Below are 288358 nucleotides of genomic sequence, written 5' to 3'. Positions count from 1 at the left end.
ATCCAATTGCGTCTCCGGTTTCGGTCACTCACGGTACGATATAAGATCTAAACCTGTAATTGGAAGAATAAAATTGTTATTCCTATATTGAGTGAACTCACTGTTACATTGACTAAACAAATTTAAAACAAAAATTTGTTATTTATTTTTTGTTTTAGCAAAATAGTTCATCGTCATCATTTGAACCCTAAGACGTCCATTGCTAAACTCTAGTACAGATTTCTAATATGACCAAAAGTCCGTGTCCACCTTGATAGTCCATGTTCTTGAGTCCAAAACGTTAAACCCCTCACGTTATGGCTGCCCAATGCCATTTCAATTTGCTAATTCGAAAAATGTTGATCACTTTAGTTTGTCTACGAATCAGCCCATTTCCCATGTGATATTTTAGAGATATTTATTTGAAACCAAAATAGTTATTTATGTGTATGATATAATTTTCATGATTATTTTTATTTTAAAATAAATGTACTGTATTTTATGACTTCATTATTAGGGCTAATTTTGACTGTCATTTAGTTTTTTTTTAAATTATAAATTTTTAGGCTTACATAAAAAATAGGCGTGTCTGTAATAAATATAAATGCTAGTTAATGGATTGTATTGACATGATTTACATACGTTGTAAATACAGTAAGAAATTTAAAAAAGTTGTTTCTAAATAGCATATTTTAATTAGCCTACGTATCCGCAAACATGGCTTAAATGTTTAATGTTTTTTATTTGTATCCTTATGGGTACAATTAATTTTACTGAGGATGACTAGGTATTCACGATTATTACGGTGGCTAAACTTATCTAAATATATCCCTCTGACACAGTTTAATGTCCAACACAAAAAAGCTACGTCTTTAATCATAAACAAGACGTTTTTACACTTCTCTTCGTCTACATCGTTGAGTAAATTTGAACACAGTTCTAATGAATACATCTAAACAGTGATTGAGAACCGTCGAAACGTATTTTCACACTTAAATGAATTCGAAAAGCTCATTCCTTTAAGGTTAAAAAGAGGCGACGGATTAATAAAAAATCTACATTTAGAAAAAGAAATAAACTGGATCAGCCAAGATTCAGCACTTCAAATACAAACTTTTCAGTGATTAACGAAACGTTTCAAGATAATTTATCCTACATTCAGTAAAAGAGGATAAGATGTCTATAGTATCTGGCTTATAATTTGGCACATCGAAAATATTAATCTTATATAAACACAATCGGTTTTAAATACTTTAAAAGTCATATTTACAGATGGTCAATAGTTAATTTAGCAGGTAATATAATATTTATTATATACATTGCAAGATATTTCCGATGTGCCAAATCTAATGCCGAGTGCTAAACTATTTGTATTCCCAACCCTGGGCATAAGTACCAAACAAGTATCAATAAAGAAAAGAATCACTGGTAGTAATATTAACAAAAGCTTTTAAAAAGTTTTTTATTATAATAATTAAATTTTAATAATATTAATTGCTTCAAAATGTGTTTGTATTTCACGCTAAATAGCCGTAAAGTTTGCACTTATGTATCTACTAACTTAATATACACAAAACTGGAAAAAGGCAAAAAAATAATACGTGTAAAAGGAAGCCTTACAAAATATTTTAAGTTCTATCTACTCGTAGTACTTTGAATATGTCATAATTCGTTGTTCACACTTTTAAGCTTACATTCGCGGTATAATTTTGTAAGCATAACAAAATTCTCGCTGTTTCTTTAACTTTGAACACTTTAAAAATGGTAATGTTTTTTTTACAATAGTTTCCTCAAATTGCATCATGATGCATGCGTATGGTATTCAAATTACACTTCTAGACGTTGGATTTAAGCATTGCAAAGCGAAGGACGTCAACTCACATGGTGGACAGACAACCTTCTTAAGGTCGTTGGAAAAGCTAGATGATATAGGCTGTTTTCAACAGGTCCTATTGGAAATTCATGGGGTGGCATATATCTAGCTGTGGACGCCGGAGCACTATTCTAGATTACAAGCTAAAGTAACCTGCTAAAGTTAAATAATAACCTAAATTGTAATTAGTAAAGCCCTTTAAAACATTTTACTTGCCATGTGTTTGAATATCCAAGTTAAAAATTTTCAACACAACGCAGGAGTTTGTTTATGGCCGTTTACTTTATTAGACCATAAATTTTACGTTGCGAACCGATGGCGTAAAAGTTAAAATTAACGTTGTGTTGAAATTTCTGTTTTTCGTCTTGTTTATAGCCCGGGGCACAATAAAAGTAATGAAAAAAAATATATTTTAAAACGCTCTCAAAAAAATTACATAGTTTTTTTACTGTAAAGTACCTAGTAAAGCTTAATATTTTAATAATAAATATAGAAATAACCCCTAGTTATGTATTCAAGGCCTAATAATGAAAGAAAACTTATTACGAATGTTCAAACAGTGTCTAATGAAAAAAAACGTAATACGAAATAAAATAAGAGCTTTAAAAATATCTTTATTAATATCGACAATTGATAATTAAAAATGTAATATATTAGCGACATCTATCGATTAGTTTCTAAGAAATATCGAATTTTTTTCTTAATTTTCTCAATTTTCTTTATTTGCATATATATTAAAGTTAATCGGCATTTATTTTTGATAGACCATCTCATATAGATGAAATTACAAAAGTTTTTAATTAATTAACTATTGCAAACATGAAAAAGATCAAATGTAGTCCATTCCTCGAAGATATGCATGTTTACATAACATTCTAATCTTCACGATTAAGTGGCCGATATTGCACTTATATTTGTTTCGCACTTATTAATTTTTACATGAAAAAAGTAACATAAAGAAATACTAAACTAATTATTAAAAAGGTATGTAGTGTGTTTATAGTGTTTTAAAATATTCCAAAAACGACACAGACGTATGAATAATTAAAGAATACGGCAGGCTATTTTTAGATTGCCATCTATAAATAAATAGTACTTCTGTTTTTAATTTTGAAGTATCATATCAGATTATTCTGTTAATCACCCAACGAAACAATTTCTTACGTTTTATCCTAATGGATGTTCATTACCCCATTATTAATCGAAGAATAATCTGTGTTTAAATTTAAAGGGAGCTCGCTATCGACTTCAGTTGATGCGTTTGAGTCGCGCTCTGAAAGAAAAGCGGCCACAATACGACCAGAGACACGACAAAGTGATTTTATTACATGATAATGCTCGGCCACATGTGGCAAAACCAGTCAAAACTTACCTGGAAACACTTCAATGGGAAGTTCTACCCCACCCGCCGTATTCACCGGACATAGCCCCCTCCGATTACCACTTGTTTCGGTCGATGGCGCACGGTTTAAGCGAGCAGCACTTCCATTTTTTGAAGAGGCCGAAAAATGGCTTGATTCATGGATTGCCTCGAAAGATGAGTCATTTTTCCGACGGGGGATTCAATTGCTACCAGAAAGATGGAAGAAAGTGGTCTCTAATGATGGACAATACTTTGAGTAATGTCATTGTAAGCATTGTATTTTAAATACATTTTTTTTGAAAAAAAAAACAGCGAGAACTTATTCAAGGTCCTAATAGTACTTCTGTTGTTAATTTTAAAATATCATATCAGATTATTCTGTTAATCACCCAACGAAACAATTTCTTACGTTTTATCCTTATGGATGTTCATTACCCCATAATTAATCGAAGAATAATCTGTGTTTAAATTTAATACTATTTAATTGAAGTAAGTTTAACTCTTAAAAAATTGTATTCTTTTATTTACTATTGTTTGGTATTTAAAACAAGCACATGGGAACATCGGTCCCGTAATGACATTAACCAAGCAACAAACTGCTGCGTAATAGCTTAAATGCAATTTGTCTCCGGATAATGCAAGATACAAAAGATAAATATTATTAAATGAATCCATTATTTATTATTTATTTTGTATACAAATAGCCGCCAAGATTTGTGACTGAATTTTTCAATGTTAAATAATATCTGTGAGGTCAGGTCGCGGACGTGTATGTTTTTCTTTTGGAAGTTTTTTTTTAACAGCTGTCGGTAGCATTTTTAACAATGAATACTAAATATGACCGATCGAATCATATATAAAAGCAAAAAGGGTAGACAAGACGATTTCTCTTTAGTTATTTTCTTATATATTAATACACATCTACGTCTACGCCTACGTCTTCGTTAACGTTTTTATTATTTTTTTATTACTTTTTTCGAGTCCTTGGCTATAAACAAGTCGAAAAACAGTAATTTCATCAAAACGATAATTTTAACTTAACAATGTGCCTGACAAATACTCTCGTGCTTAAGGAGTCTTATTTCGAGATACGCCAGTTTCTTTACAATGATTTTATTCATCTATAGTATATTATCTATGATGGTATATTTTAAACCACAGGCTGTATCTAATGCTATAAGGTCTAACAACAATGTTTATAAATCTAAATTAATCGCCGCACAAATTAGAGTTTGCGAGAATAACAACGAAATGTATTGCGGACGTCGAGAAACAGCGTAGAGTCGTTTAATAATATTAAGGAAAATTTAGATAAATATCTATTAGAACCTTGCGTAATTATTAATATTTTACCTAAACAAAATTATTAGATGTATAGAATTTAGGTAGTTTTCTCATTATTTATTTCTTTTACAAGAGGCCGTTTAGTTTTGTCTACGAGGGCCAAACTGAAAGTTTTTAGAACTGGCAACTTAAAAGCATTATATTAAAAAAATAAGTTTAAATTTTGAAAATAGAACTCTTTACCAATAATATTGAGTATACATTTCATTCATTTGTCATTTGTTTTACGATTTGGCGGCAAATTGAAAATTGTCTGTGCACGTCAGAATGAATTTAAGCCGAGAAAATTTTCGTGCAATGATTTTTTTATGACTTTCGATGTCATATAAGTCAACAAGAAAGTTATGATAGACTTCGATTGGCTTTTCACGATGAAGCCCCATCTCGTGCCACAGTTTACAACTGGTTTAATGAATTCAAACGTGGTCGAACTAATCTCACCAATGATTTGCGTGAGGGACGGCCTTCTACAGCGACGACTGAAGACAATATCAGTGTTGTGCGGCGTATGATAGAGACTGACAAAAGAATGACCTATCAGTAGATTCGGACAAGTCTAGGCATAGGTATGAGTCAAGTGCACAAAATCCTCCATGAACATTTAGCGGTCAGGAAGCTTTGTGCCCGCTGGATACCGCATAATTTGACCGAGGCTCAAAAACTCCGCCGTGTTGATTGGTGCCGAGAAATAATCCAAAAATTTAACGGAGGTGACTCAAATGCTGTGTTCGACATACTAACGGGTGACGAAAGCTGGATTTACTGTTATGATCCGGAAACCAAAAGACAGTCTGCTCAGTGGGTGTTTCCTTCCGAAGAGTTGCCAACTAAAGTGAAGAGAGGTCGAAGTGTTGGAAAAAAGATGGTGGCCTCGTTCTTCGGAAAGACAGGTCATTACGCGACAGTTGTCTTAGAGGATCAGAAAACGGTTAATGCAGAGTGGTACACTAACAACTGTTTGCCACTTGTCTTGGAAAAAGTTCGAGAGAAACGACCTCGCAGCAGGATCCTCCTTCATCACGACAATGCCTCGTCGCACACCGCCAGGCAAACGATCGACTATTTGGCGACCTCAGACGTGGAATTACTGGGTCACCCGCCGTATAGCCCCGACCTCGCACCCTGCGATTTTTATTTATTCCCGAAAATAAAAGAAAAACTTCGAGGAAAACATTTTATGGACGCCGAAGAAGCAGTGGCTGCGTTTCAAAACGCCGTCGAAGAGACCCCTAAGGCCGAGTGGGCAAGGTGCTTTTCTCAATGGTTCCAACGAATGCAGCGATGTATTGATGTAAATGGACGCAATTTTGAAAAGTTATAATAAAACTAATAACTTGCTAGAATGCTTAGTTTTTGATTTTCTAAGAACTTTCAGTTTGACCCTCGTATCGTTGATGAGAAAGTTAAGAGTTCGATTTTTGGAACATTATTAAGATTTTATCGACATTTCAAAAGCAATATTTATATTACTTGCTTGTATAAACGGTGTGATTTGTTGTGTTTTAAAGGGGTCAAAGTATACCTCAATTGCTGTATGGTACACCCTATCCATAAATGAACGTAATTGTAAGAAAAAACGTTTTCTTTATTCAAATTGCTACATTTAAATATTATTTATTGTTTACTATATATTTGTATATACTATGTACTACCAAAATTTATTCGCCTGTCGTATTCCGCATATGAATAGAACATATTTCAGAGTGATTATTACATACAGTTTGAACGATAAAAGGTGAAGATTTAAAAAACTTTTCCGACAAATGAGCTATACATTCATTCCTTTAAAACTTTACTCCAATAACCTATCACTCTGGATAAACAAGTATGATATTATTCATTTTAAATAATTATTGACGTTGAAGTTTTATTACCTAAGTAGCAGTTTCATAATTTTTTTACAGTTGTATGAATTGATTAATACTAAGTAATCCTAAGTCAAAGATAATAATCTCGTAAAACAACAAATTCACATTAAACACGAAACGAAGCTATTTATAACAAAGTATAGTCATTTGTCTAGCGGAGGCAAATTAGTGAATGTATAATCCGATTTATGGCAACGACACATTAATTAGAATAAATACTCCCTAATTTTGTGCTTAATTACAAATGACTAACACGTTTTTATAACATTGAAGTTATATGATTTTTTTTATCCAATATTAACTGTTACACAGTATCCAAAATCGAGGGTGTGAGATAAAATATATATATAAATATAATGCCATAATAATAAGATTTCTTTAATAGGTCGGAAGGTTTAAAATATCTTGTGGAACTCTATTAAACATGTACGCCACACTCAAACCCAATTAGGATTTGTTAACTTTATGGACACGAAATTTAGGCGTTATGAGATCAAGAAAATAGGACATCATTAGAAATCAAGACAATTCTTAAACATGGGTCGTATGTTAAACTATATATAGCTCTAACACAATTTAATATCAAACACAAAAACCAATAATTTAATTATCACTTCGTCTACAGCATTCAGTAAATTTGAACATAAAATGAAAAATATCAACCTATTTACCTCAAATACAGACAGTTCATACGATATCTCTACAACATATATTCTACATCACTAAATAAAGAAAATATTTCACTGGGGATAACAATTACACAGAGCAATGTTAGAATGATATTATTTTTTCAAAGAATTTAGTCTAATTAATCGTCTGATACATATCACAAAAAACCCAAAAGGACTCAATTGTAACAAACAGCTGTTCTTTTCATGTTATTTAAATTAAAGTCTTTAAATAGAAAATAATAACAGTGTAACAAGAGAAAATGATTACAAAAGAAGCTTTTGTTTATCGAGAACTTTGTATACACTCGAAAGGAGTTTGAGAGAAGAAAATGAAAATGGATGCGAGACATGTACCGTCTTTGATGTTGTACTTCAGATAAATTACAATTTCGTTGCAGTGCTCTCTTAATATTTGCAACAAAAAAAACCATTGTACGTAGTTTTCAATATTTTTTAATGTAAGTAAGTTTAATCATTAAAGTATAATTTACCTGGTGATTACTAAAAATCTGAAGCATTTAGCCACCTATTACAAATTGCAGGTGGATTTAATCCGAATTATAACTTCTATTGTCTATGATATTGAATTTTCATAAATAACGTTGATTCTCTTTTTTATTTCAAGTTGAATCTACTACCGATTCAAAAGAAAAATGGCTGACTTGAGAAGACCAAGCGAAAGAAACTCAGGGGAATTATAAATATATATTCTTATTTATTATTCATTACTTCATCAGACCAGATCAGCTAGTATGTATAATATATCTACTAGCTGATCCCGCAAACGTTTTTTGCGGTTTTTTGCGTTGATATATATAAAAAATCGAAAGCGTTAGAAAGAATAAAAGTATGTTTTACCTAGGTTAATAAATACATTATAAATACATCTTTATTAAAGTAACGAATATATTTTAAATTACAATCTTTGATAGCTATCTGAACATCAAAAATAATTACTCATATTTTTACTATCAATTATAGCAGTTGAAACAAAATTAATCTCTCAGTGCAATAGAATGTACAATATTCTTGGTTAGTCCGTCTTTAGCCAACACAAACAAACCCGATAGTTTTCCCACGCGAGAACGTGCCACATATAGGTGTCCGTGGGAAAAGCACGGTGTTTCCAAATCTAAGCCACATACAGACAATGTTTGTCCTTGTGATTTATTGATCGTCATAGCGAATGCCAATCTAATTGGGAATTGAAGGCGTTTGAATTTAATTGGCACATCTGTAGGAATCATAGGGATTCGTGGCAGCAACACATTTTCGCCTTGAAGCTTGCCATTCAAGATGATGGCCTCAACAATGTTTTTCATTAATTTTTTAATGACTAATCGTGTGCCATTACATAGCCGTGGTGGGTTTAAGTTACGAAGTAATTGGAGATCCAACCTTCAATTGTAAATGATGTGGTGGCATGTTTGACAAATCCAATGAATTTAAGAACTGGATAATTCACAGTCTCGTTGGTATCGCAAACTGCATCGATAGATTTATATGACACCAAGTCCCCGAGCAACAGCTGTTGTATAGTTGTATATAAATTTAACCCATTAACGCCCACATTTTTAGCTGCTAAGATCGCTTAATCTGCCAGCCACTTAAGATCTGCATATTGTGTGTGTACGTCGGGAAATATGTGATCGATAAGAGTATTTTGCGAGTCAGTGATTGTGCAGAAGTCCATCTTTAATTTTATGCATCCAGTATTTTTATGTGCAGTAACTTTTCCATCACCAATATCTAACAGTTGTTTAGAGAAAGTTTCGGCGTATGGATCCTGAAGCATTTGAATGCGCATATTCACCGTCAGTTGCACTTTTTCAACATTACACCATAGTCGCGATGATTTTAAGCAAGCGTTGATTTCATCAGCGTACGTTGAACGTGGAATAACGGGAAGTATGTGTCTAAAATCACCTGAATTAGTAACAAAGTGCCGCCAAATAGTTTATCGTTGTTTTTTATATCCTTTAATGTCCTATTCAATGCCGTTGTGCGCCATTGTGCTTTCATCCCGGATAATAATTTTACTTTGTTTCAGCGCTGTGGTCATAGATGATTGTTTTTTTTATGTTGCACACTGCATCTAGATTACTTTGAATGTTCAACAGCAGCTTAAATTCTGAATGAGCTGTTCTGCCTGCATCTAATAAAGTTTCTGCAATGCCAGAAGATGCAACGGCCAATGCGATGCTACTTTTATATCGTATCTCGGGAAGAAGTAGCGAAATAAGAAATGTTTTGTCAGTTCTACCTGGTGCATCTAAAAAAAAAAGAATCCTCCTTGTCCTGCCGAAACTGCCAGCATGATGCGGTCGTAGATAATATTCTTGTTGATGATTAAGTAGTAGAACATTTTGACGAACAATGCTTGCCATTTCTATAGTATCGTACTGTAGGTCACGATTCATATCTGTGTTGAGTAAATCTGATGAGCACTTCGATTCGGTGAGCTCATACCGAAATAAATGATTGGTAAATTTGCAATAGCAATGCAAAGATCCTCGATAGCAATCAATACTTCATTGTACATTGCATCACTGAATGATGTTCTGTAGTCCATCTACCTTCCGTATATCTTGAAATAACAATGGTCCGGTGACATTAACCAACAATAGTCGCCGATAAAAGCACTAAGACTGCCCTGGATTGACTGTATAAACACGACCAAAACTATTTGATTTGTATAAACCGGGGCACGCATCAACTGGTGTCCCTTGCTTGTGGGGCATTTATTTTTTCGATTGAGACCATGTAAAATACCGTGGAACTTCAGAATAGAGCAGTTTTTGTGAAAAGGCACCAATAGCATCCGCACGATTGCACAGTTCAAAAAATTCGGTGAGCGTAGTTTTTTATCGATTTATAGAACGATCAAGCGCTATATCGTTCGTAAAATATACGTGCTAGCCGTTTTCAAGATGGACAGCTAAATGGATAACTGCTGGATCCCGTTAATGAATTGGGAAACCGAAAATACGCTAGACAGCTTCATTTTCACTGATATACCGGTCAATTTGGTAATTAGTAATTTCATCATTTTAATTCAACGGAGGAGAATGAACATTAGTATTTTCAATCAGAAATACAGCCATATCACTTCTGCACTTCTGAACTGCATGACTCAACATTAATATAAAGCGTTATAGTTACTTTGTAATTTAATGTAATTTTAACTATGGTTTCCTCATTTTTTTAATATTTAAATTTTTGACGCCGCACATACTTATGGATTTTTAGATCCCACTTCTGGAATATCAGAAAAACTCCAATTCACAGTACAATAAATACTTTTATTCCACTTTTAATACTCTTACAAACCAACTAGCATAGTTTCCACTAGACAACTTATCACTTCGATGGTTATCGAAAGAGTGCCCGAGCTCCCGACCTAATAATCAAAACGCTATTTCAACCCCACCACTCTCAATCCTTTTACTGGAATTTGTCACAAAAGAGTGACGCGGTCGAGTAGTGTTGCCATTTAAGAAAAATAAAACTACCTTTTATAAAATTATTACACTTAGTTATGAGTTAATAATTTACAACTTTCGAATTGATGGACAGGTACCAAGGTAGATTTAAACTAGTAATAAAATATACAGATCTAAGAAATGTTAAAAGAAGATTATATTTTTAAAAAAGAGTTTCATATATACGTTACTCAATTTCTTTTCAATCTAACGGCATCTTGAGATTCATATTTATTTTGAATCTTATAGACGTACTATTTTATTCGTTCCACACCACTTATTGCTATACAACTAAGAAATAAAAATAATCAATATCATATATTTGCAACAATGTTCATGATTTTCTGTACATCTTAAAAATAAGAAAAACAAAAATCGTAAATATTTATATGTAAAAACGGATTCAAACGACACATTACTTTTTAGTATGCCATGGATCCATCGTGTAGGCTCGATCGCGTTATATGGAGAGGATCCAAGTACAATGCTAGGGGCTTACGACCTGCGCAATAGGTTTTAGAACAACCTCCTAGCAATGCATTGACGATTTCCCTGACCAAACCTCCTCTCCCAACTTAACCAAATTATATACAATATCATCTTCATCATCATGTAAGCCAACTCGCACTGTAAGACATAGGCCTCGGTTAAAAATCGCGATGATATACATAAATAAACAATGTTTATTTATGTATATCATCGCGATTTTTATTTATGTATATCAACCTGGTTTGAAAAATTATTTATATATACTTTTCAGTAATATTTTTCATAATTAAAATATTTTTTTATATGATCAAACATCAACAAGCAACAAGGTACGGCAAAATTCAATATAAAATTGTAATTTTAATTTTACGTAGTGAAAAACTCACATACATATTATCACATACACATCACATACATTAATACCAGATGTCCATATTTTTCTCTAATTTTTTTTATTATTTCTGTTGTTATTTCAGCGAAGTATTAAAAAAGAATATTTTTTTTTCTATTTTAACTTATGAGATTAAAGTATTAGTTTTAGTCTCGCAGCTCAAGCTTAGACACCAAGGCAACCCTTCGAGTTAATAAAGAAGATAAAAGAAAAAAATGTTTGAAGGAAAAATGTAAAAAAATTCCGAAGCATTGAATATTTGATTACGTTTTCAAAATAAAATTTCAATAACCTTCATATAGTCCCTATGAAAGGACAATATACTTTCGCGAATTTATCGGCTTATCAAACAACTTAGTAAATATCTAACTCGGAGGGTTGACCGATTGTCGCCGGTAAACTTATTCTTACGTAAAGTTAGTAGAATTTCCCCAAATATTTGACAGGTCATTATTGTCGCTCATTTTTTTGTCAACGTAAATAATATTGGTTACTGACTTTTGGCCACCAAAAATATAACCATTTTCACATTTTTGTTATAGTGTCATTTGAAACTGTTTTAATAAGGCTTTTTTACTGTAACTAATTAGCTAACTTTTCAAATATATTGTAATGAATTAAAGTAAGTCAAGGTTATAAACAGTTTCTCTTATAGAGATACAGAAGACTATTAGCGTAATCGCCGGATCAGCAGATTGTTATCCGCAAACCTCTCTCGACTTGGATAACGATTTTGTGTTTAAATTTAAAATGCTTAGCTACCGGCACATTGGCCACCTTTATAAAAACATACATATGCGCATTTGCACTAGACCAAATGATTAACAACTATAGCTGTCTGTGAATTCTTTGAACTAAAAACCGTGTCTATAAGTAATTTATTTCATTGATTGATGCTCATCGATGACATGTTTAAGTGGAGAAGAATTTTAAACAAGAGATTTATGAAATATTTGCTTATTTAAATACTTTCATTTTTAAGTAAGAAAAAGACCAATATTTAGCCACTTCTGCACATGCAGTGGTAGCCGTGCAACAAAGTACACCGCCCGCCAGCCCGCTGATAAATGCGTATACGGCAAGCAATGCGAATTACACAACTGCCACCCACACAGACTCTTTGTTTGGCACTAGTCGGTGTGGCACAACTCCTGAAGATGCCCCGTGGAGGAGTGAAACGCGTGTTGAGTGGTTTGATGGTGGCAACCATTGCATGTGCGCAAGCGGCTAAATATTGGTCTTTTTCTTACTTAGGATGGACTTCCGCAAGGTAACGCCTGATTCCATTAAATACTTTCATTTTTATCGAATTCGGTATGAGAAGAACAGAGACGAACGAAGGTAACCGACATAACTCAGCGGAATGACAAGAAAAAGGGCAATGGGCAGGCCACACGGGCGCAGAACAGACGGCCGCTGAAACCTTGAGGCTCTGTAGTTGCTAACATGAACCGACCAACGCCGCGTAGAACGTCCGCCCACGAGCTGGACCATTAGTAGACGCTAGGCGCAGGCTTTTTTTTTAACGGGTTTATAGGAACTCTACAAAAGAGGCCTATGTCCATCCGTGGACAACCTACGGCTGATATGAAGATGATAATTAAATTTAATTAAAATAATTTCAATGCACGTATTAATTATTAAATATGTCCATTAAACTGGATAAATAAGATATCTATACATATATTAGTAATAACATAAGGTACCTATATTATCAGAATATGTGTCAAGAATACACATTAGTTTATTGTCCGGAATCAGAAGAGTAACATGAAAGATGTAAATATTTACATATCATATGTTAAACTGCTCAAATAAAAACACGAAATTATTTAAAATATTTGAACGATAAGAATACAAAAAGTCTTGAAAATAATCTAAAAGCCAATCACAGTTTTACGTCGCTTGGATTGTTTTAAATTCTTTCCAAGTTCTTTAATAAAAGTTTCAAAAGACAACCAAACTCTTTAAAAGACGTTTGGCCTTTATACCATTCTTTCCCTTATGCATACCTTTCGTAAATCATATGTGTGTTTATAAAAAAGACATTTCTTCTTTTCTCTTTTTTCTAAAGAATTTGAATACACATAAGTGTATTGAAATCGTTTCTCAAAGCGTATTCAAATGCCCTCTGCATATTGAGCATAAGCTCAGAAGCCACCAACACATATTTGTTCTTCTTCATTGGCGAGGAAAATGGAAGCTAAGTATGATTAAGGTGATATAATTAAATATTTACAAATTGTAACTTTGATCTAAACACAATAACAACGGCTATATACATATGTCCGAATTCAATTTGGCATTCGAATTTGAATTATTAATAATTAAACTCTAAAAAGTATTGTGGCCGAAGTGGCTAGTAATATGGAGCATTTGCTCGTGATTAGCTGCACACTCTTATATATTTACGTTGGGGGACCCTGTAGCTAAACAAATAACAGCTCCAATGAGATGTAACACTTTTGTTTGTCAATGCGGTAAACAACAATAACGGATTTGTATTGCTAAACTCTGTGAAGCGCATGAGCAAGTAGAAGTTTCTTTTATTTAATTCTTTTATTAAATAAACTAACTGTTTACTTCATCGCCCACTTGTGAAAAGTTTATTAAATATATTATAAATACTAGATCAGGAAGGCGCTATTCCGTGAAAGTGATCGTCTATGCATAGCAAAGTTGCCTCCTTCAACCTGCCACACTGTAGTCAACTCTGACCATACCGCTAGCAGTGAATCCATGAAATTACAACTCATATTAAAATACATAAAAGTTTATATACATTGAATATTATATCCTTAAAATGAAATTTACAACCTATTTAATCATCAAATACAAAATAACATATTTTTTTTAACAAATGACAGATTTCTACATTAAAGCGGATAGTCATAATGCCTGTGGCAAAGCTCTAACAGAAATCGTATCCGCATACACGAGGATAGACCGTTGATTAAAAAATTCTTGGAGTATTTTCACACAATGCTCTTGGTTGCTTAGATATGGACTTCTATCTTTTTTATTTCATTACTTTAGTCACTTGCACCAATAACTATGCAGTTTCACAATCGTTTTCTGGTGAAGTAAAAAACCCTATTTTAAATGAAAAGGCGAGACCTATCTCTAGCATGGTACATCTTACGGCTGAAATTTTGATTATGATAAAAAAAAATGTTAAAAGTAATAGGTTAGGTTATAATTTAAATTGATTCGTGTCTGTATAAAATAAATCTCTTGAAATTTCGCAGAGCCTAAAGCGATGTGTAAAACTGATTTAAAAACACGGCCCACGATTTATAACTGGATTTGATTTGCGTATATCACATTACGTAGAATATACCAATGGCGCACAGATAGGGCAGGGAATAACCACATTTAAAAATATATTTGTTTTCGACGCCGATCGCCTTGCGGGCTTTTACAGCTTCATCGAAATGAGTTTGCAGAAACAGTGTTCCGCGAACTATAAACATTTGCATTTCGAAGGCAAAAAAATCAATAATTATGTAGACATCGAAATAATTTTCAGACCTTATACGTATATTTCTAATTCTTCATCCTTAACATTTCAGCCGTAGGACATCCACTGCTAGACCTTAGCAGGGTCGCCTGACCACTTGTAGTTGGATGTAGATATAAATAGATGTAAACATATATTCCATAAACATCTTTTGACTTAGCACTTTCGATACATAAATCTAAATGATCGTTGCTATTGTAACACAAAAGTAATTATGTACATATGTTATTTCAATTATTAAGCTAAAGTATGGTTAGAACTTTCTCTGTACCTTATAAACCAAATACTAATCATTTATTAATTTCATAACTTATCTGTCTAAATGCACAGCTGGGAATTAGACTCCGTTACTCTGTACGTCCTAATTGTTATAAAAGGCGATAAACTTCTCATGCGGGTATTCGTTTAGTCATTCTCTTCAATTAATATCAAATAACACCTCAGTTCGCTCCAGTTACGTTCGTCTATGAATTTTTTCACGCTAATTTATAAATAATACGCTAAATTATATTTTTCTCCATATATTTACTTAACCATATATGCAACCACCACTGCAAGTCATTGACCTCCCTCAAAAATCGCCACTTTGGCCGATCTTGCACTGCCAGCATCCAGCGACTTCCTGCGACTTAAACTAAGTTGTCGGTTTATCTATTGGGGGACCTATCCACGTCCGATTAATGATTCATAAACCTACAGGGCCCAGTTAATCAACCACAATTACAATCACTGTATTTACACCGTGCGATATTAAAAGAAAAACATTATTAATAGTTTATATTAAAGAAAAAAGTAATCTCTTTACCTAAATGTCAAGAGCGAGTTCTTCTAAATACTATACATTGGTGTTATCAACAGAGCTAAAAACTGGATTTCCGGCCTAAGTAAACTTTCACGGGATGGCCCGATGTATGTATACGCGTTGTTTACATATGATACAAAAAATAGGTGGAGACGGGTCCTGCCCTACAGAAGAAAGCAGCAGGTAAAGGGGAACAACTGCTTCTAAGCTTACAAATTCCACTTCTTTCAATAGCGTAATTTGATATAAACACGTATAGATTTTACATATATATATAACTTGTAGAGAATAAATACAATTCCTAAAACCATATCATGTAAAAGACTATGATTTTTATAAAAACTGTAAAAAGGCCGCGAAATAGTGTCGACATTGACAAAAACAAGGTTCCTCTGGGAAAAGAATTTCAAGCATTATATGTTATTTAAAAAAATGATTGTCTCTAAAAATCATGAAAAATTACATAGTTTTACCATCTTTTTCATTAATTTGTACACTTATTACTTTTGGTATTTTTTTAAATTACTAAGAATAAAGACACTGTCTGCAAATAAATATTTTACTGAAATAAATACAAGATATTGTTATTACATTTAACAAACGATTACATATTACAAACGGCTGAACACGTTGCTTGGTTCAGTTAATTCGTTCACAGTTGAATATCTAAGATTTATTCAGACTAACAAAGTTTCTACATTTCATTAGACAAACTCACAGGAGTTTGAACTCACTTCCGTTTAATAGGTTTTGGTGCGATATTCGCTTTAACTTGACTAAGTTATTAGCACTTACTAAATTTTAAAGTTTAGGTTTCCTTATGCAACAAGAAATTACAAACATAATATTTATTTTAGATACAGACTCTGATCTCGTGAATGTTTTAAAGTTAATAAACAAAAATTGCTACTGAATAAAATAATTTTGTAAACAAAAAATAACATATTCAGATATGCCATGACTATACTGTCTGCGTATTCGGATATACAGCTTCACGGAATATAAAATGGCATAGCTCCATAGACTGACCGATTTCAAGGAGTAATTAGGCATAAATGGCCGTTGAAAGAGAACTTCAGCTTGGGCAGTTCTTCGTATCGCATATAACATTCCTTATCAAAGATCTCCAAAAAAGCACTTTGGCTCGCTCCTCTTCCATTATCGGGAGAACATCACGAGCTTACGTTACTATCAATTTGGAAAGAGTTAGCTTGTGTAGATGTTGGATAGGAGATCTTTTTTTCATAAGGAGATCAGATATTATAAGATAACCTCAAAATTTACAGATTGACGTTCTAGTACAAAATTTACTTATGCGATTCATCATAAGTCTACATTGGTTATCTCATAAAAAAAAAAAATTTAACTATGGAGATATTGAAATTACTCATAATTATTAATCATTATACAATTACATAATCTAATAGTTAACACGTTTACTGCGGCTTGAGGTCGATTCAGCCTCGTGGTAGACTTTGCACTGGTGCGGCGCGTAAAACTCGTGTTTTCTCTCTAGTGCGGCGGCTGTTTACACTCAACCGTATGAGGTATGACAAAGACAAATATAGCTTTCTTTTTGTCTGCGAAGCATTGACTCAATATTGTAAAAAAATGATTGAAACATGAGGCAGAAAAGGCCTCAACCGCACTACTAGGAAGTTCAGCTTGAGGCTGATTCGACCTCAGCCGCACCAGCTAAAAGTTCTTCAAAATTGGGCCCGCAGTGAACGTGTTAAAAAAGTCTTAAAGGCAGTCATCTCAAAAACTATTACTTCGTATTTACATATAACAATTTAAAATTACCTTTTTAATTATTCAATATAAATGGAGTTGCGTATGTCCATCCACATTTACAACAACGTAGTTGTAAAAACTGCATTGTTATAAAAATAAACAACACAGTACAAAACAGTAGTTATTTTTTTTAAATTATTCGTTACATTTAAATTAATATTTTTATATATGTTAAAAACTTCTGTACTACCTTATGCTATAGAAGTCATGAAAAGGATTCGTTTTAATATTTTAGTACCTTTTTATTGTACTTATTTCGGACGCAACTTTACCATGATAAAGCTTATTTCCAATTATAACAGTTGGTATAGGCCCTTTTTTATCTGATTTGCAATGCTTTCCAAGTGGTATTTGCATCTGCAAATACCCCATTGTACCCGAGGAATCTTCCTCGGGTACAATGGGGCAGTGCGCTGAGGTCACTTAACTTCAAACCTCTTTTAAGTTAGTAAAGCTCGAGGGCTCCCAGAAAAGCCTCGGCAGCGACTACAATTTCAACGCTTTGGGTCATTTGCCTTTGATATTTTCTATGACCGGACCACGTCATTAAGTAAATAAACTTACTATATAAAGTTCCTTTCTTTATTTACAATGGTAATCCAGAGGTAGAGGACTGACACTAGCACGAGAATAGACAGCAGGATCATATTGAAATCCTGACAACTATAAATATTGAATAAAAAGTTAAAAAGCCTTAAGAATTTCTTATGTAGCTTATCGATATCTAGCTAAAAATGAAATAATCTTCCGTTGCTAAAAATATCTGTTAAATAAAATTCATTTTGTAATTTGAAATCACACGTTAATAAATTATAGCAATAATTACCCTTTCGATAAAAAAAGATTACAAAAAAGAATGAAATGTAATTGTCGAAAAGAACTATTTGCCACATGACAGTTTTTATTAATGTGTTTTGTAGTCATTTGATTACCCCATTTCGTGTGTAAGCTATGATTGCTTCTCTTTATTCTCACGTAATAAAAGAAACACGCGACATTTCAATTCAATACTAAACACCATTGTTGTCGCCTTAAATTATATATACGGTATAGTTACGGGTGTGCTTAAGTGTAAGTTATGTTATCAGTTGTGATGCCTTCTGTAAGACTTGTTAAAATTCTGAAAACAGAACTATAGTGCTACCAAAACCGATTTACCGCGCCATAGGAAAATGCGGCGAGGTAGGCGCCGAGAAAAATCTGCATGACCACTATCGCCGTGAGCGTTGACAGCGAACTGATGAAAGAGAGCAGCTGATATTCTCCCATCTCGCTCCATCCATACCTAAAGTACTGTACAACGATTTCGGCAGCACTATAATCAATAGCAATTTTTTTTTCGCGCCATTTGCTTTTTACATTGCGTCGCCTTATTATGATTTAAACATATATGCCACCAAGCGAACGCTGCTCCCTATATACTTTAAAAAATGTTCTTTGTCCTTCACCGCGCGTGCTACACACAAAACTGTGAAAATATAAGCCCCGACACAACTGATGGATGACCGCTATTAACCCTTACAAACATGATACCTTTGTGTACATATTTCTCTAAGCTCCATAAAATTAGTAACTCTTTTCTAGACAATTGTATACATTGTTACGAGAAACTAATGAAATTCCTCAGAATTATTTTGAAATAAATATAATAAAGTTTATGAAGAAATTATAAGTAAAACATTCTATTACAGTGTAGAGTGTAGTATATTTTAGTGATATTGAAGCAAGGAGATGAATTAAGGAAACATGTAAAATTGATCACCAAAAAAAACATTACCTAATTGATAGTAAACTATTTCGAGATTGGAGCGCCTTTGTAACCCTCTTAGATATGTATTATCAGTTAAAGTAAGCCATTATATATGAACTGATTCTTGTTTCTCTTTAATCGAGTTATTCAGGCATTCTTCACTCGACGTACATAAATATTTATTTGTTTCAAGGAAGACTGGTCATAACAAACATTATCTAATATTTTAGTTTTTATATATAAAAACGTAATAAATTAGTGATTACATCAAATTTACTTAATTGAACTAATGTTTGTTACCCAAGAATGTTGAAATGTATTATACAAACGTGTCTATGCAGATTTTCATTACAAAGTTTATTTAAAGCAATTGCGGGTAAAATTATACTTAGGGTCCAAAAAATTTTATTCGTCGTAACTCTGCGAGTTCCATACAAGTATAAATGCAAATTTTCGAACAACTTATACACCTATTATGTTACGTATATAAAGAAATAACAGTTAATCATTATTTTGGTACTTTTATTACCATCATCATTTCAGCTGTAGAACTTTCACTGCTATACATAAAACACCCTCCATAAATTTTCTTTAACACTAATGGCTTGCATCGTTCATCGGTCATCGGAGACCTCTACGTCAAATAATATTTTAACTTTTTCCACTAGATCGGTTTTCGAGGTATTTACCTAATAATTATTACGTAGTAAATTTCCAAATAAGCAATGGGATTATTGATACAGGATAACACTTTCTGAGAAACCCACAAATCCATTTATTATTTTTAGTTATTTCCTGTATGAAAGCAGTAAATCCAATTAATGCCAATGTTTACATTTCTCATTCAAGCTAAGCTAAGCAAAGCTCCGAGAATAGCACTCTTCATTGTTCTCTGAGTGACTTTGAGCATTCTTATTAAGGTCATCATCAGCGACCACGTCTAGTTTCCATATGTCATCACCGGTAACACTCGCTGTCAAAGATCTTCGTCTTCAGGCATTGCAGTATTTTCAAGATGTTACGGAGCTTTCCAAATTTTGTTGCCCTTCCGACTTGATTCTACAACTTGTTTATCTAAAATTAATTTTATATAAAATATATACATATATATATATATATATATATATATATATATATATATATATATATATATATATACATATATATATATATATGTGTTATGTTTAGCAGTTCACATGCTACGGCTAAAATTATAAGAATGAGGTAGACATTAAAATAAATAATTGTGTATATTTGATAAATGCTGTTTGCCCGTTGGAATTAATAACCGCGTTTGTTGAAGATCATTGAACTCAGTCTCTAGCTTAGACTGCGGCAATAAACACGACGGCTCCTTCGGAAATCTTGGCCCGAAGAGCTGCATTAGATTATCCATATGTTTCATGGACTTTTTAGACGAGCATAGCAACCTCATTTGTGGGTGCATAAGGGAGCCAGATCATGACTAGGTCGGTTTAGATCTAGGATAGGATCTAGATCTTAGAAAAAATCATACCGCTTCGGAATGCGACCTATGATTTTGCTATACATATTTAAAATGTATATAACTAAAGCTTTCTTCTTATTCAGTCGCCTGTTAGGCTAGCGAAGGTTGAATGTCAGTATTACATTTCATGTTATCTCTAGTAAGAATATGTACATGTTTACATGACCTGATGTTTCGTAGCCAATACATTTCCCCACAACCACGTCTATTTGCTTTTTCAACCATTATATTCTGTTCCTTTATACCATTGTATTAAAGCTATATGATCCCCAAAATTAATATCACATTGATTACAAAATTAATAAAATCACATATTATTTCCATTTCTAATTATAAAAACAATAAAACTATTAATTGTATTATCTTGTAAATGCGAAGGAAACATAAGCGGTCGGTTGTAGTGCGTAATGGAGTGGATTACCGTAATCATATATACATATATAATAATAATATGAATAAGGTACGCGTAAGAAAAGGACCAAAATTTTGCCTTCTCCATTCCATTTAGAGTCTCTGACTCTGAAGAATCTATGTTTGGCACTAATCGGTGTAACATAACTCCTGAAGATGCCCGGTGGAGGGGTGAAACACATGTTGAGTAATTTGGCGGTGGCGGTTGTGTGATTCGCATTGTTTGCCGCATACGCATTTATGAGCGGGCTGGCGGGCGGTGCACTTTGTTGCACGAAAACCACTGCATGTGCGGAAGTGGTTAAATATTCCTTTTCTTACTTAGGATGGACTTCCGCGAGGTAACGCCTGATTTCATTAAATAAATAAGGTACGCGAATATGCATTGAATATTTTACTGAAACTAAACATTTTTGTTTCCAAGCCATTACGCAGTTTATTTAATTTTTATATTCTCAATGTTTCAAGCCATTTGCAGCACCTGCGGGGACAGATAGCAACCAAAAAAATGGTGCAAGCATGTCAATCAGAGATTTGACCTGAATACAGCTTTAAGTATTATTATTTTTTAAAACTATATACTTTGTAGATTAACGAAAATTAACAGCACTTTGGTTTTTGCTAAACTATTTCTAACAGTCTTTCTCAAATAACATAACCCTTATAGTATTTTATGGCCAAATGCGTTAATTATTACTTATAATTAATTTATACTTTTAGCTAACTGGCTAACAAAACCTTGTTTTATATATTACTATTGTTTGATAACATTATACGACCTAGTTAAAATAACTAGGAAGAAAATTTAATTTAATTTGTGGAGAGAAAAGCGAAAATCATTGCAGCAAAATTTCTCTACAATTTGCTGAAGGCTTCAGACTTCTCAGAAGCAAACATAAGCTCATTTCTAGAACGAACTTCAAAGAAACATTGGAACAATCATTTAAAATTTGGTTAAGTGAGAGAAGTTTGTTGGGTGTAGGTGAATACCGATGCATTGCGAGGATCCTACTTAAACTTGATTCGTGAATCATCGGCCCTCGTGGTGCCGTGGACCCGACACCAGCATAATGAATCCATGGTAAAAAATTATGTCTCTGGGAAGTATTTTAAATAATATTTAATAACACAATTACACATGTTTACAGAGCAGTGATATCCCAGCGGGAGGGGATCGAGACTTGCGATCGTAGGTCGCGGGTTTGATTCTCAGGATACAATCTTACGTAATTCGCACGTAGTGCACTGTTCAAAAACTAGTTTCCTAAAGATGGGCAGCAGTACTCTGCGTACCAAACAGTGTGGGCAACTGCAATCCCTCCATAGAAATGTCTTCGGAAGGTCTATGCATTGCAGTGGGTGACTGTAGGCTGAAACGTCGACGACGACATTTTTTCAGAAATGGATAAATATTACGTATAATATACTTATGAACTTCCTTAAGCGAAAAAAAGGTGATAACTTGACAAACAAAAGAACACAAAGCGCTTTCTTATGAAGATTCAAAAGAATTAGCTTCTCGGTGCGTTCGATAAAAGACTAAATTCGTGGTATTACATTTAATAAATGAACTCTGTAGGCATTTAAAGGTCGTTAGCAGGTCTAAGCTTTAAATAAATTACGTACATTTAACTGTCCGCTACACGCGCGGTACGATTTATGTCTCAGCTACGTTTTTGGTTTAGTGTTTACTAAATGTCTCGTTTATAAATTATATCTAGATGGATTCACAAATCAGCAAACAGATAATGTGTATGAAGATATCATTATTATAGTGTGGTTAGGAGAAGAGTAAAACGTAGTCAAAATTCAATCGATCTATTCTCAAATATCTCGTGTGCATTTTGCTAATATCACCCTGCTTCATCACCCCTCTCACATACCCAAGACGATGAATAATACTTCAGCTTACACTATTATAACAACCCCACCAAACACGTAGATAGTACATCGATGACATTATATGCTTGAAGATAGTAGATCTGTACAATTTTAGGTAGCCTATCCCTAGGTATGCCTTGTTCACGCTACCTCTGAAACCATTGTGATCCGGAAAGTTTGACACATATCAATCCTTAGCCAATCTTGGAATCGCTAAACCTAGTGCCAGTTTAGAGCTTCAAAACTAAACACCAGCATCTTCAAATGCCCCACTCCTGGTAGGTACACACTATTATCCGAAAGTAGCAAACACAAACCTGGTAAAGGCAATATGACTATTTGCTTTGTAAGAGGCTATTTCACTTATGGTTCAGTAACAAAATATAACTTCAGCGATGTAACTATCGACCATATATCTTAGTTTATAAGGAGATTGATTTTATAGTTACAAAAGCTTTGAAGCCTTTGTGTTTAAGTACTTCTCTGAAAAATGATACATAATTATTTTTTTTATATTGAAATCCGAAAGGCTTATAACTTCTGACAAAACAATAATTAAATTTAATCTGTAGTTATGCGAATATTAAAATTATTTTTTCTTACTGCATTATTAACCGGTAATTTATTACTTCTGATACCATTGACTTTTAGATAGGGTGTACCATACATTGATTGAGAGCAAATGAACTGTACATTCTCAACAGAGTCAGAGAATAACCCAGTTTGGATAATAAAAAAGAGTAATTCTGCATAACTTCTACAAAACTGTCAATTTATCAACTGCGCCTTAAATCTCTGCTATCGGCGCAAGTATAAAACGATAATTACAACGTCATCATGATTAAAGTTTAATCGAAAGAGTTAAATCCTTTAATCCTTTTGTTATTAACAGATTTCACAATTGTTGTCACAACATAATGAAAAAATAAGAAATATATTGAAAAGCTGTCATTACCAGTCGAATAATATTGTAATTGTTTTAAAATATTTATGAAAAACATGGTATAATAAAGCAAATCTCTTGTTGTTAAAAAGAAACAAAACATTTGTGTTTCATTCAGTAAACAGCTGATACAACAATCACCAACATTTTAGCCGTAAGATGTCCACAGGTAGACCTGGGCCTCGTAAGTAGATTTTCTTCGAGCGACCTGCATCCAGCGTTTTTGGCCGACCTTAACAAGGTCGTCTGTCTACCTTATGAGCGTCCTATACTGCACCCTAAGACTCTACTTCCATTTCAACTTTCTAATTCTCTCGCTGCGTCGATCTGCGTGTTCAGCCTCTCAAAAATTTCTATCATGCTATATGGATGTTTCAATAACAGGTCGTTATTATTACCTCATGCTAAAACTCGCATAAAAGATAATTTATAGCAGAGAGTATCATTATGTTTGAACGGCAGGAAATAATGATTTTTAATGACTGCATTTGATAGTTGTTTATTATTTACTACTGGACTTCCACTCCAAAGCATCATTCTGCTATCAAGTGTATTTTTTTATTGGTAACGTCCCATTGAACCATATCGCTAACGATTAACTTTTTTTCTCTTCAGATTTTCCAAATATGTTATTAACAAACTGATGTATTGAACAGAATCGAATAATTTAATATGTCATATAATTATGTAAAAGTATTTTTAAAAAGAATGTTAAATATTTTAAAACTTTTAACAAATTGGAATGCCGTGAATAAATTTCATCGAACAAAAATAACTTTTACATATTTAAATTTGTATTTTAGTTTTACTGAGAGAAATTCTGATATATTACTAATGTGACAAAAATGATGTCTCTGAATATTGGCAAATTGTTATCAACATCTATAAGTAAAAACACAAAGTGGTTCCAGTCCCGGCTTTATGAATCACTATACAAGACAAAATCCGTCTATATAAGTTAAAAGTTAACTTTAAATTTAATAAGAAGTTTTCAAGTCGTGTCTCTCTAGTGACACAGTTATTGACAATTGACAAAAGTTTGGCAAAGAAAAAATTATGACGGTTTAAAGTTGATATATGTAGTTCAATGCTATGTGCATAAGCATATTAATAAATATGACATAAATAAGGATGCACATAAAGGTAACATCATAAACAAAGAAAGGCTTGTTACAAGTTTTCTCTAGACTTCTTAAAATGTGAAACTCTTTTTGGGCAATTGTTTAAAGTATTACTATACACTTCCATATCATACAACAAATTTAAGAAGTTCATTAAACAAAAAGTTGTAAAAAACCCTATAACAGTATGAAGAATTTTTAAGGAATAACAAAGATTTGGGATGAATTGCACTACGATTCTACTAAGGTAAGTGGTCACAAAAACACATGTCGGAAACTGTCGCGAGCTCTTTTCTGATCAGGACGTGTTCGGAACCCTCGTAACTTTAAGATGAAAGATATCAATACGGGAGTTCAAAACTAATTCTAATTTGTCTCGAATTGGACGCTTCTTAAATTTTTTTCATGATGTTCAGAAGTGATCACTGTAATTGATCATGTGTGAAAAATAATATGTATAAATTAATAAACAGCACAGCAAAAAAAAACACCTAGACAGCGAGGAGAATGAATAAATATATCTTAAGAACTTTTCATGACCTGGGTTACACTGCTGTTCAAGTGTCATTTGCTTATTTTGCGATTTTTTTGAAGGTGGGGACAGAGAACAGAGGGTGCTTTGCCTAAAACCTAAGGTAACAAAGCTTGAGGGCATCGTGGTAAGCCTCGGCTCGGTTTGCTATGTACTATAACTTAAGTAAGAAAAGGACCAATATTTAGCCACTTCCGCACATGCAGTGGTAGTCATGCAACAAAGTGCACCGCCCGCCAGCCCACTATTACACAACTACCACCATTAAATCACTCAACACGTGTTTCACTCCTCCACAGGGCATCTTCCGGAGTTATGTTACACTGATTAGTGCTAAACACAGAGTGACTCTGTACTGGTCGTTATCTTACTTAGGATGGACTTCCGCAAAATAGCGGCTGATTCCATGAAATACACCATAACTTCACCATATTGGTAGGCCACCAAGCTCATAGATCGCTTAGGCGGACGCTCCGTGAGATCTAGGCTCCAGGGTACCCCCGAGGGGATCTTATTTTGAATTGTCACTTGTCGATAATACACGTTTAGATCTTTAAAACCCTTTCCGATAAAGTTGAAGTATATATTTATTTTAGCATCGTGTATTACCAAAAGCATCAAATTAATATTATAACTGTCCATTACGATTTTCCTCACTAAAATATGAAGCCATGTCAGTTTTCTATACCAGCACTCCTATGCAAATTTTTCCAATAAACCCGAAGGCAATATTCCCGAGCATTTCCATCATATAAAGTTCGTTTTACTTAATTTACATTTATGAAATTGTTATAAACGGTTTTTACTTACAACTTACTTTACTTTTTTTAAATTAATAAAGTAAGAAGCAATACGGCACCTCTTAATAAATGTATTGACATCAATGTACTCAAGTTTTAATTTACCATCTTAATCTGGATCATAAATTGTTAATAAATACAAAATATACGCAAAATTTCCAGTACATTGTAGGCTTCACAGTACATAAGTCAATTTTACATAAGTTCGGAGAATTAATACGTTATTTTAAACACAGTAGATCCCTACGAGAGTGACCGAAATAGCCCAACGAACTGTCAGGTTGAAATAATGATGGAAAGACTACATAGCGCGCAGAACAGATGACCGCAGGAGCCTTAAGATTCTGGAATGGAGACCGCGGCTCGACAAGCGCAGCGTGGCGTACGTTCTACAACCACTTCCATCTACCCACAACACTTACAAAACTCGAATAAACTATCTTACTAAGATTGTCGGAAGACGCTCGATGATCGGTCTGATCGGTCTTTTCAGAAATCTTTAGTGTCTTATTATTATTAATACATTTTTAAACTTTAATTTATTTCCTTGACGTTAATACCGAAAACATTTTATAATTTGCATTGTAATTACAACACGTATAATTAATTGACTTTCTACTTTATTTTTTCAAAGAAATTGCGAAGTCACAGTTTTATGGATATGGTAAAAAAGATTTTTGACGCGAATGAAGCTACAACGGCCTTGAACGCCCCAAGTTCGACCTTTGAAAGCCTTTGTTGGCACTGATAAATGATACATTGGATCCAATTTACATAGTCCGCTAAAAATAACCCCGAACAATAACCTCTACGGACTCCTATCATTATTCACTGCAAATAAAGCATTCGCTTGTTTTCCTTAACATAAAATATTAGCTGTACAAAATACTAAAGTTTAATCATCATCATCATAATTATTTCAGCTATAAAAAGTTGGACATATGCCTCCTCCATAGATTTCAAGTAGGTTCGGTTCGATGCGGCCTACATCTGGCATTTTCCAACTACTTTAACAAAGTCATCTTTCCACCTATCGGTCGTACTACTATTGCGGGTCTGCGATATCCACTCCAGAACCTAAAGGTCACAACGGCATGTCTGAAGAGAAATCCTATGTTTAACACAATATATAAAAAGTAATAACAATTAATTCTATACATCTTCCGCAAACTTTTCCTTGATCATTATAAAAAATAATATCTGATTTTTTCATTATAAATTGAAATGTATTTAGATCAAAGCGCGACGCCACCAAACGAGATAACAATAGAATAAAGGCGTCATTTTAACAAGCGTTTAAGAGTCTTTAAAAGCTAAATAAAACCAAGCTTTGTTCGATATAAAACTTGCTCAGAACAAAGATAAGATATGTCTCTAAGATATTTTATTTAAGCTGGGGTATAATCTGCAGGTCATTTTAATATAGTCACAATGGTTATTGGTCCAATTTTTGCAATGCCAGTAAATTTGTTGTGCTATTTTCAAAACAAACTTCAAGCTCTCTGTTTTGAAAGATCACGTGTGTGTTTGTATGTTATATGTAAAAGTAGTACAGGAGCGTTGCTCTACTATATATAGTATATGTATAGCGGGATCGTATTACATACACGCACTTGTTATTAATAAACGTATGTTAAGGATAAGGAATATACACACTAATATACTCAACAATGATCTAGCCGGTAATGAAAGCTGAGTATATACAGATTGTCCTAAAAACTTATGTCAACGGTCATGTCAAAGGATAGGGCTTGTTAAAGTGACTGGCCTCAGAAAATTGAATAAAAAATTATCTATATATGGCCGCTGTACATTCACTGATCCTGTATAAAATCTGCCGAGATTAACGTCAAAATATAAGGTTTTTTTATTGGACGAAGAAAGATGTCTAGGCAACGGTTTATCTGATAGCAAGATAGTCGTAAGTAAAGGATGAATCATACTAAGATTGATCATCAATCCGCCCTTACCCGCGTAATACAAACATTATATATTGAAATTAGCAAGTACACATTCTTCGTTCTAATTTGTGAGTATTGTTAAAAAAGTACATTACGAATACCGAATACTGACGTCCAGTTGATTTATTTATTGGAATCAACCAACCAACACGTCGTGAAGCATAAAGAAGTACAATTTAATACACTAATAAACATATAACAAACTAGATTGAAACGCATTCTGATAATCCACGCATTGGAATTTAAATTGAAAATAAATCTATATTTAAATGAAACAATTTATTTACCAAATTGACTTTATAGAGCTGTATATGTTTAATTGAGATAACGATATAACACACAACTGATACCACAGAGCGCAAGGCAAATTAAATTGATGTTTTATGTTTAAAATAATAACCTTAAAAAAATTATTAAAGAACATATACATATAAAATTTCTTAGCTATTACATTTATTTTAAATAGCAATTAAAAAGACGTTACATATCTATGTTTCGTTTTATTTCTATCAATCAAAAAAGAGTCATAATTGTGTGGCACATTTTATTAAATTAAAAATAGAATGAAAAATACTTTTTAGCACGTAATATAATAGCCTTTGAACAAGCTGTGGCCAAAGACACCAAAGTAGAATTTTAAATTGCGTACACTGTCACGGGTGCTTTCAGTCGTCTACGGACCTTTTAAGTATAAGCTAGTGTAATACTCGTAGTTTTTGTCTATTATCTAAAACATGCGGAGGTTTCTCACGACACTTTTTCACCTTAATCCAATAAACAAAGTTTAATTAAAAAGAAAAGTTAAATTCACTCTCAACGGCTTTATTTATAATTAAGAAAGGGATCAGAGTTACGTCTCACTTAAATATTTAGGTCAGACCCGTTAAAAGCTTACGGGCAGCCACAAAAAGAATTCCTTCGAACAATTGTACTCAGAATGAATGATAATTTTGTTTGATGGGCTTATGGATACGTTTCATTTTTTAACAAAAAGAATCTGCGTTATATATAAAAGGTTAGGATTTATTGTGATCTTAATTTGTTTAAACTCTATTTCAAGCTAGGAGCAGCCTTTTAAATTGTATGTTCGTCGAACCCAGGATGCGAGTTATGAGATATTGATTTTTATATTATTACGAGAACAAACATTGAAATTCAATTATCCGCTGATAACGTAAAATAATAACGTGCCACCAGCAATGCGATCGCGCGATAAGCTATCTACGGCAGCGGAACAAAACGTTATTGTCAATTTCATAATAACTCATCACATAATAAAAACGTTAATATTTCTAGACGAAATTATTTACAAATATGTATATTAATTTTTGGTCAAAATATGTTTGGAAAATCAATGACACATCTAACAATCTTTTAGTATTATTTGTATTGTCTGTACGAGGAAAGTATTACATAAAAAAACAAAATATATTATTGCGAATATAGCTCAAAGCGATACCACATTTAAAATAATAGAAATTACGAAAACGTTTCTAATATAACCTTTAAAAAAACTTCTCTAATCCAGAATATTAACATATTCCAAAATACAATGTTTAAAATATCTTCAAAAGTTGATAAAGATGTCAAAAATTAAAAAAATAAGTAATGCCATCGAAACCAGAGAAAATAATATTACATGGCTTCTTTATGACATTCTTTCAAATATTTTATTCTAAGAATCTGCTTAGTACTCAAAATAAAAATATTCGCATACACAAAATTAAATGGTTTACGCATTAGTCGATTCAATTTACTATAGACAACTTATCCTTGTCAAATAATTAGGCTATATCTTCCATAGGTAGCCTCCATATGCCATGATGTGTTGTGACGTCCCTCACCTTATAAATAACAATTGTACAAAATCCATAATTAAATTGTATATATCTTTAATATAATTTAATGGGGTTTGGAGGGACTTTTGTAATAAAGTGCGCCATAGCTAAGATTTAGAAGGCAGTTGGAAAATTACTAAATCACTTTTACGATGGGAATACCTGATATAAAAACACCATCCAAATTTCCGTTTTTGTGAATCAAAATTGTTTGAGACTTTCTTAGATCATTGAAATAAATTAAATATGTAAGATATTAGAGCTGGAGTATCTTCGACCTTACTTCTCCCAGTGCTAACGATTTCAGATGAGATGGTAGAGTTGCTTAGCAACGGATCAAGACGAAGTTCGATTCTCTTTGAGGTTCTTGAGTCGAAATGCTTAACGGGTTTCGAATTACAGCGCGTAAAATTAGTTTATAGCAGATAGAACGGAGGCTTTTGAGGGTGCCACTTCGACTTTGTTACCAAAAATGAAATTTAAGCTAATCGCCAACTGCAGCCTACCCCTCCTGATTCTGTAAATGCCCATTCGGTAACAGTAATAACTAGTCACAAAAATAGAACGCTTTGTTGTAAGATATGTTGCCTAATATATAACGCAGAAAAAACTTTTTTTGGCAAAATTTACTTGATAGCAATCTATTAAAATTAAGGAACACATTAGCCTTATAATGTATGGTTTTTTGAATGAAACAATAAATAAACTAATAATAATATATTTTGAAAAAGCGTTTTCAATATTCGCTCTGCAGATTTTGAACTTCCAGAACTTACTGGCCTGTCGCATTCTAATAGAAAAAATAGCTTATGTTATATATTTCATAGTGATTGATTTATACAGGGGGATTAGAAATAGGTGTTAATGCTTTAAAGCTTTGTGGTAGCAAATAGGCTGCTAACTAATCATCCTAAATAAATGGTGATACGTCATCATCATGTTAAACGATAGATACAAGGCATAGGCCTCTCTCAAAGATCGTCACAATAATCGCTCTTAACTTGACTATGTCTTCGGTCCACCTAGTATTCAACTCACACCGCATCTACCTGCTCGTGATCGCGAATTTAAAAACCATCATCTACAGTCATGAATCATTAGGTTCCTAACAGTGGTTTCCTAATCTTATATTGTGAATAATGTAACGGTCCTAGGTTTCCGAGGGAGCCATCCCGTATTATTCTGTAAAGAGGTCTAGCTTAAATACCGTTAGCGCTCTGTGACCTCAGAACTGGTAAAAGTGTAAATACCAACACACTAACAACTATTATTCATAAAAAAAAAAGATTTAATAAGTTTGTGGCTATAGTTTAATAGTTATTTAATAGTGACTTGACTTTGTAGCGATCTTGTAATATGTTCTTCTGAGTTCTGAGAGATAAATCGGTTGTAAAGGGGTTTCCCCAACTATAGATAGCAACGGATCGTTGTCCTTGCGCGAAGTGCGTTCGACCTCTCGAAATCTCTGATGGCATTGATGGATGATACTTTACAAAATTTACATAGACAGGCCGCAAGAAAATTCAATAAAAAGTATTTTGGTATGTATTTGTTGATACTGTTTGCATCAATGTTTTTTATGTTAATATTAACTGTTTTACAAACCAGGCTTTCGAAATACATATATAATTATCATCAATTCAAAATAAGATTAAACTGTATTTGATGAAGACCGAAAAAAAATATTTTTTGTTGTAATATCAAGCTTATTTAAAAAAATATGGCAGACTATGCTATTTAAAAGAAACAACACCTTTTGTATCGCTAATATAAAGCTAGTGCAGTGTAGGAGGTCCACTCACAAGGTGGATAGACAAACTTCAACTGATCTTATTGGAAATCTATGGGGAAGGCCTTTGTAGAGTTTTAAACGTCCTTTGGCTGAAATGATGACAACATAAACCTAATTAATTTTTTTTTACTGCATTCGCTAAATAGAAGTATTTCCAGAAAATGCATAACTCATACAATAGATTAGTGATAATGGGAAAAAGCTGCGTTTACATGGCCATTAAATGTCTGTATCTGTACGGGGTGAACCCGTTATTGGCCCTTGAGTTAAAATTTTAGTTAACCTACTTATTCCTACTGTTTGGTGAAACTCATTTCTATTTAATCTTTGACTTAGCGGGTTTTGGCATTGATTCCTTAATTTAATTAATTAATTTTGAGTCTCAGTTTGTTTTTCGGACAACGCTTGTAAAGTATATCGGAAAACGCAGTAATAAGAGATCATAAATTTTTACATGCACACCTTTTTAAAAACAAACTCATAAAAACTGATCTTTATATTCTTATACATTTTTGTTATTTTTTATTTTTTCCTGTACCTTTCACATACTTATTAAATTGCTGTTTTATGTTCAGCAAATTATAACTCACTTCGAACTCTCTATTAGACTACTGTTGCACTAAACTTCGATATTTATTATTATTTATATACATCGCGTTTTATAAAATACAAATTAAACCACAACTTTAACATACAATTAAAATTCATTATTAAAAATTACTACGTTTATATGTTTTTTCTTTATATCAAAACTGTATACTGCCAGTATAAACATTCATAAAAATAATGCGAGTTTCATAAGGCAAAGTTATATTAGTTTTCCGTTTACTCTAAAACACATGAGAAAATATTTGTAATATGAACTCACTTTCATGTCACGTATTTTTGTAAATTTGCAAGCGGTAAGTTCATAATATAAGCTTTCACGTCCATTATCCCAAGGCGGTTCTGGTTACTAAGTATTGTCAAATCACCTGTGCCTTTCGGGTCAGTCCTTCTTATGGGTCAGTTAATTTAATCCTAAATGTGGTCTAAATTGTTACCTGCAAAAGTATATTTTGTTTTCAAAATAACGTTGTATGAGTAAACATGATGTACAATAAATCAATGTTAGAGAAATATCGGGAGAAAAGAAAGATGATGGCTAACCTTAAAAAAAATATTTGCAATATCCATATATAACTTTTTATTTAAAATAAAAATGAGTTTATGCACCCGAAGGATTTTTATCTTGCTGTAATTACAATAAAAATCTGTACTATATTTTTTAATTTTCATTTTAACAACAAAAATCATATTTAATTTAAAATATTTTTTTTATTAATAATAAACCGCTTTTCTTCAAACCATGTACTGAATATTCGGCTCCACAGCCGACTACTGTGGAGTACAGACCACTCATCACCAGCTCGGATACACAACACACCAATAGACGTGACGCAATAAAAAGAAATAAAACTGATAAATGTCGGGCAAGCAACCAAATAAACAGGAGGTAAAGAACATAAAATAAAACTAGGATTAAAATAACTAGAAAGAAGTAATATAAACCCAAAATAATGTTTAGTAAATAAAATAAAAACTGTGACAAGCTGTGTTAAATTGTAATTAATTAGCATATTAAATAAAAATGTAAAATAGCACAAAACAAATATAAATTAAGGTAAAGAAATGTGCTATAACCCGGATCTGTGAAATGTGAAGAACCAGGCGAAGGAAGTGAGGCGATGAACGGAAATAAGTATGAAAGAGCATGATAGAAAATTGTAGAATGAAAGTAGAGGAATGTTGGATCATACGAAAAATGATATGAGAGTACAGAAATAAAAGAAAAAGGAATTGAAAAAAATAATAAAAGAATATCAAACCCTGTCCTACAACAAGATAGAGAGTACGAGAGGTCCTCAATAAAGAGACCATTAAAAACAACCAATAGACGTAATCAAGTGACATTTTACGAAAACCTTCGTATACTACCGTCTAAGTTGCCTCAATAAAGAATCTACTGTAAAATGTTTTAATGAGCTAGCTCGGTACATTGTTTGAAACCATAAGGCGCTTAACGGACTGTAGCGCGTCGGCAGCGACTTCAAGTATACATAAGAAATGTATTATACAATTTAGCCTGCACCCAGTAAACGAAAGAAAAATAATACAATGTTAGCAAACAACTGTAGCGGTACAAATTAAAATTAATAAAAAACGTTGCACCTATTTTTATAAACATTGATTTAATATAACAACTTAATCATGTAGATTATTTCTTTTTTGATATCATACGATACCAAAAAGGTTGAGTGCTTTGTTTATACAAACAGAAATTGACGAAAAACCTGCGTTTCCGAATTAAAGCAATACTTGGTCATAATAACATAAAAGCATTGTGAACGCACGCATACATCAACGAAGGGTATTCGGGCTATAACATTCGGTGAACACGACGCACGTAGCCATTAAAAGCAGTAGCGGAGCACCGAAATTAGAAGAGTGGGACGAATAACTCTGTTAGGGACAAAAATATTTCAGTATTGTACAGTGAAATTGTTGGCTTAAAAGTTTTCGACATATACTGCGATATATAGGTGTTAAGGACTGATTTCGATATTCTAATTTAAATTTAAAAAGTTCTTGAAGTCAATTTGAGTCTACCATCTGTTTGGATGCAAATGCCTCTGAATCTGAGAATAACACGCTAAGGAAACCAACATTTTATTTTTTTTAAATAATATAAAATTTTATTTAATAATATAAACTTACATGTATTAATAAACATTGAAATATCCTAGAGGCCGACCCATCATTCATCAAGCGCTATATCCCATGAAATCATTTACAGTGTAGTCACCATAGTCAAGGAACGTTTATGTTTTTTAACTAACAATAGAAACTGATCTGGGATCCTGTTGTAAAAGGATAAAATACATGGCTCATAGAAAGATTTGATAAATTAATGAAGTCGAATAACATAGGTTGCAGATTGGTTTAGTTAAAGATTTATATATCTTATTTAATGTAACACACTTTCTGTAAGATGGTCGACCTCCCGTCGACCTCAGTGTTATGATATGACGCTTGATCTCTGCTGCAACAATGCTATATTAATGCAATGCTATAGTTACTAATAATCCTAATCTTATTGTAGAGAATATAACTTTGACAGCGTGTTTTAAATTGGACCTATTCTAAATATAATATTTTACTTTTTTCAATCAATTGCTTAATTTATCACTTTTGTCTTTGCTCCATTTGCACGGGATGGCCACATTTACATTTCTTTTGAGGGTTAAATTAAACGTGTTACGTTAAAATACTATTTATATTTTATTGGTTTGGACAATAACTGTTATCATCAATAAAAATTAAAGACCAGTTTTTTACTTTGCATGTTTTTAAAATTATTTTAGTGCGTCGCCATAACGGCCGGCCCCGCGTTTTAACTCTGTCCACGTCTTCACTATCTGCTCCGTTTCCGCAATTGTCGTCCACCAGGACTACTTAAGACAATCACGTTTTATCTTTCTTTGGATATTCCATTCTAGGGCTTAGCTCGGTATATGTAGGAGGTCCTTTCATAGCATGTAACCTTTCTAGACCCATTTCCGTAAACATACCATAAAAATGATTAATGATAACATTGTTTTAAGTTTAATTTAAATATATAAATTGATAATATATTTACAGCATTGAATAGTTTATTATTATAATAATTCCAGATAAAATATTATAACAAAGCATGCATGGCGGGTTCTGCAAATAAAATATAAAATATGGATGATTATTTTAATAAATGAAATAATTATGTGAAATTGATGTATGAAATCCTACTTCCGACCGATTATTCGAATTGATTATTACGTAAATATGTTACGTGATTTTGCGCCAACAATGGGAGAAGCAGATCGTTTATCCAATACTTTATGAGACTCTGTCCATTTTTTTTGAGCTACCTGTAATTCTCTGCCTCCAAATGGCAGAGATCTTTTATATGAGTTATATTTATTATCATTATTATTTTTTCCATTTGCTTTTGATTTCAGATTTTCATCCGATTGCTACTTCACTGCAATCAGTGACGCTTTTTTTAGGTTTCATACAAAAATCTACACCTTCAAAATCAGCCGCAAACGAATTTTGTCTATTTATTTCTGCGCTTAAAAGTAGCGGGAAGGTTTATTCTCTACGTAGATAGCAAAACCAGTTCAGATCACAAGATATTTGATAATTACTAGTGGTTGATAATTATGTAACCAATCATTTTTTTTCCTTTTATTTCCTCATTTTCATTATTTAATTTTATTACTTTGGTCGTTACCTTGGATGTGTTTTCTAAAATTATAATGAGGATTTTTTTTTATTTTTATCATAATTATGTAATGTACACATGTTAATGACCCTATCATAGTTGTTGTTATTTCAGCCGTATGACGTCTACTATTGGACTTGGGCCTTCTTCAGAGATTTCCAATAGAACCGGTTAAAAGCAGCTTGCTTTCAGCATCACAACTTTAACTTTAACAAGGGCATCTCTCCAACTCATAATTATATAATAATATATTTTTAAATATGAGAACTCAAATCCAATTACATTGTCCATGAAAAAAAAACAAAGTAAATATTAATTTTTATAACAAATTTATTTTAAATTATGCACAAGTATTTTTTGTAGACGGTTTTACATTACATTCATATCTCTGAACTATCGTGTAATAAAACCCTATTACAACGCAAACGATTTTTAAGTATTTTTATTTATATCTCGTTCGTTTTTTGAGACAGAGATACATATACCTTCCTATTTTCACGCTCTCTCTCTCTCTCATCCTCCACAATTCTCTTTCTTCCCTCTTTCATCCTTCATATATTCTATCATTCTCGCCTCCTGTACCTCACCACATTTCTTAAAATTTCAATCATTTACATTTCCAATCGACTATTTCCATTTTTCTTTCCTTAAATTTTAGGGTAAATTAAACTTCGGGAATTAATTTCTCTACTACTTTATGAAGGATATTATGAAAAAGACTACAAAAAAATCGCGTCCGAGTTAATTACAAGCTCTTCTTTGTTCATCTTTAAGACTAAGGATGCCATTACAGCGGAACTCTATATCTAAGTGGCATATGTTAGTTGTTTTAAACATGTTAATAATTCAAATAATACGTAAGCTGTTTAGTAATTATTAGGTGTAAAAAATATTTGAACAAAGAGGCAACTTTGATACCCCAAACATAAACAGATGAAAAAAAAAACGATTTTGTAAAATCCTTCCCGAAGATATACCTAATAATTCACCAAATTATCACGGCAATTGGATGGTTTTAAATCGATCAAGTACAATCATCATACAGACCGACATATTAATTTTTATACAAATAAATTGGAGGACGTTATGATACCACTGTTACAGTCTCACACAATTTATTGGCTATAGTTTGTATTTTATTTTGGCTTGAATAACCTGCAAAATATGAAACTACTAAAGGATCAGTACTAAATTTAATAGTCATTTTTATGCTCATTTTTCTAATTTGTCGTAGCCTTTTAAAATAACTTATTGAATATTTGTTATTGATGCTTATCACAATGATCTCTTTATTACTTTATCTTCCCCTTTCTTCGAAATAGCGATCTAAATATTTGTTTCGCAATTTATGGCAACTTGAGAATATTACCATGTATCAGGACGAAGGAATTGATTAAAAAGACTCACACGAGATATTTAAGAAGCAACTGCTTCATATTTTTAGTACTTGCTCGCACACCATACCATATTTTATTTCATTTAAAGCAGATTTAGAAACGCCTATTCCATTACAACTATATATAAAAAATATTTATTCACTTTACCATGAGAGTGTACATCTTCATCATCATTATCATTAAGTACTACAAATATAACTCAGCCGATGTAAAATTCATCATTACCACCGTTTCAGCCGATACAGGCCCACTGCAAGACAGGCCTTCGAGTCCAGACATCGTCAGGATGAACGCTCTTGCGCTGCCCACATTCAGCGCCTTCCCGCCTTTCGGTTCGTGGTCGCCACTCTAGCACCATTCGGTACGTCTTATACGCTTAGTAAGCGTAATTACCAAAAGAATATTAACATCTGTTAAAAATTAATCTTTTATCAAGATAATCATTCAATACGAGACACTGGAGCTTCTTTTGAAATTACTTCTAATTACGTAGCAGTTACCAATTACAAACTTTTCCAAACTCAGTTTACGCACCGTGATTACATTGTCACTTGAGATTTGCTAATGAATGCGAAGCGATCGCGTTTGTAGCCGTGACAAATCCCAAGTGCCTCATTACACACTTGGCCTACCGCAGACAAAGACGTTTACAAACTTCGTAACGGGAATACATTAAAATCTACAATTCGAACATAATTGTTTTAATTCCCGAAATTAAATGGCTTCAAATACTATCCTCTGTTAGAATTATCTCATTGACAGATTGTCCAGGCCAATATATATAGATATATAAGCCTAGTGCTAGAGATCTTTGCAGACTGTAAAAATTGTTATAAATATAAAACTTTATTGCGTGCATGAGTTTTCTTAAGTTAGCCCTAATTTATTATGGCTATCAATGAATGCTAATTAAATTTAAGAATAATTTTCGTACTATAGAAAGTTTTAGAAATTGAATATAAAACATTACGTGCCAAAATGTTAAGAGTTCCAAAGAGTGATTATATTGTAGTATTGTTAAACAAACTTTATTGATACAATTTATTTTCGCAAATTAGTAGTTTGAATAAATCTAAATGTAAGTTAACAATGTGTTTAAGGGAAATTAGCCTCGCATTGACAAACAAACGGTAAAATAGACGCTCGATAACAAGCGGTTGTTCAAATGGACAGCCCAATTAGAGGGTATTATGTCTACGTATTACGTCTCACACTCGTGAAAGTTCAGGAAGATCTAAGTTAAATTTCGACGCAAACCTATTAGTGTCTATTTAGTTGACAACGAATAAAATTAAAGAAATAATACGCTATATAAGTAATAAGTATATGTCACAATAGTTTTATGTTATATTTCACGGCGGGTAGGCGTAGAAAACTATTCCACTCGGATGAGATGGACCCGATTCGGTAAAAAATCTAAATAGCATCACAAAGCCGAAGACCCCGAACGAGTTCTTAAACTTCGTTACTAAAAAACAAGGCACAGCCCAGCGCATTCACCGCCCTGGCCTCTAGTCCACGAATTCTATAAATACATGAAAAAAAATTGAGCTGGCAATACACAAAGAAGTAATAAAAATAAAAATTGCCATCGTGGCTATATATATCGGACATTAGCAAAATTTTCTTTTCTTTTCAAACAATTCTTTAACACAGTAGCATCAATTATATCATATAATTGTGATAATTTACAGCGATTTTTTACTACAGAGTTTTTGCATGTTCGCATGTTTTTTAAAATTTTTACATATGCATTGTTCGCAAAATTTTGTGAACAATGCATGTTGTACTGCCTATTTTTTTAAAAAGACATTAAGGAGAACGCTTAATTCAGGCAGCTTTGAACAAATCTTATTGAAGAAGTTGGAGGAGTATCAAGCAGTTGACTAATTACAATTGAAATGAGAACAAGTTTTATTCTATTGTGTTTATAGTCGAAATAGTAAGTGCATACTCTAACTTGTAAATCCAAAAAATAAAAAAGAGAAGAATAACAACCAAGATAAATAAAGCTGAAAATAAACCCATTAATATAAATAGGAAGATAGCTTCTTAGAAGTATGCGGCGGTCCCCGCTCGGCATTTGTTAGTGACAACGGCGTCTATTCCTCTTTGCTGACCCGTGGCTAATGATTTCACCGGCGGTCGTTAGAGTAACGGGGTCGAAACATCAAGAACATTCGCCACTCGATGAATAATATCCCTCATTTATTAACACAAATGGATTGCGAATTTTTTGACATGACAAAAACGTTACTCTCACTCGGAACGTTAATATAAATCAAAGCACAAACGTATTGGTTATATTTTAAACTCTATCAATATGCGAATCTGTAATTTAATTTATTTTCAGTTATGTTAAAATGTTGCGTAAATGTTAAATTTTAATTTTAACATGGAATATCAACGCAAATATAAAACAAATTCATGTTATGCCAAAAGTGGATAAGGATCCATCAGACTCGCTTTTTGTCATTGATATTTAAATTTCACCAAAGTTGTGATGGCATCAGTACAGTATTCATTAATTTGAAAGTCATGTGTTCAGCAATATTTATTATTTCGTTACACTGGTTAGCCTGGTAAGCATGGCTTGAGGTTGCCCGTTGCTCCATGAAATGAATAGGCACAGAGGCTCTCAAGGTGGACCTAAACTTGGGCTTTCGATTGCTTACAATATGACAAGCCCCAAGGTAGGTCGGATTAATCAGACAAAGCATCAGGCAGGAAAAAGAATCAGAGAACAGCCAGTCCGATGAAGTGATATTTCTCTTTTACCATTGTCACCATCGTTTCGGCCATAAGGTACTTCTGAATATAGGCCGAACATAGACTTGCAATAAGACCATCTGTACGCGCCTAATGACTTCCGACAACCTTAACAAGGTCTGTTTAACTTGTGGGTGGACGTCATGCCAAGCGCAAAGGTGGTCCGAGGTCCCTACCCATCTCCAATTCCCGCATTCATTATTGCAAATTTTTAATTATTCAATTTAATAGTTAAATGAAAAGTTGACCGACGTCGAAGTGTTTCATCAAAGTGCGAACCAAATTGAATAATTATATTAAGATTCCTCGGGACATGAATGTTAATTCAATTACTTTTAGAATCAAGTGCCGTGTTAATGCAATAACAATTAGTTGCTCTCATTTTCAGACTGACCTTAATTTATAACACTCGCAAAGCATACATAAATATTTCAGTGAAATCGTTTTAAAGATAAATCAATCACTACAATATTGCATATTGCAATTTTAGTAGCTATCCGCAATTATGTTAGTTCAATTAAATTCGACCGCACCTCGAAACACGATTAGTTTTGAAGGATTTTATTAAAATGAAATGATTTTGATTGAATCCAAACATATTAAAATTTCAAACAATTCAATCGATATAATATTTTTATTTATAATCTGTACTCTTAATTATTTTTTAAGATTCTTTTTACTAAGGTTCGAAAATATGAAACACCCAAAAGTTGATCAACTTTAAATGTTATTATTATTTCGTTATTCTTTAGCTGAGCTAAGAACATTCTTCTTCTTCTTCTTTTTAGTTGATGGACGTCCACAGGAATACATACGCCTCATACGCCAGAGAGCCTGCCAACGCCACGTCCACCGGCTGGTGGATGCCACTCGAGAATCTTTCAGACACAACGGCCACGGATTGCACGAGTCATGTGTTCCATCCACTGCCACTTTAGACGAGCAATTGTTCGAGTTTCGTCGGTGACCTTAGTTTTTCCGCGAATGTCCTAATTTTAGATTCGATCTCTCAACGAAACTACAAGCATACCCCTCTCCACTACTCTCTGGCCTTGAGCCTTCTTATGAGTCCCAATGTAAATGAACACGTCTTGGTTCCATATCACGTCACTAACAACAAATTTGATCATAAAAAAGGGGTAACGTTGCTGTCGGTATAATTGTTTTTTTGGGCCATATAAGGGAAAAAATTTTCTTATTAATTCGATATGAATAGCCGGGAAGAATGTTGTTTTTTAGTTTATTTATTTCATCATCATCATGATTACAGTTTAAATATGTCCACTGTTTGCAAATTCTTTTAGCCTGAACATTGCAGTGTGCGTTTATCGGATGCTATCCTGATGATGATGACGATGTTAACATTGTACAAGGTAGACTCCGAAATATTAATTACGTAATGTACCCAAAAATAAACTAATAAATGTATAGAGATACGTAACAAGTTTATACATGATAATAAAAGATAAATATGTGGCGGCATTGTTTATTTCTTTAACGGATGCATTTACTGCCGAAATTGGCGTAATATGGTGTATAAAATCGTGTTTGTCATTATGTATGTCAGTAAGTAATTAGTATCAAACCCTTTATCACAATCTAAAGATTTGTATTTATTTATATTGTTCAACACTACATCACTACATAAATAAATTAATTAACTTTTCAGAAAATTAAATGATTTCAGTACATTTTTAAAATCGCCTTGTTTCAGATTTACTAAGCCAGATTTACAGCAGGGATGAAGTTAACAGAATTTATATTCCGACAGGAAAGTATAATTAAGAAAGAAATTAAGTGGCCGAAACATAATTATGAATCATTAGCGTTTGCTTAAAATTTAGATAAGAATACTTTTCAAGGTTTTTTTTGCATCACAAGTTATTCGAAGTTAATAACATTGATTTAGAACAAAACAATTAATAAAAAAAGTACATTTCTTTCACATCAACACTCCTCCTTTTCCGTCGAGTCGTGGGTTCGCGATATAATGTCACTTGTTTTAAACGCGGTATACAGTGGCGTCAAATTTGGTGAGGATCTTATCGGACCGCCGTAATGAAACAACGTCCAAATTAAACGTCCAAAAGAGCACTTTCTTTTCCCCTCCTCTTTGCCAGACATCACTAAACTGTTAGTCGTCGTCCAGGCAATGTGTCTAATACGAAAGCACATGTTTGAAGCAGTTGGAAGAGTATTTGTATAACTTGACTATAGAGGCATTATTTCATCACACTATCTAGCTAATTCACAATATTTTCCTCCAGCACCATCAAACGCATCAATCCGATACCTGTTTACCATCTTAAGGGCCACTTGTTAGCATTTCAGAAAAGATGACATAATGAGTGTACCAGTGAACCTTTAAACCTTTAAAGGAAGTGGTAAAGTCAGGGCTATATAACGGATGCGATAGAGGTGATAATCTTTCAGTAAAACTAATTTATTTAAACATGCCAATTGCGAAAACAATCTCAGTCTTATTTTATTCTTAAATATTTTTAAGAGAAGTAAAAGGAATCTATGCTAGAGACCTATGTCCTGCGGTCCAAATGATGAAGATGATTAGGAACTCCTGGGAAATATATCATTTTGTATTTTAATACATATGTCATACTATTAACAGGTCCAATACTTACATGTTTATTGCTCAAAACATACAATTCTCATATATAATTTCGACGACATAGTTAGGTCGCTGGATACAGGCAACGCACACCGATCATGTTGGCAATCTTTGCTGGAGGCCTATGCCTTACAGTGGGTTTATCAACTGAAAAGAATAAAAATAACCTTTAATGCTTGATATTCCAAGTTAATTTTAAGAAATAATTCAATAATTTAAATATATATAATACTTAAAATAACTTCAAGAGACGGTGCTACTAAATAAACATATTAATCAACAAACATTAAGGCAACACAACGCCGCAAGGACTCCCGTTATTCAAATGGATTACATTTAAATAACGAAAAGACATAATTGCGTTATTAACCCGCCGGACTAAGTTTTGAACATTATTATCAGAAATTGAGTTTCTAGCTTCCTCTTAACATAAACTTTGATCATTATTAAGGTTGTTAGTGTTACTAATTACTTTTAAACAATCACTATTGAATCATTTTTGTACGTTTGTACGTTTTTTGAGTGTTTCACTTCTTAATTATCCGATATAACATTAGCATATTAGATAATATCTAAGCAAGGTTTTGTAATAGAAAAATAATAAATAAAACCTATTTCAAATTATTTTCTCATTTACTATAAATAATACTACAAGACTTTATTAATAATCTGATTATGATTTCTTTGTATTGTATTGTATTTTTACACAATCGTTTTTTGTTAGATTACATCCTAACAAACCCTGGCATAATTATGTAATTTACTTATATTTTACTTCTATTCACCTGTATGCAAACATATGTAAACACGAATAAGATTTTTACGTTGTTATTTGCTAAAATATCACCTAAAAGAGAGACAACGGTATACTCGTACATAACCTTTTTCTACTGTTAAATAGATTAAAAATCTATTTAATCGCATAAACAGATAGTACAATAAGTAGTTACAATTTTAATAATTTTTAATTATAAATATATAGAGAAGTGATAACCTAAGGATTGAGGAATGAGCTTTACTTACAAATTGTAAAAATGATAAACATCGTGAGTAAACCACGACACATTAAAAATCCAAAGAAAAAGGTAGAAATATTACAATATTAATATAATATATAAAAATATATAATAACTACTAATGTTGCATTATGTAAAATAAAACATTTTCGACATTTAAATGTGCTTAATCTTCCTTAGAGTGTAAAAATGTATTTTCAACCAGCATTAACCACGATATACATAAAAAGCATTAATCATTCATACTACCCGAGATTTACGAGTATTCCGACATGTTTGGAAACGACGTGACTTCTAATCTCTGCAAGAAACGACCAGTGCGCGCGGTTTGCGGTTGTCGTTTCCAACTACGTTTCGACTACTGTATTATGTCAAATTTAAGATAAGCACAACGTATTTCGGGGCTGACAAACTAAACTTCTACAGCACATTTGTAAAGTGTGTGCTAATGGGAAGAATCCACAGATTAGACGAATACTGGATGATCTCGAACAATATTCTACGTTTTATATTTTTATCACTTAAATATACCTAAATAAGCTGGCTGAAAAGAAATTCAAAATCTTTATAAAATTATATTTTTAATTTATTACAATTGTAATTATTATAAAAAAAAGTATTCTTCCGAATTTAATTCGTAATAGTTCTAGCAACGCGCCATAAATCCTTAATCCTGAACGGGATAACGTCACTCACCCGTGAACGTTCTCTGTAGTGTTATACTTGTGAAGCATAAGTTTTTCTGCCCCTTTCCGTCTCGCATTTTCGTAATTCTGATTATTTAATAAATTTAAATATTTTTAAGCTCCTGTGCCTAGTTTCTCAAACATCATGCAAATGAATTTTTCGTTCCTGGAATTTAATTTGCCTCAATATTTTTATAGAAAATTTACAAAGCTCATAATTCAAGTTTGTTTAGATATTTACAAAAATATGTAAAGTTGAGTTAAGTTTGTAATTATAAAAGACAAAATTATAAATACAATTTGTCTCTGAGTTTTATTTGTAATTATATAATACAATGAACACTTGTACTCACCGCTTGGATCCAATCAGGCAATGTTTTAATTCAAGCGACGACGCGCATTTCATTCGAACGAATAAACGAATCATTTCGTAAAAAATACAGCTCCTGTCATTCAGTCAACTACCACATCGCTTCGTTGAATGCTTCATTGAATGAAAATGTGATAAACATTGAAAAGAATATTAAAACATATATGGTTAAAATTACTTCAAATAACTTTAGTTATTATTTCGAAAATTTACAGCAAGATAAATAAAGTTTTCTTAAATTTCCTTTACCAATTTAGAGGCATTTATTTTGACGCTATATAGTAGGAGAAAGAAAGTTGTCTGACATTGACAACGCATCATATGGAGCTAGAAAAGAAAGACAGGCGCTGTTGAGGAGATAACAAAAACTTCTCTCCTGGTAATACTAATTTACGACATGTACTAGATGCCAGAAGTGTTACATTCTTCTCCTATTCTTATTCTTACAACGTTAATCTCCTCTTCTAAAGTTCCACAAAAATTAGAAGTGTTTGCACAAATTACAATGCTACTTGACAAAAACTAGCGATGATCTTTATTCTTCTAAAGTTATTTTAAATGTGGTCTTAGTGTAGCTACTATGTAGACAATTTAATGTTAGTCTGGAGAATTTGTTACACTGATTTATTGCTTCTCTTACCAACACGCCGGAACACTAATAAATAATTTTACTTTAATGATTTAGTGCGACACGTGTTTGTTAGTTGATGTCACTTAAATTATATTTATCACGGATATGATAAAATAAGTAGATAATAGTACTATATTCTCTTTATATAAATTTTCGTCATTTTTTCCCGCTATTTTACTGTAGGCATACTACTTTTATTAGCCATAGAAAGTTATATAACGCCAAAGCACGCAGCACCGTATCCTATTAGGTCCTATCGCTGGCGAAGAAGGGATTGAGAGATCCGTATACGAACGTAACCGACACAGCCTAGCGAATTGGCAAATTGAGGTAGCAGTAGGCAGGCCACATAACGCGCAATACGGATTTAAAGAAGACAACTTCCAGGTAGCCTTTGTTTGCCTCCAGACCATTTCAATTCTTATTAAATATGTAATTTTATATTATTTTAAAAGTGTATGTATTACTGTTGAGATTCATTCGCCTATTCTGCTCAAATTTTAAAGAAACAAAAAAAATATTGAATAAGAGTTTGAAGACCTATTCTTACTCAGTGCATTCTTTCTGTTGCGAACATTCGTCAACGCCACGAACAAAATTATGTAATATTTTATCTTTTTATTAGTTTATACTTTTTTTATATACCATAGACAATAACTAAAAAAAAAGATACAATTTATATATATAGAGGTCTTATCACTCGAGGCGATCTCTACCAGACAACCTTTTGATGGAGATGAAGGACATGAAGAAGAGAGCAGTTTAAGGTGTACACACATACAAATACATACAATACACATGCATATGTAAAAAAAAATTATGTACTCATGTACATAAATATATTTATGTGGAAAAGGTATTACGTAAATACGAATAAATAACAAATACTACACAATATCCAAGGACGTGCATTTCATCATTTCTTTAAATTCTGATTCTGTAACCACACAATTGTTTGTCTAACAAAAAAAGAAAATAAACGCAACACAATCAAACTTTACAGCCTCTTGTGTGCTGTGGAAACGTCAATAATGACACGGGTCTATATAAAAAGGGACGACAAAAATTTAAGAGGGTCATATTTTTGACACGGCCGCAATTCTCGCCACACTGGTTATCCCATTATTTACTGATACTACAAAGACATCAATCGTTCAGTTTTACTATCATAATAACTGAATATTGGTACTGTCCTATCTCTTGTTTTTTCGTAGCCCCCTTTTTTGGCGATTCACGTTTCCCTATCTTAATTTATGACAGGGACTCGGCTTACGAAGTAATTTATGCAGTTTGTTGTTTCTTTTTTTTTTCTTCGCTCTATAACTCTCACATTTCTTACAATATCACATTTTTATTATTTTTTCTTTTTAATTAGCTACATTATTACGAAAAAAAATCTCTTGTTACATCATTGTAATGGTTAAAAGACTTGCATTATTTAAGATTTATTAGCATTTTTATATTTTATTATAAAGGCCTTCTTCGTCTACACTAAATACATCGACTCCAGATTAAGCACATCATCAAAAATATTATCATGAAGAGGATATATATAAATGAAGTTTGTCTACCTTTGTACTGACTTAAGACAATATTTCTGGAACCACAAAACTAAGAGACTTGAAATTTAGTAGGAGTAATCTTCTCGCCAAGTAGAGGTCAGTTAAGAATTTACGAAACAAACTCTACGAAACTCCACCTACAAGGGGGGTTGAAGGGCCTTTCTTTAATAAAAACGCATGTATTCAAACTATAACTGTTATAGGTATAAAACTTGGCCAGATTTTTTGGTAAGTTAAAAATTATTTTATGAAACTACATCCACACTTCCCGCTTTACGTGGCCAGGCGGTACGGACGGAAGAAGGCAGCAAGTAATAAATATTTGTTAAGCAAAGGAAACCAAGGAATATACGTTACATTTAAATAGAAACCGTGGTTTTAAAGCTATATTTTAATCATTGTCATATTTTATTAAACTTAATTAACATCAAAGTATATATGGATTCCATTGTTTTAAATAGCGACGAAATAATAATTTAAAAACAAAGGAGAATTCGTAGCGATGTTTGATAAGGATTTTGCTAATGTCCTTATGTTCCATTAGAACGTAACATCAATCGATCTCTGTAATAGAAACGTTCCATTTCTCATTATATGCTTCGTTGTACTGTCAGTCAATCTGTCCATCCCACGTCGATTGATACTTACCTATTACCAGATAACGGACTGATAACTAAATGAAAATTACAGTCAGATAGCATTCGTCGAAATTAAACATTATTTTGTCTGTTGTTGTATAGAAAGCAATAAAAAATTATGAACTCTAGAAACTACGTAAAGAAGATAATTTTTACTGTTTGAAATTATAAGCGAAGTATGTGACATTTCGTAGTATTATAAAATTCAAATAAATAGCGACACTTTTTCCTCGTAAAATTAAAATGTATAAATTTTTATTTACGTTAATAAACTCTCGAGTTTTATAGTTAACAAAGGGAAAATCTGTCTTTTTAATTTTTTGGTAAACAAAACTTTTATCGAAGAACTTGTAATGAAGAATTTAACTTAGTCAAAACAACGCACAACTGTGATTGAGTTTTAGATTCTTTGTAGAGTTTGTTCCTAACTCTACACCAAATATCTCATTGAATTTATAATTTTAATTTAATTTTGATAAGGAAATCGACAACAACTTACATTTAACTTTTTTCATCAAAAGATCGTTAAACAGAATTCCGAGATTATGTTTTTTTCTCGTACTTTTTATATTATTTAAGATCAAAAAATGAATAAAGCGTACACTTGTTGACAAATTTGGTCCCTTACACATAGCAGCGTGATGCTGTTAAGGCTTTGACAAAAAAGAGCCTAATAATCCGATTAATCTTACATTCTTAGTTTCAGACGTTGTATAGTTATTACAATAAATTGTATTTATATTGCATATGATGTTTTTGGATTTTAGTTTACTTAATATTTTCCTTTCTTTGTTATGAAATTAATGATAATTTATATAATATAATAGTTCCAATTGTTATGAAACATATAAAAACTCCAAGTTTTAAGGATTCTTTAAGATTGTGCACAAATTTCCTAAAATTTTCCAATTGAAATTAACAATTTTAGACTAATACGTTGTTACTCAATTCATCAGAATAAATATCATACCAGACGCGATTGATAGCGAAACAATTAATAGTTACATCTAAGCAGCAAACATTTTATATATTTTCTATGGTTAATTCATTTCAAAATAAAATTTGTAATATATATTTAAATACATTGTTTTCAAATAAATAATCCGTGACTGCTTATTACTAGATTGTAACTTTCAGATACTTTGTTAACAGTTACCAATTTGTAAGCATCTTATATTTTTACGAAAAAAATTTGCCCGATCCACATATTCAAAAGATAACAGATAACAATCTGCTGATATGTTAAGTTTGTTCGTACGCGGGCGTCTCTAAGACTTACGAACTTTCAACCTTGACTTACTTGTACCAAAAAAAATAATGGAATTAAAAGTATAGTTAATCATTATTAATATACAAACAAAAACAGCAATAGTAAAATAGGTATATTATCCACAGAACTTCACAATGACTTATTCTAAATTATTAAAGAGGTCGAAAATATATCCATTGCTGAACATAAGCCTCCTTTATTGATATCAAATAAGACCTTAATTAAAACGGCCTGCGTGTGCCTTAACAAGGTCGTATGCCAATCTAGTAGATAGACATCCTAGGCGGCGCTTGCCGGTCCATAGACTCAACTAGAGAATCTTATTGCCCCAGCTTAATTCGACCTTCGTTAATAGATAAACTCGGAGTAAAATAATCTGCGGTCTCTTTTATTGACATCTCTTACTGTAATCATTTATAATATGTGTATAAAAGGATTATGAATAACAAATTAAAAATAACAGTAAATATATAGTTAAAAAGTAGGAAAGTAAATAAGTTGTACGTCATATTCTAACAAATAAACACGATTTATCTATATCGGAGAAATAGCTTCGGTAGTCTTTTTAAAAACCCATGATATATTATCAGCAATTCTTACATCACTTACATTATTGCCACATTACAACACACTTCTAATACAACGGGATTTCAGCGAATCATCTTTTTTCGACTAAAACATTAACAAAGTCTTCAGGAATTCAAAAAAGAGCAGTTGGGGCGTTCAAGCGTCAACTGACTCATTTTTTGCGTCAGTTCGTCGTTATTTACATACACTATCAACACTTAGATATGTCGTTCGTGTCGTCAATTTTAAATAATAATTTAAAATTGAAGACACGAACGATATAAATTTGTTTATCGAAAGCTACCATTAATTTTCTATAATGACACTATTTTAAAATGCGCTCTTGGCTACATTTATATATTCTTGACACATATTTTTTGAACAAAACCATTTATTAGCAACGAAACTTAAAAAAATAATATGAGATATATCTTGTATTTAAATATTATACTGAGTTCAGGTAGAAACTTGTAGAGCTCAACTTGTGAAACTCCTTAGGGAAGCAAGTTTCTTAGTAGCGATTGTCCATTCAGAAAAGTATCAAACTTAAAATCATTTGAGCCACCGAAGTAATAGTTTCCTGAAATAAATGAACTCATTTTATTAAACACCTAACATGACAAATTCCCTTAAAGTAAGCTAATATACAGGGATTATTTCTATTAAAAATCTATGGGAGAAATTTATATCCAATGGTACACATTATATATGTCTGAAATGATAATCATTACCAACTTTGTTGAATAGAAAAAATAATCCCTAAACATTTCTCTGCATTTCCCTAGGATGCAAAAACAGTGTTACTTTGATTAATTGTGAAGACTCGTAGAATAATCTCAACATTACCTGCCTTAGACTGGCAGTCCAAAACCAACGGACTGTTCTCAATCAACTTCATATAAAGACTAGGTTTTCCACTATCAGCTAGCTCTGATGCAATCAGAGAGATTCGATACGCTTGTTGTCGCAGGAAAAGTACAGGGAAAGAGATTAAAAATGCAATACCAAGCCCATGGGCGGACTCGATACAGGTGGTGACCAGACTCATAATGACGGAAGCACTCAGGTCATAGAGACTTGTGAAGCCAACTCGTCAAATCCTCGACCAAGGCTTTCGAAGAAGAACGCGACCTTCTGCAACGAAGATAAACGACCAAGAAGTTGAAGTAGAAAAAGTTAATAACATAGTTTGTCTAATAATGAGCACTTATTGTTCTTAAAATTCTTCTTGTCATATTCCATATTCAAATCTATATGCGTCTTGAAAATATAAAAGTACCATATATATAACCAAACATACGAGTATGTATGACTAATGGTCTCTCAAAATTGTGATTTATAAGCAATATTTTTTCTGACCGATTTAATATATTTTTATGTACAAATAACATTTTCTCATATCCCTGAGTCAACTGAAAGCAATAAATACTTTTGAAACTCACATTCATCTTTTATGATTGGCCTTTTTGACAATATGGTGCGCGTGAAACTTTATTTATTTCAACATCAAAACCTAATAAATTTTATATTGAAATAAATTTTTGTTGTTATGACAAATAGATACCAAAAACAAATACACAAGGATGATTTAATCTTAAGTAAACAAAAAAGTATTTCCAAAATTGGTTTTACATAATAATCCAATACTAAAACATCTTTATCAGGATAGTGCGGACCATTGCATGTTATCATTTAGTTAACCTGTAGCTTTTTTTCTAGTGACGGAGAGCAGTTTATTTCGAAAAGAGAGCTTTATATGGGAAACTCCTATACTCTTTTATATTCTATATCAGCTGACAGATTTCCACTGTCCGCAACCGGCGACTTAGTTTTTTATTATGAACCTTAACTACATGCCTGATTTTTAAATTAATTTAATTATATTTAATTTAAATTATTATGATTTAAGTAAGCATTTTTATATTTTCAATCATAATTATTTTCATTAAACTTTAAACGCGGTTATCCTTTGAGAATAAAATAAAAAGTTCAAATGGCCAATACTACTTAACTTTTTACAATCAATTAGAAGATACAATGGTAGTTTCGTATCGAATCTAAACCAATCGGAGTCAAAAATATTTAAATAACTGGTTATTTATTTTTACTGGATGTTTATTCTCGGAATAATATTTTAAATTTCAGATATATTCAGGTATTCATTAAATCGTTTGACATGTTGTCTATTTTGATGAAAGCTATAAAAAAATACACAGGGTGATTGGTGGTAGATGTAAAAAGTTTATGTAAAGCTCATTTGCTGTTAAATAATGTATGATAATCCTGTCCAAAAGTGTCAATAGTTTCATAAACAATAAACAATGTAATAATAAAAGAGTAAGAAAAACCACTTTCAAAATGCATGCAATACGTATAAAAACTTATTATTTTTTAAATTCAAGTTCAATTCAATATTAATATTTTCTATAACTGATTGATCACTTTATTCAGAGCGATAACGACACACATTTAAACTATACACACACTATAACTAATAACCTTTTATAAATTGCAATAAATTAGTAAAAATTATTGTACATTAATCCATTTTATATAAAAGGTTGTCAAATATCTCCCTTCCGCCTTTTTGTCTTTTGAATTTCGCGGCTATGTACAAAGCGCTACAGAGCTCGTATCTGGCAATACTATACATAATTCGAAAGGTCTTGACATAACCTACAAAACGACGCTATGCATGATTAGTTTGGATATTGCGTTCAACAGTTATAGACGTGTAAACATGGAGTTCACTAACGCCGAAATTCGCGCTATTTTAAAGTTTTCCTTCGTTAAAGGCAAATCCGCTAGAAAAACGTTCCGTGAGATTAATGGTGTTTTGGGGGATGGTACTCTATCACTTCGAACCATGATGACCGATTCAGAGCCGGCGAAAACGACACCATGGATAAGCCAGCCGGCGGAAGACCTGTGACGACAAATACCGATCAAATCATGGACTACATCGAGTTAGACCGGCATGTGGCATCTCATGACATCGCCCAGGAGATGGGAGTTAGTCACCAAACCATTTTAAACCATCTGCAGAAGGCTGGATACAAAAAAAAGCTTGATGTTTGGGTGCCGCATGATTTGACGCAAAAAAACCTTCTGGACCGAATCAACGCCTGCGATATGCTGCTGAAACGGAACGAACTCGACCCATTCTTGAAGCGGATGGTGACTGGCGACGAAAAATGGATCACATACGACAATATCAAGCGAAAACGGTCGTGGTCGAAGGCCGGTGAATCGTCCCAAACAGTGGCCAAGCCGGGATTGACGGCCAGGAAGGTTTTTCTGTGTGTTTGGTGGGATTGGAAGGGAATCATCCACTATGAGCTGCTTCCATATGGCCAGACGCTTAATTCTACCATCTACTGCGAACAACTGGACCGCTTGAAGCAGGCGATCGACCAGAAGCGTCCATAATTGGCCAACAGGAAAGGTGTAGTGTTCCACCAGGACAACGCCGGACCACACTTCGTTGATGACTCGTCAGAAGCTACGGGAGCTCGGATGGGAGGTTTTATCACATCCACCATATAGCCCGGACATAGCGCCAAGTGATTACCACCTGTTCCTGTCCATGGCGAACGCCCTTGATGGTGTAAAGTTGAACTCAAAAGAGGTTTGTGAAAAGTGGCTGTCCGAGTTCTTCGCAAATAAGGAGGGGGGCTTCTACGAGGGAGGTATTATGAAGTTGCCGTCTAGATGAAAACAGATTATCGAACAAAACGGCGCATATTTGAACTAAATCCGATCACTGTAACACTTTTTATAAAGCATTGAATAAAGAGCAAAAAAGCGGAAGGGAGATATTTGACAACAACCTGTTATATATTTATTTTCTTTAAATATTATTATACATTTTATATCAATGTTACCTAATGGCTTATGAAAATTAGTCATGTGAGTGTAATTAATCAATGCCTGAAAAAGCTTTTACAGGTCGAACGAACTCCTCAGAGAACAATAAATATCTCTATCAATAACAAATGGTGCCGCTTTACAATGTTCCCTGTAATACGTTCTAATTTTCCTTAACAATTTTCCACAAATTTACACGGTTAATAAAGATAAGTAACTAAAAAGTTAAATTTCAATATCTTTCCTTAAATTTCATTTAAGAAAACTGTGAAGTGGTGACTATGATGGAACAGCTTTCTTCACCTTCATCATCAATCAACGCAAATTAATGTTTCATATGAAGCATTTATCTTTAAATACTACCTCGGCGGTCTTTACACCTATTGCGTATTTTTATAGGAACTTCTCATTTTGCTTATTGTTTGATATTACATCAACCGTATCAAGAATCCTATGTTTCCAAAAAAAAAGACATCCGCATTGCCGTCGCCATCGTTATTGTCTTGATCTATGTTTGTTAGTACGTAGTGTCACGTTTCCCGTGAGGTGACTAACACATGCGCCCCATATGTACTTGACACATGTCATCATAATGAATATTTTAGTCTCGAAATGATAGCCGTAATAGGTACTGTTGATCATTTCATACATATATGAAGACACCTGGTTGCAACCAATTATAGTAGGGCAATAGGCATCCACAGTGAACTTCATAGTTGATGTGTCTTGGGTTTCGCGCTTCACATTCCTCTAGGACTAGCCGGTCATTTCACTTCTGCCAGTACAGTACGGTGCCAGGTTCTCACTGCCATTTTTGTGCCTGTTAAATGTAAAAAACATGGTGTTCACTTGGCCAGTGCAAGATCGTAGTAGGCAAAATATTGAAGGTTATCTGTGCGGGAAAGGCTACTAACAAACTAATATTTAAGTATTGATACATGTTGCAATGTACTTAAATAGCGCTTGAAACACTATAACTCCGGCTGATGCCGATAGATGGCGTTTGCAGACGTTTACCTCGCGATATAGTTTGACAAGGTTGGTCGAACAAACAGGCTTGATTAAGTCTGTAATTAATAAATAAAAATCTTATCTGACACTAATAATACATTTTATTCTTCGGCACAACAAGAAATTGCCTTATTCCCGAAACACATGGATCTGTAACTTTCATTATTATATAACGTCTAAAGGTGCCTTTATTACTTTACCTTAATGTTGCTGAGAAATTTTGTTGTTTAAGTTTAACTTAATATCGTACCATTAATCAAGTAACCGCCCAAAAGTTATTTGACGTTAACAGTTTAAAACTATATCCTAAAGATTAATTCATATTATTGATAACAATTACTATTCAACAATTACTTTTAAAATGACTAGAATTTCAATTCTATTCATTGTGCTCAATGTACAGATTATAGTTAATACAAAAAACATTTACAATTATTTTAAACTTATAATACAGTTGTATGATTTTGTTCATTACAATAAAGATTTGAATGAAATGTCGGTACATTTTATTTTAAATAAAGTACAGTAGTAATTCACAGGTGGTCTCACCAAAAGCCGAATTTTTTAATTCTAACCTCGCATTACAGATGTTTGACACTACCAGCATAAAAGTAGAAATACAGGATGATTGGAAATGTATGCTTTAAAAGGATGAATATATAGTTCATTAGTTGACAATTAATGGATAGCACACTCAATCCAACAAACAATAGTTTCATAAATAATATATTCGTATATTCGTAACGTTAATATAGGAAGGCGTTTTAAAATTTCGGGCATATATATAAAATAAATTATTGTGTACTATCAGATGCTGCAGACTTTCTACTGTTTCGTTTAGTTGTTAGCACGACGCATTCCAATAGGAAAAATAAATTAAAGTAGCGAATTTCAATGTGATCACTTTATACGGGTGCTTGGAAATAAGTGTAAAAGCTTCCAAAAAAAGGTGCTGACGAATTAGCTATGCATTTACAGGTATAAAGCTTTTACATCTTTTTCCTTACACCATTTATATTTGTGAACACAGTAATGAAGGCAAATTTTTTGTGACGACAAATTTTGTGTACATAAATTTAATTGTGCAATTTCAGAATACTTCACTCCTATTAATTTTTCGCAAAAAATATCTTAAATCACATCGGATGAGACAAAACAAACAATCTATTAATGTTGTATCGAGTATATTTATTTCAAAGGTTTTGGTGTGATTTGCATTTTGAAGTTATTGTTCTTCGGTTTCACCCTTGTTAGGCAAAACGTCAATTTCAAACAGACCCCCAGGAGTTTGTATTAAAATCAATCGCAATCGCTTGTTTCAACTTTAAAATTCGCCCAATTAAATATTTCAAATATGTCATTGTCTTTATGGTTTTCATTATTTCACTACCAAATATAAATATTATAGAAAAAAATTATAAAGAACACTTTGAAGGATATATTGCGCCTCTATTTCAATATTTAACCAATATTTTGTTTTCATTTATTAAATTGCAAAACTAAAATAAACATACATCAAAGTATGTACGTACTGGCTTACGCTATGTATATGCAAGCAGTGGTGGCCTAGCGGGTCGATTCTTGGAATACAATCTTATAATTCACACTTTGTGCATTAATTATGTGGGATTGGCACTGTTCACAAACAAGTTTCCTGTGGATAGGCAGCATCGTCACCTACGTACAACAATACTTCACTGCGATCGACAACCTGCCTGTCAAGCATGGCGATTATAGTATATACCCCATAAGTATCTTTGGGAGATGCCTATGCCTTGCAGTGAGGATCTATAGGCTGAAACGATAACGATGAATAAGATTGATATACGCTGACGCTGTTCAAAGATAACAATAGCTATTTAAGATGTTATTCATTTACATATATGTACAAGTATATTTTACACATATAATATTTACAGTATATAATTTGCAACGGTTAAATCCAATAATAAAGTAGTATTTAACGGCCAGAGCCGAAGGTTCTTAGGGAGATACTTTGCTGCGTAAAACGAAGTTTAGGCTAAGCGCTCAGGTGGCACCCGTGTTATTAAAAGCACATTATATTATTTTTATTTATTTATTTATCACAAAAAAAATTGCATCACAGTTTCGTTAGTTAATATCCCCACTAGGTGAAGCCACGCCATAATTAAGGTCGATCATTATAACGATTTTTGGGCGTATGACTAACATGGTGCATATTGTTACAATAGAATAAATATAACGTAACGTTTGTAACCTCGTAAAGATACAAAGCTGTATAATATACATATACATTTTCTATATGTGAATAATGTTTACGGTATATATAATACTATCATTGATGTAGGCTGAGACGGAGCTCCTTATCCTTTATTACCAAAAACAAGGTATTGACTAAGCGTCATCTGCACTCTGCTTCCTTTAGCCTGCGGGATCTGTAAAGGACAATACAATGATCCTTAATCATAAAGAAGCTTTCAATTGTGTATAAATTATTCCCCACTAATCCGAATCGAAGATGACAAGCGTAATAGCAATTTGTGTAAATCTTTTTAGCTGTGAGCTATTTATTATTAAATGAAAGTAATTAATTTATAACAGATACTACGGCAATAAATAATCAACGGATCCATTAATCACCTAGATCGGTAGCGATAGACCGCTAATTCTGCTGCTAGCCGATATCGTTGCTAATGCTACGTAATAAATCAATGTCAAAGTAACAAATTATTAACAAAATTTTGTGAATTTCATTTTTTGCACTGTATTTCATTGTACGAAAATTATTATTACTATTGTTGTTGTAACTTTTATATGCATTTTACAAATAACATGTTCAAATTTGAAATAAATATGACGAAATTATACAAGAGAAAAGCGCATATTTGTCTCAATGTTAGTAAAATAATATTAATTAGATATGTCGAAGACATAACCTTAGTAGTGGTTTTGTAGAGAGCGTGAGATATGGAATTTTCCATCATAACAAATATAATTTCGGTAATGATAACACACTTCCTATACAACACAGTTTCGACGAATCTCGGGTGAGTAAACAAAAATAATATTAGTAATATCGCTGATATAACGTTTATTAAAAACGTGCCAAGAGCCTCCGCTTCGACAATAGCAAACTATTGAGCCTTTACTTAAACCTCTTAAGCTCCCACAAATAAAAATGCGTATTGTCAGTCCAAGGTCAAATTTCTTTCTCGAGGGGGACCTAAAACCTAATTATCACATAGTCTCAATCTGAAAGCTCAAGAACCTTACAATGCAATAAATCAACTTTGCAAGTACCCGAGCCGAGTTTACAGAGATAGCCAAAGAATGTTCACTGCTTGATATAGCTCCACTATTCCATAGATTTTTAGTAATTTTAAGCAGTTTATTCCGTAACAATTAATTGAATAGCGTTTTATTAAGTTTTGACATGTACTCCATTAAAGTTTTGTAGATTACAATTTTACGCATATAAGCATCAATACGTTTTACTGAAATAAAAAGTTTTATCATTATTCGGGAGACACTTATGTCATTAAAATTATTAACGATGTTAGTATATTAAAAACAAAATTACGATAATCGTGATGGAATAAATACTTTGACATATAAAGAACTCTGTACGGCAGTAAAACGGAATATATTACAATTTTATGTTAATTTTAACTTTAAACCCGTCGTTTCGTTGTAAAAAACTGCACTGTAATTTCAGTTTATGGCTTAATATAGTATACGGTCATGGCCGAATGCTTCCGTCTAGTATGTTTCTAAGGAATAAATGAAGCAAATTGTTTTACTTTAAAACCGTAATAGAATAGGTTTTAATTTATTTTTCATCCTTGCAATGACAACATTGCTGCTTTCTCTCGTCAGCCTGTGATACCATCATTGTTCGTTGTTCAAACAACAGTATGACGTACAACACTCCACGCCTTTCTTACCGAACCTATCAATTATGACACCAGCGTAGACCCTGTAAACTAATTCAATCTCATCAGACATATTTTAAGGTAGAATGTCTAATTTAAACACGAACAAAATAATTAAAATGCAAATGAAAGTAATATTACGAATTTAGCAACGCGGTTTAAAAACGGTCAATAGATTGGTATGTAGAAGAGGTATTGGCCAGCCCACGAATCGCGCTGAACTGATGTTCGCTGGACCCTTAAGATCCTAAAGTGGAAACTGCGAACCGGTAAGCAGAATATAAGACGTCATGTTACCACGACATTAAGTTCCTATGAAGTCGCGGGATGCTGGCAGCGCAAGCAATACACTGAGTATTGCCATTAATAATCCTTAGGTTGAGAGCCGCTTCCAGCATATATTTTTAAAAATCTATGATGGAGGCTTCGTTAAACCCTCTATGACTGTAATGATGATAAGACCTATAAAATTATATTTGAATCAGTAGAGACTGTCTAAAACTTTAAATCGATAGTTTCCTATTCAAACTAAAGTTACCAAATTTACAAAGTTATGTAAACTTCTTAAACTTAATTCAACACGATTCGAGTAGTAAGTGTTTATTTTAATTTACTTAAATTGTAAATGGATACTATTAATAATATATTCGTCTATAAATAAAGTTTTTAAAAAATTTTGTTATAGACAACTTTCATTAAACCGGTTTAAAAAAACTAGTTAGTTATAAATAAATGAAAATGAAATAAATTTCCAATGCTAGAAGACACTTCTTTCAATATATTTAAATTCAGAACCGGCTGAAGATAATTTCTCATATTCATTCAAATATATGTAATTTATATATCCATCTCTATTTCTACTGAATACGTTGTATATATGTTACAATTTTTTTTCTATCTTTAATGCACCTTCTACTATACCAACTTTTTACTCCTGCAACGGGAATAGATGAATAGGATGTGTATTTTTACGTATAGATCCTCAGCGGTACGCCCGTAGTATGAACACCACAGGCTGAGTGCATCAACTGAAAACTGCAGCTCACCACCCTTTATCTTAAAGACGTGAGCAGAACTAGCTATATTAGAGCATGCACCACTGCTAGACCAATATATAGATGCGGGGTATCACCTCTCGTAGCGGGGTTTGATGAAGGGCGTAGTGTAACCACCGTTCCAAGTTTCCTAACTACGGATAAGGAGCTCTGATGTTCTTCCACTCACCCTCTCCACGGTCTCTTTCTGCAACAAAAATAATAACTACCAATTCTATCTCTAAAGCTATAAAGCCCCAACAATGTCAGCATTATAGAGCTAATAACAAGCAACAAAACAAAGTGGAACGAACCTAATACGAAGTCCTATGTAAACTGTTTTGTTCTAAATAGTTCTAACAATAAAGTTAACCAATATAGGCCTTTTGATAACTTTACCGAGCGATTTACCCGCCTATTCGAATTTAAACAATGCAAATACTTGACTGCCGATTAAATAACGCTATGTTTATTTACGTACACCAGCAGGACATATAATTTAAAAATACAAAAAATATTGACTTACAACTTTTGGAAATCGAAGATTTCTTAAGGTTAAAACGTCTTTCTCAGATTACAATCTGTTGTACAGTTAAAAGCACGTGAAACTTTTTAGTTTGGATGTTTGACTTGTTTAAACATAGGTTTTTAGAGATAAAATAACGGAGCGTGTTTCGAATAATGTAAATATTAAATAACAATAAATTTTAAGGTGCAATAATCGTTGTTTCTGTTTATTTATTTATTTCAATTAAAAATCTTGAGGATTACATTAATTTCTTGATGAAAGCTTTGTTTATTAAATATAGTCATAATTTTTTTAATTAATTTTCGAGCAAACTGCAATTGGTTGCCACAAAAAGTAAATATTTCGTGATCGTTAACGAAACCGTTGCCTGGTCTTTTATTTAATTAAGCATGATTTATGTAAGCTGGATATTAATCTTTCAATATGACGTAGTATAATTTGCAACTTCTTTCTTGCTGTCAGACGATCCTTATTTATATCACATTTCTGTTAAAGTGATACACAATCCGTTGTTGAATTTACAAGTTAATGCACATCATAAATACAAGAAACATTTACGAATAACATTACACAATAAAGTAGTGCACAACGTTTATTGTTTAAATTAGTTACCAGCTTTCTCCTTTTTTAATTTATAAGCTAACTAACAAACAACAAAATTAAAATAAAAAAAATATATTTATACGTATATAAATCTTTTTTTGGCATATCTTTTTATTGCTCCTTTAATCGTACGAAAGTTTTGGGCGGTTCTTCTTTCGTCATTTTGGCGAACGCTCCATGGATAGACCAAACAAAGGAATCCTTGAGAGTGAACCTCATCTTACTCTGTCACACGCTTCGCATTCTGTCTGAACGATGTCAAAGAAAAACCTTGGCTCGTTATTATTGTCGAACTATAATTGCTACTCGAAGTAATAACTTCTAAATTAAAAAAAAAAACTTTCAAATCAAAGTCTTTTGTTATCGTACTCATCGTTTTAGACATCGGAAGTCCTCTGCTAGGTTTAGCGTTACCCGACGATTTCAAATAAGACCTGTTGGAAGCGGCCAGCATTCAGCGTCTTTCAACGACCTTAACGGGGTTGTCTCAGCATATGGATGGACGTTCTACGCTACGCTTCGCGATTCCTCAGTTGCATCCCCTTTAAAGCCCCTGTGACTATCCCTTATGCTCTCTATGTGGTCTCTCCTTTCGTTCGAGAACGGATCATCCCTTTCCTGATTCGATCCAGGCATAGAAATCCCGAGCATTACCTTGTCCATAGCACATTGAACGATTGTAAGCTTACCAATCAGGCCCAAAGTGAGAAACAACTTTTCAGTGCCGTATGTGATCACTGGTAACTCAAAGCTTTAAAGGGCTAAATATATAGCTCATTTGTCAACAAAAAGCTTCAAGGGTTTTACAACTATTCCCAATCACTATGTATAAGGTACCTACTCTAAAATATGTTACATTAATTAATTTTATATTGAAAATAACAGGCCAATGACTTCTGGCAATACAAAGTCTGTAGTAATTGATAATAAATAATAATTGATTTACTTATTTAAAAATTCGAAATTTTAAAATTCTTTTTCTTACTATTAATATCTACTTTATTATTATTACGTTATTTATTATTTCAGAAACCTTTGGTTTATGAATAAACTGTTCCATATACTAATTAACAACAATTGAGCCTTACAAATAGCCCTTTAGAGCTTTTACACCTACTAATCAGCTGTATATTATTAGTATTAGCAATAGAATTGTTTATATATTATTTTAATGTAATGTAACCGACGCCGTATACATACTCACGCACAATTAGGGACAGTACACAATCAAAGTCCATTAGCGGGCTACTACCGTGGTGTAAAGAGCGGTTCGACCGCAATCGTCTCGTGAAGGCTATTATCGCCACACAATACGTTACGTGAAACCCTCTGTAAACATTCATACTGAGTAATCGTAATTAGTATATACCTTACATTGCTTAAGCTCAGGTGACACGTTTCTTTTGTGAAATGCTACGAAATAATAAAAATATTCTCATGGTACAGTCATGGTGTGGTAGCTGGTATTATTATTTACTAGTCTAGATTCTAGTTTAAATTTTCCCACACATGCAGTATCGCATGATTTCACCACTTTTAATTATTAAGTAACATGTGCCAAGTGCAGCGAAAACCTTCCACTCACAGCGTGATAGGACATTCCCAACCAGTCTTTTTGGAAACCTTTAGGGAACTACTATTTGCAGCAATGTATATGCTACGGCTGAAATGACGATGGTTTCTCAAAAACGCTGTGTAACAAATTTTGAGTAACACAAATAGTTGTTATCTTAGATGCGAGTATCCCTAAATTTTATCAAAAAGATTTCTGGTATCGAAATTATTATGTTAACCATATTTATAGCCATTAATTAAAATATATAAGCAAAATAAACAGTCGGAACAAAAGTATTGGGAAAATGCCACTTTTGCTTTTAGCCACAACTTAACAAACAAACACTATTTTATTACATAATACCAAAGAACTTATTTTAATTTAATTTTGCAGCATAACCTAAAACTTCTTGTATTTTGCTCGCTCTAAAATCCCTGACATGAAAAAGACAATAAAACAAAATTCTTTTGAATAATTACACAGTTCATTTTTGTGGTGTGTCTGTTTAATTTTATAAGAGACATTCTATGTAATGTTATCTATTCGTATAAATGACCATTTATTAATTAAAAGTAACTTGCGTAAGTTTCACGAAAACTAAATAGAAAAACAGGCTCTCAGTATACAGTACATTATAGCCTTTATATGCAGTATAGCCTTTATTAGAAATGAACACATTTTAATTTTTAGATAAAGGTTATAAAATAATATTTCCTTTATCTTTTTTGCAATGAAATTATTTATGAATTAATATAATGATCATCAGTTATCTTCTTAAAAAACTAACAACTCCCCAATCGTTTAGTTTTAATTGGGAATTTGGTTTAATCAAATTATTTTTAAACTTTTGTCGTAAGTATTTGAAACCTTACTTCAACTTCAAATTTTATTTTATTGCCTTCGTTAAAACAATTATTTCATTATTATTTACCTACACGGTATACGATATAGCCCAGCGTATTGGAGAGTTGAAGTGGTAGATCAAATAGAGCTTTGAATAGATGGCCGCTGTGGCCACAGAGTTTTGGAGTTGAGACTACGTACGAACCGACTAATACAGCGGAGGAGATCCACCCCCAAGGTGAACAAACAACCTTGTTAAGGTCATTGGAAGGCGCCGGATGTAGGAGCAGCTTCGTGCTGTTCGAGGAGTGAACGTCCTACAGATGAAATATTGAAAATTTAAAGTAAATAGGTGTTGCCAATAAATATGATTTCCTGATTTTTGTAGACACCATACGTTGAGTAAAACCTGTGGAACTAACTCAACTTTTTAAATAAATATAAATGCATAAAAATGTAATATAAATTCAATACCGACCAAGAGGAAATGTTAGGTCAATAATAAAAGCGTAGAAGAGGCTGCCGTATAAATATTAATGAGGGAATTTCTGACCGGGACTTGATTCATAATCTATTACGACCGTACAAGGGCGCGTTAATTATTTTTTTTTATATAAATGGATTAACGACGTCATCACAAATATAATTTTTAAAAAAATCTTTTTGTACTATATTGTTACTTTATTTTTTTTAAATAGAGTTACAGACCGTGGTTTTCTTATTATTAAATATAATGTGAAAAAACTAGTTCAGAGGTGGGCAAATCGTAATTCGTTAACCACGTATGAATCATTTACTAATGTTAAAAATATTTTTTAAAAGCGAAATGTAAACGCTTTAGCAACTACACCTATTTTGACATTGTTCATACAGAAGAATTTAAATTTTACAAGTGCCTTTAAGGGTTTTTAAAATAAAAATTAGAAATATACGTGGATCAAAGGTAACATATTTGTATCATTTTATTTATTTATTACATATAAATTATTTGTCACTTTTTTTTTGACGTTTAACATAGTAGAAATATTTAAATATGAAGTGAAAAAAAATTTACGCTGTTAAGAATGAAATAAAGACTTGTGTTCGGGACCGCCGCCTTTATTGTTTGACAACCCCACATATATTTGTTCACGCAACTTTTTTATTTTTATTATGCAAGAGATCAAACATTTATGTTTTATTTCTTTTTTCACCTTTTCCTTGCTATTTAGAAAAACAGATCAAGTGACTCCTGTTATCACCAATTATATCCTTAAAAATATTTGTACGAAAGCAAAAGATGGTTTTATATTCCATTTATTTATGACCCATACATGAAGGCCTGAAGATAAGATAATATATCTAAATGGCGTAGGCTTAGATAGGCCCTCTGCCACGACCAATTTACTGCGTAGTGTTGTAGTGTTGTAGTTATAATTTATTAAATTTGAGATATTTATTTTTCAAAATTTTGAATAAAAATCGTGTGTAATAACAATAAAGTTTCAGGGTGGTACTATTTAAAGGTTATTACATTGTTTTTACAATATACTTTTTTTTTTCAGAAGAAAAACTGTCTGTGTTCGTAACCTTTTAAGTTAAAGGATGTCATTATAGAAAAGCTTAATATATAAATATGGAATAGAATAAATTTTAATTTGGGTGCAACACTTCTTTCTTTGACTAAAACAAAAAAAAACAATTCTTTCCGATGACTAAATTGCCTACTTGTGTATTAGTCGGTTTCACTGACATAAACTCTCGTCTTAGTTGTTTCGGCTCATACCTGATCACTGCAATGCGTAGGCGTTCGCCAAAGGTTTCTGAGGGGGACACACCATTATCGCCACGCTTAGCAGGCGGGTTGGCGATCGCAGTATGTTATTATAGCACGCAGTCGACGCTACTCCCTAGCCTCTTAAAACTTTGTTTGTGTGCTGTTGCAATCTTATATAATTAATGCACAAAGTATAAATTATATAAAATTGTATCACGAGAATCAAAACCGCGATCTACTACGGGATATCTCAGTTCTTAATGCTGAGTTGCTCAAAGTAGCAACGACTTAACAATAAAAGATCGCAATCAAACGCTAGACCATGAACGTTTAAAATGTGCTCCATTAAACATTTTACAAAAACGTAGTTATTTAGCTTTTTAATGTTATCATTATCATATATTATTCATCATCACATCATATATTATTAGGCTGAAAACAAACCTTTCTGTAAAGAAAGGGGTTACTTATAAATAATATTAATTCTACAATAGCAACTGAATTTAAGCTCACTAAAAAGACTCAGAAAATAGCAAATAACTTAATGTTACATGCAAGTTATCGATTATAATAAGGAAAGTAAAAGCTCCCGGAATAGCCGAGTATATGATGATCTATTTTTACTCCATTAATTTTTACTGTCTTATTATTAACATCGTGTAGGTGCATACGAGTACGAGAAATGTTTTTATAAGAAGCTATTCTAAACTATTATGATCTATAAACTAATTCGTTATAAAAGATTCCTTATCTCTTGTATCTATTTTAATAAACAATACACTAAATATGATACAACTAAAAAAAATTGCTAATATATACGCAACAAGATAGACTAATAATCTTAAACATCGTTACTAACATCACAGCTACAAACTAGAAAGGGAACTTAGAAACATTAACAGTGTGATTGATTATAAGTGTAAAAGCTAAAATGGTGAATATATGCCTCATTGGCTGTCAATTAATATAAACTACCTTACCCAAAAAACAATGGTTTCAAAAATAATAAATAACATATAAAGTATAACATAGAACGTTTTCAAAATTCGGATTGCTACATATCGAAATTAATTGTTTACTATTTGTCCCAGCAGGCATTGTTCCAACAGATGTATCGTATTCAAATAGAGATACAATTTAAAGTTAATTTTTTTTATTATTTTATTTGGATCACAACTCTGAATATACACCAATCTTACTTAATGTCTAAATATCATAAGAAACATGTGTAATTCCTAAAGTTTAGTGAAGAAAAATTGCATTATTAAAATTGAGCAACCAATATTTTTAAAACTCTTACTCATTTAAAATTTTACTAATCAGTTTATACATTGTTATTGTAAATAGGTTAATGTCATGGAATATATTTTATATGCTTTCTTCTTCTTGCTTCTATATAAGTAAATTTTGTAGTATAATTTATTCCACACTAGTAACTTTAAACGTTGGAAGGCTAAAGGTCGTAACTAGTGTTATTTAGTAAAAAAAATTGAATTAAAAAGTATTGAGATGATTTTTATTTTCTGAAAATATCTCTTAAATTTCTCATATTCCTTAAAGCATTAATATATTAGGGGGACCTAAAAGTAATGTTTTTTCTATCTGTGATTTTTACCGCTCCAGCGTTGAAAATTTTTATACTATATGGCATTATAGGGCATTATAGGTAGTAACTAGTATACGACTAGTACTACCTAACTACTATACCTATAATAGGTAGTATTATAAATATAGTAGTTGAGTAGTAAGGCAATAACGAACGTGTGAATTTAACTTAAAAAAGCGTCATTACTTTCCGGTCCCCCTAATATTTTAAAAATATAGCTATATTTGTGTATTAATAACAAAAACGATAAACTAGTTGACTATTATGATAAATCACAGCAAGCTTTTGTTAAGAACGTATCTCGAAGTCTCTCGAAGAATAAAGAAACATCGGAAATAGATAAACTAATTCGGATAGCTTCTAATAAGATTACATGTTGTTTTTTAACATTAAACAAACAGTAAGAACAAGTAGAAAGTAAATTAAAAGAATTTCCAATACTCCATTAGGGCAAATCGCAGAGTTCTTTATTAGTACAACTTCTTTAAGTGCTTTTGGGAAACTTGTGCACTTTGTGCCCCGTTTATTTTAGCTTAAGAGAAAAGACAAGTTATGCGACGAAGACTAATATTAATGGAAATTCTTTCATGTTCTAATTCTGTATTATTCTCATTTTATTTAAACAAACAGCCAACGACTTTTGTCCTTATATTTTAACACTATTAACTGGGTTGTAAATAAATTATATTAATGTTTTGTCTATAATATAAAGTAGTATGTAATGTAAAGAGTAAAATGTACTTGACGTCACCTGTTTAGATTAGAGTACACCTTGCTTACAACAATACAGAAATATATATTAAAATAAATAAATCATTATCAACAACAACTTCTGTTGCCTGCATTGCGGTATTATTCTGGCTCCTGAATTGCATATATTATTCTCTATTATGCTTTCTTGTCATATAAGTCTTATTAGCTAAACAATTTCACAAGGTACGCGCCCCATAAAACATGAACAGAAATATTCGCTTCGGTTTTATTCATCGACCTATTTTCAGAATCTTAACTTGACCTTTGTTTAATTGAAATTTGGAAATAGTATTTGAGAGAGTAATTAAGTTGGTAATGTAAGAAACCTCATCATCTTCATCGTGTCGGTCGATAGACGCCAACTGCATGGCCTATCCTCCACCAAAGATCGTCACGTCTTGCGTTTCCCTCATCCAGCGATTTCCCGCAACTTCGACTAACTGGCTATGGCTATGGGCCCACCCAAGTCGCTGAAAAAAAAAAAAAAAAATAAGGACTGATAAGAAAATCTTAATGCTACGTAGTTTTGTTATAACCTCCTAGTTAGAATACATAACCCAGATTGATCTCCATAGGGTCCATAGGGTCTCCACTTTCCAACTGATACCGACATGTAATGAAGGTCTTCAAATTTATTGTCTTGCAATTAATAAAACATTTTTTTCCTCAATGTTAAAAATTGCTTTGTATTTATTGACAGCTAATGTGCTAGACATTCATACCTTGTATAGAAGTAATGTGATTTTTAAATGTTATTCTTATTTGATTTATTCTGATTTTTAATGATACGATTATATAGTCTTGAAAAGATATTTATGCACGTAATGTTTCAAGTTTCAAAATCGGTAGGTGATTTTGTACTGGAATTCCCAAGTCGTAGAAAAAGTTATTCCATGTAGCCAATCATACGTAATGCGTTATGAATAATTTTATAACATCTTTGAGAGAATATTTCTTATTCCGTGTTTGTTACTACGCGTTGGCGCGCTTGGCGAAACACGTAAAATGAAAACGGATACCAGACGTAAGGCTTCTTCAAAATTGAGTTTCAAGCAAATACATATTGTATTGCATTCAAATGAAGTTTATTTTTGGAAAACATTTGTAAATTGAAAACTAACAATAAATATTATTATTGTTTGTGTCGCGCCACGTATAAATCGAACACATTTCGTAAACACTTTATACAATAACGGAGTACAAAGGAAAAGAATATTTTATAAGGCGTCTCGATTTTACATAATTCTTTAAGTTTATTATGTGGACATATAGAATGGTTCCTAAAATTATTTCACATCTGTAGCAAAATTGTTGTTTAAGAGACTATAAAACTTTTTAGAGTAAAATTCGATAATATTTGCTGTTGAGCTTTCCGACAGCTCTTACTACAACTAATAAATAAGCTAATTTACCTTTTCTGTTTTCTTCTTAGTCAATTCAAAACCCGATCTTTCCATGTAATTTATATTTCTTATAAGATAAAATATACAGGGTGATTGGTTATGCCTGTAAATCTTTAAAGAGACGGATGCATGGCTCATTTACTGTTATGTATGGTACACCCTATCTACAAATCAATGGTTTCAGAAATAATATAAAACGTAATGATTACATTGTAAGAAACGGTTTTCACTTATTCGGATTATTACAAATTGAAATAATAAATAATTTTTATAATAGAAAATAGGTGCAAAACCTTTTATTTACAAACGAGCTACAGATTTTCCCATTTAAAGAATTTACATCTTTAAGCAATTACCCTACGCAAAAAATAATTGAGCGTCGGTGTTTTTAAATTATTTTTTATTTATATTAATTTTCAATCCGTACAAACTTAAAATTATAAAATAAAATTATAGTATTAGATGAAACAGGGCGCTAGTGGTAATTTTAAAAAGTAACTAATACACAAATGCAAAGTTTTGACCGTTTCAGTTTACAGTTTAGTGTACTTACTACTTACTTTGACTTTTACAGTCATCTCTAAGAAATAAGAAGACGTATGGGTAAGGTCAGAAATGCAATTTTGTTGCTGGATAAAACATGGAAAGATCGTAACATTATAAGAAACACCAAAACAAAATTGATCAATTTCTTGGTCTTCTCCATATTCAGCTACGGGTCAGACCTTAAAGATACCCGATGGAGATCCCATGGATGCTTCTGAGATGTAGTGCTCGAGAAACATGCTCTGTGGACTGCATTCCGCACCAATAAATCCATTCTGCGCGAACTCAGTAGCACAAACAAGCTTTGAACCTGAATAAACTAAAAAGCCTACGCAGTACTTTTCGCTCGCAAATTTTTGCTGAAAGGACCATTCCCGGTTATTGAACATGATATTTTTAAGGGACATACTAGTGTCGATGTTTGGATACTTTTTTCAAAAAAATATATCTGTCACTCCTTCTTAGCTAACACCCCCCCAAACCATCACTGAAGTCTGATACTACCCATGTTTTACTCTGTTGGCTAAAAATATTTCTCAATCATAAACATTTTCTCAACCGTCAACAAAAATTTTTGTGACCTCCCTTTGCGTGCCGCTTAAGTAGTTGTTTTAATTTTACATCTTATTCTTTTTAAAATTATCAGTTACGAAATAACCAGTAGGTATAGCCTGCATGTCCTAAGTCATTTTTTAAAAAACGGTATATGTTTCTAGGTGCTATGTTCATCTCCCAAGATAAAATCTTTTGTTTTCGCATAGGATTTCATCCAATTCTTTCTCTTACTTCTTTGATCGCCTTTTATATACGAACACTACGTTAACGACTTGATATTTTTCTGGCACAAACACGGGGAATCCATAGCCTGGGACACAAACATTTGACTAATACCAAGTGTATGAAGGATTTTACAAATTGTATTTGGCACCATACCTACTTTATGCAATGCAGTCATATCGATTCAGTTCTCTTTATTACCCCACTCCATTTTAATCTTACAAAATATTTTACAATATATTGGCGCCAAAGTAAACAGATTGTTCAATCATATAAAAATAACAGATTCCAAATTCAAAAGTAATACTTTGTTTATTTTTAATTAAACAGTTACAGTTTTTATAGCCAGAAGTATAGTGCAATGGGTCTTCCATACCTAAAATATTAATGATTAATGAAATCTATAAAATTCTTACATTAATTAAAAATTTTAAAATCAAAAAATTTAAAATTATTTTGATAAATTAAAATAGTATTTAAAATAAGTATCTTATATAGTGTATTTAACTTAGTAATTTGTTTATTTATGAGTACAAGATGGTATAATAAGAGTAGATGGTATATATAGTATAAGACTCTGGCAAGAAATAGATATTACATTCAACATTAATTAGGTTATAATTACTAACCACAAATAATATGTATTGTTTGTCCAGATAACTAGTACTTATTCATACTAACCTTGAAGTATCTAATTTGGCTGTAATGTATCTAGAATAAAATTTTAGATAAATATTCCAATAGAATAGAACATTTACGAAAATTACAGATATTATTTTTATGGAAAATAAAATCATATTAGTATTAAGTGATAAATTAAAAAAATATGCATAGGGATCATACAATTTGAAGCCATCATTGACATTCACATTTCAAATATAGGATGTCCAATGCTGGACCTAAGCCTTCCCCATAAATTTCCAATAGACCCCGTAGGGAATCAGCCTGCATCCTATGACTTACATTAAAGTTTAGGTTACCCAAATGTCAAAAGTGACTAGCACCAACATACACTCCTCTTTATGATTGACAAAAAAGCCTCATGTTTTACATTTTTTTTCATTGGTTATATATACTTTGAATAACCTTGCATGCAAATTTGTTTAGTAAATATAGTACAATGCTTCACTAATCATTATCCATTGATCTTTATATTTGGTTGTACTTTACTGCCCAATCTTAAAGAAAAAAGCCATTATATTCTCATTTCACTTTAATAGTTATACAATAAGATAGAAAATACAATGAATTACAAGACTAATTTATCTTGTCACATAAAAAAAGTTGTATTAAATTGTAGGTTAAAAAAAAAGTTGTAGTACATAGATGTAATACCAGAGATAAAAGTATAAATTCATTATAATTTCTTATTTATCATCATCCTCTTGCACAAGCATAACTCTATTCTTATCAACCCTTACATTTGGTGCACTTTTCAATTTTTTTATAAACTTTTCAGCAATCCTGTCATCAACATCATTACCAGTTATTTCTGAATACTCAGCGAGCACTTTCTTTTGCAGTCTTTTAAAAGGTACCTCATTATCTTTCTTTTGTAAAACTGATACTATTACTGAATGCCAATCAAATTTCTCTTTCACTGCTGTAGCTTCTTCATTGCTAGCTATATTCTGCTCATGTAAAGAAGCACTTATTTCTTCAACTTGCACTTTTTGTTTCTTTTGCTGGACCTTTACATTATTACTTGTGTTTTCAGTTTCAACTTCATTTACAATTACTTCAGGGACAGTATTAACAGTATCTTGTCGTTTCCTCTTTTTATTTTTATTCTTTCCTTCCAATTGTTGTCCATCTTCAGTTTCCTCTGTGCCATTAACTTTATTTTTATTTTTCTTACCTTTCTTTTTCAATTGTATTTCACCAACTTCTTCTTCTGCAGGTTGTTTTTCAGCACTATGCAGTTCTGCTTCATACTTTCTCCTTTTTTTTTCTTCTTTACGTTGTTTCTTTGACAATGTTTTTGTTGACAAATCATCATGGCCATTTGTTGCAATTGAAATATTATTCTCTGCTTCATTTTCATTGTTTTCTTTAATTACATTTTCTTTTTCATTAATATCACCATTCTGGTATTTATTACTGGATTTTCCATTATTTTCAGATGTATCATTCTTCTGTTCTTGATTTTTATTTTGAGCATTCAAATTTGATAATGCTGAAAGCTTAACTGAAATTAAATCCCAAGCTTGATCAATGTCTTTAGGATTTGTTTTTTGTCCACATACATTTTTTACAAAATTAATAAACTTTGGTTTCTTTCTGGGAGTATTGTTGTGCTTACTAATTGTTTCAATAATTCTAAGAACATTTGGAGATGTGGTTTTGGACTCATCCAACACAGACTGTAGCATCTCAACCCAAGCATTTTGCTTTTTCTCACCTTTCTTTTCTTTAGCTGTGAATCCTTTTCCAGAATAACGCTCTTCCTCAGTTATACATTTGATATGGGCTTCATAATCATTACCTCTGAAAAATAAGAAAACACAAATGAGTCAAAACATATAACAATGATTAATGATGAGTTGACCATACAACATGATAACATTAATATGTATTTAAATATTGTGTAAAAAATTGTAATGCATTGATCTATTAACACTATTTAAAAATGTTGTATTAGATAACAAAAAAAAAAAAAATAATTTTTTTAAAGATTGATATGTCTAAAACCATTTAAGAATAACTGAATGCACTTTGAAATCACTATTGTAGAATTTTGCAATATTTTATAATAATACCAAATAAATACTAAATTTTCAAGTGTAAGCAAAAATTTTCAAATAAAAAAATAAAAAGCATAAGCTGTAAACCTATCTTTGACATATTTTTTAAAAAAACCTATTGGATTTTTTACTTCGGCATATAATTCGTTTAGGACTATAGATAAGTAAATAAACTAAAATTTATATGAAAAATAGTTTTAATAACAGCACCATAAAACAAGGAGAAAAGACTTTAAACTCTAAATGATATATGTCTAGTGAATATGGTAAAATACAGAATAAATTATAAATTTACTAATTTTGACCAACTATTATTACCTTCAACACAATCTAGATTAAAATAAAATACTTTTCATTGAAAAAATAATTTACACATCCTGTTTTTTTAGGGATATTTCTTGTAATGTAATTATTATCAGGTTTATTTTAATAAAATAATCTTTATCAAACCTGCTCCCTCTAACTTTATCTAGCTTCAAATTTCTTAAATTTATATTATGTAAAATTTATGTACTTTGTTTGAATTAATCCTCACACTTTATTCATTAAATCTAAACACCGTATCTGCTAACTCCATTACTCCATTACTCCAAACTTCATTACTGATTAATAACTTTACACTATCATTATATCAAGTTCCCAAATAAATTTGATTTTACTTTGAAATTTTAATATTTTTATAAGATTTGTGATACTATTTTACGTCTGTTGTGCTTAGTAGATAAAAGAGTTTTGATTCAAATAAATAGAAAATATTAATAAAAATACTTACAAAAAGTCTTTAAAACAATCCATACATGATAGGTTGGGGTTGCGATTTCTACATTTTGTGAGATAATGCTTTTCTACTTTTGGTTTTTGTACGGACTCCCCACAATGTCCGCAAGTGAAAACTACCATGTTTTTACAGTTTTACTTTTGTGAAAACCTAGTATTTCAAATTAATACAACAACAGAAATACAAAATTTCGGTAAAAACACTAACTGATGATGGAATTCAACGAATTAAATAATATACACGTGCTATACCTATAATTATAATATGTCAAGTTGTCAAGCGATCGACCTTAATAGCAACAACAAATTGTCTATTTTTATTTCATGAATTTTTTTTTGACGTGGATATTTCAATTCCATATAATGAAAAACAATTTATGCTGAATATTATAAATAGTACAGCAAGTAAAATCAATTAAAAATCACAATTACACTTTAATAATTTACAATTTTAAATATTTCTCTTCTTAATGAATTCTGTCCAAAGAAATCGGAAATTAAACCGTACATTGTGCAGAATTAATATGCAGAACTTATTCCATTTGTAATTAAGAAAACAGATGCGTTTACAGATGGGCAAAATAATAGCCGAAATCTATCGAGGAAAAATAAAATGGATGTTATAAAACATAGTCTTTATATCACAAACAGTAATGAACAAGGAACAAGTATAAAATTAGTCCATTTAACAGAAGTAGACTCTCACTAAAACCCTTAAAACTATTATGACCTTTTTTAAAGAGGCACTGCAACTAATATTTATATCTTTCCATAAATCCGATGGATTTATTACTTAAATGAGGTGTTCAAAATTTACAATAGAAGTGCATGTTGTAAAAATTAATTATTAGCGCACGCGACCTAACAATTAAAAATAACTCAATTTTTTGACATATTTTTTACTAATAACTATATTGTTTCTAAAATAACGTAACCTAATGCCTATGTTAAATTTCTTTGCAATTGTTGCAATTTACTTTTGATCGTTTGTTACCTGTGGCTTCAAACTTATTTCTTTAATTTAAAAACTTCAAACAGTTTGTTTGGGGTGTGTCATTTTTACTAAGTTTGCTTTTTAAAACTTTAATTTAGAATTTTATACATATGGGTTTAAGAGTGTAAAAACAGTGAATATTCTTGTTAATATGAAAGCGATAAACTGTTTTTTGCTACTTTTATTACTGTTTGGTAAGTCAGACACGCATTGTTTTTATTTAGACACTCAAACTAATTATTTTTAAATAAAGGTACTGCTTAAATTTACTCCCATTATTAATTAACGATTCCGAAATCATAATTTTCATTTTAATCCCAGTCTAATAAAAAGTTTTTAACAATTTTAACTTTTTGACAGAGATCTTGTTCTTTACATACTTCATATAAAGACGTCATGTATTGAGCTTACTTCATAAATTAATTCCTAAAAAATTTGATTTAAAGTCATTACTAACATATATAACGTATAATATATCAAATAAAATGTTTAATTTTCAGGAATAACAGAAGCTAGTTACAGTTATAATGACAATTTATCACAAGTAATACTGCAAAAAGAAAGAGATAAAAATCGAGAAGTTGTTACATGGTGCACTACATCAATTCTGGAACAAAAGAAATGTGAAAAACTGTCAAAAGCTGCTATGCAAGATAAAGGGTTATTTGAAGATGACTATATTGAAATTGCTTGTAAAAGGGTAATTCCAAATTTCATATAAATTTAACAAGTTTTAGATTATTTTTTAAATATCCTGCTTTGTGCACATTTTGGAAATTTTTCTAAGCATTAACTAGCAAACCCATAGTCACTTAAAGTATGTTTTTTGTGTATTTTTTTTCTTTTATATCTTTGTACTTGTGTATACACAGATATTAATGTCATTGTGATGGTTTCCTTTTCTTAGTATTCCTTAATAAGTATGGCTAGAGATTAAATTGTTGGATGCATATTTGCCATATGGAGTTTTAGAAATGCCTCTAATAATTTACTAATAGATAAATTAACAGAAGAATATTTTCTGAGTCTACTTGTGGTATACAAGTAGGTGTAGATTTTGTCTAACTTGCATAACATTGAAATGAAAGAAATTATTGTTTCAGTCATAAGACTTCCACTATTGGACATAGGCCTACCCCATAGATTTCCAACAGGACTGTTATGAAGCAGTATGCATCCAGTATTCTGATGACCTTAATAAGGTTACCTGTCCACCTTGTGGGTGGACCTTCTATGCTGCACTTACTAATCCTCGGTCCTTCTTGTTTATGCACTATGCTACTTATTTGGTTATATAAATATACATAATTTTTTTACAGGCTTTTGATACAGAAGACTGTATGATCTGGGTGGATCAGGGAGAAGCATCGCTTTTGGCTTTAGATGCTGGTGAAGTTTATATTGCTGGCAGATATCACTCACTTGTACCAATAGCACAAGAGGTAGTAAGATTTTTATAAAACAAGTACTTTATATTTTTAACTTTTAAAAATATACTTTATTTTAAAAGTTCAAAACATTTAAATAACAATAATTATTCACCATTTTTAGTTATATGGAAATGGGGAACCTTACCAATACTCTGTAGCTGTAATAAAGAAAGGTAGTCTACCATCAGTACAACCAGGTAATGGACTCTATGGATTGCGAGGTGTTAAGGCATGTTTTCCAGGAGTTGGAGCTCTTGCTGGCTGGGTTATGCCAGTTCATATTGTAAGTTTCAATACATACCTCTCTGACATCTGATTATTTTTACAACCTCTTCCCCCTCCTACAAAACATTTATAATTCAAATTCAAAATGTCTTTATTTGAATAGACATTTACACACAATTTAGAATTGTTAATAAATTTAAATATAAGTAATAAAATACCATTGTCTCAAAATGTTAATCTCGGAGAAGAGCCAACTAGAAACTCAACATTTACTCTTTTTAAATGCTATTTAACATATTTAATGTAAACATTATAATGTCCACCCTGTCCCAAAACCATGTTCCTACTATTTCAATCAACAAAAGTCTTTTTTTTAGATTTAAAACTTAAAAATATGTTTTAGATACCCTGTTGAACTTAATTACTTAAAAAAACACTCTAAACAATTTTTATATATTTTATATTGTTAAGCCTTAGGAGATAGCAATACCCATAGCATATTGCAATCTTGCAGAAAACCTTTTGACTTCATGTTGTACTTATCACTCAACTCAGTTACTACCACATATTGATATGTATTTTGAGAACAATATAATCTAATAATAGACATATTGAGGCATAAAAAAATTATGAACTGTTTATTACTTTCTAGCTTATGCGAGAAGGAGGCTTAAAAATAACTGATTGTAACAATCATATTAAATCAGCAGTAGAATTTTTCGGAGATTCATGTGCACCAAACTCATTAAAAGATATATACAATCCTATTGGCGACAACCCTGATAAGTAAGACTTTCATTTTCACTTTAGTTTTTATAGTTATGTTTATATATATAAATATAATTACTTATACTTTCTTTTCTTCTTTTACATAATTCTTTTCTCCTTTTACATAATTACCATAATTTATTTATAAGCAAGCAAATAATTTGATTATTATATCTCTGTTTATAGTACTTTCTTTAACAATAAGGTATTGAATATAAAGTTAATTAAGCTGGCTTTTTAACAAGAAATTTATGTCAAAGGTCATATTTAAATGATTTGCTTTAATTGCAGATTATGTAGACTGTGTTCAGGCGGGGCTGGTATAAGATGTACATTAGCCGACCCTTATGCGGGCTATGAAGGTGCACTCAAGTGCCTTGTTGCTAATGGCACTGGAGAAATTGCCTTTGTGAGGGATACAACAATACAACATGCTTTATTGTCACATAAAATATTAGGTAAGCAAGTTATGTATTTTTTATTTGAATAACTGACGAGGCTCTCATCTAATAACAAGATATCATTAAGTCCTTTAAAAATAAAATTGTCTTTTATTTTACAAAGTTTATGTTACATAATTTATTACCTGCATTTGCAATTACAATTACGAAATAGATTTTCGTACATTTTTTTTGTTTATCCTGTAATTTAAAATACTTTTGTGCCTACCAAGACTGTTTGCAATGGATGTAGCATATAATCTAGTGTGCCTATGGATTATGTCTTGTTGATAACTCATGGAAACTATATCTATAATTTCCTAACGACGAAAAATCCGTAAATATTAACCGAATTATCTCTCTGTTACTATTTGTTGTTATTTCACAAGGTAGTGAGCATATAAGGGGTACTGTGCACAAACCAGAAATTTCCAAGTGGGTACCATATCATAACAAGTAGTATAGAGCGAAACAAATAGTTAAATGCTTTTGGGATCACTATAATGTGTAAATCATACTACAGGTTAGTATGTGTAATTATATTGATATTTTTAAAATGTGTTAAAGGAGGAATAAGCGAGAACAATTTTGAGTTGATATGTCGTGATGGTTCGCGTGCACCGGTGACTGATTGGGAGAAATGTAACTGGGGTCGAATCCCAGCCGATGCAATTGTTACCAGTAGTGCAGTACCTCAAGAACAACGGAAAAGGTAATGTTTAATAAGTAATTTCAAACATTTAAAAATACTTTATTTATGATAACAAGTAATACTCTTATTCAATTCAAGTATTTTTTATTTATGTATAAATTTTGGATGGCGTTTGTAGATTTCCCGTGTTCGAGGTGGCAGTGCACAGAGAGCACCTCCTAGTTTAGACCCACCGCTTAGTTTAGACTTTTAAAGTAGTAAAACTTGTGGGCGAGGAGCTTCTGCTTGGTTCGCTACATAGTACTATTTTACCAGAATGGGAGGCTTTGGTGAATGCTCCATGTAGTGATGAGGTTCATGGGCTCCCACACGTCGATAATACTCGCTTAGCATTCTGACACAAAGGCGCTCGAGGGGACCGAACCACAGCTTAAACAATTGCTATTACATGGTTAATATCACTACCGCCTCTTCGGAATGCATCAGCACTGGGAGGAGTGGCGGAAAAAACTCCAGCAACGGTTCTATCTAGTATGACCGGAGGGTTGACGTCCTCTGTGATATACGATCGTTATCGTTTTGGACGAGTCGGCCTGGTTATCGAACGGTGACGATGACGGCGGGCAGTGTACGTGGCTTATCTTATAGTGGTCTCGTCGTCTCTCGGTCTCAGGACTGTGCGGCGATGGAATGTACCGGATGTGATTGTATTGTAGGCGACGGCACCTGTTATCAATGCATTTGTGTTGAACGAGACAGAGTCAAGTTTAAGCAATGTGCGATGTCAACGTGCAGGTCTTCATTGCTTACCAACCCTGGCGCACTCATTGCCTACGCATAAACCTGTTCTATATGACCAGGAGTCTGAATGACGCGCGGGCTAGCATGCGCAAAAGCTGGCGCTTGCCTATGTGAGGACTAGTCTGATTACAGCTTTATAGTGTTATTTTATTCGACAGTGATATTTTAATCCCGATGTTCAGCAATAAATAGAGGTGGCCGAGTACGAAGGCAGTTTTTTTTTTCATGCGATTTGACGTGCGCTTTGAAATTGTGTTTGTCACTTATGGCACTGAACTGTCCATGAGTGTGATTGAACCTAGTAGAAAGTTCTTTAGTATTTCAAAATTGTAATACATAATTATTGTTTTCTTTTTAGATACCAGAAACTTTTGCAAAAAATGGTACAGCTGTACGGCGAACCGAATCCATCAAATAAGAATCCTAACAACACATTTGGACACGAAAGTCGCGACCAGTTTGGCAACTCAGTTTTTTCCACCGAACGGACATCATACGATCCATATGACCCATACAGAAGGGAAAAATTCTACTCCGATAGGGACAGACAAATTGATGATTTTAATAAGTAAGTTTTTTTTTAAATTTACCATTAGTAGTCTATTACCAGAGATCGATTCTGATACACCTTCACGATTGTTAGCAAAGCAAATTATTTCATTTTGGAGTAGTTTTCAGGAAAACAATTTCAATTTTAAATGAATAACACGCTTTTGATTTCATTAATATTAATGTTTATAATTTGTATTATTCTGTTTTTTGTTTCTATCTTTTTCGTTTATGAATGTGGAACAAACCTGTAAGTAATTGCTCCATTAGTATTGAGTAACAAATGTATATATCGCCTACATACTTTATAGACTCCAATAAGTGTAAACTGTTACAAGCTAGTCATGAAAACAATAAAGTTCACCTTATTGCAGATAACACTTTTGTATATTAAAAAATAAGAACACAAATTACCGAGAGAGATTGATCAATATAACTAGGAGGTTCCAGAAATTACACATTTATTAATTTATTTAAGTATATTTTATTGTACACCAAAATAGCAAAAGAAATTAGATGTATTTAAATGAAATGCAACAAAAAAACACGATAAACAATTAAAATTAAAAACTATGTGCAGAGGTGGTACAACAAGCGGTCTAATGAAAGGGTAGTTTATGCCCTGTACTGAATTAAAAAAATCATAAAGACACACTACACATTTTATAATCATTTAGTACATACACATACAAGTACATAAATTACTATGCATAAATATGTACACACTTTACTTGAAGAAGATATTACATATGTATGAATTAATTACAGTTGCCAGTCAATATCCTGTTTTAGAGACCAAGGAACTTTTGCCGTCTTTTTAAAAACTAACAGTGATATAATACGTCAAATTATTTCTGAATATTCATTCCATAACTTGACAGCAACAACAATAAAAGATTTCTCCAAAAATATAATAGAGTAAACAGGCATTGCCAATTTCAAGTTCTCCGATAATCTGAACAATTTACCGTATGAGTCAGGCAGTTAGAATTTTAAAAAATACTACAGGAAAGGGAATACTTGTAGGAATTCCTAAGAGGTTTATACTAGTGAAATCTTGGTAGTTAAGGGTAGGAAGTACAAGGACTTTCATTATTTATCATTCTTTATTATACTTATTTATTTATCCTTTAGAAAGTTATTGAAGCCATCTTAATAATTCCAATCTCAATTATTTACATAGATTCCACTGATTTTGGATTTAACATAGAAAAAAAGTTTGGTGTTTATGGCTAATCATTTCATCACATATAAGCACTGTCGGTGTTCACAGCTTCACAGTTTGGATGTCGGGACAGTACACAGGGCTGAATGTGCTTAGTCAAACCTTTTTACAGCAACTAAAGAAGGACTCTCTCGGGTGCCCCAGCTTGAGTTGTTATTATTTATTTCATTAGACAACATAGTAAACCTAATATTAATTGATTTTCAATTACTCTGAATGTCCAATGTACAAGATTCTTAAAATTGCAGGAAAGTTATATTTTTTAAATGACGAATATAAATAAAATATATGCATACTTTTTTATTTCTAGAGTTAGCACACTTGCACCCTTCCAACCAAGACTTGATCGCAGCGGCCAACCAATTGAATTGGCCTTTCAATTGTTCCAATCTAATGCTACTACAGATTTATTGATGCAGGTAAAACTTCGTTTTTAATGTCTAAACAAATTTATCCCCTTTGTATTATATGGAAATTTAAAAAGGTCCTTGTCTCCAATTTTTTTTATGTGCAAAATTATGTAATAGTGAATTAAAACTTTTGTATTATTAATTAGTAATTTTGTGCAGTATAGTAATGTTTGAATTTAGGATGCATTTCTTCACAATTTTCCCGCTCATAGACTGTTTACCACCTTTTTTTTGTTCAGTTACTAACAAACTAAAATAAACTATCATTGCATCCAAGCAATGTGTTATCATTATTTAAATATTTCATTTTTGGTTTTAATGCCAAACAAAGCCGCATATATATACGCTCCAGTGATAGTGACTAAAAATTGAGCGCATATATACACTTATGGTGCAAATGAATTAAGAACTAAACATAACTTATAATAGACTCTCTATTCAGAACATATTTTCGTCTAATTTGTGTACATTAAATACAGGATGCCACAATAAACTTTCGAATGTTGTTGGAAGAAGAACAAGCCGCAAAGCACATTCTAAACAACAAATTTGTTGGTGACCAAGCCGAGAAGGCGGTGCTCGGTGTAAGAGATTGTCCATTGAAAAGGGCTATATTGTGTGTTACAAGTGATCCTGAGATGGATAAGTGTATTAAAATGAGGGTAAGTTTTAACACAATTAACCTTCAAAATTATTAATTAAAAAGTTAAATCTCTTACATTATTTGACTGACTTAAATTATTAAAGAAATTACTAAATTAGTATATAAAATTGGCCCCAATTAATAAACCGTTTCTCTTTTAACATTGAACTTAAAAATTTTAAGAAAAATATATATGTACTTAAAAATTATATAATTAAAAGTTATATGTGCCATAATATTCATACATTAAATTTTTAAACATTTGCACATGTATTTGTATAACACTCATTTGATCAGGCCTTTGATCTGTGCCAAATATATATTAAGGACAATAGAATTTTCCAAAGGGCCAGGTATCATATGATTACTAAAAGAAGTAACATTATATTACATTTATATTTCCCATAACTACCATTAGTAGATTTATGTGTCCTTTTATTGTATTTACATGTGTATCAATCACTCCAGATTGCACTGAAGGCAGCGGTTTTATCTCCAACACTGTCGTGTTGGCGAGGGCATAGCGCCCGTCACTGCGAGCGTGCAATAGCTGACGGTTCCGCAGACTTCGCGTTATTTGACGCCGCTGATATGCTACACGCCGCCTATAAATATCGACTCGTGCCATTTATGCAAGAGGTATATATACAAGACGATTGGTATTAGATGTAAAAGTATCCAAAATTCGACGGCTTCAGCTCAACCTTGCTCATTGACCATTATATCATTTTTAATCCTAGTTGGTGATTTCATTGCAATATTTGTGAGCAGAGGCAATCCTATACAATGTGGCTTGTTTTAGGTGTAAAAGCTTCAATGGTGTGAATCTATAGCTTGTTTGCTGTTGATTAATGTATGGTACATCCTATACAAAAATCAACAGTTTTAGAAACAATAATGTAATGATTATAACATAGAAATAAAGTGTTTACGAAACTTGGATACTACATATCAAAATTAATTATTTTCTTATCATCTAACTCTACAGACTTTGTACCGCCTAAAGTTATTGGGCCATTAAGTTAAGAAAGATATTTTATTCACCACTCTGTACAACCCAATACTATTTCCAACTTTTATTTGCAAGCAGCCATCTAAACGTATACCAATGCTGCCTATCGTATCTATTGAACATGTTTGCATCTTGCATGAACCTACATAATATATATAGGTGCCGCCATAGCCACTATATCCATCAAACAGTAATGTAATACCTTATTACCTCTAAATTCAGATATAGATTAATAATTTTTACAATTATTATTTTGCATTAGGCGAGAATTGTCAGTTTATGCACTATTCAATACAATGTACAATATTGTAGCCTTGTTTTTATATATACTGGCGAATGCCATCCCCTGCACTGTAAAAAATGAAAATCAAAAATATAAAATAATCACATAAAAGTAGGTTTTTTCTTCAGAAAAAAAATAAACTGTTCTAGACTGTGAGTTAAGATTCATAGTGGTCCAGAATTAAGTTAGTTTATGAGGATTACGATATGCATTTTCTTCTGACAAGTTGCAATTGGCAAGTTCTAAATTCAAGTAAGAAAAAAATATTAATTAGTGACAAATGAATGCTTGTTGTTCTGATTTTGTTACAGAAAAAACGACCCATTTACTGAAAATTAAATTAGAAAGAATTTGACTTCAATATGTAATATCTAGTTAAGGATAAACTCTGTATATTTTTTAATAATTACACAACAGCAGAGTTGAATCATCACCGTTTCAGTCATAAGATGTCCACTGCTGGACCAGTCGAAAGTAGCCTGCTTCTAGCATTTTCCAATAACCTAAACAAGGTCAGCCGTCGATTTTGCGGATGGACGTGGTCTGTACATCAGAACCATTAGGCCCCAGCGGCATTGTGTTCTCAAACTTGCCATTCAACTTTGCTTTTGCTTAATTTCGTTCGTCTAGTTGAATATAAAGTTTTAAATGATACAAAAAAATTTTCAGATTTATACCAATGGCCAAAGTTGGTATTATGCAGTAGCTGTCGCTAAGGAACAAGACCCTGATACCGATCTAACTTACCTACGAGGCAAGAACACATGTCATACTGGCATAGGTACAGCTGCTGGATGGATATACCCACTAGCATACCTACTGTCAAATGGATGGATTAGGTATGTTAAATCACTTTTAGGTATTAAAGTCTCAGTGTAAAATATTACAATATCTTTGAATAATTTGCAAAAATAAAATTAATGTTTATCTCTCCTTATACTAGAATTTTTTTTTCGGCATTTCGCAATTTTAATTTTATTGTGAATGATATGTTACTAATCTATTACAACTATCGTATCGTTTTACTAAAACTGTGTGTGGACTACACCAACTTGGACCCTGGAAATGACTTTACATGAATATATTTACTAGTAAATTGAAGTCATTTCTATATTTCTTTATCGGAAAATAACTTAATTTGTAAGATCTGATTATGGTTTATTACACTTATTGATGTACATTTATCTAGTTTACAATCATACTTTATGTATTTTTACTGATGGATCTGTTTTATGTAATATTGCCAAATATTTATTATTCAAATCATATTTCATGTTGATATTTTTATACACAGACCTTACGGTTGCGACGGGGCGCATGCAGCCGCGGAATATTTCAGTAAATCGTGTGCGCCCGGAGCTTTGAGCAGCGAATACGTAGATGCCGCTACTGTGCCACATGACAACCTCTGTCATCTTTGTCATGGAGCATCTTTTAGGTAAAATATACATTAAAATACTTTATTACATATGGTTAATTGTTAGGGTCGTCGAAAGGTGTTGGACACAGACCACTTCCAGCTGGTGTTATTGAAAATCTTTGATGGAAGGAACTCTATGTCCTAAAATGGACATTCTACAGCTGAAATGATATTTAATGGAATCAGGCGTTGCCTCGCGGAAAGTCCATCCTAAGTAAGAAAAGGACCAATATTTAGCCACTTCCGCACATGCAGTGGTAGTCGTGCTATGAAATGTGTGACTCTGTGTTTAGCACTAATTGGTGTGGCATAGCTCCTGAAGATGCCCCGTGGAGGGGTGAAACACGTGTTGTGTAATTTGGCGGTGGCGGTTGTGTGATTCGCATTGTTTGCCGCATACGCATCAGCGGGCTGGCGGGCGGTGCATTTCATTTCACGACTACCACTGCATGTGTGGAAGTGGCTAAATATTAGTCCTTTTCTTACTTAGCTGAAATGATGATGATATGTTATCTTTTTAACCTATCTATCTGCTGTATGGAGAATATTTGTGCAATTGATGCCAAAAATAGAAGAACTGAGTTAGTTGCAGGAACATCTCCGATCAGAACAGACAGATTTGAAACAAAAAAAATATCTTATTTTATGTTATATGATGTCATTATAAAGAAGCTTATAATAATATAAATTATAATGAGTTTAATAATTATTATTTCTTGTTGAATATCCATTGTACCAGTATTGTACTAGACTTAAGAGCAATCAATGAGTGGAGGCTGATTTAATTATTCATTTAGTTTTTTCAATGTACTTTCAAATTCAGTTCTGGCATTGATCACTTGACATTTTTGTCTAAAAATTATTAAAAGTAGGAAATAAAGTGAATAATTATAATTAATGTCTATAGACGATGCCGACGTGATGCGAGCGAGGATTACTATGGACATGTGGGCGCACTGCGTTGTATGGTGGAAGGTGGAGGTGATGTGGCTTTTGTGCGACATAGTGCCCCGGCTGAAGTGTCGGGTGGACGTCGCCGGGAATGGTGGGCTAGAGACCTGTTGCCTGACGATTTGCAATTGCTCTGTGCTGATGGTAGAGTTCTTTTGTTAATTCTTATACCTTAATGTAATTGGAAGTTTCTTCTTGAGCGCTAAAGGCGCTCAGCCCAGAATTTTTACTTTGTTCTAAAGCCTTGGGGCAAGGTTAAGGGTCTACAAGAAACTTAACATGGTCTACATTGACGTGACAAAAGAAAGACTATTCATAATTCATAAAGACGTGAAAAAATGTATCTGCTTTCAGTTTTGATAAACTAAAATATTGGTTTAATTTAACTTTTCAATGTAGGCAGATAATATTTAAAAAAAAACTCAACTGTTATTTGTAAAAACTTGTACATTCCATATTTAGTACATTTATTTAGGTATAATCTTCACATTTTTCGACGTATTTTGGAAATATGTAGAAATGCTTTAGGTCCATCAGAACCAGCTAAATTTTGAAAGTGGTGTATGAGAAAAAAAGACTGTGAAACTGCTCTGGCAAGACATATGCCTCCTAGAGAAAATTTTGCACAGTGCTATCACTACATGCTTTTATAATTCCGATTACAGAAATCCAAAAATGCTGGAGAGGTTGATATAATCTAATTGTATATCATGTGAAAACCAGACATATTACAAGTGCTCAGTGTTGGAGAGGAAGTTTTGTGCTATGTTTATAACTTTTGTATTGAAAAATATTGTTCACCAATTCGTTTTTACATAACGAGATTCCTACCCAGATAGAACAGTCAATAATAAAAAAAATGTCTAGCGAAAATTAAATGTCAAGGGTATAACTTACAAACCAAACCAATTACTGAGTATTAAATTTTTTAAACTATAAAATCCAGAAATTGGCAGTGTATAAGATAAGAACGAATATTTGGTTTACTATAAATAACAATCAAATTGTTAATTACTACACTTTGGATTTTAAAAAGTTAGCCTGTGTAAAATAATTTTTAAATTACTGTATGATATTTAATTACTAAAACTTTCTAGGTACACGGGCCAAAATGCATGAATATGAACACTGCAACCTTGGCAAGGTTCCGGGATCAGTTTTAATGGGACGCGCTAATCACACCGAATTAGATACTTTTTCTAATCTCATGGTATATGCGCAGCAGTTGTATGGTTCTACTTCTACAGATGAGTTCAGGTAATACAAAATACTCTTATAACTAGGTAAATAAATAAATCAAAGTTGCCACTAACAGTGGCCAGTCATAACTATTTCATTGCATTATGCTGCACACTTTCAACACACTGTTTTTTATCAGCTTAACTTGCAAATGGATGCACACTCCAAACCCCTATAAGCATTATGCTTTTTTAAATGTTTAGATGGTTGGGTAATTTGGCTATTATAGCATCATTGGAACTGAGTCAATCTGGGCTACAACAAATTTGGCTAGATTACATAAAGCCGTTAACTAAAGAAGTAACAATATAGATGCATGTATATTTGTTTATTGTAACATGTGTAAATGGTAAGGGATAATTAATGTACAGTGAGATGTGCTTGGAAGTTGAAGAACTCTTCTTTTTTTCACTAACAACAGATGAGAAAGAAGGCAACAGACACTCCGGGGCTCGGAAGGACATGTTTTGTGTGATGAACTTTTGAATTGAGCACTAGGATTGTGGTGTGATGTATTTGGCATAGTTTAGATAATTTTATTTATGCATACAAGGTGGTAGTATCAATGATGGAAAAGGAGTGGTTGACAAACCGAGAGAGAGTATTAGCAAGGATACTGCCTCCATATCTTGGAGAGGGAAGTAGAAATAAAGCAAGCTAAATTCCCTATGAGAGGATTGAACAAGGCTTTCTTAGAGTATCTCTTTGTAAAAGCTTTACTTGTTAATTTTACATCTCTGTTCACATGATTGCGAATGCAGAATATTCTAGTTATTTCACTATTATTTAATTCATTTATTTCTTTCCTTTTGGTTTGTGATCAAAAAATATTCTATTTACTCTAAATATTTGCAAAAATACAAAAAACAGAACCACAAAAAATGGTCAAAACCGTAACGACACTTATTTTCGGATGTTGTAGAGGAACCCGTAGAAACAATATTCGACATTACATTATATTAACATATAAAAATAAGATTATTCATCATTTATCATTTTTGCTGCAGTTTCAGCATGTTCTTCTCTCAGCCGCCATATGCTGATTTAATCTTCAGCGACGCAGCAGTACGTCTGAAGCCTTTACCGCATGGTAAGCGATCCGCTGAGATAATCGCCGGTCCTGCACTCCTTCGAGCCGCAAGAATAGTTTCATGTGACGCCCCACAAGCATCATACTATGTGGCACCAGACCCAGAATTTTTGTCACATTCATATAGAAATTATGTCATGGGACATGTCTTAGCAATTACCTTGTTTATGGTTATTTTAATACAATAAATTGTAGTTATAATAATATTTTAAGTAATAAGTTAAATATTAATGATGATAATGTAAAATAGTATCTATAGCAGCTAAAATCTTGCTGTCTACTTTAATTGACAATAGTACCTTACTCAAACTGTGTTTAATTTTCTTTGTGAAATAATGCATATATATGTAATATTGTTAAATATATGTTATTTTAATCTCGAATCCATCCAAATAGGTGATACAATTAGTATTTTAGACTGATACATGTATATTTTTTATTATAATAATAAGTGATATGTATGTAGCCAACACTTTTTGTTGTTTTGTAATGCATTCCGTCCATTTAAATCTCGTTAATACTTTTTTTATTAGAAAAATAAAAATAAACTAGATTATTATAAAAGAGGTATTTTATTTTGATTCATTACATAATTTCTGCATTCTGTAACATTGAAAGCCATCAGGTAAGTGATCAAATTTTTTCATAATTATTTTTAAATCAGGTCGTCGGCATATTTCTTTTACGGCCTTCTGGCAAATTTGTCCATCGCTATATATAACACTGGCATGCTCTTTCCATTTACCAAATAAACAATTACACTTTGATAGTTCAGTTTTTACAAGCGGTACCAGCTCATGGCATTTTGGAGTCATTTTCGAACATAAAAATAGAGCCTTATATGATAAAAAACGTAAATGATTTATACAATATACAAAAGCTTGGTCATTTGGTTTATTCTTCATTATTGTTTCGATTATAACATTGCACAACTTCACAGTGACTTTTTTTTTATATAGTGAAAAATAATCTACTATTTGAGCCTGATCACAAACAATTGCCAGTATTGTACAAAATTTATTAGCTGCTAAAGACAAAGTTACAAAAATGTTCTCCCACACAGATGTCTCATTATTATGGTGTAAATTAAATACATGACCACTGATTTGTATACTAGATGATCCTATACGACTCTCCAGGAATTTGCAAAGATTTTCAATAGCACTGGAAAAAGAGATTTTGTAACATATTTGCCCTGAATAAACATTATTTGCTTTATTTACACCTAAAGTCAAAGTGTCATAGCAATGACCTAAAAATGTGATATATTTACTGTATTTTATAAACTGATGGGGAAAGTTTACTAAAGTCTTTTCATAGTTTACATTTTTATAATTAGAGAGAGCAGCTAAAAATGATTGTGCATCTTCAATGGAGTCAGTTATGTATAAATAATCATCTACAACTCGAATAAACAATTTTACTAAATTTGTATGCTTCATATGGTTTTTGAAATAAATATCATCCATATGTGAATAATAAAGCTCGGAGAGAGCTGGAGAATATTTATATCCTTGAACTAATCCTCTTTTCCATTCATATATTGTAGAGCCAATACGAACTAAAAGTGGCTTTTGTAACTCTGTAATAATTTCTTTGAAATATTGAGTAAATTTCCTCTTTAACAAAAAACAATTCTCAGATGCTTGAAAATTTAAATACTTTTCATTAAGAATCTTTAATAATTGTTCCCTATTAATTGACCCAAAAGCATCACTTAAATCTGTTTTAATAAAGTAAAGCATTGGCTTATTATTTTCAAGCCATGTTGTATACAAGATTGCATATTTCTTTTCCATTTTTTCTTTTCTTTTTTTACCTGTCAGCATTTTCAAAAATGTTAATTTTTCTTTAATTTTGCTCTTATCTACTTTACTAAGTTGCCCATTTTTGTAACAAACAATCGGTCTGTAATTCATTTTTGATTTAAGTACTAAATGCAACTTTGGGATATCTCTCTTTAAATTATTTATCATTAACCTATATTGAAGATTATTGTTAGTTAATTTACCTGAATTCAATTCATGTCTTCTAATAATTCTTGTGAAAACCATATCAGTAATAATTTTATCGTAAAAGCTTTGCCAATGTTGTTTTCGAAAAAAATAAAGTTTATTTTCATCTGAATCTAATTTACATGTAGTAACATAAAAATTAAGACAAATTATTGGAGATAATATATATTTCATAATCCAATGTAAAAATTTATAAAGTATCTTATACGATATTTGTAGCGGAAGTAAATGCCACGGTGACATGGAAAAATCCCATTTTTTTAAAATAACTTCATAAAAAATATGTTGTCGATTCATACTATAAATAATCGTGAACACAAGTGTCCTAAATATTTTATAATTGTGATTTCCGCCAAAAACAGCTTTAGGAACTATATCCTGTAAAGCTTTTGTACAACCTAATAATACATCTTCTTTCTCAATTTTTACCATCTTTTTGGAGTACTTTACGAAATCGAAATACTGTTTGAAATCTTCTTTGCAGTTACTTCTTAAATTTTTTCTCAGTTCGTCCACTAAATTAATTAAAGCTTCCGGCATTTCACTGGTCAAACTTTTGTCTTGAAATAAATTCTCTAAAAAAACTGCTTCCTCCGTTAAATATTTATAATGTATAATGTTATTAAATGACCTTACGTTTTGTTTATTTATAAAATTACGGGAAAAACATATTGGTTTATCCATTATAGACCAAAATGAAATCTATCAATCAGCACGGAACAAGTGTTTGCACTACAGCATTTATCAGAAAAATTTAAATTTTTGCGGTGACTTGTTTCAACTTGTCCTTTGTAATTACGTTCCATTTTTGTTGATCCTGATCTAAGCAAACAGAACAGTAAAATAAAATAATGTCTTCTTGTATAATACAATGTTATATCGTATTGATTGTATTTTTAAAGCAGGTATAAACATAAATTTGCTAGAATGTTTGGAATTTTATTGATAATAATCTTAAAGTTACATAACGTATTTTTTTATTATTATTCGTACCGAAAGTTATTAACTATTACATAATTTTGATCTATATCTCGAAAGGAGTATTCAAAAACACGTTTATGTTATTAATTTAGATTATGTTATTGACGGATAGGAAAGTAGCGTAATGTCGATTCTTTTGAGAAGATGACATACGAAAAATTAATTGCCCATGCGCAGTTATTTAAAAAGGAATAATTTAGAGAATAATATTTGTGAATGTTAAGAACAAATCTACAGGCCTACTGCAAAATTTATCTTATCACATTGTGTTATCTTGTAACCTTTATGATATAATTGCTTTTTATTAACTAATATACTACTAGTATAACCGCATTGTATATACGACAAATATAATAATTAATTATTTTATTATTGTCGCAATGGCAAAAACCATAGTGAGTGATTTGATACAAATTTTTAAAAGTGGGGTGACTGCAGTGCTGCCGGAGAATCTCGTCAAGAAATGTTTACATTACAGTCCTGTAACGCAGCAATTAAAACTTTGCGACGACAATTATGACTTAACCAATAAGAAAGTATATGTCGTTGGAACAGGTAAAGCTGCTCAGAATATGGCTCTTGAGGTGGAGAAAGCACTGGGATCGAAAATCGCAAAAGGTATAATTAGTATACCAAAAGGAAATTTGAAAAATACTTTATTAAATTCAAATATGTTATATTTCGAGGGAGCTAGAAATAATTTACCAGACGCTGATGCTTTGAACACTGCTAAGAAAGTGGAAGATTTAATAAAGAGTTTAGGGAAAGATGATTTTCTTCTAGTATTAATATCTGGAGGAGGTTCAGCTTTACTACCATTACCAAGAGAACCAATAAGTCTTGAAGAGAAAACTGTTTTGATTAAAAAATTAGCCCATGCAGGTGCTGAAATAAAAGAATTGAACACTGTAAGAAAAAAAATATCTGGTCTGAAAGGAGGCCAGCTGGCTTTAAAAAGTAGAACAGCACAAACTGTAGCTTTAATACTTTCAGATATTGTTGGCGATCCTTTAGATTTAATTGCTAGTGGCCCAACCATAGAAAATGAGGATAATCCATTGGAAGCTCTAAACATTGTGAAAAAATATAATTTGTATGAAAGTCTCCCTCATTCCTTAGTTACAGTTTTAAATGAAAATAATGGTCTAAATCCATTTCCCAAGGAAACTGTCAAAAACATTATTATAGGTTCTAACAAACTGAGTACAGAGGCAGCTTGTGAAAAGGCTACACAGTTGGACTACACACCAATTGTTCTTTCAAACATAGTAACAGGAAATGTTAAACATATTGCATTAGAATATGCAAGATTTACTAAATTGTTTTGTCAATATTTAGATAGAAAAATAAGTGAAACAGATTTCAAACAGAACATTAATGATATTAATATACCTGGTTTCCCCACAAATTTTGTTAATTCTTTAGATATTTTGCGAAAAAACAAAGATTTCTGCTTAATATTTGGAGGAGAAATTACAGTAGAAGTGAAAGGAACTGGTATTGGTGGTAGAAATCAACAACTAGCCTTGGAATATTCAAATTGTTTGTTTGATATGATAAATGACTTGAACAATTATAATGTCTATTTTCTAAGTGCAGGCACTGACGGAATAGATGGACCAACAGATGCTGCAGGTGCAATTGGCTATCGTGATTTGATTTCTGATTCTAAACAGGAGAATTTAGATCCTAAATTTTATTTAGATAATAATGATTCATATAATTTTTATAGGAAATTTAAAAATGGGTCTCTACATATAATAACAGGTCACACAAACACCAATGTGATGGATATCCATTTAATTATTATAAAAAGATGTACATAATAAATGTTTATGAACATGGTTTAAGAAATAAAGATAGTTTATCTGGTTTACTTTTTTTGGTTTTCTTTTCAGCTTTTAATTTTGCAGCTGCTAATACAGCTTGCCTGCATAAACCGGCAAATTTATCCTTTTTCTTCCTGTCGTTTTTCACAATTTTAGGTACTCGTTTGATGGTATTAGGAAGGACATTTTTCTTATTACTCAATGAAAACACATCTTTACTTTGACTGTATACATTAAATTCTTTAATATTCTTCTGAATAGGCTCTAACTCCTCCTTTTTAACTAAATTCATTTTTGGCAAAGTAATTTTGGTATTTTTAACATCATTCTTTATTTTTCTATGTTCCTCTTTGGGTTTTAATATCTGCATAACATTACTGTTTTTGCAAAATGAGCAAATTTGTTCCTGAAAAGAAGAATAGTTATTAAAATGAAAAAAAATATAGTTTTAATTTAAATATTTGTACTCACAAGTTTATTACTGTGTAATAAATCAGAGTTCCTCTTTTTCTGCTTAATACGCTTCCTTTGTCTTTTACTGAGTTTTAAAGGTTTAACCTAAACATAAGACAAAACATAAATAACTTTTTGATTATTTTTATTATCTAAGTGTCCACATGATGAAATAAAGTGATTTAAATATAACTCATGATTTAAAATATATTGATATTAGTAAGAATAAGATAACTAGTTCTTAATTATAATTTCGCTGGATTTTTCTAAGAAAATAATGATTGAAATTATTATTGGATAAAAGCTCTCCAAGTGTTACTTTTCACATACATTAATACCGATTTTATTTGTCCATTCTAAACAACAATGGGAACATCTGTTTTTAACTGAAAACTGCTGCTGTGGTAATCCATAGCCCCTTGTGATGTCTACACATCGCATTCTGAAACAATATGAATTGTAGTTGAAAACTACTGTGTATACTATTTGTATACATATAGTATGAATTTAAATAATCTTACAAGTAATAACTTCGTAAATATTGACTATGTGAATTTTGTTCAGGTGCTAAAGTAGAAGCAGCTTTATATAAAAAACCTATTTGTTTTTCCACCATTTCTCTTAAATTTCTTCTTTAACTGAATTTAAATAATGAATTACGGTGTAATAAAAACACAATGATACTTATTTAACTTATTATTTTACAGTTAAAATTAATTCTCGTCCTATTACAAATAACAAACAGTTGCTTTTTTGGTTATAATTTACGTTAAGTACAAAACTACATTGAGGTGTGTCATTTGTCATTGTACTTCATATCAATGATTCTCAGCCACTGCTATCGCACTTCATTATATATTTACATAATACAATTGTTTACAGAAAAACTTAAAACGTTATTTTTAATTGTGAGTAAATTTAAAGAGCAGTTTTTGTAAATATGCAAATTAAGGCAATGTTATCAATTTCTCAATAAAATTAAAATATGTACAATTTCATATCTATTAAGCTTTATTTTAGATTCATAGATCATAATTAACGTTTAAAAGTTGTTTAATTATAAGTATGGCACAGGTATATTATGCCGGATATTTTAAAATGTGTATCGCGCTTATAACCATTTGTTTTTGTTATTTGATTTAAAAAATATGTACAAATTAAACAATTTTCCAAGTCCACGACTTATCATTTTAAAGAGGAGAAAGTTTTTGTATTAAAATCATTATTATTATTTCAGAACCTAAAAATGTTTCTTTAGCTAAGGCATGCACAACTACTGAAAAAGATTCGGTTCCCGCCAAAACGCTGTTCTGTCAATAAGTTTATGGGTTACTTTTTTTTTGAAAAATTCAATTTGCTGATATATTAAACCATTTAAGCATCCTACGTAATGAATGATTAGAGCATAAAAAAGAAGAACAAGTGGTTGGTGTCGTACTTTCTGTTCAGTTATAGTAATTACATGTGTAATTTGTATTCGTAGTGACTTATCATTTATATTTGTTTTGTTTGAAATCACAAAACTAAGATTTTGAATATATGTAATCATGGATGTTGCTGATACATATGCTACTCAAAAACAAGTGAAAGATGAGGTTGGCGTTCGTTGTCAAAAGTTATTCCAAGACTTCTTAGAGGAGTGAGTAATTTTCTTTTTTCAAATAGTAAGCGTTGCTAGGAATAAAAGTTGCTAGGAATGAAAGAAATTGTTTAGAAATAACGTTTATTTGTATTCCCAACCACTATTAAGCATTGGTCAAAAACGAAATACAACCTTGTATTTTTTGGCCTAGCCAAATTATTTGAAGATGGTGATTTTAATAAATAATTATTGTATTATAATTAAACACTTTATTATAATTTTTTATATACTACAGATTTAAAGAAGATAACGAAATAAAATATGAAAAACTAGCTAAGGAGCTGCTAAAACCAGAACTAAGCACTTTGGAGGTCAGCTTTGATGATGTAGAGAAATACAATCAAAATCTTGCTACAACCATTATTGAAGAATATTACAGGACATATCCTTTTCTCAATCAAGCAATCTTAAATTATGTGTTGAGTTTAGCCGATAGTGGAATAAAAAAGGATTTACAAGATAAGGAATGTTATGTATCTTTTGTGGATGTTCCAACACGACATAAAGTTAGAGAACTGACCACAGCTAAAATTGGTACACTGATTAGAATTTCTGGCCAAATTGTAAGAACTCACCCAGTTCATCCAGAACTAGTATTAGGAACATTTGTCTGTTTAGATTGTCAGACTGTTGTTAAACATGTTGAACAACAGTTTAAAGTAAGTACATGGAATACATATTTATTATATTTAAGCATAAACTTTATGACCATATATTTTTAAATTGTGACTATATATTATATTTTTGTTGTGTGGTGACCACAATCTAGTATATACTGAGTGGATAGGTACTTCACTAGGTAGACCGATGACATAGTTAAGGTTGTAAAGAGTTGCTGAATGTTGGCAGTGCATAACCAGTCATTGTGGAATCTTTGAGGAGATCCTTTGCCTTGCAGAGGATGTCTATTAGCTGTTATAATGATGATGAACATATTTGTTTAAAACATTGTTATAAATATCTATTTTAATAAGTTCAATTTGTTTTATATTCTATTCTTAAAGGATCTATGTTTTTTTCTGTTAAGTACACCCTTAATATCAAAGTACACTGCTTCACCTTTTTACCTTTTATAAAACTTCAGAAGGAAGACATTATCTTTTACATAAAAGTGCATTATGGTCTTTCGCTAATTAATTAATTAATGGTTGTTCTGAATTTTTAAGGAATGTGTACTTTTAAAAGTTAGTTCATGTCCATTAAATTGCAGCTAACATATATTAATCAAAGTTATACCAGATGATTGGTTATGGAAGTAAAATCTATTAATGGGAGGAAATACAGCTCATTTGCTGTGAATTAATTTATGGTACACTCTACCCAAAAGAATTAATGGTTTCATACATAATAATTAGCAACATTATGAAATAAAAATTAATTTTGATTGCTATCTGTCCCTGCAAATTTTGTACTGCCAGGAGTTATAAGCTTAACACATTCAATAGATAAATAAAAACTCTTGAAAATAGATGTAAAAGCTTTAAAGCTTTTTGGTGATAAATGAACAATGCATTCACCCTTAAAACAGTGTTTCCAACCTTTTTTGTGATGTGTCTTTCTTAGCCTTTCTAAAATTTTTATGCTCACTCTAAGCATACATAACCAAGCAACAACCTTTGTAACATAACAAGTTATTTTAAATTAAAAATTTTAATTGTGCTCTTGAGAAAGTTAAATGATAGAATTTAGGAAGAAAACATTAAAAAATTGTTAAGGAAACAAAGTGAGTAAATTTTCAAAAGATACTGATAAAACAAAACTCAAATTCCAAATAATTTTAAGATTTATTTTTCTATTAACTTTTTAATTTGTTGCTTCCTGCACAGAGATGTTGTATAAGGTTTCATTTCTGTTAGTGGATTTTGTTTTATTTGCAAGGTATTTACAAACTAAATCCAAATCTAGTCAAATTTATATTTAATAATAATTTACTACAATTTTTTAAGAAGCTTTTAACATAAACTTAACATTGAAATATAGCATAGCATTGCATTTAAATGGATCAGTGCAAAAGGGTGTAGTCTATTTCCTAATTGTTCCCTTTAAAAATCAAATTGCCCAAGTGCCCTACTTGGACTCCACATTGGGAAAAACTATCTTAAAAGGTTAAAAAATTTTGGGTTTAGAACTTATATACCAATCACTCTGAATATTTCTTTTGTCATCTTATTTAATTTTTTTGGTCTGCTATTTGTGTGTAAACTCTTACTCAAAAAACAGGCAGGAGTATCCAATTTTATTGTTACTATTAGTTTGTTTGTTAATAGCAAACAATCTTATCCTTATGAATATACACATAATAGTGTGTTTCACTTTTAATTAGCTAGCAGGTGCACTGCCAGTTATATAATTTAACATTATATCTCATCAATTTAACCAAATTGTCATAATAAGATTTACGAAACTGTTTCTTGCCCATTAATTTGTAAAATTTTCATAAAATTACTGCTTTATATTCACAAATAAACTAATTGTAACAATAAAAACTAGTATAATTTTTCATTGATATTGACTTTGGATTTTTAAAAATTCTTATTAAAAACAATGTACATGTAATTATGGCTATTTAATAATTTTTAATGCATTACAGTATACAATACCAACAATATGCAGAAACCCAGTGTGTGCAAATCGACGTAGATTTATGCTTGATGCTGACAAATCTGTGTTTGTGGACTTTCAAAAGATAAGGATTCAAGAAACCCAGGCAGAGCTTCCTCGGGGATGTATACCAAGGTCTCTTGAAGTTATTTTACGGGCAGAGGCAGTAGAATCAGTGCAGGTATGAAAATAAAAAACTGGGTTACTTTGCAACATCCACTGCTGGACATATGTCTCCCCCAAGAGCTACCCTGGATCATGGGATGTGGCCTACATCCAGTGTGTTCTGACCACCTCAACAATGTCCATGTTGTGGGTGGAGATCCTCTGCTGTGCTTATCTAAACATTTCCAGTATATTGTATCTGTTAATGTTTATGCTGCTAATCTGGATGCTTTTGCAGATCATTGCAAGAAATAAGTGATTTTCATGTTTACATATGTTCTATATTTTTTACTTTTTTAAACATATACAATACTTGATAATTTAAATATGAAAATTATTGGATTTAAGAGTAAAAAATAAAATTTTTTCTCTTTTTAATTTTAGGTGTATCTAATAAATATTACAGTTCATGAAGTCAATAAATCAATAATCACATGATAAACATAAATTTGAATTTACTTGTCATAGTTCTGCTACAAAGTGATAAAATTAATCTATAGTGATTATTATTTTGATTGCAGGCGGGTGATCGTTATGATTTCACAGGAACTCTCATAGTAGTTCCCGATGTAGGATCTCTGTCATTTCCTGGTGCTAAAGCAGAACTCACCACAAGAACACGGCAGGCGAATGAAGGTCAGATGGAAGGTATCAAAGGACTTAAAGCATTGGGTGTACGTGAATTACATTACAAGTAAGCATCATTTTTTATACACATGATTGTCCACATATTGCGTTTTTTTTATTCATAAAATTAAAATTTGAAGCAGTTTTTTTTATATATTAGTGCTGATGTCAGTTTGCCAGCAGTGTAAATAAATATGTAATATCAAAGAAAGTATGAAAATAAATATGCGGCTAATTTTCATTATTTTTTTGGAAAATATATTATATTCTATCTCCAGCCTTGGTCAGATATGTAGCACAAACATTATAATGTTAGAAATATTGTAATTAAAACCTGACAAACTAAATCGAAAACTTATTATGTAATTTTGAATAACATATCAAACAATGTTTTAATTATTACTGAGAAAATTAGTATTGTTCTTTTATGTAAGTAAAATCATTTATCTTCAAATATTTTCATAGCATGACAATAAACATTTAAGTAATAAACACCAAGTTTATAATGGTTCATTATCATAAAAATAGATAGCTGTGATGTAGTCTATGACTTTGGGCTTAGAATGTTCTCCCATAAGATAGACTGACAACCTTGTTTCAAACTAATTTGGATGCTACACATTGTGTTCTGACCAAGAAACTGGAATACCCTTGTAATGCTATTCTTACATATCAACCAAAATTACTACAATTCGCTTTTTTTGTTTCAGGACTGCCTTTCTCGCTTGTAGCGTGCAGGCGATATCTCGTCGGTTTGGGACAGCTGAGCTCGCTACTGATGATCTTACCACTGAAGATATGAGAAAGCAGATGACTGATAAAGAATGGGATAAGGTGAGGAAAGCTTTATATTTTGGTTAATGATAACTATACATAGTATTTTGTCATCATTGTTATTGATCATGTAATATAATGTTCTAAATGGGAGGCTGCACAACCCTTCTGATCACTCAGGGTAGAAATCAACACAAGACTTATGTCCATACTTTGAAGTGTTCGGTTTTCAAAATAAGTCAGTTTTTATTAATACTTTCTTCATTGTCAGTAAGCAATATTTACATTGTAATTCACACAATGAGATACTTATTTCAGATTTTAAACATTAAACCTGCAATCATAACCCCAAGCTCTAAAAATTATGCTAATTGTTGAATTTTATCTCTTTGAATATTGTTTAAATTTGTTCACCATACCAATATTTGCTCTGGTGTAATGTAATAACTCAGCAGTCAATGTGTTGACATGGATTGAGTTTATTGTGGTGTGGAGTATGGGAATGGGTATGGTTCTTGGTGCTTTTGGGCTTAAGCTTTAAGCTAATCCATGCCAACCAAACTCCTTCCATACAATTTTTTCTTCTTCCATTACCGTATTTTCAATTATCTCACAAATGCTGCTTTAGAAGCCTGTTGCAGAAATGAGCTGATGTTCCTTCTTGACTTGTCTAAATCTTGCAATAGGTTAAGAGAGAGAGATTTCGTTGTTATTCCTCTAGGTTTTGTCTTCACCTCATAAAAATTGACTATGAATATATTAGTAGTTATTTTCTTGAATATGTTGTAATATTTGAGGACAATAGTGTGAATTTATTTTACGTATTTACCGTAATAAAAGAATATTTATTTTTTCTATTTATTTAGGTTTATGAAATGTCAAGAGATCGAAATCTTTACAATAATCTGATAACAAGTTTGTTTCCAAGCATTCATGGAAATAATGAAGTGAAGAGGGGAATTCTATTGATGTTATTTGGTGGTGTCGCGAAGACTACTATTGAAGGTAACTTATTTAATGACAATCTAAAGTTGAAACTTAGCTTACTATGGAAAAAGTTTTAAATTGAAAAAAAAATCCTAGTGGCCAATAGATAAATAAAATAGCCTACTACATTGTGCATGTAATATGACGTTCTTCATCTGCTTACACTCAGGTTTTAAAGATATTTCATCATTATCATTTCAGTTGTGTTGTCTCAGTTGCATGTCCTATACTAGACACAGGCTCTCCCAAAAAATTAATACAACAAATTGAAGTTATGTTATTTATTTGGCAGTGCTACAAGAGACAATCTTATTGAACAAGGTGTTCTACTTGACATCCTTTTGAGGACTTACTTATTGAAGATTGTAACTAATTAAAATAATTTTTATAGAAATATGTATTTTGTTATGGCGACTTTGTGTTAATAGGTCTTAAAACTACTATTGTGAAGGTTAGGAATCCTCTGTGTACACTTGGTAGTAGAATTACACAGATTAACGGAAGAGTGAAACCCTTTTCAAATTCAAAAGATTAAAGAAATTCAACTTTGCTTTTGATTAAATTTTATACTGTTACTATATTTTGTATAAAATGCTGTTAAGAGAGGAGAGAGGTCATGGTCTATAATCCATGCTGGTCTTAATGCCCATTGGTCGATGTTAATGTATCTCAGTTTGATTCTAGGAAATACTGGTTTCTTTACAATGTTTTGCTTCACCCCACTTCTTTACCGGCGAATAAAGTAGTATTTACTACAGCTATTCATATAGTCAGCAATCAACCAATCTGTTCGTTCCTTGACACTAATCTTAATGCCTTGTTGCCAATAATAAGTATATGTGGCCCAGTGTAATGAAGATTACTCCTTTTCCAGATCATGTCCCTCAATAATGTAGAAAAAGATGCGATAAGGACGCTTCTACGATATATTAGTATAGAGAAAGTATAAATTACCCAATTTATTCTATTACACAGGGACAACTCTCAGAGGCGATATCAACGTCTGCATAGTAGGTGATCCAAGCACAGCCAAGTCACAGCTGTTGAAGCAAGTTAGTGAAATAACTCCACGGGCTGTTTACACGAGTGGCAAGGCGTCGTCGGCGGCCGGTTTGACTGCGGCTGTTGTTAAGGTAATCATTTATTTATAGATATCAGTAGAAAGACATCGAACGTTTGGATACATAGTGTTGACATGTTGGAAAAATTCCAAAAGTATTTAAATATTTCTTTCTTAATGGTATTATTATTAACAAAATATAACTAAATAGCACGAGACATGTAGTTGATATTTCAAATAACGTAATATCAATAGAGTGCATTAAAATTCGAACTTTTGCTACCTATCTAATGCTTTTTAATACATAATCATACATGACTGAATTTCAAAGTTTTTGAGCTAAGACTATGTAGATATTCAGAGTCAGTTACTATGAAGGGCTTTCTCTTAGAATGAGATTGGTTACTGGCCATATTCCACTCAAAGACCTGGTGCTAATATAGATTACTTGAAATCTATGGAATAAAATGTAGAGACTTTTTAAATTAAATAATTGTTTGTGCATGTTGATGATCAAACCAGAGATCTTCGATGGTAAGTCATATAGGAAAAATGGTCTTAAAAATGTTCCTTATTACTTACTTATTTAAATATTTAAGATTACTTATGAACTTATGTTTTAGGATGAAGAGTCGTTTGACTTCGTGATCGAGGCCGGGGCGCTAATGTTGGCTGACAACGGCGTGTGCTGTATCGATGAATTCGACAAGATGGACCCTGGGGACCAAGTCGCAATTCACGAGGCCATGGAACAGCAGACCATATCTATTGCAAAGGTATTTATATGTTCCTGATTAATGTGGTTTATCTTTTGGCATCAACAACTTCACTAGAAGGCAGCAGATATCTGGAAGCGCTTAGTCTAGAGCTCTTTATATGGCTTGCTGTTGGTTACCTCTGAAGGTTGTACCATTGAATTATAAATGCCGACAGATAACGGTACAAACACCGTTTAAATTAATTAAAGCGGTTGCTTTGAAGTATAACTGGATGCTTAAGCCCCAAGACTATATGAGCGCAAAAAAGTTCTACAGCGGAAAAGATGTCGAATATATACTTTAGTTGGTCCCTTATTATCTTACAAAAATTCTCATCCTAACTGAAATTATGACAAACTTGTTATCCTTTAGAGTTTAATATAAGAACTCGAGATTGATTTATAGAACAATGTTTTTTTTAAATATGTTTTGTAATGACGTTAATATAAAGTATCACTTGATTTGCAAATATATTAAGGGAATAATCGGGATCATGACCAGAATCTTGTATGTAAACATATATAGCATATACATAGCATAAACATTCTAAATAATATATATTTTCCAATTATGCATTAAAAATGTTCCTAAAGATATGATGGAGATATTATTTGTTTAATAATATTTATATTTCAAATTCTTTAGAATTAAGGACTTTTACACATGTTCACATTTTATTGTATTAATTTGTATTCACATATTAGTAAGGGTAACTTTGCTTTAGACATTTTTAGCCACTATGTAACTGAAGCCATCAAAGTTGATGCAAATTTCTATTTATGTATTTATTTCTTTTCAGGCTGGAGTACGTGCAACTCTAAATGCTAGAACGTCCATCTTAGCCGCAGCAAACCCCGTAGGCGGACGATACGACCGTGCCAAATCTTTGCAGCAAAATGTGGCTCTGAGCGCGCCAATTATGTCACGATTTGACTTGTTCTTCATATTAATTGATGAAAGTAGCGAGATGGTTGATTACGCGATTGCTAGAAAAATTGTTGACTTGCACTGCAATAAGGAGGAGACGTACGATTGTGTATACACGAGAGAAGACTTGTTGAGATATATCGCATTTGCGAGATCCTTCAAACCTATTATCACAGAGGTGGATACCTTTCTATTACTTATTTTTTTATATTTGAACTAGCTATCTCTCACTGTGCCCATTTTTCTACTTGTACGCTGGTTTCATAGCACTATCATAGATATATTAATAAAACTAAATATTTTTGTACTTTGTTCACAAACAATACTTTAGCATTTATATACGCATATCCGATCTTCAGTTCAGTTTTAGTAGATAGGTATAGTCCAGTTATAGCTAATCCTTATTTGATTATATTAAAAATATTTTACTCGTGCATTGAATATCGGATCTATATGCAGGGATAAAATAATTTCCAAAAAATTATTGTTGTTTGCAGGAAGCAGGTAAACTCCTTGTGGAGTACTATACGACATTGCGGTCGCGAGACGGCAGCGGACCTCATGGCGGGGGTGCTTGGCGTATCACAGTTCGTCAGCTGGAGTCGTTGGTGCGACTGGCTGAAGCCATGGCAAAGCTGCACTGCAGCGGACACGTCACCGTTAATCACGTACACGAGGCTTACAGGTCATCATCATAATTACATACATATATAGGTCGCCCACTACTGGACAGTTCTCATGAGACTGCTATGATGTTATTTCTCTACAAGGTTGAACGAAGAATAAGATCTGTAGCCAAACGAAAGTAAACAACATAGTTCAGTGAATTGGTAGGTAATAGTGGCAGTTTACAAACCTGACAGCACTCAAAACAGATGCCCGCAGTGGTACTAAAGTTCTGGAATATAGGCGGATCTCTTGAAAGACCGCTCATGATAAGACCGGGTAGAGGTGGCCTGTATATAGCATTGTACAACCTTAACAAGGTCATCTGTTCACCTTTTGGGTTACCTTATGTTGCGCTTGCCAGTTTATGGTGTCCACTACAGAACCTTAAGGCTAATAGGTACTCTAGTTATACTATAAAGCGACTGGATGACAATACCAGCATTTTTGTAACATAAAACTCATACATTGTACAATAATCCGAGCCACAGGTCATAAGAGATCCAACTTAAACAAGTTTAGACTAAGTGCTAGAACTCTGCTACTTCAAACAGGCAAACATATTTTTCTAAAGTCTAATAAGACAGTCACTACATATTACAACAGGTTTTTAAAAATTAAATTCCACAAAAAAGTTTCTCACTGGTCGCAACTTTGATAAGTTTTTCATTTTGATTTTCAATTTCACTGAATTTGAGGCAGCACTAAACATAGAGGTTTAGTACCTAAGCTTCAAAATTCCACGCAGATGGAACTAATGTATAAATATTAAAACTTAAGATCTCGAAAGTGAAAATTAAAGGGTTAATTTAATTAATAAGGTTTTTTACAACAACATATCCCAATCAATATGATTACAGATAGTTTTAATAAAATGATTGAAAATATCTACATATAATACAGATTACTTAGTTTTAGGTAATACAGTTTAGGTTTTATGTGTCACAGGTTACTAAATATATAATATAATTGGTTTACAGGTTACTAAATAAATCAATTATTCGAGTGGAACAGCCTGATATTCATTTAGATGAAGATGAACCTCAGTTTGAGCCAATGATGGATGTAGACCAAGAAACACCCGGCTCCACAGGTTAGTGCATTACATTAACTTATTCAATACATTCAATCATTCTCTTGTATCTCATCATATTTCTAAAAAATATGAGAATTGATTAAAACGTGTTTGGCAGCATGTTTAGTGATTGAAACATTCCAGTCACAGCTTCTCTAATTTAGATTTTAAAAAGCTGTAGTTTATAATATAAAAACTTCAGACACTTTTTCTTATAGTAACTTGCTAGTGCACTTTTGGCCATCTCATAACCATAATCACCTCTGATTTATAATAAAAGGCTGTTATCAGAGTGACAGTATTTAGTATCCATGTGAAAATTAGCTAACATATGCAATATAAATTTATAAGATATACATTTAAATTATAGGAAATTCTCAAAGTCAGTTATTATATACAGGTCAGCCCGTTAATGGAGATTCTGCACCTAAGAAGAAGCTCACCCTGTCATTTGAGGAATATAAAGCTCTCAGTGACATGCTGGTAGTGTTCATGAGGAAAGAGGAGGCAGAAGCTGAAACTAGAGGTAAGTGTTAAAAAAGTTGTTTACTTAATAACACTTGATAGGTACTAAAATATATTGAGGTTTTTTTTTTATATTATAATGCTATCGAATCTAGACTATAAATGCAGACCGCGTCCAACCAATGCTAGGAAATCTATGGGGCGTTTTGCGTTTAGCAATGAAGGACTTCCGACTAAAATAATGACGTTGATAGAACCTAGCTTATTTACAAAATAAGTACTAATTTTCTTAACTAATATTTTTTTTAATAATTGATTATTATTTCTGTCGGTCAGAAATTATGAGAGTTCAAAAGTAGAATTTAAAAAAAGACTTAATACTGGAGACTACATACTTACATACTTATATCTTAATTTCAAAAATAATATTATTGTATTAGGTTTTTTTTTTTCAATTCACTTTTAGGTATGTTCCAATCAAAGTCTTGATCTTGAAACAAATGTTGTGGTTACAGGAGAAGAAAACGCGGGTATGCGGAAGAGTGCGGTGGTGAACTGGTATCTAGAGCAACTGGTGACACAGGGACAGATAGAAAACGAAGACGAGTTAGTGGAGAGAAAAACTTTGGTTGAGAAAGTCATTGACAGGCTTATGTATCATGTGAGTATTAAAATTTCATTGTTAAACAAGTTAATTTAACAAAAATATTTGCCCATATTAAAAGTAAAAACAAAATGCTAGACCAATATTACAGTACAAACTAGCCCTTGCGAACTTCATGAATGTCCTTTCAAACCCCTTACATGTGGAATTTCAATCCGTTTATAGTTAGTTCCTATACTTAATGAACATTCAAAATGGTCTGTTGCAAATAAAATGAATGCTTGACCAATATTGCACTAACTGCTCCCTTCTCGCTTTACAAATTTAATGGAAACCACTTCAACCCCCTTTGTGGGTCGTATTTCGTACAATTGATACAGCTGATCTCTACTCGCCGAAAAGAATATTTCTATGAAATTTACAGGCATCAGACCTTTTAGCCAGAGACAATTGTAATGATTATCCACATAAGTTGACCTATATCTTATATTATAACTTGTAAGTAAATAATATTTGTTTGTAACTTTGATTTTAAAGTTGTATTTTTAAATGCCAAAATGAATTGGTGATTATTGAATACAGCCTCCCTTCAACGCTTGCAGCAACGTTTTTAAATGTCTGTTACCGACTATGATATGTTCTCTTGACAGACTTAATACAGCACTCTGTTAAATGCACTTATGTAAGTTAAAGAAAAGTTAAGATTCGTTTATAAGTTGTTACTTTTTAGATGGAGGTAAAAATTTATAAAATCTACCAGAAATATAAACTTCGTAGGATAAACATGGACGATCAATACAACGCATGCATGTTAATGTTAAAATTTAGGCGATTATTCCATTGTACAAATGCATATCACAGATTTTTATAAATGCTTAGATCAATTCTTTTTTGTAAATTGTCTCTATTTTCAAACTGCTGGTTATGAATACTACTAGAAAGTAATGTAGTCGTTATTAATTGCTTTCATTATTTGTTCTCTAGGATCAAGTTATCATTCCATTATCGACTACCGGTCTGAAAGCGAAACAGAAAACGCCGGAGCAAGAAATCGAAGACGATCCTTTGTTAGTCGTCCACCCTAATTATGTTGTTGACACCTAATATAGTTTTAGTTGTAAGCAGGTCTTTTTATATAAACAATCTCATTTCTTATTTGTCTTTTATTTTTTAATACATCTCTAACCTAACCTTAATATTTAATAATCATTTATTCAATTTTGACAACAAAACTTTAATTTCAATTGTTTTATTATTATACCACTAGCACCTTTGATGTACTTCATACTTGAAAAGTTAATGGCCTATCGCAGTCTAATACAAAAATTGCTTTTTTTTTTAATCAACATGATTTATTGTCTTAATAAACACAGTACTGCATCATAAAAGGCATATTTTGTATTTAGTACATAACTGTAGAAGTCGCCACCTACAAAACAATCACACCAGGTAAACTCACACGACGCGCCTTCCTGAGACCAAGGCATGCGCTTGCGTCTCCGTACAACGTGACGACCTTAAGTCAGGCATCATACAAAGCATTAACCAACTGATCTCTTCGGAATCGAGGTTGCCTCTTGTATTAAAGGTGTCACCAAACCTTTGATACAAGAGCATCATCATTTTAGACATACGCGTTGCTTCTCGTGTAGTTATTATAAGTAGAGCCCCAAGCAGAGAATTCCTGGGGAATCCTCAAACTTTACTACCTTAAAAAAGGCTATAGGATAACCGCCCTCAGCGCCTTGCCCAATCGCATCCGCGGAATATCACTTGGGCAGCAGTTTTTTTTGTTTATTTTAATTAATGTTAATGATGTAATTTTTTTTTAAATATTATGTCCACACACTTTTTGGTTTTGAATGTCGTTACATTTTTGACAGCTATCGACAAATGTTTAGTTTACGGTTTAAAAGAGAAAAATTATGCATATAAAAAAAAATTGGACCGTTCTCGAGTGTTGTGCTGAGAAACACATTAGGTGAAATAAATTATAATCACCATGCTACTTATATACATACACATTCAGTCGTAAGACAACTACTGCTTGACATGTGTAGGCTTCCTTCATATTCCTACCTTCCTTTCATATAGGACCAGATGGAAGCTACCAATGTCTTGCGACGCCCTTAACAGTAAATCCATAGGTCGCTGGTTCAATTCGGCTCAAAGGATCACATGCACACAATGGTAGACTGCTTTTCAAAGTCCAGGAAGATAAACACAAATTTTGGAATACATAATTATTTATTATGCGAAGCACGTATTACACGCACAGAGTGGTTTTAAAAGTGTCCTTAAATTAGTATCTCGTCAATGGGGCTTAATGATTAGCGCCATCTAGTAAGTTTTAGAGAAATATAATAATACAGGATAATACCGAAATATAATAATACATAGAAATGTATTTACCAAAAGGTATCTATCCACTTTGTAGGTGGACGTCCTATGCTACAATGACCGGTCCGTGGTCTACGCTCTAGAACCTTAAAGACCCTAGTTATGTAAGTTCTGGTTACTTTCTTTGGTCTATTTGTTGATCTATTTGTGGTTGTGAGTTCACCCATTCCTCATAGCAGTGTATCATATGATTTTTTTTAATATGTTGAAAATTATTCAAATTTTACTTGCATATAATTTAAATTAATCATATGTGGAAAAATAAAACACAAAAATTATCAAAAAATGTATTAACACCGTTCAAATACTTTATAAAGATCACTTAAACTGGCTATTTGCAAAATCACTCCGTTACTCACAAAACTAGTGGGCGGTAAAAAGTTTCGTCTGATCGCCGGAAAAATGACATGCTCCTGTCTCCACTCCTCAGCTTTCTGTACCTCGGGCGTAGGGTCTGGGTTAGGTTGAGAATAGAAAATCGCTGTCTGTCGGCAAAACGTATCGAAACACTGCTTTTCCGACTCCCAGTTCACTTCGGATACTAAACGTACTAGATAAACTGGTAATGCACCCATAAATGGGGTATGGCCATCTGTAAAAAAAAAATAGTTGATGTAGTACTCGGCATTTAATTTGGCAATAAGACCTAGATATACGGTTACGTGAAACTATATCTTTTCCTATCGCAATTACTATTTTTTTACAACTCTTACATTTCTGGCCAACGAGTCAAATCAAATGTCTCATACTTAACTATAGACTTTTTAACATAGCAATTAATTTAAGTACGACTTTTATATAAAATAAGCAAAGATGTAATATTTGTATTTTGTTCATGTAAGATGAAGGCAAACACTTCGCCTCCTTGTATACATAATGATATAATCCAGTGATTCCTAAAGTGGTCTATATCGACCCCTAGGGATCTATGACAACCTGCAAGGGGTCTACGTCAGCGAAAAAAAAATTAGGGGTCCATGAAATGAAAATAGGGGTCCACGATAGTGGATCTCAAAACATACACTGATAGTACCTATTTACTTACATCATAATATCTTATAATATCAAAACAGATTGAATTGACGTCAAATGTTGATAATTTATAATTAAAGCATCAGGTTCATCCTTCTCACTAAAAATATTGACTTACTGCTTATGTTATTTTATTTATAGTTTATTTTATGTTTATTTAATGTTACGTATATTTTAAATAACAGATACAAAATTTTATTTTGAGTAGTTTTAATTTAAATTCAATTAATTAATGTATAAATTAACATGTGTTTTTACTTTAGGTTTTTAACACTAAACTTCACTACAGTTAGAAATTTACAGGAAATCAATATCAGGTAAGTAGTCTACCCAACACGGAAAAACATGACAAGGGGTCTACGACATAAAAAAGTTTGGGGAACTCTGATATAACCAATGAAATAATTGAACATTTTCTGCTTTAACCTCTGGTGAATAGCTGTTTCCTATGGACCTCCAGCAGATTTCTGCCATATAATATACATAATTTATGAAAATAGACCTATTACGAGTATAGTGTGCCGGGTTTTTTTGTGACAATAAATCATGGGCATATATTAATTCATACTACTAATGAATTAAGGCCACATAAATACCAAATTTTTCTGTGGGTTCTTCTCAGATAAGGTCGTGTTTAGTACCCTAGTACTTTTAATGTAAGATATCAATTAAATGGGGGTACAATTTGATAATAATTTCGGTTGAGTTTTGGCAAGAAGTACAAAAGTAGTAATTATATAGGAGCCTATGAGGAACGTATGAATGAATGAAATTAAATTAAAAAACTTACAAAAAACACTTTCTAAAAATGATTGCTTATAAACTTACCTAGTAACAAAGGCAGTGCCAACAATTCCCTTTCAGCAGATATTTTTAGTGAGAAATACTCATAAAGCATGTCCTTCTTGCTCACCAAGAGCATTGTCATCTGTTGACTGATTTCGCGCATGTCACCTGTTAATTAAAAATAAATAATTTGTCACATACTTTCGTAAGCAAGTGAAGGCGACAGATGATTGTAGTTATTATCCGTTGACAAATACCATATTCAGGATTCCATTCATCCTCCTGTGAGCGCAGACCGAGCATAATCAGTTCTTCCAGAGGCAAAGGATTCGACAGTTTAATCAAACCAAAGTTTTGGAAATCGTACAACAGAGTCTCGTAGAAAAGCTCCTCCCTGTAATTTTAATGGATTTGTTTATTATAGCTTAGTACCGAAAAAATTATACATGTTCACTGTAACAATAGGGGAAAATGTAGAAAAACAAACATTTGTGATCACAGTAATGGAAAGAACATGGGCTAGGTAAAATTAATTTACTTTTTATTTACGATAACATATTTTTTTATTATTTCTAAGGTAACATACCTTTTTTTTCTATCGTGGGTAATAAAGAAAATATTAATTGAATAAATATGTTTTATTAATTTTCTAGGGCTTTATCTCCTATTGCTACCTGCCCTGTAACTAGATTCACAGCTTTACGTTGATTTATGGGAAACAATTACACTAATACCCCGCTCTCAAATCAAAAATCTCTTTTTTCGAAGTTGCATCGCTGCTTAATACTATATTATAATATTGCTACTAATTTTTATGAGGTTGTATTGTTTTGGCTTTGAAATTTTTTTAAAAATTTTCTTTTCGTTCTTAAAGATGCCACTTCATCTCTACTCTTTCTATAACCTAGCAAAGCTTAGATTACTCTAACGAAAAACTTTTGCAATTGAAATTGCTATTTGGTAATGAAGAAGATGACGTTGACCGTTCAATAGAAATCTCCAAACAACAAAATTTACCCTTCAAACAAATTTCTAAAGCGATGTGTTTGATTGACGAAGCTATGGAGATGTTTTTAAAGAAATGATTCTGACAGAGGAAGGAGTTTCAAAGTGTCCCAGGCGGTAGCTTCTAATATCAATTGCTACGAGCAAATTTATTTTACAGTAAAAAAAGGTGTTCAGAAAATTTTGGACTAATTTTTGTGAAAGAAATTCGACTTACAACAGCCACTATGGAATCATTAGACGGTGATTAATTTTAATTTTGTTTTTCGTAAATTAAATGATAAGTTATTTTTTTAATTAAACACTTTTTTGGTTTTTTGTTCAATTTTCTTTTTAAAAAGTAGTATTTTCGTGACTCTGGAACCTATCTTTGATCTTTGCGTGGTTTGCTATAAAAAATCTTAATTCACTTTGCGTCGTTACAATTTGCATCGTGTTTTTTTGGAACGTAACCACGACGCAAAGTGAGGCATTAGTGTATATATTTTATAATATTAAATAAAATGAACTCACGTCAGTTTAGTCGTATTACACAAGTAGAGTTTAGTCGAATGTTGAATTAACGACTGATTACAATCGATGCAGGCGATGAATATCAAATTCGCTAATATTTCTCTCAAGTTCGTACTGCATTTGCTCTCAACATCCACTCGTAATTGTTTAACACTCGTCAACTTCGTTTCAACTCTTTCGTGTTTAAAGCTTCTAGTTTTGAACGATTCCTTTGGATCTATATATGTTATATTGGCGTGATCTGTCCCTGTATTTAAATTCCATTTTTCATCGGATTTACTTTTTTGTTTCGGTTCATTAACTAGAGAACTTTCTAGAACATCTGAATCATTCTCTGTATCTTGTACAATAACATCTGGTTGTCTTGTATCATTCGGTGCATCATTTGTTTTATCTATATTGTCTTCTGGTTTATCTGTAACGGGTAATTCATTGTCTAATGGTAATTTTGTGTTAGTTGCATTTTTCGTGGTTTCATCGTCAATACGTTTGGATGCGACTTGAAAGAATTTGTCGATTTTCTGCGTGTCCGAACTAACTCTTACCAAATCTTTAGCGTATACTTTGGCACCGTCAGTTGTTTTCTTTATTATTTCATCAACCATTGTAGCTCCCGGTAAACGAGCCTGTAACATTTAAAAATTCGCATGCAATTTACTACATCATTCGCCTCGTCAGGTAGCGATGGGTGCGGGCCGCTTTCTTGCGATCTTATTTTAAACCAATGATCGCATGTCCAGTAGTGGAGATGGAATCAGGAATGAGGAGATCCTTAAACTAAAGGAAGTAAATATAGCCCCTCGGATTGGCAGGTTGAAGTGGCAGTAGGCAGACCACTTACTCGCAGATCAGATGGCCCCTAGTGCCCTAAGGTTATGGTATTAAGGATACAGACCGACAACGAAGGATTGCCATTAAAGTAGTCGGTTCTATTAAACCAAAACACCTGTTCTTAGGAGGCGGCCGCCCGCACCCTGACTGCGAACAGAGTGGGTGAACTGAGGTTGGATCCGGATCCCTTGCCTCGTCTGTGGTCCACGCTGACGTCCTAAGCCGCACATACACATCAACACTACACAGATCTACTCGGGTAGAGCGGTTTACTACGGGCAAAAGACATCGTACAACTGGAATGCGCCTCTCCAGCTTTTGTTAAAGTTCACGGACCCTTCCGCTCCGTGAACTCAGTTCCGATGAAGCTGTAAAAGCTCCCGGGCTAATAGCATCAACTTCAACCGAAACCAATCGTTTCTATTGGAAATGTATATAAAAGGCTTACGTCTAGCTGTGACGTATTACAGCTGAAATGATAATAAATTGAACAACTATGAACAGATTTATCGGAATTTTTTCACATTTCTTTGCATACCCTGACATTTCAAAAGTATTATAAACAAAAATAATTAAGAAATTTCCTCTTACCTGAGTGTACATAACTCTAGAAGAATTGCAACTCAGCAATTTGCTCTCAATGCACGATTTGATTTTGTCAATAATCTGTTCTTCGTACAGAAATTGTACCTCGTGTTTCGTTGGATGTACATTAACGTCCACATTTCTTGGATCTATAATAAATAATTTTTAAATGGTATTGCATTTTTAATATTGAAGCCTTTTTGTAGCTGCCACTTGAACCTTCATATTTTATTATCCGCCTTCTAACCTGCGAGTCCCGACGAACGCAAAAATAATCGTCCTGTTGACAGACGATTTTTCATGCGCCGAGCGACTATTGGAACTCTACATTATATTATTCCAGCAGGTGTATAAATAGCCTAATAGCCTAGCCTAGCTAAAGAACTATGTAACGTTGACAAATACAGTCATTCCATTATGGCGTTCCGTATGTAGCAGTCACGCGGTTCGGTTTAAACAACAGTCTGTTATTTTCTTTAGGTTAGAGAACCCCTCTTTTTATTCTTTAATATCTATTAAACACACACAGATGGCCACTGGGGCCTGTCAAGGTCATCGAAAGACGCAGACTCAGCTCGCTTCCAACAGTCCCTTCTGTTGGAGGAGCCCCATGGTCAGCAGTGGATGTTCTACGGCTGGAATGATGGTGAGAGATTTATTTATTTGTTTACTTTATTGGAGATAAACAGTAACAAAAGGCAGTAAGAAAGTACAAACTTAGAAATATAAAATTAAATACAATTGTTACCTTATAACTATCTCATTAAGAACATTTAATGATTTAAAGTCAAACAATGACAAAACAAAGAAAAACATTACTAAACAGAGATCAAAGATCCAGCGCATTCTGCAGATCACACCGCAATAATTACGAGTCACAGTTATATGATAAAAATACATATAGCTACGTATATACTTTTATAAAAAATGACCGCACGTAAACTCAGATTTCTTAACTATTATTGACGACTAAACCCATCTTAAAATTATAGATGTAATTAAAAATGTTCACAATTATTGTTTTTCACTACAATCATATGATCCTTTCACTTACTTTCATAAGGGGGGTTGAAAGAGCGTTTTATTAAACGTGTTCGGTGAACGTAATACAATAATAGTTTAAGAGAGTACCTAATTCAATGCTGAGGTAGACAAAAGAATGAGCATTCTTTGGTAAATATGTTGCATATACCGAATCCACTGCCTTTCGTATACCTGAAACAATAACATGTTCAGTTACTTAAGAGGTATTGTATGAACCTTTACTGTTTCAATTTCTATAGTGCCATAGCAAACGAAATCACTGAGATAATAAGACAGATACTATTTATGTAGACATACAAAGCAGCCATTTTATGTCTGCCTTTGTCTGTCATTGTGAAAAAAAATATCTTGTATATGGCTGATACAATAAAAATTAAGATATAATAAATTTTTCTGTACATGTTATGTCTGTATGCATTATGTTAATGTATTTTATTTACAATTTACCAGGGACATGTTCCATAATGATGAACACAAAAATTATGGTACATATTATTTTGTACGAGTAAATCAATAAATAATATACAGGATGATTGGCTATACATGCAAATGCTTAAAAGGAGCGAAAAATGAATAGTTAATTTTATGTGAATGGTACATTCTAACCAAAAATTAATGGTTTTATAAATAATAAATAATGTACTTATAATACAGTACAAATAATCGTTTTCAAAATTCGGATTACTACACATTAAAATTAATTACTGTTCATGCAGACTTTGTATTGCTAAAACTTATAGACCTATCCTAGTTATTGACATTTCAATAGAAAAAAAGTTAATTTGACATATTTCAGACTAATCACTTTATATAAGATTTTAGCTGGCAAAGAGATATACATACAACTCCTTTAAACTTTTACACCTATAACCAATAACCCCTTTATAACATTGTATCCTTACAGAGGGGCACAATCAATTACTATATGTTAAATGTAAAACAAGAAAAATGCAATTGTTAAAAATTATATTTATAAATTATCTTAAAGGGAAAAGAAGGTTCTTGCGGAAAAGTAATGTAGTAGTTTATCTGCCTACCAAGAATTGAAAATCTAATTTGGTAATTCACAATCCTTATGATTATGCCATAATGGCTAGGAAAAAATAACTCATACATCTAAATAATGTGATATAATACGATTGAAACAATGCTTACTCTGCGATCCCACATATCTATGGTTAATAAATAAAAGCATAGTGCCTTTTTTATGTGAATAGTTCACATTAGTAACAAACCCATGAAGGGACATTTTTAAAGTGCTATCTTTCAATTCTATCTCCAATAACTCACGTGCTATTGAGTTGCCGTGGATCTGAAATAATAGTAAGAAATATATTATATTATTTATCAAAATATAATAGATTTCCAATGTAACTATTTCCAATATGTACTAGCTTATCACATTATTCTGGGACTATATGGTGCAGAATCTTAATATTTAGTAGAAGGTATATTTTTCGCCAAATAGAGGTCAGCTAAGAACATACTTTTTACACAAAATTCCACCCACAATAGCAGTTGAGAGAAGGCGTGTGTTAAATTGGATGGGATAGATATTATTACATTAATCTGTATTTTAAAACTTATTATTACTTAAAATATTTCTTTGTAATACACATTATTCAACCTTATTGTCTTTTTTCTATAACAGTTTTAATTAATATATATTTATTTATATAATAAGTGTACATTGGCATGTATATTTATTTGATAAGTATTTGTAGGAACATGCACACCTCCATTTGGTTAGAGATTGTTCTTAGCGTCGAACCTATTACTCATCATCATCATCATATCAGCCAAAAGATCACCATGATGACTGGTCTTGCGGTGCCCACATCCAGCGACTTCCCCCAACCTTAACTATATTGTTGGTCCACCTAGAACTTGCTATATCAATTATAAGCATTTTAGTGTTAAGTAAATACCCATTGTACATATCTATACATACATGTATTCATTTTCCATTAAAATACTTACAATTCTTATATTCTCTATCACTGATGAATTGATAGCAGTTTTTAAGTCTGTGTTTTCACCAAATTTCTTCAGTGTGAATCCAACTTTACTGTTATGTATGGCATATGCACCTACAACTTCCATGATATGTGTGTATTCTTCAGTAGGGCTACAAAGGGACTTCTTGCGAGCAATTACATTGTAAAAGAGATCCTCAACCGTTATTTGTGTTCCATTATTCCCAGCACATGGTTTCACTGTCCCTTTTAACTTTCCATTTTCATAGGAGGCTCTGAAAAGTCAACCAATAAGTAACAGTAATTAATGGTTATCTTCATGCTTTTGTTTTTAGAATTTTCAATAAATAGAAACTAGTAACAAGTCGTCTCAGATTCACATAAAGTATTTTACGTATTATCAGATATTGAATTAACATAATTATGTCAGCCAATAGACAACCACTGCAAGGCATGGGCTTTCCTGAAGATCACCACCATAAACCTTAACCTTGATTAAAGCAATAACCAGTAATTTAGTTTAAACTTTTTTTGCTATGAAAAGAAGATGGCTTCAATAAGTTAATATATTATAAATAAATAACAAAAGAAACATTTTTTTAATGCTACCTTTGTACAAAAAGATATACTTCATCATCTCACTTGCACAAAGAGTTATTGTTATCCATGTCAAAAGTGCTTTCTGTAGAATAAACCAACATGCCAAGGCTTGATAAACACATTTTTTTTTAATTATTGAAGGCCCTATTTATTATACATTTATGTACACACATATACATATCTATCTCTACATATGCAAATATATACATGTACATCATATAGATACATAGGCTAGTGTTGCTTATTAATGATTGATATTATATGATTAGACATTTTAGATTTTTTGAAAGGTTTTTCATTGCTATCTGGTTCAAGGCGGCAGGGTGTAAAGGGCGCCTAGCCCATGACATCTTATAATGTAGCAAAGCTCGTGAATTCACAATGGAGCCTCGGTTCGAGTTGCTACATACTACTGTTTCACCAGAGAAAGAGGTTGCCAATCTCTTAGATAGCTTTAGTGGACGCTCTATTGACCAACTAGGCCCTAGGGGAGCTCCATGAGGGGGCCTCGGCTTGAGCTGTCACTCGTTCATAACACTAGTTTGAATGCTAAACAGAACAAGGGCCGAACCTCAACTTAGAAGGTTGTTATTGCCTGACTAATAACACTGCTACCACTTCACTTGAAAAAAAAACTTTGCTGATATAGACACCGCTATATATAAGATGGGGAGTGTCAGCTCCTCCCTTCTGTAAGTCTGCCATCAATGTTTACGACAGCAGTGCCTGGCTTTCACTGCGCTGCACTTTCCTAATGTATAGTTCAAAAGTTTTCATATCAATATAGTAGAGCAGATAAATAGCATAAAGTATTTTTCTATTATTTCTTGTTAAGATTGTACAATGTTTTTGTCAAGCCGAAATCATGCAATAGAACAGATAATGGTTAACCTCAGAAAATTAAAAAATGAAAATATGGCACATATTTTCAGAATTACTGCTCTTCAAACGATCAATGAAATGCACCTTATGATATACTTTCTTTTACACTAACTAGAAACCTATCTTTTTTAACCGTAATGTTACTGTATGTCACTAATTATAAAAGCTAGCTAATGCCTGATTAATGAGCAAAACATCAATAAGTGTTAAACCATGGACTATTGACTTAATACTACCACCCTAAAACCGACAATGTAAAAAATACTACAGTTTGTACTTGTTTTTAATAATTTTCTTGGTTTGGCTATTACCTACAGTATTACTTTATTACAATCTGGGTGACATATGAGACACCTGTATATGCTATTATATAGGTATCTCATTCTGTATAAATTAAGGAAATTTCTAGAATTAATAGTATCATACTTATAAGCACATTTATCAGAAGCGGTCTTTGTTAGAATTGTGAGATGGGAGATATAACTTATACTGGCCAAAGCCTCTCCTCTGAACCCATATGTACTAATTTCTTGTAGATCTTCATAGTGACAGAGTTTTGAAGTTGTGAACCTTTCACATACAATATCCAAATTATCACTTCTGATACCAGTTCCATTGTCTTGGATCTAGAAATAAAAATATAATATATATATATATATATATATATATATATATAAATATAGAAAGACAAAAGAATTTTTCAGAAGTAAAAAAAAACAATTAAAATGCCAAAATGTAAGTATAATCACAAATACAATAGATCAATATTGCTAATATAACATATTTAATTGAGTGTAACCCATAGATCTGAAATTGGCGTCATTCATCAATATTAAAACCTGGTCCTGTTTAATCTTTTGTTCAGTAATGTGAAGTAAGAAGAAAGTATAAGAAGTAATTCCTACTAATGTAAAGATTCAAAACTTGTATAATTTGGATAAAAACGAGGAGAAACAAGAATAGAAGCAATGCTCTTATTTATAATTTACACCCGTTAATGACAAATAATGAAAATAAGCAATTAGGAAAAAACAAATGAATGGACTATATTTAACAAGAGTCGAGTTAAAGCTTTATTTTACATTTACCTGAAGGTACTTTAGGCCTCCGGCTTTTACGGTTATTATGATATTAGTGGCATGAGCATCTAAACTGAAAAAAATTACATTAAGAGTAAATTAAAGAAAACAAACACAATTTCTTATATTTATAATGGTAAATTAAATTTATTTAAAAACACTTGCCTATTTTCTATCAACTCTTTTAAAGCGTTGGCCGGTCTTTGAACTATCTCACCGGCTGCAATGCGATTTACGACACCTTCGTCTAGTTTTTTAATTACTCCTGGCTCTGCCATAGTATAAAGTTTATTTATAACATAATTATATACTAATGAAAGTATAATCAAATAGTTCGCGCCATGACAGTGTAGACACAGGCTATTAATATTTTTTAGTAATATGTCACACACTAAAAATCATGAAGGCATAATTCAAAGTTATTTTGACTATGATGATTATAGGTAAGAATAACTTATATTTTATACCAAGTTTTCTAAGTAATGTGTGAAATAAACCGACTAGCAGTTTTAAACTAAATGCCTTCATTGATAAATTTGAATAGTACTGGTCGCTGTTAACCTTTGCATTACTACTTCTCAGTACTAGTAGTCACGCGGCGTAACTTAAGGTGCTCTTTCCTTTAATGGCGTAACTTAAGGTCTTTCCTTCGTTTATCAAAGCGCTGTTTTAGTGTGACACAAAGAACAAACATCTCTAAAGCCGAGATAAGATTTAAAATTTACTGGTTGCTCGCTGCCTATTTTATATACAAAGATTTCACAGTAAAAATAATAGAAAAAGTTTAAGAATAATAAGGAATTATTTATAGTAACAGAGAAACTACGGTTAAAATACCCTTTTTGCAATCATTTGTATAATCTATTATTATTCTTGAAATATAGTCTATGTTTAAACATAAGTTCAAGTTGCATACTTGATAGTGTCAAAATATACATAAATATTGGTTTGCTTATTACCGTAATATTTATAACAATTATTTAATAAGAACCAAACTTTCGTTTTTAGCTTATATTTAACAATGAGTTTCGTGGATTTTGATTTTGAAGAAAGTGACTGTGATAGTGAAAACGAGTTACAGGATTTACAACAGTTGAATGCCGTTCTCAATTCGGAAGAACCGCAACCAAGTGCATCTACTTCACAATCACGATCTCCTACAACCAGCCTCTACAGTTCGTCTTCAAAAGTAGCACATGAACTCTCCAATATAGAAACAGCTTTATCGTTGAACAAGTTAACTGACGAAAAGTTACGAAGACTGGAAACGATCCTGGTGGGAAGGTTGCAGGAATGTAATCAAAAATTAATGGATATAATGAAATGTAATAAAAATAACAAGTCTTATGATAGACAAGAATCTTTTAGATACGTTAACTGTGGTAAACCTTATTTTAAAGATAAATCAAGTTTCACTCCACCTAAAAATGAAGACACGATCACTATGCAAAAATCTGGAATGTATGACTTTTCGTCAGTTACTTCTGTTCCTGGGTGGACAGTAAAAGATAAAAGTCAATTTCTTACCTTGATTCATAAAATGTCACAAGACATAAGAAAAAAAGAGATTGAGTCAAAAATATTACAATTAAAACGAGACCAGAAAAGTAATCCAAAGCTTAAAAATGACAATAACATAGAAGTACTAAAAAGAGAAATGGAAAATGTAAAGAATAAGACATTAAAAGAAGTTGCTTTAGGAATTGGTGAGGAATATGATTGGGAGTATATAGCCAATAAATTAAACCGTCGGCATACAGCACAAGAATATAAAGCTCTGTGGAAATTATTTCTACATCCTAGTATAAACAAGAGCAGCTGGAGTAAGAATGAGCACACATCTTTACAAAAAATTGCACACAATAATGAATTTCAAGATTGGGATGACATTGCAAATAAACTAGGCAGAAGACGTACAGGGTATCAATGTTTCGTTTATTTCCGTACCAACATGAGTAACACATTTACAGGTCAAAAATGGTCAAGAGAAGAAGAAGAATATCTAAAAAGGTTGATTGATTTTTATAGAGAAGACAATTACATCCCTTGGGGTAAAGTGGCAACATCGATGGAGAACCGAACAAAGATCCAAATATATAACAAATACAATAGACTTCTAGAGCAAAGAAAAGGTAGATTTCTAGCTGAAGAAGATGCAGTAATATTAACTTGTGCAGATCATTTTGGTCTAGATTTCAGGCGGATGACAAGTTATTTACCAGGTCGTTCAGTAGCACAACTACGCATTAGATATCAGATATTAGCTAAGAAAAGGATATCAACAGTATGGTCTATAGAGGAAGACAACAAACTGATTAAGCTGCTAGCAAATCAAGATTCACCTACTGTATATTCAAGCCTTACAAAATATTTTCCAGGTAAAGATAGAATGCATATAAGGAGCAGGTACATTACTTTAGTTAAATGGATGAAAACACATCCTAACATGGATATTTCTAGAGCACCGCGACGGGCTTCTCGACGATTAGGTCATGGTCGACCTTTAGATAATCTGAGCAAAGCCATTGAGAATCTTAAAACAAGAATACAGAATGAAGTAGAAGATCGTAAATGCAAGAAAATTACTTCTACCTCACCAGACAATGTTATTGAAGATGCTATAATGGCAACTCTGGCTACACAGATGGCTAAAGATGAGGAAGCTAAAACTTTACTTAGGTGCGAGGATGATAAACTAGAATTATTGGAAGATACTGTTATCTCATCACAGAGTTTAAATGCAACTAATTTAAGAAAACTTCTTATTTTACTTAAATCTAAACTCAATGCAAATAATTTAGCAGAAAGCAAATATTGTACAATTTATCCAGATTTAATTAAAGGAGAAAAAGAAGTGTCATTAGTCAATATGAAATCCTATTCCAAAAAAGATGCATCAAAACTTGTAGTAAAAAGAAATCCAGATATATTTGGAATAGAAAGATTAATGGAGTTGCAATATGTTTTGCCACCTCATTATGCTACAATCACTGGTTGCAAACAATTAATGGCATGGGTATCAAATAAGAAAATAAACAAAGGATGTGAATTTAACCTAAATGTCTTGATCAGAAAAAATGTTAATTTTAAGACACACTTCTTTCTTCTAATGGAGAGATTTAATTCTTTGTTTCTTTGGCCAATGTTACTTTCAAATCAACCACCTGGTTTTGGTAAGGATGCCAATAAAGATATTCCTATAGATTACCCACTACCTACAAATGATCCTGCTTCAGGAAAAGTGGTAACTATACCAGACATGAAATCAAACTTTGTGAATGAGTCAATAGATTCAGAAGAATCAGAAATAAGTAAAAATCAAATTAGTCTGATTGACTCCCATGAGAGAAAAAGGAAAAATTGTAAAATATAATCCATCTTCTTTATATTTAAGGTACAAGTTCATAAACATGTTTATATGCATACAAGCAATATTTTCCGTATTTTTTATCTAAGTTTGAAATTATGTATTAAATATTTCTTTTGAAGAGCTTTCTGTAAATGTAAATTATTATTATTATTTATAGCTAATTGTATATTGTTCACTAACATCAACTAAATCGAAATATTTATCATAGCTGAAAAAGATATTGTGGCTGCAATTGGCACAAATAGATATTGGTTATAAGTCATATTAATCCAACAAGGTTGGGCAGCATTGCGGAAGCTCTGAAACATCTTTTCGTCGAAAATACCGCAAGGTCTTTAACCAATGTGTATGGCCAGTGGTAACATGGTGATCCAAGAGATGGTTTCTTATTTGCTTCATAAGAAGGCTCAATGTCACCTTAAAAGCAATGGCTATCCTCGGAGTTTCACTGAGAGATCGAATCAGAAATGAGGAGATCCACAGAAGAACCAGTCACCATCATAGCCCAAAGAACTGCTTGTCTGAAGTGACGGTAGGCGGGGTCTGTCGTTCAACCGATGGCTGTTGGCTTTAAAAGCCGACCATATGCCGGTAGAAACGCGGTATGGGTAAACCCTCCATTAGCCGGACCGACGACATAGTGGTGATCTTTGGGGGATAACTATGTCTCGTAGTGGGCGTCCAACGGCTGGGAAGAAGGATTACTTTTTAAATAACAATTACTTACCATTGTTAATTAAAAAATAAACGTAAATAACAATGAATTTTATTATTTAAGTTTTTCAATTGTTTACTTTAAACATCACAAAAAGTTACAAATTCTTCTTTCAATAACATTTTAACAAACAATGTACATGCAAATTATTAATTCACATGCACATGTCAATGTTCCTTTCCATTGAAAATAAGTCTAAAGTTATAGTCATCCTTGACCAAAGATATACCAATAAAATCTATACCAATCTATAGCAATAAAAATATTCTAATAAAATTTATAATTTGTCTAATTGAAATTATTTAAATGAAAGTGAAAACTTAAAATGTCCTAGTAATTTGTAATAGTCAATTTTTGAAAAACAATTGCTTTAGTTACTATAAATATTAAATTGTGCCAATTGCAGGTGTGTCAACATTTTTTGATGCCACAGCTGAGATGTTGAGATCTCAATATAAAAGAACTATTCTTCTAAAAAAAGTGTTATTTAGTGTCACAGAGTATAAATAAACTGTCTAATTTTGAGTATTGTAATTGGATAAAATGTAAAAATGAGGTTCTTTCATTTTTTTAAATGATTACATAACACAACTTATACATTTAATGTACTAATGTATAGTTTATTCATGCTGAAAATTTGTCATTTTTATGCATTGTATTTTTTTATTCCTAAATATGATGCCCGAAGCTTGAAGAATCGTTCGTCTAAAGTGGCAGTGGGCAAGATGCGACTACCAGCCGGTATACGCGGTATGGAAAGGCCCCTCCATAAGTGGCCCAATGACATAGTAAATGTCGCGGGAAGTCGATCATCATGGCGATCCTTAAAGCACGTCTATGCCTTGGTGACATGATGCTGAAGAATATCATGTCCATAGCGAGATAATCAGTGTTTCGGAGATGACAATAGCGTAAACGAGGCTGTGATAATTTAAGATGATATATTACTGTGTTCTGTTTTATAATTAGATAGATTGTAAATTAAAAGGGAGGAATTTTATCTTAAAATCATCTGTTAAAATAAAAATAAAATCGGGTTTTATTATCCATTCCAGGAGTACAACTTGCAGATAAATTGTCTAAAATTGTAATAGGCATATATATTGAAGTCAAAAACTTTGTAGCTGCTGTGAAAATGTGTATTTTGGTTTTTACTTCTAAACACCTTGTATAGAAATGATTTAACTCATTCCAATCTTATTCTCAAACCATTTTAAACGTCCAATTTTAAGTTATTGGCGAGTGTTGTTTTTGATATCATTAATCACTTTAAATACCTGAGATTCATATTAAATTTGTAAAAATTAACATTTGTTTTATTAGTGCTGCTTACATCATTTACAGAGATCAGATTTTCTTAAAGTAATTTTTTGACTAAGAAACAGTCTGTTGTAAAGAGTTCTTATAGATAAATTGACAAAACGAAACGCTGTATGTGTAATACAAAGTTCTCAAGATTATCGCTTAACTTGGACCACCAGGTTAGATAAATTCCCAATATAGTAAAATATGGAGGCCCGAGCCGAGGCTCCCTTAGGAGCCATCGAGCTTTGCTACTTTAAAGTCTTAGGCTAGGCGCTCTTCTCGTGCCAGAATTTTATCAATTTAAAACTGCCTTTATGAGCCAAACCTTCAAATTTAGTAAAATCTACTTTCGAATATCTGATATGTTATCATGAAGTAATATCATCGTTGCCTGATGTACATTATTTTTGCAAATATTTTTGTTTTTCATCGATATTCTTAAAGGTTTATTAATTTCCTAATGATTTATTGGGACTTTATATTGATAGTACCTAAAGTCCTAAAGCTGCCCGGTATTTGATATTTCAATCATCGTAACTAAAACTCATCTGTAAGGTTTGTTTTTTTATGGTCCCCGCTATCGAGGACCTTTCATTCCCCTATCTTGTGTGGGACAGGGACTCTTTATTTCTAATAATTTATTCATATAATTTTTTATTATTAGCATTCTCCTCTTTCACGTATCATTTTATCTGTCGTACTGTTTCTTTCATTCTACAATTTTCCCAGTCTTTCTCTTTCATTCCATTAGCCTTACATCCATCCTCAACCACTACATTCTAGGTTTTCTTACAATTTTATTTATATAACATTTTACATTTTTTTTCAACATTACATTTATTGTTCATACATTTAACACATATTTTCTTTATAATTCTCTTATTATATTATACTGTTTATTGCACTGTTTTTGGTACTACTTTATTTATTTTCTTTCTTTATTTTAGTGTTTGCTTTACTTTTTTATTCATATTCTAAATAATTTTAATAAAAGAACATTAAAGTACTCTTTAATTGTTACTCTATTCTGAAAAATAAAATGTAGAAAATTGATATACAAGACGGATATTTTATCGTTAATACCTCATTTTACTTTTCTGTGATTCATAGTGATATTATGGCATCGACCAAAAAAACATTTAAAAATTAAGCTTCAATTGGTATTCTTATTACATTGTGCTTTTGTAATGCATAACAATTATATTTAATAATTTGTAGAAAAATATTCAATGGTGTTTTCTATGAAAATAATAAGGAAAACTGAATTATTAAGCGTCATGTTAGATAGTTACTTCATAGAACTATTCAGTCGGTTGTAAACAAACATTGTATTTATAACTCTGTAATAATGATAAATAGGTTACGAAAATAATGCCAATAAATAAAATATCGAAAATAATATGTTTTATTTTTGTCGTATGGTGGAACTATTTTATCTTTGAAAATTGTTTGTCTAGCTCAGAAGTTTCTAGTATTTTTTCGCCATAGATCACCTTCAATATTTAGTTGATTCCGGTAGACCAGTTCAGCTACATTTCTACAATATTCCCAAAACTCGTCAAAAAATTGAAAGTTTGATCAGCGAATTACAATTTTTTACCAGTGACAGTTGCCGAGTCCCTTAAAATATTATTTGTACACGAAAACAAATAAATTTTTGACCACCTCTCGCGTGGGCACCTGCGGGTCCACCTGAACCACTTTGGTAACTAAGGGCTTAGCCTGACCTTTTTATAATAATTAAGCTTCAAGGCCCTTTCGAGAACTTTGCCGTGCCGAAACATTACGTTTCTTACATGATTAAGAAACCGATAAGTTCTTAGTTTACATGGATGGACGCTGTACGGACTTTAAATCTGTTAATTATAAGTATTGACAATTACAAAGCGATCCCCACAGGGAACGAAACGTCGTCACACCTTGCGCCATCCCGAAATAGAGACATATTATATATGCTCCCGATGACCTGACGACAATAACCCAAATCAAAGTGCATACAAATCTCAGCCAGGAAATACTGCATCGCCACCAGGAAGGTTTTCTCTAAGAGAACCGTTGCTCTCAGAGGAGGTAGCGATGGCAGCCAATCAATGACAGTGAAAATTGACGGTTAATTCGTCGTATCGGTGTATCACAGTCACCAGTGTTGAAAGGATCACTGTGGAGTAAATAAAAATTTTCTATGACCTCCCTTTGCGTACCGCTTAAGTAAAAGTTTCGATTTTACCACGCTATTTTTTTTAAATTACCTGTTAAGAAATGACCAGTGAGTCTCTTATAGGCTGCAAGTTCTAAGTCATGTTTTAAAATACGCGACATGGTTCTAGGCTGCTACCTTTATCTCCCGAGATAAAATCATTTGTTTTTCGAATTTCTTCGAATTCTTTACCTTACAGCCTTGATCGCCTTTTTTGTATGAACATTACGTGGACAGCTAGGTCTTTTTCTATTACAAAGAGAGGAAGTTTCACTGTACCTATCAATTAGCCCGTACACAAACATTTGACTAATATCAAGCGTATGGTGGACGGATTTAAAAAATTGTATTTGGCACTATTGCATTCATAGCGATTGAGTTCTCTTTATCACCCCACTCCATTTAACTATCACAAAATATTTTACGATATATTGGCACGAAAATAAAAAAAAACCCGCAATGAACAATCATGTAAAAATGACAGATTCCAAAATTAAAAGTAATATTTAAATAATATAACTATTAAAAGGAAATAATTAAATTAATAATAATATTTTCAGACAGCCAGAGTGAGCATAATTAATTTTGTCAAAATCGTCTGTGTAAGTTATTTTATTAACACATTACTCCAGTGCCTAATAGATTCATATTTTAGTTAGATGTTTGAAATAGAAAATACAGCGATGGGCGTTGTGAGTAATAATAACGTCTCAATAAGTCGTTAATGAATTAATTAGCAACTATGAATATTACAATTAAGAGTGATGTTTGTTAACACATTTGCATTTGATGCCGATTGTTTTAGCTATGTAGACCTTAGTAAATGGGTGGAAAAAATATGTTAAGTTACAAAATACGTATATAATGAAATATGACTTAAAAATATGTATTTGCTTATTCAATGCATTTTTTTCAGCTTTTAGGCTGTTTTGACAAGAAAAAACTGTAAATCATCTAATAAAGTAATATTCGTTACTACTTTTATGTAACTTGAATGTTACTATTAATTAATAACTTTCAAGTACTTTGTATTGTTAGATAAATAAGAAAATATATAATAATGATTGTTTGAAATTAACGATCGTTGGCCATCTTTTATCTCACAACACATATACAGGAAGTTACATTGCACAGAGTAAATATTTAATTGTCACTTGCATATTTACCTTATAATTTTCAGCGAAATATTAAAAGCTAATATCATATCAAGTTTTTGAAATATGAGTTGTTATTCAGATTATTTTGCGGTGTTTTTGCTTCTAAAATTATACTATTTAAACCAATTTATCAGGCTACTATTACTAAACAAAATTACTTATAACATTAAAATAAAAAATTGTATTTTTAACAATATTAATTATATGTACAAGCTTGTGTCTGCTGACTCATTTTGTTACAGCGAGTCACGAAGTAAATATCACTGTGCCGTAACAACGCTCTTCAAACATCATTTAGATGTAAAAAATAATTATTAATCATGAAAATTATGAAAAATTATAATAATGAAAAAAACTGTATTTAAACTTTATGAAAAGAACTTGAATGACTATTGATTAAGACGACCAAAGGACTAATATTATGTCAGGAGATTTTTGAAATATCTTTTTTCTACAATTATAGTATCCATATTTATTTTGACATATCGGCAATATTTTTCGTCGGTAATATTTTTTTATAAACATAATATTATTTAACTGATACTTACAAAAATCATGATATTGATTATTTTAAAAATCTTGCTTAAGAAATTAGATTTCAGTTAAAGTTATTATTATCGTTATGCATAACTGTTTGCTTTCTTTATGTATGTCTATGGAATTATAAACACATCCAAGTGACTGTAATGAATTTTGTTTCAATGTGTATAGATGTTTTATTTTTGTTGTAATTCATAAACTTTAGGTTTTACTGTAAATGTAATAAAATGTGATTGTATTTAATTTATTACAAAATGATGGATCTGAAAGCATGTGCTGTATGTTTGAGCACTGACTCTACAAACGTTAAATTGTATAATATGGACACAGGAATTCTTAGACATGATTATAACTTAATGTCTGGACTACGAGTAATTTCTTAAATATCCTTATATTCAATAAAACTATATTAACAATGTTGTATTAATGATTAAATCTGTTCCTTGTTTTCTAGACACAAAAGGGAAATGGTTTACCTGGATACCTTTGTTATGAATGTTCGGCCTATATTAGACGTTATAAACAATTTAGGTATAAATGCCAGAGGGCACACTATGCTCTTAAACAGCTCATTGATAATCGAAAGCAGGTTAGTTCAATTAAGTTACTAAAACAAACTTTTCTAATAGTAAGTACAAGTATCAAAATTATCAATCATGAATTGTTTTTGTTAAAGTTATTTTATGAACTATCTTACTTTAAATATTCTCCTAAGTTAAAAGATATTCGCCGATTGTCATAAACCTTTTATATTCAAGCTTCTGTTAATCTTTCTCATTTATTTTTCAGTACTATCAAAGCCATTGTTTTTATAACCAACCAATAATTTATTGTTTTTAACATTATATTTGCTAAATGTAATCAAGAAGTAACAAATCAAATATCCACTTAGTAAATGAAATATTTTCTAAGTAATTTAAAACAAGCTCCTGTTATTACAAATATTTTTTTCTTTAATTGTTAACACCTGAAGAAAAATATTACAAATTATCTATAAAGTTTAAATTTTTTTTATCATTTAGAAAATAATCAAAACAATTTTCTATGGATAAGATATACCAAATAATCTTTAAAAAAACCTTTGTGTTGTATATAGTTTGTATAAATTATCTAACATAGTTAACAAGAAACTGCATCAGTATAATTAATAATTACATTTAAAATTGGAATTAATTGGTAACATAATCAATATAGAAAGGTTTCTTTCCTGAAGTCACCTCCTTAATATCAAATTAATTTCAGGTGACCAAAGCAGCTATTGAAGTTATTGATCGTAAACTTATAAACATATTGCCATCTCTATCTTATGTAGATAATAGTAGAACACATTATGAACAAGTCAAGTTTCAATGGATAAAGCACAGTCGTTGTAGCAATGTAAAAGGAGAGATACCTATAGTTCATCATAACACAACAGACATAAGTGAAGAAATTTGCAAGACTAGAACACAAAATGGCAATGTCTCTGTGAAGAGTGAAACGGAAGAGAACTCCTTTATTGAACAAGAAGTCAGTTTGGATTTACCAGATTTAGATGTTGATCCCAAAGCATCGGTTAATTTTGACCAACCTATCCAACAAGACCCTAATGTTTCAAATGATGCAGATATATTCCAAGAGTTTTTCATCAGTAATCAGAATGATAATAATTTAAATGATGATGGAGATACAGAATCTAAAGGAAATGGTGAGATAAAACATGAAGATGATGATATAGATGGATGTAATTTAGATCAGGAGTATGCCAAAATAGTGCCAATATCTATGAAAGAGGCAAAAGCAGCAGTGGAAATATACAAAATGTTTGGTCAGGGTAAATATTCTTGTAATGTGTGCACTAAGTCATTTTTCAGTGAAAATCGACTGTCCAGTCATATGAGAATGCATGATAAGGTTAGTAATACAATATTGTTCAGAATGGCTTCAACATTTTAGCTACAATTTTTTTATTTTTATTAAGGTTCAGGAAATGTTCTTATAGAAAGAATAGAATTTTTTTCACACCAACCAAAGAGTAAATTAAAACATCAATCTCTGGTAGTCAAACATCTGATAATATTCAAAACTATAAAAAGCTGTTAGGATAAAATTAAACAAAAAATTAGTAACCCAGAAAGTATTACATTGAAAATATATCATATTATTTATTATTAAAATTTTGACTGAACCAAACAGATAATTTATTTTTTAGTACAATTGTTATCTGTTAAGACATTTAATTAATATATAAAGTAAATAAAGGATCAATAAGATGAAATGAAAAAGGTACAATTTCATTTTTATTGGAAATGCAGAGGCAGGCAGGAATTATGTCTAGTAGTGGATGTGGAATCAACTTGATGTATGGTCTCTAATGACAGACAGTAAACTATTTGCTTATAAATAGATAAAACTTTTTAAAATTTCTATTTAATATAATGTAACCAGTATTATTTTAAAATTAACATAGTAAATCATAACTCTTTATTAATGAAACTTGCAAATACTTAGATTGTGGGTTTTAATAAATTTTTTGAATTTTGAAAGAAGTCTTTAAAATGTCAACTTAAAAATTTCAGTATACAAGTGGCGGATACTATTGTGAGCTTTGTAATTATTATTACAAAACAGATTTTCTTTTGAAAACTCATATAACTGAGAAACATATGTACAAATATCTGTGCAGAAAATGTCCTGAAGTTAGTTTTGATAGGTGAGTATTATTATCACGTTGGTGATTTTAAAAACTATATCAAAAAGTCTGAAATTTCATTAAAAAACATACATAGCTTATATATTGTTAATATAATTAAATTATAGAATTTCATAGTTATAATTTTCTTCCACTACTCCCAGCAATAAAGCTATCAGAAATGGTAGTATTATAATTGGTACATATTTGAATGATTCTCCCTATGATTTAATAATTAGCTTGTTTCAAATGGTATGCTGAACCCATTTCGAGTGACTGCCTAAGCCAAGGTTTTACTTGTGGGCCTTTGCACAGAGTTAGTCTATGGAGCATTATTTTAACCTATAAACATACACACAATGTGAATTCGAAAAGCAACAATTAATGTACCCCTTGGGATTAATGTGTTGCCTTCAAGCTATTTGTCACACTTGAAATTAACCTGTGAAATAACTTTATAATTTTTTTTTAAATATGCTCTGCCACTGAGTTTCTTTCGCCTGTTATTCTCAGGTCTAGACATTTGTTTTCCGAATCAATATGATCCATCTTAGATTGCATAAAGAATATTTAAATTTAAAGACTTTGTTTGGCTAAGTCCTCAAAATTTTGACGGTAAACAGGTCAAGGGGGTCAGAGGTCCTTCAGTGACCCAACACTTCAAACCTTGTGAAGTTTTAAATGACAATAGTCAAACAGCATTTGCCAAAAACAAAAAAATAACAGTTTTAGCCTATTATTTACTCCCCCTTTAAAAAAGTTCTGTTGTTTTCAGAACATCAGCAAAGCAACATTTTATCTGGTCACATCTGCAAAAAGGGAACAATAAAAATGCCAACTGGTATGAATCTCGACCAGCTTGGCTTAATAACAAAGGCGGAAAGAGGCTGAAAGGTGTAGTATCTCTTCGCCCAGTAAGGAGAATTAAAAAATTACCCGATGACTTTCTGGTATACAGTCCAGTATCACAGGAGGAGCAGTACAGATTGGTGCAGGCGAGACAAAGGAGTATGAACTACATTGAGGCTGAATTTAAGTGTGATATGTGCTATAAGGGTTTTAGAGAAACTGCAACATACAATAAGCATATGAGGAAGCATGATCCAGTAAGTAAAGTACAGAAAATATTATTAATTTAGGCAGTGTGAGTACGCCTGACACTAGGTGGCATAGTGAATGCTTTGCAGTGGATGTCTATCACCTGACATGATGATGAAGATAATGAATTTTTGTCTTATTTTATACTATTGTATGAATTAGGACAAAAAGTAATTAAACCTACAAATTTATATAAAAAATTCTACTTATGTACTGACTTATTACTATGTAAAAACCATAAAGCTTGAAGATTTGAAATTAAATAAGGATATTCCTTTCATTGAGATTAGCTAAGAAGGAATGGATTTTACGAAATTTCACTTTGACATCTAGTTTGTTACAATTCTTACTGGTGTTAATTGATTTATCAATTTCCTTAACATGGAAAGTACTTTTGAATCTATAACATAGCAAAAGTTATGGTTTCAACTAGATGGTTAAAGAGAGTGAGATAGATAAATACAACTGTTTATGTTAGTGAAACAACAAAGTAAATTTGATTGCACATGATGCTATCTTCAATAATAGTAAAGCTCCCTTCATAAGTTTTCTTTATCAAAATTTGTTATGCATTACAAAAATAAATGGAAATAATTAGTTGCAGGAGAAATTTTACTAAATTGCTTTTGGTGCTATGAGAAAAAGTTCAAATGCAGATATGATAACCTGAAACCTGCTTAAAAGTTTCTATAAGGTCTCCAAAAATTCTGTATAAAAGTTGTCTTTGTTATTATTTTTTACGTTTATAATACTTTAGAACTACATTTATTTTGATTATCATCATTATCTCAGTCTCAGAAGTCCGCTGCTGTATGTAGGTTTCTCCCATAGATTTCTTTAATAAGGTCAGTCTTAAGTGGCCCACATTCAATGATTTCCTTAACCTTTCCACCTTTACAAGGTGTCTCCCAACCTTATGGGTGGATATTCTATGCCGCGCTTGTAATGGTTTACAAAAAAATAGTACAGATCATAAAAATATTGGCGTCTACTGCAAGAAATAAGCTTAGCCCAATGATCGCCATGATGACAGGTTTTACGCTGTCAGCGACCTTGACTATGTCGTCATCACCTTAGTAGGGGGCTACCTATGCCACGTCTCTCGCTCGTGATCGCCATTCGATATCTTTTCGGACCCAACGGCTATCGGTTGCACGAGGGATGTGCCCCGCCTACTGCAATTTCAGACAAGCAATTCTTGGAGCTACCTCAGTGACCTTTGTATTTTTGGAGATCTTTTCATTTCTGAATCTATCCTGAAGAAACTCAGAGAAAAGCCCTCTGGGTGACCTTGACTCTTTCTTATTAGGCGCATTGTAAGCGATTGCCTCTCGTCTCCGTAAGAAGAAAGACTGTTATTATTATGTAACTATACTTTTTCAGGCAATTGCAGGTGAACTTCAGTGTGACATGTGCAAATTATATTTCAAGGATGCAAGGAAAATGTACAAACACATGAACATTACTCATCTCTTTAAATACTCCTGTCAGTTGTGTAGTTATGTATGTTTTAATAAGTAAGTAGAAGCACTATATATACCTCTAAGATGACAATATGTATAGACAATACATATAACCATAGACATATGGATAACCATATAAAAAATTTAGCTGTTATTTTATAAAATATACTTGCTTGACAATGTTTTCAAAACTTAAGGTTTAACAAAAATATAATACATAATTAATCAATTTAACAAGGTGGCTTCCCATTAGCTGGACCTCTTTTTAAGGTCATTGCATACGGGCAGTGCATGATTGGTCGAGGCTATCCTTGGAAGAGGCCCAAGCCTTGTAGTGGGCATCTATTGGCTGATATAATGATGATGATTGACAAAGTGCCAAAACATATAAAAACACATTGCAATGAGTTTGATTACTAAAATGGAAAACTTTTTGTTGTACTCAATATTATTTTAAGGAAGTTCTGTGTTATAAAATTCTATAAAATGGTTGTTATTATTTTTTCGTATTATTTCTGGGATCTAAGCTATGCTTAGACTGTCTCCTTGGATACTAGAGAGTTTCCGTCTATTACATGGTACACTATGTATTTGTTTTCTACTATATAATTAAAAATAAAAAGTAAGAATTACAATCAAATAGTTATTTACTCTTTTCATTTTAATCTTGAATAATTAATATATGATTTGTAATTATAGAAATAACTTAGTGACGAAATGCTTAATAAAAAAACTAGAAACTTTGTACTATTGTACTGCTAGGAAAATGTATTAATATTTATGTATATTGATATAACTTTTAAGAGAATTTTGAAAAAATTCTTAAATTAGATGATATGTTTCTATACAAATCCTAGGTAGGAAAATCTTGAATGATTATAAAAATGCTGAATATATCAGAGAGAAATTATTTAGATGCATATTTTTTAAAGTTTATGTGTTGTATTATTATCGAAATTACTTTTGTGTCGAAAACTCTCTTGTAAACAGGTGGAGATTTCGAAATTGTTATTTGTGCTTTTATCTTCTGTATAATTTCTTAGAAAAAATAATATAACTTGAATAAATATGTATTCATACATGCAATCTCCTTTGATACAACAACAGGAGCCAGAGCCATTTTTCAAAAAAAAAAAATTCAGTAAAATTACCGAAATTGTGTTATTCAAAACAAATTAAATTATAAAATGTTTGTATGTAATTTTAATTTATTTTTAAACACATGTATTTTACTTCTTTAAGTAATGCTTTAAAATATATTGAAGAATTAGAGATGGAGTTTATTACAATTGTACCTTTAAAATGGTGGATAGTTTGAATTGAATTTCATGATATAACATATTAATAATAATATTTTATATAAATTTGTCGAGAGCCACAAATAATTCTTCAAACAGCCATAGGCTACCCTTTCCAGTTATAGAACGTTAATTATGAATCTATTTATAAATTAGTAAAAATCTATGCATTTGTTTGCGCTTGTGATTAATTCAATGGGTGTGTTGTTTACAGAGGCCAAGCGCATTTGCACTACAGGTGGCACAAGAATGTAACATATCAATGTCAGCACTGCAATAAGGAATTTAAGTATGTTCTTTTAATAATAACCCTCAAGTAATTTATATTTTCATAATGATAACAAAGCCTAGATATTTATATATTTCACTTTTAAGATTTTTGATTTTTTGATTGTCGAACTCACAATCGCTTAGTGTTATGGCAAGCTTTAAAGTGGCTCAGGTTGATTCTCCGTGGAGTAAACAGGCGCAAGGGCCTCCAAAAGATGACTTCGACCATGGGCTGCCATTAAAATAGCCGGCGCTGTTTTTGCTCATTCTTCCTCGCTCCTCACCGCTGTTTTCTACGCCGACCTACAGCAGTTTCGGTAGCACTGTAGTAGTTAATCATAAGAACTTCATTAAAAATTTATTTTTATTTAATCAACACAGTTACGGTAAGATGTATTAACAGTTTTGAGCACATATTTTGGAAAAAAGTGCTATTTTCTTTGAATGTAAGGCCGAAATCACGCTCAAGCTCTATTCTCATCGACCTCCACCTTGCCCCGCTTTCCTATAGTGCGGTACAGCTGTTATGGTAGTATTGTTGTAGCTAACCCTAGGAATTTCGTTAAAAATTTATTTCTTTTAATCGACACAGTTAAGGCAGAATGTAGTTAGAATTTTGGGCATATAGTTTGAACAAAAAAATTTATGGCAATTATTTACATGTATTTAAAATTTGTAGGAAAGCCTCTACGCGACTGACGCATATAAGGATCAAGCACCCATCGACTATTATCTGTTGTCTCTGCGGACACAGTTTCGTGAGTGAAACGGGATTGTATTGTCATCAGAGAATGGCGCACAGTAAAGAGGTAAATATATCATTTCTGCATTTTCAAGTACTCTGAATTGTAATACAGTTAACATCTTTTAAAAATTTTATCTATTATTATGTCCAGTCTATCGAATCGAAGAATGCGCCGGCATTTTTAATTTCAGATTCATTTTATCTTTATTTTTTTATTTATTCTGTAGTTATTGTTTGTTGAGTGAATTTTAACTATAACTTCAAATAATTTTTTTGTTTACACAATATACCATATGTATATATACGTATTATTTGTTAACATAAAGAATATTCTCATAAAACACACGTTATACTATGCATCCACATCAGCCTCTAAATTTTACATATTTAATCGCCAAATTGATTTTTCTCAGGAGTTAGAGGCGAGTGAAGAGACAGAAGCAGACGTAAACGATCCACTGTACTGTGCAGACTGTAAAATACAGTTTAAGAATCAAGAAGCTTACAATATTCATTTTGGTAGCTCCAAGAAACACTCTGCCACTAACCTGTAAGTAACATAATCAAATTAAATTTTATAACTTAAAAAGTTTACGAAAACCACTTAACACTTAAGAGTAGAATTAATGAAACTTGGCGTTTATTTTGCTAGAAGTATCCATGTCAGAATATAAGACTTGCAGCAACTAACATATTATCTCGTAGTTTTGAGTGAATGTATTACGTTATACAGGATTTCCCATAAATCAGCGTCAAGCCGACATATAAAGCAGGTATAATGCTACCGTAACCGCTGTACCGCGCCTTAGATATGAAGTGTTGGGGGTTCTTCTCTGAATGCCTTTAGAACTCTCGAAGTTTTAGTTTAAAGCCATTATAAGATAAAAATGCCTATTACTTAACTATTAAAGTTACATTGTTAAGTACCCATGAGATCATTGTAAATAATCCTATGTGGGTTAGTATATGTCTTCGTCGTCATTCTTTTAGCCGATAGACTCCCACTGCAAGGTATAGCCCTCCCCTAAAGATATTTATGAGGGAATATACCATAATCCCCATGCTGAGCAGGTGGGTGTGCAATCGCAGCATGTGGTACGCCGAGGATGCTATTGCCCATCCTCTGGAAATTTGTTTATGAGCAGTGACAATTCTATTTATAACATATAAGACTTTTTGGAATCAAATCGGAAACCAATGATTGCAAGTCTCAATCTTTACCGCTAGGCTACAACTACTAGGTTAAAAATACGGATTAATAAATATGTAATATAAAAAATACGAATAAATAAATGAAGCGTAACCAAAGCAAACCAAGAAGAGATAGCCTCTCGATCTTGTGAAATGAAAGAGCCTTCTCCAGTTTAGTTACAGTAGGGCTTTGAGTGCTCAAATACATCACCCAGTAATGCTTTTGACCTTGAAAGCCTGCTGAGATAATTTCTTGACATAAAATATTATCTGAAATGTTATTATTGTTGCAGCTCAATTGGTAACAACAACCAGTCGACGAGTGAACGTAAAGTAAGGAAGAGGAAGGTCACTCGGCGGGAGACCTCAGTGATAATAAACAACGGGGTGCCTACGTCTACGCAATGCGAAGTGGTACGTGGATTTATCATTAGTTTTTTTTTTTTTTTTAAATAAGCCACTTAAGTATTTTTTTTATTACGCCACCTAAAATCTGCCTCCCATCACTCTGAAGGTACCTTTAAAAAACTTTTTAATACAACAGTTGGAATTCGGTATTACAATATTTACTGAGAATACTATTAATTATATCTAAATCTAGAATTTTACTGAAAAAAAGATCTAAGATTAAAATTACAATTACATTACCAAAAGATTACTCTTAAGTCTGTAGTGAACCGAAGATCAGAGTATGTATTTTACGTTGGAATCTCTTTGATCCTTATTAATAATTACATTGTTTATTTAAAGTGCGACAAGTACCTGTCAAACGACGTACAAGCAAGAAAGCATTACGAGGCGGAGCATCCCGGCGTGGAATATCTGAAGCGATACATGTGTGATGTATGCGGACACACCACCAAAGTGAGGATAATTTTATTTTGCCAGATCTTTACTAGTTTAATCAAAAATATTGTGCCAATAATTTATTGCTTTTTTCTAATTTAGGATTATTTACAGTCATCACTTTTACACGTATGTAGAATCCCAGAAAAACTGGATATAATAACAAATATAATTAAATTAAGCTCCTGTATAATGATTTAACTAATAAGGAGCTAGGATGCCAAATGTTACCTGAGATTTACCCACAGTAAACTCGGCTCATTTTTATATAGGGCTTATTTGTGAATGTGATCACAAAAAACATTAGTTAACAACACTCAATTTTGAAGTTGGATTATGGCTTAAAATATTTATTACACTAATATGTCATAATTATTAAGGACGTTCGTTGAACAGTAGTTTTTTATTTTTGTGTTGTTGTGTTGCAGCAATACGCCAATCTGATGGTGCACATGCGCACGCACACCAATGAGAAGCCCTACCAGTGCCCGCACTGCGACCGCCGCTTCAGCATGCCCAGCAACCGCGACCGCCACCTTGTCGTGAGTCTCTATAATTATACCTTCATAATATTGTACTCATATGTTTACAATGGCTTCACTTGTAACCACGCGTTATTATAATCCAGATAATCTAAGCGGCCGTTCATAAAACACCTCACCAGAAATTACTTTTCTAGACCGTTCAAAGAATCTTCTTCGTGCTTTATCAAGAATATAAAAAGTGAAATGGTCCCGCAGTTCCCCAATTTTGTGTTTATTTAAAGGTTTTACGATTATTTTTTATTTATTTGTTTTTTCTTGTTTTGAGCTGCGCTGTTGTACTGCTGCTCAAGTAGCATGTAGAGTTTCCGTAATTCTGAAGTGACAGGGTGCAGATGTCCTTTATCTTAAATCTTCTTTATAGGTAGCGAAACACGAGGAATCCCTCAGGAGTCTACTCGAACTGTTACGTCCTTGAGACATCTGTTTGTCACTTAATATTATTTATATGGATGAGTTACAGACGAATGAGGGTCATCATGATCGTTTCTGCCCTAAGACGTCCACTGCTGGACAAAGATTAGAAGTGGCATGTATCCAGCATCTTCCGACTACCTTAACATGGTAGTCTGTACACCTTGTAGATGCACGACCTAAACTGCGTTTGCTGGTTCACCGGCTCCTGCAGCCATTTGCTCTGCGTGCCATGTGGCCTGCCTATTCGCTGGCCTAAGTTAGTTTCTTTCGTATATGTATCTTATGATTTAGATATCTGTAGAAACTCCGAAGATATTCTTATCCAAGATTTGTTACTCATTGAAGTACTGCCTAGGAAGCTCAGAGGATAGTATGTAGTAGGTAGTATGTATGAGTATGGCAGGTATGGTAGATAGTATAATTAAAACAAAAAAAATTCTTTGTAGGTGCACACTGGTGAAAAGCGTTATCAATGCCAGCTGTGCAACAGACGCTTCACGCAGAGCAGCGCTGTGAAACTGCACATTCAAACTGTGCATCTAAAGATACCGTACGCACCGTGGGACAAGAAGAACAGGTACCTTATTTCGTACTAATAAGAGAATCTGGTATTTTATACTTATTACATATTCATCAAATACAGTTGATAAAGCGATGTTTTAAACGCACTTTCGTAAGCAAGTGATTTCGTAAGCAAAACACTTTTCGTAATACCAGACAATAAAAAGTAAGCGAAAGTGACATTTAATTTTATAATTTGTAAGTAAAATTGTAATAATCCTGAAATACTGGGATTATTTTCAATGCCTCCAGTTCTTTTTATAAATAATAATCGACCTCTGGTTATAAATTTGTGTATATATATCGGATCGTCGTTGATTCTTCAACATCGAGCGGTGTCTTTTTTTATAATTACCCGCATTAAATCATAGCACGATTTAGTCGCGTACTAGCGCCATCTATCGACGCCAGCTGAAGTTACAAGGTGATTGATTATAGGTGCAAAAGCTTTAAAGGGGCGAATATATTAGTGCTTATTTGATGTCACTTAGTGTATTGTACGATTCGATCCAGAAATAAATGGTTTTAAAAAGATAATAGATAACGTAATGATAATAAAGTAAAAAAGTGTTTTCGAAATTTCACATAACCCATATTGAAATTCATTATTGTTTACTTTTTGTCCATCCAAATTTTGTATTACCAGAAGTTACTGGCCTATTGCATTTCAATAAAAAAATATTGTAACATGTTTCAGATTGACGATAACTTTATACAGGATGATTGAAAATACACACAAAAGTTTTAAAGCTTGCTTATAAAGACATGTTATATATTCAGCCCTGTAAAGCTTTTACGCCTATAGCTAATCAGCTTCTATATTTATTTGGACTTCAAGCCTGTATTAGTGCCTCAACTTACGACATTGCTATTAAATATTACATAATTACAGAAAACGCAGGCGAGAGATGGAAGCCGCCTCTTTGCCTGTCATGCAACCTCCAATACAACACAAGGTCATCTTGGAAACCAACACAGACTACATTAACGCTTATATATCATATAACGATGAATAAATGTAATAAATCGTATGTTGCTTTAAATTTATATAACTTATTTGTACAGTGCACCAAAACTGCCTTGAATATTCACTTATATTCCCAAAATGTAAGTTTAGGTCAGAGGTCGGTAAACTTAACTCGAAATAGCGATATGTTAAATAAAATAATTTTAAAGAATAGTTGCTTTTAAAACATAAATCCTTATTTATCGATATTTTGGAGAAAATAATTCGGGAAATAATATGTAGATATTTTTAAATGATACATTAATGTGAAATAATTTAATATATTGGCAATTTTAGATAATGTGCCTATGGGTTTAACATAAAAAAATTGAATTTTAAATCTAATATTTATTGTTTATGGTATGGACGTGTGTTTGAAGACAGACACTTGACATACCTTAAAATGCACTATAACACGCAATTAAAGATTAATAATAATAAAATTATATTTCTAAATGACTTCAAAGCTATACTAGTCACATATATATGGCCCTTGAGCTTGTTTCCCGACCTCTGGTCTATGTAATTTGCATTATTATTTAATACAAAACACTTAAAGGCATCCGAAATATAGTCTTAATAGGCTTTGACAACAAGCTTAGTGTTAATGAGAATTTTAGAAGTTGTGAGTCTCTTAAAATATTTATGTAAGATACTGTTTGTCTATATATTGTCATGGTATTAATTTGTATTTGTAAATACATAATGAATGAAAAAAATATTTTAAGATTAGAAAAATTTTAATTGAATTGGCGAAAAGATCAGAGTCCTAACTAATGTTATGCTTTACTTTTCTTATACAGTGAAGTATATTCTAGAAAGCTGATTTATATATCATTAACTAAATCATACATCCTGTCTCTATTTTAGTTTATAATTTACATCTTTTATGTGGAATCACTTGTATAAAAATCCAACCAGAAATTAACAATTTGAAAATAAATAAATCAGAAGAAGAATAAACAACTAATATACTGTTGTTGTTTTATCCCATTCTAATTTTAAAAGTGTAATTTTGAAATCTAGAATATATTCGTCGATTTAATAATTGAGAATAATGATTTGCGTACTATATTAATTTATTAAACAGATCGACCACTTATGACCTAGTCTCAGAACAAAAGGCGAAAAAGTATTTTTAATGAAGATTACTTATTTAAATACGTGTAAGGTGTTTTTAAATGCAATATAAATTTAATCGTAAGTCTATGTTATATTTATAATTTTAATGAAATTGTGTTACAATAAATAAATATCGACTGCTTATTACTTAATGTATTATTACAATGAATTATTTGCATATTTTAATATTTGAATACATTGTCATGCTCGCAAAGTGCATTCCTTATTGACCATGTAAATTGTATTAATATAAATAATAAAAAAATACCTTAATTAATCTCATATTATTTCTATTTGTTGTACCCTGAGTTGAAATAGTAATATAAGTGCCTTAGTAAAATCATGGCAGTTATAAAATGATACGAGAAACTACCCACATAGTCAAGCGAATTGCCAAAAAAATATAAGTCACAGGCCACATAGCGCACAGTGACTAACTGATGGCCGTAGTATCCATTGGATCAGATCAATCGTCGTACAGCTGGATGTGACATAATTTTTGGACATATAGTACTGATTTTTACTCGAATTTAGCTTCCTTGGCAGTTATTAGCAAGATTAATTACAGTGTTTCGAAGTTCTTTGGTGTTAGAACGCAATGTATCATTGTGTTGCCTGTTGTTCCGTTGATGTTGATGCTGTTAAGTTTAACATCTTTATCGGAGCGAAGTTTACGGAGCAGAAGGGTCCGTGAACTTAAAAATAAAAGCTGGACAAACGTATTTTACAAGTAGAGCTGTGTAGTGTTTATGTAGTATATGTTCGGTTTTGGACGGAAACGTGGACCACAGGCGAGTCAAGGAGGATCTATGTCCAACCTCTGTTCGCCCACGCTACCCGCGGTTAGGGAGTGGGTTACTTGTCCACATTCTTTTTACCAATAAATTCGTTTCTCTTTAGGAAGTCATTTAATACATTGACCAGTTGAAAGCATACTTTTGAAAGGATAATGTGCAACGAATTTTTTAATAGGCTGTATCTCAAAGATTTCGAAATATCTTTAAACTTTCATCGTCATCATCATATCAGTCATAGGACATCAACTGACGAACACAAACTCGTCCAAAAATTTGAAAATGGAAGCGGCTTGTATTTAGCGACTTCCGACAACCTTAATATCGTTATCTATTTTACGTCAGTCTTAATTTATTGATACAACAATTTAATTCAAATGATGCATTTCATGTGTTCGTTGTTTCCCAGTATAAATGAAAACTATTTAGTATTTTGTTATAACGTATAGTCTGTTAGTAAACGACACCCAAATTTAAAAAATACAAAATTGGTACGAAACTCGCCATTTTAATAACAATTTTAATTTTGTAGAGGCACTTCTAAGAAAATTATTGTGGTTACTAATACATTCTCTAGCTTCTCTTAGCATAACATGTTTGAACAAGCCTAACGGTAGATCAAATAAAAGTAATAATGAAAATATAAGTATTAATAAAATCATAAATGCAATGAGAACGATTTTCTCGCATTATTATGGAATGTAATTTACCATACAAAAGTTTAATTTCACTTATGTTATTAATCAATGAATCACTTACCACGTTTCCTAAGTGTTTTATAAAAGGTTAAAAAATTTAAAATAGGCGTTCTAAACTAAATCTCGCTCAACAATGCCTCGTGAAATATATGTAGTGTTTATATTTAAAATTGGTATGAGACATCTGTGCTTTCTGAAAGGCTTACTTCCACTGGTCACTGTGAACACAACCTTCTGGATTTACTATGAATGAATTTGCGAGTAACAATTTTCTTAATCCAAATACACTATTTTAAAACAATGTTACTTTTTAAAAAGAAATGAAATATCAGATGATTTGAAGTGGTTTAAAATAAAAAGTTGGGGATTTGAAATAAATAAAAAAGTGGTAAAAGAGTTTTGCAATTTAATTGTGTTATTTAAACCGCTGTATATTTTGTTTCCACGATGAAATGTGGAACAAATTGACAACATTTTTTAAATTCTGACTATTCATAACTCTTTTAAAAATTATTAGTTTAGTTAATTAAAACAATCTCACACGACTTATCGGGAAAAATAATTAAATTAATTATTTAAATAAAGTTTTGGCCAAAATTCGCATATCATAATCAAATTAAAATCCTTTCGCCACCAAAACTTATTTAAAAATGTTTTACATTATTTTTCACGACTATAACTACATATTAAAACTGGAACTAATTTTAATACATTATTATTATAATTATTATATTGAAAACATTGCTATTGTTTTAAAAATTTTTTGATATTTTGAAAATACAAAAAAATTATTGAATATATAATAACCGTCATAAAAATGCGAGGAAATAACTTTACAATCTAAACTAAAGTAAAAAGTACACGATTCTAAAAGTAATACACATAGATACTATAAAAAAAACCGTTTTTCATGTTTTTTTCAACAGCTTCATGTCATGCAGCAAAACCGATACGCCATATTGATTTTCCTTAGGATTGAGTTTCTGATTGAAAGTCAGCCCAGACAGATTATTAATCACTCGTATTTTTACTGCTCTGTAACAACTTCCCTTACGGTAACGACAGATTCTTCTCTAGCCTGCAATAAGAATTATTACGCCATAACAGTCTATAGGCAATAAATAAATCGTTTTTATTATTAGTGGCTGCCATTTTGTTTTTTGTTTATGATGTTATTTTTCTTTCACAGTTGCATTTAAAAGTGCCTCCTAGAGAGCTTTCCTTCTGAAGCGAAGTGTTCACGGATTTTAATCCATTTATAAGTTATTGTTAAAATGCCAAAAATAAATTTTTAAAAAATAGCATATTTACTATGTAATATTTATGAAGATAAAAAATTTCATTTGAATTTGTCTTAAATTAAAATTTCTTTATACTTATATTTCTTTTAATATAGAATCAAGAATTATATTGATGACAACGTTATCCTCAATCAAATAATAAAGTAATAAATATAAAGAAACAATGTGAGTTTGTCCCGAAAAAAATAGCTCAAAATATATTCTCATTATTCTGTAGGTTCGGTAATAAGGAGTAAAACTAGATACATTTAACTATATTTAGCATATTTATCAATGAATTAAAAAAAAAACTAACACCGTTATCGTTTAGTATGCCCTTGAACTTTTAAATTCAAGGACAACGATATCACCGGGAGGCACTAGCCTTTATCTTTTAAATAAAAATATTCCACGTTTAAAAATATGTTGTTGAAATGTATATATTTGTAACTGTGATAAAACTATCAAAGTTACAGATTTCAACAAAACTGTTGAAATAGTTTAATAAAAATAAAAAAACTGAAATGAATTAATTTTTTAATAATGCTAGTGATTATAAATAAATAAATTTTAGTCTCCCAGTGTTGTTATTTCTGTTAAAATGACTGCAAACATTTAAAATATTTTTTTTACCTTCATGTTAACATGAACCCTTTTGTAAACTACAGGCAAAAATTCATAATGCAATGGCCTGCTTTTAAAACAAAGTACTTGCATATTTTGACGAATCGTGGTTTTAGCCCATAGACGCGCACTGCAAGGCCTACCCCAAAGTTATATATGGGGGGATATACAATGATCGCACCACTTGGCGGGCGGGTTGGCGATAGTGTGGTATTAAGATACTCAGAGGACGCTGAAGCCCATCCTCTGGAAACCGATTAGTGAGCAGTGTAATCCTATATAATTAATGCACAAAGTGAGAATTATACAAGATTGTATCTCGGAAATCAACCCTGCGAGCTACAGTCACAAGTTTCAGTCCTCTACCGATCGGCTACCACTTTCACAAATCATGTATTACATTTTATAACCTTCCCTACCGCTTGATTTCATTTTGACGTTGATTTAATGTACAGGAAATCCTGGGTAGTCATAGGTGTAAAAGTTTTAAAGGTTTAAATGTATAGCGGCTTTATCAGCAAGCTTTTACACTTATTTCCAACCACCTTATATAAAATGGCCACTCTGAAATATGTTACATTAATTTATTTTTCTGTTTTTAATGCCACAGGCCAATAACTTCTAGCAGGACAACAGAAACTCTGCAAGGACATATTATTACATATTAATCAATAATTTATTTTAATTACTACTTCGAATTCTGAAAACAATTTTTCTTACTATATTATATTTTCGTCTTTTACTATTTCTGAAACAATTGATTTTTTGAATCGGTTTACCATATATTAATTGATAACAAATGAGCTACACGTTATAGCTTTATCTTATCATTGCTTTTATACATACACCGGGTGTAAAAATAAGTAATTTTTCAGTAATAACAGCACAAGGATAATAAATTACCTTCTTCACACATTCGCCTTAGCACCAGGCCGGATTTATTATTATGTCTACCGTAAAACCTGTACATATTATTCATTTATTATAAGTAATGTTTTACGATGATAATGTTGCATTAAAAAGTGTATATGAATTATTTCTTACATTTTGCCCTTTGTATAATCACATTACAAGCCCTTGTTGAATACTAATTCTTTGAGTTTTGGATACTTCTTCTTTACTATGTCCTGTAAGGAAAAAAAGTGAAAATTTAAGTTTTGAAACAAGTATGTCGTCGTCATTGCAGCCCATAGATGCAGCCCCGTAAGGCAGAGGCCTCCCCCAAAAAAGTCCGCGGGGGGATATACCATAATTGCCACATAATATGTAGAACACTCAAAAGGGTATAAATAATTCTATAGCAGAAGGACGTAGGAAGCCTTTAGCTTTAACCTCGTTTTTGATAGAAAAGTGAAGGGGTTTCGGCCCCATCAACTTTATGGAGTGATCAGGTTCGCGAGAAGTAACCTAAGCTCTCGCTTATTACGTGAATTTTATTCTGAGCCAAGAGCGCCCAAAAGGGCTCGACTATTATGTATGAACATTACTAATTTGTGTTTTTTGTTGCGCGACTACTACTACATGTGCGAAAGGGGCTAAATATTGTCCTTTTTCTTAATTACTACTAATCCAAAAAACTGGGAGAAAGAGGCGGAAGAAACTCCAGCAACATTTCTATCTAATGTGATCAAGGGGTTGGAAATCCCTGGTATTTACAAGCCGAACTGTAAACAATTATGTTTTCTATTGTTAATTCTTTCATATAGTTTTTAAACTCATGTTATAGTATTTGCTCCATCAGTCAATTAATTTATTAACGAACTTAGAAAGGCTATGCAAAAAAAAATTCTAACTAGTTTGTTGCACGTACGGGGAGTACTTTTTAATTCCAACATTGGTTACATTAAAAACAATTTAAAATAATTAGAGGCACTTACTCTTAACTCGGGTTCTAATTTAGAAACGCTGATATTTGCTTGCTGTTCAAAGAGCGCGCAGCCCAACGGCGTTGCGAAGACAACGCATAGGCCAACCATGACCAGCTGGAACGGTATCACAGCTAGCGGGTAATGGCAGAAGAGGCCGCGTTTTGTCGCTATGTTAGTCAATACAGGCGTTAGAGCTGTAAAAACGTATTTAAACTTAATTTTTTTTTTCAAAAAAACTACACATATCCATCAGACATAGCTTACACCTTATCATAAAAACATATACCATTTTTCTCTCATCTAATATTTTATAATTGATAATCTAATAATGGTACATGATCAAAAGAACCAAGTAGAGGTCTGGACCTATCATAACTAGACGGTCTCACTTATGAATGGAATTTCTGACATAGACCAACGGGCTGGTACCCTAGTTTACAAATGGCACCTTCGTGTCGTGTTTTGTCCCTTTTGGACACCCTGATGTCCAAATACTAAATGTGTATGGAGTGACAGTCTTTGCCTTATTTAGAGCGAACTGCACCGCCCATTGTCACTTCAGATAAAAAATTTATCGAGCTAAGTCGGTGACTTTAGTTCTTCTATGGAATCTCTCTGTTCGACATACAATGCCTCAATTCCAAGATTTATCTTCAAACCGACGTCACTGACAAGGCTGACATAATCGGCCCACGCTATAAGGGAATAAAAGGAAAAAAAAAATAAAAACACACAAGGTACATAACTTTACTTAGTACAATGAGGCTATAAGCTAAACATTCTTAAGCCTAACACAAAATAGGAAACTTCACAATTTAATTATTGTCAACGTTTATTGTATTATTTCAAATCGCTTTATATTATTCATGAGTTTCTTTGTTCAATCAACAACAACCATTTGTTTTAAAAATATCTTGGTTTACTGACATCACGGAAACAAGAAGAATGTGATGTTATGGGTAATTCAAGCAGATAGCATTTGTAAATACTGTCACGGCTATGCAGTAACAATGGAAGAATATTCAGAAGTAAGAAGAACATACGGGGAGGACTTTCAGGAAAAGGTGAAAATCGTTGGATTGATGAAGTGTTGTCATCATTTCACTTGTAGGCTGCAGGACATAGGCCTCTATCATAGATCAAATGGGTATAAAGCAGCTCATAGTCCACATCCAGAGTATTTAGATGGCTTACGTTGCTTTTGCTGGTGCGTGGTCACCACGCCAGAATCCTGAGCATGCTGTGCATATTGAAAGTGGGCTTGTCATCCAGGACGACACCTAGGGTTTCAGACACACATGAGCCTTGAAAAGAACATTGTCACGCTTTTGGATTAATTTCGATCCTTCCTTTTTAGAATCATCGTGCTTAAGGCGCTGACTGTGTTCTGGATGCGTTTGGTAATGGCGCCTGTGGCGTCACCAGAAGTATAAATGTAGGTCATAAAGTCGAGTCTTACACCTTTGACAGGTGAGATGTAGTTGGTACGAGTAGCTTTTGGGGCACGTCCGTATCAGGAGTAGTCGATATAAGAAACGGTCCGAAAACCAACATTGAATAGCTTATTTACGAATCTGTTATTCCACAATTTGTCGTACGCTCTCACTACGTCGTAGAAGAAGAAGATGGCTCCTTTGGTCTTTGAAAACATCAATACATCGATTATGATTTTGATTTTGCTAACCGCCACGATAAGTGAAATTTGATCTCAAACAAAAATTATTCGTGCACACAATAAAACTGTAGGAATGTATATGTATTATGTTATTTACATTACAAAAAGATTCATAAATTATTTTATAAAAATAACACAAAAAATTTTTAATTCTATAAATTATAACATAGCATTTACCGTAATTACCGTAGGAACAACTCCCTCTATGTAAACAAATATATTAATAAATTTTCACCTCCTATGGATTCTGGTAACTTGAGCACGTCAAAGATTGCCTTAAGAGTCCAATTTGATTGAAACTTATCAGATTAAGCTTCCCTATAATGGCAACCTTCATCTTCAGGCTACGAGAGTTACACAAGCGCTCTGATCTGAGAAGAGCTCAAAACAATCTTAGACGGGTATTTAATGTTGCCGCTTGCACTATGTCTTATTAAAGACTGTATTTAGTAGATCAATTCTTAACCAAGGCGCTATTATTAATTATATTTTAAAACGTTAGATTTCCACCTCCTTAACACATGACTTGTTTTTGATAGTATCTACTTCATCAAAAATACAAATCGATATAAAATTAACTGCGTTACAGCGCAACTTTTTTCGCATTATAATCTATATGTAATATATTTGGCGGACCGGAAAGTAAAGTTACTGCGCATGTCGATATTTGATTGTCATTTGGTAGCTTATTACGTACTTGGAAGACATTGTATACTAGATGGCAAAAGGTTTGATAAAAAAGGTAAATATATTGTTGATTAGAAATAAAAACTTGTTGTAGTCGTGTGAATTTAACTTAATTAAGCGACATAACTTTCCGGTCCCCCTAATACATAGATAATAATAACAATATGACTACTCGGTGACAAACAAACATAAATGTTATATTTAAATTCTGTCATTTGAGTTTAATAAATTTCTAACCTCTTAATCAGAGACCGAATATTTAGATTTTGTTGGGATAAGAAATTATGGAAACTGCTTCAATAATTAGCAATTTATAAATAATCTATATATATTTGTATGTACGTGCACCCTAAACTGTCCTCTTCTTCATATCTCTCATCTCCATTCAAAGGTTGTCTGGTAGAGATCGCCTCAAGCGATAAGACCGCCTCTTGAACCGTATGAATTGTTTCTTTTTTTCTATTTATTGTCTTTGATATACAAAAAAATGTTAATAAATAATGTAAGGAATGTATATGGGTGTTTTTTTTCTTCCTTTTATTTTTTTATAATATTTACTTATTTCACCAAAGTTCATTAATTTACATCTGCACCGCCCAAATAGTTTACTAGTACAAAATGCCTTTGACATTAAGTTCGGAGTTACACTTTATAAAAGAAGCGTTTTAAAATATAAATAATTAAGGAAAGAAACTAATGTCGGGGTTTTTTTCTAACGTACTAGTCGAATACTTTGTCGTTTCAATCGTACAAACTATAAAAGTTTTTTTTTTTCATAAAAGTGTTTTCCATACCAACCCAACATTTCATTTCGGTCTTTGGTTATAATTAGGTTCGAAAAAAAATGTGAGTATTTCAATGATTTCAAGATTACAGATATTGGAATTGACTTTAAGTCGGTTTAGTTTATAATTTACATTTGAAAATTGTTTGAAAGGCTTCAAAATATCTATTAGTAAATTTAGGTTTACACACTGTATTTAAAAAATTATTTTAAATTAATTTAATTGATTTTTGTTTTGTATGTGTAATTATTAGATCTTAACTGTTCTTTTTTCATTTATTTCCTGTTGTACATCATAAATATTGTACACATCTAAATAAACAAGCGCATTAAAATATTTAATTATTATAATGCATTTTACCATTTTAATGCACCTGTTTCTGTTGTGCTTTTATAAATAAATCTATGCTTCCATTAATCACTCAATATGACATTGGTACAAGGTTATTTATATATCAGATCATCGATGTCACAACCTAAAACTTTGAGCATTATTTACCCGAGACACATATAAATAATAAAAATATAAAAAAATTAAATTATTAACGAAAAAAAAACAACATTTGGGAATGTTAGAGTTTTTTTGTATAATCCCATCTAATTGATTATTCTACTTATGTTTATACTTAAATTGCCGCCTGCGATAACATGGAGACCCTGCTAAAAATATTTTAATATAAAGTGCTCAATGTGAATTGCGTCCAAAATTATATACATATTAACCTTATACTAAAGAAAACTTCTAAAGTATACAAATTCTTTTTGTAAAAAATCTTTGAATAATAACAACTCTGCTACCAATTGATCTAAAACGCAACGAATATAAACAACTATAAATTAATTTGTCTATGAAGTAACAGGACCCAACTAGTTTATGGAAATTCAGTCACACGCTCTATTACAGTCCCTTGTTGAAAACAAGCTCCTTGACGTCAGGATGTTTTTTCTTTACTTCTTCCTGCAAACATAAAACATGTTTTAAGATGGACCAACCTGTCATTTCACGGTAATAGAACATATTTTGACTATTACAATAAGGCTGCTGGGGTCCTAAGAGTGACCATCACGAACACGAAAGCGCAGCGCTGGACTTGCACTCACAAGAAGACGGTTATTAAAGTCATCGAATGACGCTAGATGTAGCCAACCGCTGACCGGTTCTATTAGAAATCCAAGCGGAAGATTTATGTCCAGCTGTGGACGTTCTACGGCTAAAATGATGAGGAATATAATAAGTTGTTACTTAGAATTTTGATCTCACTGATTTTTTTTAATATTCTTTATTCTACACGCTAAGACACATTTAAATAGTTTCATAATAATAAACAAAAAAGTACAATGGGCGGTATTATTACACAAGGCAATCTTGTACACACAACCATAGTACGGAAAAAGTTCCAACAACAATAGCCTAAAATCAAATTAAACTGCATCGTAATTACACACTTTCCTAGACAGCGAATACGGCCTATCACATACTCTTTCTCACTTCTACCCTCTGCAAGATTTCTAGTATAAACGATAGAAGAATTGCTGGAATTCTTCCGCTTTTTACCAGCGCTAGCGCTTTTCAAAGTTATAGTTTGATTAGCTTATTATATTTTGAAAGCAAAACAAAAATGTGTGTACGCAAATTTATGATTATTGCAAGTCTGGATTATCTCTATAATGATGTACACAACAAAAATAAAGCCTAAAGAAGGTCTTACACCTTTTCTCTCTAGTCTATTTCCCGTTTTTGAAATGATTCAAAGGGTTTTATGCAGGAGAAAAATTATATTAACAATACCCTCACCTCACGAATAAACACTCTCATATTACACTCTTACATTTCATTAACTACATTATTATTTTGTTTTTGCCTTTAATAATTTTTCTTTCGTATTTATATACATTTTACCTAACATACAGACAACTATCTATCGTATCTATTTTTATGAATGTCTTTGTTCCAAACTAATATTATTATTGTTATTAAAAGGGAACTGCATACCTGAATATGAGGTTCAAGTTTGGACACGCTGATCGAAACCTGCTGTTCGAACAATGCGCAGCACAGTGGCGTTGCAAAGCTCACACATATACCCACCAGACCAAGCTGGAAGGGCATCACGGCCCAGGGGCGTCTCTTGAACATACCACGCTTAGTCGCTATGCTGGTTATGAAAGGTGTTAATGCTGAAAAAAATTTAAAGGATTTATTAGAAGTAAAGAATTGATAGTAAAAGATTTAACTACACAATACATACTATTAATGGATATTAATTACTCTATTTACTCTATAAAAACTACGAACGACAATAAACCTTTTTTTATCAGCCCAAAAATTGTCGCTTATATTTGCATATCGGCCGGCTGGCATATGGCTCACAAAATGGATATTAGACATCAAGGTGTTACTTTAATTTTTACTTGTGTTTTAATTTTGATTTAATGCGACACCGACATAGTTTCGCTATACCTAATGTACTACTAATTTAATGACACGATTTTAGTGTACGTTGTAAAAATTAATAAAATTTACAAGTTCTAAAATATCAACAAAATACTGTATGATTAATGAGATCATTACTGTAGACATACATGTTCAATAACTAATATTAAGTTATATTTAGATTCATTATTTTAATCAAACAATTTGTGGGTACTTATAAACAACAGTTCCTTAGTTTCTTGATTCGCACGTAAAACGTTTGCAGGCACAAGGGTTTAAAAAATAATTTAGAATCTTTTATTTTTATTATAAACAGTAACACATAATCTCATTGCATTTTTGGCAAATATTTCATTGGTTAAAAATTACCAAACATACAAAAAATTCTCTGGACTTGTTGTATATCTGGGTACGCCATCACTACTAATGGTCGATATAAAGGAGCTATGGTTTCAAAATATGCATTTTTTTCGTCTAAATTCTCCTTGTTAGTGCATATTTAAAAAAAAAACCTTTTTAGCTTAGCTTTGCTCGGCAAAAGGAATATTTCTACATAGCCTGGAGGCGAACACATCATTTCCAAAGTCCTTCTATCTTCTATGAAATAATTCAATTTATAGTAACCTTTAACACAAGCGACAGAATAGATGTATACTCACTCATTCCGGGTATGGCCATGAAAACTCGAGACACGCAGACGAGGGCTATACCAAGACGAGCGGCGCGCTTCGAATCACCCACACGTTCCCCCTGAGGAGTGAACACCGGTGTACCGCCGATAAGTTCACTACAACAAAACCATACACATTAAACAATGTTTAAAAAAGATAACTATTTCATTAATAGTCATCTTTTACAAATTAAATTGATTAAATAAATCAAATGAAGCTTTCGGTTACATCTCTCACCTGCTTCTCATCATTGGGATGTTGATGAAGTTAGCGCCGCATACTGCTGCGAAAGGCACCAGGCTTGCAAATATAGGCGGCATGTTCTGTGACAAAAATATATTCTATTTCAAGCATATGTAGGTACTTCGATTTTTTTTATCTAAGTTGCTCTGCTGCCCAAATGACATTTGCAGATTAGCCTAACATCTCTTTTAAGATACCAAAGCTCGAGGAGTTCCTAGGTAGCCTCGGCTCGAGGCGCTACATACTATAATTTCATCAGATTGGGGGGCCCCTCAGTTATTAGATCGCTTCGGTGGACACTCCATGCAGTGATTAAACTCAAGATTATCTGCGAAGAGGCTCTAGAAATTCATCAAGATGACGACCAATGAAAAGCAGCATTTAAGATAATCCGAAGGTCAAGTAAGGTTCTGATACACTTTGGATAACTTTACCTATTTGAAAATAATTTTTGAAAAAAGGTACTTATAACAAGAATTATTAAAGTTGGAATAATCTGATTTTATAATATATTGTATTAGAGATGTGTTAGCTGGCGAGCTAAAGACAAGAAAGATATATCTTTTGCAAAAGATTTAATCACACTCTATTTGTATTTGTTGTGAATGATTTTATGCTGCTAGCCGGTTTAGGCTTTATACAGCTTCATCGAAATTGAGCCCGTGGAAACATAGGTCCACGGACTAAAATTATACGCTGGGGATCGTACCACAGTTACGGCAAAGACGATTAAACGCGGAAAACTACAACCGTATAGGTGTATAGTGTAATGAGTGGGGGAGTTGAGTATGTAGCGCGAAGCGAGGACTACACGGCGGTCTGGAGAGACACGGGTCTCTCCGGATCACACTCTAGCTCGCGTGTGTTCAATTATACTTAAGCGTCATTCGTTTAGAATTAGAAAGAAAGAGATGGGCTTATATAGATATTCACACGTAAAAAGGGAAACGGATAGCTATTACATATTTGTATTAAAAATGTAAATTACGTTTTAGAAACGACATCATCACACGTGCGTTCTTTTTTGTGCTTTATGACAAAGTATAAAATGCTTAATAGAAAGGAAACACAACCAACAAAACTCTCTACTTCGCCATATTTTTAAGATTCCATTATTTAAATTTCACACGTTCTATTATATGTCGCCTTACTGACTTCGAAGTCTAAACGAAAAAAGCACAAAAAAAAGGGATATGTTTTTAGTCCTAGCTACCTTATTCTCTCTCTCTGAGCCGTAATGAGCTGATTGAGTTAAAGATATAAAAGAGTGATATACATCCCAAGACAGAAAACGTATATATAAATCACTATTTTCTTGTCAGGGATACATTTTGCCCATTTCAATACTGAATATGTTAACGTCTACCGTTAAAGGTGGTAATATTTTTCACTTTAATAACCACTTTCTTATATACTATATTACGCAAATAATAGAGACAGGTCAGAAATTATGTGGAACAGGATTAAAAATGATGGGTTGAGTCGTTTCTCCTGGCTGGATTATCAGAAAAGTTCTCTCCCACCATCATGGCGATTGAGCATTCGGGCAAACAAGTCTCAACAGATACGATAAAATGTAAGCCACTTGACATGATTTTGATTCAGTTTTTTGTTTGATGCTCTCTATTTTCAATAACTTCATTTTATTCAGACTTAATATTTTTCCTTATTACATATTTTGCCATTTCTCTGCAGAATTTGAGGAAGGACACTACCTTCCGAACCAATGTTATTAGTTATGTAGACCGATTGAAGTATTATTGAAGGAAATTAAAGTACACTGAAGATAGAAAAACTTGAAAATATAATGAAGGCGTTCTTTTATAACGATTGACACGTCAACATTATGAACTTTTAAATTAATTGAAAATTAGCTATACTTTAGCTACAACTACAAGAGTACTCATTCTTTACAATTATATTCTTTACAATTACAATTTACTTAGATGTGTTCTAGAAGCAGGCCATGAAGGATATCTAGGCATAGTAGTAATGAAGACTCTCCTTAGAACAAAGGTTTGGAAGCCACGAATTTATAAAGATGCTGAACTACCAGTAAATTGTTGGTGAGGTTGGTGTCGAAGCTTATTCCACCGTATCCAAATAACACTTCCTGATGAACTTTTTTGATGTTCCCCTACGTATTCGCGATTACCTTTCAATGCGTTATATTACTTCTATTGACAAGATAAAGTTCTTGAAAAACCATGTTCAAATCATCTTGATCTTAAAAGAAATCACTAGTGATGTTCCGCAGAACTATTGCCAAAAATGTAGTGTCATTATAAATAAACGATACCGTTTTGACTCAAAAATTAATCAAATAAACAGGGAAGTTGATTTACAGTTTAGAGAATTGTTAATATTCGGAACGATGAAGCTGGCAAACAATATCGTTAAAATATAGTTAATTTGAAAAAAAGTTAACGATTTATGGACTATTGTTGATAAAAATGTTAAGTATAATTTAGAACTTGACGAATCCAATTAAGTTCGTATATACTTATTTAAAATTACTAAGGAACATTGTAATGTGTGTTTCGTTATACAGAGTCGCGATACATTACACAGTGTTATTGTAGTATTGTACCAGTTACATGCCATAAAGTAAAAATATAAACTATTTTCACACTGAGCTTATCTGTAACGTCGAGTGAGCTTTCTCTTATCTGAATAGGTTATAATAACGTTCTGCTATAAAAAGAGCTTAAAGCTAAAGTTGCGAGGTTTACTGTGTTCTAGGTACTAGAGTCCTTAAAGCAATGATTAAGCAATTTATTTCCTAGTTGTAAGTTTATTTATAATTCTGTGAAATTGCAGTTTATTTAAAAGCTTATAATAATACATACAAATGAGTTACGAATTTTGTGTAGCCCTAGGAACGTAGGTGACATTTTGTTTATTTAGTGCTAATAAACATTCATTAAATTTTAACTTCGACAAACGCCTGATTGTAATGAGAAGACATAGATAATAGAAATTAAAATAACAAACGAATTATAAAATAACTACGTAATAAACTTATATGCTAAATATAGTATCAAATATCAATAACATGACGTAATGGCCTCTAGTTATCAATAATTATTTACTCTTTAGTTATCATAGACCTAGTAAAGACATCATTAATATTTACTCCACGTATTCATAATATTTTGTAAATTGCATACATATTACATAGTGGTAGCCTTGTAGTAACAACACTGCGATTTGCGAACTCACGTAGCGAGTTCTTTTTTTGGGAAGAATAAAATAAATAGGCAAGATTAAAAAAATCAGGAGTTGTGTCGTCCACACCTGTAGTGTGGGTATTTCTGATGTAATTCGTGTCACATGTTGATCTTTAACTCCTATGATTTATGTTATAGGTGACTCGTGTCTAGGTAGTGAGAATTACGCCATCAAGGAAAATGACGTGCACCAACAAAGTGGACAGACAATCCTGCTAAGGTCGTCTGAAAACAATGGATGCACGCAGTTTTGGAGACGTCTATATCTAGCAATGAAATCCTGCGGCGGAAATGATGATACCTTTTACCATCTTTGAAAAAAGAATTTCTCAAACATCTCCTTAATCTCCCAACTTTATATTACAGAGTTAGACATCCTGCGCTATGCTTGCCAATCCGTGGTCAGTCTACAATCTTAAGGCTCTAGTAACTCTCCGTCCTGCGCGTATTGTTCTAATTTAACTTTCCAATTCACTGGGTTAAATGTTACATCCGGTTCAGGTTTTCGTAGTGTAATCCGGAGCGCTCTCCGTGACTCTCTTTTCTTTTTTTATTCCATCAGATTGCGAGACCGCCAAGCGCTGTTTATTAGGGCGCAAGAACCTTCGACAGGAGCTTTAGTTTTTTTTTAACCGGACTTTCAATGTTTCTCAAATATCATTTGCAGATTCCTCGATACAGAGGCGGCAAGGAGCAGAGGGCGCTAAGACCTCTTTTTAAGGTAACTAAGCTCGAGTGCTCCCAGAAGAGGCTTCACCGCTTGAGCTATATCTCTAATAATTTTAAATAAAATGTAAGTAGACAATTACTTTGTATAGTCTGTTTGCTTGTATTCTTCATACTACAGTAATCAGTCTTACGCAGGTGAGGGCTTCCGTTGTATGAAGTAGTGTGATTAAACATGTTTATAAACATTTGATTAATGGGAGGCGTTGGCTGTTACGTACTAGCCTTACCTTTTATCATACAAACGCTTTATTCTGAACCTTAAAATAAGTAAATAAAGCTTAATATCGAACAAACTTGCGCAGAATGTTTGTTTTTACGTATGTTTGCTATGCGTTAGCAGAGTCATGTTAATTTGATTGTCATGATCTATTATCATTTCACATCACGCTTACGTTAACTTTTTAAATTTATTAATAAAATACGTGAAATGTAACAGCCGTTAGTAACTAAGATAATTTATTTTTTAAAACCTGGTTAATTGAACTAGTTTAAATTGGTATATTCTTTATTGTTTTAGCTCTCTTTTCTTATATTGCAATTCTCTTTTCGGTTTATTTTTTATTTTAACGTATCATTCTGATTCTTCTTTTATAATTTACTCTTTCACATAATCACCTACTCACTTGCATAAGAGATAAGAGATATTAAAGTGCTGTTAGTTTTTATCATGAATAGCAAGGAGCCTTTGTGATTTTTTGTAATATAAAAATATTTATGCAATTATATCATTAGTCAAATTATAAATTGCGCAACTATTGACGTCTTGTTTTGCATAAATAACGCACCGACAGAATGGAAAAAGTCGATGCTCGATCCGCGGGAGCATTCGGATCTGAAGACGGTTGTGACGCTGTTAAACAAATGAAAACGTTATACGAAACTTTGTCGTTTTGAAAGCTAGCTTCCCAGATTTCACTTTCATTAATAATAAAATGCAGTCTCTAAAATGAAACCTTTAGATAACAGAGACTATTTTTCTAACAGTTAAGAATGCATTTAACTGAAATCGAGAGATACCAAAACGACAATAATTTCACATGAACAAGCGTAACCTAAAGTGTTAAGGCATTAATTAAAGTTTTAAAGGAGTGAATGCTTATTCGTCGGCAAAAAACTTTTAAAACTACTTCCAATCACTTTGTATAAAGCGATAACTTTGAAAATGTTGCATTGAGTTTTTTTATTGGAATACTATAAGCCAATAACTTCTAACAGTAGTTAGATATTAAACAACTATTAATTGAAATATGTGTATTAAACTGAATTTGGAACACTCTTGTTTTTACAATATTAACATAAAGTTATTATATCTAAAACCATTGATTTTTGGATAAGGTGTACTATACTTTGACAGCGGATGAACACTCACCCACCAATCATTCTGTGTTATGTTAGACAAGCATACACTAAATTAGATAGGTTAACTAAATTATACCGTGTGCGAAATTTGGTTTGATGACTATCAAATATTTCGGAATTCCAAAAGCAAACATGCATTTCGGTATCTTATCATGTTATCAAACTAAGTGCCATGTATGTAAAAAATATAATGAGTTGTTTACATTTGGTTTAAAAGATCGCACCTAAGACAATATTTTTCCTTAAGTTTTAATGACGACATGAACTGAAAGATCGGAATTAATATGCCATTTTAATGTATTGAAAAACGAAAACAGGATAATTGGTTTATGAGAAAAAAAAAACATTATACACTTTCATCAACATTGCTTAAGAAAACTTCGTTGCTCCCGTCCCCCTGTTTTACCGTCGTCCTCGGAGACTTAGGTTTTAGCTACGGGACAGAGTCTGGAATGGAGGTCGAATCTGCAAAGAAAATCTCTGAGGGCATTACCCTTTTAAGACCCTCAAGACAGGCGCAAGATGCCAGGAGGGCCCGCGCCTCGGACGGAGCTGTTAAGTGTCTTGGCCGTTTGATATTATTACAATTTGTAATTGCAACGTTTTAAACATTCACAGCTCCTGACGTAACATTAAATACTTATTTACAATCGATAATATTATTATAAGAATAGTCGGTCAGATATATTCCACGGTACATGTGAAGAGGCTCTAATATATTTCGTAGCAGTTACACACGACACAGCTCCGTGACGTATTTCTATTGTACCGAAGTGCCGGTGACGTAACTAAACTGATAAGAATTTTATAAACAGATAAAAATGAGCCTTGTCGAAATAATGTAAGAATTATAAAACCGATTGTGAGAATTACAGTATAATAGTCATTTTTATACAAGAGTAAATAGCTCTTATATTAAAAAAAATAACGAATATGTTTAATGATTATTAGTAATAAACAAAAATGTAAAACTGATCCAGTGTCAACGGATTCTGACTCTCAAGGACCCTGCAATGTTAATAAAGCAAACCATTGTTGTCTACGGAATATGATACGGGGAACGTTTAATTTTCGTCTGAATACGTTACCGTGTAATTAAAGCAAATTTTTATTAAAAAAAATTATATAAATATGATACAAAGGGAGCTTAAGTTAATAATACTATCGGGACATAAGGCGATTATGTCGACCTAAAGATGTGTTTACAAGGACGCAAAATGTCAGTGTAAAGGCCGATAACAAGAGAAATATCAGTTTACATATCTGGTTTGTACACTATGGACGTATACCTTTGCTTTAGAGCATTATGGTTTTATTCATGGATCATTCATATGTCCCTATTTACCAAATGACTTCCGAATGCTCACGACTGATTAATCCAAAGTTACATGAACGTTGTTAAAATCGCAGGGACGAAATTCAATGTCATGGACCATAATATGTAAACAATGATTTGAACAATTTATTTTAATCGTGCGAAACTCTGAAACTGGCATTAAACAGGACTATAGTCCTGTGCTTGTGGCGTTCATTAGAACGCACCCAAATTTATTATCTATGAATGCATCTGTTTTTACATGCCCCTTCTTACACTCGGTACATCTCGCCCTCTCTCTGACACGCCGCGCTACCGAACGGACGTGTCTCTTCAACCGCTGTTCAACAAAGGAAATACTTGTAACTCAGATTGAGATTTCTTGTTCTGTGATATTATATAAGTTTAACTATCCGGCAAGTGTTTTTCTTTATATCGAATTATCTATAACTGGAGGAGGGGCCCGTACTAATGACGACCCCTCAAGCTTTTTAGATTACAATAAAAAAATGTTACTTGTGCACTTTTTAAAAAAAAAATTAGCCATGTGAAAACGTAGCCTTAAAATCTGTCTTAATTTCTTGATGCTGCCTTTTTCATTTGCTTAATCGCGGATGAAAGAATGCAGTTGTATATTGACTTAGACTGTATAATGCGAATGTGAAGAAATGAATCAATAGATTTTCGTATAAAGTTTAAACAATTTTTGTTAATAGTAACTCAGTTTCTAAGGCTGTTTGCTAAGGCATAAGTCTTCTGAATAAAATAGGAATTTAAAGAATCAACGGATAACGACAACAAATAGAGTAAAATTTACTGCCATATTAACTTAAAGTTCAAATAGATAATACTCCACAGATAAGTTATTAAAAGACGAATGACATCAGATATGTCACGGTTATTTTTTTTTTATTTCATATTAGTCTCCTCACGAATTAGAATATTGCAGCCTTTTGTATAGTCTCTTCAAACATTATTCTTTCATTACTCTTATAAGATTTTTGTCTCTTGGAAAATTCTACATTGGATAACGTTTAGTTACCGACAACGAAGGTGCTATGCAGGACGCCTAAAGATAAAAACCGCACTATTTATTTGAGTCTTTTTAAAACTACGGGTAATGCTTCTTATATTACTATTGGTGGTCGCCTTTTAAGGTATTATTAAGTTTAACTCGCGCGCCACCGCGAAGCCCAATATACATGTTAGAAGATCATTCCATACCCGCAAAGGCCTATTATGAGGATTGGAAAAGGGAGTGGTATAACCACCTCCGACGTCCTAGTCTGGTGATTCTTTCTCTCTCTCACTTTGAACCCTCATTCTGTAACATTACTACCCTGTTCAGAATCTTACCTTGACTTTGCTGTTCAGATATAAAGCCGTGCTCAGAGCGCCGCCGCAAGCCGCGCAGTATGATGCCAGCAGCTGTCTGCAAATAAAGTTCTTTAATTTCTTTTTACGTTCTATTAACATCTACTGTGGAATGCCATCAGATGGTGCAATTACAGTTAAAAAACTTATAATATATTTATGAGATTATCATGGCCTTGACCTCCTTAGTTAGATTTTATTATTATACTATCTACCTTAGCTTACAATGTCGTTATAAGAATTTATAACTACTAGCAGATGTGTCCTTTTAAAACTAAGACTCTCATTTGTACTCCTGAGAACTAAGTTAAAATACCTCTTTAGTAGTTGCTGTACATATAGTTAAAAAATTCAGTGGTCTCCTATAAACACTATTTAATTTTTTTTTCAGTAGATTAATGCCTCTGACAGACTGAAAGAGGGTATGTGGAAATCTTTTTTGCTTTGAAGTTTTATATTTCCAATAATATTACTTTCAGATAATGTCCAGCTTAACATTAAATTGGCAAAAAATGAGCTATACATTCCCCCCCTTTAAAGCTTTTACACCAATCACCATGAAGATTACTGTTTGTAGACCTAATAAACATAAACACAGTTATAGAAATTGAATATGTAAATACTAATATTGAAAATAAGAGAACTGTGATATATAGGTATAAGGTGTAAAATTAACTAAGAGCTGTGATATATATAAATTGTATAAATAAACTAAACTGCAGTAATTGAGGATGGATGAAAGGATATTAGAACAGGAGAAAAAAACTGACTGAATTATGGAATGAAGAACAGAATGCTAGAGATTGTGAAGAATGGAAGAAGAATATGAAAATAATAAAAAGGAAGTGAAAAATTTAATAAAGATAGTAAATGCCTGTTCCCAACAAAATAGGGGGTGGAACGAGAGGTCTTCAATAGCAGGGGCCAATAAAAAAACACAAGGTTATGGATAAAGCTTATAACTTATAGGTGATTAAAAATATTAGATATTTTTAAAATTAGAATTAGAAAACTAACGTCGTGCTGATGGGTGCATCCCCGGACCGGTTGGTGTAGTTGACGACAGCGTTGAATGTTTGATTCGTCCATTGCCAGAACACCGTCGCTGGGGTGGTTTTGTAAAATGTGATCATCCCTATGGAAAGTAAAAAATATAAACGTTTCGCTGTCAATATTCCATCATTATCATTTCTTTTAACAGAAAACCGTCTATCTGTCATGCATTTACAGATTCTGCATATTATACCTGGCAGATCGCTGATCGCGCCTAACCTAATTCTTAAAACTTTTTTTTGGCAGAAAAATTAAGGAAGACTATATAGTCAGTCAGTCTTTGAGATGAGCCCTGATGAGGGGATTTTAAAGTATTATTAAATATTAAATGCATGGTTATCTGTAATCATAAAAAACGCGTATTAATTTTATAAAAAATAAATTATTTTACAAGATGCTTGGTTTGGTTGAAGTTGATGCTGTTAGCCTTTTAACTTAAAAATAAAACAAAAACTGGACAGACTTATTCAAGTGGCATGTTGACGTTCGCACGTTGTAAACCGCTCTACTCGAGTAGAGCTAGTGGTCGAGTGGAGCGTGCGGCCGCCCCTAAGAACGGGTTTTGTAATGTGGTAAGTAGAGTTTTGTTCTACTGTGAATTATAGTGTGTTCTGTGCGGAGTGTCGCAGGTGCAGTGGTTGCTGATGCAATGTGGTTAGTGTTTGCAGTGTTAAGTGTCTGCAGCGGGTGTGGTGTGTTTTGGGACGTCTCTTGGCCTTTGCTGAGATATGGGAGGAGTAGCGAGAAACGTTCACTATGAGAGGGTTTGGGTGGGAAGAGGCAGACTTAAAGTAAGTTTTTGAGCAAGCCTTTAAGAGTTCTTGGACGGTTGGAACTTTGAGGTCGCTATGGAGATCTACATTACGCTGATACTACTTTGCTCCGGTGACTATCCGGGTGAAGCGTTTATAGCGATTTGAGTGCGGCTGGAGCGGCGTGTGCTAAGACAACGCTTGCGTAAGAGAAGTCTGGTCTTAAGCAATTTTGGTACAAGAGCAGTTTGAGGTAGTTGGCTTGAAGAGCAGACTAGAAGATAAAGCTTGTTGGCTTTAGTCCTGGCGGGTATGTTGATAGAAGAGTAGTTTGGAGTCTGAGATGACTCAGAGGTATTTGACAGAGTCCTTCCATGGGATAGGACTGTCAAAGAGGGAGAGTTGCCTCGTTCGGAGCTACGCCTTCGCGTGCGCTCTTGGGTGATAGGATGTTTTCGGTGAATATTCTCGCCAGGCTTTTTTTCTGGATTGACGTCTATTCTCTATTTCCTAAACTACTCGCACAGACGGGTGGCCGCAGATTGGAGTGGCAGTGAGATGAGGAGGTGAACACTGCTTGTAAGTGCTAGGTGGTCAATTGTTTTACATGTGATTTATAGTAAATAAATGAAACTACAATTAAATGTTAAAAGTTGGCTACAATGTGCATGTACGGGTTGTCATTGTAATAAGTTATAATGACGATAAGATTATTAGAATAATATTATTAATACCTAATAACATAATAAGATTATTAGAATATTAACTGGATATAGGCAGTGGAAACCCTAACTGGAAAAGAACATATTACTTATCCCCAATATTAATAGTTATTGTTTTAATATTTCTTAAACAATATACAATTACATCTCATTTATTATAGATTGCTAGTAGGAATCTAAAAATAAGTATTTTTATATAACAACAACGAACCCATTACCGATACAAATCAATATCTATTTCCAGTCGAAGGCAACCTGATTGATGCCGATTAAGTCGCAATGAGCATATTTAAAATGATTCCAACTGAATAGTTTCTTTTCAGTATACTATGTAATAAATGACATGATAAATATCCTGAGATATTATACGTGCAGTATAGGATTTTATAACTGTCCTAAATTTCTTAAAAAGTTCAGGTGCCATTATTTTAGATAGAACAAGCTAATTGCTTAACAAGCCTTGAAGAAGGTGCTGCTCAGGATTTATCCACAAGCATGAAACGGCATTGCGGTAATTGAGAGATCCGTAACCAACATAGCCCAGCTGTAAAGCACGTTTGAAGTGGACAGGTGCTATAACGCGCAGAACAGATAGCCGCTTGGACCTCAAAGTTCTGGAGAGGAGAACACGGACAAGGCAAAGGCAGCGCAGGAAATAGACCCACAAGGTAGACAGATGCACTAGTTAAATCAATGGCAGAGGCAGTAAAGGTCTTATGGCTGAAATGGTGATGATGTAAAAAAATGTTCTATTAAGGTATTCACGATTTGGTCCAGTGAGACTGGAGAGAAGAGTAGTTGTAGCCTAGTGGTAAAGAACATACTTGTGATCGCAAATTGCAGATTCGATTACCGGGATATAATTTTAAATAATTAATATTTTTGACTACCATTGCTCGCAAACATGTTTTCAGAGTATGGATAATAGCGTTCTCTGCTTATCACAATGCTACACAGCAATCTCAAACCCGGCTACCTATCCTCCATAGATGTCCTTAGGGGAGTTCTATTCCTTGTAGTAGACGTATAAGGGTTGAAACGAGACTGGAGAAGGCAGAGCCCCGAGGGCACTTAGCCTTAACCTCTTTTATTTTTGTAACTATGCTCTGGCGCTTCTTTGGAGATTTCGACGCGGACTTCATTAAATATTTACCGGGATTGGGAGACCGACAAGCTCTACTAGTTGTTTGGGCAAACAATCCATGAGTGATTAGGCGTAATATTTGCCCGTTTAGCATTGCGATTTCAAAATATATTTTCACACACTAACAGATTAAGGTTATTATACAGCATTATAATAAATAATAATAATGTATGTTAGGTAGAGCAAGAGATAACTTCGATATCTCTTTATAGCCTCATGAAGGATTTAGGCGAATGAACGGCTAACATGGCTCAAGACTATAACTGTTTTCTAAAGCAGCATTGGCAGGATCATTTAAAATTTGGTTAGGTAGTGAGGGTCTAGTAGGTGAAGATGAACGTCAAGGCATTGCAAGGAGACCTAATTGAGCCTCCTACGCGGGTTGCCAGCCCCAGTCTACCCAACCATCGTACCATCTTTCTACAACGCACTGGCACCTGCTTTGTGAATACATGGACTAAGAAGTTACATCTTATCCTTGTAAAAATTAAATTCATTTCATTAACTTTATTTTAAAACCTTTTAAAGATTTAATGAAAATGTTAACTATATATACATGTAAGCAAATGTTTATTTTATATAATCTCTATTAATGGTACTAAATAGCTAAAATTAATAAAATAATAGCTTACCTCCAGTAATGAGCGTGTTCATAGGAGCTTGGGCCGCCATCCGGCCGAGCACGAACATTTTCTCGCCAGTGTCGGGATGGAAGGCGCTGTCGTACAAATATTTCGTCCGCCAAAGCTTGTCCTCGTCGTATCCAGGCGGCATTTTGTGTGATCTCCTGTTAAAATGACACGCAATAATTAATATATTTAGACCTGACTGACATCTAAAATTATAGCTAAAACCAGACCATCTATTAAAAGTGATGTTGATTTATTTATTCATTAGGCAGATTTTGTAATGCTGAAACTTAAGAAATTATTATAGTATCCGGCAGTTGATTTGGCACTTTGAAATATCTTCAATCTGAAATGTTCATCTTTTATGAAAATAATCAGATTTAGCCTACTATATTTATATACAAGAGCAAAGCACTGTGCAATAATGATAATAGTATATGAAACTATTATAGTATCCGGCATCTCTGCCCATCTCTGAAGTAAGTGTTTCTTCTGCCCAACGTGCTACAAATGTAGTGCATACAATTTTTGCTCTAGACAGTAAAAAGCATAAAAATTAGTTTGAAAATATGAAATTGTATTACGCAGACAACTGAAAAAATACCTGAACTCATGGACAATTTTCTTTGCTTCATCAAGTTCCTTGGACGATGCGAATATGTTAAGAGGATTGGTAAGCATAAAAAAGTGTTTTGCTCGACCCATATAAGTCTTCTGATCGTACCGCGGCTTGTCCAAATTTATGTTACTCATTGTGTTTCTTGTTTCTGTAAAATTAAAAAAATATATTGCCATGACCACATATTGTAATAAAATAAATAGCATTTTCATCATGACTTCAGCCTTAGGATGTCCACTGCTGAGCATAGACCTCTCCTATAGATAAAGATTAGGACCGGTTGGAAGTGGCCCACATCTAGCGGCGCTATGCAGTAACTCGCATTAGCAGCGATGCTCTCTCGCGTTTACTGAAAGCGAACAAAACGTCGCCGCGGGCGAGAGACCATCGATTTTGTTTTAGAAAAGTAATGCAAACGACACTACGAAATGCATCTTTCTAACTTTCACATTTTTGAAATGGATACAACTAATGTGATATCAATTTATAATCGAAGCTTTTGAGAAGCTGTACCATACCATCACAAAGTAGCTAATAAACTGGTGCTACTTACGCGACGTGAATTTCATGAAAAGTTTCAAGTCTATGGTATGTACGCACGCACGCACGCATGTGTAGGGTATGTAGGCCGGTACGCACACAGCACACGCGCACGTACGTCATGCGCGTGCGTAGTGCGCATGCGCGTCTATGGTATGGAGCACACGCGCGTGTATGGTATGGTACGCACTCGCGTGTATGGTATGGTACGCGAGGGTGTATGGTATGGTACGCGTGGGTGTATGGTATGGTACAACAAATAAAAACTTTATTAATAATTACCTGGTAAACTCTTATAAGATACAATTGTTTTATCACTTTTTCAAAAAACAAATTTAAAAAAAAATTACATCTATGTAAAAATTATTAATGAGTAAGGATTTAAAAACAAAAATTGAGTTATCAAAACTATCGATTAATTATTTTTAATGCCCAAATTTTATCTCCTAACATCCACATCCTCTTTACGATTTATTGCATTGTCAATGTGATAAGAACTTATAAGAAATAAATTAAAAGTATAAAATCGGACATAAGACAATTTGGAGACAAAAATGATAAAACAAAAGTGACTTATTTATTTTTATACACAGTGTAACACTTTTGTAAATAGTTGTTATATTGTATTTTTTATGATATTAATTTGGGACGTAGATGATTGTTGGTCTCTATGCAACATGAACAGGTTTAACTTTCAACAGTGCTTCTGATATATTCTATTATAACCAGTAACTTTACTTATTAGGTCACGTTTCGAAACATAGGAAGATAATATATTTATGGACTTATTATTCTTTATACACGGAACAGATTAAACACTTGATCGTCGTCGTTGTTATGGTCCATAGCCTCCCGCTGTAAGTCATAAACTTTCCCCGGAGATATCTATGGGGGGATATAACATAATCGTTGCAGGTGGATTGGCGATCGCAGCGTGGTATTTTGGTATTTAGAAGACGCTATTGCTCATGCCCTGGAAATTTATTTGTGAGCAGTGGCAATCCCGTGTTATTAATATACAAAATATGAATTATATAAGATTGTGTGCCGGAAGTCGACTAGGATTTAATAGCAAATCTCAGTCCTATACCGCTGGGCTCACAGGAAAAAAAGCGACATTTTAAATTACACTGAGGAAGATATTTCAGAGATTGTGAACATACATGTAGTCATTCTGGAGAACAGACCACAGTTCAACAAGCGCAACGTATAACGTTCACCTACAACATAGACAAGCTTTTAAATCTATAGGTGATGACCTAAGTCTAGCAGTGAATGTTATACGGTTAAAATAATGATTATCATAAGAGTAATTATGTAATACTTTTGTTGACGGGTCCTTTGCGATCTTTGATAGCCAATTATTAGAAATATGAGCAGAGGTTATCTTTATAAATAATGTGAACATTAATAAAATTTATGAAGTATAATTAAAAAAAAAAAAATCTTAACACTAACATTATCATTCATAATACCATCATAAACAAGGTCATTAACTTATTTACATTGAAAATATACGCTTAAAAAGTAGCAGGAAGTAAGCTTAAGCGTAAACACCAAATTTTTATAATATAAGAGAATTATTAATAACTTCGTACAGATATTTATTACTACAGGGTTTACAACAAATAAAAAATACACTATTAGATAATTAGTATAATCAGATTTTGCGTGACTTCAATAATATTTGTTGTAACATAAAGTCAAACTTATTCGCAGGCCCGACTTGTTTTTGTCCGGCTAAACTGGTTTAGAGTTAGCACTTCCGCGAGTTTACAAACGTAAGACAGTGCCGCGAACTTCTATTTAAAAAAAAAAAAAACAATTACGTTGTAAATTTAAATGCGTATAATCATAAACTGTACCCAAAACTTATATTTACGGTAAAAATTTGTTTACGCAATGAGATAGTCCTACAATCTTTTACTGGTTACATATTATGAGAACCAGTATACACTAGAATATATTAAATCGAGTTAAAAGAAATCTTTCACCATAATCATCATCTTTGCGGCCATGGGACGTCTTAAGTTGGACTTTGACTCCTAATAAATTTATAACAGGACTAGGAGATTGGAAACTGCCGGCATCCAACATCTCCAGACAACCTGAACAATTCTACCTTCTAGGTGGACGCAGTACGCTATGTATGTCTGTACTGTCTTCACTCCAAAATCTTTAGACCCTTGTGGCTTGGGTCTTAAGTCCTTTATCAAATTTTATTACTTACATAATGTTTTCTATAATTTCAAATTGTAAGAAATTAAAAATTATCAAGACAATAATTATAATAAAATAAATTTATTCTTATTAAGAAAATTAAATCGATGATAGTGTATTAATTAACCCATGACCCTTTATCTTTATCGTATTGTTTCGAAAACTTCTTGTTTCAAGTGTTGAGATAGAAAATGAGCCATTAATAGGTCGTGATATCCATTCTGAGTACAAAAACTTTGAAAGTTAGTTATAGATAAAGAGAGTTCAGCGCAAGAATTTCAGAGCAACATAATTTAATGTTTTTTACGTTCATCTCAGTCATGTTCAATATTTCAAATTCATTTGATCCTGTACTGAATGACTAAACTTATTTGGATGTATTTTAAATACTGTGCTTGATTTTGGAATTATAAGTGTATTTGATTGTCAACAATAACCATTATTTTTAATCATCATTCGTAGTATAGGGTTGTTTCTTGTCGAGTTTTTAGGAAGGCCAATATAGAACAGCTAGGCTAGACTGGACTTACCTCAAGAAACTAGGAACCCTACGCAGTATAGTCATTTCACCTTTTTCGCATTCGACTTTTCAATAATCGAACGAATTTTTTTATATATTTATTTATATGACACAGCTATAGGCAATTACACATAACAATGATGTATTTGAATTGGGAGTTGCACTTTAGTTTACAAATATTTCCGCTTAAAACTAACAATTTTTGTGTACGATCACGACCCTCTGAACCAGGAGTGGACCAGACCGTGATGCACCTGGATGTCTCGTTATTGGCGCGGAAAGAAGGTATTACCAGTTTTGGTTGCAGGAAAGGATCTAGAAGGGAAAACATCACTTCACTGCTGATCAACAAGGAGTCGCCAGATCTACCTAGACTTTGAAAATCATAGAACCTACAATAAGAATAAATATGTAAAACAAATAACACAAACAAGAAAAAAATAATGTATGTGATAACGACTGCGTTACATTCCAAAACTTGTCAAATTGAAACTGTGGTAAAAATTATAACATTATGTTAAGATTATAACAATAACAATAAAAATTGTAAAAAGTTTAAAATAAATAGACTAATATAAAGTATATATAGAATTGTGAGCGCGTAGGAAGAGAGGTGTGAAAATAGAGGAATGAGTAAAAATATGAAGGATAAAAGAATATAGTGAATATATATAGTATGTGAAAAATGTTGTTATAGTAATCCCTGTACCCCATACATGATAGGGGAGGTGCGAGATTTTGGGGCCAGCATAGTTCCTAAAGATCGCTATCATATCCGATCTCGCGCTTCCGCATCCAACCACCTCCAGCGATTTCGACGATGTCGGGGTCTACTCTAGCAGCGTCTATCGGCTCCAGGTTGCCAATCTTGAACCTTTCGGCTTGAAGACCGAACGACCGTCTGCTGCTGATAAATGTTGTTTGCCTTTTGGTTTGTTCAATTTCGACAACAGTGGATGTACTAGGGCTGAACTGCTTTTGATTTACAACTTCTCAGACTTATGAAACCTAGCGATAAAGGCTGGGCTCTTAAATATTACAAAGATACCGAGCTCATCACAGTAACTAAAAGGTTCTTCGGGAGCTTTGCTCCGGGCATAGAAACTCCGAGATTGGTCAAAACTAATTATATAATAACTGAAAAAAATAATCTTATTCGCAAATAAAATATTAATAAATAGATTCGCAAACTCCAGTTTTGGGATCTAAAAATCGGTAATTGAAAGCAAATTTAACTCGTTTAAAACAAAACCTCGTATTTAATACTAATTAATGGATGAATGAAATAATAAGTTTATATTATTATCAGTGAAAGCCATGACCCAATGCAACCTTTTTATCGTCTCGGTTCCCAAAGATTCACAACAAATTCCTACACAATATATCTCGAATTGAAGTTTCGTATCAAGGTAACAATTAATCAATAAAATGAACAAACCACATGGAACTTCTTAAATGTACAAAATACACACAAAATTTGCATATAAAATTTTACGCTGTATTACTAACATACAGTTTTATAAACATACTTTTCGAAGTACACATTTATGATGGATATTGACTAAAAATTATTACTATAACTCACCTCTGTTTTCAAATGGTACAAATTAAATATTTATGTGAATGTTTCTTCGTATTATTAAAACGTTCGAACAGCGTTTAATTTATAAAACACATTTTAATAGGATTTTATTCACTAGTTGGATTTCGTTTAATTTCTGTTTAGAGTTTAAATGTTGCGCCGTCACAAGAATTGAAGGAGTGATACAAAAATCAATCCCGCAAGGTCCCAAGTGTTGTCAGAGTAAACCATAAATGATTAAAATTTTTTTTAGACACAAATTTTTATATTGACTATAAAATACAAAAAAAATATTTCAGTACGATAAATTTGTTTGTTTTTGTATTGTCGATAAAACTAAAAGACAAGTAATAATTCGTTATTTTTATGCTTACTTTGCAAGAAAGAGTTAATTCGCAGCTTATTAGAAAAATTATTTCACTAGTTGTAAAATATCAGTTACATTTATCGACAAAAGGTCACGATCGTAACACGAAGAATTGCTTTTCTGAATTTGCAGTGGGATATATCGGTCATGCAACCAATGGCCGTTGAGGTCGAAAGATATTAGAATGGCAACCAGGAACCAATAGATGCGATGTGGTACCTAATCTAGGTTACCCCATTAGGTGGACCGAGGACATAGTTAAACTTGAGGGAAGCCCCAGGATACGAGCAGTACAAGACTGGTAATTTTGAGGTTCTTTGGGAAAGGCCTATGCATTGCAGTAGGCGTCTATCGGCTGACATAATGATGAATTATTTTTAGAAACATGATTTCTATTTCGTACAAAATATTGCAAGCAGTCAATAATAAGTAAATTGGATATTTAAAAAAGTGTACTGCACCTACCTAAAATCGATTCTACTAATCACGATATCGATAATTCTGGTTGCAAGAAATAATAAAACTACTGAAATAACAACAATTTAAAAATTACCCAATCATGTTTCTTTACTTTCTTATTTTTACAAGTGTCAATTGGAAAAAAAATCAACCATGTTGTGACAGTGAATCCGATAAAGAATTTTTAGATCAATGTAAGTTAATAAATAAATTAAATTTTAGTTTATGCACACTTTAAAGTTTCAATGTGTGAATGAAACTTTAAATTACGTCATTTTTACTTTTTTACTTTCTTTTCTAGCATCAAAAAGGCGGTTAAAACAAGAATTCATTTTGTTCAACAAATATGCTGTGGAAATAAAGTTTAAGAATATTTATATATTCTGTGATTTTAATCAAATTCATAATGAATTCAAGTTACGTTTCATTACATGCAATTCTTATTATGTAAACATATTCCTTTAATATGTTTACACTGTTATTTCTTAATAAACGATAACTTTTTTCTGTTTTATGTTTATCTATATAATTTATCTTACAAGTTGTAATTAATCTATTTTAAAGTCCATTTTTATAATTATACATGTTACTGTAAATGGAACGCATTTTACTAATTTTACGTCTAACTCGACGTCGAAAGACGAATCCTAAAGTTAGTCTATAAAAATTTAATACTAATAACCTTTTTAAGGGATTAACATTAATACAATGTCTCTGATCAGTAGAAACATACTCCGTGCCTTAGTTCAGGTAAGTCTTATATAAGTAGTAATTTAAACTAATGTTCATATAAATATAATTTCAAAGGCGTAAGTGTTTCGTAACGAGTAATTGAAACCAAGTGTATAATTTGATTTGTTTCTTTCATCTTAATATTTAGCAATACTATAGCATTAATAACATATTTTTATCTATTCATTTAAATTTTCAATGCAAATATGATAATCTATTTATTAATCACGTGAGTGAAATTTTTTTGTAAAAATTTATTTTAGGGAGCGCAGCATGTCAATAAGGGAGTTCACACAACAGCGGTAAACAACAATAAAAACGTATGTTTTGCGCCACAAGCAATCAGCACCCTGGTGAGAAACTAACCGGTTTACTAATAACATTTGAAATTAAAATGCAACAAGCAATGTAGTACAGTACAGGTGTAGAGAAATATTTAATGGTAGTTTCTTGTAAATTTCAGGCCACAAAGAAATAGTAGATAGATATTATAAATTGTATACAATCATGTCAAATTTCAACAGCACAAATTTTTACACAATGAGTGCATACCTTTTAGGCATAAAAATAACAAGAACCAACAATAGATGCATATATAGGATGTGTACTTCTAAAATGGCTTTATAATTGAAATTTAAATGTTTAATAAATATAATGTTTAATGAAATAATAAAACATTTAAAAGCTTTAAAAGGAATTGCTGATATCATTGCTTGTAGTATTATAATAAATTTATTCCATATTTTTTAAATTCTAAAAGAGTTTTTTATGACTGGACATAATATTAGAATATGTTTGGCCAACCAACGTCCATTATTGTCAATATACACATAAAGAGGCATTTTGGCAATTGACTGTAGGTTGAATTATATTTTTACCAAAAATATTTCTATAGATTTGTCTTTTATTGAAATTAATACTTATATAATTAAATATTTAAATGAAAGAAAAGTTACTGGTAAAAACATTCACATAGGATTTCTCTGAGATTAAAAGTTATTCATTCTTGAATGAAGAGATTTATAGACAAATGACTACATTAGCAAGTTGAATTGGCAGTGGCAGGTCACATAGCGCCCAGAACAAACTGCTGCTGGGGCCTTAAGGATCTGGTGTAGAGATTATGATACAGCAAGCACAGCAAATGTTCACTCCAAGGTGGTTGATGATCTCCAGATGATCTTGTTTAGATCATCTGAAGATGTTAATTGTAAGCTGCTGCTTCTAACCAGGCCCATTACAAATCTCTGGTTGAAATCTTATGGTGGCTGAAATGATTATGATGGCACCAAATGCCAAAATATTTTTCTGTGATGTGTTTGTTGATCAAATGTCTGTTGTTGAATGTCCATGTCAGTGTTGAAATGATGGAAAGGTACTGAAGTTTTAATACGGTAAAATTTGTATTTGGCATTGAAATTTATTATCAATTTATTCCATATAAATTTAATTAGGATCAAAATTGTGTTATGTTGAATTATTTAAATTACCATTTAGTTTGGCAGTATCCACAGGTATCACTTTGTAAGATATTTAATTTTTTTTGCATGATACATAACTTTTGTATATGGCCATTCTATTTTCAGTTTAAACAAAATTTGGGGATGTTTTGGTATTCGTTCCATATACATACACAAAAATTACTTTAACATGGCAATATTAATGTAAAACATTATGGTTATTCATAAACATCAATGGCAAAATTCAAAAATTTTTAGTCAAAATTTTACAAACATTGGCATAATTATATCTCATTTTGGTACAAGATATGAATGGAATGGCTCAGTCACATAACTGAAGCATGTAAATGTCTATCTTGTTTTTGTATATGTAATAGTGATAAATTTATAGCATGATTCCCTTTGTAAGTGTCTTATAATCTATTAATTATAACCTTGATGTTGTGCTGTCTGGGTTTTTGTAAGGATTGCTATTTTATAATACAAATAAAGGGACAAAATACCAGGTATAGCATAAATCAAATTAACTGGAATTGCCTACTAAAGAGCATTATTGTTCTAGAATGTAGACACAAATGTGGTATGTATTTTCATAAATTGATGCAAATATGTCTAGCCTGGTTGTTGATCAGTGTTGATAAATGTTTCAACTCTCTATATTCACCAAACAGAGTTAAAAAAGAAATAATTTAACCATATTTTTGTAAAGAAGTGAGAGACGATAGGTGCAACACTTGTGAAGATACTTGAAGATTTGTTTATATATTGCTGCTTTTTGAGGTTTGCAAGTAACCTATTAGTTATTAATATAATGTAAAGTGGAGATGTTACACAATAAACATTTTTTTATGAATTTCTATAATTGTAATTCAAAAATAAGTTTTAAGAATTTTTAGTTATTATTTCAATATGTATCCAAAATGTTGTATATTTCTGTTTGGTGAATTAAGTATGTGACTATTTAAATACAGTTTATCTTAAAACAGGTAACATTTATTACAATTTCTTATGTTGCCAACAAATAAAATAGTCTCAGGTAAACAATAAAAAGTCAAATTCAATCAAGTCTCAGGTAAATAAACAAATATATTAATGGAACAAAAATATGAAACTATATTTATGGTTGTTATGATGTTGTAAATTCTAGCAGTGCTGCATCTTATTATATCAAATGAAGAAAATTGTAATAAAATGGTTAAAATCAAATTGTAAACAGCAAAATAATTACAAAGACTAAATGTTCTAAAAAGGTTTTCGCAAAGATCAATATCTAAATGATGTTAATTGTATTATTTGAACTGAGAAAACAATAAAATGTAAAATAATGGCAATTTACATGAAGAAATCAAATAGTTTTTATAGTACATAGTTTTATTACTAATAATGAGCATAAATATGCAATTAATGCAAATCTGTTTAAAATATAGCAAACAAAAGAGGGTCGCATCAAATGTACCCTTATTCCTGGTGATGGGGTTGGACCTGAGCTGGTGTATGCCGTTCAAGAAGTTTTTAAGGTTTGTTTAGCTTTTATAAAGCAATTAGTTCAGTTTTGTTAAAAAAATTTCAATGTATTCTATTATGCGAATTTAAGAATAATCTCAATATGTTTTATTGAACATATGAGTTAGACAATTAATATATCTAAGTACAGAGACATATTTTCGTACAATATCCCTCAGTGCTTCAAGGCTGAATTCTGTGATTAATATGTTACCAGTGATAACTCACTGAATACAGTGACTAAGTAATTTAATTAATGCCACATTGAGAACTCATGCTTGAGATTTCTCTAGAAGTTTGAATTAAGAATGAGAAATTCCATAGTCAAACTAAAGCTACCTACATAGTTAAGTAAATTGGCAAGTTGAAGCAGTAGGCAGGCCATGTACTATAGGTAATACTATTGGTAAATTATGGAGGGCCAATCTATGCCAAGTAGTGGAACATGTTTAAAACGATATTTATAATGATGATGAAGTTACTAAAAAATGCTTGATTTTTTAAATTATTATTGTAATTTTTTACAGGCAGCTAATATCCCGGTGGATTTTGAGTCATTCTTCTTCTCTGAGGTAAACCCAACGTTGAGCGCTCCACTTGAAGATGTCGTCAATTCAATTGCAAGGAATAAGATTTGTATCAAGGTATGGATTTTTTTATGTTCTGAAATAATTGTAACTCATTTCAATAAGAACATGCAGACAACTTGGCCTTGTGGGTTGCCCATAACATTTTTATTACAATTACATAACATTATCCCTTACTAAGCACTCACAAAATATTCAAGAAAAATGTGTAGGTACTTCTACACAACACCAATGCCTTTATAAAACTATAGTTCCGGAATAATATATTATGAAGAACTTGCTTAGCTCTAGTATATAGTGCTCTTTAACTGCACTTTTGCAAGTTTTTGAAATGGGCAGATAATTGACTAGCGAGACAGACTAATTTTATTGAAAAGTAAAGATGTGTATACATGCCTACATTTCAAAAGTTGTGCAATTAAATATGTTACGGTTTTGTTTCTATTTTTAATCATAGCCATCTCATTTGTTTAAAAATGTTGTCTTAATGTTTGTGTAGATGCGTCTTTGTTGGTGATTTGTATACCTTTCAAAAGAATGTCAAATTTTTGCTGCCATGTAAAAGTTAGATGTAAAGGAGCGTGGCTTAAGATAGTAAATAGCGAATTTAATTTTTATCATAGGCCTATTGCATGAATTATATCACATAGCTACTACCCATACAAGATTAAATGAAGAAGAACATTGTAAAAAAAAATTGTTATAATGTTATTTAACCAAAATTTCGGAAGAAAGATAAAAATACACAATTTGTAGGGTATCTTGGCAACGCCCGACTTTTCCCATACTGGGGAACTGCAAACGTTGAACATGAAGCTGCGTAATGCCCTGGACTTGTACGCGAATGTCGTCCACGTGAAATCGTTGCCTAACGTAAAGTGCCGCCACCACGATGTTGACTGCATCATCATACGCGAACAGACTGAGGGCGAATATTCCGCGTTGGAACATGAGTCTGTACCTGGTAAGGCATTTTACTATTCAAGGAGGCATGCTTAACATGATAAGCTTAGTTCATAATAATGTATTATTGCTCAAAAATCCACTTTTTAGCATTTAACTTTAAATGTCATCATAGTTATATTAAATCAAATCAGTAAATCGAAATGCCTTGTTGGTATTTGTGGGAAGTAAAAGGTAAAGTGATGGCAACCTGACCCCATTATCTCAAGATCTTAATATGGGATGGTATATCTTAAAATAGCAAGGTGAAAGTAGAATGTATTATGCCTGTTTGCCGACCAACAGTTTCTTGTAAAATAATATTGGAGTGACATTTTGAACTTTATTCTTTAAGTTTATAATGTAGATGTTTCTCTAACAATAGTACTATTTGAATTAAAATATTTCATTATCATTGTCGTCGTGGTTTCAGCTCATAGATGATCAGTGCATGGCATAACCCTTCCCCGAAAAAATCTATGGAGGATATACCATAATCGTCATGCTTAACAGGAGGGTTGGCGATCGCAGTGTGTTATTATGGTATGCAGAGGAAGCTGCTGCCCATCCTCTAGAAGCTTGTTTGTGAGCAGTGGGGATCCTACACATTACACAAAGATTATATGTCGAGAATTGAACCCGCAACTTACTAACGCAAGTTTCAGTCCTCTACTGCTGGGCCACCGAGGATTTTGATTATATCATTATGGCTTAAAATTTACTTACCATGTATATATGAATATTTTTGGTAAAATGGCCATTTGATTTTATGTCCCTTCTTTCAAAGATCATACAAACAAGATCACTGGTAAACTTGTTCACAAGTGAACTATCACCAACTATTTATTGCCCTGTATGCTATGTACCAGATCACGTTATTGGTGAATAATATCAAATAATGTACACTTTTAGGTGTGGTTGAGTGCTTGAAAATCATCACAGCCGCTAAGTCGGAGCGTATCGCTAAATTCGCGTTCGACTACGCCGTGAAGATGGGCCGCAAGAAGGTCACCGCCGTGCATAAGGCCAACATCATGAAGCTTGGAGATGGACTCTTTTTGCGCAGCTGTGAGGAGGTTACGTATATTTTTGTCTTTCTTATTTAATGTAACAAAACATGAAAGCCTATTTATCTCATCGTCGTTGTCTCCCGTCTATTGCATAAATAATCATCTTTATGCAAGCTACTTGTACTAGCTCATTTATCTACAAATACACGTATTTTTGTATACATATCAGTGTACATGTATGTTTCGGCATATGTAAATGGAATGTGTGTAATCACATAGGTACATGGTGTGTGTACATACATATGTACATACACTTGACAGGCGGGTTGGGTATCTGAGTGGTATTATGGTACACTGAGAACACTATGAATTATCAGGGAACATTTTTTGTGAACAGTTTTAATAATTAATGCACAAAGTATGAATAATATAAGATGGTGTCCCCGAAATCGAACCAGCGACTTACGATCACAAGTCTATCCTGTACCACTGGACTACTACTGCAATTTGTAGTAATATTTAAAATATTTAATGTTTATAAATAGGCACTAGTCGAAATCTAATGCTTTTTTATGCTTTTAAGATCTAAGTAAACGGTTTTAGTCTACTATTTAAAACTATATTTTCATATAATTATAGTAAATTTGTATAGCAAAAGTTACATATCCTATAGATTTCTTTAAGTTTAAGACTGCCAAAACTGTAGTTGATGTATGGAAATGTGCTTTTTCAGATGGCGAAACTGTACCCTCGCATCCAATTTGAGAAGATGATCGTAGACAACTGCACCATGCAGATGGTGTCCAACCCTAACCAGTTCGATGTGATGGTGACCCCCAACCTCTACGGAAACATTGTGGACAATTTAGCCAGTGGGCTAGTCGGCGGTGCTGGGGTAGTCGCCGGTGCTTCATACAGTGCTGAGTGCGCTGTATTTGAACAGGTATATATCATAGATGTAATTGACACATATACTGCACACCATCATCGTTGCCATTCAATAACAAACCATTTTCATCGGAAACTAGGCTGGACTGATTCTGAATATCACAGGGTAAGCCAGTCCCAGAGAACCTGCTCCAAAAAAATGGCACATACAAATATCAAATCTACATGTAAATAATTATACAGATTTTATTACTTTTACTGCTGCTAGGATTACACAAATTTCTTTATTACTGTTATTATTCACCTCACTCTACTACTGTGGGAACATTATATAATTGGTACAATACAATACGAACGCTTCTCAGGGCGCTCGCCACATATTCTCGGGCGCGGTGGGCAAGAATATCGCCAACCCTACTGCTATGCTGCTCTGCTCGGCTAACCTGTTGGCACACGTCAACCTTCACTCCTACTCCAAGATGATCAAGAATGCTATCAACAAGTAAGTCTGCTCACTTTATTGTATAAAGAAATAGATGGCTATTGAAGAGACTTTAAGAGTGAACCCAATTCAGGCCTGAGTCACTTCTTAGAGGAGCTCAAACCCTAATCACTATGGAACATCCAACTATGCTATGATCAGTTACTTGCTGCAGTCTTCCACTTTTTTGCTTGTTTTTAAGGCTGTTAATATAACTTAATGATGCTTTACCTATGATTAAAATGTAAGTTATGACGAGATTTTCTCATCACTCTCATTACCCATGTCTTTGGTAGACAGGGACTATTACTCATTTATTATCTGTGTTATCTTTTTTCCTTCTTAATGTCATTAATTTATTCATATTCTTCACACATACTTTCATTCGTTTTATTTTTTTCCTAATTCTTTCATCACTTAACTTTCGTCATCACATTTTGTTCTGTTTTGCTATATTTTTATTTGTTTATTTATTTTGGTTTATTCTTACATATACATTGTTTAATAATTACGTTTTAACTTTCTAGTTTTGTTTACATTTATCACAGATTTAAGTATTTATCTTGACTCATACACATCGTCATACACTTCTATTTTTTGTTAACTTGTTCTTTTTACTGTTCTCTTTTATGGCTTTTCGGCAGTACTCTAGAAAGATCCCGCAACCTCTGTCCGTAACTGATGCGATGTTCTTTTCTCTAACCGTTTGCTCCGACTAGTCTCTGCCACCTTAAACTAGTTATGTTAACAGGCAAATAGTTTTATCAAAGACAAAATAAACTCAACAGCTAAACTTTTTAATAAGGTTGTCTGTCCACCTTGACCATCCACAAAGTAGATATACACCACTCCAGAAACTTAGGACCTCAGTGGTTATATGTTCTCCCAATGTGTTGAGTAATAAAAAGTATAAGAGAGTCAAAAATCCCTTTGAATTTACTATTTATTTTAATTAATGTTTAATGAAATGATTCGTTCTATTTCATTGATTTATTTTTAATAATGTGAGAAAAGTTTTGCTTGTATTTTTGAAATGTATCAGTATTGCAGTACATAACAAAACATTTTTGTTTCAGGGTTCTTAAAGATGGCAAAGTAAGGACCAAGGACCTCGGAGGTCAATCAACGACCAAAGATTTCACCAACGCCATTATCCATAGCCTTGGATAAACACGTCAGTTATTAGTCAAATTGAAACTCCTAGAGTTATTTGCTAAGAATAATTTATTGTTTATTTAATTTATTCGAAAATTGTGATCTGTAAACATATTTGTAGTTCAGACTTGACGTTCAGTATTGCCTTGTTCTTTTGAATTGACACTGAAAATGTTACCATTGTAAATAAAAAATAAATGTGCTATTGATGTTTTATTTAAATTTTTTTCTATTTATCTATGCTGTTTTGTATTTCTTCAGAATTTGTTTACAATTAGTGTAATGAAATATGTTACGTTATACTAGATTGTACCAGATTATATATACTGCGGGATAACTCTCGGAATAGCTAGCTTCTTCACTCTGTCCGATATAATGTATTTCAAAGCATTGGGCGGCACCTGCAGAAAGAACAAAACAAAAATAAATTTGAACAAAACTTGTTCATGGTGTGTCAAGATTTCAATTGCAAAACTGGTGCTTAAATTTCATATAAATAAAATGACACGTTTAAGAGCTGGTAAAAACTAAATTAAATATAGTAGTAATTACTTAGTATGTTACGTTAAAGTATTAACAATAATCTCAAGTCGAAAATAATGTTTCAAAAGTTTATTAAAATTACTGTTCAAAAAATCCTGTTCGTGTAATGGATTTTTAATTGACGATAATTTTGGAATTGATTACTCTTACGACTGCTGAATACAGGAGCAAAAGTATTAGTAAAATTTGTCACAAAATAATTCCACCGCCGAGTTTCTTGAGGGATTTACTCGGATCAGGCGTATGAAACGCTTGCAGGGAAGCTTAAATTTATACCTGTTACCAAATTAGGGTCTTTGTGAATTCTTCGCTTGACGCACACAAATGATCCCTATAGATTATTCTAAATTAGAAAGTTATTAATTGAATTAAAAATACGATTGAAGGATGACGGCAGGGAAATCTGAAACTCTGTTATGAAAGTTCGAATTACCTTCACTGGATCTCTGTAGTTGGAGTCTTGCGATAGTCTCCTGTAGATCTTGAACTTCGGCAGTACGCTGATCTGGGTAAGACGCGGTAACAAAGCATCTAATGGTTTACGAGGGCCACGCTGTCGAATACAAAAACAAATTATTGACCAACAAAATTCATAAAAATTGTGCAATATTTGATAAGCTACATAAACTGAGGCCTTATAGGTCTGGCGTGGAGACCACAGACCGTCAAGCGCAGCCTAAAACCTTCATTCCCAAGGTGGAGAAACGACCTTGTTTAAGACGCTGAATTGAATGATGAATGAACCGCTTTTAACTGATCTTATTGAAAATCTAAAAGAGAGGCTTTGGTCCAGTAGCGGATATCCCACAGTTAATATGATGATAATGATAAAAGGAAAACTAATTTCTAGTGACATTTTTGCATTCCCCAATTTATTAATTGGTCCAGCTAATAGATGAGTATGTCCCATGATGATGTTCATCATGTAATTATATGTATGGATGGTATTGCGAGGGATTTGATTTCAAAACCCTGGACATTACCATGGTTACGTATATCGCGTCATATAGTTTAGTATATATAATATACAATGAACGCTCTTCCGAGCGATCCGAGTGTGAACGATTGTAATGAAATTTATATAACATTTTCCCATGGCAAATTGTTAATAATTTAGGTAGTGCTGAGTTTTTCAAAAAAATCACCGAGAATGATTATGTATCGTAACAAGATCGCATCTGCGTTGTGCAAATGAGGAAGCATGTAAACGCATCCTTAGCTCCTTACAGCTAACCAATGAAAATTAATGCTCCAACCGGTCTTATTGGTAATCTATGGGGGAGGCTATGTCCAGCGGTGGACGTCCTCAGACTGAAGTGATGATAATGATTGAACCAATATTTTAAATACCGTCATTGGAGGTGCTCTGAAATCTCTCTTGGGACCAGCGATTTGCCCAATATAATCCATGTGTTTCTTCCATTCGCTCTCAGTCCACCCTCTCTTCTTCTTTACGTCTTTAGTATCCTGTTTCTTTAAGTCGAGAACACAGTTGGCCAGTTTTGAATAACATGTTGCGTTGGCGGCTTCTATCATGTGGTCTAGACGTTCCAGGCGTTCCGCAGTAAACCGGTTTTTGTAAGCACGCTTTGTTTGAAGCATGCGTCTAAAATACAAAGAAGTAATGTAAAATGAATTCTAAAAGTTATTAAAAATTAGTCCATCGCCAGCAGGGGTTGTGCCGTTACGTTCGAAAGTACACTTTCAACTTCTGACTGAATTTGATCGATGATGGCGTCAGTTGGGACTCGCGGCTTAGCAATTGGGCGATTGTTTTTAGCTTAAAGAGTTTCAGTAAAAGTATTTTATTTCATTGAGATTCAAACTAAGGTTTACTAGCCTATAGTGAATCATCTCGAAAATCTTTGTTAAATTTCCTAAAAGAATATTTGCGTAGTTTAAAAAGATGATTACCTTAAATATGGCCAAGCTGCGTCATTAACCCTGTCAGACGCATGAGCATTTATCGCAGACATTCGTATTCCTCTCGGCGTATAAGCAGGCATACCTTCATCTGTGATCATATAGTTTTTTTTTGGAACGCTCAACATGTTAAATCTTCTTCGTATTTTGTACGGATATCCGGGGGTTGGGGGATCGTATTTCGGTTTAACCATTTTGAGCTAGCTATTCTGAGAGCTACGTAGAGTTAGTTGTTAAATAATTACATGTTACTTAGTATTTATAAAAATTAATGTTCTATCATAGTGCTATGTCATGGTTGTTAGACAGTTGCTAATGCATTGTCTAAATCATGATGAAACGCTTTGTTTTTTTTTTTAATTTATTAAGGCCAGGCACAGGTAAATATTTTTTATTCTCAGCTTATGTTATACTATAAACAAACTGGTGTTAATTATAAATGTATTTCATATTTATTGGTTTCTACTCTGTAACGTTTTTTAAGTTACGCTTTCTATATTTTTGAGTAGAATTTTTTTTAATGAGCGTTATTTTTAAATTCAAGGGAATATAAGATTTATGATTCTTATAAAGTAGGTAACGTTGTCGTTACAATTTTCTGACAAACTTTTATCAAAATGTAGCAAAAAAATTACGAGTTTCATAGGAAAAGACAATATTTCCGAAAGTCAATTTGAGTAGAGGCTGCCGCCACGCTAAGAATTCCAATAAAATTCACATGGAATATCTACACTACGTATATTATTATACTTCGTTTGAAAATATTATAAAGGATGAAACCTAATGTTACACACTTATCGTATAAAAGAATCTGCTTACGTAGCAACAACTCCATACAACCAGAGAACAAAACTCAAGGCATGGGAACGCAGTGCGCTTACTCTAATGCTGCGCTAGGTGACCAGAAGTATTTTATATAATTATTGTTATAAGAAATAGATTCGAAGTGGGCAGTTAGATTAGATAGCATATAAGTTGAAGTTATTATTAATTCTTGCAATAAATAATTAGTAAGTATTTTTTTCGATCATTCAGCTGTAGCTATCGGAATTCTTTTTTTAAATTAAAATAACTTTTGTTAAATTCATAAATAAAACAAAGTATTTGTGAAAGAGTTTAATTTCGTTTCAAAATAAATACATTTCATCTGTATAACAAAATACTGATCTTATAATCAACCACATTAAATAAATAACAGCCATATTTCACATCTGTTTCACCTATAAAACCAGTCATGTGAACAATTAAAGCTGAAAAAGCTCTGTGATAAGATTCTTTTTATTAAAATTTGATTGTTCGTTTATTTGTAGAATAATTATTAAAAAGTTTTACGGCACCATACAATCGCGTTGTCAAATGTAAACTCAATTTATATTTTCTTTTGCGGTCATTATCCTCGCAGTAGTGAATTTCGCAATTAAAAATATACAATGCTGCATTCGCCGGATAGACTTAGTCTTAGTAAGTAACACACTTTAATATAATGTCTGTCAATTATGTAATAAGTTTAAGTTCATTAGACAAATAACTATAAAAAAATCCAAATATCTTAAATTTATAAATATTCTGTAAAAGATTTTTGAGTGCTAATAAAGCTTGGAAATAAAATACACTATTGTCGTATTAATTGATGCCGTTTACAACTGAATATTTTTAGACAGATTTCCATTGAAATATTGATCAAGAATGTTAAAGAAAAAAAAAATAAAATTTAACTTAAAATCATAATTGAGCACCTTTTAAAAGTAATTCACATTTAAACGCGTCCTTACGTTTGTCACCTACTACAATCATCTGTCTCTTTCATTTTCCTACAAAAGTGCTGTTAAAAGAGCTTTTTATCAAATTTATCCGGCGAAAATAGTTTATATAAAAGAGCACGATAAAAAAGTATTTTTTTCCGCACGGTATAAACTAAGTTTCATACAAAAAAAGGATTTTTTGGAAATTAAATTCTGTTGCGAATAGCAAATGCCTCCTGGCATGAGATCTGCCAAACATGTTAAATTATTAATCGAAATATTACATGTCTTTCACAATTAACTAAGTGAAAAATGTCATTTTTTAAATGTCGGTTAAGAATATTATTTTATCTTAAAGACAAACAATTAGTCTTATTCTAATACGAAAATTCAAACAATTGATTACAAAAAATAAATGATACGTAAGCAGATACATATTTTTAACAATGCAAGACTGGTAAATTTTTATAGGTGAAATTATTAAAAAGTTTTAACAAATAAATAGAGACATTAAATAGAATGTCACTATTGCGGCGCCAAAACATATGAAGGCATCTGCCACATACATTTATAAATATATCATTAAACATTTTGTTCATAAAACCTTCGTGAAATATCACGAAGTATATAAAATATACAATAGAATCAAAAATTAAGTGATCAAAATGCTTCATAATGAATACAAAAAAATTTCATCAAAAATGAATACATTATAATTGACATTGAAAAATATATTTCGCTTTACAAGATCTTACCATAAATATGTTATAATTCAATCATTTTAATATATTAATTTGTATTCTTTGTCCAATATTGGCCACACAATGACTTTTGCGTCACTAAAAAAAATGGTTAATTTTGAATATGTCAACTGTCATCAGCTCTGTCAGCTGTCAATCTGAATGTGTATTTATTGAGCTAGTACTATTAATTAAAAATGTCGATTCTAAAATTAACAGGTTATATGCACGATCCATCAGTGAGCTTAACGTACTTCCCAAAACGTGTTAATTTATAGATTAAAAATTAGTAACTTTTATCGTGTAGTGTAATAGGAATAGGCCTGAAAATAATCAGTTTTTATTAGATTAGAAAACCACGCTGTCCAGTCGGGCAATAGTTTTATTAGTTGCAATATTTGGCTTGTGGGAAACGTTCACTGGTGTTTAATGTGTACAATATCACGTACATATAATTTAAGTGCTTAAACATTTTTAATATGATTTAATTGTGGCGTGTGTAAGATCTTGTAGCGAAACCTTCATGCGTGACTATTTGACATCAATGGTAGCGACGATTGCGGGCTCGGAGTACCCGGGTACGACGCTATTGTTGCTTTCTTCAAGTCTCTTCTTTTGCTGTCCTCTGTTTTTGAAGCTGTAATTATTCAAACTATTTATTATTTACTGTTATATATATTATGTTATGCCTAGATTAAATGGTTTCTGAAAGGTCAATCAAAATAGCATTTACAATACCCGGCGATAAATATTGCAAATCGACCATTGAAAAGAGACAGTCGGCTAATTTCGGCTTCGTAGAGCACTATCTCTATCCCACACTACCTATGTAATGTTCTGTCAGACGTATTTCGTGCGACAGAAATAACGCTCTAGGAAGCTGAAATTAAGCATGTAACATTATGTTGAAAAATATCAAGTGTTTAACTCTTGGACTGAAAGAAGAATTAGCTAATTACTGTTTAGCCTGCGATTAAACATTTGGTCTCAGTATTAATGTTTTAGCAAGTAAATAAGTATTTTATTAGAGGTAATAACAATAATTACTGAAGTAATCTTCTGAATTACATTTGTGTTAATAGTAATAAAATAAATTATGAAGATTTAATGGACGCAATTTATTTTCAATTTTTAATGACTCGATTCTAAACGTTCCAATGATAATTCTGCCAAATTCACTGATCAGCTAGTCAAAATTTTGAAAACTAGTAAAGAAAATCGCAGGAGAATACAGATTTTTCGTTGATCGTCCGTTAGTCGGTGATTAATTTCAAACCAAAATCTTTGTTCGGTTCCGACATTTTTGCAGTATAATTGTGTTACTCAGTAATTAATAGGAGATTAATATTACGATTTAATTGATTGGCCTTTCAGAAACTAGGCGTAAGAAGTTTGGAAAGGACAGAATTAAGCATGTTGTTTTGGTTAATCAAATATTTTTCGTCTTTTAATAATATAATAAACCAGGAAAAGTCATAACCTTTAAAACAGCGCCATCTAGAAAAAAGGATATACACAAAACAAATTTGGTTATAATAATGGTAGTGTTTTTTTTTTAATAAAATTTGTCATTCTTTATAGCGTTTTAAGAAATTAATTTATATTAATATAACGACTATTTCTTATTTTTAATAACGCTATATTATTTATTAATAATTTAAACTATAATTACTATATTATATTCTTTATCACAAACAGTAACTTCCTTAAAAACTTAATGATCACATATTAAAGACGGAAAAATATTAAAAACCAAAACAACAGAAGATAATTTTTTTAATTGTTTCTCTAGTTGATAGTACCATCAAAAATGATTTTGATTTTCATTAGAATTGTATCACTAAACAATTTAAATTAATGTCGACACTATGACGAAATGTTTCCTTGTCATATTTGTCTCCATATATAAAATGAATTTTATAATTCTGAAAATAAGCGTTGGACAGTTACCATAAGCAGAACATAGAAATTTGAGAGAATTTATAGCAATGTATATAAAGTTTTAAACTAAAATTAAGTACTAAAAAGCTTTTATACTGACATGTTAAAAATCAAAGATAGTACTTGATGGAACTTTATTTAATTAGCTGGACAGAATATTAATAGTTCTCTTTGAAATTATGGTAGTGGGCAATTAAATTTTGTATAAATGTAAGATAAGCGAAAGAGAAGATTGGTTCATTGATTTAAAGATTGCCAATTTCAAAAATAATGCATGTGACATATTTTAAAATAAGTAATGGTTTCTTACAAAACAAATCTTGTTAAAGATAATTTTGAATAAAAAAAGTTTTTATCAATGGCATACATACTTTTTAGTTTTAACTATGTCCAGCTAATATAATGTAGACAATGTGTTTATGTATGCCTACATTAAAATTTAGTTGTTGAATTATACATATTTGTCAGTTGGTGCGCAAATTTTTATTGCTGACGAGTAACGGAAATCGTTTGAAAAAAAATATTCTCTCAAATTCCTATAAATGTGTAAGTGCAAGCCGTTTGCCCCAAGTTAATGTACCATCACCAGCCTTCACCGCATACTTAGACTGAGCTGGCGACATACCTCCCAAACTAAGCAGATCGGTATGGTTATGATGACGGGTCGTGACAATGTATATGAAAATAAAAAAAATAATAATATAAAAAAATGCGCCTTAAATATTTTTTTTATTACAGAGCTTTTTGGGTAGCTCGGTTCGTTCGGTGGCTATGGTCCGACTTTGGAACTTAAATTTGTTAAAATATGAGGGCGCCATTATACTCACAGTTTAGCCTGTGCTAAATCAACACTTAACAAAGCGCCGTATATTAAAAAAAGTGTAATATACTTGAAAAAAAAACCAGTTATTTTTTCTGTTTATGACAGTGAATACGAAGCTGTACCTCTACATCTGTATTGGTACAGTTTGGTATTATTATTACATATCTATATGCAAGCTAAAACGAAATTTTTGATCGTATTGAAGTATATATAAAGTTAATAAAGATTTGTGTGCTTTATATAATAGTAAAAGGCATTAACACGAAACAAATCACTCATCAGTTATGCACAGATCGACATCTTCAACAAATACAATTCTGAACCCAAAATTGTAGGTTTACGAAGCTTTGAAATTTAAAATACATAAATAAAATAAATATTTACGTATACTAGCTCTCCTGAAAGACTTTTCACTGCCAAAATGTACTGACAGGTGGTATTTCTATAGGAAAATAATAAAATAAATTTACGCAATATATTTGAGAGTGGTCTCTTTGATTTACGTTTACGTTTCTAAGCAATTTCCATTTTGTTTTTTCCTAAACTACTGAAAACAATTTAAAAGAGCCAGCACTGCGTTTATAGCGAGGTGTGGAACCCATGATAACAGTGCTTAGGCACAAACTAATGTAAAGGAAATTGAACATCAAAAAGATAATTATTGTAAATTCCCATAGTAATAAAAAAAGTAACAGAAATGCTTATTTTAAATTCTTCTCTAAACTTTCGATTTCAAAGTTAATATTGTAATCTTTGGAGGTGACCTGATAATATTTTTTTTATTATGTATAATAATGATACTTATCTTTTATATTTTTTTATTATACGTAATATATAAAACGTATAAAAAAACTGCTGTGTAAAAATATATATGTAAATTCAAAACAAACACGAAAACCAAACTAAGCGTTTCGGGACATACATACCATGCCTTTATTTTTTGGTAGATGAAGATGGCCATCATCGGGAACGGCGTCATTATGGCTACCGACACTGGGACAACTAAAAATAATTAAATTAAAAATAAAATTGTGTTCTGAAGGTCAATAAAATTCACATATGTATATTTGAACCTGTTGTAAGATCGGCTTCGGGTTGTGGCAGTGCGTATCGCAGTAAGAAGATAGCGATGCCAGTGTTCTGTATGCCGGTTTCAATAGATATTGCCAAAGCATCTGCATGAGGCTGGCGGCATATTCTTGCCAATAGATAGCCCGCTGCATATCCCAACCATGGGACTCCCATACCAGCTACTATTATCTGAAATTCAGAAAGTACGAGGTATATAGTATTTCGAAACATGTAAAACGAATAAGACTAAAAACTTTTTAGCCCATAGTCTATTATTTATTTGTAAAAGATTCCCATATATATACTGACTCATGACGATAACTCTGGAGCTACAAGACTTATATAATTGAAATTTGGTAGGAATATTCCTGTCGTCAAGAAGAGATAGCTAAAATATTCATGAAATTCCATTTGCAAAGGGTCGAGGGGTCTTTTATCAAGTCCGGGAAGCATTCACAGATAATAAGCTATAAAATGTTCTTAAAGCATATAATCCTAATACATTGTAAACTATTATCAGATTATCATATTATTTGAAATTTTTTCATTCAACTCGGAAAAAATTTTGATACATAGTAACGAATTTATACTATTGTACTTAGTATTAATGGGTGGTACGTTTATATTAGGTTTTAATAATTTACAAATTTTTTATCGTATTCGTTCTGTTCTTTTTTAAAATACATTCCCTTAGTGTATCAACCTTCATTAATCTTTAACTGGTAGAAAATACCCTCTGTATTAAGTTCGCTGTTATACTTTATATAACAAGTGTTCAAACCAATAAATAAATATTGGCAATCAATCGTTCTAACTACTGTCCTTATGTTTGTCTTAAAGTTCTCCTCAGAACACGTTTGGAACCCTTCGAACTTTATTTTATGTTGAGGAATGTTCTTGTAATGGAGCTTGGATTTGATATTACAGTCATTTAAGAATGCAATGAATCAACATTGTCCGCTGGCTTAGCTACCTTCAGTAGTTCTTTCAAAAGTATTCTATCTAATGGTCACAGTGTGCTTGACTTTCTAATTTGTGTGTTTCGGTCCACGAGTGTTTAAAACTCAAAAAATTAATAACGACGTTTTAAATATTCACGATACTTAAGTGGTACATATAAGCACGTACCTCCCAAGTAAACAGTTCGAAGATGTATAAATTGGTGACGATGGCGAAGATAATTATGAACAGCAACAGCGTGGTGGAGAACCCTTTCAGGATTCGAACCATGAACGCCGAGATGCGCGGCAACCACTTCTGTATGCCGAGACCGATCGACAGCGGCACTATGAGCCCGACCACGAACATGGCGATACGTGCGTACGGAACCACGATGTTCGCGTTACGGAACACAACCTGGCCGAGTGAAAATAACCACAGAGGCATGAATCCTGCAAAAATTAAGTGCAACATTAAAATTTAATTTTACTGCCGTAAATATAACATATTTGTTTATTTTATTTAAGTAATACCCACAATAAAAATATATATTCACACTATATTTAAAAAATCAACCTAAAGTGCAAAAGAAAAATAGGTTTTAATTTAATGAAAATGTTTATGAATTAATAAAATATAAAATGATAACCGTAGATTTTGACTGCAAAATTAACACACGAATTTTTTATACAAAAGTCTAACTTTTCATTGTAAAGAATTTTTCTGCTAACCTTCATTAATAGACTTCAATAAATTAAATTTTAAAAATTCAGAGCGAGTAGTTTTATTTTTCAAAACCTATACATCCCATATTGTTTATAATTAACAAGATCCATCCAATGGTTGTTTTGAATAAATCAAATTTGCGAGAAGAGAAGCCTTCTTAGTCTTTGCAGTTAAATTTTTTGACTAACTACATGTGATTGTTTTGATGTTCAGTTTATGTAAAATAAAATGAATGTACTTACCAAAGGCAGCAATCGTCGATATCGAGGTCATAGCGAGAGATAGGTCAAGATTTCCGCCGAGTATGAAGGTCCAGATGTTGGAAGCGCCTCCACCTGGAGCAACGCCAGTACAAAACATCCCCAGGTGCATCTCGGGCATCGAGGGGAATACTAGGTAACCTAAACCGAAAGTCATCTGGAACACATACATTTAACAAGACTTTATCACTGTTATTGCAATTGGCGTTTAAACTGTTATTGTTTTTTTGGTATAAAACTCACCAGAGGCATAAATATGAACTGTCCGCACATACCGATCAGGGGACCTATCGGTCTCTTCAACACGTCCTTCACAGTTGGCCAGTGCATTGCACAACCGAAGTTGATGAATATAAGCGACACCTAGAATAAATATTCTATAAATTTATTTTTCGTCATTTGAGGTCAAAAGACTGTTTATTTAATTTCACAAATAATCTATAGTTCATTCGCGTTAACGATCATTGTCCGCTAGACTAGTTCTGTCGTGTACTTTAATTTTAGATATTAAGTGTATTTTATAAATACTTTTGAATTTTGCACTGATAAGTGACTGCGTTTTAACGCGAACGATCTACATGATATAACATATCTGTGAATAAACATTAACAATATTCGTCACAAAGTTGTTTAATAATGCATATTTCATCATCATTATTTCAAACGTCCAATGTTGTCCACTGTTGGACATGGCTTACACCATAGATTTCCTTTACAACTGGATGGAAGTGGCCTTTCAGCTAGCGCCTTTCGACTGCTAAGAACGGATTTAACGAAATTAAATTCTTTCCAAAAAAAAAAAAATATTTTCAAACTATGGACATAATTCATGATAAATAATTTTAGATAACTAGGTAACTAAATATAATATGTTTCTCTATATTTTACGCCATTCGAAGCGGGCGGGGGAACAGCAGAAATTTCTTTGAATAGATTGTAGAAAAACATGGGTCTATTTAGAATCTGCATTAACATAAATTTTAGCAAATCATCCAAGTATAGATATTGAAAATAAATATTTCTAAAGTAGTACGAGTCGATAGATGCGGCATGAGTATATCCCACGCAAGGTGGACTAACGACATAGTCGAGATCGCTGGAAGTCGTTGGATGCGGACAGAGTGGCATAATAATGATGATTTTTAAAGTCTAAACAACTTTTTGGAGGTTGAGAGTAGAATAGATTTATGCTTACAAATAATGCGACGCTGGTGGTAAATATGGTGTCAATAACGCGCTCGGGGCGGAGTACAGTCACCGCCACAGATCCATTGACGGGCAGCTTTGGTGAGGCGCTGCCTCGCTGTACCTCAAGACTCAAGTCCGTGCGTCCTGGAGATAGTCAAAATGTTCACTTTAGTTTTTTCTTTATTATACAGCCTGGACCAAAATTATTAGGCACCTTCATAAACACATGCGAGGTATATAAATTCATACGTGTCCACAACGTATGAGTTCTTTAATTTCGTATACAAAATATTAACCTTTTTAAGTATTAAAGAGTCGTATGAAGTCGCCATTTAAATATTAAATGCATTTAGATTTGTAATAACAAAGACATGTCATAGTTTATTTTGTTTCATTGAACGCTAATGAATTTTGACATGCGGGGTAATTGGTTATATTCGTACGTGTAAAAACTTTAGATTGATGATGATACAGCCCTGTTTTCATAAAAAATCTTTAAACCTTTACAACTATTTACAATCATCCTGTATAAAATGATCATTATGAAATATGTTACACTATCTTTATTTTTTCCATAGGAATGCGACAGGCAAATAACTTCTAACAGTACAAAAAGCCTGTAAAGAAAAATAGTAAATAATAAATAATTGTAATATGTAGTTATTCGAATCTATATTTACATTACGTTATTTGTTATTTCTGATACCATTGATATTTGCATAGGGTATAATCATATAATAATTGGCAAATGAGATATACATTCACCCCATTCAACGCTTTTAAACCTAATACCACTAAATCCGTATATATTACATAGACATTAAATCTGACTATATTTTTTAATCAACTAATTAAATAGTGATACTTGTAAAATCAGAAGACAATAAAATGATCGTACGCAAAGCATACCAATCTGTTATCTAAATAAATATACTTTGACGTACCTAAAAATTTGCCATAGACTTGCAGCCTTCCATTCCAGCGACCGTTAGTTACGTCGTCTTCCGTCACCTTGTACGAGGAGTTCCAAGTTGCACCCGCCACGTGGTCATTCGGAATATTAAACGAGAATTCGTCAGCTGGTTGCAACCCACCTGCGAATATTGAAATGAATTATTTTCACAAAAATTAGTTATATATTACTTACAAGTCATAATTGCAATTGAAATGGAAAGATTCAATTAAAAATCGACTTTAAAATATATTTCTTTAACATTGGCCTAAGTTGTATTTGGAATATCTTCTATGGGTAGCAAAAGTTGAGTGCTCCTTCAGGAGCCTTGACAGGGGCCTCTGGACATTTTACTGCATTGAGAGAGAGCAGTGTGAGATCGATAGTAGAGGACTAACACTTGCAATCGTAAGTCGTGAGTTTAACTCCCGGGATGCATTCTTAGATAATTCACATTTTGTGCAATAATTATAAAGGATTGGCACAGCTCACAAAGAAGTTTCTAGAGGGTGGCTAGAAGGACGCTGCTGCCCATCCTCTAGAAACTTCTTTGCGTGCTACATAACACTGCAATCGACAATCCATCTGTATAGCGCAACGATTATAGTATATCCACTCATAGATACTTTATGGGTTAGGCCTTTGGCTTGCAGTAGGCGTCTATGGGCTGAAATGACGATTGAATTGAGAGGCCCCAAAGCTCTTTAATCGCTTAGGCGGTTAGCTCCATGGAATGACCTAGTGCACTATACTCATTTAGTATTTTCATACAAAGGTGCACGAGAGGGCCGAACCTCGACTTGGTCAGTTGCTGTGGCCTGACATTGCCATCAGGGGTCCGAGTTCTCGTGGTAAATCTAGTCTGGCCAAGCTGATCTAAGTTAGCGTCATGTCCATGTCCAATACAAACAAGACATTGCCATCAATTCCGAAAGCGTTGGCGTTCGCAGAAGAGACAGAAACTTCAATAACGGTTCAAAGTAATATAATCGGGAGTTGATACTTCCTGCGATATATGAGCCCACCTCGAACAAACCAGTTAGTTTTCAAATGGCTGTTAATTATTTTGTATGTACCTTGTCTTAAAATCGTCCAATCATCTGTAAATTCTAGCCCGTGTCTAAATCTCAGACGGCCTAAGTTTTTAAAGTGCTTACTGTTTTCTATTTGGCAATAGTTATTATCGAATTTAAATATCACGAGTAGAGTGTTTATTTGACCACATTACCTTACCATGACAATGTAGTGTTATTCAGACTGCATACAAATAATATCTTTTTTAAAGTTGGTAATTACCTGTGACATTAACATCGATGAAATTGTAAGCGTCCATATGTATTGTGAGGCTGTCAGGTTCGAAATTTGCCAACAGGTTTGGCGCGGCCTGGCATATCACCCACACGGGGCATAGTGCCAGTAAGTACAGTATGATAATGTGCAGCGGCCATATTGGACACATGTTGGATCGCGCCACTGCGGACAAAACAAATTTGCGTTTAGGTTGGATTTACACTCATGCACTTTTGACATATTTTAACATTTTTCGTTGTCTTAACCATAAAATGCTAAGCATTGTACGGTAAAATATGCAATAACTATTGGCAACTGTTCTATACCTCAATATTAAAATTTAAACATTTGTGTACATCTAATTTTTTAGTATAAATCTACACTGTTGCCTTACTGGTATTTAGTAGTACCACAGGCTTGAAGAAGCAGAGCTCGTGGGGGCTTAACGTAATCCTCGTTTACGTTTACGTCACTCAAGGGCTTCCTCGGAAATTTAACTTTTTTGAACATCACATGCAATTCTACCGGATTGATCGCAAGCAATTACGATTCATATTGAATTATATGTATGCAAAATGTAAACTCTGGTATTGGTAATTTAGCGGTAAAGGACTGAGACTTGCAATTGTAAGTTGTAGTTTCAATTCGCGGTATATTTTGTCCATTAATAATATAGAATTGCCAACCCGCATATTAAGTGTGCTGATTAAGGTATATCTCCCTATATATATTTTTAAGGGGGCCTTGTAATTGGCGTCTATTGGCCGAAACGACGAAATATAACTTCGACATTAATCATTTGTCAGACATTAACTCAGCTGTATAGCAAATTGTTCGAATTAAGAACAGGGCATTGTTATACATAATGAGCGGATACCGTGTCTCAATTATGGTTGGAACGAAAACATTTGCATTGTTCAATTACAAAATATTTATTATAGGTCTTTATACTACACAAACACGTAATTCGTGAACAGTTGATAGAGTAGAAGGTGAAAATGCCTTGATATGTACATGATAAATACAAGAAATAAAAATTAACTCTGTACGACTAACTTTCGTCTTCAAAACATTACTAAATCCCGACATGGTTTCGAATGTACAAATATATGATAAAGTTCGAGACGATAGACCCTTAGACCCTTCCTTTCTTAAAATTAAACCTAAAATTAAAAGTATATTATTAGATAAATCCTGTCATAGTATTTAAGAGTTCCTAGTTGAAATATATGAAACTTGATTTGACTCATTTACATGGCCGATATTTAAATTTACGCATAGTTTCATTTAAAAAGAGCAACTGTTCAGATTATGCTTACTACTTATAATGTTAAAATAATCGACGATTTAAAATTGCATATATTACCAAATTGAATAAAGATATTATTAATTTGGATGTATGTTAAAAAGATGATTTCTTGGTGGGTATTACAGTGAGTATGGGTTTGGTTGACTAGACGCACAAGAGATGTTTGAGGACAGACAGATTAACATTTGTCCAATTCCCGCGTACCATCCCACTCACATAACTAAAGGGAATTCCAGCACTCACGCGCACATTATTACGTGACTCATGAGAGTAAACTACATAATGAATTGAATTGAACGAATAAACAATATTAATAAATATAAACAAAAATGATTAAACAATGGTTATTACACCTTTTTTGCGTTTCCTAAATTTAGCAACTTTTTTGTGGGCAAGTTTTTTACAATACACTCACGTGTAAAGCCTTTGATTTGTATATATTTAAATAAGTCATTAAAGAGAATTCATAAAATTTTACAACGGTTATAAAGGATTTTTTAAAGTTAATCAAACTACAGGAATAAGGATATTTGTTTAATGGAATCGGGCGTTACCTCGCGGAAGTCCATCCTAAGTAAGAAAAGGACCAATATTTAGCTACGTCCGCACATGCAGTGTTAGTCGTGCAATGAAATGCACCGCCCGCCAGCCCGCCGATTAATGCGTATGCGGCAAACAATGCGAATCACACAACCGCCACCGCCAAATTACTCAACACGTGTTTCACCCCTCCACGGGACATCTTCAGGAGTTGTTACACCGATTAGTGCCAAACACAGAGTCAAAAAAAACGACGACGTTTGTTGCAGGATCTTCTTAGATCAAGCCGCTTTTGGAACCCTCGTAGACATTATTTAAGTTGAAGGATTATATTAATACAAAGTGGATAATAAAATGAATAAAATTAATAATATAGCATGACCGGACTATTCGTTTTACTTAACTTACACGGCTGCCTAAGGCATGGGTGTTAGGGGTCAGGGGACTTAGTCTATAACCTTTAGGGGGTAGCGAAGTTCGAAAACTCTCTAGTGAGCCACGGCACGGGTCGCTACATAATATTTCAGTTTGTAGTTTGTATGTTTTGAGACTGCGAGGCCGCCGAGCTCTTAGATCACCTAAGCGGATGCTTCATGAAGTGAATAGACTAAGGGCTCCAACGAAGGGACCTTGACGTGAGTTGTGTTTTGTATTCCGATTTAAAGTAGTGATTGTCAGGCAGGTTTAAAAGAATTTTAGAATTAAAAGGACAAATTTCAATTTAATATTATACATGTGTAATTATTATAATTTGATATCACGTGGTGTGAAAAATTATTTTTTTATCATTGCTGATAAGAAATTTTGTGAATAACAAGCGTAATGATGATAATCATTTTTAAAGCGAAGTAATAATGACAAATGAACAAATAATTCCCTTGTAATGATATATTCGTTTTAATCGGAACAAAAAAATTACTGCTAACACAGAATTTCGGGACAGTAAGGTCAAGCTATTTCTTTTCGTGACTGAAGGACGTTGCTGCTTAATTGACATTTAGTTTCCGTGGACAGAGGCACTTGCTTAACAGTTATGAAGTACTACAACCCTTCATTATGTCTACTACTTATGAATTATTTTTGCAAAACTAACAGTTAAATAATAACAGAACATAAACATGAGAAGGCTAAATGTTGTCTTAAATAGATACAATATAAAGTTGAGAGATAAATATCATAATTATATACATCATTTTAATTATATATTTTTGAAAAATTCTCCCAACGTTAAATGTGTTATCTATTACACAGAAAATCTAGAATTTTATCACCATTATTATCATTACAGACGATCATTTCTTATTACTTATAAATTGCCAACAGGACAGTCTGGAAACGACAAAATGGAAAATTTATAGTTGTTAAAACAAACGTAGTTTGGTCTAAAAATGAAGATAATATCTTAGCATTTTAAGATAATTTTAAAATCAGCTCTGGATAAAGAGAAAAAAATAAAGTAATCTGTATTTAAGGTGAGAAACAGTTGTATCAAACAAAGAAAAATTCACTATAGTTTAAATAGTCCGCACGCCAGTGTTTTTAAACGAATTATTAAACTTGATTGCAATTATTTAATATGTCTACTGCTGTATTTTCTAAGGCTTCTATTTAAGCTTTATTTGTCAAGATGGATTTGATGGTAACAATTTTTTTACTTTGCGTTTTGTGACCACTCAGACACAGGCTTGTTTTTTAATGATAGTTAAAATGTATTAAAATAGTTAATTATTTAGAAATTATTCATTTACAATAATAAATCGTATTCGAAAGGTTACTGATAATATTTTTGTTTGTAAGAGGTAGTTAGTTCTGGTTACCATAGCAACGTCTATTTTTTGACATTCACAAATAATATTCTTAGCAATAACGTTAATCATTATTGACTATTGGAATTTTAAACTTGAAAGTTTGAAGTGACAGAAGCCCAGTACGTATAATACATATTATACGTCTTAAGTAGATACAGATTTGACAACAAACTAATTAATATTGCCCGATTTTGGATAAAAACTTGTACAATTTATTTTAAAAAAATCTACCCTCGATTAACCTGATACTCTTTCTGCACGGGCCGTTACATTATTTATTAATCCAGATTGGTTGACCGCCAAGCTCTTTGATCAAAAAGACAAACGCTTTATACGAGGTGAATAAAAAGCTTCTGGAGGTCTGGGTAGTCTAGTTTCGAAGTTGCCTGAAAGGGCCGAACTGCGTTACGGTTGCTACTTTAGAATTAAAAACTAAAAAAAAATTATGTTTAATATCTCATTTTTTTAGAACCGATTATTCACAAATTCAAGTAACATTTGCAGAATCCGTAAGTTTAAGGTGGCACGACGCAGAGGGTGTCCAGTCCAAGATTTCTTTTTAGGTAGTTAACATTGTGGGCTCCCTGGAGAGCTTCGGTTCAGAGCGCTACTGCTATTTAGATTAGGATTAATATACTTTGCAAACTTATTAGTTTTAAACAAACGATATTAATGTCATAGCGTGTGTTTAAATGTGTTCGATGTTAGAAATGTAATTTGAATATAAAATTAGAACTAAATGAAAAGATTAATTGCAAATTAGCGAGTCCAAACAGAAATAGATAAATAAAATTTAAATACGTCAACTTGAATACTTAAATAATTATTTAATTAAAAATGATTTTTTAATGTGTTTATACTTTATAATTAATAAAATTATTTAATACACTCACTGATATATGGTAGTTCGGTTATTTAGCACTATGTTATAGCCATTCACTTTACGCTTTTATAATTTAGACAAGCGTACTTATCAACTGCACTATTAAAACTATTCTACTCTTGTTAATCGACTAATAATCAATATAATAAATACTAAAAAGTATTATATATATCCTTGTCTATAAGGGCGAAAGTAACACGAATTCACGTGCTTTAGCTTCTCATTATATCAGTCACGTAGAGATAAAAAAAAGATAACGAAGTATTTAACATACGGTGTTAATCATTATTCATATATATAGTCACTTGATTCGTGTATACGTATCAAACTATGGGGTACCGTTCTGTAACTAACTTTATTTTCAAGATAAATTTCAAAGTTGTCAAAGTTATTTCAATGTGCAACTGATTGTGGGTTATTTTTTACTATCATTGACGAGCAAATCTTTGGGTAACGTAAGGCATGCTTGTATTGTCTATATATACGATTAAGGTTGAGCGTAGTGGCTTTTTCTGACTTTCACAGCTCTGTAGGTTACAGGGCTCGCGGGCTAGTAAATTAAAAAAAAAATACGTTACATTTTAAATTAATTGATATTTACGCGGCTGTATAGAGTAAGGCAAAATTACGTATTTATTTATACACACTCAATAATAATATCGGTATTTCCGAAAGTCACGCGATGTATTATATGGCACACTGTTTGTTGTGACATTTGTCAAAGCGCTTTATCATATTGCGGCGGAGTTCTTAAAGGCGAGTCATGTAGACGGTTGTTCAAAGAGTTGGAGTTCGAGTTGACTTCATTTAAAGCGTGCACTACACTCCCCCGTCTCACCGCGCACATACCTAAGGCGCTGTACAGCAGTTTAGGTAGTACTATAATACAAATACAACGATTTGAATGTACCTGTGAAGGCCGAACCTCGGTTTAATTAATGGTTATTATAAGATTAAGTTACCTAGGTTGTAAATTATCATTATAAGTATGTCTATCATTAGTTGAAGGATCTTCTAAAATTATAGTATCACAATCTTGCTACAACCTATGTTTAGTATTTAAACGTACTTAAATTAAGTCATAAAAACCAATTAAGTTCGTAATTTTATCAAGAAAATTGTTTATTAGTTACAGATATTGATATCCTATAGAAAATATAATAGCTTGATGTTATTGTGATCAAGAAAAAATAAATAAAAATCTAAAATAATTTCAATCTCTAGTCTTATAAGTAACTCGCACTGCGTAGGAATTGAAAAACTTAAACGTAAATTACTTGTATTATCATAAAGTGTTGAAAATGAGTATTTTAATTATCCTTGATTAATAACTTTTCAACATCATCATATCAACAGACAGACGCTCACTGCGGGGCATAGGTCTCCCCAAAGTTCGTCACGACGACCGGTTTTGCGCGACCAGTTAGTTCTCGCGGCCTCGTCTATGTCGTCACACGACTTGGAAGGGAACCTAACCACATCACGTCTAACTTTTCGGCCTAAATAACCTGCGGTACATTGCACATTCATATAGTAAAATTTCAAATATCCTTTTAAACGTGATTATAAACAATGTTATAAATGTATATGATAGAAACATTAAGTCATATAACCGGATACTTGTACAATGTTAATTGATACACAGATTCCTTAACGCATGACTTTGCATTTATTTGCTACATGTTTACACTCCGAGATTTACTTTAAACCGTAAGAAAATATCTATCATGTGATGTTATTGGAGAATAATATACATATTATGAAAAGTAATATGCAACTAGTAATCCATTTTTTTGATTCGCTACATTAATAAATACGTTGCTCTATGAAGAAAAAAAAAACTTTTAGCCACCAGAAAGTATATCGATATATTTATATGAAAGATTTTCTGTATGTACCGATTCATCACAATATCTCTGGGACCATAGGGCTTAGATACTTGAAATTTGGTAGGAATATTTCTTTCGTCGAGTAGAGGTCAACGACAACGAGTTTTGCGAAATTCCACTCGTAAGGGGAGTTGTAAGGACATCGTTAATTTCACGAAGCGGACGGGGAATAGCTAGTCCATATGTTAAAGGTCAAATGGATATTGGATATGTTTATAAGAGTTACATTAGTACAAGAACTATGAGTAATTCATAACCAAGCTTATTTCTAGTAAAGCACTTTTTATTATTCAAAATAATATGTTATCTCTTAGTTATTGTCTACTAAGTTAAGCAAAAGTTAATGAAACCAGTCTAATATTTATCAGAAAAAATTCAGTATGCCATTACAGATTTTCACTACCTGGAGACATGTAGTTTATTATAAACCACGTCACGCACTTTCTTAAACTATTTCGCAGGTATAATTATGCTTTATAAACCTGGTCAAATATACTTAAGTTTTATATATACAGGATATGAAATAATTATAATTTATGTAATTTGTTTCAAAAATACCTTTAAGTTCAATTTAAAAAGAAAAATTAAATTAGTTAAAAATACATTAATCCACAAATTCACGATTAAATTTATAATCATTATCGATCATAAATATATATACGTATGCAATCAAAACCACGGTAAGTTATGTAGCTCGATGTTGATTATGGCTCGTGAATTAATACTACTGTACCATAACTTACAAGGATATATTAGTACCATTCACTTATACAACTTCGTCCTTATAGCTCTGGCAATCTGCAACTTTCCTTTAATTTTCCGTAATTGGACATCAACAAACAATTTATGCAATGCTGTAAGATTACACCCAATATATCGCAATAGAACTTTATAATCGAACCACTGACGGGTCTAGACTAATGACTAGTATACAGTTCTCACATCGCGCGGTCCCCTCGGTCTAGACAAGTTCTCCGGATATAATAACAAAGGATATTTGGTCGTCAGACACTCTATCGAATTGACATTTTGTCGAAGGATACTAGTTCGAAAATTTTTTTCTCGATATATTTATACAGATTTGCTTAGGTTTGTATTTACTTTTCTAATTTATTCAAATATTTTTATCTATTACTTTAACATCAGAACAGTTAGAAAAAGTAAATCATTATTTATAAAATGTTGCCGAAATATCACTTGGCTAATTGTCCTTTGTCAGAGAAGGTATCGAAAGTAATTGTAAACAAATCCTGAATTATTTATCAGGTTAATTAATAAATCTAAAATGAGGAAATACGTAATGAAGGAAAATAACCACCGACATAGTCAAACAGTAGTCAAGTTGATGGCAGTGGGCAGCTTGATACTGTTAGTGTATGAAGTAGCCACAGCGGACCGGTAAGCGTTGCGTTGGACATAGGTTGGACAAAGGATCTTCTAAAGGCCTTCTGAAGACGCTGGATGCAGGCCGCTTTCACTTGTTTCTATTGCTCATAAGTTATTGTGGGGGGAGACCAATGTCGAAATGTGGAAGAGTATAATCCTGAAATGATGATGATGATAGTGTATGCCTGACAGTCCGGTGATAATACATTTGCACTAATCTATATACCCCCAACTTCATCTGTAAATAAATGTATTTTAAAATTTTAAGCATATTATTATTTTTTTGTCCTATTAGACTTTATCAAGTCCGAATTTAAAATTCGAACAATTATGTGATACTGTGATGCCCTGTTATATCTATGTAGGCATTTTTAAACATCGTCATAATATTATCAGCTGATAACGATGCGAAACATCAAAGGACTTAAATTTTAGATATTCTTTTGTTAGCTTACACACGGTTGTAGACGTGTGTGATTTTTATTTATCACACCTTGCGAACCTCCTGCAGAGACTTTTTAAGGTATTGATTTATTTTGGGTTTATTTCAATCATGAAAACATGGTGCAACATTAATTTGTTTTAATGAGGTGCCGTTACTTCCTTCTTGATACGTTATGAACTTAAAACTGACCTATATAATTTTCATGATGATAGATTATTTTCCCTAGGCTCTATTATTCAATGTTTTGTGTTACTTATTACTTGTAGACGTGTTAGATACATGAAGAATGGCAATAACGGTTTAGTATCATTACACGTTGATGTTAATAAATATAATTAAAGTAAATTTTTAGTGTTTGCCATAATTTATTATACAAATTATTACATGCTTAAGGTTATGGTATTATTATATACTAAAATGTTTAAATCAGTATTTACTTAAGTGAAAATCGATGCGTAGCAAATCGTGCACATTCACTATCTCTGGAGAATAAAATAGCAAACAGCTATTAGTTTATTTTAGCATCTTCAAGTCCTATTGTCTATAACACATTATCATTTTCAAAATTATTATACGTCTTATTAACGAAAATCTAGAAAAAAAATTACATTTCGCTTGTCTGTTCCTCGCTCCCTGCTATTTTGTAAACAAAATAAAAGCGTTTTTATTACGTAAATGACAATTACTTTCTTCTTCTTTTTAAACTACTTCTTTTTTTTAAACGGCTTTCATGTTTAGAATCCACAAATTACACTCTTCTACCTATTCATATAAATGCAATGATTTCCTTTCGAAATTTGTTTTTTCTTAAACCGTGATTAAGTGCCCAAAACGAATCGAGATTTTATAGAACAATCATAAATTATTAAAGTTTTATTGCAGTATTTAGCCATACCCGGAATTCTAATTAAAAAATAAATATTTTTTTGCGACTTTGCAGTGAAGAGCTACGAATATTGCGCGGTGTTTTACCGCTTTGTAAATTTTAAGTGATGTTACGAATATTGTCGGTTATAGTGCATCTACTCAGTTGACGAAGGAAGGCTCGGGTCTGCTCTTGCTACCTGGAGTCATTGATGGAATATCGAGCGTCACGATATTCTTTTCAGCCGATGGACGCCCACGGCAAAGCCCAAGGCATAGGCCTCCCCCAGAGATCGCCACGATGAGAGGTCCTGCGTTGTCCACATCCAGCTACCTTAACTCTTTCTTCGGTCCACTTAGCCTACCAACGCCGTGAGGCCACTATATATTAAAGTAAAATTCATATCGCTTAAATAACACATTATCGCGAAGCAATAACTAATGTAATTGTATAATCAATTAATATTAATTGTATTTTATCACAAAGACGTACACGTAACAAAGATTTTGACACATGATAATTGTAGAATTATCATGTGTCAAAATCTTTGTTAATTACTTTTGTAGCGTTCACGTAAGAAAACATAAAACGAAGAAAGTTTACTTTACTATAATAATGCAATAGTATATTAATAGTATATATATAGGAATTACCAATTATTAGGATTATTACAAAAAATGAAGATTGTCAATTTTTATTGTCAGTCCGTCACATATGCCGAGCGCGCTGTGTCAAGCGTCTAATACAAGATGGCGCCACAGGTGTACGAATTGTGAACGCTATTAAAATTACGTGTAACACACAATTCATCATATTTTCACTCCCGAACTGTTAACATAAAACTAGTGATGCAATGTTTGGCACCGTAATGTTATAACTCGGCGTAGTAAAATATCCAGGCGGCTGAATGCAGCCGCGTGCCTGAACTGCTGGATGCATGAAGGACGTTGTCGTCGGAACAAGCATAGGAATTTGCCACGAGCTGTCCGCTGTCAGCTGACGTGAGACAATTCTAGGTCACAAGTAGACAAGTCCTGGCAACGTCGTCTTTGGCTGCGTGTTATTCGAAGAAAGCCTTCGATTACGTCGGGGTCACCGGTGTACGTGTTTAGCGGGTGGGGGTGAATTATCACCCGAGCACGTATTTATACCTTCTTAAGGACGAAATCACCAGAATACACAATAAGCGCACAGAGTTGAACTACCACTCAAATGTCATGGCATTCAAATTCAAGCACACAATAATGATTTATGATAAAAAGTATATATTATGTAAACGTCTACATCAGTGATTCCCAAAGTGGTCGATATCGACCCCTAGGGGTCTATGACAACCTGCAAGGGGTCTACGTCAGTGAAAAAAAATTTGGGGGTCCATGAAATGAAAATGGGGGTCCACGATAGTGGACCTCAACACATACACTGATAGTACCTATTTACTTACATCATACTATCTTATAATATCAAAACACTAACATTAGTTATATAAGTACCTATGAAGTAAAAAAATTATTATATATGTTTATAAAATTGTGTAAGTTGTAGGATGTTGGTATTCGCTTTGTGGTCGCAATACATTTCTCGCATTACATTTCAAATCAATATCAGGTAAGTAGGAGGTCTACCCAACGGAAAAATATGGCAAGGGGTCTACGACACAAAAAAGTTTGGGGAACTCTGGTCTACATCCTTATATTACACTTATTGTACAAATTCTTTCGTGAAAAATATATTTATACTTATTTCTACGATAAAAAAAAAACATCTTTTTTATATAAAAAGGAAAACATAAGAATAAGGGTATTGTTACGTGCATCATCGTTATAAATCACATTTAAAATAACTTTAAGTTATTATTATATAAAATGGATTTAAATGCAGTCTTGAAAGGATGTATGTCTCTACTCCAGAATTTTAAACAGCAGCGGCCGTCTGTGCGTTACGTCGCCTCTCATTACCACTTGATCTAGCCAATCCGCTGGGATATGTCAGCTAATTTCGTGTCGAAATAGTTTATATCAAAAGATAAATAAATTTTCTAATAATGATAACATATTTTCGCAAAATATACATATTTATGTATAATGTATCGTACGAAAGAAACCTAAGAATAAACAGTTGGCGGTCTCTGGTACTTATATTTGGAATAGCAAGAAAACGCAAGTGCAGCAATGCGGTGGTTTGCATCATATCCTGCGTTGATAACAATATCCGTTACGTTTATTGGAATAGAGTAGTTATGCTCCGATGCAATTGTAAATAAAACGACTATGGTATGTAATAAAGCTGCTGATAATTATGAGGGTAATATTGTATATACTAAAGACAATCCAATGACACAGTTAAAAACTGGTTATCCAATAACTAGTACAATCTTTAGTCAAACCAGAAGTAATTTGTTGACAAATCAAAAAGTTAAAATTATAATTTTTATTTTATCAAATTACGTGTAGTTCATCCGTTTATGCTTGTTAAAATTTAGTACAATTTCAAGCTTATTAAGTTAGAACGTATTGCGCAACAAATTATGAATAAGCTCAAAAGCCAAACAGTACCAACAAAAATAATGTTTAAAAAATAACATAGCGTAAAGTTACTTATGTCGGGCGGTGTGGAACCAATTAGTCAATGGTACGGAGACTTTAGGATTAATGTATCTCCATGCTGGAACGGACCATGCCATCACCGTAATATAAACGTGTAAGTTTCACGCTCCGTGTGACACCGTCAATAATGTGGACGCTGCCATTGCATTGGGGTTGAAATTGTAGTCTCTGTATGTATAAAAATAAAAAGCCTCAGTTGCACTATCATCGAAGAGCAAGTCGCGCTCGACTGGCAATTCCTACATCACGCAAATAATGAAGCACAACACGCTTTTCTTTGTCCCCTCAAACGAATATTAAGCGGTCTATTCCCGTATACTATCCGTATGGTGACCTAGTCTTTTATTAAACATTTTTTTAATTGAGTATTATTTTTAAACATTTAAAACCGTCCTAAATGGTCATTGGAAGTATTAATTTGTACTTTGACACACTGTTGTATTTAATATGGTAGTGGCTAACCACAGAAAGATAATACAAAATTCTATTATTTTTCAACACGTTTGTTTGAATGTTGTAATGATTTTAGGTACATGGTTTCACGGCTTTTTTTTCATAAGACCATTGCAATATGGATTTTATCTATAGCTTGCAGAGGGCAACACGAAATTAAGAAAAATAAAGGTAAAGATGATTTGTAGTAATAACAATAAATAAAAACATCACCGAGCTCATACAATTTTCAGGCGTTAGCCATTATCAGCAATATCAAGTTTCGGCTTGATATAGATTTGTGGGCATCAGTTGAGGACTGAGAGTTGCGAACATAGGTCGCGGGTTTGATTCCTGTTATGCAATATCTAATATATAAAATTCTCGTGTCAAGGTGTTCGAACTTGAAGTCCTCTGAAACGGCTCGACCGATTTTTACCAAATTTTATATGCGTATTCAGTAGGTCTGAGAATCGGCTATTATCTATTTTCCATACCCCTAAGGGTTGTTCATCCTTAAATTTTTTTTTTAATTTTTTGACGATTTTTTTTGTTTTTATTTCTTCACGATACAGCAAACAAAAATACATACAACCCTAAATTTTACTCCTCTACGATAAACCCTTATTTTTTATTTGTTAATTAATTTTTTTTTTGCAAAACAACGTTTGCGGGATCAGCTAGTCTCTTATATGATTCACATTTTGCGCATTAATTATATAGGATTTTCACTGCTTATAAAGAAGTTTCTAGAGGATGGGCAACAGCGTCATCTGCGTACCGTAATACTACACTGCGATCGTCAACCCGCCTGCAAAGTGTGGTAATTAATCTATATAGATATCTTTGAGATAGATATATATCTTTGTTTATATGTTATAAGTTTGTATAAAAGTATCTTGTACAAACAAATTGCAAAATACTTTTCTTTTTATTGATAGACTGTTAAAATATTTGCCACTTATCTTGCTGTAAAAACTCATGTTACGCATACATAGCCAACAAAAATGACAACAATATAGGTTATCATAAAGGCGCTCAAATAAACTCAAGTGAGTCGATGTTTTTATCTGTCCTGCATATCTTTCTCTTATCCTGATCTCGTATTTTTTTTCATATTGATCGTTTTATCGCTAAGAGTAGTTACTGTTTTAGTAGCATTTAATTACAGCGGATTAAGGTTGGAACAGCACCGAGGAAGCTTAATTTAAATAGCTTATTTGGTTTCCTCTGTTTGGACCGCTAAATAGGTATTTCATTGGTTTGGAACGGCGCCGAACTCTTAAGTACTATGAGCGGACCGCTCAATGGAGTGACCAAGACCCAGAGTTCAGAAGTGGGGATTCAGTTTATATTGTCATAACTTATATTGTTGTGCAAAGGTGTTTGAAATTGCAGAACCTTTCATTTCACCCTTTGCTGCAGCCGGGATAATTTAAAATATCACCTGTCGAGTTTACTAAAAAAAATTAAGGGACTAAAAACCAAAACATTGGAAACGTACAAGGCATTAGATAATATGGCAATAGTTGATATGATCGTCTATCGCTACTTAAGTTCTAGGTTCTTTGTTTTCATTCACAATCATTGCATAAGTTTTACGGTGTACATAAATTTTACATAAGCTGACCCGACAGACGTTATCCTGTCTTGGTATTGAATAATCAATTCTAACCTCAAACTGTCAAAGTTGCGACGCTTATAACGAACTGCGCAGTTTTTAGTCATTATAATTTATAATGACTTTAAAGTTTCTGCGCAATCTTGTAAGTCTATAAAGTTTAAGACTAATTTGACTGTAAGCGGATGATATATGTGAGATCAGAAGGAAAATAAGGTTAGGAGTGACTTTTACAAAGAGATCCGTTTATAGTTTACCTCTTGAGGCGATTGTCATAATGCCGATGTTTTATAAAAATCCTTATTTCGACATCATCATCATCACCACTTCAGCCATAGGACGGTCATTGTAAGACATAGGCCTCCCCATAAATTTTTAATGAGACGCGTTTGAAGCGGTCTGCAACCAGCGTCTTCCGACGACCTTAACAATGTCTATTCACCTTGTGCGTGAAGGTCCTGCCCTACTCATGCTGATTCGTGGTCTCTTCTCCAGAAGCTTAAGGCTCCAGCGTACTTCTGTTCTGCCCGCTATTTGGCCTTGCATCTAGCACTTCAACTTTCGTTTACCTATCTCATCATATCTGTTATCCTGTCAAGTGTTACGCAAATAGTCAATAGAATTATGGTCGAAGGGCGCAGAGAAAAAAAACTTTTTGTAATCTTTATTTTAGGTTAACTTTTATCTATGTTTGAACATGTTCCTATTGTGATAATCTCCATATTATTATTCGCCATTACGAGAAGAAACAATATTAATTTCAAGTGAACTAATCGTCTAATACACTATCAAAACAAAAATGGGTATGTGTATATTCTTATATTTATTCAAAATTTATGCTTTGTATAATATTTGTAAAACTTGCTTCGAATATTTCGAATAAAAAATGTTTAGATTAAAAAAAATATATCATAGAATTCATAGAACCGGTTACAGAACTGATAAAGTTTGGAAATTGTATTAGGAAAAACGTTGAACTAACTATTATTCCCAATATAGGTGACGCAAGCGATATTAAAATACCTGACAAGCAAACAATGGTCAAGACGGTGAGTGTGCAGAACGTATTTATTTACTTAATGAGCGCGTTCATACAGACCAAACATTGAACATATTCAAGTAAGTATTTACACGCACTTTTATTGATGTATGGTTAAAAAAATGACGATTCCAAAATCGTGAATGATTTTAACATTATAAGTTGGCTTGGAATGCTGATCTGTTGAGAAGAGCCTGCCAGAAACTCAACAGCTGCTCTTTTCAAATGAAATTTTTAAATGTTTGACGTATACATTTTAGTATCAACATTGCAATTGAGTCAACAAACCAAGTTCCACACATTATGATCAACTAATAACTATTGAATATTAAAATAGAATTTGTATCTTAATATATATTCGATTTTAAATTTAGAATGCAATTGAGTCAACAAACCAAGTTCGACAAATTATGATCAACTAATAACTATTGAATATTAAAATAGAATTTGTATCATGACATACATTCGATTTTATATTTAAAACTAAAAAAGGAAAGATATCTTATGTAGCTAAAACTATTAATAAAACAATTAAGTTAAGCACAAAATGTATTCTTACTGATTAATTTGTTGGACTGATATAAAAGACGTACGATCTCAAGGCGAGGTTCATAAAGCTGTGCCGTAAAAAAATTGTTGTTCAAAATGCTGGGTACTCCAATATTAAAGAAAGAATGGAGACTTATCGATGGCTCAACTTAAAATTTTTACAAGCATGATATTATATAGGTATTAATACTATTAATAGGAACCAATATACAAGTGCTAAATAGAGCTTCTTTTGTATTACTGCGCTGATTTACAGTAATGGACCCTGTAGTTTTTTGATTTGTGAATTTTTATGGCTAATTGTTACTGCTCGCAACCGTAAATAAAATAGAAATACAAATGCAAGTACACTTGTTTTCAGCCGATGGACGTCCCCTGCAAGGCTGACCCGACCCGTATGCAAGTATAAAATTTTCGATAATTCACCGCGGTTGAAACATTGGGCAAAATTTAAATATCAAACAGAAAAACTGAATGAAAAGTCGTAGGTACATATAATTATTTATGAAGTTAAAGTTTATAATGGTATTTAATAAAATAGTAACACGTGTCAATTGCTGTAAGGTAAATGCCCCCTTGTTCTTGCTTTATAATATAAATAATAAATGTCGCAAATGTTTAGCTTGTCTATCTGTATATCTCATACGATAGCGCTGAAGTATGTGAATACATAAATAAAATTAATACGTAACATGTATCAATTTCTTGCACAAAAGATGAAAGATTATATCCATGTATTTACTCGAATTCTTTGTACATATGATTTCTCGAATTTATATCTACAAAAAATTTAATCAAAAGATGAAGATGAAAATTGATGTAACTCGAATTCGTAATACGTCCAACTATGTTCCTTCGATTAAATTGATGACAACAGTGCAATTGCCACCGAAACCGCTGCACGACGCCTTAGGTATGGACGATGGAGACGGGGTGGAGTGTCGGCCGTTCCGTTCCGTCAGTCCGTGGGAATGTTCGAGGCGGCGGTATTCATGTACTAATAACCTCTGCCCCTTCCTAGCTGCAACATCCTAAGGCGCGGTACAGCGGTAACGGTAGCACTAAACAAACAGCATTATTAACTAATATTTCCCAAAAGACAAAAGGTGGATACTTCTAGTTTATTTTACAATGAAGAGGGGGTTTATTTAAACATTTTATGATCATATTAACAGCAACATTTCTATATATAAAGGCAGCAAATAGTTGGTGTCGTTAGATTAAAACGTTATAAAATTGACCCATAGGGCAGTCGCACATAATTAATTATTTAAACACTTCGAACGCAATTACGTAACAAATTCAACGGCCAATGTCATCGATAAACTGGAGAAATCATTACGCAAAACTTTAAATAAACTGGTACAGATATTTTTAATATTCACCGCTTTCGGATACAATGTGTGTGTGTGTGTATATATCTATAGGATAAATAATAAAGAACGATCGATGGCGAGCAGGACGTTACGATTTTGTCATCGATGCTTTTTTAGCAATAAAAACGTTTAGTGTTAATCAAAATTTAAAAGGCAACTTTAAACTGCATATCACGAAGATGATTCTGCAAATACTGGCATTGGGAATATAGATACTATAAATAGATATATATAGATATTACACTTTGGATAATTTACAGTGATAACGTTACCACCTACATATTTAATAGTTTAGCTTTTATATGAACCTCTCCAGAAATAACATCTGCCTGATTAATTATTTTCCAGTGAAGACGAGTATATTCGACATAAAGAGAGTAAATGTTTCTGCTTATAAAAGAAGGCAATTATGATTAATCAAACTTTGCTTGTATTTCATTAATTCTGTATCTCATAAAGATAAAATTAAGGCATTATAGGAATCCACAACTCTTATAACTTTCGTCTTTTCAACTATTGTATTGCACAATCAACTGAAAAATGCATACATAGTGCTTCTTTATTTGAAAAAGTCGTTATGTAGACTTCCCTAGAATTAGTTATTTCTGCTTAATATTGCTATTGCGTGTTAAAATAAATAAGGCTGCCGGACTAACGAATATTCTAAAATCTACATTTTCTAAAAGTTTTTTGTTTGCCTTTTTTCAGGGAAGAAAATTACAGTTGATTCGTTTAATAATAATACGTAAGCGATTTTTTATCTTCACGACGAATATACTCTACAATATGCGAAATTTTTCTTTTCGTTCTAACGAGTATACTCGACATAAACAGTTAAAGGGTAAATAATAATGTAATAAAAATAATTTTACAATGTAAATATTTTTTAGTTTCTAACATGTAGATTTTGAATTTAATAATTAATAAAATAATAATAATAAAAAATAATAATTTTATTCAAGCTGTCAAAACTGATTTTAGATAAGTTTTTAAAGATTGATGCACAGCATATGATATCTATGCTTATAAAAAAGTATTCAAAGAATATATTTGCAAATGTTTAAACATTATATTTCTGAAATAATAATTTATTCCTATCATTATCCACTTGTTGTACGTAACAGAAGAGTGACAGAACCCATTTTAATACAAACTAGAATCAAAGCCCCTTATAATGGTATCCTTCAACTTTAAAATTAATTACGACGGTTTCAAATGCGTTTGGATTTTAGAAAAGCGCACCATAAACTAAACTTCATTTTTTATACCACTTGATAACAATTATACTTACTTTAATAGAGTGAATCATTTAAAAGATTACGAGGCTACTTGGAAACTTTACTGGAGATTGCTAGAATTATTTTCTTATACCAGTATAACCAGTGCACTGTTCAAGACCACATATGTGCCGAAATAATGTCTATCTGTAATTTTCTGACAACAGACAAATAACTCTTATCGAGTTATTTATTTTATTTATTTAATATTCTTTATTGTACACGTTATAACATTTAATAAGTTTTACAAATATATACAAAAAAGTACAATGGTCGGTCTTATCACACAAGGCAATCACTTACAGACAACCATAGTATAGAAAAGGTAAAAGTACTAATAATGGGTAGTTTACGTGTACAAAAACTACATATTTACTAACAAACGAACATACATACTTAAACATACATACGTATATAACATATATACTTATAATAAATAAGGTTTAATACATATTATAAATATAATACAATAATTTCGATCAGCATTGGTTCGATCGCACTTGCCTCGGAAAGAAACAGACGAAGAAAAAGAAATGAATTAAGTTATGTTTTTATTGTAATAAAAATTATTCAATTATAGAAACAATATAAACGTGATCTATCTAATTTGAATGTAAAAAGTGTTTAATACGATAAGCCTAAGCAGATGTGTCTTCTATAGTCTTTGCGCCAAGTTTAAGTTCGGGAATCGTCCACCAAAGCTATCTTGTAGCTTGGCCTTCCGATCTGGTTTGAAGTTGTATTGTAAAGCACAATTATAAAGTCACAATTCGCAGCTCTAGATGGAACCCATGACTGTGGCTACCTTTAAGTTAAATGTTGAGTATAATCAATAGAGTAGCCTTAGAATATTATCATAAAAGAAGTGTGAACAAACGTCATAGGATAAAAACTCGATAATAAACGCGTTGAGCACCATTTGATGACATATTATTGCTCTAAAATCTACATTCGAAAGAATACTAATGGGCAGAATGGCATTAGTCAATGATAAAAAAATTAAATAACAATGCAACACGGATCATTCTAGAATTTTCAGTTTCAAAACACGAAATTTACAAATTCACACATTCAAATAAATCCCGTTTTCCCGGGTCAACTCATAAATAAACTATTTATTCATCCTGCGCATACGCAGGGGCCCACATGTCAACATTTTAGCTATCGTATAATTTAACATACATTAATATACTATCAGTTTTGCATTAGAATCACATTATACATGTGTATGGACATGCGTCTTATTTTTTTAGTAAAATGTTAATATGCTAAAATAAAAAGGTTTGTCTTTAATTCATACATCTCTGTTGTTCTCTAAATCTATTTAGCTACGTGAATTTTTTTAAAGATTTGAATTTCACTTCATGATTATTATGGTCAATTTACTACTGAAACTGAAGTACAGCGCCTAAGGTATGCCCTGTGGGAAGACGGAGGGAGTAGGCACCTTTCTTTCATTCCATCAAGGCTCGCGGCGGCGGAGCTCATGTTTTTTTCCCTTTGCCCTTACCTTCCCTCGTTTTCCTAAGGCGCGGTACAGCCGATTTAGAATAACTAAAGCCAAATTTTCTTTTAAAAACTTTCCGTTAAACATCAAGATTTACATACTAATTAATAGGCTAGATATATCACAACCATTTGGTATTCTTTAAATTTTACCCGAAAAGTTTTTTAGTCAATGTCTTCTTGTTATAATATTTGCACATAAAAGTATATATATAGTTATATAAATAGTTTATTGAAATTAACACCGTACAAAGTTAAGCAATATCGAAACAAAATAATGTTATTTCTGAAGGCAATCCGGTGGAGTATGGTTATTTATTTATTTAGTAACATCAATAGAGAATGAAATAATATTTTGTTGTATTCTCTGTTGAGTTCATATGATTATTGCAAACATCTCTTTACATTTTGACTAAATCTGCAATTTTAGATTGACACATAAAAGCTAATATATTAAAACAATAATCTTTGAATTTAGTTAATATTACAGGTATTCGGAGAATGTGCGACGACTGTTGGTAAATAAGTCCAGTTCCACCAATTCAGTAGGTGCATTTTGACCAAGCTTGGTTTGATATTTTCTAATTATACATGATGAAACTGTACGGCGGTCTATGGGTATATTAAAGTTCACCGTATTCAAAATATTTATACAATAACCGACATAGCCCAGCTGATTTGTTGAAATGACAGCGGACAGGGTAAATAGCGCGCAGAACAAATGACTGCTGGAACCTTAAGCTCCTGTACGGACCGATAAGCGCAGCGACGTCCACCACTCACAAGGTGCAGATATGACCTTGTTAAGGTCGTCAAAAATGCTGTAAGCAGGAATTTTTCTACCGATATTATAGAAAATTTACGAAGGTGTACACCTTATGTAGATATGATGATGATACTCTATATATAACTTAATTTACATCATTATGTCAGCCGATCGAAACTCACTGCTAGACATAAACCTTCCCGAAAGTTCGTCAAGATGATCTTCCCCGCGACATTAATTGTCTCGCCGGTCTAACTAGTGAGGGGCCTACCTACTCCGCTTCCATCGGCTCGTAGCTGCCATTCGAAAACATTTTCTTAAACGAGAAAGATACTTTTGCTCCATGATTTATTATGATTTATTGTGTATTATAAAATAAAGTGATGTTCAAATATGTTCTTAATGTAACCTAAGAAAACGATAACATTTAGCCTCCTACGATTACAAAGAGCATTGCATATAGTTGCAATATAAACAAAAAGGTCAGACAGACATTTTACCGAGAAACAAACATTAATAATGGCTTAATGCACATTTCAAAACAAGTTCCTTTTGCACAGTGTTTTTTGTAATATAATAAACAATAATTTAATAGTAATTTTTTTGATTTTGATCTCTTTGTATGAGTTCATACGATTCATTACCGAAAAATTATACAGAGGATAAACTACTCAATTACATATAAGTGCTGTCCCACGTTCGTATCGTGAAAATATATTAAACTATTGGGTTTCAATATACAACTATTTATAAGACATGTGCCAACTATCCCTTTATTTATAAGGTAAAGGTAGAATACTGATACTCGCGATCGTAGTTCAAGGGTTCGTTTTCCGGAATAAAATCTTATTTTAATTCACAATTTGTGTTCTAATTATATAGGATTTCAACTGCACACAAATCACAAACAAGTTTCCAAGGGATGGGCAGCAACGTTCTCTGCATATCATAATACCACACTGCCATCACGAAACCGCGTGCCAAGTGTGGCGATTATGATATATCCCGTGCCTTTCAGTGGGCGTCAATATAGTAGACGTTATATTTGCTTGATTTTAAGATGTCATTTTTCTATTTCGATTGATTTCATATGTTCGGCTTCTAGAGACAAGTGTTTTAACTTGTAACGAGAAAGAAATTTTTCTTGTGCTTTAATAAAAATTATAAAAATAAAATAGACGAATAGAATGATGATTGGTTAAAGGTATAACAGCCTTATCCCTATTAACTTTCTACTGCTAGAAGTTATAGCTTGTCGCATACCAATATAAGAAATAAATTAATGTAAATATTTAAGAGTGATCACTTTACATGGGTGATTCAAAATATGTAAAAATGCTTTTTTGTTGTCAAATCAGCTGTATGTTCACCCCTTTAAAGCTAACACCTATAACCATTCATTCTGGATATTTATGGACAAATGTTATTTGACCGCCGGCATTTACTGCTTCGGCAATTAATTGGTTTGAGGTGGGAAAGTGAAAAAAAAAACATTAGACCTAAATCTTTTTTTTACAGATATTTAGCTCTAGGGCTCTTTCAAGAGTCTTTAAGGTTATTACATAAATCATTCCACCGAATTGAAAGGCCTCGCTCCATCGGTTAATATTATTATATTACAGAAAATTTCAATAGCCGACACTATAGTGCTACCGAAACCGCTGTACCGCGCCTTAGATATTTGCGTAGCGTGACGGGGCGAGGATGGGTATTGACACTGCCGTCAATACATTCAGACGGTCTTTTTTCTGGCACGTACTTAGCCATATGGTTTCGATAGGAATACACCGCTGAGAGAAACAGTACAATATGCCTAATTTAATAAGAAAAATGCAATCTGGTACGCAGTTAGTAAGTAGCAATAGTTTTTCTTAATTAAAACGATATCATTTTTAACATAAAATATAAGAATGATATAGCAATGCACGACGCGTCGCAGATTACATATTTGTATATTTAATCATTTCTGTGAATTTCGGCGCTGTGTTTGTCGAAAATAAAAACAGGATATTCCCTGCGTCATGGACACTTATATAAATAGCTCACTGTGAAATATTTTAACAAATCTTAATGATTTTTCCCCAGTTTGTTTTCAAGAAAATATGTGAATATTAATAATCAGACTTATCTATATAGACAGCCTTGGCCAAAAGTATATTAGTCACTCTATAATTTAAAAACCTGGTAACTGTTTTGGTTTAAAAATAAAATTGATTTTGTTCTTAATTATATTAAAATAAGGATAAAGAAAATTTGTAGGTAGCTATCCTCTATAAGTGAATAAACTTTCACTTAATATATATGAGATTCCCATCTCTAGGTTTCTTTGGACTTTTGGATCAAGGTATCTCTGGAACCATGAGCCTTAGACTTGAAATTCGATAGAAATATTCCTTTCGCAGAGTAGAGGTTAGCTAGGAAAGGAAGGAGGATGCTTTTCGCAAGGGAGTTGCGGATGGCATTTATAAAAAAATGCATATTTTCAATCTACAGCTTATACAGGTTTAAAATTTGGCCACATGCTTTTCACATAAAAGAGTGCGGGAAATGTGAATTGGATCTTATTATAAGTTACATTAGTATTAGAACAATATGCACCGGTCGTAGGCTGCCCGTAACTTTGATTATGTCGTCGGTCTATCTGGTGATGGTGGTGGTGGGGGGCTACCGACGCAAAATCATGTGGCTCATGGTTGACACTTGAGAACCGTTCACCGCCATATCAGAGAGATCTCTTCTGCGGAACTCCTAATTACTGTTTCGATCCTGCAGCGAGATAGGGTCCAAGCATAGCCTTCTCTATTTCTCGAGTGACCATGAGCACCTCACATCACCACACACTAATTAATAATACGGGTATTATTTTTTTAGCTTTTATGTACAGAAAGCGGCAATTAATGAAGTTGTAATCATTAATTATTACGAAAAGTTCAGACAACCATAACACTGTCTAAATGTTTAGCAATAATATTTTGTACATTAAAATTAAGTTTAAAATAAAATTAATTAAATTACACATTTGTCTAATATCATCTTCCTCGTGTCAGCCCACTGCAAAGCAGAGGCCTCCCCCAAAGATCGCCACGATGATTGTATAATATACATGTCAATGATTATTCCAGAAGTTTCTGCAGAACTGGTTTCATGGTCGAATTTTTACTTAAAAGTGACGCTGCCTTTTATTTACAAAAAAAAAACTTTAACAAAATTAAATGTCGCAAAAATTAATAATTTGTTAATTTCTTTTAATTTTTAAATTTATTAATATGACACATCATTTTGTAACAAAGTTGTTTTAGCTTAAATTTGTAATAAATTTTAATTTTAAACAAATCTCTGTGTTCAAAGTTACCAGTATAGAGAATCAAAAATTTTATAAGTAAAGGACATTATTTATACGGGAAAAATTGAAGGCTGATAAAAGCATTAGTAAAATTAGTGCCGAGTCATGAAAAAATTTATAGTTCGAAATTTGATTATATAGCGATTTCTAGAATGCCTGTATTCAAGGCCGTTTTTTGTGATTGTGATGATCTTTTGACTAAATAATACGTATCCCCGTTCAACATTGGAAGGTAAATATTGAAAACTTGAATAGGCTAACTAATAAGGCTAATAAGACTAAAAATAAAACGTTTTTCAAATTTTAATATAATTTTGTTTATTTACGTATACTATATCAGAAGTTACCTTCTGTTTGACAAAAGGGTGATGGTTTATAAAACATGTTATCCAGTGTTTGATCTTTAAGAAAAATGCAAAAATTAGTTTATACATATGTCTAACCCTTCTCAAATAATATTTTAGTTACGAACAGCAACATGTAAGAAAATTACCTGTGTACGTGAGATTATTTAAAATCAATTATTTTGACACCCAAGAAAAGATGTTTTGAAATAAAATTTAGCTATCTGTTTAGCCAAAAAACAAAAACAGGCGGCTCTGTTTCCTTTGCTGTCTGATAAAAATACAAACTACACATTGAAAAAAGGTAGGTTTTGAATAAATCACAACTTATGCTTAGAGTTATCGTTTTAGGCAGGATAGCGTAAAAACTTAAATGTTCCATATTTACGACGCAAATTTCCATAAATAGATCTAATTTTCACATTTCTTCTAGTTTTAATGGGAAATGTAGGGGAATGTGGAATAAAACTTTAGAGACCCCTACAATAGAAGATGCCTAGAATGTTCTAAAACGATCAGTCAGCACGAATCAGTGCAGCCAACTACTCAGCAAGTCAGAGAGCTAAGGAGTCCTCGAAATGGGATCGTACTCGAACGCAATACTCGCTAGTTCCTATAAAGGGCGAATACAATCCGTGAATTTAAAAAGTCGTCATATTACGTACTAAAATTTAAACTGGTTGCATTTTATTAATTGAAAAAACAACAAGTCAAAGTGTTTCACTTTTATTTAGCGAGCGATTGCAGAAAATAATGATATTAAAAATCAAAGCTGGATGCTTTGATTTTTAATATCATTATTTTGTTTTATTTTATTTTAATTTTGATGTTATGACAAAAATTACAAAAACTATTTATTGCCAATAGTCATAGCGATATTTATTCTTTGCTTAAGTTACAGTTTCTGTGTAAGAATTACAAAGAGTATAGCGTAAAGATTTAATAACATATCGCACCTCTGTGTAACAGCATAATTACAACTATGTATATATTTTGCAAAAACCACATAATTAATGCAATTTATATGTCCGTAGTGTAGTACTTAACAAACGTAACATATAAGAATAACATTAAATGTCATTATGGTTATGTTTTCTTTTTTAGTTGCAACATTAGGTTATATCGGCAATATAAACATGTGAAAAAATGTAACTAAAGTATTTTGTACTCATTAAATAGTCTTGCAAACAGTCTATTCCTTGAAAAGCTGACCTGTCACATACCAAGATTATTTAAATGGAATAAAACATACATACATAGAATCACGTGAACTTACCCTGAGCTACAGTAAGCAGTGTGACGCAACTTAAACTAAGATTGAAGTGAAAGTAGCGCGATAACAGACCTCGAAGTTAATTCTTATTTAAAAATTTGACACAATATACGTCAACTTTTCACGGGACGGTCGCACATACTGGCGGCTGAGTTAAGCAAAAAGATAGATTGCCATAATTCATTTTAAAAATTGAAAGATTTCATATAATGTTTAAAATTTTAAAATAAATTAACATATTTACTATTCAATTAATTAATTTCATAAATAATTTAAAAAATGTTCAGTTTTTAATTCAACTATGATCAAATATTATATAACTTGAACACAATTTAAACTTTTTTATACTTCAGTAAAGTTAGACGCAAATATAATTTAATGTTTTACACTTTTCAAGGGTATTATGTCTATTCATAATGTCAATATTATGACAAAAATGAATATTGTCTGAAAAAATTCGCAAAATAAGGGAAATGTAAGAAAATGGTAACACTGTATGTTTTTGCAATAGCGTTCTCCTTACGATATTTCAAGGTTATAATGCAAAGTGACTTCTGTACCTGTAATTTATTATTTTAAAAAGTTTATTTCATTTTATCCAACTAACATGAAAGCTTCATATAATTCTTTAACTTAAAATTTTCTTATTAAAGTAGTTATAAAGATAAACATCACTATACATTCATTTATAATTTAATGAGTGAAAAAAAATTAAATGTGCTGAATATATGTAAATAAATGAAAACAAATTATAACATAAAACCATTTTATAAATATCTTACATTGTAAATAATGTGTATAACAGGAATTTCCAGACCTACATTATTTATATTGGAGTGTTTAAGTCTTGTACTTGTTTCAAATTATAAAAGTAAGAAACATTTTAGAAGTTATTTTATAAATTTAACATAAACCGTATTTGTACTTTATCTTGTAACTTTTGTTATACATTATGTTGTTCCTCTGCATATTAACTTTTGTGGTATTTAATAATATACTAGTGTTTTATAATATATAATTTAACAGCCCTGAGTTATATAAGAACAAATACTTTTTTTAAAAAATAAAGTCTAAGAATCCGGTGTCATGTAACTTTTTCGTTATATTCAGTGTAATTTATAACAGAATTGTTATTTTGGCTGAATCAATGCAACAATTATTAACAAGTTTCGTGATATCCGCATCATAAAAAAATTAAAATTTTAAGATTATGAGTGTTTAATATTTACTAATATATATCAACCTAGTTATGTAAAAGGCATAAACTAATTTTAGTCTACACAAATGTAGTTACGTAAAACTTTAATACAAAAATAGCAGATAAAGCCCAAAGTGAAAATAACACACAAGAACCAACTAAATTACTTCAAAACGAAGTTTTATAAGAGTTTTATATGCGATCCGCGAGTTATTGAATAAGTACTTACAGTTTGAAGTTATTGTTTAAACAGCAAATTTTCATAATAATATTTAACTTATGTTAAAAAGTAATACATGATTTTAAAAATAATTATATTATATACGTTTTATTGCATAAATTTAAAACTAACCTTCAACACCTTTAATTGTTTAACAGTGCTGCCAGATTCTGCGTTCATGTATTTTTTATTAACCTATACCTTTTAGTTTTAAAATTTTTAAAAAATGTTTTTTTTTTTCACGTAATAATAACAATGTTTTGGATTTCCCAGGTTATTATTTAACAACGTCTGAACTAACAGCTTATTTTCAAAGATTAGAGATCGAAGTATTTTCTAAAAAGATAACAAAAAAATAATATATGTTTTATTTGTTGCTTCTAAAAATATTATTTAAAAGGTACGCATCACTTTCCAAGTTCTTTTACGTAAATGTCAGAATCTAAGTGATATATTCAAATCTTTATTATCAATATTACCATAACTTTGAACCAGTGATATTAAATTAATTATAAAAACCAAGGAATTAATAAAAGTACCATTTACACATTTTTCTATGTTTGCAGATTAAATTATAATTGAAACAATTGTAGGTAAATAAATTTTCTGTGGCTTACTGAAATGACAGTAAAAACTGTCAAATATTAAGTTTTAAAAGTAAATGTCAAACTTCATTTTCTTTAATGTTTAGTTTCGTTCACAGCTCGTGTTAGACTACAGCTACAACAAAACATCTCGACTGAAGTCTTTTGTGTTATTTACGGATTTTTGTATTGTTTTTCTTGGCTGTATATGTAGCTTCTGTAGAACTAATCACAGGCAACTAGTGAAATATAGTGGATACCTACCATTTTATTCTGCTTACGTACATTGTAATGGCTAACGAGGAGAAGCCCAGTTCTGTGACAACAGATTCAAATCCTGGTGCCTCTAAGGCTTTGCAGACTACGGAGGATGAAAACCAGAAGTCTTGCTGGGTTTGTTTTGCGACTGAAGCTGATGATAGACTTGCTGCTTGGGTGCAACCATGCAAATGTATTGGTACCACAAAGTGGGTAAGTACCATTTTATCAATTTCGCTAGAAATATTTTCGTATACTTCAACGTTACACACTTACTGCAATATATCTAATAATAGGTACAACTAGGTAACAATTTTCAAATAGGAGAAGGTGGAAGATAGCTGAATCCAGTAAGTCTTTCCTTCATACTAAATTCCGACACTTTTACTCATGTTTAAGTGGAAGATATTCAATCATAATTTACATGGAATAATTTTAATCTAAATATCAGGTGCAGATCTGTCAAACATTAAATACACAAATGTTGTCATATTTGTCCATTCTCACACTCTGGTTGAGAAGCAATTGTCCTTGTAATGAATCTAGAAAGACCAGTTTTAAGTAATGTCTGCATTATAACATCAATTGAGATTGGAGTGGAAAAAAGTGAATAGGTCCAAATAATTACCTAGGCCAGGAAGACAAATTGAGGAGAAAGTTTGGCTAATGTCATTCATGGACTCATGGAGAAGTGGTACAATTTTGTGTATTGATGGGTATACTCATGCATATAAATCAATGACCATGAGCTATTTAATTTGTAATTTTTGAGAAAAACAATACATATTCTCGAATTTTAAGAAGTTAAGAATATTTTGAGGCTATTTATAAAATCAGCAGATGCCTAATTACAGAATAATGTGTTAACTAGGCAAGAAATTCTATTTCCTAGACTTCCCTTTGTTAAATAAACTTTGTATATTCCTATATAACATTTTTTAAGAAGTAGTCTCAAATTTATGAACCTTGACTGGCTATGCTGGAATAAAACAAACAAATATAAAATAGTTAAACCTGTTAAAATAGTTTACAAGTTTGTATAATGAATTTATTTATATGCTTTAATAACATCTTTTAGATTTTATTTTACACCACAGGTGGTAACAGAATACCTTTTTAATTTGAATCTTAGCTAGCATAAATACTACAGAGATATTTCAGAAATAGCTGTCTGTATTATATAGAACATTACTCTACAGCAAGAATTTGATTTTTTGCTTGTATATTATGTATATATTTAATTGAATTTATTGGATTTTCAGTTTAATATGTATGTGATATCACAAAACTGTATGCATTTTTAATGAGGGTGCCACAGTTAACTTGATAAAGGATCATAAGATAAACAAGTGGCTCAGACATTTGAGTCATGTCTTGTGTCTAAGGGTGATAATACTAAAATAGAAATGGGCTGGTTAAATTGCCAGAAACCTAGATTGTTGATGCAAGTGATTGCTAGAATGGATGCCACAGGTGTAGAAAAGTCATACAACTAAAGATATGCTCAAAGAATGATATCATAAAAGTAGCAAGCAACACCTGGACCTTTACTATCTAAAAGTGGACATATCAAATCATTTCCCAGGTATTACAGCAGGTTTCAGCAAACAATACTCAATGCATTAAATAAAATGAAATAAAATTCATTAATATTCTTAAGAATATCATTAGAATGTTTAAATATATTAAACAAAGTGCAGTGTTGATATCTTAGAAGTTATTTATAAATCTTATTTTATTAAGAATGAACTCTTTAACTCATAATGGACTCTTTTAATGTTATTGTTCTGTTGCAACACTACAATATCACAAAGTGCTGGGTATAAAAATTGCATGTTTATGCACATTTTCATTTATTTTTATTTTATGACTCATCTCTTATCATATTTATATTAAGAGTTGTAAACATTGATTGATTACTCTACAGTTTTTCTTTCTTGAAATTCTTTTAAAATTTTTTAATAAAACTTTTTGGAGACATAGAACATTTTTAGTTTGGAATATTGATCAAATTTCTCATATTATAAGTGTTTGTAAAAGTATTATTTTAAAAACTTACAAAATCTTTGTTTTTATTATATGATACTTTGGATATCTATTTAAATTCATATTTAGAATTGAAGTGTTTTTTTATTTTATTTGCCTTGTTTTGTCTCTGTGGGCTGGTTTCTGCAACCAGTTTACACTGTATTCACGGTTAGCCTTACACAACCCAACCCAACTTCTTGAGAAATCTCTGTAGACCTTTGATCTTAGGAAAGCTTCTCGATGATCAAACCACTTTTGTTTTATAAACATCATAGTATGAGAAAGGGCATTATAGGGAATTTTATATACATGCTTGTGTAAGTGAGATGATAAATTATATGTTTGTGTATAGATAGAGACTTAATAGTTCCATTTGTTAATTTATCTTATAGTCTTATAAAACTTTATTAAAGCCATTACCATAATAATAAGATTATTTAAATATGCATACAAATATACAGTCCCTGGTAATTAATATTTTAATGCTAATTCCGATTTTAGATAAGTGTAATAGTTAGTCTAAGAGGACTAGCAGAGAGACAGTTTACTTAATAGCATTTTTTAAGTATTTCCTTCAGCTATACAACAGTAATCCCATTTACATAGATTTGGTTTGAAACATGCACATACTTGTAAAATTAAAGTAAGGTCTATTCATAAAGACATGCTCTGTAGCTATTGTTAATGCATGTTTATGTTATGTCATTACAGACCTCTATAAAATGCAAAGGCCCAATATAAATATAATTACACTAATAATCAACCTTAAGGGCAATTCACAAAGTAGTCAAAACTCACAAATATGAGTTATACAGGGTTGGCACATAGCTCAGGAAGATTTAGTGTCAGCTGTGATTTATACCAATATATTCAAGAATTGAATTGTACCTGAATGATACCTACCAATTTATTTAGAACTTGGCATATAGAGACCAGCATAATATTAGTACATTATCAGTGTTTATTTATACTGTTAGTCTGATGATAAATAAGTAAATGTAGAAAATACATTTAATTTTGGAAGTGAGGTTTTAATTTTAATACTTAAATTCAAAGAAACTATAGTTTTAATTAACATTTACAATATAGACAGAGAATTACCATGTAAAACATAAACTATCCTTAAAGAAAGTTATAAACACTTCTTTTATAACAGATTTTAGATTGCGGGTTTATTTTCCGGGATAAAATCTTGCATAATTCATACTTTGTGCATTAATTATATAGGATGGGAGGAAATATATAGGAGGATGGGCAGTGGAGTCCTGTGCGTATCATATTTTTCTTGTCTTGCTCAGCAGGTTGATTTCCGAAACCAATCGGAACTGTGCTCATTTTGCAATCTATGCATACCATAATACCACACTGCGATTGGCAACCTGCCTGCCGAGAGGTGCGTGTATGGTATATTCCCCTATAATGTCTTTGGTAGAGGCCTATGCCTTCCCGTAGGCGTCTTAGGGCTAAAACAACGACATTAATAAATATTTTTTCCTATAATTTTCAAGTAATTTGTATCAAATTTTATGACATAAGCATATTTGTGGAACCAACCTTAAAATATTTTAATTTACCTATTCATTCATATTTATTAAATGATTACTTTGATGTGCAATTTATGTATTGATATAATAATGTTCCACATTTGATAATTACTGATTTGATAACTATTCAGTATAATACCTTTATCATATTGTTTTCATTTTGCAATTGATTTCACTTCCCCAAATAAGATAAACCAATTGTTAAAATGTCAATAAACTTTTGTGTATTTGCATGTAACTAATATTTGGGTAAGTTTTATTTGTTTTCATTAAATATTATAGAAGATTACAATAATATAATGAAATTGTCATTTAAAACTTCTGAGAAGGAAGGCAGGTTAATTTTATATGTATTTTTCAACTCTTCTTTTTAAGATCATAACTATGAAGAATATTTCAAAATGTGCGGATTTCTTTTTGTTTTACTAAAATACATCAACAGTTTTACTTTATTAGGTCAATTATTTATACCTTCATTTACCCATATTGGATTTGGTCCATGTTGGATTATTTACAGTAACCACCTGTGTTCAACATTAGAGAATGCCAGAAGAGCCCAATTTAAAGGACACTTGAATTAGATTGAGTTTCCCCATAATGCGAACCTTCAATGTAAAGCTCGAGGGTTTCTAAGATGCTCTGATTTGAGAAGAGCCCACAACAAACTCGGATGAAAATTTTGTGGTTACTTTTATAATATCCTTAATTCAGTAGATGGACAATTAATTCCTACGCGCTATTATTAATACGATTTGCCTATGATTTTATATCCTATTTATTATATTGTTCATATATAATTCCATTACAACATATGCAAATGTTGTATGATAAAAATATATGTCTTTCACATTATATAAATTAATGCCTTTGTTAAAAAAATAACATATTGATATTTTTATTGAATAAGACTTGCCTCGGAAAATTCAGTATTATAATATTAAAGGCTGTGATAAGACAATAATGATGGTGCTAAAGTTGAAATTCTTATCTCTGCGAGCTGGTTTCCGCAACCAAGCGGCACTGCGGTCACTTTGCGTCGGGGTCGGCCTTACTCCAGCCAACCCAACTCCTCGGGAAATTCCAGCAGACTCTTGATGTCGCCAGCGATCGTGGCACCTCGATTATACAAAATGGGTAGCACTGTAGGTTGCTAACCCTGTACATCGAAGTAGTAAATGGGCAGCACTCTCGTCCTTTTCGGGACACGCCCTACAGAGTACAGTCCACATCTAAAATAAAAACATGTTTCTTAAAAAGATCATGACCGGTTAAGATTCCTGCCACTAGGCGCAGTCCGGGACGCGACAGCAGGGTGTTGGGAGAGTCGGCAGCTTATGATAGGCATTGCCCCTTGCTTGTCAGAACTTCTCATGGCCCGCCATTGCTTATTGTGTTGACACCTAGTACGATCCGTTACGAGAGATTTGGCTTTACCGATTGGTAGTGGCTTCAGAGGCTCCGAGCTGTCCGACCGTGCTGGAGCCTCTCCGGGCCAGGTCATCTACAGCATCACTGCCTTTGGTGCCGCTATTTACCTTTTTCCCCATTGTAGTGTTACAAGCTTATTCTAGGTTGAGGTCGATGCTGTTAGCCCGGGGGCTTTATCGGAACTGAGTTCACGGAGCGGAACAGTCCGTGAATTTAAAAATAAAACAAAAGCTGGACAGACGCGTTCCAGTTGCACAAAGGTTTTGGCACGTAGTAAACCGTTCTACCCGAGTAGAGCTGAGTAATGTTAATGTACATTCCTTTACACAAAATTTATATTAGTTTTTATGATAATTGTTCCAGGTACATCAAAGTTGCCTCCAGCGCTGGGTGGATGAAAAGCAACGAGGAAATATTAGTCGGAAGGTCCTCTGCCCTCAGTGCAAAGCCGAGTATATTGTGGTATTTCCATCCATGGGCACTTTCGTAGCTTTATTGGATACGTTAGAAGAGATAACTCACAAGATCAGCCCATTTATAGCAGGTGGGGTACTCCTTGGCTCCATCTATTGGATTGCAATAACATATGGAGCGGTGACAGTTATGCAGGTAAGATTTATGATTAAATGTTGCCATTTGTTATAAGTTTTTGTAGATGAAAGTATACTTAATTTTAAGTTAGTTCGCCTCAGTAAATGTTTATTCTTACCTCTGTCCTCTCCTCGTCACGATGCAGTATCGTGTTAGCATCGGTATTGTAGCGAGTTGTAAATGCAACTAACACGCGTTAGTAGCAATGCTGTCGTAGTTCAGGAACGCGCGAGGGACTTTAAGGTCGTCGGAAGGTACTGGATGCAGGCGGCTTACATTCGGTCCTATTGATAATCTATGGAGGAGCTGGACTTAGTCCAGTAGTGGGACTCCTTTGGCTGAGATGATGATGTACAGTTAACACAAACAGTTATTTTTTGTAACGAGTACCAACGAAATATTGACATTTAGACGACAAAGTAAAATGTATACACAGGAAGTTTTTATCAAACCATATTTAATTTTACTTTTAAATTTCGGCAGTACAAGCGATATCAATGTTGACTAGATATCATTAAACGTGAACTACTTTCCGGTAAAGGATTAATTTAACCTGCCAACTGTCTATGGACATGTCTGTCTGAACTCACTGGGTGCGTACGGATCAGGTCTGCTCGAAATAAAGTAGTCTACGTTATATCGATTCGCCTTAAAATACTGCTTAAAATCGCTTGTTCCGGATGTATTACTATCATTTAAAAATCCGTTCATGACACAGACAGGCGCCATGTTGCGGCAAACGAAAGGTTATAGCTCTATTATCACATTTATATTGTCTTTGATGTGACCGGGATAATTTTGAGGAATAAAAACACATTATAACGTTATTCTACTTTCAAATGCTTTGTTTGTTAGCTATTGTATGTATTTATTTCTTCACTAATTTCACTAAGTTGTGTAATGGCGGATTTATTTCTTTATACTTTTGGGTTAAAGATTTCGGGGCATGACAATACAAATTTGGACGATTGAAAATAAACGTATTTTGTACATATGATTAAGGATGATACATCATATATCAGCAACCGACTGGATCAGTGTTTCCCAACGCTGGGCCCACGCCCCACACGGAGACGATTTAATTGTTAAGGGGGATTTATCCCGCGACATGGGCTCTACACGTGTTCAGCCCTTTCTCTTTAATATCAAAAATATGTATGTTATTTCGGAGGGCGTAAGAATTTTAGAAAAGTTATGGTGGGGCATGGCACAAAAAGATTGGGAAACACTGGATTTGATGGACCGACGACATAGTTAAGGAAAGTCGCCGAATGCGTGCAGTGAAAGACCGGTGAACGTGGCACTCTTTCGGTGAGGCATATGCCTTTTAGTGGACGTCTATCAGCTGATATGAGTGTAAATTTTTAATGTTATTTTGAAAAGTATACACTATTTTGTGTTACGTACTTACAATAACTGTAACACAGAAGGTTCTAAGCGTTCGTGTTTAAATGTTTAGAGCCTAATAAATGTAACGGTGTGTACTAATTTTGTCCCAGTTCATATGATGACTATTTGTCAGTTTAACCAAATTTAACTGTATGACTGTAGAATCAGGTACCGAGTAGTTTTATGATATACCTCGTTTTTTTCAGTTTTTGTTTTTCAGAAACTAAATAAGTTTTTAACAAAAGTCAAATTCATACTTGTATTATCGAATATTATTTGAAATTCATTAGGATTTTTTAAAATGATTTGTTATTATTTAAATTACACCTAGTTATGTTTCGATTCAATGGTTTATTTGGATTCTCAGAGAAATGACTAAGACTGGTATGAAACCAGGGGTTGCTAACCTGCAGTTCTTTAAATAAATAATCAATCTCGATAAATGTACCCGACCTTCCTTTTCATTTTTGTGTCATTATATTTAAAAAAATTGTAGTGAAAACCAAGCACTAACCAATTAAATAACCGACATCTGAAAGAATTACTGAATAGTTTTGTCACCAATTATTTACCAAATTTTAAAGAATTATCATGAAAATTAAATAAATGAAATAAGTGTGAAAATATATTTAAATTCAATACACTTATTTTGTACGAGTTTCTAAAGTTCTCAATATTATATTAAAAAATATAGTATCTATATTTTTATTACTCTTTTGCATACCTTACTTAGTTTTATAAACAAAACTTATTTAATTGCGGTTCACGAAAAGTTTGTTACTTTTTTGAAAAATTGCTCGACAGTACGGCCGCCATTGGCTTGGCACTCCCTGCTTTATATCAATGTTATATTATACATATGTGACATACATATTCTATAAATTTAGCGCAAATTGTAGTTTTTGTATAAGAAATTAGAAAGGCGTTTCATTGATATATGCATTATACAAATTAATATAATCATTTGTCCATTCACAGCAATACCATTATTTAGTAATAAATATTTTTTACCTACTAATATAAATATTACGAAAAATAGCCCAAAAAATTTTCTATCAATTTCAAATCACCCTGTACCATGTGATCACATGTCTGCATGGAGAAATAATAAACAGTAGCTAATTTGAATATGTAATAATATGAAATAACGGGCAGTGATTTTAGCCCACCGGTAGAAGACTGAGACTTATGATCGTAGGTCGCGGGTTCGATTTCCGGAATGCAATTTTATATAAATCAATCTTTGTTTTATTAAGTATGTAGGGTTGCCACTATTTACAAGTGTTCAGAGAATGGGTAGCAGCGTCCTCTGCATAACACATCGGATGAAAAGAGAGAAGATGTAATGAAAACGAAAAAAAAACAGTGATGTAACTGAATGAACATCTGCTTAAAAATGTCCAGAAATAATATCTTTAGTAGTAACGCGAATGATGCAATAAGTAATATTGTACATTATTTTGTAAAGCAAATTTTTAAATTGGATTTTTAAAAAAAAAATCGTATTAATGCGATCAAAAGTTTCTATTAAAATTTACGTATTATTTAATCACAGCATAATGTTTGATAGTCGTCGTAGCTGTCGCCGTGGCCACCGTCATCATCGTCGCTTCAGTCCGTAGATGCCCACTGCAAGGCATAGGTTTCCCTTAAAGATGTCTATGATGGTAATACCATATTCGCCACACATGGCAGCAGGTAGTTAGCGATCGCAGTGTGGTATTATGGCTTGGAAACTAGTTTGTGGGCTGTGGTGATTTTTATATAAGTATTGATTAATGTTTAAAAATGTTAATTTTATGACGTTTTTATCTAGTTACGTGCCCACTTGTGTACGTTATGAGAAGAATGGAATAAGAACCCAATTTGACACAAATTAGGATCAGATTGAGGTTAACTGAATGAACTTAGACGATTTTTTTGTGGTCACTAGCAATATCTGTAATACTACTAATGTAGTAGAACAATGTATTTCCAAGCTTTATTATTATTTCATTAACTTTTTGTTTAATGCTTCGATCACACAAGTAGATGACATTAAAACAGTTATCGTGAGAAAGTAATCTGTAATGGCTGCGCACGTAGTTTATCGTGAGAAAGTTGTTAAAACAAAAGTGGCACGCCGATAGTTTGTTTATTAATTTTCACCTGTTAGTACAGCACTCTGCTGATAACAAGTGCAACTGCACCTGCTAGCTGCAGAAAGTTAATTTTCGAATTATTATACGAACAATTCTATAATGGTACATTGTTATCGATATCAGCAACATGTTATTTTTAGCATTTGCTCCGATGTACCTTACTTCGTTATTTGATTTCATCATCTTAAATTCTGTTATATGACGTCCACTGCTGTACATATATACTCTCTTATATATTTAATTTTCATTAATTAGTCCGGTCGTCTTAGCTTAGATCTGTATGTAATAAGCGTACCGGCTCCTTCAGCAGCTACTGCTCGGGAGAAAATCCAAGTCTTGTACCTTGGCTTGAGTTGTACACTTAACCCATAATAGCCTAGAGTTTCAATTTTGATACCAATCTTTTAAACCGAATGTTCACATTAATATTAGTTTATTTTTATAGGTTGGCTGTACGAATTTTACTATTGTATAACATTCTTTCCAACGAAATAAAAAAAAAAACGATTTTTCCCTTCATCTAGACCCTCAATCAAACACAGTAATATTAAAAAAAATCATTTTCGTAAATCAGGCTATTAAGGGTTAATACGTTAAGCATTCCGATTCTAACCTCGAAACCTTTACTAAGCCTTTAGTTGGTTTAGACAGACGCTTCCTGAATTAGCTTGGAGCAAGAGCAACTAAGAAGAATCATTGGAAAAAGAAACATTTCCGTTCTCGAGCGAAATGTTCCGATGTTTCTGTTAGTACTTCAATGGGCCTAATTCCTCCCTAATCCATAGGCTTAATCAAATTATAAAGGTAGATTAAATGTGTCCTTATGCAGTTGGTGCATCACTGCGTGCAGGTGTCCGTGTGCAGCTGCAAGAAGTCTAGCTTTTCGTCCCTTTGAGTAGACATCTTATGCTGTGCTTGTTTGTGCAATGACAATCATTTTAATGCGCTATGTGGCTTGCTCACTGCCACAACTTGTCAATCCGCTGGCTTTTGACGGTTACTTTCGGATCACCACATTCTTGATTGGATCTCGTTCGTAGATTGACTCCAATGAAGATTTAGACGCAAGTTTTAGTGCAGTAAGTGACATAGGACTGAGCTTGGATTTAAATAACCAATTGCATATGATTTAGTAGAGTCGGCCGTTTCTTACCTACTATACCATAGAACTTAATGGGAACGAATCAAATGAAAAGGTATTCTCGTATAGGACAATGACCACTGAACCTACCTACTGTCCTTATCTCGTACGGAGCGGCAAAAGTATGTCATTTAAAATATTTTGTACGAATAATCCGTACACTGTCCTTGCATTATATAGGTTTTGAATAGGTTGTACATGTCAGAGACGTAGCTATTACAGTTATAGTATAATCAGTTTTAGTACGCAGACTTCAGGTATCTTTTTCACTAATTGACCTTCCAACCGCAAGTATAGATATAGTGAAAGATGGATTTATTTTGTGTGTTGCATTGTACAGTTTTCCTGGATTATACTCTTAATCTTCTTTTGGAAGTTTTGTTTCAAGATGTATATGTAATTTTTTTGTTAAAATATGTCTTTCGAAAACCTTAGTTTATATAGTCATTTGCAAACCATCATGTGATTTTGTATAAAATCTCTTTGATTGATACTTTATAATCATTATTCACTTTTCTGTCAATAAAACCACGATTTACAGGTTATACTATTTAGTTTATATTTTGAGTACCTATTTATAATGTATTGTACTGTTAAAAAAAAAACATCTGTTCTAAGTCACCAGCATTTTATACCCGGAGAAATATATTAACAAATCTAACAATACTAAAACATCTTTGCGGTGCGGAATTTGTGTAATAAAACCTTCGTAGAATATTTACGGTATTACCGCCATTGTGACTTATAATACTGGCACTCAATAGTAATTATTACAACGCAATTGAAAAAAGTGAAGCGGTTGCAATTATTGGTATTATTCGATTAAAGTGTTACCAAAACCGATGTACAGTGCCTTAGATAAGCGCGGCGAAGTGGGGGCTGATGTAAAAACTAGTATGATCGTTGCCGCCGCGAGCTAGCGATTTAATAGCTTAGCGTTTTTCAATTCCGGTATATATATTGTTGCCGCCCAAACCGAGTCCCACATGTGAGCTCTCGAACTAACTTATAATACTAGTTTAAATTTGCAGTTCCATCAGGGCTTGAGATAGCGCAGTTTTGAAAGATCTTGGCTTAAACATCTATTCATATTGCTACACGACCCCGCTATACAGTTCCTTAGTTGTGAGGGCGTCAATATAAGGCGAGTAACGGCTCCTGTATGGTCCACGTTTAACGCTTGCTGCAGCGCGCTCGCGTTCTTTTTTTTTTTTATCTCAGCCCCCACCTCGCCAGGCCTTTCCTAAGGTACGATATAGAGTTTTCGGTTATTTATAAACAGATGTTTAGTTTATGTCTCTTCAGTGTTCCATCTAAAGGTCTATCGCTCTTAATTCTCAAGTAAACTGCATTTTCCGGAACCAAAAATATAATTTTATTTCTTGCCTGAAAATTAATGCTGAATTTTGTAGTTTCAAACTTCCAGAGACACTATTAGATATGACGTGATTATAACTAATTGTGTTGTTTGTCAATTGCTGTCAAATATTTTCCGTTTCCAAAAGTTATTCTGCATACGCGACATAAATTCGCTCCACTGATTTTACGCTGTCAGTTATCTCGGTATAGAATATACTTATACTCATGATATATACAAATTTTGTTTTGTTTATAGATACGTTAATAATGGTTGTAGCAAATGACACCGTTTATATTGTAATGTTGGTAGTAATTGTAATAGTTTAAAAGATCGTAAAAGATTTGCTGTCAATGTACGGTACACCCTATTACAAATCAATAGTTACTGAAACAATAAAATTTTGAAAAAAGCGTTTACAAAATTCTGATAACTACATATTAAAATTAATTATTTTGTGCTATCGGACTCTGTAGACTTTGTACTTCGAGAAGTTATAAGCCTGCCGCATACCAATATTCTCAAAGTAATTAATTTATACAGGTGATTGAAAATGACCAATGAGGTATACATTTACCTCTGAAAGCTTTTACACTAATAACCAATTATCTTGTGTATATTCAAAGGTTTTATTGTTTTTTATTTATTTATATTTGACTGCTCTTTTCATCGAGTTTAAATATTATTTTTAATTTAAAAAAAAACTTTTCTTGAAAATGGCAAGTTCATATTACATATTTCAAGAGCTATCAAGTAATTTAATCTTAAATCCAATAATTAGTATCTACAACGACTTGTCGGTCGGAAGAAGTAATTGTAGGGGTCTTGGCTTGGGGCGACAATCGCTGCTTAAACTCGGATTAACATTAACTTGCTTGGTTGCTGTTGCTTAGCTGGGAGAAGTTTTAGTCAACGCTTTATCTCGCATGATCTGCGATTGGTGTTCCATGAGTTTTCGTTTCAGAGCTGTGTTGTTTTGCACGACTACCTACGTCAAACGATTGTGCGTTACAATCGACTGCTAATGACATCTACCGGCACCGTATGAAGTTTCATAATGATTAAGTAAAAGTATTAAGTATTTAAAAAAAATATATTTTTTCATATTAATGTGTTTACATTTTCAGGTGGTTGGACATAGAGAAGGTTTGGAGATGATGGAGTCAGCCGACCCGTTGGTTCTTCTGGTGCTGCTGCCGACGATACCAGTTACGCTGATAAGTGCGAAGATGTACAATTGGGAAGATTCAGTACTTCTGTTCCTGAGGAAGTACTGCGCGAAAATCCCGGCTTTGGCTTATATATTGCCGTTTGGCAAGTAAGTGGTGGTTTAAATGATTATACAGAATGATCAAGCGCGGTTTAGCTGCAGTTCAGTTATAGGATGTCCACTGCAGGATAAGGACTTTCCCCGTAGAATTTCAGTAACACCGGTTGGAAGCGGCATCCAACGCCTTCCAATGTCCTTACAGGTCATCTGACCATCTATGCATGCCTGTATACATCCATATGGGTGTTCATCCTCTATTACGTTTGCCGGCTCGTGGTCACCACTCTGTAAGCACAAGGTCCATGCGCTCTGCCCACTTCCACTTGTCAATATGCTAGGCTATACTTTCGTTTGCATACGGATCTCTCTCTCTCCCCCCTCACAATATATATATATATATATATATATATATATATATATATATATATATATTATTGTCTGCTAGTTACTTAATATTGGGAACTTATCAATAGATGTCATTAAGCGTTTTTTTTTAATTTAAATATTTTAAACGTGATGATGTCTCCATGGATAGGACAAAGTTCTTTTTAGAACGCCTACGGGTTGTTTTCCACGGTTTTAAAATGAATCACTTTTTTCTTCACATTTTTTTTTCACCGGTCGAGACTATAGTTCGACTAGAGTCTTTTTATCCTTACGATTTATCTTTTAACCTAGCTTACACTGCTGCCCAAGTGGCATTTGTAGACGCCGCCGGTTTAAGAAGGCAGAGCACTTAGTGCGCTTATCCTAAAATCTCTGTTAAAATAGTGAAACTCGAGGGCTACCTGGAGAGCTTCTTTACCAAATTGGAAAACCATACAACTCTTAGATCACTTTGGCGAAAGTTCCATAGCATAGAGCAGGAATACTTGTCTTATATGGTACATCTTTCAGACAAGATCATGAGGACTAACATTATGTGAACATCTGGTATTCTTAACAATAGCATTATTTCTCCACCATTATGCAATTTATTCTTAATCAGTATGAATGTAAAATTGTAATTAGCAAACCTAATTAAATGAATAATAGATAATGTCGTTACTTTCAGCGTCGAAGGCGATAGAGGGGCCTTATTAACTGGACAATCGGCTAACGCAAATCCCAACACAAACTCACACCTGTCTCCAACGAGAATATTTTGTTCTGCGCTCCTTCTACCCACTATTTCTACGATCATCGGCAAAATCTTCTTCCGCTCCATACACAACAACCTTCACAGAACTATCCTTGGTGGTTTAACTTACATCACGATAAAAGGCGCTTTAAAAATTTACCACAAACAAATGCTATATATCAGACATTCGAGTAGAAAAATTTTGGATTATACCGAGTCAAACCTGAAGTTGTACAGAGGAGTGAACGCGCCGAGTAACGCCGATGCTGTGTCGACAACGAGGGACGAAACCGAACAAGTCATCTAATTACGAAGCGACGAAATATGTACATATGTATATATATGTACATATGTACTTGTGTACGACTATTATGTATGTGATATATTGGTAAAGCAATTGTAAATATACCAATTTATAATGCATTGATTCGTAGCTGTAAGTGTGTCTGAAAACAGATATGTCAACAGTAAATTGGCAGTCATGCATTGAAATATAAATCTAATGGGGCCGTTCATAAAATATGTCACCGATAGCTAGATACAACATTTTGGATTTTTCAAAATTGATGCAAATAAATAAAGATTTAAAATAAATAAGAAATACATCATTTATGAATTGTTAAGATGTCTAATTTTTTCTTAAATATTCTGGATTATTCTAGAATAGACATTAACATATCTTAGCGGTGACTGTCACGTTTTCTTCCTTCAAAAAAGTAATAAATTCATGGGTCTGAGTGTACGCATACATAATAAATTTACACAAGATATCATAGACCTCCCTTTTTAACGTTTCGTTTTAACTCTAAAATTACAAGATCAAAATGAGTGGAACATTGTTGACTTATATACATTAATCATTGTTTAATTTTGTTTTAAATCCGGTGATAGATACATATAATTTTGAAATAATCAACGGTATTCAAAACTATCTATAAATGCTTATAAATAAATATGTTGAATTTTTATTTAGTGCGAACGTAATTTATGATCTGCCCCAAATAAATCTAATCAAACTTTGCAATGGTTTTATAAGATGTTTTTATTTTAACCGTTTACGTCATATTTGGAATAACGCAATGAAACTATTTTTTTTTAATTATCAATGTTTTAACATAAATACATTTTTAAATGGCTTATGGTTGGGTTATTTTGAATCGAAAAGATATTTTTTAGGCTAGTTATTTTTTTTTCTGAAATTATGTAAGCGGAAATTAATATTAATAGATAAATTAATGAAAGTCGGTAATTTAGAAATCAATCTGTATCCAAAAAGGTATTAGTTCGTCTGAATTCACATCTAAGATTTTTTTTATACAAAATTGCTTTCCACGTTAAGCTAACTCAACTTTAAGTAAATATGCATCTGAATAGCTTATTTCGGATAACTGTTTAGTTTATATTAAAATTTTAAATTCTTAGATATTTATCAAATATTCATTTTACATATATACAGTACTCTGCGATAAATATTGCGCATCGACCTTTGGAAAGAGACAATCGGCTAATTTCGGCTTCGTAGAGTACTATCTCTGTCCCACAATACCTTTGTGACGTTTTGTCAGTCGTATTTCGTGCAAAAGTGCAAGATTCGATGTATAACTTTTAATTTTATGTACGTCTATATTATTTAATGGATTTCTAATACTCATTATTGTCCATTCTATTTAGTTATTTAGAAATTGGCGGATATATTTAAAATAGTTCGTAATTCTGGTATATTTATACTAAAGTCTTTTTTTTTATAAATAATAGGTTGGATAAACTAATTAACAATTTATATAAATTCATCATGGTTCATGAAAACATATGCGAAATAATCATGTACACATTTGCATAGCTTTGTATACGATTATTTTTACAAAGTAAGACAGTACTTGCTAATCATGGCAACTTGTAATTGTTAAAATCTTAATTATAGCTTCCAATATTGTTAGAGCTATAGAGTTATAGCTATTTATTCTTAATAAAGATATTGTGCCTTCGATATAGATAAAAAATAAAAAAAATGGTGTATATGTTTAAACTTGTATTATGTAATATGTTGTAACATATTTTGATTTTTAGTTTGTAATATCTTGTGCTATAATTGTTTTGTAGATTATAATTTGTGTTTTATATCTAGCAGATGAGATATATTTTTGGGACGTTTTTAACTTGCCAATTATTTTCGCCTTGTATTTATGGAGCTGGCAAGCTCAGCGTAGGACGTGTGCACAAGATGGACAGTTAAAGCCTTTGTCCAGCTGTGGACGTCGTATTGCTGAAATGATGATGGTGATTATTAATATAACTATAAAATAACACTTCTGCATTGTTTTAAATAGCTTGTAAATTATGTATATTATCTTAGTCTTGCTAGAAATAAATATTGGGATGTGTTTTGTATAAATTGTCAATGTAATATTACTTAATCAATAATAATCAAACATTTTAATTTGTATTTTTAAAATTGGGTTTTACGATGCTAACGATTTAGATAAGAGTGATATCAGTTTGAAAATGAAAAATTAATGTGTGTGTTACACAATTTTTTAATTTTAACTTAGTGTTTAAGCGGCTATTTCAAGTTCACTATCGTTAAATTGATTGTCTATTACAAAAACAAAAAGAGCAGCAAAAATAACACAGCCAATACTCAAGTAGTTCATGTTTGTTTCGTTGCTTTCAAATTTGTCAAGGACCAGAAACAGTATAGGACATCACATGGTGGACAGATCACCTTGTTAAGGTCGTCAAAAAAAGCAATTCGCTTCTAACCGGACCTGTTGGGAATCTAGCAGTCCAGCTGTGGACCTCCTAGGGTTGAAATGATGATGATTGTTCCACGACGAGCCATCAGAGCGAGACTGAACCTGCCTTCGGAGCCCAGTTATTATTTCTTTAAATCTATTATTTTAATACTCTGTCAGTTTTTGTACAGTTGGATTAAAGATATTTTTATTAACAAATGTTAGTTGTTTTTTATTTCCACATCTCCCAAATCTTTTTATGTCTAACAGACTTCGTAATATAAAGTTGTTGGTCTATTACAGTTAATTTATTTACTATTTAAATAAAGGATTTTAGAGTGATCACTTAACATTTGCTCAATGTTTGTCTTAATAAATAACGAATACTTAAAAAAAACATTAACAGTGGTAGGCCAGTGCCAGAGGAATGAGACCTATGATCGTAGGTAGCCGGTTCAATTCCCGGGATGCAAATTAGTATAATTTACACTGCTAAACAGGTTTCCAGAGAATAGACAGCAGTGTCCTCCGCGTACCATAATACCGTACTGCGATCGCAAACCCGCCTGTCAAGCGTGGAGATTGAATACAATAAAGGTAAACGTGAAAATCCAACAAAGTAATAGAATGAACAAGAGAGTAGGCGATGTATGTATGGAAAAGAATGGGATGGAATGAAAGATAATGTGAAGTAAAGAAAGGAGAATGAATGACATGAAGTATTTAAAATGATAAATTCCTGTTCACACACGGTAGAGGTGTACGAAGGGCCACAAAAAAATAAAAGCGTGGTGATTATGGTATATCTCTCCATAAATATCTTCGGGAAAGGACTATGCCTTGCAGTGAGCGTATAGGTCTAAACGGTGACGTACAAAAATATATTTACTTTTTCGTACACTCCGAGATTTAAACCTACCACATATTTTTCTTCCGATGATAAATATTTGTTACATTTTTGTTCACAAGAGTTTTATTAACTCATTGTATGTAAAAAAGTGTTCTATTTTCCTCGCCAGTTACTCATTATCTCTTTCTATAAAAACCTAAAATGGTACCGAATTAATAGAACCGTTTTCATGAGCAACGTAGTTAAGGATTGATTTCTATATGTATAGATATCGTTTCTAAATACCTACATCTCCAAAGCTTACAAAAGCCGAGATTTGAAACAAACTAAATAATAACGAAACTAGCTGGTCATGTGCAGTTAGTTCTGTTGGAGAAACTTTAGATCGAATGATGGACGTATGTTTTACAGATATACATGCCAATATCTGATGGAAAAACAATCTATGAAAAAAGTTTTTCCTTCAGCTGAAATTCGAACTCGCGAATCTCGAAAGGAAAGCCTGATACCATACATTATCATGAACCACTAATAAGATTTGCTTTAAGTATTATTCATTGCATCTATACTTTAAGTATTAAACACATACCGAGTCATATTAACAAGCCCAGGATTTTCCTACGAGATCAATCAGGAATGAGACCGACACAACACAGCGTATTGGTAAGTTGAAATAGCATAGCAGTGGACCAGCTACATAGCGCGCAGAACAGATGACTGCTGGAGTCTTTAGGTCCTGGAGTAGATACCATGGACCCACAAGTGTAGGACTTCCATTTTACAAGGTAGACAAACGACCTTGTTAAGGCCGTCAGAAGACGATGGATGCATGTCGCTTACTACCGGTCCGTTTAGAAATCGATTGGTGAGACCTATGTAGACCTGTGGCGTTCAATGGCTGAAATGTTAAAAATGATGGTGGTCACTTAATTACATAAACATTAATTAGCCGAATAATTATACGTTTTCAATTTACGTTATAATGTGTAGTTAATATTTATAAGTATTATAGCCTATCACCTCGTTAATGTGCTGTTTATTAATTACAAACGGTCTTTGTTTACATTGGAAATAAATGTTAAGTTTATTGTAAAGTTATTTGTAGCTGTATTGTAATATCACAAGATGACCGAGCTTTAACTGCCACGTGGACTCGGTGCAAATTTCGCATATGAATCGCCATCTTCAGGTTACATACTCCGGAGTAACGGATATTTTGACAGCATTTTTTTGAAAAATCTCCCTATCTTCATCGTAGTCCGTAAATACAAAGTCAATAGCGTGGCGGTAAATGGAGACCAGAATCATTCCTTCTTTTCTTAAATAAACTTCACAGGGTATGTTGGTGGCAGAGTAAGGCTGAGAGCAGCATAAAACCTTACTGTCTGAGAGATAACCCTTAGTTATCTTCTCCTTATAGACCTCAGTTTGGACTGTTGCAAAACTTTTATATTACCAGGTGGACTTGAAAAAATACATGTACTTACTTTTGCAAAAAAAAAACAATTATTTCTTTCTTTCCAGAACATGACTAAATGTTATAAATTTCGCCCATTTTTTAGGTAATTCACGAATATCATCCCAGAAAAACTGTCTTTTGCAGCAAACCAGTTAAGCCATTCTACAAATTCCTCAAAATTGCTGAAGTGCAGTACTGCAAGTGTGTGTACAATTAATTAGAAGAGATAATATTGAAATGGTTCTTGATCTAGGAAGTACGGCGGGTGAGGTTGGATGTTCCATTTAAGCAATTCCAAGATGTCTTACACTGGTTTTCTTTGTGGTATAGAGCTTTGTCGTGTAATTAAATAACTTTTGAATAATGCTTGGTTTAAGTTATTCATCGATAGGTGATATTGTTGTATTAACGGTTTTGCCGGGATTTTTTTGTGGTTTACCAGAGCGCTCACTGTCTTTCACATAAAAATCAATGCGTTTTAATTGTTGAAACCATATCTAATGTTGTAATTAATGTTTATTATAACTTTCGACCTCCAAAAAAAGTCTTTCTGTCGCCTCTTTCTTTTGATGTCATTATAAAAACAATGAGTGTCAGAGAGGCAACGTACAACGTCCACCTATAAAGAAGACATAGGACCTTGTAAAGGTCGTCGGAGTTGGCTGTATGCTCGCCGCTTCCTATCGGTCTCATTGAAAAACTATGGAGAATGTCGATATCCAGCTGTGGATGTGTGATTGAAATTGTGCCAAGTGGTGCCACAAAGGTCCTTCTATAGGAATAAAACTCAACATAATTAGTGAATGATAAAACATACCTTTATTTTTAGACACTAGGGATGTTGGATGGGGCGTTTAGTAGCATCCCGAATGCTGCCCAGCGTACACAGAGCGTTTTATAAGACCTTGTTTCGTGTATGACATAAAATAACAATGTGACGTAAAAAAAAACTAATCAACTAATTTATATTATCGTATAACAAGTGAGCTACAAGTAGAAGGGACTCATTATAGAATATGGATATGTACATTAACACAACCGTTATTAAATTTAGGCATTACATATCGTTTAAAAAGACCTTAGTGTTTTGCGGACTCGACTTGTGATTGTCGTTTAATGCTTACCACTATTATCACTTAGCAAAACCAAAAATTTGCATACTCATGGTATACTATCAGATTGGTGATGCAAATTAATGTAGGATTAACAAGAGATTTTTGCACATTACGCTGGCCTTTAAGCCGATCATATTAAAAATAAATATGCTAAAAATGAAAAACTGTTAAAATTCATTATCAAAAATTGGCGGCGTCTTTATTTACAACATGATCAAATGTATTATCGTATAATTTTAGATGTATCGCGATATGATACACTCCTTGAATACGTAAAAAGTTTACAATATAGTCATAGCTAAATTTGACATCCTTGATAAATTTGAGAAATGTCGCCTTACTCTTGGATGTCAATGATTTTCATTTTAATTACATTATTGTTATAGTTTTTAAATAAAAACAATAATGAAAATCACAATCTTATTTGCGTATTCATTTAACTTACAATAATCTATAATATTATCATAAAAAGTGTCCAATGATATCGCGTATCGTTGTACTATCTTATCACAAGGATATGGTAAATAGTAAGCAAATGTGATATACAATGCAGTAATAGCTAACTAGCGTTTCTGTTCAAGTTGCAAATTCAAACAAGCTTATCAGAGAGTGCGTGCGTACTAAGGTAAGGTCCGTTTATTGCAAGTGCAGCGAAATTTACCCTCGTTTATATCTGTCTCAGTGTTGTGTTAGTGTGTGATTACGGTGTAATTGAACGAAATTTTAAAACATGATGTCGGCTATAACACAGTGATCAAGTTAATAAATTTATAAATACACGTTATCTAAATAATATCTAACTATCACAATATCTATTAATTGCCGTATTAACTGATTAAAAGCTTTTAGATCCTTTTTTGATGAACATTCAAAACGATATGGCGTGCTTAAATTTAATAACGCTTGTGTTAATGTACACATCCATATTCTATAATGAGTATCTTCTAGCTCACTTGTTATACGATAATATAAATTAGTTGATTAGTTTTTTTTACGTCACATTGTTATTTTATGTCATACACGAAACAAGGTCTTATAAAACGCTCTGTCTACGCTGGGCAGCATTCGGGATGCTACTAAACACCCCATCCAACATCCCTAGTGTCTAAAGATAAAGGTGTGTTACACTGTGTTCACTAATATGTGTTACCAGGAAATACGGCAGTAAAATGTGGTCTCTGAAAACGGAACTCATTGGCGAGCTTGCAGTCGCTCGATGAACTATGGAGAGGGCTATGGTCGGGATTGCTCTAAAGGATCGAATCAGCGATGAGAAAATGTTTAGACTTAGTTACCGTTATTGCCCAGAATATTTGCAAGTTGATGATAATGGGCAGGCTACATAGCGTACAGACCTGATAACCGTTTGGGTTTTAGGGTTCTGGAACTTCGGCCTGGCAAGCGCAACGTTGGCGTCCATCCACAACGTAGACAAACGACCTTGTTAAGTTTGTCGGATGACGCTGAATGCAGATCGCTTTTAACCGGTCATTTTCGTAATCTATTGAGTAGACTTATGGTCAGCCGTGGACTTTCTACGGCTATAACTATAATGATGAAATGTCTTTTGAATTTAAAAATCGTGAATAGTATCAGACTTTCGCACTGATTAGAGACAAAGTTGTGTTAGCGCAGAATTTGACAAACTACTGGCAAAATAGCTTCCCCTTCCCCAGAAAGAATTACAAACACTTAGCCTTGTTTGTGCCACACTCTGATATTTATTTTAATTTGATTATTATACTCTGTGACGTTATTTACAGTGACTTATTTACAAAATATAAGCATAAATATAATACCTTCCTAAATCTATAAACTTCTATAAGGTATTCGCAGGATGGAGTTAATACCAAAAAATGTTATAATTATCGTATTGATTATCAATAACGTGCTAAAGATGCGTTTACGTTGGTTACAAAGTGTTATTCTAACTCTGTCGAAGATAAATTAGATCTTATGTTTTTTTTTTTAATGGCCCCCGCTATTGGGGGCCACTCGTACCCCTAGTTTGTTGGGATCAGGGTCTTTGTTTACAAATAAGTTTTTCAAATTTTTATCTTTTTTCTTCACTCACTTTCATTCTTCTCAATTTCTTTTGTTCTTACCTTTTTCCCTTCACAATATCTTTCATTTTGTTCTTTCATTCCTTCTTGCTTTCATCGCCTTCTATCATCTTATTACTCTTAGGTGGCTAGGTACATTTCTTTTATTCTTTATTTTATTACTTATGCTTGATCTTATGTTAGATCATCGTTTATAATGGAAAAACCTCCCGTGATTGTTAATAATTTGTAGATACATAGACTTTGGTAAAAGACTACAGTTGAAAAAAAACCACAAATTCTTTACATTGGACAATTACTGGATCTAAGTGATTAAGAATTATGAGTGTCAAATGTAAAAATGGCATTAATAATGATTGAGACTTTTGATAGTTTTTGCAAGAATTAAAGAATTCTGAGGGTAAATTAGATAAAGACAACTGTTTGGACTGTATTTTAAACAATGTATAATTTTAATAATGTAAACGCATCTTTACAATTAACAAATGTGCAGTTGAAAATGTTGTATTAACTTTGTTTAAATTATTTAACTTGAATAATTTTAATTTTAGATTTTTTATAAACGGACAGTATCTCCTCACAAATGTCAGATAAAAGGTTGTAAAGACAAATTAATAAAAAAACTAATCAATCAATTCCAAATGGCAAAATTTATCAAATCATTTTTTCAAACCACAACCGATAAGAGAAAGAACTCTCAATATGGAACCGAGCACGAGGATGTATGTGATTTATCCCCACCATTGGGCGGCAGAAGGAAGCTCTCCATCTCTCGGTCGGGAAGAATGAAACAAAGCAATAGAAAAAGGCACTCGATTTCTTTGGAGCTATATAGAGAGGTATGTAAACACATACACATCTTCCATAGCAATTATTCAGAGTGATTACAAATAGAGGTAAAGGCTTTATGGGGGTGAAAGCATATACACAAATTTCTAATTACCCTGTATAAAGTGATCACTCTGATATAAGTTTTATTAATTTATTTTTTCATTTGGAATGCGACAGGCCAATTAATTCTGGTAGTACAAATTTTACAGCGAACAATAGTGAACAATAATTAATTTAAATATGTACTACTCCAAAGTTCAAAACGTTTTTTTTATTATGGTATTAATACGATATTTATAATAATTGATACAACAAAAAAATTAAAAAGTGTACCATACATTTGACAGTAAATGAGCTATATTCATTCCTTTGAAACGGGTACACCTATTTCCAGTCAACCTGTATAATTTGTAATGATACATTTTTAATTATTTTAATAAAAGGCAAAACTATATTATATATGGAATTTAGTAGTTCAATCGTATGTTATGTAACAATAAGAATAATTTAGCACCTTTCTCCGCTTTAAAAATATTTGTGTCATTAAAATCCGGAGGAGTAAGTAGGAGCACGGTGAAAGTAAAAAATAAAGAAAATAGTTTCTACTAAAATGCCAATAAATGCCTTCATTTGTTATAAATGTTGATATGTCACATACCATTTGAAAAGAGAATTACAGCGCATTGTCAAAATAATACGTTTCATGTGGAAATTGTTCACAATTGAAAAAAAAAAACTATTTGAATTGTCTTTGCATTTTTTATTATTTATTATTAACCATGAACCTTCGCATTACATACAATGAAATTGCTTTAGTATAACTTGCACTTTAACAATGTATATTTTCTGCATATCCTTTATAACTGTAATTATTATTATTGCGTTATTAATATATTCATGTTTCTTTGACAGGCGATACATTTTTTTACCTGAATCTTATAACATATTAATATATATATAGAATTTTGTTGTAACTTGAAAAAGGTTTTTTATATAACTTAAAAGTAATAAATTTCTTTGTATTGTTTCTAAATTACCACGCTTCATGTTGAAAAAGGTTTTTAAATAAAAACCAGTGAAAAGTAATTTTCCAATATAAAGGGTTTTTTAGTGACAATAAAGGTTAACAATTAATTGCTTTTACTAAATGAGCTGACGTATGAATACTGATCACAAAAAAACAGAGAAAAAGAGTTTGGGTTCGGAACTTCCTTTTAGATCAGTCTCCGGGTGAAACCTACGTAACCACGTATTTTAAGTTCAGGAGTAATATTATAGAAGGGCTCAATTTGATTGTAGTTTTTTAAAATTACATCCCAATTCTTGTGTTCATTTTATGACGTATGTGCATGATCACTATGTGCAGGGAGGATAATATTATAAATATTTGAATAAAATAGAGATGTCAAGATACTTTAAAGTATTTTCAATTTCTGAGATATTTTCTGACTTGACGTGATAAGGTATTCTTAATATAATATATGATACTCAGTTGACAACGTAATGTTAGTCAAATTTACAATAAAAACACAGCATAGCAACACGTGTGTGTCCGTGTTGCTAACACATTAGTGATTCTACTATAATTTAGTATTATAGTACAGTTTGACATTTTATCCTTGTCTATCGTCTCGGCTTTTCTTTTAAAAATACGATAACAGTCACGCACTATTCAGACAACTTAACATTGACCATTTAATTTCAGAATCTCCCGAGTTCTGAAAAAACAAAAACAGTGGAATACCACGTCAATGCTCCATCAAGTCAACCCGTTATAAATTTTGATCTTAAAAACGAAGACAGAACACAGAGGAGACATAGTACAGAAGTAAGGACACCAGAAGAAGAAATTGATATCGCTTTCAAAATTATAGATAAAACATAATAGTTTATCACATAAATTGTTTATCATAAGATAGAGGTACAATAGAAAAGTTAAGTGATCTAATTTATTTAATATCTGTTATGATATTAGCACAAATGAAATTTTGCTAAATAATGGATTATATCATATGTGGCATAATTATTAACGATAGCCACGTGACCGCTTTGTATATGTACGTATATTTAATAAGATAATTATTCGCTAAATCATGTTTGGGGCGATAAATGATTTTCATTGCTCCTTAATTTAGATTAGTACGCAGGTAAATAATATTTATATTCTTAATTTTATATTCTTAATTGACAGTTGTAAAAAAATGATTAGTTTTATGTGACAAAGTTATTAGGTTTTTATCATATTGTTACGGGAATTTTCCAAATAAAAGCGGATTATTATCTGATTGTTGTGAAAACTTTTATAATTATCTTTAACAGACTTTAAAAAAAGAGTCTACGCTATTTGTGCGCATATGTATTAAAACTAAGGATGGATGTTTTTGTAACTTTACATTTTACTAAATATAACACATATTAATTTACAACAAACAACGCAATGAAATATTAGAAACATAGTTTTAAGTTTTACATCGGTGCTTGGTAATAAGTTAAATGTAGTCTAGACAGAGCGTGTATTTAATGTGGCGCAATGCGCTCTCGTTAATAATCCAAAAATATGTTAAAAATTTATTCGCCGGACAGAGATAATGTTTTATTCCTAATCAAATGAATCAAAATATTAAGTTTGTATCTTTATCTAGTGTTTCCCAACCTTTTTTGTGCCATGCCCCACTTAAGCCTTTCTGAAATTTTTACACCCTCCTGTTAAAGAGTTAGCGTCTTATTAAAAGACGTTTGTAACACTTTATCAATTTATTTAACACACGAACAAATTTTTATTAGCGCTTGAGGGCGAGCAAAAAGGACGTGCATTCGTCGTAGGACTCTGGGGCGCAATGTGCTCCGCGACCGAGTGAAAGCGGGCAATAGAACAAAGGCGCAAAAGAAATAAAAGAAACAAAAGTAACAAAAGGTCTGCGCCCGCGTCACCGGTGCGTGCATGTGCCCGCTGCACTAATTCGGCACACTAAGTTCGCCCGTCGGCTACGCTCGCCCACAAAATCTTACACCTATTATTCATTCAGACATCACATCAGTATATATACGACTCCCACACTGTGTATGTATAATTTTTATATTAAAGCTAAAAGATTAAACTCTTGTCCAGTCCATTTTCAATTTGCCCCTCTTAATAATTAAATTGCTTTTCTGTAGGATGTGTGCCCCATGTTGGGAAACACTGTTTTAGTCACCATCTCTTTTTTGCAGATTTGCCGATGTATTATCACTGTCTGAGAAATACATCAAATCTACCACCAAATAATATGTATTATAATATATTTGTTATATTATTAGCAATTTGTGGAATCAAATATCTGGAGATTTTTTTCTTTGGGCCCGGCTAACGGTGAAATATCAATTATGCAAAAACAAGCCAAAACATGTTTAATTAGAAATCAGTAGAAAACAGGAACAATCAACTTTCAGCATGAGTTATACAATTCAAACGACTGTTGCATGTACACATATCCTTCTCTCATTATGACTATGTTATGCTTTTTTGATAAAAACTCTGTTCGGCAAATACCAATATTCTATTGTTATTTTATATAGTCTTATTATTATTATATATTATTAGTTGTGTTTTTGTCTGTTATAATAGTTTCAAAAATCATACATCCAATTCCAAATTTTTTTTTCAATTTGTTTGAGGTATTAAAACTGCCTTTCTCTTCAGATTTTTAACATAGCAATGCTGAATGGGTACATCTAATGTCATATATAATAATATAGTTCTTAGACTTTTTTTAAGAAATTTAAAAATTTCGAGGAATGAATGATAAAGATTCTAGGGGATAATCGGCTCTGTTTTCATCTGATCACCATGCATATCTTGTAATCAAAATTAATGTAAATTTCTTGGCTTTTTGAAAAGAGCAGCTATCGAGTTTCTTACCATGTTTTCTCGGCGCATATTTGCCTTCAGAAGGCGGTCATAAAATTTATATATATATATATATATATATATATATATATATATCGCTAAGCTTGCTTGAAATAAAGAATTGAGATTTTTTTATATTTTGTATAAACATACTAATCTGCAATGTTAGGGTTTTTTAGGGTTAGGAAATGGTGAATGTCTTAAACATATTAACATATGTGAATCTTCTTAGCTATCTTCTTAACGTTTTATATCTAATGTAAACAAATAAAAAACACATTATAACATTTTTATTTTATAATGTCAAAAATTGAGCTTTTACAATAAAGGTTATTTAATGGGATATTTATAGAAAATAAAGACTGATTCATTATTCAGTTTTTTATTTTATTTTAAGTCATGATACAGGCGTGATTAGCAGTTCAAAAACAAATACTTATACCGTGTATGTTTCATAGGTATATCAACAGCGTGTGTAAATATATACTCATCGTTTATGTCATCCACAATGCATTGAGTGTACGTGACGAGTTGTATCAGCGACAGATTTCTGTTAATTAATTCCTTTCTTAACGAACGTCTGAAAATGATAACTCTAAGACAATTATTAGAAATCGACGAAAAACATAGGAACAAATACTGTTCGAATCACCAGGAGGTGCTGGGAACTTTGACACCAGCGCTACTGTTATATGGCTCCCAAGTTGGGAGCCATATAACAGTAGCGCTGGTGTACGCAGTACGTCAGTGTTGGGAGTCCCAACACTGACGTACTGCGTACGCACACCGATAGCACTAAGGTCCTGACAAATCATTGTTACCGCAAAGAAATTACGCGTATTGCACGCCAATAACAACTTTTAATTTACTATACACCAATACCTTGCTTTGCGTCGTTTCGTTTTGCGTTTTTTGTTGCGTCGCTGCTTAATTAGTACTAATTTTCACTATGCGTCTTTAGATTTTCGAGGTTGCGTTGTTTTGGGTTCGAGTCTTTAATTTTTTTTTAAATTTTCTTTTTTTTTTTTCAAAAGATGGCCTCACTTTTGTTTCTAATTGCGCCATGCCATAAAAAGTCGGGGATTCCCTTTCTAACTAAAAAAAAACGCAATTTGTATATAATATTTTTTACTTTGTTTTGCTAATTTTAGAGGTCAGTTTCAATTGCGTAGTGTGTGGTAATGTAGTGTGTTGTACTTTTTTAAAAGAGAATAATAAATTTATATAAATTTTTACGTGTTGCTTCTGGTTCCAAAAAAGGTAAATATATTTCCAATTTTTTATTGGCTGAGTAATATTATTTTTGTTTTTAAATGTTTATTTTGTTCAATTTTCTTTTTAAAGAGTAGTATTTTCGTAACCCCGGAACCAATCTTCGATCTTTACATGGTTTGCTATAGAAAATCTTAATTCACTTTGCGGCGTTTCAAATTGCGTCGTGTTTTTTTGGAACGTAACCACGACGCAAATTGAGGTATTGGTGTATATATATATTTACAGGAATAACAGAATATATAATTAAAAATAATAACAATAAAGACTTTCGTGCCTGCAAAATAACTGTGCGATGTAGTAACGCATAATATATATTCATATCTGCAATCAAAATCAAGTTATATTTTTAATCTTTGTTTAATCATTGGCTTAATTGATTTAAAGTAAGGGTCGGTTCCATTGTCGATTTCTAAAAAACGGTGCTTATCGCTTTTTTATCTGTAATATATATCACAGATAATCATTTTATTGCAATGAAGTTTGTATTTTGTTTTGAACGAAGGAAAAATAGAGGTAATTGATGATTTAATTATTTTTTACGTGTCATTATTATTTATATTAGTTTACTTACCAAGAATAATTTTATGTTTTCCAGAATTATTAAATACAAAAAGCTAGTGGTTTGAATGAAAAAACAAAAAGCCTTAGTAAACCAATGACGTTAGTTATTTTATTTGAAATAAAAACCAATATACATTTTATTAACTAACAAAACTCAAACCAGTGAGCAGTGGTAGCCCAGCGGTGGAGGATTGAGCCTTACAATCGAAAGGTTGCAGCTTCCATTGCCGAGATACAATCTTATATATTTCCCACTTTGTACATTAATTATACACGATTGCCACTGCTCACTAATATGTTTTCATAAGATGGCAGCAGCGTCCTTTGCGTACCAAAATACCACACTGCGATCGCCAACTTGCCTGTCAAGCGTTGCGATTATGGTATATCTCCAAATGGATATCTATGAGGGAGATTTTTAAAAGGCTTCCACATTTATAGTACATAAAAGTAACATTTATAACTAATAGATAAATTTTATTTAATTTTTATAATTTGTTTAGAAAAAAGATACTTTCTTGCGATGAAATACAGGAAGCTATTACACATTACTTTCTAATGTTATCCATCTCTAACAATTACGTTATAAACCAAGTATTCTTATCGTCATTTGTAACTTTTGCTTTGAATAAGAATAACATTTATTCTATTGGTTGTAGCGGATCATTGTTGGCGGGCATCTAGATATGATTGCAATATCATTATCTTTCATCAGATAGTTATCCGTTTGTAGAATGACTATAAAGCATTAGGTTCCGCGTTATACATTTTATGAAAGGAGTAAATAAATAAATATTTAGAGGTAGTGAATGCAGCTTCTAGTGTGGCCAGCTATAAATATATTTTGATTAAAAACAGCTATAACCAATAAGAATATTAATGGATAAAATACACTAAACGGTTTAAAATTTCGTTGTTATTGACTAATGGTGTTTGATTATGAACCGGTAGACGTAGAGTGAGTGGGCCTGGGTGGACGGACGATATAGTGGGATCGTGGGAAGTCGCCGGTCATCGTGGCGATCTTCGTTTAATTATGTTTATTCAGAGGGCATTTGCATGCTTATAAATCGTCAATTATTTTAAAATCATAGTGAGCTACAACAGGCTCAGAACGCTGAGCTGCCGAGAAGAGCCGGGCAGAAACTCAAGTGTCTCTTTTAAATGACTTCTAATTTTAACTGTTTTTTGTTACCTGTACATTTTTATTATTGCCGAGTGGTCTACGCTGCCCTCTATGGACCCTTACTCTCCGTGAACTCGTATTCGATGATGCTGTAAAAGCCTAAGGGCTAACAACACAAAAGAAGACCTGAATATGAGAGATGCCCCGTTTCATTCGTCAAGCGACAACTGAGACTGGAGTCGCTCGACGAATGGAACAGGAGGTATATGGAAGGAACGACGGCTTCAGTGACGAGGATATTTTTCCCGGACGCCATTTCAGCCTACCGCGTGCTCCGCAGTGTCGAGATGGATACGGTCTTGGCCCAGCTCTTCACGGGTCACAGGGGGTTCTCTGAGTACCTTCACAGGTTCAAGCTCAAGGAGGACCCCTCGTGCTTCTGTGAACCGGGCGTGGGCCAGACCGTGGTCCACCTCGTGGCCCACTGTCCGGCGTTCGGAAGACTGCGCGCAGATTCCGAATGCCGGATGGGCAAAAAGATAGAGGAAAGGAATGTCTCGGCCATCATGCAAGACGAAGGGGAGAGAGAATGCTTCCTCAGCTACTGCCGGAAGGTGGTAATAAATGCAATAAGTAAAAATAAAACGAACACTAAAATATAGAAATAAAAGGAATAATACGTGTTAAATATTTGAACAATAAATAATGTTGCAAAATAAAATAAATTACTAGAATTAAAAAGTCCCTGTCCCACACGAGATAGGGGAACGAGAGGTCCCCAACAGCGGGGACCATTCTAAAACAAAAACAAAAAAGGGCTAACAACAGCTAACTGCAGCTAACTTGATCTACACAAAAGATTTTTTTTTATTTTAAATATAAAACTAAGTAAAATATGGCCTAAGATTGTTTGGAACTTTATTGTACACTTAGACTCCTAAAGGATTTGTCAACTTTTTGAAGATGAAATATAGGCATTGCGGGTTTATTTTTATTTCTTGTATTTATCATGTGCCTGTGCTTATTTTTATATAGGAATTTAAATTACGGTGTATCAATTATGTTATTGAAATGTATTGCGAAAAAACCGTTAGAATACAAAATTTCTTTAAAAATATTTTTTTTCCAGGAATCTTTTGCTTTAAGTTACAAATAGCTTTTGGAGCACTTTTTTGTGAATTAAATATAAAAGTAATTTCGGCTTTACTGTCCTCTAATAAAATACCGTAAGACAGAATGCTATGATAATAACTAAAATAAACAAGTCAGGCCTTATTAACATCCCTTGTTTTACTCTTTTAATTGCACAGACGGGCGTTTAGACGTTTGCCTGCAAGTGTTGTGGGGTAAGGGTTCCACTGAAGCATATTGTTCAAAGTAATGCCCAAGCCGTTGAGTTCGACAATTCTAACACTTCATTGTTGATAAGTGAGCCAGTATTTTGATGTTTTTAATGAGGAAATGCAGTGAGCGTCTATGAATGGAGTATGCCTGTTGGCCTACACAGCTTCAGGCGGTTGATTGTTGCAGGTTTCTAAGCTTTAATGATTTTACGGAAACTAAGAGCACGGGCCATTATTTTATTTATATCGCCTGATGGTAAAGCCGCCGAGCTGGCCTACTGCGGCAAACTGGATCAAGGACTCCCATTTCTGATTAGGCTGTTCTTCGAAACTAGCACTCCGATTTAGCGACAGAGAGAGCTCAACCTTGATTATATTGGGTATTATTATCAGACTATGGAGTGATTTTCTACTAAGACTACTTTCGAAGGCGTTAGCGCTGGAAATAATGGCGGAAGAAACACTAGCAACTTTTTTATAATTTATACGGGAAAACCTGTCTTGTTTTGGGTCATCAATACATTATTGGCCATTTTCCTAGGCAAGAACATGAACAGTATTTGTTGTTATTAAAACCGATTATGTATTGCCAGCATCTAAAAACCGATTGCCTATGTATTGGCAAGTTAACAACATTTTTTAAACAATTTGTAAGAAATTGTTAATAGGTTTTAATTTACTTCATTTTGGTTTTATGTATATTTTAATCTTAGTTTCAGGCATGTTATGACTTTGAATTGTATTTATAGTTTTAAGTAGTTTCCTTTTGCAGATGAATATTTTTTTTTGTGGAGGGAAAAATGGAATGTAAAATAGGAAATAGGAAGATAGATAAAAGAAAAACATCTTTCTTTTCCTCACTAACAACACGGTGTACCATTAGGAAGCATTTGAATGAAAATATAAACTCATTTTTAATGGTTGCTTATTATGAGGACAGTAAAAAATAATCACTTTTAAACACGTTTTATTTATTTGTTTTTTGTATTTGAATGCAATGAGTTAATAACTTCTCATAGTAAGTCTGCTGTGGAGGCTTGATTAAAAACAAATTCAAAATTACTAGAGGCATAATAAAACAAAGGATTTTTATATTCTAATATTTACATCACATATTTATTAACCAACATCATACTTTCATCTTCTTCTTCTTGGGTTTGATGGGGAGCGGGCCGCCGATTTTGAAGACGGTGCTGCAAAATTACACAATTAATGCATTATTCTTTAATTACGTTATTTTTTAATGACAAAAATAAGTTTTTTGTGTAAATAATCACAACTTTAAATCGAATGTAAGTAAAAATGCAGATGTGAGTTATTCAGTAGTAGAAAACCATTCAACAGTTTTAAAGGTATTTATATACTACTTTTTATATACTACTATTGTTTTGAAATAAGTATAATTTAATTAATAAATTGAAATGAATTAATAAATTATTAATACTTACTGACAAGTTGTGCAAATGGGACTAAACTTGCAGAATACTGAAACAAGCATTTATAATTAAATTTAAAACATCAGTTAATACCAGAAAATTATAACTTTTATCTTGATTTAGTCATAATGAGCTAAGGATGCGTTTACATGGGAGCAAAATGTCAGTCTATAGGGTGGAAAGGCGTTATCTTTCCCATTATTGTTTTTGTTCACCTTATAACTTAAATTGTTTCTGGCTAATTTATATTTAAACGATGATTTGTCGTATCCTTGCATTGATTCTTGAATGTTTTTTGTTTGATAATGAAAAATAATTCGCATAATCCAGCAACTAAGATATTGAGTCAGCATTCCAAACAAAGAAGACAAAAAATAATAGAAGTCTTTGCACACATTTTATAAATTAGCTGCATATAAAATAATTTTTTGATCTCAGTATTTGTCCAGTACTATAATATATTAATTTTACTTGTTTAAGTAAGCAGCAGCATGTAAAAGCATCTTTTAATTTATTAATGAATACAACATCTGTCCTTTGTACTTAACCACCAAAGTGTGCTTGCTGTATTAATCAAGTCAAGGAAGATGCTGCTGTCCATCCTCTGTAAACTTGTTTGTGAGCAGTGGTAATCCTATATAATTAATGCACAGAGTTTAAATTATAAAAAGACTGTCTTGAGAATCGAACTTGCGCCCTACCTTCGCAAGTCTCAGTGAAGGATAGTGTAAAAGCTTTACACATAATCTAGCAATTTTACATCTCTACATTTAGAAAATTATTGTTCTACGTCCTGCAATAAATTATGTTTTTAGCAATTACAAGCGTCCTAAGTAGGATAACATATGAACAGTACACTCTAACATACAAACCTTTGTCGGTCACCATTATAGGTACCCACCCATGTAGGTTGTACAATCTATCAATTTTGCTCTAAGCTCTTATTGTCATGTGTATAAGTTGTTTCATTTTATTTATTATTTACGATAAACTTACAATGAGATTTTATAATAATAAGAAAAATTTAAATATAAAATGGTATTTATAAGTTTTCACAGATTAATATATATAGTTGTTATCTATATATGCATCTTACCACTTAAACAAACAGAGCAGACATAGCCGATGGTGAGCAGCTCCCGGTGGCAGAAGCAAGCAGCGCGGTAGTCGACCCTACCTCGACCTGGTAACACTAATTCTTTTCGTTCCGAAGCCTCAGGGAGAAATACCCACTGTTAAAAAGAAATTCTTTATATAATTTATAGTAATGCTAAATTGTTTACAATTTAAATAGATTCTATTAATAATTATATTCATCCAAACACTATTCAAATTGAGTTGTTTACTTGTAATCTTCAAATTGAAGGGTTGCCCATAGAGATAGTAATTAAGATTCCATTAAATCACGATGTTTTCAATCGCCGTTTGTTAGCTGACAAAATTAACTTATTCACTTCAAAGGGATTGAGACCATAATTTCAATTATCTAAAAATCTAAGCTAACCTCTTTAACTAGTTTTAAACTACACAACTAGCCCAGTGGCTAGTGGCCCTTTATTTTTATAGTTTAGCAACTGATGCAATAGTTTTATCTATACATTTATGTTAAATTTATTTAACATGTAAAAGTTATGTAACTGTTACGATTTTTATAGTTTACGTTTATATTTTTAGACGAATGATGTTTCTCTTGACAAACTTAGAAATTATTGTTTATTTTGACTTATTCCTTACTTTATTGCAATATTGTTGCATGAATAAGTTGTTTTTTTCACTACACATAAAATTCGAAATCTTGTCTTAATTATATCTCTAAAAATTTCTGCCAATAGAATACCTACAACACATTTTCTACCAGCAATATTTGGGAGTTATTTTTTTATTACAGATGCATAAAATTCATACTGTATTTATAAATAAAACTACGCAGGAAACATAAAATGAACTATGTACATACATATAAAATTCTAATAAACACAATAATATATCGATAAAAATTGGTAGAAATAAAATAAAACTACTAAGAAGTAAGGACCTCTTACCAATAAATACTGCAATAAACCTTCCAATGATGGCACTTTGAGATACAGGCCTCCAGTAATATCACAACCCTGTTGTAATAAACTCAGATGTTTGTCCAAAGAACATACATCTATTAGAACTTGTTGTTTCTGAAATTAATACAAGAAAATAAATAAAACCTGTACAAACTAAAAAATTTCTTTTACATCTTCTTATCTTAAATTATTCCATTGTTTTGTTTATTCTTCATTTATTAATTACTGTAACAAAAGGCCAACTATTTGCCATGTTAGCATTTGATCGTGGGTAGCAATACACTAAGAAAATTCCACATTTCTGTTGTCCGCTATTGAAGTTCGACAAAAGTAGCTAAATATTCCCCAATAGACAGAATAGTGCATGAGATACTGTGAACTTCTCTCTCTCTCTCTCTTCTGTATCAAAATTTTTAAAAGTATCAGGGCTTCAATGTTACATATTAGTTAAAGGATTAATGTTAATTTTTGTTATTATGAAAAACGAAATTAATTTTGTTTGTTCATTGTTTTTTTTTACGTAATGCATGCTGTGTTTTGTTTTTTAGCCCATTGACGCCCATTGTAATACGTACATCTCCCCTAAATATAATATATCTATGGGAGGATATACCACAATTACCATGCTTGGCAGGCACGTTGGGGGTCACAGTGTGGTATTGTGGTATGAAGAGTATGCTTCTGCTCATTCTTTAAAAACTTGTCTGTGAGTAGTAGCAATCCTATATAATTAATGCACAAAATGTGAATTGCTTAAATGACTGTATCCTGTAAATCAAACCCGCGACCTAGGATCACAAGTCTCAGTTTTCTTTCACTGGACTAGAACTGCTCAGCTTGTGTCTTCTTACATTTATTAGCATATTTTTTATTCCCTATTATAAATCTTAACTTGTAATTATTTAACATGTAATTTCTTTTGAAGAACTATTATATTAATAATAAAGAAAAACTATAAGTATGTTTAGCAATCCAACATGATGATACCTAAGTGGGTGAAATCTTCACTGAAATAGTAGATACAGCTGAATTAAGGTCAGACTTTTTTTACATTGTTGTGGGTTTTAACAGAAGAAGACCAATGCTTCACTATAAATCTAAGGACTACTTCTTTCATAAAATTTTTGCCCACAATGTATTTATAAGTGACACAGATTGTCTGCAAATTAAGGTAATGAGTACAATGTTTGATATGTTCAAATAATAGCATTAAATATCTTCAGCCACTGTATATGTGTTCAAATAATATAGTATTTGTAGGTAGTAAAGTATTTGTGTCAATTTCACATAAATTACGCAAACACATATGCGCACATATATACACATACTATGTTTGGTACAACCAAAGTATATATACTTTAATCCCTCATTTTTTATATAGTTTGTGTGTTTATTATTAATCTAGTTTATCGTCTACTTTGATTAGTTATATAATTATATACAAATTTAGAGTAATTTAGTTACGAAATCAATTCTTTAGTTAGTGCTGTTCTCTATTTAGGCTAGTTTTGTGTTTTTTGTGTATTGTGTTTAATAAATATACTACTGTTGACATATAATAAATAACTATCCTCACTTGAGCTGTAAAGAATACATTCATGTAATTAATGTATTGAGCTGCGGTATCTGAGCTTCCTGTGACAATGAGTATACGACTGCTCATACGAAAGCCCGGAGAAGCCTGACGTCTCATCTGAAACACATTAATAGCATATTTTAATTTCATTAATAAATATTATAACATTATTATTAATGTATAAATATATATATTAGGAAATTTATGCAATATTTTTGTAACAGTTGTAACTAAGAAATAGTTTCTTTTCTATGCTGCATAGAAAAGTGGTTATTTTCAATTTTACATACATAAACATACAAATTTATACATTTGCTTATGAATGTATATTAACACATTCCGTGCCATGTGGCGCCCTATATGACCCCTGCTGCACTTTCCGTTCAGGCCGTTTGCAGTTCTCATTGAAAAACAATGATGGTCGAAAATATTAATAACTTCACATCATGCACACAAGTACGTAATGCATAATTAAAATTTGATAACTTTTTTACTTTTAGCTTTGCAGTATTTGAAAAAGTGTAAGGCATACATCTTAAACAATGTGTATTTAACTTGTAAAGTGGGTCATATAAGCCCCACGCGGCCTGAATGGAAAATCTTCGACACAGAACGTATTAAATATATATATATATACATACATAATATTGTTAATAAATTAAAAATCATTGAGCTAACCCTGGATATAAAACAGAGCCCCATAGCCAATGCCCCAGCCAGTAGAGACTCCCCGGGTTTTTCTTCTTGTGGTTGACTTTTGATTAGATTCACCAATCTATAAAAACAAACATTTGATTTTTTTATTTCAACAAACACTTAACAAATCTCATTTATATTTTTATATACTAAGTGAACATGAACATAATTTTTAATCAGAAACAAGAAATGTTTAATTTGGAAACAATTGAAATTAATAAAGGTTGCAATTGCAGATCCATTTGTTAAACAATTATATTCAAATTTAATTTAAGATAGAAAACTTATAAAGACATCTTTTTGATAACACTTCTATATACTAAGATGCACCTGTAGATGATAGGAAGGTATAAATTAACAAATTGTAAAATAGTGTACAAGCCATTACAAAAATATATAGCAGTAAAGCTTTACATTTATGTATAGTCCAGCTAACAGTGATTTATAAAGTAGCCACAAATTAAAATATCATCAGCTACTTCCATGGCCCCATCTTATTTCTTAAAGTTTTATTTTTGTGTCTTCAAATGTTCTGTGTTAATATAGTCATGATCATATTTGATTATTTAAGAAAATGACTTTTGACAACCTACTAATGGCAAAGAGTAGCTCTTAGTATTGGAAGTTACAATAATTAAATTATTTGCAGTATATATAAATAACAGGCAAAGAAACCTTGTTATATATTACTACTGCTTGGATAAACTGTGAGATTTCTTAGCAACAAGTATTTTTAGTAATTTGTAAAATGACTTAACATTGTAGTAAAATTAATAAGACACTACAGCCGTAAGTAAGACAAACTCCTCCTTTTAGCAATAATAGGGGTTGTGACCTCATTCATGAAGCTGCCTGGTATTTTAAGTTTATGTTCCTTCATTTATTTAAGTCCACATGGGATATACCGCCCCAACAATCATAGAGATAAGGCAGAATAAAACATTGGAAATATATCTATTTCATCATCATCATTTTAGCTGCAGAACATAGGCCCATCACTAGATTTCTATTAGGACCATTAGGAATCAGCCAGCTTACACCATCTTCCACTGACTTTAACAAGGTCATCTGTGAAACTTGTAGGTGGATATATTATGATGCACTAAAATATCTATTTACCTCATTTTAATAGTCTTCTCTACCAATGTGAAAAGTTCATATTGTCCATCAACCTGCCTCACATCTAACGGTTTTCCAGGGGATGGGTAAAGGTATTCACTGAAATAACAAAAAATTTGCTTTACTGACATTCATTCACATATTGCGATGTTTAATGCTGTTAACCATTACTAATTAACCCACATGCTTGATGCATGATGAAATCACCAGCTTCATTGATAGCAGACATTGATCTACTATATGCCCAGAGGTTAAACTACTCAGGTTCATTTCCTTTTAAAAATAGTCTTTGTCCATCTTTTTTTCAGGACCTTCCTATTTTCAACCTCTTTCTTTCAGCCTTCATGTTTTCTTTCATTCGCACAGCATTCACGCACATTACATTCACACATTGCCTCCCATGACTCACAATACTTCCTATTACACAGTTTTGCTATGCTTAATTACATCACCCACCACTCTGCAACATAGCTGCAAGAAAGTGTGGCAGCTCTCCTCCTCTTCCAAAAGAGAAGTGATGCTGCGGCAAGCAATGCTCATTTCCGCTTCACAAGCCACTTTAATCCATCCATAAATGGGACAACAAATGATTGTGTTGACTATGGTCTAGTTCACTGCTGGGTCAAAGATGCATGAGGTGTTTTGAGCTTAAACTGATACAGGTACTTTGAAAACTGAACTACTCTCCTTTGTGCCCCGTGAACATTAGGGCCAGACACATGTCCAGTTTCATTGTGCACAGCACATAGTAGGCTCTTTTGGCTTCGGGAAGGAATAGTATTTGTGTTAGAACATCTTATTGGTGGCTAAATTCACTATAATGTAGATAAAATTAATTGTTGAAGTATATAAAACAAAAACAATAATAGAAATATGTTTATCTAGGATATGGAACAAATTAATGTGTTTAGTAGATTTATTGATACCTTTTGTGAAAATGACATCCTATAACAGCGAGTAGATTTCTGGATTTTTGCATCAAATGTGAGTTAGCAAACGCTATCACCGCATCGAGACAACTCGTTAACACTTTGGGATCTTCAGTTATGTAGCGTTGATTTGGATTAGTATCTACTATAATGACAAGCAGACTGCTATCTGATGGAGCTGTAAACATTAAATTGTTGAATTCCAATAATTGTGTTAAAGTAAATACAAAAAGTATTAATATTTACACCAAGGAATAGCATTACGCTAAAATCTAAAATAAAAATTACCATCGTCATCAGCTACTTTATCCGTCATCGTGCTTTATTGAAATTTTCAAACTAATGTTTATAAAATACTTCTCTCTTTCTTTTCAATAAATTTTGTAGTGTTTATTAACTAATATCGTCTACCGCTATCTTTGCATCTCCAAATTTGACAGTTGACAGATGTCATTAATTTTAATCAAAATTGAAACAACGGTATAGGCACTAGTTTAAACTTTCTGCCATCCATAATCCTTTAAAATCATTTTTTAACATGAAAAACCACTCGGTATAAACTGGAAATTGATGTTGTAAATTATATAGATAAAAATAGGTATAAGAATTATCATTAGCAAGGAGTAAATTCATAAAGTAAACGTTGAGGTTTGAAGTACCAGAGTGCTTCGGTATTTAGTCAAGTTCTTTATACAGTAACTAAAACGTACATTCCGCCTGGAGCCATATGCTTCTAATCGTGATATCATGCTTCTATTACACCGGATTAGAAGATTGCAAACCTCATTTAGGCTTCGGCGGTAGCTTTATGGGGTGTAGGCGCATGAATGTGCATTGAAAGTAACGAAATTTTATATTGTACAATTACTCTTCCTTTTTAAACAATATAGAAAGTCAATGTTTAATTACTTTTCTCTATCCTTTATTGGTTCACAGTATACTTAAGTTTTAGTAGACATTCGTTATTAACTTTCTTCTCAATATGGTTAATTTACGGTAGAAATACAAGATTATACTGTGTTAGTCGGTGTATACGTGCGATCCTGGCAATCACAGTTAGGAAGAAGCAGGGCTATGATTACTACCTGTTACCTGCTCCCTGTATAATAAACATATAGGCTTTGGATAATATTACATGAACAGGGTCTCTACAAAAATATCACCAAAGATTTATGTCAAATTTAAAATTGAGCCTCTTTTAAAAAGAACTAAAGATTAATGTATGTAGAATGCGGAAATGAAGTAAGATGTTAAAAAATTATTATTCAACGAAAAGAAATAACCCTGTCCTTCTACAAGAAAGAAAAATCTCAAGCACAGTGGACATCTGTTCAGCGCTATGTAGCCTGGCCGCAGCTATTTCAACTTGCCAGTCCGCTGAGCTATGACAATTACTTTTGTTTTTTTTTTTCAGAATTTTATCGTTTCTGATTCGAGAGATCCCGAACATAAACTGGTTCATCAAACCGAAAATGAACTGGTTCATGTTGATAAACACTTCAGTATTTGTACGTGAGTGTTATTATCCGTTCTAGTAGAGCCTTCTTTCACTTATTACTTGATGTAACATATTTTATTATTATTTATTTATTTTAATTATTGCATCATGTCATTGGAGTTTATAAAATAAAAATGATTATTAACGAAGTAAAGCATGCTGTGATTCCTACAATGCGAGGCTTGGATACAAATTAACCTTTTAACAATATAAATAAAAATTGATATTACCCACCAAATATTTCATCGTACTAATTTGAATTTCAAATCAGACCGTGCTTATCTGTTTTAAATATTATTTATTTGTTCCAGTTATTCATGTTACCATCGATTAATTAATTTAATCGTAAATCAGGCGGCTGTTGACAGATGTCACAATGTTAGTAATTCATATTTGTCAAAATGTAAGCATAGTGCATGTATCCACGCAGTGTATTGTAGCAACAAGATTTTAAGGGTTATCAAACTGTTAAATTATACGAATGCATTTATAGTAATTTTAATTAAGAAAAGTAATCTTATATTAGATATGCTGTGTTTATTTAATATTAATTTGTTATGTCCCATTATCTGTTATTGGATTTTCATTACCTTTTACACATAATGATCATTTTTGGATATTTTAGTCATGAGACTTTCACAGCTGGATGTAAGCCTCCCACTTAGATTTATGGAAGTCCAATGTTGTGTTTGACGATCTGTGGCCTTCCATAGCCACTTCAACTTGCTAATTCGATGGGCACCTGATTCGATCTCGTAGAGTCAGAGAGAGAGAGAGAGAAAATCTAAAGCATAGCCTTCTCCATAGCTCGTTGTATGGACGGGAGCTTGCCAATGAATCTGAAAGTGAGAGACCACGTTTCAGTGCAGGTATCTGCGTGTTAAAGGATGTATTCCGTGAAGTGTTGGACTATTTTACAGCCGATCTGTGACAGTTGTTTTGGATCCAGTTTTTGCAGTAACTTGTTTTTCCGGGTTTTTGTTGTTCCCGGTTTAAAGATGCGATTTAGTGGTTTTTAACCAGCTTATGAAATTTGTAGTTATAATTTACCAATGTCTACATTTTTTTCTCGATTCAACATGATTGATAAAGATAATTTTTAGATAATGAAACGAGAAAACCATTTGAATGTGTGTAATATTTATGTTATTAAGAATTGACACAGTGAGTAAAAAAAACGTAAGATAGAATAATTATAATGAAGCTTAATAATGATAACAGAGCAATATAGAGAGCTATGATTGGAGTTTATCTGCGAGATCGAATCAGCGATTTTGGGGAGACCTATGCCTTGCAATGGGCGTGTATGGGCTGAAACGACGATGGAAAATTAAAGCATTCTGCAATTGTGGATTTTATATGAAACTTAGCATGTTTAGATATAAACATATATAAACAGAGCTGAAACAGAGTTTTAGAATGTATAGAAATAATAGCTAAGGTCTGTTATGAGGTATTTAATATAAATGGTCGTGACATACATTAACTAATAAATTAAGTTTTATATATTTTTTTCAAAAAATAATGTTAATATGAGCTGATCAACTTAATTTTGTGTTTTTTAATATATTTGAATTAAAAATAAAACGCTCTTTGGCACCCCTATTTAAGATAAAGTTAGTTTTAAATACTTATATGGATACAACTAATCCATCATATTTTGATGCGATGTACGCGTTTGTAACTGTCTGTTAGAGATATAATGATTTAAAGGAATGAAAAACCTTAATTAGATAGATTATTTATGAAAAACATTTACGGTATTTATGTTATACAAGTGACATTTTATTGATTGAGATCTACATATTATTCATTTACGCCTTCTCTTATAAAACATATTTTACTTCAATTATTCGAAATATTTTATTTATTTTATCTGGTTTCAATCGTAAGTAATTATAAAGTACAATCTCTCTCTTTCATTTAATATTCAATCTGTATGTTACATATAGATTGAATATTGAATACGGAATGTCATTAACGTCTACAATCCATTCTAAAAAAACATGTAAATTCTCTTAACAAGTCGATAATTTTTTACGTGCTTAATAAATATACTCACACATACACACATATGTTCATTAGACTGGTATATGCTAATAACGATTGTAAGGAATGTTAAAATTATGTGTCATACGACATTTTTATTGGCCCATTACTATTATTTTTTAAGCCCATGAAGTGGCGAGACAAGGAAGTTATTTAATTGTAAATGACCTATTGACGGCCATTACAATATTGTCTTCAAGAGCGAAAGAAAATATTGTGAGAGTTAGAGAAAAGAGGAAAAATGTCAAGTGATATTGGGTAAAAGCGTGGGGATGCAGGGGGACGAGAGGGCGGACAAGCTGGCCGAAGACGCAGCCCTATAGAATAAATGGAAACCGGAGTACGAGATTAGTTTAGGCTGGACACACTTGGCGAATGTGGCTTCGATGATGCGGATGTTTTTTCCGAATGCCGTCTCATCTTACCGCGTGCTTCGTAGGTTACAGCTGGACATGGTTCTGGTTCAGATGTTCACGGGGCGCGGGTGTTTCGCTAAGTATCTGCATAGGTTTAAACTCAAGAAGAGTTCCTTGTGCACCTGTGACTCCACCAGATCGTTGAGATCGTGGCGTACCTGATCGCCGACTGTCCTGTATTTCGCGCGTAGCGTATGGAATGTCAATTTCGATTGCAGGGGAGAAGAGGAGGGAAACGTTGTCAAGCTGTTAGAGGAAGAAGAAAGATGCCAAATCTATTTAGAGTATTATGAAAAGATAATTACGGTAATACGATAAGTACGGTAATTAAAAGCAGCAAATCCTAGTCCGGTAAGACTGAGATGACTGAATTCGAAAATAAATTGTGATAAGGTGCTATGAGAATTTTAAAAAAGAATAACAAAGCAAAAAGACAATGTAAATTAAAAAAATGGAGTGTAAAATACTTTAATCAACAAAAGTTAATAAATAGAAATAAAAGGAAAATAAAAAATGTAAAGGTAGTGCTCTTGGAGGTGTAGGCGAAGTAAGGAAGGTGATATAAGAAAGTAAAATGAAGGAATGGAAGAGAATGTGATGAATAATTACAAGATGTGTGGTGTAGATGATAATGTGAAAGATAAAAGATGAACAGATGAATGACAGCCGACTACTTTACAGGGTACATGCCATCTAGTCACTCCACTGCGCGTTCGCCTAGTGGACCTAATTACACGGTCTTTCAATCGAAGAAATAAATAACGTAGCTCTTATGCTTACTTTTTTTAAAGAAATTTTGTCTAAGTTCAGCGTTCTTCAATAAAAATCTACTACACTATCTTACCATCATCATCATTTGAACCAGAGAACGTGTGCTGCTAGACATATGCCTCCACCATAGATATCTAAACATCCACTTTCAACCGGCGGTTTACATCTACAATCTTTTGCCGATCTAAACATGGTGCTGCTGACCTTGTGGGTCCTTAGCTGTGTTTGCTATCTCAAAAAACGTATATTTGCCAATAAGTGCCAACCGGCAAATAGCATTTGATTACAAAAAAAGATGAACTGCCCACCAATGACAGTGACCCACCGTCAGTAATTTTTTTCTCAAATCTTACCTGATTTTTTTAACTGCATTAAATAATCTGTGTACTGCCTTAATGGTTAACTGATAAAGAATGTTCTTCGGCGTTAAAGTAGCCAATGTACTATGTATAAAATTGTTTAATTAAAATAATAAACAATAATTTAACAGAAATCGAGTTTCCCGACATATACATAATAAAGTTGTTGCTATTTTGGAATTAATAAAGCGGCTTTAATGATTATAAAATTATAGTTAAGTTAACAAATAGGAATATGCTTGGATTATCTAAAAGTAACTGTAATATGACTTCACACCCTAAAAAAGCAGGTATAATAATCCTTTCTATACGTATTTTTAGATCAAGAATGTTTTTATAACGGCTTAACAAATTTTGTTTTAGTATATGTATTTACATACGAATATCAAAAGTAAAATTAAACAAATCTCTGCTCTCGAAGTAAATAAGAATTAATACTAATAAATTATATAAAACCGATAATCGTAATCATCGAACAAAAATCAAACAGCACCTTTTTGCGATGACATCGAAACAAGACCATTAACTTGATTTACACAAACTGCTTTATCAGCGAACGTAAGACGGAGGCTTATTATTGCATTCGAATTGTATTTCATCGTTGTGAGATGACAGCTCGGCGATATGGCGCCAAAGTTATGTCATCTGTCAAAATACATGTTAACAGTATGGCGTACGGCCGATGAGGAGCCCCGATAACGGAATATGAATAATATATACATGTGACAAGCACTACGCTACTTGTCATTTTACGACGTTGTTTATACACGGCTAATGATAAGCTTTTTACGTAAACGTTGGTGGTCTGAATAGAAAAAACGTTGGCACTGCTTTAGTATTGTTGTTGTGGGTGCTTCGGAAATATGTACATTACATGAATACAACGGTAATAATAAATATTTCTTGGCATTGTTCATGTCATCTTTATATGTTTTAACTACACGAACTACGCTCGCCTTAAAATTGTAATATTTAAAACTGACATTGTCTTTAATAAAATATATACTCGCTAGATTACTTATTTAGTCGGATGGGTATTCTTCACTAAAAGCTCTGAAAATTGTTACTGAGTAAGACTGATGCATCAATTTTATTTATAACGTTTTACTCTTAAAACCATTACATAAAGTATATAAAATATGTTTATGCTCTAATCATAATTTAAATTAACTCTTTACATAAAATTATACAAAATACTTAAACTGTTACTTTAAAAAAATGTACTTCTTTAAAGGGCTTCAATAATTGAATCAAATTTTACGAGAACATTGTTTATAAAACTTCGTGCCCATTGGTGGCGACGCCACATTAGCGCGCGCTTTCGAAAATCGAAATGGGAATAAGAAAAAAAGGCGGGAACAAAATAATTATGCACGTTCTGTTTCGTAATGGACGTCGCGCTACCGTTGCATGTAAGGAAATATTCACACGAGTTATTTTTTTTACATTTTATGTTTACAGAATATTGCGTATAAAAATTTTTTGCTTTTTGACAAAAATATTTTAATGTTTGTATTAGCATGATGAAGCTTCGAAATAATTCTATAAAAAATAGTTCTTAATTTTTACGGTAACAAAATTATGATATTGATGTACAAAATTATATTATTTATTCTAACCCTTTCTATCCCTTGGTATAAAATGATAACTCTGAAATATGTTACATTAATCTATTTTTTGTTTTGTAATGCAACAGGCCAATAAATTCTGGCATTATAGTCTGAATATATAGATAATAAACAATGATTAATTCTAGTATGTAGTAATTTTCAACGAAATTTTAAAATTTCAGGTTGTAAGGATAATACACCTATAAAACTTTTAACCTATAATCAATCGCGCTGTATATAAGTATTATTTATTACTTGTTACATATTTGATTTAAACTAAATTCACATGTAGTATGTACATGCCCTTATTGGTTCGCTTGTTCTCAGAATGTAATTATGCCCAGCGCGCGGCCAGATTAGCTGAGAAAGCGTTCCGTTTTGTTAATAACTCCAATAATGGATGTCGTCTGCGCACTTTATTGTATCAAGTAATCACACTGTTTTGATGCATGAAGTTAATGATATACATTTTAAAGGTTACTTAATATTTTTAACTATTAATCTATATATCAAACTACTGTATTATGAAATGATTCGTCTATAAGCTGTGTTTTTAACAGGTCAAGTGAAATAATGCAACATTTTTTTAAATACTTATTATTTATTTTCCTTTTAATTTATGCAAATCGATTTATAGAGATAAAATAAGTGATGCATTAAAACGTAACAACAATATTGTTATTACGGTCGTGTTCGTGTAATCTGATTTAAGCGTAAACTATCAATATTAATGTAATTCAATAACGAGCTCTCAAATACAAATTGTCTAACTGATAGGACGCGCTCCGAGTCGATGTAAAATAAAACACAAACATCAACTTTAATAAGAACCGAGGTCCAGAGATGAGTACAAAAGAAAAAGATAACCGCCCTATTGTTTTTTATCATGTCAATATCTCGGCCAAATTTTCAATATTGGAATGCCTCGATTCGCCAATAAGAAGCGGGGAGAATTGATTTATTGTCCAATTAGCGTCGGTCAGGTGTGCCAACTGCCAAGATAACATCGCCCGGACCAACCTAACTCGACCGGAGCTAGAGACGTAACGACACGAGTAAATAGCTCAGCACTACTTTTTGTCAACAATTTTTTTTTAAAATATCGATTCAATTTCGTGTCACGAGCCGAAGTTAAATATCGTTACTTTATTGCTAATTGAGTTTTATTTATATTCATTAGCAATTGTGAACCGTAGTTCGAATAATTCGAACCATAAATCGAATCTGCTGTTTGAAATATGATTTTTTGGTTAAGTTTTATTTTGTTTTTATATTACTAATAATTTTTATAGGTAAGAATATACTAACAGCGTTTTAATTAAAGATATACGAAGAATGTAAAAAGTTATTTAACCCTATTAAGATTGTTGTTAAATCTACTAGTAATTTTGATAAGTTCAATGCCTTTAAAATGAATATTGTGAATCTTTTGCGTTACATAGTTTTAAATTTTATTAATTTGTATTTTAACTTTTAGTAACACTTATGTAAAAGCGTTCAAACAGTAAATATTATCGATCTTTTAGTACATACATCCCTAACCGTTACTGCCATTTCTTTTGGCGCTTTCCGTTTAAATGGCATATTGGAATGGAAAAAAGACCCTTTACACCGTGCTGCCAGCTTGCTCTGGAAGGTCAATTTGAAATTCTGATCATTCGCGGCCAAGGTTTACTTAAATGGAAATCGATTTGAATTAATTGCGGCAACAGTAAATAGTTTTTGCTTTTCTGGAATTTTAATTCGTTGAGAATTGTTTTTGGTATCGTTTATATAATATTCTAAATCGCTTATGAAATTTTTTGGTAATACGTGTGATATTTCAACTTTTACTATTATTTAAAGAAATCGTTCGGAATTAGTTTCTAAATATATTTTTTTCTGAAATTTGCGTTGCAGTTGAGTTCTTACTAATTCTTAGTTAGAATAATAATAATAGAGTTAATGGTTTTGAAAAAAAGTGAGAACCTGGCGCTTGCAATTCTCAAAATAATGTACTGAATAAGTAAAATGCATGTTTTTACAAATAACAGACACTGATCTTGAAGTTTTATCTGACTACGTTAGTAGGTGAAATCAAGCCAACTTCTTAGATCTTCTCAATCGAAAGCATGTTTATTTTTATAGAGCTCGCTTACGAATTGTAAACTCCCATTTTGTTTTCACGCAAACGTATATCTTCATTGAGTCTTCCGTCGTAACCTGAGTGTCCACCTGGACCATTAAGCATTATAAATTTATTGTGAAGCTCTAGTGCGTTACTGTATCTCGGTTTGAAGGTGCCATTCTAAATAAAATTATTGGTTTAATAATCTTAAGTCCCTTGTTGATTAGACCTATCCATGACTTCGTATATCAAATATACAGCTGCAATAATAATAGGTAAGTAATGTTAATCATGCTATTAGCGCTATGCTCGCTTTTGCTGAGGAGATTCTCAGAAGAAAGATCTCCGTAGCTTGTAGGATTGCTCGCTTGAGGTGGCAGTGGGCCCTGCCTGTGTAGCTGATGGACGTTGGGGCTGAAAGGTTCTCGAGTTGCCGATCACGTGCCGGTAGACACGGCATGTGTAAGTTCGCCACCAGGCCGACCGCCGACGTGGTCAAGATCAGCAAGATGATGACAGCGCAAAACCAGTCATTGCGGCGATATTTGGACGTGGCTTTGACTTTATGGTGGGTATCTATCGGCTGACATAATGATGTTGATGAATATTAACTACAATAATTTTTACTTTTAAATTATTAATTAGTATGGTAAGAGCAGTGGTAACCCTGCAAGCAGTGGCTGTCCAGTGGTAGAGGACAGAGACTTGAGTCGTGACAACGTGATATCTTTAGTGAATATTTAATGGAATCAGGCGTTACCTCGCGGAAGTCCATCCTAAGTAAGAAAAGGACCAATATTTAGCCACTTCCGCACATGCAGTGGTAGTCATATAATAAAATATTGGTCCTTTTCTTATCTTTAGTGAAGTCTTATACTCCGCTGTGATCGTCAATGGGCTGAAGCGATGATCTAACGCTCACAAAATAAGTTATGCAACCCAAGTAATATTTCATATTATATTAGGGAGAGCAGAAAGTAATGTGGTTTCTATCGACATATTTTGTAGGAAAACAGTTTGATTTTTACCGCTCCGGCATTGAAAATTTGTATACTTGATGGCAAAAGGCTGTTGATAACGAAGGTGAATATATTGTTGGTTAGAAATAAAAACTTGTTACAAATGTAGTCGTGTGAATTTAGCTTAAGAAAGCGACATTACTTTCCGATCCCCCTAATAATATTTTATAAAGATAAAGAACTAAAATCCAATTTGAATTGTAATTTAAAGGCATCAAGATTAGAGTTAAAGATATGGAAACTATCATCGGCAGTAAGGTTATAATGTCTACAGATTTTTGAAATAGAATTGTAAAAGTTTATACAATTTTTACAAACTAACCTTAAAAACCTTATGTTGTCGTATTTAAGCTAAGTTAGTGGCGAAACTTTGATTAACAATTAAAATAAGTATGATATCTTCCTATCTATCATTTTTGGTTTGTTTAATTAGTCGATCATATTACGTCGAAAAGATTGGCAAGTTATCAATTAAAGATGGGGTCGGTGTGAAGAAAGGCGGGAGTCGATGATTTCATTAGTCGACGGAAGTCACGATAATGGTTCGCATATCCAGTTACAGGAGTAGAGCTAAGTTAATTGCATATACACATGTATACAAACTTATACGTCTTACATGTACATGTTATGTTCTTTTGATTTAATCATAAATGATTATTACAAATTTTATGGAAGTATGTTTGTGCAAGATAGAAAAAAACAGTAACTATCAAATTTTTTGGCAGGTTCTTCTTGAGACAATTAAAATTTCGAACCTAGCAGTAGTATATAAGAAAACTGATAACAATGTTATGTGTAAATATATCTTTGAATGTACATTGTACCCATGTTTTCACATTTCAGAGGTGCTTAGCAAGCTTATTGGAAAGATTGAATGTTTTTTTTACTGCTTTATTTTATATTGTAGAATGCTACGTATCATTATATTGTATTAAACAAAGCTTACACTTACCGCCTGCCGAAAGATAGTATTTTCTCGCCACTTAATAGTATATAAAACTAACCATATTTGTAATTCCAATTTTCAAGTAGGTGGAAATAATATGTTTTCATCATTGTTGATTGAGGTCAAAAAAATTAAATTTTTTTAAATTGAGCTAAGACTTCATAGCCGAGTCGGAGCATCGATTATAAACATAAAATTTTTAATCTGTATTTCATTTATATAATATGTTAGTGGTCTGATATAAAATGTATTATTTTTAACTATTATTACAATGTTTAATTACAACAATTATGTATTTATAAAATAGTTTATTATATTTTACTTTAATAATGTTGTCAATCACTGACTGAAAAGCCCGGAACCCTAACTCTGTTTGTTAAATGACAAGTGCCGCGATGGCGGCAGAAACGGTCTGAGGGAAGCCGATTAATTTTTCACAAATAGTGTTGTACTATTACACACCGTATAGAAACATTTTTAATAAAAACTTTTACCTCACTAATTTTTACGTAAATCGGTAGTAAAAGTAAAAAGGTAGTTTGTTGTTTTACATTAGTTAACAAAATACATACCTTTGAAATAGTATAAATGTATTTATTTAATTAAAAATCATTTATCTTTCATCACAAATCGCTTTGAGATTTAATACATACATCAATCGATTCCTAGAAATTAAATGTAAAAGATAAAAATGCTATTGTTATAAATAACTATGAGTATTGATATAAAAATTATGAGATACTTTTATAATTATTATTATATAGGTTGGTACCTATTCTAAAAGTCGAAAGGTCTTTGAGTGGCGACCACTAGCCGATAGATGCGGCGTGGGTAGGATTTCCACTAGGTGGATCCACGACGTAGTAAATGTCGGGAGAAGATGCTGCATGCGAGTAATGTATGACCGGTCATTGAGGGGATCTTTGGGGATGGCTATGATTTGCAGTGGATGTCAAACGGCTCATACGATGATAAGGAAGATGAATCTATTTCATAGGGAAGAACCAAATGAATGATGTGTTTCTAAAAAATACTGCCAATATTTTTTTAATATATATAAGATAAGTTATCAAGTTGAAATCAAGAATCATGAAAAAATTTGGTCCTTAATTAAATTTTGATATGCATGCGGTTAGTTTTTTTTTGGACTTATACTCTGTGTTTTGTAATATCAACATATAATATTTCTTTGGTTATAAATCGTTGTGTAATGTAAGTCGCTGTCTCTATTAAATTGCGTTCGAAATTGCCTTGAAAAGTCATGAACAACAATTCAGTCCTCAAAGAAACCGCAACGATCGGTTCGGCAGCGGTGACAAACATTTGTGGGTAAGCGAACAATTTCTAGACCGTAGTGATGTTCGTTATAAAAATTTTTTTGAATTTATCGATAATCTTAGGGATGTCTAACAATAATACCGATTTTATTTTTTTTAAATATCAGCATCATCGTCATTATCATATTGGGCAATCTATCGCTTCTATCTCCATTGCATACGATGACTGGTTTTGCGCTGCCTGTATCCAGCGACTTCGATAGAGTGAGTGAGTGAGAACCTTCCAATGCCGCCTCTTCCACTTCAGGGTCGTCTGTCGAGGAAGTTTTGAAAAGTCCATTAATTATAAAATATAGAAAATCATTAATAACTTCGTAGTATCGGTTTTGTTTAATTAATGACGGTATGAAATAAACATTTAGATATCATTTTAAACCTATTATAATTTAAAAAACCTTTTTTTATGAAAAAGTTTGTCTTGCTTTATCAATATCATTTACTGTTTTCTATGTTGCTTCAAATTTAACGTTCCGAAACAAAGACGTATCAAATAAAAATATAAAAATCCATTCGAAATATTTTCGCGCAACACTGAATTCATGTCATGCGGAGTATTAAAAATATTCCTGTGCGATAGAAAAAGACAGTATACTCTACCGACCCTATTCGCCGCGATAGATGGGCGGGAAAGAAAGAGACGTAGTAATAGCCGGAAATTAGCACTCGTCTATCTTTCATTTTACACCCCAAATTTTCTTATTCCAATTTCCTCACGCTACGAGCCTTCCAATTTTTAACATTGTTACTCCATACGTTGCTATCAATGCAAAAAAAACCTTAAGAGGCGTAATTTTAGAGTACATTTTGATATTGACGGCTGTGGTATTTTGTTACACTTTGGTTTGGAGTACGCTTTAGAGCACTCTGTCATTTGAAATGAGTCATTTTCTGATAAGAATGCCCTATTGGCTGAGATGTGTGCGCTTCGGGCCGCTATGTCGATAATGCCATTTCCGAACGTAGATAGCGAATAAACTTGGGTGTCGGTTTTTGCAACGAGTTTTAATAAAGCATAGGGGGAGAGCGGCCGCGATATGGAAATGAGCGTGTGGAGGAGAGGAAATTTGAATTTATACACCAGCGGCTTTAGTCGACACGTAGCGTCTGTACGTTTTTATAATATCGATAATTTGAAAACCAGTGACTTGCATAACAAAAAGAATAGCTAGTTGTTAAACTGTTTTTATTGAGGTTATAATATTAATGTAATTAGAAATTTAGATCAGATATTGAAATTACTTGATTTAAACATACATTCACTTTAATTCTAAATATAGAATACGTTAGATTTTTAGGTTTTTCATAACTTATAACATAAGTTATATAAGAATAAATGTCTAAAATATTGCTTTTTATAATCAATGTGTTCTATTCTGGCTATGTCATATTTTTTCTATACCCATTTTAAATTTTTACCATGCTTTAATGTTCACAAAAAAATAGATAGTATTTTTATACTATCTATTTTTTGTGAACATACGAGTATAATACACTATGCTACAGAAATAACACTTCGCTAAAAATATAATAGTTTTTTTAATGTAACATTTGCAGTATCTATTGAGCAGTGGTAGTCCAACGATACGATTACGGATGGTAGACTTTTGATCGTAGGTCGCGGGTTCGATTCCTGGGAAATAATTTTAAGTAATTCACACTTTATTCATTATTTATATGGAATTACGACTGCTCATAAACAAGTTTCCAGAGGATGAGCAAACAAGCTCCTCTGCATAATACCATCGCGATCGCCAACCCCATAAGCGTGGCGATTATGCTATATCTGTCATAAATATCTTTAGGGGAGGCCTGTCTTGCAGCGGGCGTTTATGGGCTGAAATGAATGTATTTATATTGTAGCTTAAAATTTTGCAAATTATTTACTTATTATAATTAAATAAGATTATAATTAAATAATATTATATTTAAGAAAATTTTCTCATTTGTTACAATGAAAATATAATTTTGAATGAAATGATACACATTGTTTAATAATTTTGTAAAGACACTGCATTCCAAAATTTTTATTATGACTTTGGCTTAGGTTTGATAAATAACTTCTATTGTTATTATTTTTTAAAACAGATTCTTTTCAACATGTATTTATACATTTACTACTGCCAGGTTAGGGAATGTTCATTTTATCGAAAAGAACCAGGTAATAAACTCGATAGCTATTATTTTAATGTTAATTTTACATTATTTACTTTAATAAATTCTCTATATGTGACATCAAAATAACCATGATACTAATTCCAGGCATGATTATATAACCTTCAATAGAATAATTTGTCTTATTGATCTTTGTCTTACCATAATTTTTTAAGTCATTCAAGATAGAAGTAGATATTGAGCCGGCAGGCCTCATTGCTTTGACTCTATCTCTCAATACACGAATTCATTGAGTGTAGCTGCCTTAACTAAAAAATAATCACATCCGAGGGGACATTTAAACGCCGTTTTTATTTATTTCACATTCTTTTTTATTTCTTCACTTCTCTTTCAGTCTTCTTAAGATCATTTATTCAGTCTTCTAACATACCTCAAAGAGGAAACGACTATCGCCTCCATCATGAAAGAGGAAGAAAGGAAAGAAACCTTTCTCAACTTCTGCAGAAAGGTAATTAAAGATGTTATAAATAGGCATAAGTAAGTAAAGCATTGTAAGAATAATATGTATATTAGAAGTAAAATATTTTAAGGAACAAACTAGGTGTAAATAAAATAAAATAACTGTGATAAAATAAAAAAAATCTGTGATATTGCAAATTGTAAACAGACCTAACTGCAATGATTGAGGATGGATGAAAGGTAATGAGAGTGGAAGAGAAATATAAATCGAATTGTTGAATGAAAGAGTGGCAAGATAGTTATCGTGAGGAATGAAAGAAGAGAAAAAAAAAGAATGAATATAAAAAAAAGGAAAATGGAGAAATAATTAGTAAAAATATGAACTCTGTTCCCAACCAGATAGGGTAGAAGGAGAAGTCACCAATAGCGGGGCCAATAAAAAACATACTTCAAACGATCTTACATACTCATCCATTTTTAGTTTCCTCCGTGTCATCACCTTTCATCCTTCACCTCACTTCCTAAATGTCTCAGGTATTTGGTTTCTTTTTTATCACGATTTATTTAGCGCTTAAACCGTTTTTACTAATTAAATTTGTAGATATTATCACAGTCGGTATCACAATTTTTTTTATTCTAATGTTTTGTTTACAATTTTACATGTTTACTGTTTTACCGTTTTCTTATTAGCATCTTATTAACATTAAAGTTTTATAGAGAGATACAGGGAGATATTTTTCGACAGTGACATTTTTTCCTGCTATTTAACAATGGAAAGACCTTTAATAATAAATAAGCCCTTTCGATGTGTGCATTGAAAGTGAGTTTGTTATCCAAGACGACAGCTTGATAACTGGTTTCAGTCACCCATGGTACTGGACTATCCAGGAGTGTGATCGGAGTAAAATTGCTCGTGTGAAGTGGCAAGATTGGCTATCGTGGCGATCTTCGGAGCAGGCCTAGGGCATAATTACGACAATTAGTTGACACGACGACGATGATAATGGTCAAGAATATTTGTTACTATTGTTAACATTGTGTGCGTGTGCATTAATGCGGTTTTTTCACTACTTATTGCATAAAATAGTTTCTCTTAGTTCGACAGTGTGTTCTGAAATTATTATTTGGTTTAATATAGCTTAAATGAAATATTTTACGTTGAAATGTCAATAAATCAATTTGATTCAGTGAAGGATTCCGTGCGTTATTCGACGCGTGGGAACACAGACAGCGTGGGCCGCACCGCGAAATGCGTTTTCTTTCACTTGGTTTACTTTAAAAGGTTAAATTGCGCGGTCAACTCTTAGTACTTATAAATGCATGTTTTTTTGGGAGTTTTGAGTTTCATTCGTGGGAATGTAGATAAACAATTATCAGATTTTATGACACTGTCGTTTTAGAGTCTATGTCATGTGTGTGGAATTTAACATGTTCTCTGCCAACGCGGTTAGTGAAGTCTCCCTTTAGGCCTATTAAAAATCATAAATCTGTTTAAAATTTACTAAATAGCTTTTTTGACTTATATGCTTTTATCTTTTACTGAAATATTTATAACAAAAGTCAATTTGAGCCATTATTTATGGATGTTCTTTTTTTAATTAATTTGTTTGTATGGATATTGTTGTTTTTCTTTCTAAGTTCTTAAATTTTTCAAAAACCAACTTGATATGGAAAAGCTAGAGGGCCATGTGGGTGAATTAATATAAGATTTAGTTTGACAGCACTGCCTAACGGCTCGTAAGAACGAAACGAAAACCCTCGTAAAATGCGGTCATCGCTGACTGACGCGGCTTGAACTGAAAGTCTATATGTCAACCATCACTGACCGACTCGGCCTGGACAGGAAACTGCGCTTATTTTATCGGCATAGAACGTGTTAATATTTGCATTGTTCTCAAAGTTATTCTAAAGTTTAGCAATTAATTGCCAAAACTATTTTTAACATTTAAGAAAGTCGAAGGATTTTCTAACGTTGCATCTTGTCTGGATACAATATCGATAACAATTGATAGACAAACTTTTAGTGGACATACATCACCGAAACGACTTTAGAAATTAACTAGGTTGCAACAGCGTTTACGCAGTAATATTAATATTGTTTAGCTTAGATTTGTTATCTATAATAAATGAACTTTATTTAAACAATTATTGATATTCTTAACTTGTCACTGGTCTTGTATGTGTCAGTGTGCTGCCTGTAGGCCAATTGTCCTTTAGTCAAAAATATCAAGGAGCCTTTGTTAACACTGCTCAAATATGTTTTTTAAAGTACCTACGTATGTATGTAATTATTTTAATATTTAATTAAAACTGAAATTATTTTTATGAATGCCCTTTTCCATGCTTTTAACTTTATCTTTAATTATTTTATTTTACACATTTTTTTCACAGCAACTCTGATAACACAAAAATAAATCCAGGGGATATCTTATGTTCTTTATAAGTTTACTTTTTAATATTAAACAAACAAAATTAAGTAATGGTAGAAAACTATTGTATTTATTGGTTTATTTATTTAGTAAATCACAGCAATGTCTATGACAAATGTGATTTAAGATGTAATAATTATGTATATATATATATATATATATATATATATATATATATATATATATACATAATTATATTTTATCGTGCAAATGTGAATAAGAAATAATTAAATGAACGATACTTTACAATGTTATAAACCCTATAGTAATCTAAGCCAATAAATCACAATGTTTTTTGGACGAAGTGTTAAAAATTGAATCGCAAAAATCAGTCCAGAAATGAATTGATACTTTTCCTACTAGTTTTGTTATTTCATTTATAGCGCTATTAAATTTAAAAAAAGGCTCCACTTCATAAATTAACGCATTATGACAATCGTGTTCATATCATAAAATATAACATTGGACAATACAAATTTTTATCGTTCCACTTTACCTTTATGATATTGTCCTCTATCGTTGAAGATCAGGTGGAAAAAATACAATAGCTCATTGATAAAAGGTTCGTTCATTCATAAAATGCAAAAACTGACCGAACGGCATGAAAAAGGTTATGGACTCCTTTTTGTGAGAACTCATTCTGTTACGTCTTCATCTTAAACCCGTGGGATTTGAGAATGTGATGATTAATATTTACGAATACAGATAACAATTAATACGGTCAGGTAAATTGTGTGTCACGACCATTTGGGTGGCTAGACGTTATTATATTTAAAAAAAAAGATTGCTTTTATTGGTCATACTTATTTTGATTTACCTATGAAGTGCTTTCAAAATAAAGTTTAGGTTGTAAACATAATACAGGTTCATTAAAATTTTTGGAAAACTTTTTATAAATAATAATTAAAATTTTTAAGTAAGCATTTGATAGGGTAAAATAAATTGTATGTACCTTATTCATATACTAATACTAAAACAATTATGAACATGTAATGTGGTATGTAAAATTTGTTGGCACAAAAACTGGCCCAAGCAATTCAATTATTTTTATGTTATGTATTCATGGAGACATGAGGAATGTTCAGATGGAGAGAAAATTTATATAATTGCAAGTAAATTTGTACAATTAATACTTTTGTCTCTCTGTACAACCCGCAGAGTAATTTAAAATATCTATCCTTTACTGTCAAACATTTGACGTCAATTAAATCCCAATTGTGAAGGATATGATCAAACAAAAAATGTCAAGTACCATAAAGAATTATAATAAATCAAATTATTTTATTACAGTCTCGCAGATTATAAAATAGAAATTTTTTTTTGTTAACATTGTTTAACATTAAATCAATAAATAAGGTTATTACACTGAAACATGTATTATTTTTTTATAGTACGGAGTTTTTTGATATGTATTATATAGAAATAAGATTTTCATTTCACAGTTTTGTACGAGCAGATAAAATTTGTTCAAGACTAAACATGAGTACAGCATATCTATTATAATTCATTAGAAATCTCACTGTCGCTCAAGGAGTCATAGAAAAGGTTAAGTTCAGGATTTCTTTACAAGACTAGATTAGAAATGAGGAGATCAGTAGACGAACGAAATTAACAGATATAGCTCAGCGGATTGGCTTGTCGTAGCTGTGGACCGGCCACATAGCGTTCAGAATAGAGGGCCACTAAGACTTTGGGGGTTGAGAGCTGATCAAGGACCGGAACCATCGACCAACAATGTGGAAAGACATCCTTGTTAAAGTCGTAGGAAGAATCTTAGTAGCCGCTTTCAATCGTTATTTAAAATCTATGGAGGGTGGGGAAGGGGGAGTGAGCTATGTACTACAGCTGGAATAATGATGACGATGATTGTAGTTTAAAAACAAATTTACAATTAATTTGTTTCCATTTCTCTTAGTGAGGTATACATTAGTTTTACCCCGTTGTGTGTATATTTACTTGTGTAATTTTTGTAGTTCGTAATCAATTACATAACATTGCCTCAAACTAAAAGGTCAAGCAACTCCACCACATAAATCTCTTTACTACCAATTTAACAGTAATTAACAAGGTAAACTGTATACCGAAGAATGCAATGTAACTTGCAATTATGACAATTATAAATGCATTAAGTATAATTATCCAAGTCATTTTAACTTAATTACATTAATTGCATTTCCTTACATATTGTTTTAAAATTCTCGGCCGTCGGAGAAATCGATATTAATGTGCTGTTCCGATTTTTAACCAATTATTCTGATTAAATCTACATTTTAAGAGAGATGAATTATTTTGTAAAATTTAATACAATTTATACTGTGGAAATCACAAACAAGAGAGACAATTAAAAGTTATGAATTCAGGTCAACAATTTTTCATTCATAAAATGAGTTTAAGTGCTGCAGAAAGCTCTTTACCGCGCTTTAGATATGTGCGCAGCGAGACGAGGGAAATATAGGCCGCTTCGTACTCTATTTACACACATCGCTGGATTTTCCTGAAGTTCAGTACGTCAATTTCAATAACAATATAACCAGGCAACAGAAAGTAAACTAAGTTAAACCATCTCAAACTATTGAATATACTGTACCTGAAGCCTGGCAAAGGATCATTTTCGATTCTTGCATCTAGTCATTCCTTCGCCAAAGTGATCTAAGAACTCGGAGGGTTCACAAACAGGTGGAATATCTGATAACAGTTCGGGAAGGTCTTCAGATCTCGAAAAAGCTTTTGAACTTTGAGAAGGACTAGGAACTAGATGATGTTATGATTTGTAATGTGCGGTGAACAAAATAATTTCCACGCGTTTTTATTAAAGACAGATCACAGCGCTGCCATGTCCTATTACCCCTTTTCCGAATGTATAATCTATTTATTTTATTAGGTAAATACTTCGTGTACATTGTATTAAGGTGTACTAAATTGCAAAGGATTTTTCTAAAAGTTATAAATTAATAATTTACTTAAATTTCGAGTATTGCCTTAATACAGAAAGAACTTTAAGCGAGTACGAACAACTTTTGGTTTTGTGTTGGTAGAAATAAAATCGTTACTATTGTGAATTTATTAATTAATACTTTATCCAAATCTCCACAATATCCTATTAATAACTCTAGATAAAAATGTATTCGAATATCTCGTTTCTATCATTCACACAGCTATTATTGACACAACGATACAGTTGACGGCGGGTTATTAAGATACCTTTAGTATTTAATTTGTCGGGTTGCGCGCAGATATTTTTATTAATTATAGCCATTCTGATGTCCACAGAGTATGCCGATACTTTAAATGAGCTCGTTTCGCTGAAATACTCAATACTAGATCTCGTTAAATTAATTTTAATGTTTTTATATAGGGTGTTTGATAATTGGTGTAAAAGTTTTAAAGCTTTGAATGTGTAGCGTATTTGCTCTCAATTAATATATGGTACATCGGATGCAATTAAACAGTGGTTACAGAAATAATAGATAACGTGGTGATAACATAGTAAGAAATAGCGTTTTAAAAATTTAGATTACTACATATTAAATTTAATTATTGTTTACTACCTGTTTTCGCAGATTCTTTACTGCCAGAAGTTATTTGTATGTGTCTCTCTCTCTTCGATAGTATTTTTGAGTGATCATTGTATAAAAAGTATTTGGAAATAGGTGTAAAAGCATATTGCTGATAAAAGAGCTCTATATTTACCCGTTTTAAAATTTTACTCCTAAAACAAATTACCCTGTATATTTATAGATAATGTTAATTAAAATTTTTATTAGTTTGATAAAGCGAGTAAGTTTACGTGACAGCCGCAACTTGTTATACCAGGACCTAGTTGTGCAAAAGCCGCCCTGGCTTATGGCTTGGTTATCTTTGAAGCAATGTCCCTTTCAGTTTCAACGGTTTCTGACACGACAATACCCAGGTTAGTTAATTACTAGACTAGTTCGACTTGCTGTGAGCTTACAAAGAAGGCTATTGTTTCTCTGACGCAAGATTTCATTTCATTGGTCTTCCCCGTGTTGACTGACCGACATCTTCACGTCCTAACAACATTAATACGTGAAAGAAACCCCTTTGGTAATAATACGCATTTTTATCGCCATCGTTGTCATCTTCGTGGTTTCGGCCCCATGAGACCCACTGTAAGATATAGGCCTTCTTCAATTATATCTATGGAGGTATATATATCATAATCGTCACGTTTGGCAGAAGAGTTGCCTATCTGGATACTTCTTCTGTGTGCATTGGCAAACGTATTTAATCCACAAAGAGAGAATTGTATAAGATCCTGGAATCGAGAAAGTATTACCTTCTTCATAGGCAATAATAACCTACGCCCATCATTCCTGATGTTCAGCAAAAAAGTTGCAAATTTTTATACAAGCAAATAAGACTAAGGTGTAGAAAATAGTATAATTTGCAAAAGACGAGGGTTGAAACTAAGTAAAGCATACAGAGAAAATTATGTAAAATGTTTGTAAAGTATTATGATTTGGGAATGTAAATGAGGGAAGGAAGGCGATGCAAAAACGAGAATTTGCAAGAGTTTAAAAGCAGACTATGTGAAGCACAAAGTAAAGGAATAACAGACAATGTTTAGGATGAAAGAGAATGCAGAACCAAAATTAAAACTTGAAAAACTTGTTTTACCCGATTTTGTAACGATCATGCCCCAGACAAAGCAGGAGGAACGAGAGGTCTAAAAACCATAGAATCGAACCCGGGACGTACGATTGCAAATCTTAGTCCTCTACCGTTGGACTACCACTGTTGTATTTTTATCACGTTTATATAATTAATATAATTTATTTTAAAAACTAGAAAATTGTATATCATTCCAGTTGAGTTTACTTTAAGTTTTGTATCTAAATGGCCAAAGTTACCAATTCAATATTACCTGTCAAATCAGACAGAATGTCGCTGTGTTGGTTGACATTATTTAATTATACATTTGTTGTTGGTAATTCTATAAACCGCCCATCGAGTTATTATTCTCATCATCATTTATACTTTCCTACAAATAGGAATATGATTAATACAGCGGCTTAATATTCTTGATCATTTCATATGAATTCAAGTTAAAGGTAGGAATCTCTATTTAAAACAAGTTTTTTTTAAATTTTTATTTCAATACATCATTTTCGGTATTTTACCCGATTGTGAAGTTATAGTTAAGCTTGTAAGATGACAATAAAAGAAATGCAATTTAACTACTAAACAAAAAACCTTTTTTATACTTAGAGCTACGAATCGACTAATTCATACAAAGAACTAATTTACTGTCTTAACGTATCAAGACTCATTATAGTTATTTTATTTGGTTAGCGAATGCTACTGTATTTTGTTCTCTTTGTATGCTCATCAAAAGTTTTATGTTATCGATAACTAGTTTAAATCCCAGTTATAACATTAAATGAATAGTGAAACATGTGCCAGTCTCTTGCCATTTTTATATATTACAAAAATTTTAATCGTTATAATAATACTTAGGAATTAAAAGAACCAATATTTTTTTTTACATTTGGCTGATATTGGTTAAATCAAGCATAATAAGTTTAGTCTCAGATTTACTCTGACACTAGTATTTATGTTCCCACAGTTAAGCAAAGCCTTTTTTTATAATGAACATTAATTATACGTATCACGAGGATCGATTCAGAATCATCTTTGTAAAAATCCTATTTACATTTCGTGATGTAAGTTGTGCCGTTAATAGCTGTAATCTTTTACCTCGCTGTATGTAGTGATAATTTAGTTACAGGGAATCTAAAATTTAATTTATGAAACCAACGACCGTTTCTATTTGTATAAAATAATTTTATTAAAATAATTGAAACGGTTTACTTTTTCATAATTAAAATACCAAAAAAGTATCAATTCTATTAAGTTGCGCTATACGAATTCGCAAATAAATTGTCTATCATTGTCGAGTTAGATTCTTAGTTTCGCAGAAACGTATCGATTGCACTCCTAACCTATGTTTTGACGATAACTGTCCCACAATGTGAATGAAGTTTTGAGTTATTGAATGGTTTAAGAAAATTCTGGCGTATTTGTGTTTTTATAGTCCTGTGTCACGCGAGAAAAAGAATGTTTAAAAGATGTATTATATCATCATAATTCAAGGTAAGTTTGCACATTTTTTTTAGTTGTAAAATGGTGTCCCCATCCCTAACTTTCTCCGTCTTTAAAAATAAAGTAAAAAAAAGTCTGAATTTATGTTCATTGTCTTCACATTGAAAGACACTGTATCTTATCGACTTTATTGGATACAATTGGCCTTTTGTTTGTAAATGTTTCGAAAATAATTTTCTGTAGGGATGTTCTTCGCAATGATTATTTCCGGTAAAAAAACATTTTAAATTGGCGTGATTTGGGTCTGAATGTTCTGGCCGCATTAGCATAGCACTAACGATGTTTAGGGCCGTCTGAGAATTTTTTGCGAATACGCAAAGGAGAACATTTGCATCGCTCCAAACCTCACCCGACCTAATTTGGATGCGCTCCGTATCTTCCTCGGAATCGTTAAAACGCACGCACGGTAGCGAGAACAGCACAAACATAAAACAATAAATAAATAACGAGAACAATAAATATAATTAAAAACGACAAAAAGCGTCCGTCCGTATGACGCGGGTACAAACAGATGCGCGTTTGGCGACGACTCTATAACAGCGGATGTATTACCTTCACAATCTAAATTAAACCTTACGTATATAGTCGCATGTGTGTGTTTTACTGTGGTATTATTTAACTCCAGTCCAACATTTTGTTACTACATCACCACTGTACAAGATCTTATTTTTAACGATTACCACCTATAAACGGTACTTTTAAGGTTTAAATTCCCTTAACGATATTTAGGTTCGTTTTTTCAAAATGGTAAATGGAATTTAAACGAGATGACAATTCTTTATTGCGTCTGCAGATATTGAAGCGATTCTGGTCGCGTTCGTTCATTAATTGGGGTCGATAGAGATGAGAATCGTTTGTTCTGAGAAATGGACTGAGTGATTCTCGGAGACCACGTCGTTCTATGAGTTCGGAAGGACATTAGGGTTGTATCTCACTCAAACTATCGAAAGTTAACCTGGACTTGATTTAATCACCGTTTTATACATTCAAACTTGAAAGAGTCTAAATAAGTTAAAAATTATCCATCCGACATAAATCTAGTATTTTTCAGGACCGAAGACGTTTTCTTGATTTGACTTGCGCTGCTGCCCAAGTGACATTTGCAGATTCCGCGGGTGCGAGAGAGCAGGGTGCTGAAGGCGTTTATCCTAAAACCCTTAAGAGAAGAAGGTCCAGCGCTCCCCGAGAAGCCACAGCGTGGTCAGTCACACACTACTATTTCAACGGATTAGGACGCCGCCAAGATCAGATCTGACTGTAACTGGTCGATAGTACCCGCTTAGAAATCCGCCTCAAAGGCGTCCGAAAGGGCCGAACCTCGATTTGGTCAGTTGTTATTACCTAGCTAATGTTACTAACACTTCGGAAAGCGTTATATATAGAAGAAAAAGTGGCAGAAGAAATTCCAGTAACGCTCCTGTCTTGAATGATCAGGGGTTAATTATATGATACACGAGACGACCTCGACAAGATCAGTTGGTTTCCGAATGGCAGTGAAACGTTTTGTATGAAGCCTGTCTTAATGTCTTTGCGTCGTCAGGAGGCTCATGTGCATGCCTCGGTTTTAGAACTGCGCGGCGTCTAAATGTGCAGGGTGTGATGGTGATGCATATATAATCAACGAGTTTGTGGGATGGAAGAAGAAAAATTGAAGTGCTTTGAAACTTACAGTGAAGATTTATGTGTTACCTAGTTGTCAAGTCCAATTGTTAATGTAAAACTAAGTAGAGTTTTACAAGTTATGGGGCCGAATTATTTTTTATAAATATAGTAATACTCTTATAAAATCTTTCTATGTTACCGGTTTCCATACGGAATGCGACGTTTTGTAATACATTTGTATATCCTTTATAAATATGGTTGTTAAAGTTAATAAAGATTGCGATGTGAAAATCACTGTTTGAGCACGACGTTGACGACACACGACAAGACTAGATTGATGTAATGAAATAAAAATTAAAAAGTACTCATATTCAATAAGTCAAAGGAAATAAATCCTAAAAGCGTCATACTTACAGCTGTTTAGGATCCTTAAAGAATATGGTGCTTAATGGCTTGCTGTGCTGCCGAACGTGCGAGCCGATACGGGCTAAGAGCAAAATTTGAAAGCTGTTTGATAGCTGACATATTTGCGCCATTTTAAAGTACGCGTGTTTGAAGTGACCAGATGAAAAAGTTCGCCGAGCCACAAGTACGCGTACTTATTTTAACGTCTGTCAGCACAGTTAAACTTTAAGAAAGTTTTTTTTTCATTTGTTAAGGGTGTCAGAATTTGTAGGTAAGTTTATGGGCGGTCGCATGATTTGCCCAGCATACTTACCAAAGATTGGACTCACGGCGCCTTCAATAATCTATTTTATATAGGTGATTGGTTATAGGTATAAAAGATTCAAAGAATATATAGTCAGTATAATGCTTTAAAACTCTTACACGTATTTTATTATAATCAACCTGTATGTTCTAGAAATTTGGTACAATAATTAATGTTTTTTTTTTGGAACCCGACAAGTCTATTACTACTGGCGTTACAGAATTTTCCAGAACAAATAGTAAATAACAATTAATTTTAATAATCCGAATTATGAATACGCTTTTTGTCACTATATTATTGTTACATTATTTATTATTTCTGAAACCATTGATTTATTTTTCATTTGATAGGGTTCACCATGCATTAATTGACAGTTCGGTGCTCAGCTTTGTGTTCAGAGGCCTTAGCTCAATATCAAGACTTGTGACAAAAAAATTGTGTAAAGTACGTACTATACTTTATATGTAGAATAAATAATCGCGCTGAAAAAGAAACACGATTGATTGCTATTGAACGATTATGTTTCGCTAGACTGGGTACGCTGTAAAAGGAAATATATATTATTACAAACTACTTACAAATGTATTCCTAATCGTCTGCGTCTAATATTCCGGATCATAGTTGTTATGTATAGGGGAATCATTTTATAAAGAAAAAAAAAAGATATTTTGCATAAATCGATAACGTAAAGAAATTTAAATAATCTGTACCAATGATTGAGCAGTGGTAGCCCAGCGGTATGGACTGAGACTTCTTCTTCGCGATTGTAGTTCGCGGGTACGATCCCTGGGAAACAATCTAATATAACTCACACTTTGTATATAAATTACATAGAATTGCAACAAAGAAGTTTCCAGAGGATGGGTAGCAGCGTCATGTGTTTACCATAATACAGCACTGCGATCGCTAACCCGCCTGCCAATCCTGGTAATTACGGTATATGCCTTTAACGATTATATCTTTAAATATATTTTCGTACTTATCTGACATTTAGCAAACATTCGATATAAGAAAATCGAACTAATAATAAGAGATAGAATTTAGTAGTTTACATTTATGAATCCGTATGATAAAAATAAAATTTAGTAATGTTAGACTTTGGAGAAGTAAAAGTAAAAAAAATAATAGAACGTATATTAAAGTTCACTTTTTTATACATTGATTCGATGTTGTTATTATATTATATTTTTTTATCAATGGATACTTGTAATTAGTGTATTGATTGCTTTTCATATTTTGTTTAATCTATTCTTGCCAAATTCTTATAAGTCCGAAAGCTTTCCTTAAATATTAGATAAACAACTATTGTTTTGACATCAGCAGCTTATGTCACACATAATTTTTATCTCTTTCTTTCCATAAAATCTTTTTTAGAGGTTTAACGAAAATATATAAACAAAATTTGTGGATTAAATCGCGTCGTTGAAGTGTTATGCTTAGCAACAAACTTTCCGATAAAGCGTCATAATGAATTCAGCCATAGGACGTTCATTGCAGTAAATAGGTCTGTCTCATATATTTCCAATAAGACCGGTTGGTAGGGGTTTTACTTTGGCTATTATTTTTTGTTTATATACAGTAATTATTTATTATTAAAAGGGTACCGTTTTACGAGAGTATCCCAGTTAGATGTCACCTTAATGTTGAAGCGGATGGCACAGTAACGTATTCACGAGTTGTCGGTTTCTATGTAATTTATTGGTCCAATTAGTAGTGACTCGTGAGAGGGTTTATCAGCTACTGCATCTCGCTCTATTTGGGAGGTAGCCGGTCGATAACGGTCAAATTTCGGGGAACGCGCCTTTGATACGCAGCCACGTCTTCGGAAGCGAGATTTTAACAAGTTAATTGGATAGAAATATTCAAATGCCTACAAACACAGCATGGACGTCATTATCGCCATAGATTAATATGGACACCAATGAGCTGATTAAAATGGAATTCGGGAAGTTTAATATAATGGGGGATATTATTACACGCGCACGGGTAATAGGCATTTTATACGTCGTTATGAAAAAATGGTGGTGGTACAAATTTCTTAATTATCATTGCCACTATTTACAAAATAATTCTGAGACTTGGGACCGAGACACATGCTCGAATATTCGGTTGACGCAACGCCATAAAGACAAAATAAATCCCAGCAATTTCAAAGCCAACTGACTGTCATAAAAGATAGAAGTGTGCTGGTGTTTCTTCCATAACTTCTTCTCCCAGTGCTAATCATTTCAGAAGGAGAAGTAATGTAAGCCAGCAACCGAAGACGTCGATGTTCAGCCCTCACGAGCGCC

At 32.3% G+C, this 288358-nt stretch overlaps 16 protein-coding genes across 21 annotated transcripts; 8 read left to right on the top strand and 8 right to left on the bottom strand.

The window, feature by feature from the left end:
* Positions 1-71327: 71327 nt before the first annotated feature.
* Positions 71328-73942, bottom strand: LOC137925898 (cell growth-regulating nucleolar protein-like). Its single transcript, XM_068769378.1, has 2 exons — positions 73661-73942; positions 71328-72631 (listed from the first exon to the last, which is right to left on the bottom strand). Exons 1-2 carry the CDS (start codon positions 73786-73788, stop codon positions 71512-71514), a joined length of 1248 nt encoding a protein of 415 aa, XP_068625479.1. The 5' UTR covers positions 73789-73942; the 3' UTR covers positions 71328-71511.
* Positions 73943-74718: 776 nt separating this feature from the next.
* On the top strand, positions 74719-88327 carry Tsf2 (transferrin 2). Its single transcript, XM_068769377.1, has 16 exons — positions 74719-74853; positions 75160-75359; positions 75979-76101; positions 76211-76372; positions 76967-77100; positions 77374-77540; positions 78090-78234; positions 79334-79543; positions 81060-81168; positions 81639-81821; positions 82271-82441; positions 83767-83936; positions 84392-84535; positions 85425-85612; positions 86566-86725; positions 87715-88327. The coding sequence occupies exons 1-16, from the start codon at positions 74811-74813 to the stop codon at positions 87983-87985; spliced, it is 2580 nt and encodes an 859-aa protein (XP_068625478.1). The 5' UTR covers positions 74719-74810; the 3' UTR covers positions 87986-88327.
* A 42-nt stretch (positions 88328-88369) lies between these two features.
* Positions 88370-90496, bottom strand: LOC137925820 (telomerase reverse transcriptase-like). The gene has a single exon (XM_068769279.1). It carries the CDS (start codon positions 90494-90496, stop codon positions 88370-88372), a length of 2127 nt encoding a protein of 708 aa, XP_068625380.1.
* Positions 90497-90905: 409 nt separating this feature from the next.
* On the top strand, positions 90906-92669 carry LOC137925930 (glycerate kinase). The gene has a single exon (XM_068769423.1). The coding sequence runs from the start codon at positions 91174-91176 to the stop codon at positions 92617-92619; it is 1446 nt and encodes a 481-aa protein (XP_068625524.1). The 5' UTR covers positions 90906-91173; the 3' UTR covers positions 92620-92669.
* On the bottom strand, positions 92585-93877 carry LOC137925931 (uncharacterized). 2 transcript variants are annotated; one of them, XM_068769425.1, is made up of 4 exons: positions 93597-93863; positions 93406-93517; positions 93094-93180; positions 92585-93028 (listed from the first exon to the last, which is right to left on the bottom strand). In XM_068769425.1, exons 1-4 carry the CDS (start codon positions 93689-93691, stop codon positions 92627-92629), a joined length of 696 nt encoding a protein of 231 aa, XP_068625526.1. In that variant the 5' UTR covers positions 93692-93863; the 3' UTR covers positions 92585-92626. The 2 variants fall into 2 exon arrangements, with proteins under 2 accessions (XP_068625526.1, XP_068625527.1); XM_068769426.1 differs by lacking the exon at positions 93094-93180 and having other exon boundaries at positions 93597-93877.
* Positions 93878-94390: 513 nt separating this feature from the next.
* Positions 94391-106569, top strand: Mcm6 (minichromosome maintenance 6). Its single transcript, XM_068769422.1, has 14 exons — positions 94391-94714; positions 94953-95376; positions 97308-97499; positions 98005-98177; positions 98821-98944; positions 99751-99889; positions 100847-101004; positions 101555-101707; positions 102489-102794; positions 103114-103301; positions 104263-104375; positions 104758-104883; positions 105338-105483; positions 106411-106569. The coding sequence occupies exons 1-14, from the start codon at positions 94623-94625 to the stop codon at positions 106528-106530; spliced, it is 2454 nt and encodes an 817-aa protein (XP_068625523.1). The 5' UTR covers positions 94391-94622; the 3' UTR covers positions 106531-106569.
* A 1547-nt stretch (positions 106570-108116) lies between these two features.
* Positions 108117-118501, bottom strand: Mlh1 (DNA mismatch repair ATPase Mlh1). Its single transcript, XM_068769434.1, has 11 exons — positions 118325-118501; positions 118169-118232; positions 117507-117706; positions 115603-115873; positions 114778-114934; positions 113710-113793; positions 112585-112727; positions 111163-111788; positions 109902-110038; positions 109687-109812; positions 108117-108418 (listed from the first exon to the last, which is right to left on the bottom strand). Exons 1-11 carry the CDS (start codon positions 118435-118437, stop codon positions 108117-108119), a joined length of 2223 nt encoding a protein of 740 aa, XP_068625535.1. The 5' UTR covers positions 118438-118501.
* Positions 118502-119088: 587 nt separating this feature from the next.
* On the top strand, positions 119089-123518 carry Pbp95 (proximal sequence element A Pbp95). Its single transcript, XM_068769380.1, has one exon. The coding sequence runs from the start codon at positions 119181-119183 to the stop codon at positions 121530-121532; it is 2352 nt and encodes a 783-aa protein (XP_068625481.1). The 5' UTR covers positions 119089-119180; the 3' UTR covers positions 121533-123518.
* Positions 123519-127627: 4109 nt separating this feature from the next.
* On the top strand, positions 127628-140393 carry LOC137925950 (zinc finger protein 271-like). The gene is made up of 14 exons (XM_068769446.1): positions 127628-127814; positions 127898-128032; positions 128686-129336; positions 130002-130135; positions 130890-131220; positions 132596-132729; positions 134188-134262; positions 134923-135052; positions 135402-135538; positions 136473-136593; positions 136930-137043; positions 137454-137567; positions 138431-138561; positions 139438-140393. The coding sequence occupies exons 1-14, from the start codon at positions 127698-127700 to the stop codon at positions 139559-139561; spliced, it is 2448 nt and encodes an 815-aa protein (XP_068625547.1). The 5' UTR covers positions 127628-127697; the 3' UTR covers positions 139562-140393.
* A 4743-nt stretch (positions 140394-145136) lies between these two features.
* Positions 145137-170382, bottom strand: Sfxn1-3 (Sideroflexin-1-3). Of its 2 annotated transcripts, none has more exons than XM_068769373.1 (9): positions 170223-170382; positions 165343-165505; positions 164742-164896; positions 161456-161573; positions 160421-160496; positions 152426-152511; positions 152177-152304; positions 145947-146131; positions 145137-145196 (listed from the first exon to the last, which is right to left on the bottom strand). In XM_068769373.1, exons 2-9 carry the CDS (start codon positions 165489-165491, stop codon positions 145137-145139), a joined length of 957 nt encoding a protein of 318 aa, XP_068625474.1. In that variant the 5' UTR covers positions 165492-165505; positions 170223-170382. The 2 variants fall into 2 exon arrangements, with proteins under 2 accessions (XP_068625474.1, XP_068625473.1); XM_068769372.1 differs by lacking the exons at positions 145137-145196; positions 145947-146131 and adding exons at positions 149382-150041; positions 151077-151261.
* A 1272-nt stretch (positions 170383-171654) lies between these two features.
* Positions 171655-180006, top strand: Idh3b (isocitrate dehydrogenase [NAD] subunit beta, mitochondrial). 4 transcript variants are annotated; one of them, XM_068769485.1, is made up of 9 exons: positions 171655-171795; positions 172041-172097; positions 174665-174754; positions 175268-175384; positions 176084-176291; positions 177182-177345; positions 178013-178222; positions 178533-178669; positions 179725-180006. In XM_068769485.1, the coding sequence occupies exons 1-9, from the start codon at positions 171754-171756 to the stop codon at positions 179816-179818; spliced, it is 1119 nt and encodes a 372-aa protein (XP_068625586.1). In that variant the 5' UTR covers positions 171655-171753; the 3' UTR covers positions 179819-180006. The 4 variants fall into 4 exon arrangements, with proteins under 4 accessions (XP_068625586.1, XP_068625583.1, XP_068625584.1 ...); XM_068769482.1 differs by having other exon boundaries at positions 172041-172130; XM_068769483.1 differs by having other exon boundaries at positions 171655-171799; positions 172045-172097.
* Theg (Testicular haploid expressed gene) lies at positions 179750-182561 on the bottom strand. The gene is made up of 4 exons (XM_068769486.1): positions 182261-182561; positions 181697-181952; positions 180780-180899; positions 179750-180204 (listed from the first exon to the last, which is right to left on the bottom strand). Exons 1-4 carry the CDS (start codon positions 182461-182463, stop codon positions 180121-180123), a joined length of 663 nt encoding a protein of 220 aa, XP_068625587.1. The 5' UTR covers positions 182464-182561; the 3' UTR covers positions 179750-180120.
* An 811-nt stretch (positions 182562-183372) lies between these two features.
* LOC137925972 (ileal sodium/bile acid cotransporter-like) lies at positions 183373-219337 on the bottom strand. The gene is made up of 10 exons (XM_068769478.1): positions 219202-219337; positions 193948-194124; positions 192644-192793; positions 191707-191843; positions 190755-190874; positions 190494-190668; positions 189715-189977; positions 188589-188775; positions 188442-188517; positions 183373-185388 (listed from the first exon to the last, which is right to left on the bottom strand). The coding sequence occupies exons 2-10, from the start codon at positions 194108-194110 to the stop codon at positions 185283-185285; spliced, it is 1377 nt and encodes a 458-aa protein (XP_068625579.1). The 5' UTR covers positions 194111-194124; positions 219202-219337; the 3' UTR covers positions 183373-185282.
* A 1975-nt stretch (positions 219338-221312) lies between these two features.
* LOC137925945 (E3 ubiquitin-protein ligase MARCHF5) lies at positions 221313-235996 on the top strand. Its single transcript, XM_068769442.1, has 4 exons — positions 221313-221671; positions 226822-227067; positions 234205-234395; positions 235402-235996. The coding sequence occupies exons 1-4, from the start codon at positions 221492-221494 to the stop codon at positions 235772-235774; spliced, it is 990 nt and encodes a 329-aa protein (XP_068625543.1). The 5' UTR covers positions 221313-221491; the 3' UTR covers positions 235775-235996.
* Positions 235997-242207: 6211 nt separating this feature from the next.
* LOC137925955 (uncharacterized) lies at positions 242208-247218 on the top strand. The gene is made up of 3 exons (XM_068769453.1): positions 242208-242248; positions 244238-244525; positions 246223-247218. The coding sequence occupies exons 2-3, from the start codon at positions 244328-244330 to the stop codon at positions 246400-246402; spliced, it is 378 nt and encodes a 125-aa protein (XP_068625554.1). The 5' UTR covers positions 242208-242248; positions 244238-244327; the 3' UTR covers positions 246403-247218.
* A 6552-nt stretch (positions 247219-253770) lies between these two features.
* On the bottom strand, positions 253771-260940 carry Tfb4 (transcription factor B4). The gene is made up of 9 exons (XM_068769454.1): positions 260810-260940; positions 260519-260699; positions 259593-259691; positions 258456-258552; positions 257778-257894; positions 256187-256315; positions 255241-255376; positions 254157-254193; positions 253771-253901 (listed from the first exon to the last, which is right to left on the bottom strand). The coding sequence occupies exons 1-9, from the start codon at positions 260835-260837 to the stop codon at positions 253838-253840; spliced, it is 888 nt and encodes a 295-aa protein (XP_068625555.1). The 5' UTR covers positions 260838-260940; the 3' UTR covers positions 253771-253837.
* Between the last annotated feature and the right edge of the window lie 27418 nt (positions 260941-288358).

This window comes from Battus philenor, unplaced genomic scaffold, assembly GCF_028537555.1.
Source record: "Battus philenor isolate CCGP_79_NKW_IND1 unplaced genomic scaffold, ilBatPhil1.0.hap1 SCAF_28, whole genome shotgun sequence".
NCBI lineage: Eukaryota > Metazoa > Arthropoda > Insecta > Lepidoptera > Papilionidae > Battus > Battus philenor.
The sequence above is the reverse complement of the archived record's forward strand: the minus strand, read 5'-3'. Positions and strand labels throughout refer to the sequence as shown.

Bases quoted from the DNA above. Each gene is read 5' to 3' on its own strand.
- LOC137925898 (XM_068769378.1), bottom strand. From the start codon at position 73,788: ATGGTAGTTTTCACTTGCGGACATTGTGGGGAGTCCGTACAAAAACCA. The intron at 72,632-73,660 runs GTAAGTATTTTT...CTTATTTTTCAG, and splicing joins GATTGTTTTAAAGACTTTTT to AGGTAATGATTATGAAGCCC.
- Pbp95 (XM_068769380.1), top strand. From the start codon at position 119,181: ATGAGTTTCGTGGATTTTGATTTTGAAGAAAGTGACTGTGATAGTGAA.
- LOC137925931 (XM_068769425.1), bottom strand. From the start codon at position 93,691: ATGGTGGAAAAACAAATAGGTTTTTTATATAAAGCTGCTTCTACTTTA. The intron at 93,518-93,596 runs GTAAGATTATTT...ATATTGTTTCAG, and splicing joins TATTTACGAAGTTATTACTT to AATGCGATGTGTAGACATCA. The intron at 93,181-93,405 runs GTATGTGAAAAG...TCTTATGTTTAG, and splicing joins CAAATAAAATCGGTATTAAT to GTTAAACCTTTAAAACTCAG.
- LOC137925972 (XM_068769478.1), bottom strand. From the start codon at position 194,110: ATGTGTCCAATATGGCCGCTGCACATTATCATACTGTACTTACTGGCA. The intron at 188,518-188,588 runs GTTCAAATATAC...AATTATTTTTAG, and splicing joins CGAAGCCGATCTTACAACAG to TTGTCCCAGTGTCGGTAGCC. The intron at 185,389-188,441 runs GTATGTATGTCC...GAATAATTACAG, and splicing joins TACCAAAAAATAAAGGCATG to CTTCAAAAACAGAGGACAGC.
- LOC137925950 (XM_068769446.1), top strand. From the start codon at position 127,698: ATGATGGATCTGAAAGCATGTGCTGTATGTTTGAGCACTGACTCTACA. The intron at 127,815-127,897 runs GTAATTTCTTAA...CTTGTTTTCTAG, and splicing joins ACTTAATGTCTGGACTACGA to ACACAAAAGGGAAATGGTTT. The intron at 134,263-134,922 runs GTATGTTCTTTT...TAAAATTTGTAG, and splicing joins CACTGCAATAAGGAATTTAA to GAAAGCCTCTACGCGACTGA.
- LOC137925945 (XM_068769442.1), top strand. From the start codon at position 221,492: ATGGCTAACGAGGAGAAGCCCAGTTCTGTGACAACAGATTCAAATCCT. The intron at 221,672-226,821 runs GTAAGTACCATT...TAATTGTTCCAG, and splicing joins GTATTGGTACCACAAAGTGG to GTACATCAAAGTTGCCTCCA. The intron at 234,396-235,401 runs GTAAGTGGTGGT...CGTTACTTTCAG, and splicing joins TATATATTGCCGTTTGGCAA to CGTCGAAGGCGATAGAGGGG.
- LOC137925930 (XM_068769423.1), top strand. From the start codon at position 91,174: ATGGCAAAAACCATAGTGAGTGATTTGATACAAATTTTTAAAAGTGGG.
- LOC137925955 (XM_068769453.1), top strand. From the start codon at position 244,328: ATGGCAAAATTTATCAAATCATTTTTTCAAACCACAACCGATAAGAGA. The intron at 244,526-246,222 runs GTATGTAAACAC...ATTTAATTTCAG, and splicing joins CTTTGGAGCTATATAGAGAG to AATCTCCCGAGTTCTGAAAA.
- Mcm6 (XM_068769422.1), top strand. From the start codon at position 94,623: ATGGATGTTGCTGATACATATGCTACTCAAAAACAAGTGAAAGATGAG. The intron at 103,302-104,262 runs GTCATCATCATA...ATTGGTTTACAG, and splicing joins CACGTACACGAGGCTTACAG to GTTACTAAATAAATCAATTA. The intron at 104,884-105,337 runs GTAAGTGTTAAA...TTGTGGTTACAG, and splicing joins GGCAGAAGCTGAAACTAGAG to GAGAAGAAAACGCGGGTATG.
- LOC137925820 (XM_068769279.1), bottom strand. From the start codon at position 90,496: ATGGATAAACCAATATGTTTTTCCCGTAATTTTATAAATAAACAAAAC.
- Idh3b (XM_068769482.1), top strand. From the start codon at position 171,754: ATGTCTCTGATCAGTAGAAACATACTCCGTGCCTTAGTTCAG. The intron at 172,131-174,664 runs GTGAGAAACTAA...TTTAAAATATAG, and splicing joins CACAAGCAATCAGCACCCTG to CAAACAAAAGAGGGTCGCAT. The intron at 174,755-175,267 runs GTTTGTTTAGCT...AATTTTTTACAG, and splicing joins CCGTTCAAGAAGTTTTTAAG to GCAGCTAATATCCCGGTGGA.
- Tsf2 (XM_068769377.1), top strand. From the start codon at position 74,811: ATGAAAGCGATAAACTGTTTTTTGCTACTTTTATTACTGTTTG. The intron at 78,235-79,333 runs GTAATGTTTAAT...TTTTCTTTTTAG, and splicing joins CCTCAAGAACAACGGAAAAG to ATACCAGAAACTTTTGCAAA. The intron at 81,822-82,270 runs GTAAGTTTTAAC...CAATCACTCCAG, and splicing joins ATAAGTGTATTAAAATGAGG to ATTGCACTGAAGGCAGCGGT.
- Theg (XM_068769486.1), bottom strand. From the start codon at position 182,463: ATGGTTAAACCGAAATACGATCCCCCAACCCCCGGATATCCGTACAAA. The intron at 180,900-181,696 runs GTATTTAAAATA...TGTATTCGACAG, and splicing joins TCAGAGCACCTCCAATGACG to CGTGGCCCTCGTAAACCATT. The intron at 180,205-180,779 runs GTAATTCGAACT...TTCTTTCTGCAG, and splicing joins ACTACAGAGATCCAGTGAAG to GTGCCGCCCAATGCTTTGAA.
- Tfb4 (XM_068769454.1), bottom strand. From the start codon at position 260,837: ATGACGGATAAAGTAGCTGATGACGATG. The intron at 258,553-259,592 runs GTAAATAGATAT...TTGTTTTTATAG, and splicing joins GAGAAGACTATTAAAATGAG to ATTGGTGAATCTAATCAAAA. The intron at 257,895-258,455 runs GTTAGCTCAATG...AATGTGTTTCAG, and splicing joins GGCTCTGTTTTATATCCAGG to ATGAGACGTCAGGCTTCTCC.
- Mlh1 (XM_068769434.1), bottom strand. From the start codon at position 118,437: ATGGCAGAGCCAGGAGTAATTAAAAAACTAGACGAAGGTGTCGTAAAT. The intron at 113,794-114,777 runs GTAAGCATTGTT...TTATTGTTTCAG, and splicing joins TAGATATGTGGGATCGCAGA to GTATACGAAAGGCAGTGGAT. The intron at 108,419-109,686 runs GTAAGTTTATAA...TTTTTTTTACAG, and splicing joins GGCACTGCCTTTGTTACTAG to ATGGCCATACCCCATTTATG.
- Sfxn1-3 (XM_068769373.1), bottom strand. From the start codon at position 165,491: ATGAGTAACATAAATTTGGACAAGCCGCGGTACGATCAGAAGACTTAT. The intron at 152,512-160,420 runs GTAAGATTCTGA...TTTTTGTCACAG, and splicing joins ATCTGAACAGCAAAGTCAAG to AACATGCCGCCTATATTTGC. The intron at 145,197-145,946 runs GTAAGTGCCTCT...TTTTCCTTACAG, and splicing joins AATTAGAACCCGAGTTAAGA to GACATAGTAAAGAAGAAGTA.